At 38.1% G+C, this 288,358-nt stretch overlaps 5 protein-coding genes and 2 long non-coding RNA genes across 18 annotated transcripts; 4 read left to right on the top strand and 3 right to left on the bottom strand.

Annotated features, from left to right (window-relative positions):
- Positions 1-65,057: 65,057 nt before the first annotated feature.
- On the bottom strand, positions 65,058-67,279 carry LOC137246344 (U6 small nuclear RNA (adenine-(43)-N(6))-methyltransferase). Of its 2 annotated transcripts, XM_067777453.1 has the most exons (5): positions 67,251-67,275; positions 66,679-66,889; positions 66,401-66,620; positions 65,455-65,863; positions 65,058-65,363 (listed from the first exon to the last, which is right to left on the bottom strand). In XM_067777453.1, the coding sequence occupies exons 2-5, from the start codon at positions 66,781-66,783 to the stop codon at positions 65,180-65,182; spliced, it is 918 nt and encodes a 305-aa protein (XP_067633554.1). In that variant the 5' UTR covers positions 66,784-66,889; positions 67,251-67,275; the 3' UTR covers positions 65,058-65,179. The 2 variants fall into 2 exon arrangements, with proteins under 2 accessions (XP_067633554.1, XP_067633553.1); XM_067777452.1 differs by having other exon boundaries at positions 65,058-65,863; positions 67,251-67,279.
- Positions 67,280-67,612: 333 nt separating this feature from the next.
- LOC137243623 (uncharacterized) lies at positions 67,613-76,691 on the top strand. Of its 3 annotated transcripts, none has more exons than XR_010950570.1 (10): positions 67,613-68,566; positions 68,628-69,105; positions 69,170-69,396; positions 69,457-69,668; positions 69,744-70,060; positions 70,114-70,401; positions 70,461-70,639; positions 70,695-70,832; positions 74,640-75,024; positions 75,084-76,691. It is a non-coding gene; the product is annotated as an uncharacterized lncRNA (long non-coding RNA). The 3 variants fall into 3 exon arrangements; XR_010950569.1 differs by having other exon boundaries at positions 69,457-69,686; positions 74,640-75,017; XR_010950568.1 differs by having other exon boundaries at positions 69,457-69,686.
- A 4,899-nt stretch (positions 76,692-81,590) lies between these two features.
- Positions 81,591-83,070, top strand: Polr2K (DNA-directed RNA polymerases I, II, and III subunit Rpb12). Its single transcript, XM_067777451.1, has 3 exons — positions 81,591-81,774; positions 82,735-82,827; positions 82,895-83,070. Exons 1-3 carry the CDS (start codon positions 81,714-81,716, stop codon positions 82,915-82,917), a joined length of 177 nt encoding a protein of 58 aa, XP_067633552.1. The 5' UTR covers positions 81,591-81,713; the 3' UTR covers positions 82,918-83,070.
- Positions 83,071-84,481: 1,411 nt separating this feature from the next.
- On the bottom strand, positions 84,482-188,222 carry chn (charlatan). 4 transcript variants are annotated; one of them, XM_067771509.1, is made up of 7 exons: positions 187,265-188,222; positions 106,342-106,592; positions 105,694-106,151; positions 96,124-97,263; positions 95,699-95,872; positions 93,433-93,765; positions 84,482-91,236 (listed from the first exon to the last, which is right to left on the bottom strand). In XM_067771509.1, the coding sequence occupies exons 2-7, from the start codon at positions 106,522-106,524 to the stop codon at positions 89,049-89,051; spliced, it is 4,476 nt and encodes a 1,491-aa protein (XP_067627610.1). In that variant the 5' UTR covers positions 106,525-106,592; positions 187,265-188,222; the 3' UTR covers positions 84,482-89,048. The 4 variants fall into 4 exon arrangements, with proteins under 4 accessions (XP_067627610.1, XP_067627609.1, XP_067627611.1 ...); XM_067771508.1 differs by lacking the exon at positions 187,265-188,222 and adding an exon at positions 148,001-148,397; XM_067771510.1 differs by lacking the exons at positions 95,699-95,872; positions 187,265-188,222 and adding an exon at positions 148,001-148,397.
- On the top strand, positions 100,444-101,972 carry LOC137243621 (protein phosphatase 1 regulatory subunit 36-like). Its single transcript, XM_067771512.1, has one exon. The coding sequence runs from the start codon at positions 100,444-100,446 to the stop codon at positions 101,812-101,814; it is 1,371 nt and encodes a 456-aa protein (XP_067627613.1). The 3' UTR covers positions 101,815-101,972.
- On the top strand, positions 120,213-127,954 carry LOC137246342 (uncharacterized). The gene is made up of 3 exons (XR_010951448.1): positions 120,213-120,393; positions 127,428-127,681; positions 127,759-127,954. It is a non-coding gene; the product is annotated as an uncharacterized lncRNA (long non-coding RNA).
- Positions 188,223-196,838: 8,616 nt separating the features above from the next.
- Positions 196,839-222,296, bottom strand: LOC137243617 (uncharacterized). Of its 6 annotated transcripts, none has more exons than XM_067771503.1 (6): positions 221,997-222,296; positions 212,713-214,159; positions 198,188-198,317; positions 197,965-198,107; positions 197,534-197,881; positions 196,839-197,469 (listed from the first exon to the last, which is right to left on the bottom strand). In XM_067771503.1, exons 1-6 carry the CDS (start codon positions 222,021-222,023, stop codon positions 196,919-196,921), a joined length of 2,646 nt encoding a protein of 881 aa, XP_067627604.1. In that variant the 5' UTR covers positions 222,024-222,296; the 3' UTR covers positions 196,839-196,918. The 6 variants fall into 6 exon arrangements, with proteins under 6 accessions (XP_067627604.1, XP_067627603.1, XP_067627608.1 ...); XM_067771502.1 differs by lacking the exons at positions 196,839-197,469; positions 197,534-197,881; positions 197,965-198,107; positions 198,188-198,317 and adding exons at positions 207,062-207,930; positions 208,005-208,352; positions 208,424-208,566; positions 208,650-208,785; XM_067771507.1 differs by lacking the exons at positions 196,839-197,469; positions 197,534-197,881; positions 197,965-198,107; positions 198,188-198,317 and adding exons at positions 207,062-207,930; positions 208,005-208,352; positions 208,424-208,566; positions 208,650-208,785 and having other exon boundaries at positions 222,261-222,279.
- Positions 222,297-288,358: the final 66,062 nt, after the last annotated feature.

The following is a 288,358-nucleotide window of genomic DNA, read 5'->3' as shown; positions in this document are numbered from 1 at the left end:
GTAATCTGTGAGAAATTGCAATTATTCATTTCATATTTGCCAAAAATACGGTGCCTTGATATTGCATTTCAATTTTATTATGAAAGTGTGTGAAATTAAGTCGAATCATGTGTAAGATTTTTTTACGAAGATTTTCAACTTTAATGTTCTCCTTTAAAGCTTTAATAGAATATGAGTAAGTAGAGTACAATTTCGTCCAACTACCCCAACCCTAAATGGCAACCCTACTCAAAAATGTCCATCTTTTAATGCCGAGTGAAATACCTATCGTTTTATACCCATATCGGCATATCTCATGCATTTTTTTTAAATATCGAATAGGTGGCAACCTCGTGAAACATTCTGAGTGGCAACACCTACGTAGAAAGTCTTAGAAGGTGATACAATATCTCTGTGCCAAATTTCATTTAAATCGGTTCAGCCGTTCCCGAGATCGTTCTGCTATACAAACGTACAAATATACAAGAATTGCTCGTTTAATGTTATAAGATTGGAACGATTTTCCGTCATCCCTTGTTAAATTTGGTTTCGAGACAAACTGGTTTTGGCGTAGTGCCATCATCAGTGTCGATTTTCGTTCTGATGTGTTGTTGTCGTTTGTTCTGTATTTATAGTTCGTAGGTACATGAGCAGGTATTGTCAAAATTGATGCTTGTGTATATTTAGTGATATGTATGTACTGTGTGTTCATTCAGAACCGAGGGTGGTTTTTACTGATCGATTTGTGTAGCTGACTGTGGCAGGTGAAGGTCCGTAATTTTAGCCGTTTGACCTTCTTTGTGGGTTTGTTGTTTTGGTGCGTTAATCGTTTTGTGTTTATTTGTTGTTGTGTGTTTGTCTGTTTTGTACATGTGTGATTACTTTGTTTCTTGTAAACAAGTTTTGAAGGCTCGAATATTATTTCAGATATTGTGTTTATTTGTTCGTTTATTATTCTACAAATAACAAGGAGTAAACAATATTTATAAAATATAAATAAACAATGTTTACAACAAAAATCAATAACAAAATTATAAAAACCAACAAACATAATAATTACTAACAAAAATATGGCTAAAATTAGAAAAAAATTAGTATTTCATTACAGTTAAACACACGCAGGCCACAATATTTTTAAGCGTTAACGCAAATAAATGAAAAATACGAGGGAGATAAAACAATTAAAAACAAATAATAACTGAAACAAAACATGCAATTAACGTTATAAAGCGCTATATCTGCAAACACACATGTTTAATATAAACACCGCTCGAAGTTGTCGAACTTAAAATAGTTAAATTAGTAAAACAAAGAAAACATGCTAATCAAAACAAAAGCTGTGACACTGTTTATGTTATAAAAGGCTTTTTTCAACTGCACACGCACGCCCACTTTAACCCCCTTAACACGAGCTTATCTTAGGTGCGCGTGTTTAACATTTGGGGTATTCACAAAGTGTCGTCGCATGCGCTAGTCTTAATGTCGTAAAATTATTATTGGCGACAATTTGACGTGTTATGACACTTTTTGAATGCTACAAATTTAAGGTTCTATTATTACTTTAGTGTGCCTGTTCAATAATTTTTAACTGAGCAAAACTAAATGTTGGAAATTTTAAACAGCGCAAATAGTTAATATACTGTAACGAGTTTTGGGGAATTCCACTTATTTGAAACCTTCTGCTTGTAGGATAAATATTTTAGATATTTTTAAATATTATTTTTTATTGAAAAAATGAATTTAATTTCCAGCAGAACAATATCAAGAATCAAAATTTTTGAAAGCAAAAAATTCAAGATTGAAAATTAGAACAAATACATAAAATATTTAAAATAACAAAAGTTGATATTATTTAAAGTTATTACAAATACCCTACATTAATCCTCCTTCCAGAGATAAATTGTTATATAAATTAAACGCTACTTTTGTTTTTGTTTTAGTAAAGTGTGCAAAATCCACCATAGCAGGTTTCAAACGATCAATAAGAAAAATTTTAATTTCATTATTTATTTCTATTTTAAAATTTTTAATTCCTTTTTCAATTACTCTATAAGGTCCCTCGTAAGGATGTTGTAAAGAATGTTTGTTTACAACCCGTGCGAAAACAAATTGACAATCTTCTAAATTTTTAGGAACATAAATTCCAGAAGAATTTTTATGATGTTCAAGATTTGATTTAAAATTTCTAAAATGTTCACGTAAACTGCTCAAAACATCTGTCGAATTTGTTTTCTCAGAAGTTGAGACAACGAGTTCACCAGGTAACCTTAAATTTTGACCAAAAACCATTTCAGCTGGTGTAGCTGAAATATCTTCTTTAAAAGTTGATCGCAAACCCAAAAGTATTATTGGTAATTCTTCGTACCAATCTCTAATCCCATTCCTAGCCATTATTGAAGATTTTAACTGTCTATGAAAACGTTCCACCATTCCGTTAGCTTGAGGATGGTAGGGAGACGTTGTTATGTGGTGACTTCCAAGAAATTTTGTCAATTCCGAAAACAAATTTGATGTAAACTGAGAGCCTTGATCAGTAGTTATATTACATGGAACTCCAAAACGCGAAATATATTCACTGAAAAATTTTCTTGCAATATTTGCCGAAGAAATGTCTCTTAGTGCATATGCCTCAGGCCAACGAGAAAACCTGTCAACTATAGTAAAAATATAACGATGTCCTCTGGAAGTGGGTAAAGGTCCTACAATATCCAAATGAATATGCTCGAATCTACCTTTTGGTACTGGAATTTTGCTAATAGGTGATTTCTATGACGAATAACTTTTGATTTCTGACAATTTAGACATTCCTTGGACCATAAATTTATTTGTTTATTCATACTTGGCCAAAAATACCTTTTAACTATTAGTTTTCGGGTAGCCTTCGTACCAGGATGAGCAATTCCATGTAAAATATCAAAAATTGTTTTACGCAAGCTGTTTGGAACAAATGGTCTAGGACATTCTCCTGAAACTTCGCACCAGATGGTAAAATTTAGCAAAGGAATTTTGATTAATTTAAGATTTTGAAAAGTTTGGCCAGATATTAATTCATTAAGTTCAGTGTCTTGTTGTTGCTCCTTTTGTAAGATTTTAAAATTTAGATCGAAATTTTGAAAAGCATCTACCTCAAAAACTCGTGACAATGTGTCAGCTACCACATTATCTTTTCCTTTAACATATTGTATATCGCTAGTGAATTTCGCAATGAATTCTAGATGCCGCGTTTGTCTAGGACTACGTTCAGTTTTTGAATTTAAGGCGAAAACCAAAAGTTTATGATCAGTAAAAACTGTAAACTGTCTTCCTTCTAAAAGATATCGAAAGTGTTTTATATTTAAATATATTGCTAACAACTCTCGATCAAATGCACTATACTTTATCTCTGATGGAGAAAGCTTTTTGGAATAGAATCCTATTGGCCCAGATTTGCCATTAAAATGTTGTTCTATTACACCACCAATAGCTGTATTTGATGCATCTACATTTAAAGAAAGCTTTGCATCTTTATTAAAATGATTTAATAATACTTTATTTGCAAATTTTTCTTTAATACATTCAAAACTTTTTGTTGATGTGTCATCCCATATTAATTTTTTATCAAGTTTTTTGTTTGTTCTATTAATTAAATCATATATTATATTCGTGTACTCAGCAAGATTTTGAATATACCTATGGTAATAGTTTACCATTTCTATAAATTTTTGTGCTTGTTTAATATTTTTCGGACGCTCAAAATTACGTATAGCTGCTGTTTTCTCATCGGAAGGACTAATTCCAGAACTAGAAATATTTTGCCCTAAAAAATCAATACTGCCAACACCAAAAATACATTTGCTCGGTTTAATATTTAGACCGTATTCCGACAACTTCTCAAAAAGAATACTCAAATCTTTTGAATGTTCCTGTTCGTTTTCAATCGCTATAAGCAAATCATCTATATAGGCAAACACAAAATCCAGTCCACTTATAACCTCATTAATAAACCTTTGAAATGTTTGAGCTGAGTTCCTTCCAGTACCTTAACCCAAAAGGCATACGTAAAAATTCAAACATACCAAAGGGTGTCGTTATTGCCGTTTTATATACGTCTTCTTTAGCCATTGGTATCTGATGGTACGCTTTAACTAAATCAATTTTTGAAAATATAGTTTTGTTTCGAAGATTCATATTGAAGTCATGGATATGGGGCAAGGGATAACGATCAGGAACTGTTACTACGTTTAGTCTTCTGAAATCGCCACAAGGACGCCAGTCATTAGCATCTTTTTTGGGTACTAAATGAAGAGGAGATGCCACGGATGAATTTGAAGATCTACAAATTCCAGTTTTTAATAAAAAATCGAATTCGGCCTTGGCCACTTTAAATTTAATAGGATCTAAACGCCTGGGCTTAGAAAATGGTAGGTTACCTTCTGTAACTAGTCTGTGAACCGTAGCATGTTTAACTGGCTTCGAGTAATCAGGTTCCGTAATTAAAGATGGAAAAGTTTTTAATAATTTCGTATATTGATTGTCTACTGAGAAAATTTTGGGAAGAGGGACATTGCAAAAACATGAAATAGTATTGACTGAAAGACTTGTCAACGGGTCAACTAAACATTTATTTTTAATATCGATAAGTAGGCCATATTTGCTTAAAAAATCAGCTCCGATTATTGGCTTACCTATATCAGCTATTAAAAAAGTAAATGGAAATTCGCGCCTCAATCCTAAATTTATATTTAAAATTTTTTTACCATAAGTCGAAATCGTAGTACCATTAGCTGCTGCCAAAATAATATCGTTAGATTTATTTTTACACAAGAATTTAGTCACTGGAAGTACCGAAATCTCTGCCCCACTATCAATAAGAAAATTTAACTTGTTTTCCCTATCAAATATAAATAAGCGACGAGTTGATACCTCAAAATTTCCGTCGTTCGTCGCTGCACCAACGGAAAACTTTAGTTTGTTGAATTATTTTTAGAAAAGGCGCATGGTTGTTCACATTTAATAGCTTTGTTACCAAATTTATAATGACATCTGCAGAGCCAGTTCGGATTCTCACGCGAATTGGACCTATATCTAGACTGACTTCTGAAACGATTCCTACTTATCGAACGGGATCTAGAATAATTTTGATTAATTTCTTTTTTCATTTCTGATAATTCTATAGATAATTTTTCAAAGTTTTTACATATTAGATTAGTGGTTTGAACCAAATTGGAAATTATTGCATTCTCGCTTTTAGAATTTTGCAAATTATTGACTAAAGCTATTTCGTTTTTGCTAACAACTTCCCAAACATTATCAGCCAATTTTAAAAGTTCATTTATATCATTAGAGTTCGAACTCGTTAAAATAACTTTTAAATTTTTAGGAAGTTTTCTCATCCAAATCTTTTTAAGGACTTCAGAGCTGAAATTGGAGCCAGAAAGTAAGACCAGAGACCGATAAAACTCTGAGGGTTTGCGATCTCCAATCTCTGAATCAGTCAAAAACTTATCCAATTTCGCATTTTCACTTAAAGAATGCCTTTCTATTAAAATCTGTTTTAAGGCTGAGAATTTATTATCATCAGGAGGATTTTGAATAAAATCCAAAATTGTCATAATGACATCCTGAGGAAGGGCAGTGATGACATATTCATATTTTGTCGTCTCCTGCGTAATATTTTTCCTATTGAATTGCATTTCTGCATGAATGAACCATGCTTCAGGACAATTTGTCCAAAATTGGGGAAGTTTCACTGAAGTGGCAAATATTTCAATATTTTGATTGGCGTATGGATTTACAAGATCGTTCTGAAAAACATCACCTTGTAAATCAATAAGCGAGTCATTTGTACGATGTGTTGGTGTAGACGTGTGTGTGTCACGTGGTGGCGTACGATACATTTTTAATAAACAAAAATTAAAGATCTCTGAAAAAGAAGTTTACAATTTAAAATCTAAAAATGAATGAAGTATTATAGATAAATTACAAAGTATATATATATTATTTATATAAGTAATTTACAAATATAAATCGTAAAAATATTCGATACAGCTCACCCAAATCATATAATTGTTATTTATAAGGATCTTCTTTTAAAATATATTTTCTTGCTGTATTTATTGTTGTTGTATATATTTTTTACTGATTTTGAACTGACTCTGCTGTATTTATTGTTGTTGTATTGTTGATTGTTGTTGTTGCAATTCTTATATTTTTTACTGATTTTGAACTGACTGATAAATTCCTCACGATATCTGCTGCTCCTTTAGTTTCACATTTGTTCAATTTGTTGTTATTTTACCTTCGTTATTATGTTGTTATATGTAGTAAACCCTTTAAATGTAGTTCTAAGTTCTCTATACTATTTTATTATTTATCACATAAATATGTCCTTATTTGTTTCTATTATTTCTCTTTATTTCTGTTGTCCAGTACAAATTAAGCTCGTTAAGTAGTTGTTGTAACTATTGTAGATGTTGCATCAAAATCTCTATTGATGTTGCAATTACAGAAAATTAACGCTCCTGGCAGGATCGCCAGATGTAGGATAAATATTTTAGATATTTTTAAATATTATTTTTTATTGAAAAAATGAATTTAATTTCCAGCAGAACAATATCAAGAATCAAAATTTTTGAAAGCAAAAAATTCAAGATTGAAAATTAGAACAAATACATAAAATATTTAAAATAACAAAAGTTGATATTATTTAAAGTTATTACAAATACCCTACACTGCTAACGTTCCAATCTCTGAACTGTCGTATAAATAACTCCAAATTTCTGTATTGCAAAATGGTCTTTATTAGGGTACTTTGGGAGTGGTACAATTATATTTCACTTCGCAACTAATAGCGTATTTAAATCAAACTGCTTGCGCTGCTTTTATAATGTATATATATTTGTAGTTTATGATTTTCTACTAGCCATGTGCGTGTGTATGTCTGAGTAACTACTTCGTCTTATGACTACATGTATGTGTGTGTGAAATATCTCTTCGTTGCCTATTACATAAGTGTCGCTGCTTGATGTGTTTTGTTGTTGCGATTATTTACTAACAGCATAGTGATGTCAACATTCGCCACAATACATTGCTTTGAAAAAAAAACTATAGCACAATCTTTATGATTGCAAAGGAGGTCTCGTAACTAATTTGCTAACACAGGTTATAGCTTCATATCGATTAAGAATATTCCGGCTCTATTATTTCCGTTAACAGCATGATGCCGGAGAAGTCCAGATTTAAATTCTCGCAATTACAAAATATGATCTGAGTGGAGGTTTTGGCCTGCAAAGTTCGCCACCGAAAATCAGAAAGTTGCAAACGAGCACTGTCTGAAAGAAAGAGGCGATCGTTTTTGGAGAACATGGATACGGAGATCTCGCATAGTATATATGCTCAACGTGAGTATTTGTCATGTAAGGCTCAGCCTCACGGATCTAATTGCGTTATCAGCGGCCCAACGAAAAGCAAAAAAAAGGGTCAAACACTGCAGTGTCAATTGTTGCACTCGCATGTACAATCACAAGGTCTTGCCTTGGTAAGATACAATGTCTATCTAAACCCTTTTCAACCGTGAGTTCCACTATCATTCTAACCTAAGCACAAATAATCCGCTACATCGTGTTCTGGACGTTGTAACACCGCCAGATATATGATACAATTCCACAATTTTAATACAAGTACAGATTGAAATTTCTCTTCGAACTTTATTGCCAACCTTCCAACGAAGATACCCCTTTACTCCAAAGAGATGGCCTCATTGTCGATTTGTTCTTGATGTGTTAACAGTACTTCTTCGCCACATTAAATGGGTGCGACCACTCACAAATTGTCATAAAAGTTCTCTAACGGGAGTCCAAGGAAACTATCAGTCTCAACAGGGTTGGACCATAGGGAAGTTGTGTTTACAACAATGGCAATTGAAAATATAGTTCGTGTTATGTGAAAACTCGTGTCTCCATTGGTAATGTTCTTTCTTCTTCTACAATAGTACAACGTTGTATTAACGATAAAAACACTACCCGCAGGCTTTCGGGAGTGTTATCGATGGTCCTTTGCCGGATAAAAATCCGGTACTTTCCGGTAACAAAGCACCATTAAGGTACTAGCCCGACCATCTCGGGAACGATTTATATGGCCACATTAAACCTTCAAGGCCATCCCTTCCTCCCCACCCCCTAGTTCCATGAGGAGCTTCGGGTCGCCATAGCCTCGTCTGTTAATGAAACAGGATTCGCCGCGAGTAGGTGAGATTGACAATTGGATTGGAGAAGCTATATATTGCGCTGGCAACAACTTGAGAGGCTTGCGCTACACAACCCCTTGAATCCCAAGAGTAGGATGGTGTATATTGATAGCGGGGTCCACCGGGCGCGTGGTGGTAAAGGCTCTTATGCTTGTCGGGATCAAACGGATTCCAGTTCTCACCATAGTGATTACAGAGATGTTCCCTTAACTCTCTTGGAGACGGAACTAGATCAGGCATTTGTTTGCTAGGGTGTTCAGGTTTGCGAAAACTAAGTAAAAACTGTATGTTCAGCATTTCGTTGTGCTCTGTAATTTGATTAATAATTGCCAACTTCGAATGCTTCATTGTTAACTTCGGCGCGAAAAAGGGACATGCAGTCCCGTTGAGTATACTTTATTTTCAGCTCCCCCAAAAATAAACTCCTGCGCATGTGAAGTAAATCAACCGTCCCTGCGATTTGCCCCCGTAGGGGCCGAACCCAAAGCTTTTTTGGAGTGTAATCGATGCTTATGGTCTTTTGCCGGACATAGATCATGTACGTTCCGGTAAAAGTATTTTTTACTTGTATTCGTTTGCAACCTGCGCAGTTATCACAATTATGAATGCCGGCGAAATTCGGCTTTGCCAAAATTATGTAGTTGAAATTAGATTGCATTACAAATAAAAACAATTACTTTACTTTTTTCGCAAAATATTTCAAACGAATGATAAATAAATTAATTAAATATTGTATTTGATGGATTTGCGATGCAAGAAACAAAATATGAAAGTAGAATGTAAGAACAAGATTTGAGATGTAATTGCTTTTGGGCGAAGAATCCATGGTCATAAGCACTAACAGCTTAAGTCGATACAAGTTAGACGAGTGTGCGACGAAGTGAAAAGTTGGGAACTAAGTATGGAAATAGTGTAAATTTAAAGAAAGGATTTTAAATTTTCAAAATTTTCATATTAAAAACTCCACTAAAACTGTTGTATTACCGTTGTTATTTGCGTTCGTCCAAAAGCAATGTTATTTACATAATGTATAGTACCTGGGCGACCGAGCTTTATTCGGCAATCTTCGAGTATGCCGCATAACATACTTTGTTCTACATGTCATCTTAATCAAACTCGACTTTTTTTATATGTACATATATTATATATTTTTACTTACCAAAATTTGATTTCCTTAAAAATAGAATTATTAATTTCAAACATTTTTTTAGTTATACACTATGAAATTCTCACAATTTTATTATTGTAAGTTTCACGAATGACAACTATCAGTTAGTTTAATTAAATGTCAACTTACTTCCTAAGCGCCATCTGTTGGTAAGTAGTTAAATGGTTATTTTCAAATTGAATTGAACTACCCTTCAAAAAACGCGAGTACTCCATAAATAATGTAAGGAATACTCCTTTGGGAGTATAGGAGTATTCCAAAACTAATCTGTATTCATACAAAAAATGTGCTCCAATTAACATTGCGATGTCCTAGGAGAGGATTAGGTGATCCCACTCTCGCTTTGTTTGTGAGTATTCTATAGAGTACATACGTGAGAGTACTTTCCAAAGTAATTTCACTGTAGTACTCCATGGATCACCCACAGAGGATCATATGCCAAAGTACTAAAGAGGAATTGTGTCGGAAAGAATTATCGGAGTGAATTTAATTTAAAATGAATGTAAATGAAGAGGGGCAATACAACTTTTATCTTTTTTACTACGAATATTCTTATGTTATTTAGCATTTGCGTGAATAAAGAAACTGATAGCTATCATCCGGTGGCAAAATCCTGAGCCAGATAAATAATTTTGCATGTAAATGCAACAACAATGATTTGAACCAGATAAATCCAGATAGAAGTCTGGTTCAATTTGTGAGCCAGATAATTTGTTAATTACTTCTTTTTAGGTTGGCAACGCGGCCTTTAATATACCTACTTTTTCAAAAATAGATGTCGCTTCTTAGCCTTTCGCCGTATGAGTTAAATGAAAAACAGCGGCGACATCTGCCTATAACATTTCACGTGTGCGAAAATTTCACGACATCTGCTTCTCAAGTCTCTCAATGATTCAGAGCATTCCCGTGAGAATTGAGCGTGAGCCAGAGCTGTAAAACTGACTGAAAGATGGCAAATATTTCTCTATACTACAGTATCAGCCCAATTCTAAACGTAAACTCCGTGCGAGTTTTTCCCTTCTCCCATTCCTCGTATTCTAAACAAAAATTCCTTGTGAGTTTTTTCACTTCTCCCTTTCCTCCTATTCTGAACAATGTTCGAAAAAGCGGAAACCGGTTATGGGAGAAAAGTAGGTATTATGAATGTGAGGGAGAGGGAGATTTCTCTGCCATTTCATAGGAGTTTTTTCACTAGTTAAATTAAAGGGAATGCATCAAAATAGTTAAAGGAAATTGGTTCTTTTAAGAAAAAACACTTATTTGTACAAATTTGTGCTAAAATATGTATTTACATTCTACCACAATATTCTCACTGTTAATACAACAACAACAACAACAACCACAATATTCATTATTTTAAGTCGAAAAGTATATCATAAGCAATGGAAGAGCTCTTCATATATTTGATGCACCCATCGAGAAATTGCGCAAGGATTTTTTAAGAAGGCTTAAATAGATTTTGGCATATGGCGAAAGGCGAACTCAACTCGACTTGGCCGCCAGAAAATTTCTTTGCAGAATGAATGCATGCAACTCCGGCGGATTTGTGTTATCCCACCGTCTTCTTCTTCTTATGCTCCTCTGTTGATGTTGCTGTGACACCAATTCATTACTTATTCCAGTGAATACCACATGAAATGCAATAATGTGGATTGTTTATACCTTATTTCTTAATTTCAAACAAATTCGCAACAATAATTAAACTTTTCAATTTTTTAAACAAAATAAGAAATGCGCAACGAAATTTCAAGTGACAAAACAGCTGACTTCGAAAATTCGAAATTCCTATTCCCCAATTATTCTTCTCCCTAGGAGAAAAGAATTGGAGGAATTTTTACGCTGGAATAAAAAATTCCGCGAGAACAAAATTCCGCGAGAATATTTAGAATTGGTCTGTATGTATACATAAAACCAGTGCGAGGTTGCATTTTATCAGAGTTGCCATAGTAAAATTTTATTATCAGTTATTTGTATGCAATATTTTACTTTTGGCAACTCTGTTCGATCGTCATCGTGTCGTGATCACGGTCGTTAAAAAACAAGCAATGATCGGCTGATGGTGGTCCGCAAACGCATTGCAAAGGCGTATTGTTATAGTACTCCAACATGAAGAAAATGGAACACGTAATCCAACAATTTTTGCAGGGTAGTGTTCAACGGTAGCAAATTACCATGGTAAGATATCTTTTTGTTATGGTGAGAAATCTTTCTAACAGTAATCTGTGAGAAATTGCAATTATTCATTTCATATTTGCCAAAAATACGGTGCCTTGATATTGCATTTCAATTTTATTATGAAAGTGTGTGAAATTAAGTCGAATCATGTGTAAGATTTTTTTACGAAGATTTTCAACTTTAATGTTCTCCTTTAAAGCTTTAATAGAATATGAGTAAGTAGAGTACAATTTCGTCTAACTACCCCAACCCTAAATGGCAACCCTGCTCAAAAATGTCCATCTTGTAATGCGGAGTGAAATACCTTTTGTTTTATACCCATATCGGCATATCTCATGCATTTTTTTTTAATATCGAATAGGTGGCAACCTCGTGACATTCTGAGTGGCAACACCTACGTAGAAGTCTTAGAAGGTGATACATTATCTCTGTGCCGAATTTCATTTAAATCGGTTCAGCCGTTCCCGAGATCGTTCTGCTATACAAACGTACGAATATACAAGAATTGATCGTTTAATGTTATAAGATTGGAACGATTTTCCGTCATCCCTTGTTAAATTTGGTTTCGAGACAAACCGGTTTTGGCGTAGTGCCATCATCAGTGTCGATTTTCGTTCTGATGTGTTGTTGTCGTTTGTCATGTATTTATAGTTCGTATGTACATGAGCAGGTATTGTCAAAATTGATGCTTGTGTATATTTAGTCATATGTATGTACTGTGTGTTCATTCAGAACCGAGGGTGGTTTTTACTGATCGATTTGTGTAGCTGACTGTGGCAGGTGAAGGTCCGTAATTTTAGCCGTTTGACCTTCTTTGTGGGTTTGTTGTTTTGGTGCGTTAATCGTTTTGTATTTATTTGTTGTTGTGTGTTTGTCTGTTTTGTACATGTGTGATTACTTTGTTTCTTGTAATCAAGTTTTAAAGGCTCGATTATTATGTCAGAAATTGTGTTTATTTGTTCGTTTATTATTCTACAAATAACAAGGAGTAAATAGTATTTATAAAATATAAATAAACAATGTTTACAACAAAAATCAAACACAAAAATCAATAACAAAATTACAAAAACCAACAAACATAATAATTACTAACAAAAATATGGCTAAAATTCAACTGTGAAAAAAATTAGTATTTCATTACAGTTAAACACACGCAGGCCACAGTGTTTTTAAGCGTTAACGCAAAAAAATGAAAAATACGAGGGACATAAAACAATTAAAAACAAATAACAACTGAAACAAAACATGCAATTAAGGTTATAAAGCGCTATATCTGCAAACACACATGTTTAATATAAACACCGCTCGAAGTTGTCGAACTTAAAATAATTAAATTAGTAAAACAAAGAAAAAATGCTAATCAAAACAAAAGCTGTGACACTGTTTATGTTATAAAAGACTTTTTTCAACTGCACACGCACGCCCACTTTACCCCCCATAACACGAGCTTATCTTATGTGCGCGTGTTTAGCATTTGGGGTATTGACAAAGTGTCGTCGCATGCGCTAGTCTTAATGTCGTAAAATTATTATTGGCGACAATTTGACACGTTATGACACTATTTGAATGCTAAAATATAAGGTTCTATTATTACTTTTTGGTGCATCTTCAATATTTTTAACTGAGCAAAACTAAATGTTGGAAATTTTAAACAGCGCAAATAGTTAATATACTGTAACGACTTTTGGGGAATTCCACTTATTTGAAACCTTCTGCTAACGTTCCAATCTCTGAACTGTCGAATAAATAACTCCAAATATCTGTATTGCAAAATAGTCTTTATTAGGGTACTTTGGGAGTGGTACAATTATACTTCACTTCGAAACTAATAGCGTATTTAAATCAAACTGCTTGCGCTGCTTTTATAATCTCGCTTTCGCGAACAGTTGTATCTCATACTTGATTACCAGCTATATACGTGTATATTTGTAGTTTATGCTTTTCTACTAGCCATATGCGTGTGTATGTGTGAGTAACTACTTCGTCTGATGACTACATGTATGTGTGTGTGAAATATCTCTTCGTTACCTATTATATAAGTGTCGCTGCTTGATGTGTTTTGTTGTTGCGATTATTTACTAACAGCATAGTGATGTCAACATTCGCCAAAATACATTGCTTTGAAAAAAAACTATAGCATAATCTTTATGATTGCAAAGGAGGTTCTCGTAACTAATTTGCTAACACAGGTTATAGCTTCATATCGATTAAGAATATTCCGCCTCTATTATTTCCGTTAACAGCATCATGCCGGAGAAGTTCAGATTTAAATTCTCGCAATTACAAAATATGATCTGAATTGAGGTTATGTCCTGCAAAGTTCGCCACCGAAAATCAGAAAGTTGCAAACGAGCACTGTCTGAAAGAAAGAGGCGATCGTTTTTAGAGAACATGGATACGGAGATCTCGCATAGTATATATGCTCAACGTGAGTATTTGTCATGTAAGGCTCAGCCTCACGGATCTAATTGCGTTATCAGCGGCCCAACGAAAAGCAAAAAAAAAAAAAAAAGGGCCAAACACTGCAGTGTCAATTGTTGGTAAGAAATTAACTTGCACTCGCATGTACAATCACAAGGTCTTGCCTTGGTAAGATACAATGTCTATCTAAACCCTTTTCAACCGTGAGTTCCACTATCATTCTAACCTAAGCACAAATAATCCGCTACATCGTGTTCTGGACGTTGTAACACCGCCAGATATATGATACAATGCCACAATTTTAATACAAGTACAGATTGAAATTTCTCTTCGAACTTTATTGCCAACCTTCCAACGAAGATACCCCTTTACTCCAAAGAGATGGCCTCATTGTCGATTTGTTATTGATGTGTTAACAGTACTTCTTCGCCACATTAAATGGGTGCGACCACTCACAAATTGTCATAAAAGTTCTCTAACGGGAGTCCAAGGAAACTATCAGTCTCAACAGGGTTAGACCATAGGGAAGTTGGGTTTACAACAATGACAATTGAAAATATAGTTCGTATTATGTGGAAAATCGTGTCTCCCTTGGTAATGTTCTTTCTTCTTCTCCAATAGTAGGATGGTTGTTGTTGTTGTTGTATTAACGATAAAAACACTCCCCGCAGGCTTTCGGGAGTGTTATGGATGGTCCTTTGCCGAATAAAAATCCGGTACTTTCCGGTAACAAAGCACCATTAAGGTACTAGCCCGACCATCTCGGGAACGATTTATATGGCCACATTAAACCTTCAAGGCCATCCCTTCCTCCCCACCCCCTAGTTCCATGAGGAGCTTCGGGTCGCCATAGCCTCGTCTGTTAATGAAACAGGATTCGCCGCGAGTAGGTGAGATTGACAATTGGATTGGAGAAGCTATATATTGCGCTGGCAACAACTTGAGAGGGTTGCGCTACACAACCCCTTGAATCCCAAGAGTAGGATGGTGTATATTGATAGCGGGGTCCACCGGGCGCGTGGTGGTAAAGGCTCTTATGCTTGTCGGGATCAAAAGGATTCCAGTTCTCACCATAGTGATTACGGAGATGTTCCCTTAACTCTCTTGGAGACGGAGCTAGATCAGGCATTTGTTTGCTAGGGTGTTCAGGTTTGCGAAAACTAAGTAAAAACTGTATGTTCAGCATTTCGTTGTGCTCTTTAATTTGATTAATAATTGCCAACTTCGAATGCTTCATTGTCAACTTCGGCGCGAAAAAGGGACTGCATAGCTCCGTTGAGTATACTTTATTGTTAGCTCCCCCAAAAATAAACTCCAGCGCATGTGAAGTAAATCCACAGTCCCTGCGATTTTCCCCCGTAGGGGCCGAACCCAAGGCTTTTTTGGAGTGTAATCGATGCTTATGGTCCTTTGCCGGACATAGATCATGTACGTTCCGGTAAAAGTATTTTTTACTTGTATTCGCTTGCAACCTGCGCAGTTATCACAATTATGAATGCCGGCGAAATTCGGCTTTGCCAAAATTGTGTAGTTGAAATTAGATTGCATTACAAATAAAAACAATTACTTTACTTTTTCGCAAAATATTTCAAACGAATGATAAATAAATGAATTAAATATTGTATTTGATGGATTTGCGATGCAAGAAACAAAATATGAAAGTAGAATGTAAGAACAAGATTTGAGATGTAATTGCTTTTGGGCGAAGAATCCATGGTCATAAGCACTAACAGCTTAAGTCGATACAAGTTAGACGAGTGTGCGACGAAGTGAAAAGTTGGGAACTAAGTATGGAAATAGTGTAAATTTAAAGAAAGGATTTTCAATTTTCAAAATTTTCATATTAAAAATTCCACTAAAACTGTTTCATTACCGTTGTTATTTGCGTTCGTCCAAAAGCAATGTTATTTACATAATGTATAGTACCTGGGCGACCGAGCTTTGTTCGGCAATCTTCGAGTATGCCGCATAACATACTTTGTTCTACATGTCATCATTAATCAAACTCTACTTTTTTTATATGTACATATATTATATATTTTTACTTACCAATATTTGATTTCCTTAAAAATAGAATTATTAATTTCAAACATTTTTTTAGTTATACACTATGAAATTCTCACAATTTTATTATTGTAAGTTTCACGAATGACAACATCAGTTAGTTTAATTAAATGTCAACTTACTTCCTAAGCGCCATCTGTTGGTAAGTAGTTAAATGGTTAGATATCGTTTTCAAATTGAATTGAACTACCCTTCAAAAAACGCGAGTACTCCATAAATAATGTAAGGAATACTCCTTTGGGAGTATAGGAGTATTCCAAAACTACAACGCGGCCTTTAATATACCTACTTTTTCAAAAATAGATGTCGCTGCTTAGCCTTTCGCCGTATGAGTTAAATGAAATACAGCGGCGACATCTGCCTATAACATTTCACGTGTGCGAAAATTTCACGACATCTGCTTCTCAAGTCTCTCAATGATCCAGAGCATTCCCGTGAGAATTGAACGCGAGCCGGAGCTGTAAAACTCACTGAAAGACGGCAAATATTTCTCTATACTACAGTATCAGCCCGATTCTAAACGAAAATTCCGTGCGAGTTTTTTCCCTTCTACCATTCCTCGTATTCTAAATAAAAATTCCTTGTGAGTTTTTTCACTTCTCCCTTTCCTCCTATTCTGAACAATGTTCGAAAAAGCGGAAACCGGTTATGGCAGAAAAGTAGGTATTATGAATGTGAGGGAGAGGGAGATTTCTCTGCCATTTCATAGGAGTTTTTTCACTAGTTAAATTAAAGGGAATGCATCAAAATAGTTAAAGGGAAATTGGTTCTTTTAAGAAAAAACACTTATTTGTACAAATTTGTGTTAAAATATGTATTTACATTCTACCACAATATTCTCACTGTTAATACAACAACAACAACAACAACCACAATATTCATTATTTTAAGTCGAAAAGTATATCATAAGCAATGGAAGAGCTCTTCATATATTTGATGCACCCATCGAGAAATTGCGCAAGGATTTTTTAAGAAGGCTTAAATAGATTTTGGCATATGGCGAAAGGCGAACTCAACTCGACTTGGCCGCCAGAAAATTGCTTTGCAGAATGAATGCATGCAACTCCGGCGGATTTGTGTTATCCCACCGTCTTCTTCTTCTTATGTTCCTCTGTTGATGTTGCTGTGACACCAACTCATTACTTATTCCAGTGAATACCACATGAAATGCAATAAGGTGGATTGTTTATACCTTATTTCTTAATTTCAAACAAATTCGCAACAATAATTAAACTTTTCAATTTTTTAAACAAAATAATAAATGCGCAACGAAATTTCAAGTGACAAAACAGCTGACTTCGAAAATTCGAAATTCCTATTCCCCAATTATTCTTCTCCCTAGGAGAAAAGATGTGGAGGAATTTTTCCGCTGGAATAAAAAATTCCGCGAGAATATTTAGAATTGGTCTGTACGTATACATAAAACCAGTGCGCGGTTGCATTTTATCAGAGTTGCCATAGTAAAATTTTATTATCAGTTATTTGTATGCAATATTTAACTTTTGGCAACTCTGTTCGATCGTCATCGTGTCGTGATCACGGTCGTTAAAAAACAAGCAATGATCGGCTGATGGTGGTCCGCAAACGCATTGCAAAGGCGTATTGTTTTAGTACTCCAACATGAAGAAAATGGAACACGTAATCCAACAATTTTTGCAGGGTAGTGTTCAACGGTAGCAAATTACCATGCTAAGATATCTTTTTGTTATGGTGAGAAATCTTTCTAACAGTAATCTGTGAGAAATTGCAATTATTCATTTCATATTTGCCAAAAATACGGTGCCTTGATATTGCATTTCAATTTTATTATGAAAGTGTGTGAAATTAAGTCGAATCATGTGTAAGATTTTTTTACGAAGATTTTCAACTTTAATGTTCTCCTTTAAAGCTTTAATAGAATATGAGTAAGTAGAGAACAATTTCGTCCAACTGCCCCAACCCTAAATGGCAACCCTACTCAAAAATGTCCATCTTGTAATGCCGAGTGAAATACCTATCGTTTTATACCCATATCGGCATATCTCATGCATTTTTTTTTAAATATCGAATAGGTGGCAACCTCGTGAAACATTCTGAGTGGCAACACCTACGTAGAAAGTCTTAGAAGGTGATACAATATCTCTGTGCCAAATTTCATTTAAATCGGTTCAGCCGTTCCCGAGATCGTTCTGCTATACAAACGTACAAATATACAAGAATTGCTCGTTTAATGTTATAAGATTGGAACGATTTTCCGTCATCCCTTGTTAAATTTGGTTTCGAGACAAACCGGTTTTGGCGTAGTGTCATCATCAGTGTCGATTTTCGTTCTGATGTGTTGTTGTCGTTTGTTCTGTATTTATAGTTCGTAGGTACATGAGCAGGTATTGTCAAAATTGATGCTTGTGTATATTTAGTGATATGTATGTACTGTGTGTTCATTCAGAACCGAGGGTGGTTTTTACTGATCGATTTGTGTAGCTGACTGTGGCAGGTGAAGGTCCGTAATTTTAGCCGTTTGACCTTCTTTGTGGGTTTGTTGTTTTGGTGCGTTAATCGTTTTGTGTTTATTTGTTGTTGTGTGTTTGTCTGTTTTGTACATGTGTGATTACTTTGTTTCTTGTAAACAAGTTTTGAAGGCTCGAATATTATTTCAGATATTGTGTTTATTTGTTCGTTTATTATTCTACAAATAACAAGGAGTAAACAATATTTACAAAATATAAATAAACAATGTTTACAACAAAAATCAATAACAAAATTACAAAAACCAACAAACATAATAATTACTAACAAAAATATGGCTAAAATTAGAAAAAAATTAGTATTTCATTACAGTTAAACACACGCAGGCCACAATATTTTTAAGCGTTAACGCAAATAAATGAAAAATACGAGGGAGATAAAACAATTAAAAACAAATAATAACTGAAACAAAACATGCAATTAACGTTATAAAGCGCTATATCTGCAAACACACATGTTTAATATAAACACCGCTCGAAGTTGTCGAACTTAAAATAGTTAAATTAGTAAAACAAAGAAAAAATGCTAATCAAAACAAAAGCTGTGACACTGTTTATGTTATAAAAGACTTTTTTCAACTGCACACGCACGCCCACTTTACCCCCCATAACACGAGCTTATCTTAGGTGCGCGTGTTTAACATTTGGGGTATTCACAAAGTGTCGTCGCATGCGCTAGTCTTAATGTCGTAAAATTATTATTGGCGACAATTTGACGTGTTATGACACTTTTTGAATGCTACAAATTTAAGGTTCTATTATTACTTTAGTGTGCCTGTTCAATAATTTTTAACTGAGCAAAACTAAATGTTGGAAATTTTAAACAGCGCAAATGGTTAATATACTGTAACGAGTTTTGGGGAATTCCACTTATTTGAAACCTTCTGCTTGTAGGATAAATATTTTAGATATTTTTAAATATTATTTTTTATTGAAAAAATGAATTTTATTTCCAGCAGAACAATATCAAGAATCAAAATTTTTGAAAGCAAAAAATTCAAGATTGAAAATTAGAACAAATACATAAAATATTTAAAATAACAAAAGTTGATATTATTTAAAGTTATTACAAATACCCTACATTACTCGCCCTTCCAGAGATAAATTGTTATATAAATTAAACGTTACTTTCTTTTTTGTTTTTGATTTAGTAAAGTGTGCAAAATCCACCATAGCAGGTTTCAAACGATCAATAGGAAAAATTTTAATTTCATTATTTATTTCTATTTTAAAATTTTTAATTCCTTTTTCAATTACTCTATAAGGTCCCTCGTAAGGATGTTGTAAAGAATGTTTGTTTACAACCCGTACGAAAACAAATTGACAATCTTCTAAATTTTTAGGAACATAAATTCCAGAAGAATTTTTATGATGTTCAAGATTTGATTTAAAATTTCTAAAATGTTCACGTAAACTGCTCAAAACATCTGTCGAATTTGTTTTCTCAGAAGTTGAGACAACGAGTTCACCAGGTAACCTTAAATTTTGACCAAAAACCATTTCAGCTGGTGTAGCTGAAATATCTTCTTTAAAAGTTGATCGCAAACCCAAAAGTATTATTGGTAATTCTTCGTACCAATCTCTAATCCCATTCCTAGCCATAATTGAAGATTTTAACTGTCTATGAAAACGTTCCACCATTCCGTTAGCTTGAGGATGGTAGGGAGACGTTGTTATGTGGTGACTTCCAAGAAATTTTGTCAATTCCGAAAACAAATTTGATGTAAACTGAGAGCCTTGATCAGTAGTTATATTACATGGAACTCCAAAACGCGAAATATATTCACTGAAAAATTTTCTTGCAATATTTGCCGAAGAAATGTCTCTTAGTGCATATGCCTCAGGCCAACGAGAAAACCTGTCAACTATAGTAAAAATATAACGATGTCCTCTGGAAGTGGGTAAAGGTCCTACAATATCCAAATGAATATGCTCGAATCTACCTTTTGGTACTGGAATTTTCCTAATAGGTGATTTCGTATGACGAATAACTTTTGATTTCTGACAATTTAGACATTCCTTGGACCATAAATTTATTTGTTTATTCATACTTGGCCAAAAATACCTTTTAACTATTAGTTTTCGGGTAGCCTTCGTACCAGGATGAGCAATTCCATGTAAAATATCAAAAATTGTTTTACGCAAGCTGTTTGGAACAAATGGTCTAGGACATTCTCCTGAAACTTCGCACCAGATGGTAAAATTTAGCAAAGGAATTTTGATTAATTTAAGATTTTGAAAAGTTTGGCCAGATATTAATTCATTAAGTTCAGTGTCTTGTTGTTGCTCCTTTTGTAAGATTTTAAAATTTAGATCGAAATTTTGAAAAGCATCTACCTCAAAAACTCGTGACAATGTGTCAGCTACCACATTATCTTTTCCTTTAACATATTGTATATCGCTAGTGAATTTCGCAATGAATTCTAGATGCCGCGTTTGTCTAGGACTACGTTCAGTTTTTCAATTTAAGGCGAAAACCAAAGGTTTATGATCAGTAAAAACTGTAAACTGTCTTCCTTCTAAAAGATATCGAAAGTGTTTTATATATAAATATATTGCTAACAACTCTCGATCAAATGCACTATACTTTATCTCTGATGGAGAAAGCTTTTTGGAATAGAATCCTATTGGCCCAGATTTGCCATTAAAATGTTGTTCTATTACACCACCAATAGCTGTATTTGATGCATTTACATTTAAAGAAAGCTTTGTATCTTTATTAAAATGATTTAATAATACTTTATTTGCAAATTTTTCTTTAATACATTCAAAACTTTTTTTTGATGTGTCATCCCATATTAATTTTTTATCAAGTTTTTTGTTTGTTCTATTAATTAAATCATATATTATATTCGTGTACTCAGCAAGATTTTGAATATACCTATGGTAATAGTTTACCATTCCTATAAATTTTTGTGCTTGTTTAATATTTTTCGGACGCTCAAAATTACGTATGGCTGCTGTTTTCTCATCGGAAGGACTAATTCCAGAACTAGAAATATTGTGCCCTAAAAAATCAATACTGCCAACACCAAAAATACATTTGCTCGGTTTAATATTTAGACCGTATTCCGACAACTTCTCAAAAAGAATACTCAAATCTTTTAAATGTTCCTGTTCGTTTTCACTCGCTATAAGCAAATCATCTATATAGGCAAACACAAAATCCAGTCCACTTATAACCTTATTAATAAACCTTTGAAATGTTTGAGCTGAGTTCCTTCCAGTACCTTAACCCAAAAGGCATACGTAAAAATTCAAACATACCAAAAAAAAAATATAGTTTTGTTTCGAAGATTCATATTGAAGTCATGGATATGGGGCAAGGGATAACGATCAGGAACTGTTACTACGTTTAGTCTTCTGAAATCGCCACAAGGACGCCAGTCATTAGCATCTTTTTTGGGTACTAAATGAAGAGGAGATGCCACGGATGAATTTGAAGATCTACAAATTCCAGTTTTTAATAAAAAATCGAATTCGGCCTTGGCTACTTTAAATTTAATAGGATCTAAACGCCTGGGCTTAGAAAATGGTAGGTTACCTTCTGTAACTAGTCTGTGAACCGTAGCATGTTTAACTGGCTTCGAGTAATCAGGTTCCGTAATTAAAGATGGAAAAGTTTTTAATAATTTCGTATATTGATTGTCTACTGAGAAAATTTTGGGAAGAGGGACATTGCAAAAACATGAAATAGTATTGACTAAAAGACTTGTCAACGGGTCAACTAAACATTTATTTTTAATATCGATAAGTAGGCCATATTTGCTTAAAAAATCAGCTCCGATTATTGGCTTACCTATATCAGCTATTAAAAAAGTAAATGGAAATTCGCGCCTCAATCCTAAATTTATATTTAAAATTTTTTTACCATAAGTCGAAATCGTAGTACCATTAGCTGCTGTCAAAATAATATCTTTAGATTTATTTTTACACAAGAATTTAGTCACTGGAAGTACCGAAATCTCTGCCCCACTATCAATAAGAAAATTTAACTTGTTTTCCCTATCAAATATAAATAAGCGACGAGTTGATACCTCAAAATTTCCGTCGTTCGTCGCTGCAACAACGGAAAACTTTAGTTTGTTGAATTATTTTTAGAATAGGCGCATGGTTGTTCACATTTAATAGCTTTGTTACCAAATTTATAATGACATCTGCAGAGCCAGTTCGGATTCTCACGCGAATTGGACCTATATCTAGACTGACTTCTAAAACGATTCCTACTTATCGAACGGGATCTAGAATAATTTTGATTAATTTCTTTTTTCATTTCTGATAATTCTAAAGATAATTTTTCAAAGTTTTTACATATTAGATTAGTGGTTTGAACCAAATTGGAAATTATTGCATTCTCGCTTTTAGAATTTTGCAAATTATTGACTAAAGCTATTTCGTTTTTGCTAACAACTTCCCAAACATTATCAGCCAATTTTAAAAGTTCATTTATATCATTAGAGTTCAAACTCGTTAAAATAACGTTTAAATTTTTAGAAAGTTTTCTCATCCAAATCTTTTTAAGGACTTCAGAGCTGAAATTGGAGCCAGAAAGTAAGACCAGAGACCGATAAAGCTTTTCACTTAAAGAATGCCTTTCTATTAAAATCTGTTTTAAGGCTGAGAATTTATTATCATCAGGAGGATTTTGAATAAAATCCAAAATTGTCATAATGACATCCTGAGGAAGGGCAGTGATGACATATTCATATTTTTGTCTCCTGCGTAATATTTTTCCTATTGAATTGCATTTCTGCATGAATGAACCATGCTTCAGGACAATTTGTCCAAAATTGGGGAAGTTTCACTGAAGTGGCAAATATTTCAATATTTTGATTGGCGTATGGATTTACAAGATCGTTCTGAAAAACATCACCTTGTAAATCAATAAGCGAGTCATTTGTACGATGTGTTGGTGTAGACGTGTGTGTGTCACGTGGTGGCGTACGATACATTTTTAATAAACAAAAATTAAAGATCTCTGAAAAAGAAGTTTACAATTTAAAATCTAAAAATGAATGAAGTATTATAGATAAATTACAAAGTATATATATATTATTTATATAAGTGATTTACAAATATAAATCGTAAAAATATTCGATACAGCTCACCCAAATCATATAATTGTTATTTATAAGGATCTTCTTTTAAAATATATTTTCTTGCTGTATTTATTGTTGTTGTATTGTTGATTATTGTTGTTGTATATATTTTTTACTGATTTTGAACTGACTCTGCTGTATTTATTGTTGTTGTATTGTTGATTGTTGTTGTTGCAATTCTTATATTTTTTACTGATTTTGAACTGACTGATAAATTCCTCACGATATCTGCTGCTCCTTTAGTTTCACATTTGTTCAATTTGTTGTTATTTTACCTTCGTTATTATGTTGTTATATGTAGTAAACCCTTTAAATGTAGTTCTAAGTTCTCTATACTATTTTATTATTTATCACATAAATATGTCCTTATTTGTTTCTATTATTTCTCTTTATTTCTGTTGTCCAGTACAAATTAAGCTCGTTAAGTAGTTGTTGTAACTATTGTAGATGTTGCATCAAAATCTCTATTGATGTTGCAATCACAGAAAATTAACGCTCCTGGCAGGATCGCCAGATGTAGGATAAATATTTTAGATATTTTTAAATATTATTTTTTATTGAAAACATGAATTTAATTTCCAGCAGAACAATATCAAGAATCAAAATTTTTGAAAGCAAAAAATTCAAGATTGAAAATTAGAACAAATACATAAAATATTTAAAATAACAAAAGTTGATATTATTTAAAGTTATTACAAATACCCTACACTGCTAACGTTCCAATCTCTGAACTGTCGTATAAATAACTCCAAATTTCTGTATTGCAAAATAGTCTTTATTAGGGTACTTTGGGAGTGGTACAATTATATTTCACTTCGCAACTAATAGCGTATTTAAATCAAACTGCTTGCGCTGCTTTTATATTGTATATATATTTGTAGTTTATGATTTTCTACTAGCCATATGCGTGTGTATGTGTGAGTAACTACTTCGTCTGATAACTACATGTATGTGTGTGTGAAATATCTCTTCGTTGCCTATTACATAAGTGTCGCTGCTTGATGTGTTTTGTTGTTGCGATTATTTACTAACAGCATAGTGATGTCAACAATCGCCACAATACATTGCTTTGAAAAAAAACTATAGCACAATCTTTATGATTGCAAAGGAGATCTCGTAACTAATTTGCTAACACAGGTTATAGCTTCATATCGATTAAGAATATTCCGGCTCTATTATGATCTGAGTGGAGGTTTTGGCCTGCAAAGTTCGCCACCGAAAATCGGAAAGTTGCAAACGAGCACTGTCTGAAAGAAAGAGGCGATCGTTTTTAGAGAACACGGATACGGAGATCTCGCATAGTATATATGCTCAACGTGAGTATTTGTCATGTAAGGCTCAGCCTCACGGATCTAATTGCGTTATCAGCGGCCCAACGAAAAGCAAAAAAAAGGGCCAAACACTGCAGTGTCAATTGTTGGTAAGAAATTAACTTGCACTCGCATGCACAATCACAAGGTCTTGCCTTGGTAAGATACAATATCTATCTAAACCCTTTTCAACCGTGAGTTCCACTATCATTCTAACCTAAGCACAAATAATCCGCTACATCGTGTTCTGGACGTTGTAACACCGCCAGATATATGATACAATTCCACAATTTTAATACAAGTTTAGATTGAAATTTCTCTTCGAGCTTTATTGCCAACCTTCCAACGAAGATACCCCTTTACTCCAAAGAGATGGCCTCATTGTCGATTTGTTCTTGATGTGTTAACAGTACTTCTTCGCCACATTAAATGGGTGCGACCACTCACAAATTGTCATAAAAGTTCTCTAACGGGAGTCCAAGGAAACTATCAGTCTCAACAGGGTTGGACCATAGGGAAGTTGGGTTTACAACTATGGCAATTGAAAATATAGTTAGTGTTATGTGAAAACTCGTGTCTCCATTGGTAATGTTCTTTCTTCTTCTACAATAGTACAACGTTGTATTAACGATAAAAACACTACCCGCAGGCTTTCGGGAGTGTTATCGATGGTCCTTTGCCGGATAAAAATCCGGTACTTTCCGGTAACAAAGCACCATTAAGGTACTAGCCCGACCATCTAGGGAACGATTTATATGGCCACATTAAACCTTCAAGGCCATCCCTTCCTCCCCACCCCCTAGTTCCATGAGGAGCTTCGGGTCGCCATAGCCTCGTCTGTTAATGAAACAGGATTCGCCGCGAGTAGGTGAGATTGACAATTGGATTGGAGAAGCTATATATTGCGCTGGCAACAACTTGAGAGGCTTGCGCTACACAACCCCTTGAATCCCAAGAGTAGGATGGTGTATATTGATAGCGGGGTCCACCGGGCGCTTGGTGGTAGAGGCTCTTATGCTTGTCGGGATCAAACGGATTCCAGTTCTCACCATAGTGATTACAGAGATGTTCCCTTAACTCTCTTGGAGACGGAACTAGATCAGGCATTTGTTTGCTAGGGTGTTCAGGTTTGCGAAAACTAAGTAAAAACTGTATGTTCAGCATTTCGTTGTGCTTTTTAATTTGATTAATAATTACCAACTTCGAATGCTTCATTGTTAACTTCGGCGCGAAAAAGGGACATGTAGTCCCGTTGAGTATACTTTATTTTCAGCTCCCCCAAAAATAAACTCCTGCGCATGTGAAGTAAATCCACGGTCCCTGCGATTTTCCCCCGTAGGGCCGAACCCAAGGCTTTTTTGGAGTGTAATCGATGCTTATGGTCCTTTGCCGGACATAGATCATGTACGTTCCGGTAAAAGTATTTTTTACTTGTATTCGCTTGCAACCTGCGCAGTTATCACAATTATGAATGCCGGCGAAATTCGGCTTTGCCAAAATTGTGTAGTTGAAATTAGATTGCATTACAAATAAAAACAATTACTTTACTTTTTTCGCAAAATATTTCAAACGAATGATAAATAAATGAATTAAATATTGTAATTGATGGATTTGCGATGCAAGAAACAAAATATGAAAGTAGAATGTAAGAACAAGATTTGAGATGTAATTGCTTTTGGGCGAAGAATCCATGGTCATAAGCACTAACAGCTTAAGTCGATACAAGTTAGACGAGTGTGCGACGAAGTGAAAAGTTGGGAACTAAGTATGGAAATAGTGTAAATTTAAAGAAAGGATTTTAAATTTTCAAAATTTTCATATTAAAAACTCCACTAAAACTGTTGCATTACCGTTGTTATTTGCGTTCGTCCAAAAGCAATGTTATTTACATAATGTATAGTACCTGGGCGACCGAGCTTTATTCGATTATGCCGCATAACATACTTTGTTCTACATGTCATCATTAATCAAACTCTACTTTTTTTATATGTACATATATTATATAATTTTACTTACCAATATTTGATTTCCTTAAAAATAGAATTATTAATTTCAAATATTTTTTTAGTTATACACTATGAAATTCTCACAATTTTATTATTGTAAGTTTCACGAATGACAACTATCAATTAGTTTAATTAAATGTCAACTTACTTCCTAAGCGCCATCTGTTGGTAAGTAGTTAAATGGTTAGATATCGTTTTCAAATTGAATTGAACTACCCTTCAAAAAACGCGAGTACTCCATAAATAATGTAAGGAATACTCCTTTGGGAGTATAGGAGTATTCCAAAACTAATCTGTATTCATACAAAAAATGTGCTCCAATTAACATTGCGATGTCCTAGGAGAGGATTAGGTGATCCCACTCTCGCTTTGTTTGTGAGTATTCCATAGAGTACATACGTGAGAGTACTTTCCAAAGTAATTTCACTGTAGTACTCCATGGAGCACCCACAGAGGATCATATGCCAAAGTACTAAAGAGGAATTGTGTCGGAAAGAATTATCGGAGTGAATTTAATTTAACCTCCTGCGTACAAAACCTAAAGTTTTTGGAATTTCTTTACAAAATTTTACTTCTGCACTTCTTGAAGATTACTTATTATGGAAATAATAATAAAAAAAATTAATATAACGGTAAAAGTGGGTTTTCGCTATGTCCTATATAAAGGACATGGGAATTGAATCAATACACCACTTTTTAATTCATTAACTTTAGTTTTATTGTAGTTTTTTAAATAAACAAAAAAATAATTAATTTTCTTTACTAAAACATAACAAAAACTTTACATTAATTCAATAGTTGTAATATAATAATGAGAAAAGTATAAAAATATATCATTTTTCACTTAACAATTTTCATGAAACTTTGAAAAGCAATTTCGATCCGGAGTGAAGCAGAGTTAAATTTCAAATTTTTTGCAAAATACTGTTGTTTTTTTTCACATCCAGTTTTTCTGCAGCGGCTTTGCTTTGGGCCATATTCTGGCAGATGCGCAACCCCTTTAGTACGAGTTGCTTTAGTAGGCACTGGCTTTATTAAGACTTTGCGCTTCTTATGCTGCGGTTCAAGTTCATCGTAACTCATTTCAGCTTCAGTGTCGTCTTCTTCCTCATTTTCAGAGATGAGTTTTGTGCCCAAATTCATTTTGTATTCTCGCATCTGTATAATGTTTCTTTTTGGTACTCCCTTCTCCACTTCATTTTGCCTATACTGCAGCCAAGCATTTACCAAGCATAAATCAAACAAATGAGAGATTACACGGATGGTCCACTTCCTTGTACGGTTACGCGATGGGCAAACCGAAAGCATTCTATCAGCGAGATCCACACCTCCCATATTATCGTTATGCTTTTTGATAACATCAGGCCTTTTTACTGTTACATATTGCTTATCCTTCTTAGACCATCTCTTACATTCGTCATGGTACTGGCCGTAATAACATGTTGACATCATCAAGACTGGTTTATTATCAAGCCAGATCGTTATGGCGAGTTTTTGATCTTGCCTTATCTTTACCTCACTACTTCCTCTTTCTTTCTTCTTGAACAACTTTGCTTCAGTCAGTACATAATCTTTCGGAACTCTATTTTTCATAATAGTGCCTGTGCAATGGAATCCAAGCTTCAGTAATTCGTCACACAGCTTTGCAGTGGTAAAGAAACGGTTGAAAAACAGTGAATGTCCTGGCACCAGTGTTTTTGTAAGATCAATAATAGCTGCTTCTCCCAAATTAAATCCGTTACTTACCAAATGTGGAAATGTAGTATCCCCCTGATAAATAGTCATGTCGCAAACAATGCCTTTTGGTGTTGCTAAGACGAAAACTTTAAACCCCACAGGGTTTGGTTTGTTGGGACAGTATTGTCGAATGGGACATTTCCCTGTGAAAGGTATAATCATTTCATCAATACTCATTTCTTGTGGACGATTCTGTTCATGACATCCAGCCAAAATGCGATCAAATAATGGCTGAACTTTCCAGATTTTCTGCAATTTTTGCTCCGGTGTTACTTCAGAGTCGTAAACGCATTTCAATCTCAGACGTATGAAAAAAATCTGTTGCGTGACATTGCCGTTGCTATTATAGAAACTTTCCACTTGTTGGACCAATACATTGAAATTTGAGGATATTGTAAAGCGGACATGACCATGGTAATACCAATATAGACCTTCAGTTCACTTACAGTAAGCCCCATAGATTTTCCAGTTTCTAAAATATGTGTTCTATTAGTGCAGTTTACCATATCAGCAAGAATGTTGTCATCTATATATTGGTCATAGAACTGGCACCATACCCATTCTTCAGTATTTTTCTCAAGGTAAGCAGGTTTCATTAGGCTATTAGTTCCTGATTCCAGTGTGTTTTCAACCCAAGTGCGCTGAATGCCAGGATCATTTTGCTCGATACTTATCCGCCGGCTAGATAATGAACTCCGTCTTCGGCCATATGGTCTTTGCAATGTACGTTTTCTTTTACGTATTAAAAAAGACGATGACGGTAAATCATGCAATTCTCTCGGAGAAGCCAGTGGAGTGTGCACAGTCTCCTCATTTTCATCCGAGCTATCGGTATCAGTTTCAATGCGGTTTCTGGTTTCTTGTCCCAATTCTCCAGGCACAAAATCAGGGTCATTATCTTCGTCGTCACTAGAAAAATGAAAATCCGAGTTTTCCAACGCTGCAATTATCTCATCCTCAGTTATAGCTGCAAAGGAATAGAAAAAAAGTTTGATGTACTTCATAGAGTACATGAGCACTCATATCTATTAACTTAAATTAAATACTGTTGTACTTTGCAAAGGACATCGAAATGCATTTCAGTATTATAAGTACACTATTTGGTATTTCAATGAAATAATAGTTTAAACAAGTAATTCACAATTCTGTTAAATAAATTATCACTTATTTGCACTGATTTTCGAAATAATCCACTAGATAAATACAAATTAACTTACCTCTGCGCTGACGCTTATTATCACGTTCTTTTATGCACTCCATATTTATAATAACTGTAAATAATATTTGAAGTTTGGATTTTTTCCATAAACTAAGATGCCAATGCGTGTCATAATAATAATATTTCAGTGATGCCAGTTTTAAAAAACGCTCTAGATTTTTTTAAATTCAATGTACTATGTGTAGGACAAAAGTACGCAGGAGGTTAAAATGAATGTAAATGAAGAGGGGCAATACAACTTTTATCTTTTTTACTACGAATATTCTTATGTTATTTAGCATTTGCGTGAATAAAGAAACTGATAGCTATCATCCGGTGGCAAAATCCTGAGCCAGATAAATAATTTTGCATGTAAATGCAACAACAATGATTTGAGCCAGATAAATCCAGATAGAAGTCTGGTTCAATTTGTGAGCCAGATAATTTGTTAATTACTTCTTTTTAGGTTGGCAACGCGGCCTTTAATATACCTACTTTTTCAAAAATAGATGTCGCTTCTTAGCCTTTCGCCGTATGAGTTAAATGAAAAACAGCGGCGACATCTGCCTATAACATTTCACGTGTGCGAAAATTTCACGACATCTGCTTCTCAAGTCTCTCAATGATCCAGAGCATTCCCGTGAGAATTGAGCGTGAGCCAGAGCTGTAAAACTGACTGAAAGATGGCAAATATTTCTCTATACTACAGTATCAGCCCGATTCTAAACGAAAACTCCGTGCGAGTTTTTCCCTTCTCCCATTCCTCGTATTCTAAACAAAAATTCCTTGTGAGTTTTTTCACTTCTCCCTTTCCTCCAATTCTGAACAATGTTCGAAAAAGCGGAAACCGGTTATGGGAGAAAAGTAGGTATTATGAATGTGAGGGAGAGGGAGATTTCTCTGCCATTTCATAGGAGTTTTTTCACTAGTTAAATTAAAGGGAATGCATCAAAATAGTTAAAGGAAATTGGTTCTTAAAAAAAAAACACTTATTTGTACAAATTCGTGCTAAAATATGTATTTACATTCTACCACAATATTCTCACTGTTAATACAACAACAACAACCACAATATTCATTATTTTAAGTCGAAAAGTATATCATAAGCAATGGAAGAGCTCTTCGTATATTTGATGCAGCCATCCAGAAATTGCGCAAGGATTTTTTAAGAAGGCTTAAATAGATTTTGGCATATGGCGAAAGGCGAACTCAACTCGACTTGGCCGCCAGAAAATTGCTTTGCAGAATGAATGCATGCAACTCCGGCGGATTTGTGTTATCCCACCGTCTTCTTCTTCTTATGCTCCTCTGTTGATGTTGCTGTGACACCAATTCATTACTTATTCCAGTGAATACCACATGAAATACAATAATGTGGATTGTTTATACCTTATTTCTTAATTTCAAACAAATTCGCAACAATAGTTAAACTTTTAAATTTTTTAAACAAAATAAGAAATGCGCAACGAAATTTCAAGTGACAAAACAGCTGACTTCGAAAATTCGAAATTCCTATTCCCCAATTATTCTTCTCCCTAGGAGAAAAGAATTGGAGAATTTTTTCCGCGGGAATAAAAAATTCCGCGCGAACAAAATTCCGCGAGAATATTTAGAATTGGTCTGTATGTATACATAAAACCAGTGCGAGGTTGCATTTTATCAGAGTTGCCATAGTAAAATTTTATTATCAGTTATTTGTATGCAATATTTTACTTTTGGCAACTCTGTTCGTTCGTCATCGTGTCGTAATCACGGTCGTTAAAAAACAAGCAATGATCGGCTGATGGTGGTCCGCAAACGCATTGCAAAGGCGTATTGTTATAGTACTCCAACATGAAGATAATGGAACACGTAATCCAACAATTTTTGCAGGGTAGTGTTCAACGGTAGCAAATTACCATGGTAAGATATCTTTTTGTTATGGTGAGAAATCTTTCTAACAGTAATCTGTGAGAAATTGCAATTATTCGTTTCATATTTGCCAAAAATACGGTGCCTTGATATTGCATTTCAATTTTATTATGAAAGTGTGTGAAATTAAGTCGAATCATGTGTAAGATTTTTTTACGAAGATTTACAACTTTAATGTTCTCCTTTAAAGCTTTAATAGAATATGAGTAAGTAGAGTACAATTTCGTCTAACTAACCCAACCCTAAATGGCAACCCTGCTCAAAAATGTCCATCTTGTAATGCGGAGTGAAATACCTTTCGTTTGATACCCATATCGGCATATCCCATGCAATATTTTTTAATTTCGAATAGGTGGCAACCTCGTGAAACATTCTGAGTGGCAACACCTACGTAGAACGTCTTAGAAGGTGATACATTATCTCTGTGCCGAATTTCATTTAAATCGGTTCAGCCGTTCCCGAGATCGTTCTGCTATACAAACGTACAAATATACAAGAATTGATCGTTTAATGTTATAAGATTGGAACGATTTTCCGTCATCCCTTGTTAAATTTGGTTTCGAGACAAACCGGTTTTGGCGTAGTGCCATCATCAGTGTCGATTTTCGTTCTGATGTGTTGTTGTCGTTTGTTCTGTATTTATAATTCGTAGGTACATGAGCAGGTATTGTCAAAATTGATGCTTGTGTATATTTAGTGATATGTATGTACTGTGTGTTCATTCAGAACCGAGGGTGGTTTTTACTGATCGATTTGTGTAGCTGACTGTGGCAGTTGAAGGTCCGTAATTTTAGCCGTTTGACCTTCTTTGTGGGTTTGTTGTTTTGGTGCGTTAATCGTTTTGTGTTTATTTGTTGTTGTGTGTTTGCCTGTTTTGTACATGTATGATTACTTTGTTTCTTGTAAACAAGTTTTAAAGGCTCGAATATTATGTCAGAAATTGTGTTTATTTGTTCGTTTATTATTCTACAAATAACAAGGAGTAAACAATATTTGTTTAAATTTTTCCCAAATTATTAAATAAATTATAAAATTAAAAAATTGCTTCAAATAAATGTTTTCATACATTTAAAAAAAAAGCAATATGGGCAATCCCCGATTATTAAAATCATACAAATCAACAATGTTTACAACAAAAATCAAACACAAAAATCAATAACAAAATTACAAAAACCAACAAACATAATAATTACTAACAAAAATATGGCTAAAATTAGGAAAAAATTAGTATTTCTTTACAGTTAAACACACGCAGGCCACAATGTTTTTAAGCGTTAACGCAAATAAATGAAAAATACGAGGCAGATAAAACAATTAAAAACAAATAACAACTGAAACAAAACATGCAATTAACGTTATAAAGCGCTATATCTGCAAACACACATGTTTAATATAAACAACGCTCGAAGTTGTCGAACTTAAAATAGTTAAATTAGTAAAACAAAGAAAAAATGCTAATCAAAACAAGTAAGGAAGGTTAAGTTCGGGTGTAACCGAACATTACATACTCAGTTGAGAGCTATGGTGACAACATAAGGGAAAATAACCATGTAGGAAAATTAACCGAGGGAAACCCTGGAATGTGTTTGTATGACATGTGTATCAAATGAAAGGCATTAAAGAGTATTTTATGAGGGAGTGGGCCATAGTTCTATAGGTGGACGCCATTTGGGGATATAGCCATAAAGGTGGATCAGGGTTGACTCTAGAATGCCTTTGTAGGATATGGGTATCAAATGAAAGGTATTAATGAGTATTTTAAAAGGGCGTGGACCTAAGTTATATAGATGGACGCCTTTTCGAGATATCGCCGTAAAGATGGACCAGGGGTGACTCTAGAATGCGTTTGTACGATATGGGTATCAAATGAAAGGTGTTAATGAGCATTTTAAAAGGGAGTAATCCTTAGTTCCATATGTGGACGCCGTTTCGAGATATCGCCATAAAGGTGGACCAGGAGTGACCCTAGAATTTGTTTGCACAATATGGGCATCAAACGAAAGGTGTTAATGAGTATTTTAAAAGGGAGTGGGCCTTAGTTCTATAGGTGGACGCCGTTTCGAGATATCGCCATAAAGGTGGGCCAGGGGTGACTCTAGAATTCGTTTGTGAAATATGGGTATCAAACGAAAGGAGTTAATGAGTATTTTAAGAGGGAGTGGGCCTTAGTTCTATAGGTGGACGCATTTTCGAGGTATCGCAATAAAGGTGGACCAGGGGTGACTCTAGACTTTGTTTGTACGATATGGGTATCAAATGAAAGGTGTTAATGAGTATTTTTAAAAGGGAGTGGGCCTTCGTTTTATAGGTGTTCGCCTTTTCGAGATATCGCCATAAAGGTGGACCAGGGGTGACTTTAGAATTTGTTTGTATGATATGGGTATCAAATGAAAGGTGTTAATGATTATTTTAAAAGGGCGTGGGGCTTAGTTCTATAGGTGGACCCCTTTTCGAGATATCGCCATAAAGGTGGACCAGGGGTGACTCTAGAATTCGTTTGTGCAATATGGGTATCAAACGAAAGGAGTTAATGAGTATTTTAAGAGGGAGTGGGCCTTAGTTCTATAGGTGGACGCCTTTTCGAGATATCGCCATAAAGATGGACCAGGTGTGACTCTAGAATGCGTTTGTACGATATGGGTATCAAATGAAAGGTGTTAATGAGTATTTTAAAAGGGAGTAATCCTTAGTTCCCTAGGTGGACGCCGTTTCGAGATATCGCCATAAAGGTGGGCCAGGGGTGACTCTAGAATTCGTTTGTGCAATATGGGTATCAAACGAAAGGAGTTAATGAGTATTTTTAAAAGGGAGTGGGCCTTCGTTCTATATGTGTTCGCCTTTTCGAAATATCGCCATAAAGGTGGACCAGGGGTGACTCTAGACTTTGTTTGTACGATATGGGTATCAAATGAAAGGTGTTAATGAGTATTTTTAAAAGGGAGTGGGCCTTCGTTCTATAGGTGTTCGCCTTTTCGAAATATCGCCATAAAGGTGGACCAGGGGTGACTCTAGATTGAGTTTGTACGATATGGGTATCAAATTAAAGGTATTAGTGAGAGTTTTAAAAGGGAGTGGTGGTAGTTGTATATGTGAAGGCGTTTTCCAGATATCGACCAAAATGTGGACCAGGGTGACCCAGAACATCATCTGTTGGATACCGCTAATTTATTTATATATGTAATACCTGCCAAGATTTTAAAGGTTTTTTATTTCGCCCTGCAGAACTTTTCATTTTCTTCTACTTAATATGGTAGGTGTCACAATCAATTTATAAAGTTTTTTCTAAAGTTATATTTCGCGTCAATAAAACAATCCAATTACCTTACCATATTTCATCCCTTTTTTCGTATTTGGTATAGAATTATGGCATTTTTTTCATTTTTCGTAATTTTCGATATCGAAAAAGTGGGCGTGGTCATAGTCTGATTTCGTTCATTTTTCATACCAAGATAAAGTGAGTTCAGATAAGTACGTGAACTGAGTTTAGTAAAGATATATCGATTTTTGCTCAAGTTATCGTGTTAACGGCCATGCGGAAGGACAGACGGACGACTGTGTATAAAAACTGGGCGTGACATCAACCGATTTCGCCCATTTTCACAGAAAACAGTTAGCGCCATAAAATCTATGCTATGGTTAATTTTTGTTCGACTTATGGCGTTAAAAGTATCCTAGACAAATTAAATGAAAAAGGGCGGAGCCACGCCCATTTTTAAATTTTCTTTTATTTTTGTATTTTGTTGCACCATATCATTACTGGAGTTGAATCTTGACATAATTTACTTATATACTGTAAAGATATTAAATTTTTTGTTAAAATTTTACTTTAAAAAACATTTTTTTTTTTAAAGTGGGCGTGGTCCTTCTCCGATTTTGCTAATTTTTATTAAGCGTACATGTAGTAATAAGAGTAACATTCCTGCCAAATTTCATCATGATATCTTCAACGACTGCCAAATTACAGCTTGCACAAGTTTTAAATTACCTTCTTTTAAAAGTGGGCGGTGCCACGCCCATTGTCCAAAACTTTACTAATTTTCTATTTTGCGTCATAAGTTCAACTCATCTACCAAGTTTCGTCGCTTTATCCGTCTTTTGTTATGAATTATCGCACTTTTTCGGTTTTTCGAAATTTTCGATATCGAAAAAGTGGGCGTGGTTATAGTCCGATATCTTTCATTTTAAATAGCGATCTGAGATGAGTTCTCAGGAACCTAAATACCAAATTTCATCAAGATACCTCAAAATTTACTCAAGTTATCGTGTTAACGGACGGACATGGCTCAATCAAATTTTTTTTCGATCCTGATTATTTTGATATATGGAAGTCTATATCTATCTCGATTCCTTTATATATGTACAACCAACCGTTATCCAATCAAACTTAATATACTCTGTGAGCTCTGCTCAACTGAGTATAACAAAAGCTGTGACACTGTTTATGTTATAAAAGACTTTTTTCAACTGCACACGCACGCCCACTTTACCCCCCACAACACGAGCTTATCTTAGGTGCGCGTGTTTAACATTTGGGGTATTCATAAAGTGTCGTCGCATGCGCTAGCCTTAATGCTGTAAAATTATTATTGGCGACAATTTGACGTGTTATGACACTTTTTGAATGCTACAAATTTAAGGTTCTATTATTACTTTAGTGTGCATGTTCAATAATTTTTAACTGAGCAAAACTAAATGTTGGAAATACTAAACAGCGCAAATAGTTAATATACTGTAACGAGTTTTGGGGAATTCCACTTATTTGAAACCTTCTGCTAACGTTCCAATCTCTGAACTGTCGAATAAATAACTCCAAATTTCTGTATTGCAAAATGGTCTTTATTAGGGTACTTTGGGGGTGGTACAATTATACTTCACTTCGCAACCAATAGCGTATTTAACTCAAACTGCTTGCGCTGCTTTTATAATCTCGCTTTCGCGAACAGTTGTATCTCATGCTTGATTACCAGCTATATACGTGTATATTTGTAGTTTATGCTTTTCTACTAGCCATATGCGTGTGTATGTGTGAGTAACTACTTCGTCTGATGACTACATGTATGTGTGTGTGAAATATCTCTTCGTTGCCTATTACATAAGTGTCGCTGCTTGATGTGTTTTGTTGTTGCGATTATTTACTAACAGCATAGTGATGTCAACATTCGCCACAATACATTGCTTTGAAAAAAAACTATAGAACAATCTTTATGATTGCAAAGGAGGTTTTCGTAACTAATTTGCTAACACAGGTTATAGCTTCATATCGATAAAGAATATTCCGCCTCTATTATTTCCGTTAAAGGCATGACGCCGGAGAAGTCCAGATTTAAATTCTCGCAATTACAAAATATGATCTGAGTGGAGGTTTTGGCCTGCAAAGTTCGCCACCGAAAATCAGAAAGTTGCAAACGAGCACTGTCTGAAAGAAAGAGGCGATCGTTTTTAGAGAACATGGATACGGAGATCTCGCATAGTATATATGCTCAACGGGAGTATTTGTCATGTAAGGCTCAGCCTCACGGATCTAATTGCGTTATCAGCGGCCCAACGAAAAGCAAAAAAAAGGGCCAAACACTGCAGTGTCAATTGTTGGTAAGAAATTAACTTGCACTCGCATGTACAATCACAAGGTCTTGCCTTGGTAAGATACAATGTCTATCTAAACCCTTTTCAACCGTGAGTTCCACTATCATTCTAACCTAAGCACAAATAATCCGCTACATCGTGTTCTGGACGTTGTAACACCGCCAAATATATAATACAATTCCACAATTTTAATACAAGTACAGATTGAAATTTCTCTACGAACTTTATTGCCAACCTTCCAACGAAGATACCCCTTTACTCCAAAGAGATGGCCTCATTGTCGATTTGTTCTTGATGTGTTAACAGTACTTCTTCGCCACATTAAATGGGTGCGACCACTCACAAATTGTCATAAAAGTTCTCTAACGGGAGTTCAAGGAAACTATCAGTCTCAACAGGGTTGGACCATAGGGAAGTTGGGTTTACAACTATGGCAATTGAAAATATAGTTCGTGTTATGTGAAAACTCGTGTCTCCATTGGTAATGTTCTTTCTTCTTCTACAATAGTAGGATGTTGTTTTTGTTGTTGTTGTATTAACGACAAAAACAGTACCCGCAGGCTTTCGGGAGTGTTATCGGTGGTCCTTTGCCGGATAAAAATCCGGTACTTTTGGGTAACAAAGCACCATTAAGGTACTAGCCCGCCCATCTCGGGAACGATTTATATGGCCACATTAAACCTTCAATGCCATCCCTTCCTCCCCACCCCCTAGTTCCATGAGGAGCTTCGGGTCGCCATAGCCTCGTCTGTTAATGAAACAGGATTCGCCGCGAGTAGGTGAGATTGACAATTGGATTGGAGAAGCTATATATTGCGCTGGCAACAACTTGAGGGGGTTGCGCTACACAACCCCTTGAATCCCAAGAGTAGGATGGTGTATATTGATAGCGGGGTACACCGGGAGCGTGGTGGTAAAGGCTCTTATGCTTGTCGGGATCAAACGGATTCCAGTTCTCACCATAGTGATTACGGAGATGTTCCCTTAACTCTCTTGGAGACGGAACTAGATCAGGCATTTGTTTGCTAGTGTTTTCAGGTTTGCGAAAACTAAGTAAAAACTGTATGTTCAGCATTTCGTTGTGCTCTTTAATTTGATTAATAATTGCCAACTTCGAATGCTTCATTGTCAACTTCGGCGCGAAAAAGGGACTGCATAGCTCCGTTGAGTATACTTTATTGTCAGCTCCCCCAAAAATAAACTCCTGCGCATGTGAAGTAAATCCACAGTCCCTGCGATTTTCCCCCGTAGGGACCCAAGGCTTTTTTGGAGTGTAATCGATGCTTATGGTCCTTTGCCGGACATAGATCATGTACGTTCCGGTAAAAGTATTTTTTACTTGTATTCGCTTGCAACCTGCGCAGTTATCACAATTATGAATGCCGGCGAAATTCGGCTTTGCCAAAATTATGTAGTTGAAATTAGATTGCATTACAAATAAAAACAATTACTTTACTTTTTTCGCAAAATATTTCAAACGAATGATAAATAAATGAATTAAATATTGTAATTGATGGATTTGCGATGCAAGAAACAAAATATGAAAGTAGAATGTAAGAACAAGATTTGAGATGTAATTGCTTTTGGGCGAAGAATCCATGGTCATAAGCACTAACAGCTTAAGTCGATACAAGTTAGACGAGTGTGCGACGAAGTGAAAAGTTGGGAACTAAGTATGGAAATAGTGTAAATTTAAAGAAAGGATTTTAAATTTTCAAAATTTTCATATTAAAAACTCCACTAAAACTGTTGCATTACCGTTGTTATTTGCGTTCGTCCAAAAGCAATGTTATTTACATAATGTATAGTACCTGGGCGACCGAGCTTTATTCGGCAATCTTCGAGTATGCCGCATAACATACTTTGTTCTACATGTCATCATTAATCAAACTCTACTTTTTTTATATGTACATATATTATATATTTTTACTTACCAATATTTGATTTCCTTAAAAATAGAATTATTAATTTCAAACATTTTTTTAGTTTATTATTATTGTAGGTTTCACGAATGACAACATCAGTTAGTTTAATTAAATGTCAACTTACTTCCTAAGCGCCATCTGTTGGTAAGTAGTTAAATGGTTAGATATCGTTTTCAAATTGAATTGAACTACCCTTCAAAAAACGCGAGTACTCCATAAATAATGTAAGGAATACTCCTTTGGGAGTATAGGAGTATTCCAAAACTAATCTGTATTCATACAAAAAATGTGCTTCAATTAACATTGCGATGTCCTAGAAGAGGAGTAGGTGATCCCTCTCTCGCTTTGTTTGTGAGTATTCCATAGAGTATATACGTGAGAGTACTTTCCAAAGTACTTTCACTGTCGTACTCCATGGAGCACCCACAGAGGATCATATGCCAAAGTACTAAAGAGGAATTGTGTCGGAAAGAATTATCGGAGTGAATTTAATTTAAAATGAAGGTAAATGAAGAGGGGCAATACAACTTTTATATTTTTTACTACGAATATTCTTATGTTATTTAGCATTTGCGTGAATAAAGAAACTAATAGCTATCATCCGGTGGCAAAATACTGAGCCAGATAAATAATTTTGCATGTAAATGCAACAACAATGATTTGAGCCAGATAAATCCAGATAGAAGTCTGGTTCAATTTGTGAGCCAGATAATTTGTTAATTACTTCTTTTTAGGTTGGCAACGCGGCCTTTAATATACCTACTTTTTCAAAAATAGATGTCGCTCTTAGCCTTTCGCCGTATGAGTTAAATGAAAAACAGAGGCGACATCTGCCTATAACATTTCACGTGTGCGAAAATTTCACGACATCTGCTTCTCAAGTCTCTCAATGATTCAGAGCATTCCCGTGAGAATTGAGCGTGAGCCAGAGCTGTAAAACTGACTGAAATATGGCAAATATTTCTCTATACTACAGTATCAGCCCGATTCTAAACGAAAATTCCGTGCGAGTTTTTTTCCCTTCTCCCATTCCTCGTATTCTAAATAAAAATTCCTTGTGAGTTTTTTCACTTCTCCCTTTCCTCCAATTCTGAACAATGTTCGAAAAAGCGGAAACCGGTTATGGGAGAAAAGTAGGTATTATGAATGTGAGGGAGAGGGAGATTTCTCTGCCATTTCATAGGAGTTTTTTCACTAGTTAAATTAAAGGGAATGCATCAAAATAGTTAAAGGAAATTGGTTCTTAAAAAAAAAAACACTTATTTGTACAAATTTGTGCTGAAATATGTATTTACATTCTACCACAATATTCTCACTGTTAATACAACAACAACAACAACAACCACAATATTCATTATTTTAAGTCGAAAAGTATATCATAAGCAATGGAAGAGCTCTTCGTATATTTGATGCAGCCATCCAGAAATTGCGCAAGGATTTTTTAAGAAGGCTTAAATAGATTTTGGCATATGGCGAAAGGCGAACTCAACTCGACTTGGCCGCCAGAAAATTGCTTTGCAGAATGAATGCATGCAACTCCGGCGGATTTGTGTTATCCCACCGTCTTCTTCTTCTTATGCTCCTCTGTTGATGTTGCTGTGACACCAATTCATTACTTATTCCAGTGAATACCACATGAAATGCAATAATGTGGATTGTTTATACCTTATTTCTTAATTTCAAACAAATTCGCAACAATAATTAAACTTTTCAATTTTTTAAACAAAATAAGAAATGCGCAACGAAATTTCAAGTGACAAAACAGCTGACTTCGAAAATTCGAAATTCCTATTCCCCAATTATTCTTCTCACTAGGAGAAAAGAATTGGAGGAATTTTTCCGCTGGAATAAAAAATTCCACGAGAACAAAATTCCGCGAGAATATTTAGAATTGGTCTGTATGTATACATAAAACCAGTGCGAGGTTGCATTTTATCAGAGTTGCCATAGTAAAATTTTATTATCAGTTATTTGTATGCAATATTTTACTTTTGGCAACTCTGTTCGATCGTCATCGTGTCGTGATCATGGTCGTTAAAAAACAAGCAATGATCGGCTGATGGTGGTCCGCAAACGCATTGCAAAGGCGTATTGTTATAGTACTCCAACATGAAGAAAATGGAACACGTAATCCAACAATTTTTGCAGGGTAGTGTTCAACGGTAGCAAATTACCATGGTAAGATATCTTTTTGTTATGGTGAGAAATCTTTCTAACAGTAATCTGTGAGAAATTGCAATTATTCATTTCATATTTGCCAAAAATACGGTGCCTTGATATTGCATTTCAATTTTATTATGAAAGTGTGTGAAATTAAGTCGAATCATGTGTAAGATTTTTTACGAAGATTTTCAACTTTAATGTTCTCCTTTAAAGCTTTAATAGAATATGAGTAAGTAGAGTACAATTTCGTCTAACTACCCCAACCCTAAATGGCAACCCTGCTCAAAAATGTCCATCTTGTAATGCGGAGTGAAATACCTTTTGTTTTATACCCATATCGGCATATCTCATGCATTTTTTTTAATATCGAATAGGTGGCAACCTCGTGAAACATTCTGAGTGGCAACACCTACGTAGAAAGTCTTAGAAGGTGATACATTATCTCTGTGCCGAATTTCATTTAAATCGGTTCAGCCGTTCCCGAGATCGTTCTGCTATACAAACGTACAAATATACAAGAATTGATCGTTTAATGTTATAAGATTGGAACGATTTTCCGTCGTCCCTTGTTAAATTTGGTTTCGAGACAAACCGGTTTTGGCGTAGTGCCATCATCAGTGTCGATTTTCGTTCTGATGTGTTGTTGTCGTTTGTTCTGTATTTATAGTTCGTAAGTACATGAGCAGGTACTGTCAAAATTGATGCTTGTGTATATTTAGTGATATGTATGTACTGTGTGTTCATTCAGAACCGAGGGTGGTTTTTACTGATCGATTTGTGTAGCTGACTGTGGCAGGTGAAGGTCCGTAATTTTAGCCGTTTGACCTTCTTTGTGGGTTTGTTGTTTTGGTGCGTTAATCGTTTTGTGTTTATTTGTTGTTGTGTGTTTGCCTGTTTTGTACATGTGTGATTACTTTGTTTCTTGTAAACAAGTTTTAAGGCTCGAATATTATGTCAGAAATTGTGTTTATTTGTTCGTTTATTATTCTACAAATAACAAGGAGTAAACAATATTTGTTTAAATTTTTCCCAAATTATTAAATAAATTATAAAATTAAAAAATTGCTTCAAATAAATGTTTTCATACATTTAAAAAAAAAGCGATATGGGCAATCCCCGATTATTAAAATCATACAAATAAAGAATGTTTACAACAAAAATCAAACACAAAAATCAATAACAAAATTACAAAAACCAACAAACATAATAATTACTAACAAAAATATGGCTAAAATTCAACTGTGAAAAAAATTAGTATTTCATTCCAGTTAAACACACGCAGGCCACAATATTTTTAAGCGTTAACGCAAATAAATGAAAAATACGAGGGAGATAAAACAATTAAAAACAAATAACAACTGAAACAAAACATGCAATTAACGTTATAAAGCGCTATATCTGCAAACACACATGTTTAATATAAACACCGCTCGAAGTTGTCGAACTTAAAATAGTTAAATTAGTAAAACAAAGAAAAAATCCTAATCAAAACAAAAGCTGTGACACTGTTTATGTTATAAAAGACTTTTTTCAACTGCACACGCACGCCCACTTTACCCCCCATAACACGAGCTTATCTTATGTGCGCGTGTTTAGCATTTGGGGTATTGACAAAGTGTCGTTGTTGTTGTTGTTGTAGCAATGCTCGCCCCACCTAAATAGCCGCGACCGATCACAAATTGTCATCAATATCCTCTAACGGGAGTCCAAGGAAACTTGCCGTTTCAACAGGGGTGGACCATAAGGAAAGGGGTGTTAGAGGCGTTGGTTCCACATTACAATTAAAGAGATGGTTGGTGTCATGTGGGGACACATTGCAAGCAGGGCATACATTTTGTATGTCGGGGTTGATTCTGGATAGGTAAGAGTTTAACCTGTTACAGTATCCAGAACGAAGTTGAGCAAGAGTGACACGCGTTTCCCTGGGGAGTATGCGTTCCTCTTCTGCGAGTTCTGGATATTTTTCTTCAAGTACTGGATTCACCGGGCAATTCCCGACATAAAGGTCCGACGCCTGTCTATGGAGTTCACCAAGGACCTGCTTGTGTTTTTCCGCTTCATACGGCTGGGTTCTCAGGTGCTGTATTTCCTCAAAATGCTTACGGAGATGACTCCTTAGGCCCCTAGGCGGTGCTGGTTCGTCAATCAGATGTCTGTTGGGATGCCCAGGTTTCTGGGTATTCAACAGAAACTGTTTGGTCAGCATCTCATTTCTCTCCCTGATGGGGAGTATTCTCGCCTCATTATGCAGATGGTGTTCTGGGGACATAAGAAGACAGCCCGTGGCGATTCTGAGAGCAGTATTTTGGCAGGCCTGTAGTTTCTTCCAGTGGGTGGTTTTTAGGCTTGGCGACCATATGGGTGACGCGTAGCACGTAATCGGCTGGCTAATTGCTTTGTATGTGGTCAAAAGCGTTTCTTTATCTTTTCCCCAGGTACTGCCAGCAAGGGATTTGAGGATTTTATTACGGCCCTGAATTCTTGGAACAATTGCGGTTGCGTGCGCACCAAAATGTAGATCCTGATCAAACGTCACACCCAAGATTTTGGGGTGTAGGACAGTCGGTAGCGTAGTGCCATCGACGTGGATGTTCAATATGGTCGACATTTTGGGCGTCCATGTTGTAAATAAGGTCGCGGAAGATTTAGTCGGTGACAATGCCAGGTTTCGCGAGGCGAAAAAACTGGAGAGATCAGGGAGATAGCCGTTTATTTTATTGCATAGCTCATCGATCTTTGGGCCTGGGCCTGTGGCCATTATTGTGCAGTCATCGGCGTAGGAAACGATTGTGACTCCTTCCGGTGGTGAAGGTAGCTTAGATATGTAGAAATTAAACAAAAGCGGGGATAGGACACCACCCTGTGGCACCCCTTGTTTAATTCTCCTTTGTTTTGATGTTTCGTTTCTGAATTGCACCGATGCCTGCCGACCACCCAGATAATTTGCGGTCCACCTTTTAAGACATGGGGGAAGGGTGGACCCTTCCAGGTCTTGCAGTAACGAGCCATGGTTGACCGTATCAAAAGCTTTTGATAGGTCTAACGCTACGAGTACTGTTTTATGGTGGGGATATTGATTCAAACCGCAATTTATCTGGGTGCCAATGACATTTAGCGCGGAGGTAGTGCTATGGAGTTTTCTGAAGCCATGCTGATGAGGAGCTAGCTGCAAATGTGCTTGGAAATAAGGGAGCAAAATGGCTTCAAGCGTCTTTGCCACTGGCGATAGGAGAGATATCGGACGATATGACTCACCTACGTTAGCTGGTTTCCCAAGCTTTAGTAGCGGGACCACCTTGGCCATTTTCCATTTCTCGGGTATGACAAAGGTGGAAAGAGACAGGTTGAAGACATGCGCTAAATATTTGAAACCCTCTTTCCCTAGGTTTTTAAGCATCGGCATGGCTATGCCGTCTGGGCCCACTGCTTTGGATGGTTTAGCGCGACCAATGGCGTCCTCAACCTCTCTAGCGGTGATGGTAATTGGTGACGCGCTGAGTTTGTGTTTATGTGCGTGTCTATTGGCTCTCCGTCTATCTTTGTCGACCGTAGGATGCATTATATATTGTCGGCAGAAAGCGCTCGCGCATTTTTTCGCATCCGACAGCACCTTATCGCCAAAGGCGATGGAAACTTTGTCTTTGTGCTTAGTCGGATTCGATAGGGACTTTACGGTGGACCAAAGTTTACCCACACCGGTAGAGAGGTTACAACCTCTTAGGTGCTCTTCCCATTTCGCCCGCTTGTGTTCGTCCACAAGCAATCTGATGCGTTGGTTTATATCCCTTATTTGGGGGTCGCCTGGATCAAGCTGTCTTATAAGGTCGCGTTCCCTCGCTAAGCTCGCGGCCTCCGCCGGGAAGTGGGGCCGGATTTCGGGGATTCTCCCGGCGGGAATGAAATGTGCCGAGGCGGATTCAATGACCTTACGGAAGGCACGCTCCCCTTGGCGGGCATCAGTTGGGATAGGGAGGGCAGCAAAGCTGCTGTCTTTTTTGAAGTTTATGAAAGTGCGTTTTTCGGTGACGATGAAGTCGGCGGTACGCTCGAACGAAATAAGTATGGGCAGGTGGTCGGATGCCAATGTTACCATCGGCTGCCAGTTGACGCAGCTTACGAGTTCTGCTCTCACGATTGAGATATCTGGCGAGCTATGACAGCTTCCTACCATACGTGTGGGGGCGTCTCCGTTTATTGTGCAGAACGTCGTTTCGTCTATTTGATCCGCCAACATCTCACCCCTACTGTCCGCCCGCAAGTTTGAATGCCATAGGTCGTGATGGGCATTGAAATCGCCTAAGATAATGCGATTGTTGCCAGTGAGTAAGGCCTCGATATTAGGGCGCTATCCACTGGGGCAACAGGTGACAGGAGGGATGTAGATGTTGATGATTTCTAGATTTGCATTGCCTGACCGGACAGATAGGCCTTGACGTTCTAAGACATTATCACTGCGGTCGATGCCAGGATCAAATATATGATATTGCACAGAGTGGTGTATAATAAACGCGAGGCCGCCTCCATTTCCGCTCTCGCGGTCTTTCCTGTGGACATTATAACCAGAGAAGGTCTGCAATGCAGATCTTGCTGTGAGTTTAGTCTCTTGAATCGCAGCAATGCGGATGTTGTGCCCCTTCATGAAATCGACTATCTCCGTAATCTTCCCAGTTAGTCCATTACAGTTGAACTGCAGAATTCTGAAGTGCATGAGGGGTGACGCCGCCACTCTAGGGGTAAGTGAGGGGTGACTACGCCTAGGTTGTGGAAGGCCAGGACGCAATTGCTGTTGTGGCCTTGGGACTGGGCGCCCTTGGGCAAGCATTGGGGTACCCGGATGATTTGGGTTTGCGACCTGGCAACATGGCGCCATGAAACCCGTCGGGGGGTTGCCGTCGCGGAGACCAGAACATCTAGGAAAGTGGCACCACCCAAGGCAGGAGCTGCATTAAGCGGATGTCGCAAACCTATATATTCTGTGCTGGCAGACGGTGCAAACGGAGGCAGGGACTAAGAGTCTGTTTCCCTGACCTGCACGATTGCTGCCAGAAAAGAGGGGGGGAGAAGAAGACGGGGGCAGGGGCTGATGCTCAGCGTTGCAACCAGCTCTACTACGAAGGTAGTAGTTATGAGTGGTATCAGCTGTTTGAGTTGTTGGCGCCGTGGGGCGCGAGCAGCAGCGGGTACTTGTTGTGGCTTGCTGAGCAGCGAAGCTGCTGGAAGGTAGTGGGGATACGCTTAGGCGTAGACTACGGGACGCCCTTGGGCGTGAGCAGCAAGGAGCCACAAAAGATTTATAAAAGTTACGTGGACGTCGGGTTTTGGGATCAAGCCCAGAATAACCTGTCCGATGCAACCATCCCTTGCACGAGACACACTGAACAGAGTATGACCGTCCTAAAAAGATTCTTTTCTGGCAAATGCAGCAAAACCATTTCTCATGACCGGGGTCAGGAGACGGACCCGGATTGGGTTCGATACCTTCCCGGAGTAAGAGAATATGTAGCAGTCCTGCTGCAAGGAGCTGCTGGGAGGATGACAATTTGTGGGAGGGACGAAACAAATTAAATGGGGTCACACTGAAATGACAGTCCTTGGTCGGGAAAAATCCCGAGTCGCTCCGGTACATAGAACCGACTGCCTCGTCGCATGCGCTAGTCTTAATGTCGTAAAATTATTATTGGCGACAATTTGACGCGTTATGACACTATTTGAATGCTAAAATATAAGGTTCTATTATTACTTTTGTGTGCATCTTCAATAATTTTTAACTGAGCAAAACTAAATGTTGGAAATTTTAAACAGCGTAAATAGTTAATATACTGTAACGACTTTTGGGGAATTCCACTTATTTGAAACCTTCTGCTAACGTTCCAATCTCTGAACTGTCGAATAAATAACTCCAAATATCTGTATTGCAAAATAGTCTTTATTAGGGTACTTTGGGAGTGGTACAATTATACTTCACTTCGAAACTAATAGCGTATTTAAATCAAACTGCTTGCGCTGCTTTTATAATCTCGCTTTCGCGAACAGTTGTATCTCATGTTTGATTACCAGCTATATACGTGTATATTTGTAGTTTATGCTTTTCTACTAGCCATATGCGTGTGTATGTGTGAGTAACTACTTCGTCTGATGACTACGTGTATGTGTGTGTGAAATATCTCTTCGTTGCCTATTACATAAGTGTCGCTGCTTGATGTGTTTTGTTGTTGCGATTATTTACTAACAGCATAGTTATGTCAACATTCCCCACAATACATTGCTTTGAAAAAAAACTATAGCACAATCTTTAAGATTGCAAAGGAGGTTCTCATAACTAATTTGCTAACACGGGTTATAGCTTCATATCGATTAAGAATATTCCGCCTCTATTATTTCCGTTAACAGCATGATGCCGGAGAAGTCCAGATTTAAATTCTCGCAATTACAAAATATGATCTGAATTGAGGTTATGTCCTGCAAAGTTCGCCACCGAAAATCAGAAAGTGGCAAACAAACACTGACTGAAAGAAAAAGGTGATAGTTTTTATAGAACATGGACACGGAGGGCTCGCATAGTATATATGCTTAAAGTGAGTAATTGTGATGTAAGGCTCAACCTAACGGATCTAATTCCGTTATCAGCGGCCCAACGAAAAGCCAAACACTGCAGTGTCAATTGTTAGTAAGAAATTAGCTTGCACTCGCTTGTACAATCACAAGGTCTTGTCTTGGTAAGATACAATGTCTATCTAAACCCTTTTCAACCGTGAGTTCCAATGTGTTATTCTAACCTAAACACAAATAATTCGATACATCATGTTATGAACGTTGGAACACCGCCGCATATATGAAACAATTCCACATTTTTAATACAAGTATTAAGGGATGCGAAAAACTAAGAGAACCTGCATTACAATTAAGCGATGTGATCACAGTCCAGGGTGGACCATAGAGAAGTTGGGTTTAGAGGCGTAGGTTCCACGTTACAATTGAAAAGATAGTTGGCGTTATGTGGAGACACGTGTCTCCCTTGATAGTGTGTTTTCTTCTTCTACAAGAGTAGGATGGTGTATATTGATAGCGGGGTACACCGGGCGCGTACTGGCAAAGGCGATTACCGATTCTGCGTTGATTTCACTCATGGCCTTCTTTTGCTTGTATGGATCAAACGTATTGCGCATTTGACCATAGTGCTTATAGAGGTGTTCCCTTAACCCTCTTGGAGACGGAACAAGATCAAGCAGTTGTTTGCTAGGGTGTCCAGGTTTGTGACAACTAAGCAAAAACTGTCTCATTTTTTTATGCCCTTCAATTTGATTAATCATTTTCAACTGTTTTAGCATTTTTTTATGCCCTTCAATTTGATTAATCATTGCCAACTTCGGCTAAGAAGAGACTGCATAGCTCCGTTGAGTATACTTTATTGTCAGCTCGCCCAAAAGTGAACTCCTTCGCCTGCGAGGTAAAACCAGAGGCCCTGGGATTTTAGGGCCGAACTCAAGGCTTTTTGGAGTGTAATCGATACTTATGTCCTTTGCCGGATATAAAAAAATATAGATCAGGTACGCTCCGGTAACAAAGCACCATAAACCATCATCCCGGTAACAATTAACATGAGCACACGGCTACAACACCAACAACAACCACATTAAACCTTCTAGGCCATCCCGCCCACAGGTCGCCCGAGCCATATTTATCAGGCGATATGTGTATGATACATTCATATTTTTAGCAGAATTCCCCTCGCGTAGGTGAGGTTGACATTTAGGTTTCAGAAGCTCTTAAGCTATAAAGCTTTGTATTGCGCTTATCAAGTCCTTGAATCCCAGAATTGCTTCCGTTCTGCCCTCTGGTACAGTTCTTAATAACGACCATGATGGGTTCGCGCAAGCGTTGCACGTGTCCACAATGATTCGATGTCGATTTATACACCACTCTATGGATTGGATAGCTATGATATTTTGATCGTATTTTACGATCGATATACCTACCGCGAGGATATTCATAACTCCTTGCCCGCAGGGGGATTATCGAAAGGTCAATTATACTTGTCACGGTATAATAGCTTTACTCATATAACAATAACATGAAACGAGAGAAAGAAGGGGCACTGAAGACGGCACAACGGCGAAATCTGTTTGTCTGGAAACCAAATTTGACGAAGGATAACGAAAGCTGCTTTCAATATAAATTGTTTGATTCATTTCGGGAAGTTCTAACTTGCAAAGGTATATTTACTACTAACCGATGTTAAAAAGTAAATTGCCATTAATTTTTTACAGTATAAAGTTTGAGCTTTAGTTATGAAAGTCCCTCTTAAATTTATATTTTAAGCGCTCATCAACGTGCTGAAACTATTTCAACAATTTCTCAGTTAAAAATTATGCCAATTTCCCCTTTAATACACTGTATTACATACATACATACATGCACATTCACCCAATGCAAATATCATGATAAGTACATTAAACAATATATATTTACTTACCATACAATCATATATCATTATTTACAAACATAGTAACTATATAGTATATAATATATTTAACTCTTTTGCTCTGGTGTAACATAATTTTCCACATAAAAGCATACACACATATATGTTACACTAATAAAATATAACAAATGTCTAATAAAATTCTATAAGAAAAAAATCTGCATACATAAATTAAGTGAACTTTCCATACCACAATGTATTTAACAACAATTTAAGTAATAAATAAAAAAAAAACAGTTAATAGCAAGTTTAAACAATTTCCGCAGCAATTCACACAAGCAAATCAACTGAGACAGAAGAAATGTATACACGTCCTCATTTATGGCATATTGAAATGGCCTTTCTGCACTCGTAAAAAAATCACTTAAAAATTACGAATTGAAAAGTATAAAAAAAAATCAAAAACGTTTAAAAATAAACATATGTATGTATATATTAATTCCAGGTATTTGAAATTTCATGCTGAAAATTGCATGAAAATTAAATCTATATCTTCTCTCTATCTATAAATCTTATAAAATAAAGTCGCTAAATGCCATGTATGCACATAACTTCACACAGAATGCTCCGATTTTAAAACGGTTTTTTGCATTTGGAAGCTTAGCTACGTGAGATGGTACAGTTAATATAATTTGAAGGTATATATTATAGGGGCGTGGCAAATTGCCAAAATGTAGTAAAAAAATCATAAATTTTTGATTACACAGCTATAACTCATAAACGGAAGGATGGATTTGAAAAATTCTACCTTTCACTAAAACTTTGAAATATTTATCTTCGTTCTGCATCAAAGAAAATACTTGATTCCTTTCTTATATCAGCCAAATTGTTTAAACAAAATGTTATGGAATCGCATCTTCGGTGGAAGAAGTAAGGAAGGCGGTCGGCATGATGTGGTGGTGCACAGTGGCTAGTCATTGTCGGCTGGGGCGGGTCCTTGCCAACCTTACTGTTCCTGCGCCATAATCAGAAAAAAAAGTCATATCATGCTTTAAAAAAACTCACACAGCGCAGAACTAATTCAAAACGCTGGAAATTCAAAATAAAACAACATCCGGTCGAACCGGATGCCACGGACAGACCGTTAAACATTCAAAATTTAAATTCAAAAAAAATAACCGCAAAAAAAGTTACCGAACCGGACATGGCCGGTTACTAACGCTGAAATGCAAAAAAACGCTGAAAATTAAAATAAGAAAAACAAAAAGGGCCGAATATAACTTGGGGGCGCCGCGGGTGTTGTTGCGTCGCCCGGTGCATATACCCACCCTCAAAAACCATGGCCACCGACGCACCTATATTTCGGTGGCCCCTTACCTGCTTTACCCTATGCCTTCTTAATAAAGGGCGACGTCAGCATTCCCATTATAAATACAATTTTTATTCAATACTCATTATTAATGCCTTAAACCTTTTCTCTGAAAAGTCATTGAATTATTAGCTAAATTCTAATATAAACCATACTCTCTAACAACAAAGGTATTCAAATAATTTGCTTATATTTGGTTAACAAAAAAAATATATATAAAGTTCTGTTTTGGTTATTATCATAAGGGGTTGCCCTTAAAGTACATTGTTACGATAATCACTTATTATCTGCTTTTTTTTCCACTTACAAAAATTATTATGATGTTATAGTAGAACTTATTTTGCGGGTAACCTAATATCAAATTGGTATAATGCTAGTGCGCATAGTATAATGATAATAATATCTAATATGTACCAAGAAGAGTGTTTACAAAAGCAATAAAGATGAAATTGCGATAGCAATATGTATTACGTGCACGTAGATTACTTTCGTCTTGTTGTTCGAAAGATATTGCCCACAATACGGATTCATATGTATATATATATATATATATATATATATATTGCATTTGTAAGATATAAGAAAAAAAATTTAATTCAAAATCCTTTTGCCAATTCGTGCATAATCGACGAATGGCTGCTGTCGCAAAAAAAATTCTTTAAATTTATGGTTGAGCTCCCAAAAATGAATCGCTAAAATGTTTCACGTGATAGCGACGGCTTATTATCAATAAAATTTATAGAGCTAACTTCAAACATTTTAAAGCGACAAAATATATTCTTAAAATGATAAAAAAAATGTATGCCTTTTATTTTTTTTGTAAAGCTAATGCTTAGGTAGGTATTAGGTAAATAGAATTATACTCGTAAATTGCTGAATACAATTTTAGTTATATTTAAAGAGTTTTGCTCAATATAATGTATATAAGATGCATTCACAAATAAACGGAGTATGTTTGAATTAGTTTTGAGCGTTCTAACAGGTAATTGCTGCTTAACCTGACAGAGACAAAATGCCTGTTTATTTGTGAACAATTCTTTTAAAATGTGTAAATAATTTTGCATATTAAACTGTTGTTGCATTCTTTAATATCTTGTCAAGTTGCAAAACATAAGTGTTCATGTAGTAATTCTTTTGGTTAGATAATCAATACAAGCTAAACTTAAATAGTGGAAATTATTCATGTGTAACTTTTTTTTCTATAATAAGTTAAACTATCCTTTCATCTTTTATGTTGATAATTCTTAAAAAATGTCGTAATTTTACGAAAAAAGATCGATCCTTGTCGAATGGTTTACCCGGGCTGTATAAAACCCTCTAAGTACCACTTGGAAGTTCCTTTAACTACCCTGCAAAAATGCTCTCGTCATTCCACGCCGTTTGACTAGTTATTATACAATCATAGGTTATATTCCTAGTCACATTTGCATGGGCGTGGGTAAGTGTCGTGACCAGAAATTTTTGTAGGGTAATTATATCTAAAGTTATACCTTGCTGGTACTTACATGGCCGACAGAGTACGTACCATGGGTCTCTGCCGGCGTGTTGTCGCTGGTGAAGGTGACTTTGCCGGTGAAGCCGACGCCGTTGTTGGTTGTGGTGCGCGGTCTCGGGCGCGCCGTGTTGGTACTGTTGGTGGTTGTTGCGCTCTGGTCCGAGGTAATCGAATGAACCTGGTGGCGATAAAGCTTCGTGCTGGCCTTTACGATCGGATGACTTGGCCATTTTGACGTTAGATGTGTTACGCGGCAGCGTACTGCTGGCCCTGGAGGCGGAATTGGTGGTCGGACGCTTTTCCGAAGGTGGTAGGGTACTTCGTAACGTAGAGAAGGGGTTTATCTTTTGATTGCAATGGTTCTCATCAGCATTTAGCTCAGTGCCGTCCGAATCCGTATCGGAATCACTAACACCTTCCTCACTAAGTGTGGCTGTGAAACGCCGACCTACTTCACTAGATATTATATACGTTGCGCTTGTGTCAACACGACACCACCGTGATAAGGTTTCTTCCCACTTGTTTGTTCTTCTAGTAGTTGGGCCTGCAATTCCTCGTTGCAGTCTTTTGGTTCTTCCACAATGCTCGTTTGAATACGTGCACAGCCGGCTAGGGTGTTTGGCGATTCGTTAAATATAAGTGGGGATGTGCAGTTGACGTAGCAATAATGTTAATATATTTGTAATGTTTTTTTTTTTTATATCGCCAGGCCGCCACAATTTTAGTTGCAGCCAATCACACTTTTTTCCGGAAACTCATTGCCAATTTTTTCTCTAGTGATGGCCGGTCTGTTTTTTTCTTGTTTTTCGATACTTTTTATCGCAACATTCGCCCCATCACTAGGTGTATTCGCGCGAACACGCTCCCAAGTGGACCGTAACCGTAGACCGTAGCAGCAGACCCTAACAAAAAGTAACATTTTTACCAAACAATTCGTTTGTGTGATTGTTCGGTGTCAACTGTGCCCGCTAATTGCTTTTCAGTGAGCCATGATGCGACGCATACGTACATATGTACATAGCATTCGCTGTGTTATTTAACTTCGGGCGTAGGTTTATAGGCATGTATATATGTACATACATATGTATGTATTTTGATATCACATCAGCTTGAAATAGGTATGTACATACATATTTATGTAACATAAATGGTTAATTGTTAATGCAACATAACTGGTTAAGAATGCATACATCTATTGAAAAATACTCTTTCGTTAAAAATATTAAACATTTCCTTAAAATTCTTCAAAAAAGTTTTTTTTTTTTTGGTATTTTTGCATGTGTCACTATCACTACCTATTATAAAACAAAGTCGCTTTTGCTGTCCCATGTCCCTTTGAATGCTTAAACCTTTAAAACTACGCATTTTCATGCGCTTTTTTTTAATAGATAGAGTGATTGAAGTTTACAGATTGTATAACAACATCCATTAAATAGTGGAGAAATACTGTTATTTTTGAAGTTTATAATGTGATGTTGTTAGGGTCTGCTGCTACGGTCTACGGTTACGGTCCATTTGGGAGCGTGTTCGCGCGAACACACCTAGTGATGGGGCGAAAGTTGCGATAAAAAGTATCGGAAAACAAGAAAAAAAACAGACCGGCCATCACTAGAGAAAAAATTGGCAATGAATTTCCGGAAAAAAGTGTGATTGGCTGCACTTAAATTTTGGCGGCCTGGCGATATAACAAAAAAGAGATCGTGTAACATCGGTTGACACAACTTCAATAGCAAGGCGCCAACTGCTTTATTAACATTATTGCTACGTCAACTGCACATCCCCACTTATATTTTACGAATCGCCAAACACCCTAGCCGGCTGTGCACGTATTCAAACGAGCATTGTGGAAGAACCAAAAGACTGCAACGAGGAATTGCAGGCCCAACTACAAGAAGAACAAACAAGTGGGAATAAACCTTATCACGGTGGTGTCGTGTTGACACATGCGCAACGTATATAATATCTAGTGAAGTAGGTCGGCGTTTCACAGCCACACTTAGTGAGGAAGGTGTTAGTGATTCCGATACGGATTCGGACGGCACTGAGCTAAATGCTGATGAGAACCATTGCAATCAAAAGATAAACCCCTTTCTCTACGTTACGAAGTACCCTACCACCTTCGGAAAAGCGTCCGACCACCAATTCCGCCTCCAGGGCCAGCAGTACGCTGCCGCGTAACACATCTAACGTCAAAATGGCCAAGTCATCCGATCGTAAAGGCCAGCACGAAGCTTTATCGCCACCAGGTTCATTCGATTACCTCGGACCAGAGCGCAACAACCACCAACAGTACCAACACGGCGCGCCCGAGACCGCGCACCACAACCAACAACGGCGTCGGCTTCACCGGCAAAGTCACCTTCACCAGCGACAACACGCCGGCAGAGACCCATGGTACGTACTCTGTCGGCCATGTAAGTACCAGCAAGGTATAACTTTAGATATAATTACCCTACAAAAATTTCTGGTCACGACACTTACCCACGCCCATGCAAATGTGACTAGGAATATAACCTATGATTGTATAATAACTAGTCAAACGGCGTGGAATGACGAGAGCATTTTTGCAGGGTAGTTAAAGGAACTTCCAAGTGGTACTTAGAGGGTTTTATACAGCCCGGGTAAACCATTCGACAAGGATCGATCTTTTTTCGTCAAAATTACGACATTTTTTAAGAATTATCAACATAAAAGATGAAAGGATAGTTTAACTTATTATAGAAAAAAAAGTTACACATAAATAATTTCCACTATTTAAGTTTAGCTTGTATTGATTATCTAACCAAAAGAATTACTACATGAACACTTATGTTTTGCAACTTGACAAGATATTAAAGAATGCAACAACAGTTTAATATGCAAAATTATTTACACATTTTAAAGGTTTGTTCACAAATAAACAGGCAGTTTTGTCTCAGTCAGGTTAAGCAGCAATTACTTGTTAGAACGCTCAAAACTAATTCAAACATACTCCGTTTATTTGTGAATGCATCTTATATACATTATATTGAGCAAAACTCTTTAAATATAACTAAAATTGTATTCAGCAATTTACGAGTATAATTCAATTTACATAATACCTACCTAAAAATTAGCGTTACAAACAGGGCATACATCTTTTTTTTTATCATTTTAATAATATATTTTGTCGCTTTAAAGAAAATTTTTTTTTTGCGACAGCAGCCATTCGTCGATTATGCACGAATTGGCAAAAGGATTTTGGATTTAAATTTTTTTCTTATATCTTACAAATGCAATATATATATATATATATATGTGGTTATGTTAAAACATGACTTTACTGTTCTAAGTTCACTTCTTTATTCATCTTCACTACAATTTTATAATTTAGTTTAGTCATTGCGAAATACGGTGGAATGTAAACAATACAAATGTCAAAATTTACAGTGTTGAATAACTATTACGAAAGTTGCTATTATACGTGTGTTGGAGAACGTAATTTTGCAGATATGCTTACGTAGCAGGATTAAATGATTTAAAACGTAGGCTGATACGCCACATTACCCCCCTCTTAGGAACCAGGTAGGGTTGCGGTGAAAGCAGGTTTAAGTCTGTCGATCGATACCTTTGTTTCGTTGTTATTAAATTGTATAACGTAGTATTTTGAAGTTCGCCTTAACACGTTGTAAGGACCTTTGTACGGGGCTGTGAGCGATGGCCGTACAGAGTCATCTCTAACAAATACTTGCGCACAAGACTTCAATTCTGGATGAACGAAAACTTTAGGAGATGCATGCCAGGATGTGCCAACTGGGCGAATGTCTCGCATAGCTCGTCTAAAATCACTAATGAAATCATGTTCATCGGTCGACGGTTTGTTGTCGATAAAAAATTCCGCCGGCAGGCGAAGATTCGTGCCATAAACTAGTTCCGAAGGTGTTGCCATTAAGTCGTCTTTAAACGCGGATCGAAGACCAAGTAATATTAACGGTAAATGCTTTGTCCACTGGTCAGCACCATGACAGAGGATGGCAGATTTTAGGGTGCGGTACCATCGTTCCACCATGCCATTGGCTTGTGGGTGATAGGACGTCGTTCGCAAATGGCTAACTCCTAAGCGCTGAAGAAGTTGTCGAAAAAGTGCACACTCAAATTGCCGACCACGATCGGTGGTAATTGACGTAGGAACTCCGAAACGAGATATCCACTCTCTTACTAAGGCGGTGGCCACAGACGGTGCGGTAATATCGGGGAGTGGAATCGCGTCTGGCCACCTTGTGAAGCGATCAATTATTGTAACGCAGTACCGATTTCCATCCGAAAGCGGAAACGGCCCTACAATGTCGATATGAAGGTGAGCAAATCTTTCGTTGGGTATGGCTCGTCGTTGCAGCTGCGTTCTATTGTGGCGAAAGACTTTATTTCGTTGACAATCTATGCAACTTCGAGCGAATTCCCTGCTATCTCGTTGTATTGACGGCCAAACGAATCTTTCTGTCATAAGCCGGGCTGTAGCTCTTATTCCGGGATGTGCGAGACCGTGTATCGATTGCAGAACACTGGAGCGAAATTTTTTGGTGATGAACGGTCGTACTTTCCCAGTTGAACAGTCACAGTAGATTTTATGTTCACTAGAGGGAATAGAAAGCAAAGCAAATTTAAGTGAGTTAGCAGTGTTACCTTTCAAGAGTGATTGGAACTCTGAATCGGTTTTTTGATCTGCAGCTAGTTTCTTGTAATCTATCGGCTGGTGTGTAATCGACTCAATACGAGACATCAAATCTGCTACTGCGTTATTTTCACCATTTACGTGCCGAATGTCTGTCGTAATTTGGGCAATAAAATCAAGTTGTCTTACTTGCCGGTCAGACGCTTTGTCTAGTCGTTGTTTGAATGCGAAGATCAGGGGTTTATGATCCGTGTATATGTGACAATTTCTGCCCTCGACCATGTCTCTGAAGTGACGCAAAGCTAAATAAATGGCGGTTAGCTCCCGGTCGTAAGTACTGTAGCGCTGTTCCGATTTTGAAAACTTCCTCGAAAAAAAACCAAGCGGTTGGATCTTATCGTTTACGACTTGATTGAGTACTGCACCGGCAGCTAAGTTAGATGCGTCGACCCAAAGTGATAGCTCGGCGTTCGGAAGTGGATGTGCGAGCATAGCAGCATCAGCTAACTCTCTTTTACAGGACTCAAAGCAGCGCACGGTATCGTCAGACCACACGAGGGGCGTTAAATCGTTGCGTTTGTTTGTCGGTATCATATCGAAAAGAGGTGCCTGCGATTTGAGTGCGTGAGGCAAAAAGCGTCGATAAAAATTTAAAGTAGCTAAAAAACGCTTTAACTCTTTCGCCACTGTTGGAAGTTTAAAGTTCACTAAAGCATCCACCCGACTCTTGAGAGGTTTTATACCATCTTTCGTAAGAGAGTGGCCGAGAAACTCTAGTTCCGCTACTTCAAATTCTGATTTCGTAACGTTTATTGTAAGGTTGTTGTTTTTTAAGCGCGTAAACACTTGCCGTAGATGGTCTCGATGTTCTGCTACTGACGTTGACGCAACGCAAATATCATCCAAGTATGTAAAAACGAAATCAAGTCCACGAAGCACCTCATTTATTAGACGCTGGAACGTTTGAGCTGCGTTCCTCAGACCAAACGTCATCTGAGTAAACTCAAACAGACCAAAAGGCGTCGTAATGGCGGTTTTTGGGACGTCATCTGGGTGAATTTTTACCTGATGGAATGCCTTTTGCAAATCAATTTTGGAGAATACAGTCTTACCAGCAAGAACGTTGGAAAAATCCTGTAAGAACGGTAGTGGGTAGCGGTCAGGTACCGTCTGCGCATTAAGTGAGCGGTAATCACCGCATGTCCTCCAAGAACCATCTGGTTTGCGTACCATATGCAGTGGGCTAGCCCAATTACTGCTCGATGGTTTACAAATTCCGAGTTTGAGAAGAGATTCAAATTCAGCTCGGGCTGCGGAAAGTTTTTCGGGAGAAAGCCTTCGTGGCTTCGCAAAAACGGGTTGGCCGTTGGTGATGATTCTATGTACAATAGTGGATTGCGTGGAGGCTCCAATAACTGGCGCACGAGTAATATCGATAAATTCACGTCATAAATCTAAAAACTTTGAGGTCGTGCTAATTGTCTTAACACTACCCACACTGCTGATCTCTTTGTCACAATGCGCACTTAAATCTGTTTTGCTGTCGATTAAGCATTTCCGTTTAAGATCGACAACAATTCCAAAGTGACTCAAAAAATCGGCACCTATTATGGCTTGAGAAACATCCGCAATCAAAAAATTCCAAGTAAAGTCGCGACGCAAATTAAGGTTAAGTCGCATGATTATTTCGCCATACACTTTAATACGAGAACCGTTGGCAGCAAACAAATTTTTACCGGTGTAAGTAGCTCTGGCTGTCCCCGCAACAAATGGGATTACTGATACGTCAGCACCCGTATCAATTAAAAAACGAATTTTAGATGACGTATCGAATATGCGAAGCCGGTAAGTTGAGACAATATCAGGCTGCTTGCCAACTCCTGATATCGTCGTAGCCGAGCAGTATTATTGCGAAGTAGAGGGTTTCCCTAAAGAACATGGTTCGCGACATTTTGTAGCTTTATCGCCAAACTTTTCGTGATACCAGCAAATTCCGTTTTTCGAAGTACCGTTTTTATGCACTGTTTTTGTTCGAGACGTTGAACGGGAATGTGGGCGGTTCTCCCTAACCTTAAACTGTTTTTGCAAGTTACGTGACAGCTCTGCTATTTCATTTTTAATATCCGAAATATCATTGCGTGATGAAACCATGTCTACTTGGCAATTATACCACCCAATAGATTCAGAAATTGAATCTGCTACCTTCACTTTTTCCGTTAAGGGTACATTGGTGGCGATTATGGCTGCTTGAACGTATGGCAGAAGGCGTGCGACCCATAGATCACACAGAAGGCTATCGTTGAGTGTGGTACCAGCCACACGCTTCATGTCTGCGAACAACTCGCTTGGTTTTCGGTCGCCGAGTGGCATGTCTTTTAGGACGCGTTGCAGGCGGCGTTGTTGACTTTCAGTGTAGTGATCGATGATTTTTGCTTCATGTAAGTAAATTTATCCGTAAATGGAGCTGCATCAATTAGCGGCTTAAATTCCAGAAGTTTTTTTGGTGGTAAGCTCGCAAGTACTATGTGAAATTTTCGTAGATCACTCTGCACGAGCGAGGCTTGAAACCAAAATTCTAATGCGTAGAAGTATGCCTCGATGTTTTCTTCACTCAACACGGGTAGCGGAATTCGAGGAGCACCATTGTGGTTGTCCAAAATACTAAAATTTTGGCCCTCCGTGATCGTACTGCTATCGTTTAGAGGCATTTCTCTTAAAATTTTTCTACAAAAAACCGCGTGTTAAAAACGTTCGGGGTCACCACTGTGGTTATGTTAAAACATGACTTTACTGTTCTAAGTTCACTTCTTTATTCATCTTCACTACAATTTTATAATTTAGTTTAGTCCTTGCGAAATACGGTGGAATGTAAACAATACAAATGTTAAAATTTACAGTGTTGAATAACTATTACGAAAGTTGCTATTATACGTGTGTTGGAGAACGTAATTTTGCAGATATGCTTACGTACCAGGATTAAATGATTTAAAACGTAGGCTGATACGCCACATATACATATGAATCCCTATTGCGGGCAATATCTTTCGAACAACAAGACGAAAGTAATCTACGTGCACGTAATACATATTGCTATCGCAATTTCATCTTTATTGCTTTTGTTAACATTTTTCTTAGTACATATTAGATATTAGTATCATTATACTATGCGAATTATACCGAATTGATATTTTGTTACACTCAAAAATAAGTTCCACTACAACAATATAATAATTTTGTAAGTGCAAAAAAAGAAGAAAAAAAAACAGATAATAAGTGATTATCGTAACAATGTACTTTAAGGGCAACCCCTTATGATAATAACGAAAACAGAACTTTATATATACTTTTCTTTGCTAACAAAACATAAGCAAATTAATTTGAATACCTTGTTGTTAGAGAGTGTAATTTATATTAGAATTTAGCTAATAATTCAATGATTTTTCAGAGAAAAGGTTTAAGGCATTAATAATGAGTATTGAATAAAAATTGTATTTATAATGGGAATGCTGACGTCGCCCTTTATTTATAAGGCATAGGGTAAAGCAGGTAAGGGGCCACCGAAATATAGGTGCGTCGGTGGCCATGGTTTTTGAGGGTGGGTATATTTATTTATTTATTTATTTATTTATTTATTTAGTCTAGTAACAAATGTTTAGTACAGACACTTATGACTAAATTACAGAGACCAGCTTATATTAAGCAATGGAGAACATTAACAAGAAGAATTTATATTATTACAGATTAAGTAATTTTTTAGTTTAAGTTGAAAAGCGTATTTTGAGTCGGAGAAATCAATATCCAAAACACTAGAGAAGCAATTAATTTCTGATAGGGCTCTGTTAATAGGCGCTTTTGAGTTATAAACAGTTCTACTCAGCCCTATGAAAAAGATTTCAAAGTGGCGGAGGTTTCTACAGGGAGTATTTAAGCATAGTCTTTCAAGAAGCAGCGCGCAGTCAATTTTGCCCGTGAAAAGATCGAAAATGAACAACGAGGCCAAAAGAATTCTGCGATTGTTAAGGGATAATAAGGATATTAGTTGGCATCGAGACTCATAAGACGGGATCGGTTCAGAGAAACGTAATGAAATAAGCGCGAAGCGCATAAAGATTTTTTGAACCCGCTCCAGGCGGTTGATGTGAACTGTGTGGTAGTGCCGCCAAATGAAAGCCGCATACTCAAGTTTGGACCGCACAAAGGACGTATATAAAACTTTGAGTGTGTAGGGGTCAGAGAAGTTTGCGGAATGGCGTCTGACAAAAGCAAGCATTGAAAGCGCCTTAGAAATTGTGAAGCTGACGTGAGTGTTAAAATTAAACTTTGAGTCGAAGTATACCCCCAAGTCTTTAACTTCAAGATTCGTTCGAAGAAAGGTTTCTGCAATATGATAGGAGGTATGAAGTGGCCTCAGCATTTTACCATACGTCACCGTGTGGCACTTACTTATATTAAGGAAAAGACGGTTCTTAACACACCAGATATAAAGCTTATTAATCTCAGATTGAAGAACAACGACATCATTATAACAACTGATCTCAGAATAGATCTTGAGATCATCAGCATAAAGCAGAAATTTGGTAGATGAGAAGCAAGAGCTAATGTCATTAATGAACAAGATAAATAGTAAAGGGCCCAGAATACTGCCCTGGGGCACTCCAGAGGTGGCCCAAAATGGTTTCGAATAAACACCGTCAATATTTACAACATTACTTCTGTTGTGCAGGTAAGATTTAATCCACTGTAGGAACGTAGAGTGGAACCCATAACAAGCTAATTTCGCAATTAAAATTTTATGAGAAATTTTATCGAATGCTTTGGAGAAGTCAAGGTATATTGTATCAACCTGAAAACCCCGCCTAAATGCCGCGTAGCAATCCTCAGAAAAGACAGCGAGGTTCGTTAATGTGGATCTGGCTGGGACAAAACCATGTTGATTGGCGCAAATCAGGTGTTTAATGCTAAAGTAAAGCTTGTCATTGACAACACATTCAAATAGCTTCGAAGTTGTAGACAATTTGGAAATAGGCCTGTAATTAGAACAGTTACTTTTGTTGCCAGACTTAAAAATGGGAGTGACGGATGCTTGTTTCCAGTCATCAATAAAAATACCCGATTCCAATGATTTATTGAATATAATCATTAAGGGTCGTACTAGAGGAGGACAATTTTTCAATAGAATAACTGAAAGATTATCAACATCAGTTCTGGAGGAATTTTTAAGTTTTATAATCCCCTCAATTATGTCTGCCTCAGTGAGAGTAAGTGACACAAAATTATTAGCAGAGGGAGACTTAATTAACTTGTGTATGTTATCTGTATCTTCCACAGTTAAATCATTATCTGTGATAAAATTCGCCGAGAAGAAGTCAGCAAAGAGATTAGCAGCATCATTAACAGAGTTGGCAGTAATATTATTGTAGCTTACTGATTTCGGTATGCTAGATACGCTCTTCATGGAGTTAATGTAATTCCAAAAGTTCTTCGGATTGCTCTTGATGTTTACCTCAAAATTTCTGACGTACTTAGCATATAAAGACTTATTAAGATTGTTAAATTTTTTCTTATAAACAATAAACAAATCATAAAATCGACGCTGATTAGTAAACTTATATTTTTTAAAGAACTTGTTTCTCAAATTTTTTAGATGTTTGAGCGCACAATTGTGCCAGGGAGATTTGTAAATTTTATTTTTATATATCGGCACGATTTTTTCGCAAATCTTATGAATTTCATTTTTAAATACATTGAAAGACTTTCCAACTTCACTTTCGCCAAGCATAGCATCCCAATCAACTCCACGTAAAGCAGAATTTAAACGATTAAAATCACATCTTCGGGCGTCGCAACAACACCCGCGGCGCCCCAAGTTATATTCGGCCCTTTTTGTTTTTCTGATTTTAATTTTCAGCGTTTTTTTTCACTTCAGCGTTAGTAACCGGCCATGTCCAGTTCGGTAAATTTTTTTTGCGGTTATTTCTTTATGGATTTTAAATTTTGAATGTTAACGGTCTGTCCGTGACATCCGGTTCGGCCGGATGTTGTTTTAGTTTGAATTTATAAGCGTTTTGAGTCCGTCTCTGCGCTTCTGTCGGTTTTTTATTTTTGACAGCTGAGTCTTGAATAGGCATGATAGGAACATTTTTCTGATTATGGCGCAGGAACAGTAAGGTTGGCAAGGACCCGCCCCAGCCGACAATGACTAGCCACTGTGCGCCACCACATCATGCCGACCGCCTTCCTTACTGCTTCCACTGTAAATGCGATTCCATAACAATGTATATACATATTAAGAGAAAGTGGCGTTAGTTACACTATTTATAACTCAAGAACCGATGAACAGATTTGGCTGAAAATTGGTGGAGGGGTAGCTTACAACCAGGAGACAGACATAGGATACTTTTTATCCCGTTCTGGATAGGGTCTTGAGATCAAAACGTGGACCTGGGTAATCCTGGGATATGTTTGTACAATGTGGGTATCAAATTGAAGCTGTTTATGATTACTTTGATACGGGGTATTTTTCGTACCCCTTGGTGACTAGGGTCTCGAGATATAGGCCAAAATGTGGACCCGGGTACCCCTAGAATGTGTTTATAGAATATGGATAACAAATGAAAGCTGTTAACGAGTGCCTTAGTACAGGGTACTATTCATACCTATTGGTGACTAGGGTCTCGACATTGAGGCCAAAACCTGGACCCCGATAACCCTAGAAAGTGTTTATACAACAAGGATAACAAATGAAAGCTGTTGATGAGTGCTTTAGTACAGGGTAATTTTCATATCTATTTGTGACTAGGGTCTCGAGATATAGGCCAAAACGTGGACCAGGGTAACACTAGGATGTGTTTTTACATCATGGGTATCAAATTGAAGCTGTTTATGTGTGCTTTAGTACAGAGTAATTTATAATAAATAAAAAATAAATGTAAGGCGCGATAACCTCCGAAGAGATCTAAGGCTGAGCTTCTCTTTCAATTTGCGTCGTGCTACTCTTGATTTTCCCTACAAATTGGCCGGATGGAACCTACATGATTTTATGCCGACTCCGAACGGCATCTGCAAAGCAGATGAGTTTTCACTCAGAGCTTTTCATGGCAGAAATACACCCGGAGCGCTTGCCAAACACTACCGAGGGGCGACCCCGCTTAGAAAAATTTTCTTCTAATTGAAAAACCTTATTTCTAAAATTTTTGATGTTGCTTTGCCCGGGGTTTGAACCCAGGGCATCCGGTGTGGTAGGCGGAGCACGCTACCATCACACCACGGTGGCGAGTAATTTATACCGATGTATCCGATCATTTTTCCGGGGAAGTAGACCAGACGGGCTGGGAATGAGATTAGGACTAGGACTGGGACTGAGACTCGGAGTGGGACTGGGAATCGGAATGGGACTGGAACAAAATACATACCACCCTCTGGGACTGGCAATAAGGGATGAAGAATAATGGGAATAACTTGAGAGAAGATAAAAAAGGAAGGAGAAGAAAACTGAGAAAGAGATAGAGTGAGACGGAGGCAGGAGTGAATAAAAGGATTACGCAAAAGTGAAGAGGGGGTGAGGGTAGAGTTAGAAGGAAAAAGCTTATTAAAATGTATGCAGATAGACCATATTTAGGGCAGAACAACGTCTGACGGGTCTGCTAGTTTAAATATAAATGAATAAGACATCAATTATAGTAAGAGTTTGTGGTGTATTTTTGTAACATAAACAACGCCAATTAAATTAATAGATAAATAATTACTAATTAAGTTTAATAGAATATTTAATAATGTGTAAGAACCTTCTTTCGTCACTACTCATTAACTGTTGTTACTGAATTCGAACTAAAACTAGTGCCAAAACTCCAAGCTATGCCCCAACGTGTTGTGTTACCTTGACAAAATTCTGTCGTGGTATAATTTGTTATTTGTTTCGTATTTAATGTTGCTAAAATTCGCCCAACGCTGCTTTTGTGGCCCAGCATAGATGTGAAAATGCTGCAGGAGGAAGAAACATTTTAGCAGAGTTTCAAATATGCATAAGCGAAAGGAAATTGCTCGAAACTGTTTATACATAATACATGCATACCAAACGCGCTGCTTATGTAAATCGCTTTCTTCAATTATACGCTGCACAAACTGCACCTCGCCACCTTCACACGCCAACTCCTCTTCATTACCCGTATGGCAATTGTGTGGTGGTGCACGTTTTTCTTCATTTCTTGTGGTAGCATGGAATGGATCAGGCAGTGAAGAATCGTAAAACGGTGGATTACAGAGACAAAAATGAAATTTAACATCGGGTTTTGTAATAAAGAAGTCGCTAAATACTACTTGTTTATCAATCTGTTTAAATATTTCTACTAAATTCTCTAAACTATTCAGCTTAACATTATTTCGCGCATGTTCCAGATTTGAGGCATTCGTTTCAAGTGCATGCATATGCCATGCATTTTTACGCGACGCTAACAGGGAGTAAATGCAGGAAGAGCCACAACCTACAAAATTACCTATTAATTATTAATACTACAAATTATGTGGGTAATTCTATCCGACAGCATGACACTGCTAATACGCGTCCAAAAATATCGAGAGAGGTGTCAAACGACGCGTCTTGACATCAGTATTATTAATCCGAAAGTCGTTCAAAAGATATTAACGAAAAACCGAAATGTGGCCCACGGGTCCCTCCGAAACCGGGGGTGAGATCTGCAGTATTTTTGTGCAGAACAACTTTCTGCATTGGCGGCCTTCGCCGCGCTTATAAAGAATTACCCTGCGTGGGTCCAACACCGGTTTGGAGACCAAAACTATATCCGCGCAAAACACTTATGTTCACAATTTTTTTCGGGTACCTCAACATTACAACAACCACATGACAATCGCCAAATTCAACTGCAAATATCTCCGGACAGAGATAAAATTTTTCTTTTCCGGTTTCGGCGTCTTTTGACACCTCTCTCGATATTTGGACGGGTATTAGCAGTGTCATGCTGTCGTATAGAATTACCATTATGTGCATTTGTATAGCCAACCTATATCGATGCCATTAACCTCCTCAGTAGCTGCAAGTTTTAGTGGTACTAGCAAATCCTCTAGCCATAAAATATAATTTAAGCGTAGCGGCAATGTTGGCACAAGGCTGCCGGGCGCAATATCTACATGCAATTGGAAATATTCCTCTAATAGCATTTTATTGAGCGCACGCAATGTGGCTTCATTGCGATAGTCGATGCGCACCTTTCCAGTGAGCTCCTGTAGTGAACGGGTAAGTATGTAGAAGAGACTCAAGTTTATTCGACATAAATCTTACCAATTTACATACTCTACGGAAATCCTTGTATTTAATCGCAAGCGCTGTATAATCTGGCGGTGTCCGGAAAATATTCCTTGGATGCATAAGACGTTTGTTCCTCATTGTTTGGTTTATAACATGCAGCCACTTTTCTGGGAAATTTGTTTACACAAAATTGTTTTTTTTTTTTTCATGGAGAGCAGCTGCCAGCTTATTTGAAATTTTAGACCATTGTTTACTATATAGTTTGGCAGCTTAAGTAGAGGTTATGTTGCGAATAGAGTGGAAGGCAGTGGACTAGGCAGTCGAATGTCATATAATGAAGGAATGGTGTTCGGAGATTTTTCAAAGTTAAAAAAAAAAAATGATAAAGGCTTTAATATAAATAAAACTATTGTTTTAATAACAACAAAAACGCCATATATATTCTGTAAACATAAATTTGTAAGGATTATCTCACTTTAAAATTTGAATTAAATAATCTAAAGTTTTGTTTTGAAATTGAGTCGAGAACTGTGCGTGTGAATGTGCGAATTTTCACCGATCAGCTGTTAGTTGCGCTACTTGGTAAAATTTACAATGTTTTAGACATAGTGTACCTATACAAGTGTGTTCACTAAGCGATAAACCATTGTAAATTTTACCAAGTAGCGCAACTAACAGCTGATCGGTGAAAATTCGCACATTCACACGCACAGTTCTCGACTCAGTTTCAAAAAAAAACTTTAGATTATTTAACTCAAATTTTAAAGGGAGATAATCATGTATATACAATATATAAGGCGTTTTTGTTGTTATTAAAACAATAGTTTTACTTATATTAAAGCTTTTATCATATTTTTTTTAACCTTGAAAAAACTCCGAACACCATTCCTTCATTATATGACATTCGACTGCCTTCCACTCTATTCGCAACATAACCTCTATTTAAGCTGCCAAACTATATACCCTGCAAAAATCGTGTGACCAAAAACGCACACAAACACACGAATTTTTGACAGGGGTGACGATTTGGAATGAAAAATTCTTCAAATGAAATAGCATGTTGACAAATTTAGCTTTCCCACAATGTATCGTGCTCTCTCGCACCTATTATTTTTATAGGGATAGCAAAATACGTAATTTTTGCGTGCAAAAAAATTCGCCATTTCTAATTCAGCAGAGACAGCAAAACATTTGTTGGTCGAAAATTTTTTCAATTTTGAGAGTTTTAAATGGAATATCTCCGGAAATATTTAAAATTAACAGGGAGTTCTACAGATCACATATATATATATTTTAAAGCTCGCAAACTTATAATTTAAAAGTAATTTGGTGGTAAAGTTTGCAAATTTCTATACAAATTTTATATGTGTATACGTATATATATGTGGCAGCACAGCTTTGTAATGTCACCAATAAAATATATGTATATATATATATATATGTGCATGTTGCTACAAAAGCGCGATTGATTTAATAAAAAACATTTATAATAAGTGAAAACAATGCAAAAATGAAATGTGAAATATACTAAACTGCAATTTAAGTTTATCGTTGCCAATTTATATAGATATGTAAGTGGATTAAGGTTTTGAAAGATGTGTAAATTGTAATTTAAAGTTCTATAGAAATTTGTTAAATTTTCAAACTTTAACAACAAATAACTTTTAAATTATAAGTTTGCGCACTTTATAATATATATATTTGTGATCGGGAGCTCCCTCTTTCATTTGATACCAAGTTTTACCCCGAACTCGGGGGTGCTATTATAAAATTTTCCCAAAGTCTTTAATATGCAATGATTTTTGCTGTTTATTTCGACAAAAATTTTTGATTTGATTTTTGTGCTCATCGAAAGAATTCACAATTATATAGCACCATGCCGCGAATAATGATAAAAGGTGGTGTGTGGAGAAACACTGAGGTAAGCATTTGACGCGACTGGTTACTCTTGGCCGTTTATTAACTAAATTGATAACTTTCAGGATGAAATCCTCAAAGTAGCTGTAATGAAATATGGCAAAAACCAGTGGTCACGTATTGTATCACTGCTGCATCGCAAATCTGCCAAGCAATGTAAGGCACGCTGGTACGAATGGCTTGATCCTAACTTAAAGAAGACAGAATGGTCACGCGAGGAGGATGAAAAGTGTTTGCATTTTGCCTAATTAATGCCAACACAATGGCGTACAATTGCGCCGATTATTTCAGAGGGTTAACTGGCTCCAATTGTTCACACCAAATTGTTAGGTACAGGATTCGCCACGGGTAGGTGAGGTTGGCAATCACAACCCCTTGAATCATTTTGGTCGGCAGGTATGCCGCGGATATATTCTTGGCACTTGTTATTGATGGCTTTTATGATGCCACCAACACAACCTGGACAGACGCCAATGCTCAGTCAACCACCCAAGCCGTGTCAACCCCCAATACCCGGACACGTCCGGACGTCCTGGTTATAATGTATGCTAATACAACCAATAATTTACAAATTTGCTGATGATTATTTTTGTGTTATTTTCTTTAGCAACCACCTGCACCTGTTACTGGTAAATATCAACAGCCGCAACAGTATGATCAAGCCCAACGCCGTTTAGATCCCGATCAGATGCCAAATCCGATAAGCGTTATCATTGAAAATCAAAATAGCGCTGGTGGTGCTTTTATTACTAATGCTCAGGGTTTATTACCACCATTGGTGACCACAAAATATGTGGAAGAAGATCAGGGTAACTCCTCGCCACGTTACGTTAGGTATCGATAATCGAAATTAATGTTTTGTTTGGCAATTACATTGATCTTTCTTCTTTGCAGGTCGTCTTTGTATTGCATACATGCAACAGCTGATTTATTAAAAACAACAGCTTTGTCCATTACACATACCGCCTCACCAATGGCACGAACGGTTGAGGGTGAATATGAGCCACCCATTGTAAATTTTGGTGAATTGGGTGCAATTAGATCTAATCGTTGCAAGGCTCAATAGCAACTTGTAGATGCTGGTCGTCGTTTCCAATGTCTAATGTGTAAATTAACAAAAGATGGTAAAAAAAATCTTTCACTTTTACTTGTGTTCATTGAACCATATTTTTTCTCAACAGTGCCAACTGCATATTTCCAACATTTGGGCCATACCGGACAGCGTGTCGATAAATATGAACGTCCTGAACTTGTATTGGGTACATGAGTATTTGTGTAAAAAATGCTTGGGTACCGATAGCTCTCATGGTAAACCTCAACTCATATCCACATCAATGCCTCGCATTCAATTGGGTTCACGTAGTATGGACAAGCATATTGTTGATTCCAGTGGTAAGGCCACAATTTCAAATGATGGGGCAACCATTATGAAACTATTGGATATTGTGAATCCAGCCGTAAAACTCTAGTAGACATCGCCAAATTTCAAAATGCTGAGGTAAGTTTTTTGTTATATTAGAATGTGTAGAATAAAAATGTTTCTCTTATCAGGTCGACGATGGCACCACTTCAGTAGTACTTTAAGCAGGTAAAATCTTAAAACAAGTTAAACCATATGTTGAGGAAGGCGTGCATGCACGTATCATCATTAAAGCTATACGTAAAGCATTATAATTATGCATGACCAAAATATGACATGGCTGTACATGTGGAAGCGCCAATCAAAGGAACAACAAAGTGCTTTATTGGAAAAATGCTCTGCCACAGCAATGTCCTCCAATGTCCAAGAGTATCAGAAAATTGTTAATGCTGAATGGCGTCTCCTGTACAATAAAATAGGTAAGTAAGGCGCCAATGTTGTGTTTTCTAAACTACCAATTGGTGATGTTGGTACACAGTATTTTGCAGATCGTGAAATGTTCTGTTAGTGTACCAGAAGAAGATTTGAAACGTACAATGAAAGCTTGTGGTGGAGCTGTTATGACTACAGCTAATGATATTAATTCAAGTGTTTTGGGTCAATGTGATTACTTTGCAGAACGTCAAGTTGGTGGTGAACATTTCAACATTTTCCAAGGTTTGATAGTGGGTTTGACATTAACTTCATTTTTATAGTTTATAATTATTTAAAGGTTGCGTTAATGCTAGAACATATATGTACATTGATTTTACGTGGCGGTGCCGAACAATTTTTGAAAGAAACGGAGCTTCGTTACATGATGCTATAATGATTGTGCGGCGTACAATTAAACATGATTCTGTTGTTGCTGGTAAGTCAAAATACAAATTGAAAAAAATTTCTAATCTTAAATTGTTAAGTAAAATTATGAAAAGATTGTGTCCCACTCCGGAAGAAAAAACTATAAAATTTGTGTCAGTGAAATGATAATTATTGCTTTTGGTTGTTATTTTGAGGCATCGTCATCGAATTCCTTCTGATCGTATATGCCGGTTCTTTTGCATTCTTTTACATGCATAAAGTGCCGTTTAAGCCTATTTTACCCTCTCCTCCACGTTGAGCTTCCATGACAGCTTACTGTTTAGGATCATTCCTAGATATTTTGTGCAAGGTTTCCCCGTAGGGTCGCCCCTCCTAACTTAGGCCTGGTCCAATTAGGGACCTTGTACCTCTTTGTAAACAAGACCATATGCAACGTCATCTGCGTAAACCGTAAGTTTTTCTGGTCCCTCGTAGAATTCCCTAAGCAGTTGGTTAATGACCAGCGTCCACAGCAGAGGTGATAGCACCCGGAGTGCCCCTGTCCACTAATTTCGTGGCCGCGTACAATCCCCATTGCGATGTAATCTTACTGCAGTTTAACATGCAGTCGATCCATCTGGGTAAGGCTGGATGTACTTTAACGTAATTAAGACCATCAATAATCGCCTATTTAGAAAGCCCCGGCAATGCTTAAGAAGACTTCTAGAGCATATTCCTTATATTCCAGGGCTTTTTCTATGCTTGTTACCACCCTATGCAATGCGCTGTCTACTGACTTGCCTTTGGTGTACGCCTGTTGTGTTGTGGAGAGCAGCTTTTCATCCACGTTGGACTTTATGTACACATCTATCAGCCTCTCAAAGGTTTTGAGCAGAAATTATGGGTCTATAATATTTGGGATACACGTGACCGATCTTCCCCGCCTTTGGTAGGAAAGCTACACGAGCAGTTCTCCAAGAGTGCGGTACATGATTCAGTTTATGCACCCATCGAATATTATTTTAAGCCATCCCACGACCGCCCTACTTGAAACTTGTAGCATGGCCGGACATGTACCATCTGAGCCCGGCGATTTCACCACCACTACGAGGTCCTCAGTAGTGTAATTAGGCAGCATATATGAATGCAGCTGTTTCCTTACCATTACTACAGCTCGCACCCGTCCTTCCGTTTGCGCATAGTAAACGCCAAATCCGCGCGCGCTAAGTCCAGGACCCTTTCCTCCCGATGGAAGCCACGGCTCCTGGATCAGCGCGTTAGGAGGAGGGGTTCGCTCGACGCCACTTTACTATGTTGGAGGTTTATCTGTATGACTCGCAGTACCAATGGGCTGCTTGTCCCCCTCCAGCACCTTCATCGTGACGTCGTCGTCCTCCTCTAGCCCTTTTGGCTTAGAGTGTTCGAAGCCCCCTTCAGCCTCTTGTACCTGTTGTGCCGGGTGTTCCTCTATGCGACTCACAGCACCATCTGGCTGTTGGTCCCCTTCTAACACATTCGGGGTGACGTGGGCTACCTCCACCTGTCTTGTTTCCCTTAGGCTTTTGAGGTCCTTTTCGACGTCCACCGTGTTAGGACTTTAATACCCGCGACTTCTTTTCCTGAGTCGCATATACATTTTGCCTGTACCTAAGGACATTTTTCCAAGCTGCGCGTACAATATATCCTCCGCCTGCTTGTTTATTTGGAAGATGTATAACTAACCTTCGTCCGTAGGCCGAGATACAGTAAGGACCTTCGAATCCTGTGTCGGTATGTTCGGATTCTGATTTTGCAAAAGTCGCAGTGTATCCTCCGACTTCATCACGCATGGTATCCATACCTTAACTTTTATTACCTTGGGGATTTGCGCTTTATCCACCATCTCAAAACGAGCGTTCGTGCCCTGCCTTTGGAGGTTTGTAACCACTTCCTCCAGCCATCGCAAGCTCGCGATGTTGTCGCACGCTATCATCTTCATACCATTATACCATCCCCCGAATCAAAGGTTGGAAGGAGCTTACTTGGTTATTCCCGCATCATCTTAACTTACTTACTTAATTGGCGCTTAACCGTCTAAACGGCTATGGCCGTCCAACAAGGCGCGCCAGTCGCCCTTCGCTCCGCCAACCGGCGCCAATTGGTCACACCAAGGGAGTTTAAATCGTTTTCCACCTGGTCCTTCCAACGGAGTGGGGGCCGCCCTCTACCTCTGCTTCCATAGGCGGGTTCCGATAGAAACACTTTCTTGGCCGGAGCATCATCTTTTATTCGCATAACATGGCCTAGCCAGCGCAGCCGCTGCGTTTTAATTCGCTGGACTATGTTGATGTCTGCGTATAGCTCGTACAGCTCATCATTAAATTTTCTTCGGTACTCGCCATCGCCAATGCGTAGAGGTCCATAAATCTTTCGAAGAACTTTTCTCTCGAACACTCCCAAAGCCGCTTCATCTGCTGTTGTCATGGTCCATGCTTCTGCCCCATATAGCAGGACGGGTACGATAAGTGACTTGTAGAGTATGATTTTCGTTCGCCGAGAGAGGACTTTACTTTTCAATTGCCTACCTAGTCCAAAGTAGCATTTATTGGCAAGATTTATTCTTCGCTGGATTTCAGTGCTGATGTTGTTGCTAGTGTTGATGCTGGTTCCCAAATAAACGCAGTCTTTTACTATTTCGAAATTATGGCTGCCAACAGTAGCGTGGTTGCCAAGGCGCATATGCGCTGACTCTTTGCTCGATGACAGCAGGTACTTCGTTTTGTCCTCATTCACCATCAAACCCATCTTTACCGCTTCTTTTTCCAGCTTGGAGTAAGCAGAACTAACAGCGCGGGTGTTTAGGCCGATGATATCAATGTCATCAGCATATGCCAGTAATTGCACGCTTTTATAGTATATTGTTCCAGTGCAGTTAAGTTCTGCAGCTAATATAATTTTCTCCAGCATCAAATTAAAGAAATCGCACGATAGGGGGTCACCCTGTCTGAAACCTCGTTTAGTTTCGAACGGCTCGGAGAGGTCCTTCCCAATTCTGACTGAGCTGATGGTGTTGCTCAACGTCATTTTGCATAGCCGTATAAGTTTTGCGGGGAAACCAAATTCAGACATAGCGGCATATAGGCAGCTCCTTTTCGTGCCGTCGAAGGCGGCTTTAAAGTCGACGAAGAGGTGATGTGTGTCGATTCTCTTTTCACGGGGCTTTTCCAAGATTTGGCGCAATGTGAAAATCTGGTCGATGGTAGATTTACCAGGTCTGAAGCCGCACTGATAAGGTCCAATCAGCCGGTTTACGGTGGGCTTCAATCTTTCGCACAATACACTTGAAAGGACCTTATATGCGATATTAAGAAGGCTGATTCCACGATAGTTGGTGCATTTTGCAGTATCCCCCTTCTTGTGGACTGGGCAAAGAACACTTAGATTCCAACCGTCGGGCATGCTTTCGTCCGCCCATATTTTGCTAAGAAGCTGCTGCATGCGCCTTACCAACTCCTCGCCGCCGAACTTGAATAGCTCCGCAGGCAATCCATCAGCGCCCACGGCCTTGTTGTTTTTCAATCTGGTTATTGCTATTCTAACTTCGTCATAATCGGGCGGGGGGACATATATTCCATCATCATCGATTGCGGGATCGGGTTCTTCATCTCTGCGCGGTGAATTGCTGCCTCCATTTAGGAGAGCAGAGAAGTGTTCCCTCCATAATCTAAGCACTCTCTGGACATCAGTTACAAGGTCGCCGTTTTCATTCCCACAATTTTCACCAGGACAAAGCCGCTGAGACTTCGCTATACTTTAACATACAATACGTTACCCCATTTTAGCACAACTATCATTTTTTGATTTTATTAAATTTTATAAAATGTTTCTTCCTCTACAGTTCTATTTCGGTATGGGATGGTAAATATGGCTTTCGCATTTTCTCCATCAATAACTGTGAAAAGGTGGAAGAAATCTATGCATGTAAATCTCACATATTATCTTGGTCGAGCGTTTCTTCAATAGCTCTCTAGTGGTGATGGTGACAGCAGAGAAACCCAACTGTTTACAAATGTTACACTTCAAAAAGAATCAAAATATCTGCCATTGCGTCTACGGCTCAAATACCCACAGTATATGAATGAATCGATTGCACCTAATTGTCTGCCTAACGGATAGTATACATATTCATCAAATCGAAAATATTGCACCAAACGAACTGGGACTGAATACTGAAACAGTACACATATTCAAAATCGATGAGGAGGCTGTGATGATGGTATAGGGTGAGTTGTTGAATAACATACGAAAACCACTTTAACCCATCTATATATTTGCATTACAGCTAAAGCGTTACAAACAGCAAAAATTGCTGGCGCCAAGCAATTGGAAAAGGCAGTGAAGCTTTTATCACACCGTACGGATGGTGTAAAGTTAGAAACTGCTGTTGTAACAGCTGCCACCGACACAACGGTCATCTCTACTTCGCCGAGTAGCGGCTCGTCCGACTATCTATCGAAGACAGTATAATCATATCTTTTGCCAACACAGGTTAGCGATGTGCATGCACAGGAAATGATTTCAATTGGAAAACAAAAATCAATTAAGAGAGTTGATTTATTATTAAAGTATTTACTTTTCTTTATATCAACAGTATTAATTTAAGTTGCAATATCACGTACATATATAATAAGGGATGTGATACGATTGCTGTCGGAATTAGATTTGAAACCAATCAATACTCCTTCTATGGGTTGTAGAATTATTGTTTGAATAATTAGATTTACAACAATAATAAGTCTGACTTAATTACAAGTCGTACATTTTTAAGTTCATCAATTATGACAGCAATCGGATTCCACGACACCTTTGAATATTATTGATCTGAAAAAAGAGTAAACCTAATCTGAATTTCTACTAAGCTTTAAGTTGTAGATTATTCAAATAATTGGAGTTTTTTCTAAAGCTTAAAATTATTTTCTGCTCGCTTAGAAAAGATTTCAATTGGAAAGCAAAAACCAATTAAGAGAGTTTATGTTATTATTAAAATACTTACTTTTCTTTAAATCAATTGTATTAATTTAAGTTGCAATATCACGTACATATAAAATAAGGGATGTGATACGATTGCTGACGGAACTAGATTTGAAACCAATCAATACTCCTGCTATGGGTTGCAGAATTATTGCTTGAATGATTAGATTTAGAACAATAATAAGTCTGACTCAATTACTAGTCGTACATTTTTAAGTTCATCAATTACGACAGCAATCGGCGTCCACGACACCTTTGAATATTCTTGATCTCAAAAAAAAGAGTAAATCTAATCTGAATTTCTAATTAGCTTTTAGTTGTAGATTTAAATTGATTCAAATAATTGGAGTTTTTTCTAAAGCTCAAAATTATTTTCTGTTCGCTTGGAAAAGATTTCAATTGGAAAACAAAAACCAATAAGGCGAGTTTGTTTACTATTAAAATAATTACTTTTCTTTATATCAACTGTATTAATTTAAGTTGCAATTTCATGTGCATATATAATAAGGGATGTCGTAATACGATTGCTGTCGGAATTAGATTTGAAACCAATCAATACTCCTGCTATGGGTTGCAGAATTATTGCTTGAATGATTAGATAGAACAATAATAAGTCTGACTCAATTACTAGTCGTACATTTTTAAATTCATCAATTACGACAGCAATCGGATTCTACGACACCTTTGAATATTCATGATCTGAAAAAAGAGTAAACCTAATCTGAATTTCTACAAAGCTTTAAGTTGTAGATTATTCAAATAATTGGAGTTTTTTCTAAAGCTTAATATTATTTTTTTGCTCGCTTAGAAGAGATTGGAAAACAAAAACCAATTAAACGAGTTTATTTATTATTAAAGTTCTTCTGTTTTATATGAACTGGATTAATATAAGTTCCAATTTCATGTACATATATAATAATATTGAAAATAATAAATATTGAAAATTCAATTTTTTTGGTTCATATTTTATTCATATGGCTGCTCCAGGTAAAGTAAATCTGCAGGTAAAATTCACGTTATATGGCGGTTATATAAATGGTAAAACCGCAGTAAAATTGATTGTCAAATGGCTCAAAAATGTAGAGTGAAATGACGGAAAAATGACCGCCATTTGACGAGCATTGTGACGTGTGTGAGTAGCACAGTGTTATGCCCACATCCTATAAGTGGGAGCGGAATGCACGATCACATTAATAGGAACGAAACGGAAAATTTGGTCACAAAAGTTAATCACGCCCATGCAAACGTGACTATGAATATAACCGCTGCAGAAAGTCACAATGACCGTAAAATGACTAGTAAAATGACGTGGAGCGTTTTTGCAGGGTAAGAGTACTTCATGCTAAGTTGCATTTGATAGTTTAATAAAACTTTGTACTATTTACAGATGTAATAGTTGCATATATTTCCGCGGAAATAAGAATACTGGAAGATTTGTAGCCTGCAACAATGCGGAAACATACGGAAAGCAAAATTTATAATATATAAATTAAATTAGAGTCAAAATATAAAGCGCCACACGTATAACATGGAAAAATTCCACTTCTAAGGCTGTTTACACAAATGCATAAAGGCAAAATTATATAAACGCTTTGGTCGCTTCAAAGCAAAGATAACGTACGGCGTTTCATTGTTTTTCGTTTGGCGTTGTCAAAGCGTAGGCACGCAACCAAAGCATTTATGTAAATTTTTCGATGAATTAATGAATGCAACACAACCAAAGCGTCTGTGTAAATCCGCCTTAAACCATCAAGTCCTGAGCATACAAGGGCTAGAGCGATTTCAATGAAATTTTCAGTGGCCATATAAATTGGTCCAATTAAGAATAAAAAAGCAAAAAAAAATTGCGGTCCTAACCCATTGGAGTGGTGGAGCACGTTGCGTACACGCAACGTTAGGCCTTAATGATATACAAATTTTTAATTTTAAGTTCATTTTATTTAAAATAAATTTATTTCGTATGTGTGAAAATTCAAAAGCAGTAAATAAAATTATGTTGAAAGTAAATAAAATATGTTATAATAATTTGGGAAAAATTTAAACAACGTGACAACACGACAGCTGTTTCGATTAAACCTTGTAAATATCTTCACAGCCTTTTCTCCCGGGAGTGGGATTTGAATCCGCACTCCTACGATGGTTGAATTGTTACAAACGCATTCAGCTACGGCTTGGGATAAAGTTTACAACAACTAAAGTATGACGTGCCTGAATGCGTTTGTAACACTTCAACTCGGGAGAAAAAGCTTTGAAGAGATTTACAAGGTATAATCGAAACAGCTGTCACCTTGTCCGTCCTGATGTACCGTTGTTTAAATTTTTCCCAAATTATTATATAAAAATTATAAAGTAAAAATTGCTTCAAATAAATGTTTTCATACATTTAAAAGCAATGAGGTCAGTCCCGCTTAATTCATAAAAATATGTTTTAATTATGATATTTCTCAAAATAATTTTGATGTAGCCCGATTTCACATATATTGCATACATATTTGGTTTGATTTGCGCAAGATCGACAGCGTAAACGCTTTTCTGTAAAAACAGGTAGGTGAACCAAGCGAGGTTTTTTTGGAGCAGTGCTGTCAGCTTGTTTGCGTTTAAGCTTCCTTAGAGAAGCTTCAAACAAAGTTCCGGCAACAAAAACTCGAAACTCTAGCTGTCCCATAATAGGAGCGTTTTCCAGTTTATTCAACAGACAGTGTATTTTCCTGGCATTCACCATGGCTGAGTCTAGTGCATTTGTTATAAGTGGCCAATACCGTTTTTTTCCACGAATACGAATTCTGTAATTGCTCATTGCGTTGTCAAAAAAATCCACACCACACATGTTTCTATTACACTCATGTATGGGAAATGGGATCGATATTGCCGTGTTTTTTCACCTTCCCTGCAAAAATTGTTGGATTACGTGTTCCATTTTCTTCATGTTGGAGTACTCTAACAATACTCCTTTGCAATGCGTTTGCGGACCACCATCAGCCGATCATTGCTCGTTTTTTAACGACAGTAATCACGACACGATGACGATCGAACAGAGTTGCCAAAAGTAAAATATTGCATGCAAATAGCTAGTAATAAAATTTTACTTTGGCAACTCTGATAAAATGCAACAGAGCACTGGTTTTATGTATACATACTAAAGTATGTATAGAGAAATATTAGTTTCTTTATTCACGCAAATGCTAAATAACATAAGAATATTCGTAGTATAAAATATAAAAGTTGTATTGCTCCTCTTCATTTACTTTCATTTTAAATTAAATTCACTTCGATAATTCTTTCCGACACAATTCCTCTTTAGTACTTTGGCATATGATCCTCTGTGGGTGCTCCATGGAGTACTACAGTGAAAGTACTTTGGAAAGTACTCTCACGTATGTACTGTATGGAATACTCACAAACAAAGCGAGAGTGAGATCACCTACTCCTCTCCTAGGACATCGCAATGTTAATTGGAGCACAGTTTTTGTATGAATACAGATTAGATTTGGAGCAGTCCTATACTCCCAAAGGAGTATTCCTTACATTATTTATAGAGTACTCGCGTTTTTTAAAGGGATGTATACATAAAACCAGTGCGCGGTTGCATTTTATCAGAGTTGCCATAGTAAAATTTTATTATCAGTTATTTGTATGCAATATTTTACTTTTGGCAACTTTGTTCGATCGTCATCGTGTCGTGATCTCGGTCGTTAAAAAACGAGCAAGAATCGGCTGATGGTGGGCCGCAAACGCATTGCAAAGGAGTATTGTTAGAGTACTCCAACATGAAGAAAATGGAACACGTAATCCAACAATTTTTGCAGGGAAGGTTTTGTTTGACATATAATACATCTATATTTAGAAGAAATTTCTATAATAAAAAATTGTTTTTATGGGAAAATGATTGCTAACTTATCATAAATCGAATAATAAGTCGAAAAAATGTGTTATTGACAAAATACTTTAATTTTATTTTTTTTCAAAAAGGGCTTAACTAAACATGCACAGTAATTCTGCGTAGAACACCCTTAACCGATCCAACATCGACTGCGCCATGCGCAGTAATTCTGCATAGAACACCTTTCTGCATAGGCGGCCTTTGGCCGCGCTTACGCCATGCCAAGTCCGGGTGTGTGGTATAACCGTGGCGGTTATTTTTTAAATTCCGCCATTTTCAACCGACGAAAACCATATAAAAAATAAGTTTAAAAAATGAAAAAGAGAGCATTTCAAAGCTCCATGCTAAAAGAAAAAAAAAAATTGAAAATAATATTAAAAAATACCAAAAGCTGTCGGAATGTATGGGGCGCACTCAAAAGAGCGAACAAAGGAACATACATAAATTTGAGTATCAATGTTTACGTCATCGCAGGATCAGCATTGTCAATTACAAGTGTGAGTGTATTAGTAAAACTAGCAGCGTTTCTTGTAGGGGAATCAAGTGATTAGAGTGTATTTTCTGTATTTTTATTACCTAATTGCATATTAATTAGAGAAATTAGACAATTTTTTTTCACTAATTCGTGAATATCAAATTATATTAATCTATCGAAAAACAAAACAGGATGTGATTTGTGCGCTTAAAAGATTGGGTAGTAGTGCAGTTTACGGTACCCACCCTAAAGTTGGGCCAAGATTTTCGAGTAAGGTATCAAAAGACGCGTATTAATCTCGAAAACAATAATCCGAAGGCCGAAAAGAAAAATTTTATCTCTGTCCGCAGATATTTTTGCAGTTGAAGTTGGTGATTTTAATGTGGTTGTTGTTGTGGTGTACCCACAAAAAAAATTGTGCATCAATCATTATACCACCCCCGGACTTGGTATGGCGTAGCCCAGGGTTATTTTTTATAAGCACGGCTGAAGGCCGCCAACGCAGAAAGGTGTTCGGGTAAAAAAAGTTAACTTCCGCTTTCGGATTCTTGATCTAGATGTGAATACGCGTCTTTTGATACCTCATTCGAAAATTTTGGCTCAAATTTCGAGGGTACCGTAAAATGCACTATTACCAATGATTGTAAATGTGCGGGAACAATGTGTACAAGGCGAACCAGTTTTTCGCGCATAACTTTTAAGCGGGTAAAAAAAAGTTAACTTCCGCTTTCGGATTCTTGATCTAGACGTGAATACGCATCTTTTGATACCTCACTCAAAAAAGGCCCTATTTTCGGGGGGGGGGGGGGGGGGGGGCCCTAAACTACACAATTACCGCTTTGTTCGCAGTTGCGTTCAGACCTTATACGGAATGGGTGGGTTTACGTTTGTTTCGAGCCAAACTAAAACTGGGAGTTTGTGAGCATGGTCCAGCAATTGAAAAATGAAATAAGAAGGATGGCTATTGTGTGGACATAGCAGCTATCATCCGGTGGCCAAATCCTGAGCCAGATAAATAATTAAAAAAAAATTTTGCATGTAAATGCAACATCAACGATTTGAGCCAGATAAATCCAGATATAAGTCTGGTTCAATTTGTGAGCCAGATAATTTGTTAATTAATTCTTTTTAGGTTGGCAACGCGGCCTTTAATATACCTACTTTTTCAAAAATATGTCGCTGCTTAGCCTTTCGCCGTATGGGTTAAATGAAAAACAGCGGCGACATCTGCCTATCACATTTCACGTGTGCGAAAATTTCACGACCTCTGCTTCTCAAGTCTGTCAATGATCCAGAGCATTCCCGTGAGAATTGAGCGTGAGCCGGAGCTGTAAAACTCACTGAAAGAAGACAAGCATAGAATAAGATTACTCTATGATCTGGCAGCGCCATTCCATCAATGACAAATAGAACAAAGCTTTGATGTCAAAACAAAAGCAGCTGTCAAAACTTCTTTCATTGTGAATGAATGTCATTCACAACGACTTCTTTCACAAGATTTTCCTTTCTAATCACGCGTTTGCTTTGAATTACTGATTATTTTACAGATATTTAAAGGGTTCATCTAGACTAAAAACAAAAAAGTCATGTCGGAAACCAGCACTAAGGACACTGTTTTAAAAACAGCCATGACATACATCTGTGGGGGTAAGCAAACATATGAATCCATAAGATCTAAAACAAACCTTTACCACCATAACATTCGCTGACATGTTGATATTGGAAAAATGAAGGTACCCTTTAATTTAAAGGGTTGTAAAAAATTAAAGGGCTTATTTTAACATATTCTGTCTTTTGAGCATTCGGTAAAAGTCTAAAACAGCGTTCGACTGGTGATATGCGTCTAAAAATATTGGAAGATATGCGAACGACGTATATTGACTTCCCTCGGTATCGAGTCTTACCACGGGCTCTTCACGAAGTGGTTAGCATCTGTAAAATGTTTCTAACAGCGTTCGTTGCATTTGGCGATTTAATGATGAACTGTACGAGCTTTACGCCGACATCAACATAGTCTAGGGAATTACGCAGCGGCTATGCTGGCTAGGCCATGTAATGTGAATGAAAGATGTTCCGCGCAAGAAAATATTTCAATCGGAACCCTCCTATCGAAGAGATGCACACAGCAGGCCCACTCCGCTGGAGGGACCAGGGGGATAGTGTTTTAAATTCCCTTGGTGTAACCAATTGTCTCCAGTTAACCCAGCGAAAAAGTGACTGGCGCGCCTTGTTAGACGGCCATAATCGTTAAAAACGGTTAGGCGCCCATTGAGCAATTAAGGCACACTTGTATATGGCAAATTATCCTTTTAACTCAGATTTGACCTGGCTTGCGGGGTTAAACTCATACATTTTTGACAAATTTTTTAAACGTAACTACGTTAAAAAATTACTTGCCAGTTTGCAAGTGGGCGTATGTATGAGTAGTATTGCTATCTCTATGCTATATATACTAACTAGTATGTCAACTGGTATAGTATTGGTGTATATAATAACTAGTATGCAATCCGAAATCCTAATAACTTCAACCTGTTAACCTTAAGATATACTTGCACATTTTCAAGGTGCTCTTTCCTAAATCATACCTATATATTGTAATTTCTGTAGAGTGCCATCATGAAAACGAAATGCGTCCACGTGATCCCATACGTTGCCGTGAATGTGGTTACCGTATCATGTACAAGAAGCGTACAAAGCGATGTAAGTAAATTGTGTTACCTTCACACTTTAGTATGATGTAATTTTTCCTTTTATTTTGCCTTTTCAGTGGTTGTGTTCGATGCCCGCTAATATTCCATTATCCAGACGTTCGAAATGTATTTTGTGACATCAGAATTTTAAGTTTATTCCCAGCATATACATAAATATATTTTAATAATCAAGAATAATGAGTATTTTGTTTCCATAATAAAGGCAATTTATCGATGTTCAAAACTCGAAAAACCGATTAACCCACTTAGCGCATTTACCGTTAACGGTAGAACCTTGAATAAAGTTGTGTATCAATCTACAAGTTGGTAGCTATATAATGCAACAAAAAAATTTGAAATTTCGCTTGGTTCAAGAGATATACACATATTAGTTGTTGTTGTTATTAGTCGTCAGTAGTCGTCGATAACCCGAATATCTCACTTTAAATGATCAGGTTCTTTCTTCAATTAAATATATTCAACCTTCAGTCAATTCAGAGTTAGTGTTTTGGGTACAACATACATATCTATACTCCGCCGCTTTGCTTATTAGGAGGACGAATATATGCGGAGTACGACCGAGCAAGATACATATTTTCCGGTAGATGCAGGTCTTGTATATTTTATTCTTGGTCGTGAGTTACGTACAAACCTGGCTGGAACAGCTTGTTGAACCTCAAAAAATTTAAAGAAAGAGACGAAGTGTATATTTTTTAAGGATATGGTAGCGCTGTTTCAAAAAGGGGTGTGCCAAAACACAATTTATCTCAAATGGCTGACAGGAAGAGCAATTGGTACCACCTTTCTGTATTTGCATCATGCGTATACCTATATTCTAGTATGAACCAAACTACCTGGTCGGAAAATAACAAACATTTTGTATGAAAATATGCCATGTATTATCTTTTATCGTTTCTTGATCCCTCAAACCTTCCAGCCTGTTCTGTGTAGACGCCTCTTTTCTCATGCTGCGAACTTGATTCTATTTATTTTATTTTAAAGTTCGTTGGGGAAAATTTGGCAGCACGAATTTATATCCGATGTCATAATGCCAGTAAATATCAAATGGTTAATATGGCGACCAAAATCACTGCTTGAAACTACTGTATGTTCTAAGTACTGCCTCCACGGGTACGGAGTATATCGTCAATGCCTCGGTGAGAGATTCGTGCTCGTAGTACTTGTGGAAGCTGTATTGAAGTTTAAAATGTTAATCGTGTTAAAAAAATAGGAGTTATGTGTCTGAAGATACTAAAACGGAAGATGTTAATGGAAGCAATACCACAGTCATTTTGTCACGTAGAGTCATACAATAGCAAATTGATTCGGATTATTTTTCGGCTCTTGACTACATTCCAAATGTCTTATGCTGTTAGGACAAAAACACAGAAAATGCGCAGAGCTTCTAAATCAATGTTAACATCTTAAGCAAAGTATTTTCATTACGGCAGTACAACTTAGCAGAAGCAGTCATAACCTAACATCGTAAAACCCATTCGAAAAAAAACAATAATTTTTATTTTAAACTAGTTTTAAGATGTTTATTTTCAATATTCAGAAATATATAATTTAAACTAAAACACATTTTTTGACATTTAATTACCATACCAAAGCAATGCATTGATAGTGCAGTACTTTTATTTTTAATGATTTTCTTTTTCAAATTTTATACGTTTTTATTTTCACTCTTTGTTTTTGTTTGTGTGTAATTAACATTTAACAGCCAGCTTCAAATTTAAGATCTACTGATAGCTAAGAAAATGCCTTCACTTAAATTAAATCCATGAACTTGGTTGTTAAACGTTTTTACATACTTTTTTTTTATTTCTTTAGTATGTTGCTAATAGCATTGACTTTGCTAATTAAGTTTTTTTTCTTTTGTAAGTTGCCTTTTTGTTATTAAATTACTTTCAATTTGCTTTGACTTAACTAAAAAATTTGTAAATTTGCCGAAAAACGCGCATTATTTAGCTTTTTTTATTCAGATCAACTATGTAAATTTTGTGTACTTTTTTGTTTTTGTTTTAATTAAAATTTTTTGTTAAAAACAACATTTTATACTATACACTAAAGTGCTCTCGATTTTGCGCTAAACTAAAACAATTTTTTTGTGTTTTGTTCAAAATATTTTTTTTTAAATCGAAAATTTTTTTAATTTTACAAATTTTATTTTTTTTTTAATTAAAAATTCATTTATTTTGTAGTACTAGCAAAGAGGATAAATATAATAAGAGACGTCACTCGTTACTTTGCGTAATGTTATTCGTTAGGCTACTCGCAGGTTTTTTTTTTTTTGGAGAGATGTGCATAAATGTCTTCTATACATTTCGTGGGGTATTTGTGTTTATTTTTCCAACTTTATTTAATTAATTAATCAATTCTCTTTCCAAAAATAACATTTGCATAAGGCGCCTGGATAAATGCGAGACAATTTAAAATGTCCCTCACAGAAAACATTAGACATCAATTTTTCTGATTTCCAGTGAGTTACTCGCCACTCGTTGCAGACTGATGGCTCTTATTTATTTATCCTCTTTGGTACTAGCTTTAGTAAGCGCGACACTAACATTTTTTTTTTTTTTTTGTTTTTTATTTATATTCAGCTTTTTCTCGCTTAGTTCTATACTTGTTGCTTTCGTTTTTTTTTTTTTAATAATTTTCAGTCCACTACTTGCGCTTTCGTATGGTAATCGCTCGTTTACATGGTGTGTGTGTGTTACATACATATATCTGGTATTTTTATATATTATTTTTTTATATAAATTTTATATTTTTATTAAATAATTTTTTTTTCTTAAATAAAATTTTTCTGGAAATGAGTATAATGCGTTGCAAGTACTATTACTAAGTTTTAAGTAGGTTTTTATTTTAAGTTACTTTTTAAATAAAAACTAAAATTATATTTCATGCAGTGGAAGGCGACTTAAAGGTGACTTAAAGCATATAGTAAAGTATATATAGTTTATTAAGCTAATCAAAAAATATATATGTAAAATCAAATAAAATAAGGCATTCAAATGAGTATGTATAATAAATTAAATACATTGTAGGTATACATTAAAAAAAATATTGAAACAAATTTTCTCAAACATAAATAAATAAAAATATTTTTACAAAATACATACGTATGTATGAAAAAGCAAATGGCAAGCGGAATGAAATTTAAAAGCGCTTTAGCATTTAATGTTACAAATTAAAAATACATACATATAAAGTTATGAGTGCGCTAGCCAAGTTATAAAGATAGAGTTGCATTTTTTTCTTTTAGCTTTATGTTGTCTTTGCATTTTTTATTCTATGGCAAACTTAAATTCGTTACATACTTTTTTTTTTGCTCTTCTCTTGAACTTATTACAACTTAATTCTTAAATTTAATAAATCCATAAATTCTGTTAAAAACTAATCATCTAATGAGGCGTGCTAAAGCTTTTACTAAGAATATATAAATATATTTTCTATATATAATAATTTTTCATACGAATTGGCAAATTAAAGCTGCGTGTAAACAATTAAAGTATTTATCTAAATGTGTACTTGTGTGCATACAAATATCGAAAGCATTTACGCTGTTCGTGCTATATACTGTATAAGTGAACGTGGATTTTGAAATTTGTATGTATGCATGCTAAGGCTGAGCCTTTAGTCGTGCAATTATTCAACAAATATTCCAATAAGCAATTAATTCATCAATTAATATTTTGTTTAATCAAACAAATTGAAATGAGGTTAACCAATTTACGCAATTATTTGCATATGTGATTAATCTACATTATTATTAATCGATTAATCAAGCAAAATGAATAATCGGTTGTTTAATTACACAATTAAATAATTAATCAATATTTTCCTTTAACAAAAATGTATTAGTAGTGGAATCTGCCTTTTTGAATAATCAAACATTATACACAATTAAGAATTTAATTGAAAATTTACGAATGTGATCAAAATCAATTTTGAGTAATCAATCAATCGGGCAAATTAGTTAATAAGTCGTACAATTAGTACTAAGCCGCTCTTTACTTTAGTGAATAGTAAACCAAAAATTCAAAAAGGCCATTATAAATGAAATTAATCACATTACTCAAATATTTGATTTATCAAGCGGTTCTTTATTTAATACAATTTTTGATTTAACAAAAAATATTTTTGCTAATACACACATACGTTATAATCAATCAAATATTATAATAAATTAATTGAATTAAATATGTGATTAAAATAAATTTTCAGTAATTGATTAACCGAGAAAGTTAAGTAATTAGCTGTACAAATAATTGATAAATCCAAGCAAATACAAATAAATAATTAATCCAGTACATTAGTAATTTTTTTAAGTTTAGTCGAAAATTTAAAAGCAGAAAAGTTTAAATTTAACTAACCACTGAATTAAAATAATCACTTAATTAAAATACGTGATTAATCACGCAACGATCTATTTAGTTAACTTGTTGTTAATTAAAAAAAATTGATTACTAGCACACGCATGCCTTGCTGATCTACTAAAACTTGAAATATTCATTAAATTAAATAATTGTTGCTGTGATTAGACTAAATGTTGATTAATCAACTTAAAGCACAGCCCTAATGGATATATGCATTTAATTACAAGCTGCCTTTTATGTCTTTTTTTCTTTAGGATGGCGTCAATACAATAGTTTTTGCTTACAATTTAACAAATACATTTTAATATAATATAATTTAATTAAGTATGAAATGTTTTTTTCTCAACTTTTTTCTCTCTAAGTCGCTTTTTTTTTCAAGTTTTAAGAGCAAACATATTTCAGGTACATTACAACTTAAAAATAAGTAAATTAAATGCATTAGATATTAAATCAATTTGATAAAAAAATTAAGTTTAAATCAAAACACTACATATTTCAATTTGTATGTAAGTGTATATGATATTTGAAATTTTTTTTCGAGTTATAGCATTTTCTCTCTTAAGGGTTTTATATTGATTCATTGAATCTTAGTTCGAATCAATGGTCTATCGTGACTGTTTTTTTAAAGGAGCACAAATAGCATAGATTTTTGGCTCAACTGCCTATTGTTGCTGTTATAAAAGTTAGCATAAAATTTTTAAAATACTAACACACTGTTGGAACTATATGCCAGTATCTACAATTGTTGTGCCGACTTGAATGGCATCTGTTAAGGCAAATTATAGTAAACTGAATATCATTTTAGGGCAGAAATACAGCTGAAAGGTGTGCCCACTAATGGGGCGGGGCATAGCACCTTTCTAAAAATATTTTTCTTAAAGGCGGTTTTTTCAACGACTGAATAAGGAATAGCTTAAAGTTGGGTTGTGAAATTCGTTTAGCGGTGCACAAAGCCAAAATACCCCATAACTTAATTTAAAAAAATTTTAATCACAATTTCAAGGATTCTATAATAATAAAAGAAAACCAAAAAGTCACATGAGAATTTACCGACCTAATTTCGAAATTTTTTTTGGATGACTTCAGTTTGCACGACTTTCATTTGGGGTAGAAAACTGTTTCTGAACCGCTTTCACTTTATAAAAATATCTAAGTTTTCGGACATACCAATGATTTTTTTACTTTCTTATTTCATGAGAATTTAGTAAATAGTCCTTTGGGTTCTTTTCGAATAAATAGACACATCTATTTTTTCTTTTTTTTCGTTTTTCTTTTCTTTTTCGTTTTAAATATTCTATTTATCTTTGCGGCCATTTTTTCATATACATTTTTTTAATTTAATTTGTTTTTAGTTTTTTTTTTAATTTTAATTTAAATTTAAATTGAATTTATGACAGAATTTTTTTTTCTTAAAAAAGGCAGATGAAAAATATTTTTTTTTTCGAATTTCAGGACATACATTTTTCTAAATTGGAAATATAATTTTTTTCAAATCTAGAAATATAAATACATATATATTTTTTTCGAACTTCGAAATATATATATTTTTATTGAACTTCGAAATATATATTAAAAAAAAGCACTGAGTGTCCGAAAACTTAGCCAAGTTTTGTAGTACAAATTTAATTTACAAACTTTAGACTAAGATTTTGAATTTCATAAGCTTAAAAATCTTTAGACGCAGATTAAGCACTCATGCGTCAAGATAAGATCACGCCCACCTGAGTTATTAAGCTCTACATAGCTGACTGATACATAAATGTACCTACATAGATCCCCTACAACTAGACACACATACGAATTGTTGTTGTGGTGTTAGTAGCAGCAACTTTATATGAACCCCATCACCTTAAGCGCTTACTGCCATTTGTTTAGCTCGTTTCATTTGTTTAAACTGCTTCTTACTGCTGTTACTTCGCTTTTTGTGTTTCTTGTTTGACTTTTCAGCCAACTTCTTCACACTACGTTGCTTCTTGTTGCGCACTAACCAACGATGCTCACGCATACAATGTACAATTAAGCTACTGCGCTGCCCAAATATTTGCTGGCAATGTCGACAGCGTTGTTTCTCTACGCGATGCCTCCAAAGTTTATGCAGCGCCAATGACCCCTTTGTATGATAATTGAATACAAGCATAGCGGCAGCGCGCTGCTTATCTTGTGCGCATGTGCGACAGCTCAACTTGCCATCAACCATGCGATTTAAATATTTATCGCGCAGCATAGCGACTATAACTTCAGGCGGCGCCCGTATTTTCTTCGGTTGTGCTTGTTTGCGTGATGAACGTTTATCGTGGGCGCTCTGACCGCTAAAAACGTTGGGAGTGGGCGCGTTGGTAGGTTGCTGTAGTGGTTGTTGTTGTTGTTGTTGATGTATAGGTGTACTTTGTATGACAGAAACTTTTGCTGCTTTTGGCATAGCTACAGACATGAAATGTGAGGTTGTTGGCGTAGGTGAAGTGTTGAATGTTGTATGCGCTAATGTGGTTGTGTGCGCGCTGACGACTGATTCGCGCGCTTGCGTGGGTTTCTTGCTAAAATCTAGTGGCGCTGTTAGATATTGCTGTTGACAGGCAGCATCCGCAAGCAATGGCAACATTGTAGCTATTTGTGAGAGTGATTTACGACGCTTGTTGTTGGCAGGTTGTTGAGGCTGTGGCAGCGGCATTGGATGTGGTAGCGGTTGCTGCATATGCATAGGTAACAACTGAGGCGCTGGTAGCTGCTGCATTGGCGCCTGACGCATTGGTAGTGGTTGTTGCGCTGGTAAATGTTGTATTTGTTGTGCCGCTGGCATAGTGGGCGCAATGGGCGCTAGCGTCACTGCGGGTGTAGCTAGTAGCGGCGTGGGACTTTGTTGTCTTGTGGCATGCTCATGACGTTGTTTTTGCGCAGTGGATACTTTTGGAGTTATAGTCAGCGTAATGTCCTCTTTATTGCGCAAATACTCAATATACTCTTCTGTCTCGCTTAACATGCGCTTGCGACGTTCTGTCACGCTACGTTCTGGTGAAGGCTGCTGCTGCTGTTGCTGTTGTTGTTGTTGTAGCTGCTCCTGTTGTTCTATCATGGAATGACCCTCTGCCGCGCTTGCTGCTGGCATTGCTGGATAAATCAGCGGCGTATCGGCATAGTATTTATTTATAATATCCTTAACATAATTTTGTATTTGTGTGCTAACTTTATTTAAATTTTCATATTCCATTGTTGTAAGGAATGTGGCATTGTTGTTGTTCTCCTTATTATCACGATCAATGTGTTGTAGCAGATCAAGGTGATGTTCGCGATTGTTATGCGTGGCGGCATTCGTGGCACGTTGATTGTGCGTTGTTCTTGTTTTATTTTGACTGTTGTTGTTGTGATATTTGTGGCTGTTGTTATTTGTATTATTGTTATACGCGGGAGGCGATCTAATAAGCTGCTCTTGATTCTCTTGGTTTTCATCATTTTCCAAATGCTGTTGATATTTGCGCTTGTGATTGTTGCTAGCTGCTGCTGCTGCAGCCATCATTTCAATTACACTTGATTCTGGTGCTGCTTGCAAATTGAAATTTTCGCTCAAGAATGCCGACATCGCCTTTTTCTGCTGCTCATTATTACCAAAGCTAGTGCTGCTACTGTTGTTGCTGTTATGGCCTATCGCATATTGTCTACCATTACCTTTAAGGTTTGGTGTTCCGCCATCATCACTTGATGAGGTTGTGGATGAAGCAGATGACGGTGTATTTTCATCATCTTCACCTGTTGAATGCTGTCGCTGACGCATATGACTGTTAGTCGTCGTATTGTTGTAATATTTCATGCGCTGTTGCTGTTGTTGTTGTTGCAAATGTAGCTGATAGCTATTGGCAAAATTGCCATTGCTGCTTAGGGAATGGAGTAGCGCCGCAGCCTCTTTGGTTGTCCATTGTGAAGGCAGTTTATTATTGAACAGGAGTTGATTAGCTGGAATTTTCAACTCTTGCACGCCTCCCGCCTTATGAAAATCCTGAGCGACCGAAGCGGTATTACGACTGATGGCGTCCATTTTTAGTAGACTGTAAGAGAGAGAGGGAGGTAAAATGTTAGTGAGTAATTTCATATCGAAAAAGGTAAAAACTAAAAGCTATATAAACCAAGTAATGCATTAAAAAGGTTATATTCATAAATCAAAATTAAAACTTTGAGTTTTTGAAATTTTAACATTAAAAAAAAATATATGTAAGAAAAATTTAAGCGAAATTAAAACAAAGGTAAAGAAAAAAGTTTAAAAGGAAGCAACTAAAAATTCTAAAATAGATAAATAAAAAAAATAAAATTAAAACCATTTACAAACAAAGAAAAACAACTTAACTCAAAAGCAAAATAAATGAGTTAAATAACTATATATAACTTTGCAAAAACAGCTCAAATATAACAAAAATAACTTTAATAAATAAAAAAAATTTAAAAATTAAAATAATAAAAATGTCAAGAATATATTTAAAAAAAATTAAATTTAATTACAAGCAAATAAACAAATCCAAAAACAAATTACCTAACAAAATGTTTTTAATTTAATTTAAATGAAATAGATAAACAAAATTTTTTTAAATGAACTTTGAATTTTTTTGAAATGAAATAAATGAGAAAAGAATAAAAACAAAATAAAAAAAAAAACAAAACGAAAAGGAAAAGGAAAATTTTAAATATGAATTCCACTTTGCTAAAACTAAGTTAATCAAAATATATTTAATAAAATAAACAAATAATTTAAATTTTAAATTAAATTTTAAATTAAAATTAATTAAAAAGAATAAAAATAAATGAAAATAAACGAAAAAATTAATTACTAAAAACGCCATTAAGAAAACTCATAAAAAAATCCAAATTTCTTTAAGCTGGACTGTAAACCTAGTAAATTAAAATTAAATTATATGCAAATTAACCAAATAAAATTCAATTAGTAAAAAAAAAGTTAAAAAAAATAAGCCAATTTTTTCAAATGAAGTTAAACTTAAGAATAATTAAAACTAATAAGAAAAGAAAAATAAATAAATGGAAAAAATAAATAAATGAAAAAAATATATATAAAAATAAGCAACATTTTGCTTTATTAAAACTTAGTCAACTTAAATTTCATTTCAGGCAAATAAACAAAACAAAATTTAAGATACCTAACCAAATATTTTTTTTTATGAAATATATAAATAGTATAAATAATAATTAAAAAAAAAAGCAGAAATTTTACTTATGTAAATTTAAATAAACAAAAATTTAAATAAAGAAAATGTTTTTTTTTTCATTTTAATTTAAAAGACAAACAAAATTTGTTTAATGAATTAAAAATTAAGAAAGAAAATAAATGAGAAACTAATAAAAATTAAATAAAATAAATAATATAACCAAATTATTTTTAAATTGTAATTGATTTTTGTTCATTTCAATTTATAAAAAAAAATAAAACAATTTAAAAAAGTAACATTTTTAAATAATCTAAACTTTAGATTATAAAAACTTTGTAAATTAAAATTAAATCATAGGCAAATACATTAGCGAAAACAATTAAACATCAAAAAACGCTCTTTAATTCAAAATAAAAAAATAGTAAAAAAAAAAATATAGCAAAAGAAATAAAAATTTCAAAAATTTAGTAAATTGAAAAAAAATGTACCCTTATTTACATTCACAAAAGCAAAAAAAAAAGAAATAATTACAGACAAAAAAAAAACAGATTAAAAAATTACAAAAAACAAAAAAATCTTGTAATAAAACTTAAAAATAGATGTATTAAGAAAAAAATATTATTTAAAATAATAGCTAGTGTTCACAATAAAATACTTCAGATAAAGAGGGGCCAAGGAGGAGGATCACGAAGGAATATACGAAAAAGAACTGAACATCACAAAAAACGAGGTGAACGAGGTTATATGCTTCTGTTTAGCATATTTCCTGCGAACATAAAATATGCACAACAACAACAACACAATTTAAAAAAAAAACCATTTTGCAGTAATTCGAGGTATGGAAAAAAAAAAAACAACGAAATAGGGACACACTTAAAAACATTACCAAAATTAACAAAATATATATACATATGTATATAAGTGAATATACGCAATATTCACAACCAATCGAACGAAAGACTTAGAACACAAACTCGTTGGCGACTACATAAAATTGGTGAAAAAAGCATCACTTAACCAAATAAAAATGTAATATTGCAACATTTTGTTTTTGTATATTCTTGAACATTTCTTTATTTTGTTCTTTACCGTGCATAGTCTTCTGGATCACTTCCGTCTGCTTCAAGATATTGAAATAAACGTTCAGAGCCGCGTTTTTGTGCGGCCGCATTGGGCAAACCGCCCGTTAATAGATCATGTGGCGGTATAAGCGAACCATTGGCGCTTAAACGCCAACCCACCATCGATGTGGGATTTACTATGATTTCTTGTAAAGGACCGCCGGTTATATTACCGCTGCCATTATCATTCGTTGTTGTTGTGGTATAAATGGTAACCGAGCCACCGCCACCAATATTACCACCTTGATTACTTGAAGTGGATGAACCGCCACCGCCGCCACCACCACTATGTATTGTATGACTTGGCGAGCAAAAGAGGAGAGGAATGCAATTTTATTAAATGGTTAATTACATTTTTCTTTTCAACTATATTTAAAAAAAAAAATGTCTTACTTTCGACAAAGTTTTAAGTTTTGACTTGAGCTTCGAAAAATATTTTAATGTGAACTCTTATAAATGTATAACACATTTTTTTCAGTAAAGTTTAAGATTTCAATTTGTTTTTTAATTTAAGTACATTTCTGCGAAATTAAATTTTGAATGGACTAAAATTTATAAGTATTTTTATATTATATTTTTAAAATTTTTGAAAAAAAAAGTTGTTTAAAATTTTTGCAAAAAATATCATTAAACTTTTTAGTATTTTAGTTTTATTTTCGGCCTTCACTAATATAAAATTTTTTATTTTTAAATAAATCTTTTTGAAACTAACAAAAAATTAAAAAATTTTATTTAATGTTTCATTGTTTCAATTTACTTTTAAAAAGGTTTTTTCTTTACCAATTTTTTTTTTTTGCAGTTTCCTTTTTCTGTACAGCCTAATCCTAAACTTTGAACATTTTTCTTCGTGGAAGGTATTATCTAAAAACCATACAAATTTAAAATCTGACGAAATTTCGTTTTTTTTTTCTATTGTACTTAAAGGTTGCTTTTAAGATTATCAAAATAAAAAACCTCTTTCAAAATTTAAATACTTTAATTTAGTTAAAGAAAATAGTTCTCTTTTAATAATAAGCAGCTTTTCCAACAGATGAGTTTTCACTGAGAGCTTTTCATGGTAGAAATACACCCGGAGCGCTTGCCAAACACTGCCGGGGGCGACCCCGCTTAGACAAATTTTATTCTAATTGAAAAACCTTATTTCTAAAATTTAGATGTTGCATTGCCCGGGGTGTGAACCCAGGGCATACGGTGTGGTAGGCGGAGCACACACCACGGTGGCCGCCAATACTTCCAAAATATGTCGAAAAAGTTCTTAAAAATTTTTGTTTTCAAGAAATTGTAACTAAATTTGAAATTTTTTAATTTGATGACATTTGTTCTTTTAATCTGTTGACATTTTTGATATTTTTCATAAATTTCTGAAATTTTTTTTAATATGTACTTTATGTTTGTTTGTTTTAATGGTGTGTTCAATTTATCCTTATTATTAAGAATTCATGAGCTTAACACCGGCTTATAATAATTGAATATTCAATTATGTTTTTCAGGAAAAACTGAAGAGAAAGAAAGAAACATTTACTGGCATATTGCGATGGTATCATTTCGAAAACCGCCACGAATTCATCATCAGGCAATGTTATCAAAGGTTTCAGAGATTCGAACCGCGAATCACACGATGAAACTGCAGTTGCTTAATCACTAGGCTATCCTGCTTGTATTTGTTTCCTTGCTTAATACATTTTATCTCATTTAAAACGAAATTGCCTGTTGATGAATTCGTGGCGGTTTTCGAAACGGTACCATCGCAATATGCCAGTAAATGTTTTTTTCTTTCTTTTCAGTTTCTCTTAGAAAAACATATTAATTGAGTATTCAATTATTATAAGCCGGTGTGAAGCTTATGAATTCTTAATAATAAGTTTTAATATGTACTTTTTTTGCCTTTGTCGAAAAAGTGCTTTAAAATTGTTTTTCAAGAAAATGTTAACTAATTAAAAATTTTTATAATTTTTTTTAAAAGCTTTTGTTTGAATTTTTTTTTTTATTTTAGAAATTTGTTTCTAAACTATTTTTTATATTTTTTTCTTCAAAAAAAAAAAAAAAATTATAAAATATGTATGAATCTTTTTTTTTAATTTCTTTGATGTGAAAATTAGGCTCCAGGTTGACTTTTGTTTTTTGTTCAATAAAAATCACTAAGTTCAGAAAAATTGGACTCACTCGAAAGCCGAATTTTTGGAACGGTAATATTTTTGTAATAAAAAAATATCTACATCTAACGGTTTATTTACCAGTATGTCACAGTCGAATTTGCAAATGTATCTACATTTAAATCATTCGTTATTAAATTATTGCCAATTATGCGTACAATGTTCGAATTCGAAGACGTATTCGAAACACTGCCGTTCGTTAAATGATTTGTACTATTTAATTGATTGCCACGCGCCGGACGGTTATCGTTGGGACTGCGCGGGCGCACGCAGTACGAAATCGCAAAGGAAAGCACAGGGAAGAAAAAGATTTTTGAAAAATTAGATTTTTGAAAATTAGTACTATAAACTACTGCCTACATTTTGGTTAGTGCTATAACGCGTAGCTTAAAGCGAATTAGTATTAGTAGAGCGAGTTAGTGTGCTTAAGAATTTGCGGGCTTATGACTAATGTTAAGTGCAAAAAAAAAAAAAAACGATTTTTTTTAATCTTGTAAAATACTTACTGCACTTCATTGATATGCGCCTGAAACTCTTCCTGCGTATCGCCGAGGTATGAACATTTATTGCAAGCGCGCTTATTATGCACCTTCAGCACATGCGTTGCCAGACGTTCTGAGCGCGCTGCCTTATAATCACACAGCAAACATACAAACGGTTTTGTATGCGTATTCAAATGACGCTTCAAACCCCACTTATCCGCACCCGACCATGGACAGTAACAGCAGGTGAAACGTTTTTCACGTTTCGGTTTGAGATTACCACTAACGGCAACAGTGCTGGCGGCACTATTATCCACCACAACGCCAGCATTAACACCACCAATAGCAACGCCAACATTGACACTGCTACCGGTTACAATATCATCTTGCTTCTCTTGTTTAAGCTGCGGCAGTGGCGCATCTGTAGCTGTGGCAACTGCTTCAATAGTTTCGGCAATACTCAAACTCGATGATGTCGGCTGACGTTGTGCCTCTAGGAATGCATTGTCCAATTGTACGTTGGTACCTTGGAATATAAAGTTTGGCTTTTGATCGGGTAAATCACAAGCGTTAATGTTCGCATTGTTTGTTAGTTGCGTATTTATTGTTGCTATTGTGATATTACCACGCCCACCAGGATGAATATTACCACCACCACTATTGGAAGCGCTTGAGGAGGATACATGACGTCGCGTTTTATTTATATCATATTGTAGTTCACGATGCATACGCAAAAAGTGCTTTTTCACATGATCGGCGCGATTGAATTGTTTCAAGCAAGCAAAACATTGGAAGGGTTTCTCTTCTTTATGGATATTCTCGTGACGAGTGTAGAGATCTCGTCGATCGGTGGAGTATGGACAATGACTGCAGGCGTAACGTTTTTGTACTTGTACGCCACCATTGTTATTGTTATTGTTGTTGGCATTATTATTGCTATTTTGGTGGTTGTTGTTGTTGTGTGATTTTTTGCTCCGACTATTGCCGCCACCGCCGCTGTTGTTAGTGCTCGTTGTAGCGATTGCACCAGTGACCACAATGTTCGTTGTCGTAGGTGTGATCTGTTGCTGTTGTTGGACCTGAGCGGCATTATTCATGGCATTGCCCGAGGTCGAGGGACTAGTGTAAATTACTTCGGTGGTGGTGTCGTTGCGATTTTTGGATCTGAAATTGAAAGTGGAAAGAGTTTTTTTTAGAAGAATAGCTTGGCTGAAGAATATTATCGAAATGAGATAATGATTTCACATTTTTTGTTATAACCTCACTTTTTTATGAATGGAACCTAACCTAGGTTTTACTCGAAGTTCATCGCAAACAATGCCTTCAAGATTCGATCTTTTCGGAATTCAACGCATATCAATATATATAAAAGAAAGTCGTGTTAGTTACACTACGCATAACTCAAGAACAGATGAACCGATTTGGCTGAAAATTGGTGGAGAGGTAGCTTAGAACCAGGGAACGGACATAGGATACTTTTTATTCCATTCTGGCGAGGGTCTTGAGATCAAAACGTGGACTTGGGTAATCCTGGGATGTGTTTGTACAATATGGGTATCAAATGGAATCTGTTTATGAGTACTTCGATCCTGGTTATTTTTTGTACCCCTGGGTGGCTAGGGTCTCGAGATATAGACCAAAACGTGGACCCGGGCACCCCTAGCATGTGTTTATACAATATGGATACCAAATGAAAGCTGTTGATGAGTGCTTTAGCAGAGGGTAGTTTCCGTACCTATTGGTGACTAGGGTCTTGAGATATAGGCCAAAAAGTTGACCCGGATATGTGTGTGTAATATGGATATCAAATGAAAGCTGTTGCTGAGAGCTTTAAAGTAATTTCCATTGGCATATTCGATTTAGTCGCATCAGCCTGGCAAAACTGATAAATAAGCAGGCGAAGCCGAAATAAAGACATGAATTAATAATACCCACATAACTATATATGTACATATGTACGTCCTATTCAATTTGCCTGTATTAGTATTTACGATCCTTTTTTCCGGGAACTAGACCAGAGACGGACTGGGACTGGGACTAGGGCTGAGACTCGCAGTTGGAGGACTGGCACTCGGAATAGGACTGGAGCAAAATACATACCACCCTCCGGGACTGGCAATAAGGGATGAAGAAGAATGAGAAGAACTTGAGAGAAGAGAAAAGGGGGAAGGAGAAGGAGACTGAGAAAGAGATAGAGTGAGCCGAAATAGATATAGATGAAGAAAAAAAGACGGAGGGAGGAGTGAATAAAAGGATTAAGAAAAAAATATAAGAGGGGGGAGGCAGATTTAGACGGAAAACGCTTATTAAGATGTATGCAGATAGACCAAATTTAGGGCAGAACAACGTCTGCCGGGTCTGCTATTTGTATTGTAATGTTCACAATTTATGAAATGATCGAATACACTGTATCCTATTTTTTTAAAAGTATAACCTAACCTAATTTTATTGCTCATCATCGTATTTGTGGAAAATCATGCTTTTTTTACTAAATTTCAATTAGTGATTGAAATCGGTTCCTATAACCATAACCTCACAATTTGCTCTGAATGATCGGTTTTCCGAATTCACTACCATCAACAAAATTATAACCTCACATTTTATGAATTGATATAACCTAACTATAAAATTTTAAAGTGAAATTAGATCCTGAAATAGTTCTGTAAGGCAATTCGTTTAATTCCAAACTTACAAACTTTTGCCGGTCTCTATAGAAAATAGCGTAATAGAGCACGAACGCGGGTCTAAGAGTGGATGACGGGATAAAGAGCCCATTGGTTTGACGGCTGAGTGGAATATCACCCTATCTCGGCTACCAGTTCGAAAACACCCTATTTAAGAATGATAATATTTTTCAAAGACGCCATATTTCAGTATTTTTTTTCAAAAAAGCCATATATCTCTAAATTATATTGAAGAACGCCCTATCTCAGACAATTTTTTTCATAAACGACCCAGCTAATATAAAAATGTATTGGAATTAAGAGGTCTTATTTCCGTATTGTTTCGGGATATTGTTGTTATCATTTGTAGATTGTTTCAGGATCAATTCGGCACTATTCCGATATCATTTGGCAAATGTTTTCATAACAATTTTAGGACTATTTCGGGTTAATTTCTCGATTGTATTCGTGTTCATTTCAGAATCTTTTTGGGATAATTTCAAGACTGTTTGGCATCAATTCGAGACTAGAGTTATTTTCTGGGTTTTGAAATTTTTTTCAGAATCGGAACTGTTTTCGGTACAAAATTATTGGTAACTTCGGGATCTTTAAGATATAGATTTCGAGATCATTTATGGACTATTTTGACAAACTTACTGGTACTCGAACCTTAATTTTTTAATTAAAATTTTTTAGGTAAACTTAACTCTCAATCATTGTCGAGGGGCGGCCACGCTTTGAGAAACCAAAATGAATTGAAACCAAAAGGAATTGAACCCAGGATCTTTGGTCTGGTGGGCGAAACACTCTACCACCACCCCACGGCGCGAAACGAGACGACTTCTACCCCATGGAAGCGGATATTTAGAAGGAATCGATAGCAAAAACAACAGCATTTGAGGGTCTAACAAGGCAACAATTACCGTGTTTGGCGTTAACGGGCTGTTCTTGTTGTTGTAGCGATAAGGTTTTTCCCCGAAGGCTTTGGGGAGTGTTATCGATGTGATGGTAACACAGCACCATTAAGGTGCTAGCCCGACCATCTCGGGAACGATTTATATGGCCAAAGTCGCCAAAGCCTCGTCTGTTAGTGAAACAGGATTCGCCACGGATAGGCGAGGTTGACAATTGGGTTTGGAGAATATATATATTGCGCTGGCAACCTGAAAGGGTTGCGCTACACAGCCCCTTGAATCTGGTATTTTAGTCGCCTCTTACGACAGGCATACCTACCGCGGGTTTATTCTGACCTTCTAACCCGCTGGCTCCTTTCTAAAAGTGATTTTACGAAAGTTAACATCAGGGAACAGTACCTACAGACTGTTTTTTAGGCGTTATAATTGGTTCAACAAGGTTGGAATAAATCGACTTCGTGGTTCTATATATCTCTTAGATTGCTGACAGCCACTACCGTAGACCTACAATCTACTAGGATAGATCCACGATTACAAGAATTTATTATTATACTAATTGAGCAGTAATCAGATTCTTACTTCAGACAAGTTTAACCACCTTGCAGTATCTTGTTTTCAAATTCAATTTTGGAACAATTCTCAAATAATCGATCTTTTTTAATACACACAATTGAGTTATATTTTTCAAATCGTTTTCTCCTGCACAAATATTTTTTCTTACAAAACTTTAGCAATATTTGTTCAACGGACTGTTTAAAACTCCAACAATGCTACGCATTCACAGAGGCGTATTTGTGCCCAAGTTCTGTAATGGTAAATGGGTGTTGAACGAGGATACGCAAACAATTGAGTTCGAGCCTATCAAAGATGCCGAATTGGAGAAAGAAGATTATGTAAATACGTGTGGCTTCAATTTCCGTAAAACACTCAACCAACTCGAAGAATTGATATTTCGCCAAGAATTTCAACGCTCCGATCTCACACATGATGCTGATGTAATAGTCGTGCAGGACATAAAAAATCTCGTGCTATTCCTAGCGCCTTCCGATATAATCACAAAAGATTTCATAAATTTTCTGCACACCTTTACCGTTGACCGTTTCCTACGCGCGCTCATCATCTACTTTGAGTATTATTTGAAAATGGTGGAGTTTGTGTTAATACGACGTGATGAGATCTCGGGTGAGAAAGCGCAAATACAAAGCGAGGATACGAATGAAATAAAACGTATCTACTCAGCACAACTTACACAACATCGCTTGCTATTGGCGCGTGAATATAGCGTTATAATAATGGGTGAAAATGAGATGAAACCTTACTATCATATCACACCCATCGTGAATATATCAAACTCGATCAAGGATAAACGTTTTCATGAGGCCTTTTTGGCATTCTCTACACAAGTTGTATGGATTGCTATGCATCGACGCGCTTTCGATTATATCGATTCAGAAATGAATCGCCTCTTTCGATCGGAACATTTCAAACTCAAGCGCTATGCTCATATTAATTTCACCGCAGCTGAGGCGAATATGTTGTATGGCAAAAATTATAGGCGCGTAAATTATCGTGCACAAAACTCACCGCTCATACAAGAGCTAGATCATGTAGCCTCTGAGAATTTACCGATGTTATGGATAGGTGAGCGCAAATATCGTGGGACGGATTTACGTATACATCAAATGGAATTGGAATATATTGTGCCGGATAGTCAATTGGCTTTGATCGATGTATGTCATGGTATATTGGGACATCCGAAAAAAATCTATAATACCGCATTGAATATTAATTGGGCAGCTGTGCGTTCCCAGAATTATTCAGAAATTTACGATCCATATCAGCTGATACGTCAACCAGCTCTAAAGATACCCAATTTTGATGAGGAAAAACTACGAAAATATGCACAGAAATACAATACATATTATCATGTGCGTATGCTGTACGAGCGTGCAAGTAAAGCTGTGCTGGATAAATGGTATCGACGGGATCGAATTATCGAGTATTTCACTACGGAGGGTATTATTAATAGCGTTGTAGTGCAATGTGAAAGGGAACTTGAAAATGATACATATGGGCCGAGCGTACAAGAGATAACGGATAAATTTTTGGAACGAAAGAAATTATTGAGAAGATTATAAAGTGGGAGATAGGAAACAGTATAGCAATGGTCGGAGGATGGAAAATGAAGAGCAAGAGAGGGATTGTCAGTTATGGTGTATGAGTGAGCCGAGATAAAATGAGAGGGAGAAAAAGAAGCAAACAAGTGAGAGAGTCATATATGGAGTGGAAGAGAGGAGATGAATCATGGGAGAGAGAGAGAAATATGGAGTAAAAATGAGAGAGATAGCGGGACTAAGAAAATGGTACTGCGAAAGGGAGGAGATATGTATATTATTAAGTTATATAAAAAGGAATGTGAGTGAGAGGCACATAGAGAGAGATTGTGGAAGGGACAGGGGAATGGAAGAGAAAGTGGGAGAGGGAAACTAAGAACGGATAGAGATTGTAAAAGAAAAAGGCCTTGACACAGTGTGGGAAAAAATAAATAATGAATAAATTAAAAAGAACGAGAGAGAAAATGGGAGGAAAAACGGAGAGGGACACAGAGAAATGGAAAGAGAGTTAGTCGCACAGAGTGACAAAGAGAGGGAGAGAGAAAAATACGATGAAAAAGAAACAACGACTGGAAAAGAAGTCAAGGGATTCCTTTATTATAGCAATTTGAATTTAATAGATGAAAACGCTTAGCTAGGTTTCGGGAAATTGCGAAATTCCAACTTATAAGAAAAATATTGAAAATCGTTGGCAGCATTTTTTAAAAGCTTATATTTTTATATACGATTTCTTAACTTTTATGTAATAAATTGTTTTTTATCAATTCAAAAAACTCAAATTGCGCTGAGGTTTATTCAAAAACACCCCAACTCCTAATTCGGTTGAAGAAAGCACTATTTTAGGGGCCTTATAATGTAATTATGTAATTCGATATGAAAAAAATTTCTTTCGCATTTAAAAAAAATGTATGTATTTGACAGCTTTTGAGTTGCGAGACAGGGCGCTCTTCAAATAAGTTTTGTGTTTACCAACGGCAGATAGCATGTTATGCGCGTTATGTTATTAATTATAATAATTCGAGGGTATGAAAAATTAAAAAAAATTTTCTTTGAAAATTGTAATTTATAATTTGAACCAAAATTAAACAAAGTGTGACAGCATCACAAATATGTTTAAATATCATCCCTGTTGTTCTAACAGTGGCAATTCGCCACTTGCAAAACTGCATTACACATTTTATAATTTTTAATTTTTTTTACAATAAATTTAGGTTATGTAAAACTTCAACCAAACAAGACGAACTTAAAAACTATGTAGAAGTTTGGAATAGACTGTCTAATTAGCAAATTTTGCTAAAACTTCGAGATCAAAAACAAAAGATTTGAACATATTTAGTCTATGCTTGGTTTTCACTAGTTAAAGTTGACTTGGCCTTATCATGAAAACGGCTTGTCATACAACGTCAAATGCGTTTGCCGTTCGTTTTGACTACAAAGGACAACTAAATCGACCAATAAGTAAAAATACAAATGTCCAACTTTATGGCAAATTTGGTATTAAAATTTCATTTTGACCCAATGAAAACCACGCATTATGCAAAAATATTTGTTTTTTCATAATTTTAAGAATTTCTAACATATCAATGATCTTAGTTCAAGTAAGATCAAAAACCTTTACGAAAATTTGAGGTTATGTGTATCAAAATGTGTTTACCAGCGGCGTGTTTTTATATTATATACATACATACATGGGATCTGGCTTTAGTCCGGGCAGATAAATTATAAAAAAACGAAAATATTTTACTAAAATTTGAGGTTATGTGCATTAAAAGTTGAATGAAAGGGAAATATGTATGTTAAATGCATGGAAGCAGAGCGCTGCTCTTATCAGTAATAGGCGGATTTTTCTAAACAAATAAATGCCTTTTTGTAAACTCCTGAACGATAAAATGTTACTAGAAATTAAGGTTAACTATATAAAACAAAAACAGGAAAATATTGGTTCTTATACATACACTCATGGACAAAAAAATAGGTGTAAACAGCTTTAGTTGCCATCATTACAAGATTTTGCAAATTAAAACAAATTTTTTGTGGTAATATTAATAACTTTAGTAACTTATACTAAATACGTGAAAATGATTACAATTCATCCATTTACTCCACGGTACGCTAGCGTTGCCAAATGTCCAGTATTAGCCGGGACATCCCGTAGTTTTCACAAATTTTGAAGTGTCCCGTCGGAAAATGTTATGTCCCGGCATTTTCACTATACCAAAATTAATAAATTATAATCTGATATGAAACATGGCCATATTTGCGGCTTCGATTGTATTCACGTCATTAGCATATTGCATGCAACTTTGTAGAGAAGAAAAATTCAGCCCTACTGTGGTTCTGAATATTGTCAATGTTTGACATTTCGCACACCTAAATATTCATTTTGCATGGGGAATTGTTGTTTTAAAATAACGTTTGCAAAATGAATCCATAGATCCGCATTAAACACAGTAAACATATTAATTGTTAGCCTGTTTCAAAAAATATGTGTAATAAATAGATGAGTTTAAAAAGTTTAAGGGCTTCATTTTGTATTCCGAACGATAGCTCAGACGAACGATTCGCCTCTAAACGATTTCGTCTGGCAATGGTATTCTCGATCATTTTAATTCGGCCTTACGTTACTAGCTTTATGTCAAACAGGAAGGCCAAAACAAATGCAGACATTTTATGCACATCTCGCACAAAAAAAAAACCAGCGACTACCTCGAAAAAAAAACATTTATCAATTGGCTACAAGTACGAGTGACGTCTCTTATTATATGTATCCTCTTTGCCCATACAAATATATAGGTGTTTCTTATTTTTCAAATGTCGTCTCAAATTTGAGGTTTATCCGAACCCGAAATAAAATCTGGCAACCCTACGGTGCACATACAGAAGAGATAAGCTTTTGCCACAGTACATCAGCATTGGTGCGGTCCCATTGAAGAAAAAAACTGGCGAAATATTTTATTCAGTGTCGAAGTCGAGAGTAATTTATGTGGAAATGACTCCAAAAGTACAGTACATGGCGCAAAGGGCAAAGATTTTTCTTCTTCATACACCAAAAGGACAACTAGGCATGGAGGAGGAAACATAATGGTAGAGAGATCTTTTTCTTGGTAAGGTGCGGGTCCTTCATTTTGGATAAAGGCCGCAATGACCACTGAGGAGTACAGGGATATTTTGCGGAATGTAAGGCTGCCATATGCGGAGGAAAACACCCCACTCACATTGAGTTATCACCAAGATAACGATACAAACCATTCTTTTCGGTTGGTATCTGAGTGGTTCAGGAATGGAATCGTCACATGTATGCAATGACGAGGTCAATACCCTAACCTCAACCCGATTGAGAACTTGTGAAGTGACTTTAGGAGAAGATTGACGTCCGAGATTGACGGCGAGTAATTTTGGCAGAAGATGAAGGATTGGAATAGGATAGCATTCCATTGGAAACATGCCAAAAAGTATTTTAAGCCATGCCGAATAGAATAGGCAAAGTTATACTAAACGTGGAGTAGATACCGGTTATTAAGAAAACAGTGGAGTAAGGAATTATATCTCAATGGTGTTCTTTAATTTCTAAGAAAAGTTTCATACACCTATTATTTTGACCAACGAAATTTTTTTATTATGATACAGTTTCCTTGTAAATAGATTAATTGTAATCATTTTCATATATTTAATATAAGTTATTACCACACAAAATTTGTTTTCATTTGCAAAATCTAGTAATGATAGAGAACCAAAGCTATGTACATCTATTATTTTGTCCATGAGTGTATGGCGTCGGGATTATAATCTTTCGCTTTGGGGTTTTTATATTTACTCGACAAACTGAGACCCACTCTAATGTAAAAAAAAATCTCATACAAAATATATTTTCAAATAAGCACAGGTTTATGTTCATTCACTTACTTCGACTTGGATGTGCCAACTTGCTGCTGTAGATGTTGTTGCTGTTGCTGCTGCTGCTGTTGTTGCGTGGCAGTCGTATAGCTCTGCAATTTACCACCTGTTGTCGTTTGTGTTGTCCACTGCACAATTTGTGGTTGTTGTTGCGACTGTTGCTGTTGTTGCTGCTGCTGCTGTTGTTGTTGTTGGTCCGTACCACCATTGCCAGTAGCGGTGGTGGTAGCAAAACCATTCTGTTGCATTAACGCCGCCAAACCAAATGCTGTATTTAACTGATCTTCCGTTTTGAAATTACCACTAGTTGTTGCAACCACTACTGAACCTTCGGGTTGTTGTTGAATTACAACATTTGCCGCTGCAGCCGAAGCGGCAGCTGTTGCCGCTGCATTGACTGCATTAGCGGCAATAACGGCGGCTTGGTTGTCATATTCAATGGTGGGTGCAGCGCTGCGATCGATTTGCTATAGAGAAGAAGGTGCGGTAGTGCAGCACAAAGACGAAAAGAAGAGATAAACATGCAATGAGTAAGAGACGCTTTTGAGTATGGTAAATTTTAAAGCGAAGTGGTGTTGTGTTTGTATTATTGTGTGTGTTCTTGTGTTGCATCGCATTGCAATGAGTCAACCGCAAGCGATTTTTTTATAAACTTACCAAATTTGTAAATGAACGTTCGCCTTCGGGCGCTGTGGGCCCTGTGGTCGCCACCTGCGCAACCGGTGTGCCCAATGTATGCAAACCATTTCCGGTCTCTTCCCCATATAATTTTCTTGTGATTTCTTTAAACATATCTTCATATGCGGCCTCAACATTTGAGGACGGTATTAATGTTGCCATGGCTTATAGTATATTGCGTACTCCGCTACAATACGGTTGCTACAACTACAAATACGGGCCCGTACAAACTGCAAACGAAGATAAAAGTGAAAGAAAAATAAATTATATGTCCGAAAAAATAAACCGCCGCAATAAGGAGGAGGCTAAAGAAGTTGTGGTTTAGTACCAGAAAGACTATCGGAATATGCGTTGATATACATACAGTGGTGTGCAATAAATGAGTAACGCAAAATGTTGACGTGTTCGAAAATTATTTTTTTGAGGAATTTAAATTAGTTTTTTTGACAAATTTAAATAGTTTCTTACGTAGAGATCAGGGGCCTTATTTTGTAACTCGATAGGGAAGGAAATGCTTTGCGAAATCTGTCAAATTATAAAATTTTTTTGTTTGTTTCAAATGCGAGTGAAATTTCTTTCGAATCGAGTTACATGCATTAAAATAAGGCCGCCTCTGATTAAATTTTAAAAAAAGTTGGGAAACTTTGACAAATTTCATCAAAAATTTTAAATTTTTCGAAACTTTTGAAAAACTTGCAAATCGCACGGATTTTTAAAAACAGCTCTAATATTGATTAAAAAAGTTTCAGCACTCTGCAAAAAACTAAATTTTGTTTATCAATTAATTTAAAACTCAACACTCAAAAAAAAAGATTTTTTTTTAATGATGAAATTCTCATAGTCCTCGCTGCAACTTTGAAACACGAGTTTTCTTCAGAAAATTTACATTTAGTCCTCCAATTTGCAAAAATATACCAAAGTTGCACAGATTTCAACAAAAATTGAAGTGTAATCGAAATTTACATTACAAGAGTAACATTTCAAAATCCCCCCGATATTGGGAAAAAAATCAGTAAATCAAATTTTCTTCTAAAAATGCAAAATACAAAATATATTGAAATTCGAAAAATTATATAAATTTTTTTTTTAAATTTCATGTTTTCCAAAATAGATTTTTGTTTTAAAACTTTAGTTATTTTCTCTCTTTGCAAAAAAAAAATCACTAAATCAAATGTTCCTCTTAAAAATATATTAAAAAATATGAAGATTCGAAAAGTTGTATAATTTTTATTTATTTAGTTTTTTATGTTGATTTCAAAATCTGTACCTGAACTTCAAAATCGATTTATCTTTCAAAACTTTAGTTATTTCTTCTTTTTGCAAAAAAAAATCTGTAAATCCAATTTTCCTCTAAAAATACAAAATACAAAAAATATTGAAATTCGAAAAAATGTATAATTTTTTTTTTTAATTTCATGTTTTATGTTAATTTCAAAATCCCTACTGAAACTCCAAAATCGATTTTTCTTTTAAACTTTACAGCTACATATATGTTCTCTTTCAAATAAATTTAAAGAAACTTTGACCAATTTTGTGAAGAAGTCAACTTTAATCGAAATTTTTTTAAATCAAAACATGTTTTAAATCGCGATATTGCAGAGTTTGGAAATAATCTTAAATACATAGATCTTCTTTCAATCAGTTTCAATTGTAATAAAAATTGTAAATCCGAAAGTACGCAAACAATTATTGAAAAAATTCTAAAATAAGTTTTTGAAAAAAAACTCTAAAAAAACAATTTTTAATTAGAACTTCTAAGACGAGGAGGTCGAGGCCTACGTTGCCGTGAAAGGGCTGGATCAGTACCCAAGCACTACACAAGTAAAAACTACCAATAAACCTTCAAGAGACGAAGCAGCTGCTGAGGCCATTGTCGACTTGCAAATTAGTAATACATAGTGTCTTTATCAAGGAAAGTTGGCTTAACAACTTTTAAGTTGTTTGATTAAGGATCATTAGCTTCTAGCCAATGTTGCAGTTGTAATATCGGTCAGTGACCATGCGTACCGCGGCTGAAGTTGGCCACCTTTACCGAATATGAATGCTGATCAGTTCGGTGGTGCTGGGAAACCGAAACTTTCCAGATAGTCAGTAAAAGAATGAGACGGCTTAGCTTCGAATGGACCACCGAGTAAGAAACTAGATCACATAATCAGCTACTTAGCTTTCAAAGCGGACATTGAGTTCTAGGGAACGCCCCCCATTGATGGTCATATGAGCTAGGACCTCCACTAGTGCGTTAAGCTTACAGGAAATTAAACAAAAAAGGCCAACAGCCTAGATAAATTCTACACTGGTATATAAAATGCAAACGAAGAGGCCAACAAAAATTCTTCACAAATGTAGTTTCTATGGGTATTAAACACCTTGCGTGGCCTCAATCCAATGTGCCTCAAAAATTTAGTTTTCAAAATATATTTCAAGTTGCGGTTATTTTGTACAACACTGTGTTATGTATGCAAATAAGCACACAGAAGGGTAAGATTATGAAAAAATTTCATATTGAGAGTAGAACGTAAGAAAGAAAAAATTAATAACGATCGTACGAAAAATAGCCATACATCCGTTCTGTGTATACATTTTTTCACTCGCCCTTTATGTGACGGACGACTCTTTCACTATTTTTTCCCAACCGCCTTCGGTGAGTAGGTAAACAACAAATGGCTTTTTTTCAAGTCATGCCAACGCCAAGCTAAATTGAACCCCATCTGCCCATGCCCAGTTTTGCTTGCGGCTTGTCAGTTAGCCTTGGCTTCACTTCAACTTTCCTATTAAGTTATAAATACAAGTATGTATGGTTGTGTATGCCAGGGCATATATAATTTCGTGTGCCACTTTGTAGTATGCTGAGGGTGTGTAAACGGGCGGGCGGTCGGGTGGTTGTGCAAAAAAAAAGTTAAATTACCAACGACAGCTGACTGACATTTCCAGGAATAACTACGTTGATACATGATGCGCTACGTCAAGGCAATAATATAAAAACAATAACAACAATAACAAAAAACTGTACAAAATGAGAAAACGAAACAGAAGAATGCAGTTGGCGTTAAATAAATGGGTGAGGTATTTATTGGTAGGTTGTGAGTAGTGAGTGCTATTGCTGCTGTTGGTCGTCGTGGTGGTGCTAGTGATGTTTGGTGTTGGGATGGCATTTATTACGATAAGGCAAACAGACAAAGCACTCACATTCGCGCACGCAAAAAAAAACTACAATAAAACTAGCGGGAAGCTGGACACCTACAAACACAATTATGTTGAGTCATCATTCATTAAGTTGCTTGACTGTAGCGTATCGCCTTGAATGTCTGCTTACTTGCCTGCCTAACGAGTTGATCTGATACAAAGTGTATGTTTTAATTGTTGTTGTTGTTCGCGTTGTATTGACACCCACCCAAAAGGTGCACTGATGATGGTACGAAGTACTAAAAGCAGCGCAAAGCGCATTGTGTAAATATTTTCATATGAAATGGATCGCAATTTATGCCAATTCAATTCGGTTTGAAAAGTTCGAGACAAAAATCTTTTAAATTTCGGGATTATTGATTGATTTTGAAAGTAAATAGACACTAAATGCTCCTCGCATAATATAGGAATGTGAAATGATTTCAGAATACTAAGGAAATGGATAAAGTAACGATCTTCATCTTTGTTACTATATTTATCTTCATTTTTATCTTTTCTTTAACTTTAACTTACTTTTTATAGGTGGTAGCTGCCCTGGTAGGGGAAGCTCACTTGGACAGCATGGAGGTCCGTTGTAAATCGTAATACCACATAAAATAACGGTGACGTAAGTTATAGCTACTTAAAGAGTCGTTGCATAGCAGTGATATCTCCGGAGATCTAAGTGAGTCGAGAGCGAAATATTTGTGCCTGGTTCTGGCAACAGCTGGGCAGTCAAGCATAAAAAGGCTCGATGATTCCACCCCATCATCCTACACACATCCTTGACAGCTGCAGGGAATATGTCTATGGCCTGGGGCCCATATAATCTTAAACAGCAAATAGTTTGATGCAATCGCAAGCAAAGTCAAGCATTCCCAAACCACCATCGATCGCACTATAGTTGGGGTCAAGGCCTTGATAGCCGCTTGGCTATTAGAGTAGATGTTAAATTCCCTAACCGTAGTACCACTGCGTAGCGTTTCATCCACCGCATGCTTAACCGCGGCAACGTCAGCTTGGAAGATGAGGCAGTGATCAGCCAATTTAAACGTGCGGCTTACATTTAGCTCGTGACAAAAACCCCTCCACCAGCCTTTCCGTCGAACTTCGCCATGTGTGAATAAGTAAACTGGTCCCTTGCCAATCCTCTCTCGGAGGAATGGCTGGGGTTAAGGTTGCACAGGGATCAGTTATCGGCACACAATAGTCCGTCCTGTCAGGGATAAAGTCGAGCTCGGTAAGAAGGCTACAGTGCCTAAAGTCAGGAAGCCTATAGCCCGTTAATCTATAATTTTTTTTCATCATCTTTATCCAGATCTTCATCTTCATCCGCATCTTCTTTTCTTTACCTGTACATGTATATGCATCTATATCTTTATCTTTACCATTATCTTCAACTTTCTTTATCTTTATCTTCATCTGTATCTTTATCTTCGGCTTCATATGTTTCTGCACCGGAATTTGTCTATCTTTATCTTAATAATTATCCTTTACTTTTTCATTATCTTTATGTCTATTCATTTGTATCTTTTCTTTAATTTTTGTTTTACTTAGTTTTTACCTCCCTCTTTACCCTTCTCTCATCTATATTTATTTGTTGTCACCATCTTTATCTTCTCTTTATCTGTATATTTATCTTACCTTTATCTTTATTATATATTTCACGTTCATCTTTATATTTATCTTAATCTATGTCTTTAACTTTATTTTTATATTTATCTAATTATTTTTCTCCTATCTTTACATTTTTTCATCTCTTTCTTAATCTTTGATTTTATCATTACTTTCATCTTAAGGCCTATGTTTGTATTTGTCTTTATTCTTATTCTGTTATTTATCTTTACTTTTCTTTGGGTATTTATCTTCATCTCCGTCTTTATCTTCACTTTTACTTTGATCTTATATTCACATCTAATCTTCATCTTTATTTCCATCCTATCTTAACTTTGGATTAAGTTTTGTTTTCATCTTTATTTTTGTTTTCATATCATATTTATCTTTATTTTTCTTTTACTACATTTTTAACTTTATCTGCATCTTTGTCTTTAACTTCATCTTCATCTTATTTCATCTTCAAGCTTGTTTTAATCATAATCTCTGTTTTAATTGTAATCGCTGTTATTCATCTTTGCTTTAATCTTCGCCTCTGTTTAATCTTTCTTTTATTGTTTTCCTTTGTTTTAATCTTCATCTTTGTTTCCGTTGGCCTTGTCGCTATCTTTGTCTTCATTTTTCTCTTGGCCTCTAAATTTGTTTTTGATTCCGTCTCCATCTATCTCCTTCTATTCATCTCACCATTGCCATCGTTTTCTTGGTCTCCTTGTTTTATAGATTTAGCGCGTCTTCATATTATCTTTATTTGCGAACAATTCCTTATTCCATTTGTATTTTCTGATTCATCTTTACCACACCTCTATCTTAGAATTGGTAATCACATTCGTCCTCCTCTCATTCCAAACTCAAAATTCATCTTTATCTTATATCTATATGGGATTATGCCTTCATCTTCTTGTTCTTCTACCGTCTTTGTTCATTTTTATGCTTTTTCCAACTTTTTATGTATTTTTGTGTAACATGAAGATCAAAGTTCCATATCTTTCCTTCGAGGACTCTATCATAACTTCCCTTCTTCCCACATTGCTTTCGCCTTCATGGAATCGAAAACCCAAAGACTCATAACTAAAAACTTCTTTTGCAGAATTCAATAAAAAAAAATACAACAAACAGACACCACATCCTCGTCCCAAACCTTTATTGCGGGCAATCAGCCAATCAATGGATGGACAGCGATGACGACCACATGAAAGTAGTCACCATTACTTTGCGTACCATAAACCCACAAGACAAATTGTCAATGGTCAACAGTCATTGCGTAAATTTCGAAATCCACCTTTGTTGGGCAACCTTTCAAGTTGTTCTTGCGACTTTAGGCGCATAGTTTTTAGCTCTTTTGTGTGTGTTTTTTATTTATAACGATTGCCCGCAATATTTTCCCAATTTATGCTTAACTATACTGTGCAATGTTTATTTTGTTGTTTTTGTGACTTTTACGCGAGTAGAGCTTTGTAATGCACCGCCAAGAAATGAGTCACAGAGGAGGAGAACGGCCATTGAAAGAAACCGCAATGGTTGGGAGTACAAAAAGCGGAGATTGTGATATATTTTTTATTAATTTTAATATTTAACCCTTTGAGTGCGTTGTCCCTTATGTGAGACAATTTTAATTGCTTTAGTCCGTTGTAAGTTTTAAGCCAAGTTAATAATTCTTACACTTTCAAATAAATAGCAACCCTCAAAAACAATCGGTTTTTAAGATTTTGGTGAAATCACTTCATTTCAAATAATTCGAGCAAAATTGGTTTCGTGCTGAAATATGATACAAAAAGAACAAAACCGGCCAGCAATGAATTTATGTTGATCGACCTTCGTTCCGTTTGTTTGATTAAGTGACATTTCAAAGCTTGCAGTATCACTTAGCGTGTTATTCCACTTAAATCAATTTGGTTGTAGTTGGGAGCCAGCCGGAGCCAAAGTGAATGAATGTCGAGCGATTGTCTTGTCGCAATTCAAATTTGAATGTCAAAACATGCTGTGATTATTTTCTACTTTATCCCACCGAAATCGATTTAGTTGTTTTTAGGAGCTAGCCGGAGCCAAAGTGATGTTGTTGAGAGCCATACGGAGTCAAGCGAGCCATTGCCTGGGCTCATTGATATAGCGTGTTTCTCAAATGTTTGCTGAGTTGGGGTGTAATAGGGAGTTATCGAACTGACAGCGAATAAAGGAGAATCTTCCAAACAACCGATGAAATTAAAACTAAGGAATTACTTCTAATATCATCTCTTACGTAGACTGAAATCCAGCGAAAAATCACTCTTGCCAGTAAATGTTACTTTGTATTAGGTAGGCATTTGAAAATTAAAGTCCTCTTTAGGAAAACAAAAACCATGCTCTACAAGTCACTATTCGTACCCGTACTGCTATATGATGCAGAAGCATGGACAATGACAACAGCAGATGAAGCGGCTCTGGGAGTGTTTCAGAGAAAAGTTCTTCGAAAGATTTATGGACCTCTACGCGTTTTCGGGGGCTAGTACGGAAAAAGATTTAATGATGAGCTGTACGGGTTTTACGAAGACATCAACATATTCCAACGAATTAAAACGCAGCGGCTGCGCTGGCTAGGCCATGTTATGCGAATGAAAGATGACGCTCCGGCTAAGAAAGTATTTTTATCAGAAAAAGCCTATGAAAGCAGAGGAAGATGGCGGCTCCCACTCCGCTGAAAGGACCAGGTGGAAAACGATTTAAGCTCCCTTGGTGTGACCAATTGGCGCTAGTTGGCAGAGCCAAGAAGCTACTGGCGCGTCTTGTTGTATAAGCGTTTAAACGGCTAAGCGCAAATTAAGTAAGTAAGCTATGTAGACTGGTTTTGACAAACTAGAGCCTATTTCAAGAAACAATCGAAACTCTAAACATCATTAGATTTCTAAGTGAACAGACTGAACGTTTGATAGGCTCTGGCGACCCCAAGTTCATAATGGTTGAGGGATGGGATGGTCTAGAAGGTACAATGTGGTTATATTAAATTGTTCCCGAGATGATTGGGCTAGTACCTTAATAGTGCATTTTACCGGAACGTACCGCATCTTTATCCGACAAAGAACCATCAAAATCGATAACACTCCCAAAAACCTTCGGGGAGTGCCTTGATCGTTACAACAACAATGAGTTCGATAGATCACATAGATACATAAACGTCGGCTGCTGTATAAGTGGGTGGATATGCGTTTACAAAAAAAGTTGAGGCATATAAAAAACCACAACTATAAAACACAAAAATGAGAGAACAAGAAACGCGCCAATTTTATTTTCAGGTGACACGAATGTCCAACAAAAAAAGAGTAGACGTAAAGTGTGCACAGCACCTAAAAAAAAAATTAAAAAAAAAACTTTATAAAATTAGGTACCTCACTGCGCTTACCACATTTTCGCAGCTAACTCATTGCACCCACCATCACCTATAGGAGGAAATGAGCACACGAATTAGCAAACAAGCAAAGGCTATGTTTGTTGTAAACTTATACCACAATACAACAGGCGTATATAAGTCACCGATATTGCATATGGTCTTATGTGGTGTGGCGCAGTTGTCGCCCACTTTGGCGACATTGTCTTCATTTTGGTATCAGTTTATTGGTCATGCAAATAAAACTTTTTTAATACCTTGTTGTAACATACATATGTATGTATGTTTATACGTGCAACAGCAAAAAAAACGCGTTCTCCCTCACATATAAAACCAACAAATTTGCTGCTTGTTGCTGTAATTCGTTTTACATTACCCAAAGTGCTATTTATTTGTTTCCTTCTTAGTGTGGGCTACGTCTCCCTCCCCCGGGCACGCGTTTGTGCTTTTTGAAATGTCCCCTATTTCACGTTTTCTTTCAGACTTATTTTACAAAAAAAAATTTTTCAAATACTTATTTGCTCATATTCCGGTCTTTAGACTGCCTATTCAGCAATTCTGTATGACGACAACGATATGGACGCAGCGTCATTTACTCACTCAGCATGTGGGGGCGTTTGGTGTTTTGGTGGCTCGAAAGCAGGGCGTCGCATGTTTTATGCCCAACTAACTGACTAACTGTCACGACAACTATTCCGTCTGACTGTTTGTTATTTTATTGGTGTAGTTTTTCTATTTTTATGTTTTTTTTTATTTATTTACAATGGTTGGGTGTTTTGTGGCATTTCGAGTGGCGGTGCAAACAAAAGTCAAGATCATTCATCTGTTGCCGTTGCTGCCGCTGCTGCTGCGCTTCGTGCGGTGCGTCTGAGTAGGTTGAGGTGGGTGGATTTTTATTTGAATTTTTTATTATTTTTATTTTAATCACAAACACTTATGTATGTAAAAAACTGGACCCAAGCAATTTGCTGACTGTGGGATAATTTGTATTTTGTAATGAAGAAATAAGTAATTGATTAGACAGTTATTAATGACTTGACCAACAATTGCTTTGATTGAAATACGCAATCATTTTAAGAGCGATTTTATTTTGTAGGTGGTTAAATGATGTCGATAGTGGTTTTTAAAAAGCCGAAAAGCTGGCAGCCCTAAAATAATAAAAAAAATTTTTTTGAACACTGAAAGAAAAAGACTACTAAAATCAACCGAAATACGGGTCAATTCAACTGAAATGTCTGTCAATTTTTATCCATCGCAACAAGATGTTGAATCAACTGCGCACAAATCGTTGATTCGTAATTGACCGTTTTAGTAGTCAAATGAACAAAAAAAGTTGTTGAGACAAAAAAAAAAAAAAAATGTAAAGCGCGACAACCTCCGAAGACATCTAAGGCCGAGCTTCTCTTCCAATTTGCGTAGTGCTCCTTCTTAATTTTTCCTACCAATTGGCGGGGCGGGACCTACTTGTTTTATGCCGACTCCAAACGGCATCTGCGAGGTTTCACTAAGAGCTTTTCATGGCAGAAATACACTCGGAGTGCTTGCCAAACACTGCCGAGGGGCGACTCCGCTTAGAAAAATTTTCTTCTAATTGAAAAACCTTATTTCTAAAATTTTGATGTTGCTTTGCCCGGGGTGTGAACGCCGGGCATTCGGTGTGGTAGGCCGAGCATGCTACCATTACACCACGGTGGCACTTGCTAACCGAACTTCATTTGGGCGCACATCAAATATGCTGGCACACATTAAACATTATACACTTTATTATTTTGTTTTATTAAACACACTTTCACCAAATTTGATATTTTATAATTTATTTAATTTATAGTTTTGCACTTCGCTTTGCAAATAGAAATGAAAACAGTAGTCACAAAACTGTTTCTCAATTCTTTCAGTTGCAGCTCAGCTTATTCTCAATTTCTTCTCTCGCATGTAGTTGCCACACTTGACTGTTTCGAACAAAACTTGTAGTATAAATGTTTGACATAACATTTTAAATAGAGAACTTGTAAGTTATAGAAAAGTAAAGAATCAAATCGCAGAAGGTAATTCACCACTGGAGTAACTTTACATGTAATTCGGCAAGTTTAATTTTCGTAACATTTAAGTTGAAACGATTACAAAACAACTCAAACTTTTATATTGTCGGAAACATCAGCATTAAAAAAGGATGTTTTTTTTATTATCTTATTAGATAATAGTGATTGAAAATTCGTAAAAACTTGAACAAAATGTTACTGACTTTGGAAAAATCCTGTTCGTTCAAACAAAACTTTTGCAACAAGCGGGCGCAATTTTGCATTTCGCTTGGAGGAGAAGTTGCAAAATTGTACCCGATAAATAGGTGTCCCGGTATATCATAATTTTTTGCACAGTAAATTCAAAAAAGGGTTTTTCGTTTTGAATTGATAACTGAAAAACTAGTTTTTTATTGTTTTCCCATTTTGTGTGTTTCTTCGATTTGGTGGTTTTCTTATTTTGGTGTTTTTTTTTAACAAGTGGCACCATCGTCATAAGTACAAAGTAGAGAGCGCAGTGAGCGTAATATTCTCTTTGAAATTTGCTCATGTATTGACTGTTACTCGCTGTTGAAATGACCAGTGATATCAGTGTGTTAACAGAAAAATCAGTTAGATTGATTAGGAATCTGTCAATTTTACAGAATTTTGTTAACTTAAGAGCGACAATTTGTCTTCTGTTGAAATTACTAAACTAATTTGTTCGCTTGACAAAGAACTCGGTCGAATTAACCGTAATTCGATCAATTTCACCGAATCTCCGTTAAGTCAACAATAACAGAACAGATTTGTTGATTTTACTAGCCCCATTTCTTTCAGTGAACAAATTTTTATATGGCTCTCAAAGGGTTAAAAACAAAGCGCGCGTTAAAAAAAATTAACCCAAAATTTTGTGAACATAAGATAAGGTGAAGCTTCATCTGTTTTTTTGCTAAATAATCCTTTAAAAATGGCTATAAATGTGTAGCCTCAAAAGATCTTCCAAAAAACCAATTCTTAGTCTAAAGAGTTGATGCGGGTTTAAGCAAGGAAACGGATGAATTCAAGAAATGTATATTCTCTCCTGCTTTTGTGGTTGGTTTTAGTTAGATTATCACTCCCAATGATTTCACAAAATGTGTGTACAGCTACTATGAGCCTTGGATATGATACGGCTCTGATTCAGAGGCTGTTAAGAGCCTGATGATTGGTCACATCCTTACACTGAAAGAAAAATACTGGTAAAATCAACCGAAATACGGGTAAATTCAACCGAAATTTCTGTCAATTTTTATCCATCGCAACAAGATGTTGAATCAACTGCGCACAAATCGTTGATTCGTAATTGACCGTTTTAGTAGTCAAATGAACAAAAAAGAGTTGTTGCGACAGCTTTGTACGAAAGTACCTATGTTGCGACATTTGCAAGGCCGATGAGTTTTCACTGAGATCTTTTCATGGCAGAAATACACTCGGAGTGCTTGCCGAACAGTGCCGAGGGGCGACCCCGCTTAGGAAAATTTTCCTCTAATTGAAAAACCTTATTTCTCAAATTTTTATGTTCCTTTGTCCGGGGTGTGAACCCACGGTCTTCGGTGTGGTAGGCGGAGCACGCTACCATCACACCACGGCGGCCGCCATATACATACGTAAATACGTGCATACATATAGTACACAGCATACATAAGTACAAAGTAGAGAGCGCAGTGCGCGTAAAATTCTCTTTGAAATTTGCTCATGTATTGACTGTTGATCGCTGTTGAAATGACCAGTGAGATCAGGTGTGTTAACAAAAAGATCAGTTAGATTGATTAGGAATCTGTCAATTTTACAGAATTTTGTTAACTTAAGAGCGACAATTTCTCTTCTGTTGAAATGACTAAACTAATTTGTTCGCTTGTCAAAGAACTCGGTCGAATTAACCATAATTCGATCAATTTCACCAAATCTCCGTTAAGTCAAGAACAACAGAACCGATTTCTTGATTTTACTAGCACCATTTCTTTCAGTGCAAAATACTGCCTGTTTTTACGATAGCTGAGGATCTAGTCGCAAAATTCGATAAAACCAACAGCCCTGAGTGATGTTGCCGCGAACATTTACATGACTTCTTCCATTACCAGGATTAGGTATTGATTGTTTTGGGCTGGTAGTTGCGGTATTCTGTCATTTGAGTAGTTTGGTGAGTAGGGTTGAACAATGTCGCAACTGCCGACGTTCCATTAAAACCTTGGCATGGCAGACCTCATGGTACGTAGCAAGTCCAACGCCATTGGATTGATGTTGTAGGAATTCTGCCATCTGAGTAGAATCGGACACTGTCCCAACTGCCGACATTCCATTAAAACCAGACTTGAGGGTACATGCCGTATCCGCCGTCATTCGATTGATGGTGTAGGTGTGATTGAGCATGCTCCCGTTTTCGTGCCCAGTCTAATTCTGAACGCATTTCTTCGTGTGTCAACCGTCGAGTAGTCTCCCTGCTTAGTAAGGAAAGCCACTGGACCACCAAAAAGCGCCAACACATCTGGGTTCAAATAGCTGCTCTTAGTAGGAAAGTTGTTTAATATGAACAAGGAAAATAATAGCATGGATTATAAAGGAAGGAGGCGACTAGGAAACCCGAGGGGATGGACGGCAGTTCAAGGACCGCCCGTACAACGGAGGGACAAGGACCTCCTCGTCAACAGAAGAGCTGCGAACGGTGTCAAAATATATACCCATTGGCGAACAAATAAAATTTAAAATCAGTCTCCAGACAAAACCTGAACCCATGGCAAAGAAAGGTGGGCCTAATATATGAGCACCAGGATCTCAAACCTATCCGCTCGAACAACCGGGAGGCAGTGGTCTCTCTCCTAGCTTTCCTGCACATGCGAGGAATTTAATGTGGGCTGGGAGTAAAAAGCGCCGACTCCAAATGGGAATGCTATTTGTGTTGGGAGTGCTATGGCAATCGAGATGTATCTCAAGGCTAGGAGAAGCACGTTCGAGTGCTACTGGATCTACGCCGAATGGCTAGGACAGTCTGATTCACGGGAGACCGATGGTGAGGGCATGGAAAAGGCAGAGCTCTCTTGAGAGGGTTGCGTCCACCATCCGGGCGGAGGTAGAAGGAGAAAAACATTTAACAATTTCCCAAAAGGGATATTTGATAGCAGAGATCCGCTAAACAATACAGAATCTTTCTCTTGTGTAGTCAGAACAAAAACATATAAGCACTCATTTCACCGAGATTTAAACATCAATGCCAGAACAATGACCAATTTCATTATTAAACAACATCCGTTTTAAGAACTCAACTATCAGGCAAAAACAAAAGAATACGCACACAAGAACAAAAAAAAAAAATGCCGCTCAATAATCCGCCGCAGCTCTTTCGCAAATGGGGCGAGTGGGCTGAAAATGGGCGCGCAAAAAATAAAAGCCGAAAAAAGCAACAAAGTACAGAAGAGCTGTGAAAGCGAACACAAATAGTAATGACAAAGGCAGTGTAAAATATAAACAGCTGCGCCGGCTGAATTTTTGCTTTCAGCTGCCAAGCTTTTAACTGATCTACAAATCAACATACATACACATATAGAGTACATATATGATCTTGAGGGCAACGTTCCGCGAAAGCAGCAAGGTGGTAATGGGAGTACGAAGGCGACAAGGAAGGCACTGACAAAATAAAAATCAAAAATCAAACCGGTTGTGCGTTCGACCGACCCCGCGAACAACGCTTCGCACCATTTCTTTTGTCGTTTTTGCGGCCGCCTTCGCTTTTACCTTTAACGCCGCGCAGCTGCTTGTGCTTATACATACGCCCCGCGCGCGTGAAACCCAACGTTTCTAGTCTCTTCTGGGGTGTTTCTACTATTGAAGGGCGCGGCAGCTGCCCTTTGGTGTATCGCGTCGGTAAGTAATCATCGCATCAAAGTTAAACACAGTAGTATTAACTTTGTTGTTGGCGCTTTTGTATGCTATGATCGGCAGCTAAATACTGTTGTTGCTGATTGCAATCAGCACACTGACGCTTAATGATAGTTGTTGTTTGTCGGTTATTGATTGCTAGTGGCTGATGGTCGGATGGTGTTTGCGTTGGTGGGTGTTATTTGCGCCCAGTCGCAACTCAAAATGAGTGACATTAAAAATATGTCTATGACGAACGCAAACACATGCGTATCTGATGCGGTACGGTGCGGCGCGACCCGAAATAGCTCTATTCAACGGCATGCAACCCAGACCCAACCGGGCGCATTTTGTTTTTATATACACATGTAATTGCTTGGCCGCGAAATTACAACAGATTGTGTTTGTTTTTGTTGTTATTTTGCTATGGTGATGGTGAAATGAAAATATCAACACAAAATTATGGTATTTGTCGTGCTAAACATAAATGATAGCAGGCAATCGGTGGCGTCGTGCAGGGCAATCGTCGACCACGATAAAGTAGGCGCAGGCGAGCGTGCTAAATTGCTAAACCAAACGACATAGTAAAGTTGATGCCAACACAATGGGGCGAATGTGAGTGCTACTGGAGTAAAAGCAAATTTTGCTGAAGAAGGCGCGAAAGACTTCGAAACCCGTAGAAGTGAAGTGATATCAAATTTTTTTAGAGTAAAAAAGCATTTCTACCGAGCCGCAGCAAGGTCCAATGCAGCAAACATTTTAATTTGGCACAATCCCAAGGGAAACAAAATTGGAGTTTAAAAAGGCTGCTCCCTACGTGTACAAAAATTCCGGATTTTTTTTGCTGTTTCCTTTTGAGAATGAATTTTATTTAATTTCATTTTCAAAATTGTTTCTACTATTTTTGTTTTTTATTTCATTTTTGTTAACTTATTTTTATATTTTTTATTTATATATGAGCCTTCAGCTCAAAATTTAACAATATATTATTTTATTTTTATTTAAAAAATGTTGACTTTTTTAAAATTTTTTTTGATATCTCTTTCCCTCTTTTTTGTTTTTTTATTTTGATGTTTTATAAACCTTTTATTATATTTTTATAATTATTTAAAACTCCTTTTATACTTTTTTTTAATTTGAAAATTTTAGACGCGTATTAAAATTCAATATCATTTTTTTTTATTTTTTTAAATCTTTTTAATTATTATTTTTTGTTTGTTTCTAATTTTTATTTTTTTTAACTTTTTATTTAATTTTTATAATTTTTTAAAATTTCTTTTATCTTTTTTTACCTAAAAATGTCAGTTAAAATTTTTTTTTTAATTTTAATTTTAGGTTTAAAAATTGTTGAAGAATAACTCTTTTCTAAGTTATTCTTCATTCTGTACGAAAAAAAACCTTCAAGAATAGCCACGTCGGAAAAAAATATACTAGAAAACGACATGGAAGCTTTTTTAATTCCGTTTTTTTGTTTCTTTTTTGTTTAGTTTCTATTCTTTAAGTTCTTTTTGTTTTCAGTTTCTTATTTTTTTAAATATTTTATTAACCATTTAATTAATTTTTTAAAAAATAAAAAAAAATGAAAGTTTAAAAGTTTATAGTTTTTTTAATATTTTTTATTTATTTATTTAGTTCTTTTATAATTGTTTATTCTATTTTTATTTATTTGTTTATTTTTAAGTTTAATTTTAATAATTTTTTTGTTTATCTATTAAAAATGTTTTTGATTTTTTAATTTTTTTATTTATATTTTTTTCTAATTATTCCTTATTCTGAAGGAAAAAGTCCCTACCAAATAAAAACATCGTAAAAAAAACATCCTGGAAAAGGAGAGATCGCTAGCGCAATTTATAGCATATCCAAGGGATTCAAGGGGTTGTGTAGCGCAATATATAGCTTCTCCAACCCAATTGTCAACCTCACCTTCGAGCGGCGAATCCCGTTTCACTAACAGACGAGGCTCTGGCGACCCCAAGCTCCTCATGGAACTTGGTGGTGGGGAGGGTGGGATGGCCTGAAGGTTCAATGTGGCCATATAAATCGTTCCCGAGATGGTCGGGCCAGCCCCTTAATGGTGCTGTGTTACCGGAGCGTATCGGATCTGTATCTGACAAAGGACCATTACGTCGATAACACTCCCCAAAGCCTTCGGGGAGTAACCTAATCGCTACAACAACAACAACAACATAGCATATCCAATCCAATTGTCGAACTAATCTACAAGAGGCGAATCTTGTCACAAGTATGAAGGTGTTAGCCGTGTTTTTTTTTACAAGAGTATACTTTTGCGCTTGCGCGTAAAAAAAACGCTTATACTCGCTTAGATAATGCTTAGGATACCCATCTAGCGGCAGTGGTTAAATAACTAGCTACAGAACAGGTTGTACCTAAAATCTAAGACACAAACCTTTGGTGGCCATAATGTATAACATATAGCTGAATCGGTTGCGATGCATAGTGGATACATACCATTTTTATAGGTGAAACATAGAATTATTGTTGAGGTGAAACATAGACACATATTTCAGTTACATCTGAGTATAATGCGTATTGAAATTTAGTAGTACTAATTTTATGCGCAGTAATTTAGAGTTTGACGCTTAGCAGTCCATATAAAGTTTAAGCGTAAACGTCTAGAGATGTAAAAAACACAGCTATTACACACATCTTTAGTAGGCAAGATCGAGATGGGATGACCTAGAAGGTTGAACATGGTAATATTAAATCATTGGTCGGGCTAGTATCTTAATGGCGCTAGTATTCGGAGCGTGCCGGTTCAATATCTGCAAGCACCAAAACATTCGGGGAGTGCCTCGATCCCTTGATCTTTCATCTAGAAACTACCTCATAATTATCTCAAATCACAACAACACCGCCACTATGTCACCCGCCCCACTGTACATATCGTCACATCTTTTGCGTTGCTTTCAATTTTATTTTCAGCGCGCATACATGCTTTTTGTTTTTGTTTTTTGCCGGGTGTTGGTGTTATTATTAAAATATGAAAAGAAAAAAACAATCAAGACAAGCAACGACGACAACAACGGCGGGTGGTGCGTTAAAAACGGGTGGGCACTTAACAACACCCAACTAAGGCGGCGATGTGGACAAACAGGCGCGCATGCAGTCAAGCAAACAAGCATACAGTCAAACGGCGAGTCAGACAATCAACGAGTCACTCAACCAGCTAGACCCAACCAAACAATACAGTGACATGACAAGAAATAGAAAAAGAAGCGCACCGCACATGGCGAAATAGCGCGCACACCCACATTCACAGCACTCACAAGAATACTTAACGACAAGCATTTTTTTTGCGCGAAGCAAGAATTTCATAAAATTTTGCAAAATCAGCAAAGCAGCCATTTAACTGAAAAAATAAAAAATAAATAACAAAAATTACTATAATGTACCAAACACCAGCCAACCAACCCATTTCAAGTATTCATGTGAAACGTCGCGACTCGTTGTCTGTTTGTCATTGTTGGGGTCATAAATGTGCAATCGTCAGGGGCAATGGCGCGCTGCAGCAACATCTTAACATTACACCCAACCCAATATGAAAATTTAACCCAAAAGCCAAATTAACTGCAAGTGCCCCTCCGCCTTGTATGCGAAGCAAATAACGACGCGACGATCATTGAATAAGCAACAGTGAAGTATTTCGCATGGGTGGTATACGATAAAGTGAAGTTTTTACAAAAGGGTGAGCCGCATAATAGAGCGTCGTGTTTACAACACTACATTACGATATTCATACTAAGTATATATACTTAAAATATATATATAAGTACTTGGTTCTGCGTCTTGACTAGCATTGCTTTGACTCACCGCCCAACCATATGCGTGCGTGACTGCGTGCCCGCGTTGCTGACTTTTGTTGACTGTGACGTTGGTGAAAGACGACCAAAGTGCCGCGTTGTTATCACTTTGCGTACGCTTCATATACAACACTCTAAATGTGCGCTTACTAAATATATACACGCCCACAATTGTATACGCTACAAGCTAATATATAAACCCACAAATTTTTTCTCAGCCTTGCATTAAAATCGAAAAAAAAGACCGTCACATAAATTGCGCGCTGGGAAGTTGAAATGAAATTAACTCACATTGTTCGTTAGTGGGTAGTTGATCATGAAAATTGGGTTCACATGCTATCTGCCTTTAGTTGCTGCATTCCGCGCTTGTGTGCGCGCTTTATTTTAATAAATTTTCTGCGCATTTATTTAGTGGATGCGGTGCGCCGTTGCTTTTGTGGGAGTTTCATGCAGTATGGGTGGTTGTGACTTGAGCGGTTAGAGCGCGCGCATACAGAGAGGTGTTTTGTTATCTGCGATGCCGCAACAACTGACCATTCATAATTGCCGGATGTATGAGAAAGTTTTTTGTTGTCGATACGGTTGTTTTTTTTTTATTTATAGTAGTGTATTTGTTATTTTTGAAAACTATTTCAGTTGGTGCTGATGTGGGATCGCGTTTCAAGCCCTTTTTGCTTACAAGTTATAAACATAGAATGGTAGAGGAGTAAAGCGCTGGGTTTTCAAAGTGAAGAGAAGAAGGAAGCGCTCTATAAAGTCTGTTTATCTAGTAATGTTAAGCTCAAAAGCTGCCTCAAAAAGTTATAGTAAGGAGATAGTACCGAACACAATACCGAAATTATCTTGAATTCATTTCAAAAGAGTTCTTTCTATAAGTAACTCGAAACAATCACTGACAAATTTTACCGAAATTGTTAGACTCGATATATGACTTAGATATAAAAATTTATTCGTGTTAGTCAAATAGTCTGCGACTTAGCCGATTTAAAAAAAAACTGTTCCCAGGAGGGGGAGCGGAAAAAGCGGCGACACAGCTCGTTTTTCCAAATTTCTTAAATCTCCAACTAAGTATATGGCCTATGTATCAAAAATCATTGGTCTATGTCAAATAGGCTTAGAGTTATAACGGCTTAAATGAACTGTTCCCGGAGGATCGCCGTCGTGGTTACTATTCCACAATTAATTAAGTGACCTATATGCCTAATATTTTTGGTCTAAATCAGATAGTCTCACTCTATGATTGAAAAAAAATCTCAGAGGAAAGGAGGTTGCAGTGCCCCATATATATAACATTACTGTAAGCCAAATTACTTATTATTATAAAGAGTAACTGTTCCCAGTGGCATGCCCCTTTAAAAACAGCATGTGTACCCAAAATTATTGCTCTTTGTCAAACAGGCTCAGAGCTATAACGATTTAAAACAACTGTTCATAGGGAGGAGAAGCGCCAACATGCTCAGTCACTCATATGCTCGCCGCCATGGTTATTATTCCACAATAGATTGGACTTTGATCAAATAGTCTCATAGGTACAGCGATTGAGCAAAATTGTCCCCAGAGAGAGGATGCGCTCACCGCCATCGTTTCCAAAATTGTTTTGTCCCCAACCCATATAACCCGCCTATTCTCAATATCATTATACAAAGATTAACAAACTTTTAGTGCCAGTTGCCAGGGACGTGGACCCGTCAACCTTAAAAAAACAGCAGATTCTTCCAGACTAATAACTATCGTGCACCAAATCTCCATTCTAGCTTGTTTGAGAAACAAACCTTATTGAAATACAACTGTTCGCCAGGGGCAGGGGACCCCATTTTAGCAATTCTTGGTACATTCTTCCATACTATTGACCGAATGCGACCAGCCATCCTAGTGTATTTAGAGTTTCAAACCTGATTGAAATGTAACCATTCCAAAGGGTCCCCCTTTTATAACGTTAATAAGAAAGGTTTTCGTATGAGTTTCATTTCGTATTTTCAACCTTTTCTAGAGATATCAATCAAAATGTGTGCTTGGGTAGCTATAATAATATGCATCCTAAGGCACCTTTAATATGATCTACAAATTCCGGAAGAAGGGAAGGATGTGGTTAGGGATTCGAATAGAAACAAGGATAGAAAAAAGAATGTAGATAGTTGATGTACATATATATTGGAATGAATTTCAGGCATACCTGCTGAAATTTTGGTCTGGTGACATACCCGTTCCTATGCAGGGTCGTCTTCAGTGTCATTTTTAGTTTCAGTCATTCTGTTGGAAAATCAACAACTGAAGCGTGGAGGGATACCAATTGGGTTAGTAGGGATGAGGAATAGAAATGTCAATAAATATACGACGTAAAGAGAGAGGAGAGACGGAGTGAGTGAGAACGAAAAGGAAAGAGGAGTGATTGAGTAAGAAATGAAGAGGGAGTGAGCAAGGAGAGCAAAGAAGCGTTGTCCGGTCCAATATTTCGAGGTAAAAACTATACAACTTTAAAACAATAGAAAGTTAAACAATTTTCAACCATGTCAAACCGTCTAAATCTTCGATGATGAAATGTCCACTTAGTCACAGCTTGTCTTTGTATTGAGCGAGAGAAATTAAGAAAAGAGGGAAGAGAGAGTGGGCAAGGAAGGCAGAGCAAACAAGCGTAAAAACTAGAAAAATTTTTTAAAAATCGAAAGCCAAACTAGTTTGCAACTATATAAACCCGTCTATAATTTGGATGGCCAAATGCGTACTTAGCCACAGCTTGGCTTTGTTAATTTTACTCTATTTCTTCTCTTCCACCAACTTTGTTTTGTATTCATAATTTATCAGATGCCTTCATTTGCCATACAAATGCTTCGAATTAAAACGAAATCATTAAGTATTTGAACGAGTGAGACCATGTCTGTATGCAGGTGGGTGGTACAAACTTAGCTTTTTGTGGTCAACAACAATGCAGAGATTGCGACGATAGCAACAACAAACATAGAAAGATACACGCACACACACAAAAGTTGATACAAACTCTTTGGAACTGATTCATAACAAATAAAAAAACAAAAACTCATCAGGCGTAATTTCAATAACCAGATAGTAGGTCGAAGTTGCGCGTTTGGCTTAAGGTTGAGCCTACATGCAGATTATTGCCATCATCAGTATATAACTAGTGAAAAAGCATACAAAAATGTGCGAGTTAAATTATAAAACTAACTGAAAGTGTTTTTTTTTTTTCTATATAAAATCTAAAAGTCACATGAAAGCTGAAAACTAAGGTGGCGACAACGCCTGTAGATGTGGGCAGACGACGCGTTCACTGGGGATCTACATATAGACATTAAATGGGAGTGGTGCGCGCGTCGCGCTAATAACAATGCCAATGCGTTGCGTGCGTGTGGGCTGGTGGGTGACTTTTGCCAAGAGACGATCACACAAATGGACAAGCTCTTATGTGGGACAAATTGAAAAACACTTAAATAAATATGAAGGTGATGCGAGAAGAGGCGGTGGGTAAAGAGGTGGGAGTAAAAAAACTAAAATGTATACAAAAAACTCGAAATTTTTTCGGTTTACTTTTTTAAAGTAAATATTCAGGTTTTTGCTCTTGGTAATTTTCTTAACGATCATGATGAGGTTGCTAAAGATTTTGGCTGATGGTCAAGCTAACAATATGTACGGACACACACACTGTGGATTGTTTATTGGTGGCATATGACGAGATTTCGCGCATTAAGAAAAAGTATAAAAAAGTTAAACAATGACGCAAGAAGACTCTGATGACAAGAAATAGAAAAAATAAATTTAAATTTAATTTCTGATTTAAGATGATCAAACATTTTTTATTGTTATTTTCTAAGGTCAAAAGATATCTTCTGCTTTAAAAATTTATCCACGGCTGAATGTGAGATCGCTCTATGTCGTCTGAGAAAACGTAAATGTCCTCTCTCAATATTTGTCTAAAGAATATCCTCTCTTAAAATTGACTTCTAAAACTTGTATTTGGTAAGTTTGGTTATTAATGTCTCCGAATTTATTTAAGGAATGCTATGTCTTAACAAAAATCTAACTGTGAAATAGGACGCTCTTCAATCAAAACCAAGATAGGGCGTTCTTCAGCCTTACTGACACCGAAATTCAGCATTTGGAAATTTCATTTTTTAATTTCAGAAAATTTAAGAAATTCTTCATCTTGAAATAAAAAGGTTTGTAAATTTTTAATATCTGACGTAACACACAAACTGAGGAACTTGACTGAAACGTTTTCTTTCGAAAACAAAAAATCAGCCTTACTGGCACCGAAATTCAGCATTTGGAAATAAAATTTCAAAATTTTTTTCATTTTCTAATTTCAGAAAATTTAAGAAATTCATCTTGAAATAAAAAGGTTCGTAAATTTTTAATATCTAACGTACCACACAAACTGAGGAACTTGACTGAAACGTTTTGTTTCGAAAACAAAAAATCAGACATAAATTATTGATTATTATTTATAAAATTAGATAAAAGGCACGTCAATTTTTAATTTTCTTCTAACACAAAAATTGAGAAATTTTATTGAAACTCTTTTTCGAAAAACTTCGAATGAAGAACTTTTATGAACGGTTTGAAAACTTTTTTTTTTTTTTGATTCCAGAAAATTAAAAAAAAAATTTCATCTTGAAAAAAATTGTCCAGTAAAAGCTGAAAGACTTCCTCTGACGTAAATTTTTGAAAAAGAGAATCGTAAATTTTTGATTTTCTATCGTGACACACAAAATGAGAAACTTTAACGACATTTTTTTCGAAAATTTTCGAAACCAAACATCTTGCGTAAATTTTTGATTAAAAATTTTTCAAATTTCTGGCATCAAATACAAGTTATGAAATAGAGCTCGAACTAACCGGTTGATTAAACGGTTTATTCGATTCTGATAGAAGTCGACTAGTTACTGTTATTAGGTTAGCAATATTCGAGTATTCGAAAGATGTCGACTAATCGATTAACCGTTCGCTTTTGATTATTCGGCTAACCGTTCGTTTGCGGTAATCGGTATTCGAATATATTTAGTAAGATTTTTAGAAATGTATTTGAACATTAAAAATCAAGTGATTTCCTAATAAGCTCCTGTCATAATATCTTTTACATATTGTGACAACACTTTGAGGGACAGTATCATTGCACCTGATCCAAATATTTGAAGAAGCTAAAAAATCGTTAATTTGGATTAAATTTTCTTACAAAGAGCTTATAAATATCGAATTTCAGGAAGTTTTTACCAAACTCTATTTAATTTAAGGTTAAGAGCCAGCGCAAACGGTGAGTTTTTTAACACCGCAACGTCTGTAGAAAAACAATATGCGCCATCTGGCGAAAGCTTTAAACAAAAATTTCCTAACGACTGCTGAATGGAATATTACTCTATGTCGGCTGCAGCTTAGTAAGCATTCCAGCTCAGAAGACTTTGGAATTTTTTTGAATAACGCAATAATGTTTGATCTGAGGTAGGTCGTTTGTGATATACATTCTGAAATAGGGCGTTTTTTCGAACTGGCAGCTGAAGCAAAGTGATATTCCACTTAGGCGTCGACGTGAAAATAAAATTGAATTAAAGATATTATAACTGTTAGACTCAAAAATTAAACGCATAAGTTTATTGGCTGCGGGTGAGGATGGTAGTGAAGACGACTAACTAGCTTGGGATGTCAGTGTACTTGCTTTCCGCCATTCTTCACCTCACAAAAAGTCAGCCACGGAACACTGGCGCCTAAGGTAGGGCTCCAACTTATTATGAGTTACAAAATCCCGATTTCTATACTTGGTTTAAGAAACATCGTACAATATATATGTATCACGTGCAGGTATTGTCAAATGATCTCAAAAAGTTATTCAACTATTTCTTATGCTAAGCGCGCTGCCTGGCTGCTGTTTCGTTTTGCTTTCTTTCTCATTTGTTTTATTGACTATATATTGCTGATTGTTGTCATTTGTAAGTATTTTGGGTTGGCAGCAAAACGACATATGTTTGTGCCCAACAACAAATAATCGTACAAAGATGAACGCGCTATCACCAATCTCTACCCACACACACTCGTTCATAGGCGCGCTGTTATGGGCGGCAGGTGGTATTTTGGTCAGCTGAAAAATATATACTAAACCTGCGTTCAACCGCCTGCTAGTTGGTCAACCAACAATCCAATCGAGTAAACATTCAACCAACCAGCCAGTTGAACGTCGCGCACTAACGCATTAATGAAGCAACAACAAAACAGATGCGCAATCATACCTTTAGAAGAGTTAGGGGGATGCGCGTCTTTAGTTAAACGCGCGGCATTGTGGTGTAGCGTTGATCTTTTACTGCAGGCAAGGCGCGTCAAAGCAAGGTGATATTGGTGCTGATGATGGCGCAGCAGAAGCAGCTGTTTTAATAGTGCTGCTATAAAAAATTTAATACACACTTTGCCCCACCGCAAGAGTTTAAGCTCGCATCATAATCAGAAACTTCGTTAGCATGAGGTTTAAGCAAATAAAAAACTATAAGTTGATGCTGAGCGCGCTTGTTTTTTTATGTTTTAACAATACTTCTTTGAGGTTACTGTTGTTTTTGCTGATTATATTTCTGTATTGGGTGGGTTGGTGATTTTTTTGTAAATTAATTTTAGTTTATTGTATATGGCAATGGTGATTCGCCGCTGATGGTGTTGCTGTATGCAGAAGAAGAATTTGATTGAGTCTGTAAGCTGCGCGACAAAAAGTTCACTTAACTAACATACCGCGCACGCCGCTCCCATTTTCCACAACATTGACTGATGATGTGAACATGATTTTGGAATAAAAACCAAAAAATTTTAAAAAAGAAGAGACACAAATTTAAAAGTAGTTTAACCGATTTGATTAGAGGTGAAAAAGAGGAGGTTTTTTTTAACGTTGGAATTTGTTTATTGGCGGCTTTTTGGAAGGCGATTGTGATGAAGATCGCATGCTGACCAAAAACTGGCACACAATTTGATTGACAGACTGACGGACAGCCTGGTAGTTACTGAGGAGATTGCTTGCTGGTGGGCGGTTATTAAAGCATTGCTTCAAGGGCGCATGCGCGCAGCGAGTCATAATAAGGGCCGCGCGCAGCAATGGAAGATTTAGTTCAAATAACTGTGCGTAGTTTATGTTTTTCGTTTATAGTAATTTATAGCTTTTTTTTATGTACATATGTAAATTATAAAGCGCTTTAGTATGTGTGTTTAAATTTTGGGTTGTGCATCGACTTAAAACATAAACTTAATTAAGAACAAAACATTTTGGTAGCAAAAATGTGGGCGCTGGTACGAAAGTAGAGCGCGCGCATTGAAAACAAAACGATTTCACCACAAACGCTGCAAAGCGACAACGTGGCGCACTTGTATGAGAAGAGAAAACTTCGAACAATTTAAAAGCAAAATAAGCAAAATCCGCAGACAGCAGGTGCAGGCAACCGATGATCTTGAAATGTCTTTCCTCCCCAAAAACGAAAAAAGGCAAACAAGTATTCAAAAAAAAAAAAAAAACGCTGTAGCAAACAAAGCATCAAACCACCACACTGCTCTGGCTACACTGTACGTGCACATACTTACACTTGTCTACACCGCACCTAACCCCGCCGCTCGCAAATAACGTTGGAACACACGCACCCACCTTGCTGTTTGCACGCACAATATGCATGATCTTTATATGAATGTATATATACTTGCTTCATCCCTTCAACGAAATTCATTATATCTACTACTTAGAGAGATCCTTAAGACACACAACTGACACATACACATTTAAAGTAACTTAAGGGACGGCAGTACTTGTAAGATCTAGTAGTACAGGACATCACTTCCTTTCGTATTTCACTGTCTTTGGCTGTATGTATGTATATACAGGACTCTGCGTTGTATTTGTTATTTGTGGGTTGCTGTTCGTAGCATTTCCTTGCTTTTACTGTTGCTTAAGGCGCAACATATGTGCTAAATATTTAATGATCTTCGTGTTCACAACAAATTTTTAAGGGTGAGTTTATTCCTGCTGTTGTTTTTTTTTTCCTTGTTTTTCTCAATTGTTCCTTTCTACATTTTTCTCGCACTTAATTTTTGAATTTACTTTGCACTGCTGTGGCCGTTAAGGGAGGTGGATCGTTCAAACAGCACGATCACTTTTTCTTTTAATATTTGGTTGGTGGTTTTTTTCGGGTGGATACATATTTTTTCGGCTTTGCAGATTTCTTGCTTATTTACAAGTGAACTGGGATCTGAATTGGAGTGTTTGGGGTTTGTGTTCGGTATTTCTTTCTGGTAAATCCGATTGATATCAAAGTGAGCAGAGCAGTACCACGATAATCAATTCCTTCTTAATATTACCTTTTGAATTTGAAAATTACTCTTAGTATGAATACAAGTAAAATTTTTAATTTTTTATATATATGTATGTGGCGCTCTTTGTTCACGCTTTCAAAGTAGGTGGCTCAAAATTCACTTTTTTGTGATATCTTGGCTGTAATATTCAAATAGCTCATAGGTGGCTTCCGATATCAATACTTTGGAGTCACTTTTATCGGTTAAGATTTCTGTAAAGCTCAATTTACTATGTAATATTGCAGTAGCTCAGGGGTGGCGCCCGAGCTGGCCCGTTTTTGAGAAGTATAGTTTATAAATCCAAATGATTCATATAAAGCATAATTTTTGTATCGAGAAAATATGATTTTTTTTGTTTGCAATTGCGATAAATTGGTCCATTAAAAGAAATATTTAAGTAGCTCGCAAATGGCGCCCGAGCTGGATAGGTGAAACGCGGAAATCACTTAGATATTGAATAATCTGAGCGCTTTGAACAGTTGGATTCTGTATGTGACGGTGAGTCATGTTTTGTTGAGTGGAATGTGTTAATTCTTCAAAACTATCTTAGAGTTCAGTTCAAGAAGGCCACAGAATTCAGTTGTTGTATGTGAATAGTTGTTCGTATGCCCAGTGGGCGAACACGGAGCTTATGCGCGAAGTGCACAGAAAGGAGTAGACGCAAGTGTGCAGTAGGGGGCGCTATAAAGGACCTAACCGGATGATATATTTCAGAGTTGAAATTCAGATAGCTCAGCTTGATTTCCATTACTTATTAAGAGTAGTAAGTAGGTTAGGCTAGTCATAGGTCTCAATATTTTTCCAATGTTTAAAGGGAAACGTGACACAGACAACGAACAGGTTCGTACATTTCAAATTTCATTCGTGTTACGTATAATCAAATGTTGAGAAAGAGCGCCGAGGTGGGGAGCTTTCGAGCCTAAAGGCGACATAAGATTATCGACGACTCAGCCAACTATTTGTACTTCTCGGGAATATATCAAACACTGATTTCAAAAGCTGCGGCAATCAATATTTTGAGGAAGGATAAGTTAATAATTTGAAGATCGCTCTGAATGGGTTTAAGTTACATACATAAAAATAATATAGCAATTTGTTTAATTTTTTGGGCACTGACCGCGCAATTGCCTGCCTTTTTCCAAATCTGCGTTAATTTTCGAATACTTAAATCAGTTCTTTCTAAAAGTTAAATATTCTCTTTTGTAGCGAACAAAGCGTGTCTATACCAACCACCATTACTTATTATTATCTCTTCTCGGGATGACGTCCAAATTTGCCACGGATCATACAAAACCTAAATCAATAACTACAAACAAACATATATATGTGTAGTACACCAAATAAACAATTAAATGCACGCTAACTCAATTTTGTTCTACATGTATGTACATACATAAGTAGATAGAAGACAAAACCCATCTAGACACCTTTATGCGGCAGGCAGCAATTATCACCCAACGCGATTGGTTTTCGCTGAAATTCTATACACACAAAACGCATTTTTAGTAAGTAAACACCCTTTTTAGTAGTTGGGATATTGAATCTTTTCTTTTGCGCTTTAAAACTCCTAAAGGTGGAGTAGAGGAAAAATGTGCAGGTAGGCAGCAGTCAGTAAGGTAACCTTGCATATGCCACAGATAAGGTGACTGTCGACTATGCGCCGACGCATTGAACATATCACACTCATACACTTACATATGCACATTCATTTATGTATTTTCTTAATTTTTTGGGTGAGGTTAAGTGCCAATCTTGTATGCCTTTTATATTACAAACGAACGAACGAAATGCGCGCAGAACGCATTGTGCGCGTAGCCGAAATGGGGGAGAGTAGACAGCGGTAGAAGACCAGAGGTCAGACGGTGCGACATACGCCACCATCACCAGTAACGCTGAAAGGAACTACTATGTACATTAGGGTGGTATGGAGTTGAGTCGAACGATTGAAACGGTCAAAATACTATATTAAAGTCGCTATATTCGTATTTAATGTAACAAATCTCTCCAGAATTTGAAGCTTAGTTAAGTGGGATGATTATTTTCAATATAACGTGAAGGAAACTATAAAAGGGACTTGGCAATTTGCCAAAATAAGGTAAGAAATCATAAAAATGTTCTTTACAAAGCTATAAATCAAAAATTAATCACTTGGCTGAAGAGAGAAATGGGAAACGAAGAATGGAGAAAGAGAGAGACATATACATGGAAACATATGGAAGGAGTGGGGTAGGGAGAAGTAGAGTGTGCTAGATCGTTAGGATGATTATTTTTAATAAAATGTGAAGAAATCTTGAAAAGGGCGTGACAATTTATTAAAATGTGAAAATTCTAGTTTACAAATCTAAAAATCAATCACTCGTTAGGGAAGAAAAACGACGGAAGAAGAGAGAAACTTATAAAATATGGAGCTAGAAATAAACAGACATATACACGGAGCGGGGAGGGAGAAGGAAGGTGCGCTAAACAGAGATGAATACAGAGAAAGAGAGAAAGCAAAGAAAAAGACGGAAATAGAAAAAGATACTTACTTACTTAATTGGCGCTTAACCGTCTAAACGGTTATGGCCGTCCAACAAGGCGCGACAGTCTCCTTCGCTCCGCCAACCGGCGCCAATTGGTCACACCAAGGGAGTTTAAATCGTTTTCCACCTGGTCCTTCCAACGGAGTGGGGACCGCCCTCTACCTCTGCTTCCATAGGCGGGTTCCGATAGAAACACTTTCTTGGCCGGAGCATCATCTTTCATTCGCATAACATGGCCTAGCCAGCGCAGCCGCTGCGTTTTAATTCGCTGGACTATGTGGATGTCTGCGTATAGCTCGTACAGCTCATCATTAAATCTTCTTCGGTACTCGCCATCGCCAACGCGTAGAGGTCCATAAATCTTTCGAAGAACTTTTCTCTCGAGCACTCCCAAAGCCGCTTCATCTGCTGTTGTCATGGTCCATGCTTCTGCCCCATACAGAGAAAGATACGCAGAGAGAAAAAGAGTTATTGGGAACAGCGGGGAAAAAGGGAGACGATACAGGATGCGGGGAGAGGAAGAGTGAGTGAGAGTATTGGATGAAAACCTCTTAAAAGTCATGCGGATGAAACAAAGGGTAAATCAACGTCTGCCGGGACTGCTAATAAAATACAAATTTGTTTCTTCTCAATTGAAGGTGGTTAAATCTTTCAGGCAAAGCCCTATGAAGATACACCTCAATGTTCTCCAATCGGGACCAAATTTACATATATAGCTTCGAATATATGTATGTAGTATAAACAATTTTGCGTAAAGGATGAAAAAAAAACTTAAATTTTTTGAGTCCCCCTAACGAAATCTAAGCTTTGGTCTCTGTGCGACCAGCATTAAGCGTCTCCCAGCGGGGGATATGTTATATCTTTCACCATTGCATTGCCGACTGACGAGAATGCTTCATTTGATTAGTTTAATGACCACCCTAATGATTATTATTTTTTTTTTAACAAAGCAGGCAAGCTGTTGGGTAGGAGCTGATGGGTCGCCTGTTTGCTTATTTCTGTGTGTCTGTTTGACGAAGGCGAAAATTGAACCCTTAAACGCTGCGGGCCACAAAAACGTCATTCATCGATGCGGCCATCATTACCAGACATCCAATGCGCAGAGCAATATTTTTTTAGCACATTACGCTTCACTTTTTATTTTGCTTTTAGCACTTTTTTTTTTGGGTGTCTATCAATACGAAGAAACCACCTACCTAAAGTATCTACCAACTGTAGATACCGACGCGCATACACCTAGGTAAGTATATGCGCAGGCGCATCATCACACCACCGCCAACGCGCATGCGCCTCACACACACACCCAAACACGCTCAAGCACCCGCGCTTCAAAATGAAGACGGATATGGATAAAGAATGAATATGGGCAAACAACAAAAATTTGTAGATGCGTTGGGTTGTTTGAAAATTGAGACCCACAATGAAATAACAACAAGAACATCAAAAATAAAAAAAATAAAAGACAAGCGAACAGAGTAACAAATAAAGATTTGGGGAGTTATGAACGTACAAAAAAGCGAGGTCGTTCTTTTGTTATTGTTATTGTATTGCTGGCAATCACTGATGATGGTAATGGTGGTGCTCTGATCATCAACACCATTACCAAGAGTTTGTGATTGCGAGCTCTAAACGACCTGAAAGCAAAAAAAAATAATAAACAACAAAAAAAAGCAACAAAGCGGCATTCCAAAAATATGACATGAAGACGACAGCGACAAACACAACAACTACAACAACAAAGCAAGTGGTGTTGTGGGTTAAAATGACGCTACTGATGAGGTATCGAGAGCTGGTTGACTGGCTTAACAGCAATTTATAGACGAAACAAATACACAGGCATGCATGCAATAGCATACAACAACCCAACCCAAGCCCACGGCTGCTGTGTTGAGAGCCAAACCAAAGCATGTTAAAATAAGTCACCAAACCCTCACTCAACAAACCCAACCCAACTCAAGACAGGCTGACGGATGGACTGATATACAGTCAGTCAAAAACGATTACTTATCTAATTGTATGGACGTGCTACGTTGGCAGCAGTTGTGGGCGCAAGGAGACTAACAAATAAGTATTTCACCATTTTGTTTGCTGATCGTGAATGAAGCGGAAAAATATTAGCATGGTGAGAGGTTAGAGTTGGCTGATGCTAATGTAGGGTTTTGTTGACTCATGGTTTCGACGGTACTATACTGCTTATATTAGATTAGGATGGGAAGTGTCACAAGAATGGTATTTTTTGCTCAAAAATGGCATGACATTTCTAAATTTTCTGGATTGACATACGAAGCGGAACCAAAGTCAAATTGGCAGCTCTATTTCCAGGGGGTGGGCAGAGATTCGAAAGGGCAAATCGTGCCAGCTCACATGATATCTTGTTTAAATTGATTAGCTGCAACGATGCTCAAGTAACCATGAACGCTGCTGCTGATTCAAGGTCTCGGAACGCAAGTGTTGTGACCCAGAATGCTGATGAGTGGAATCAAAAGATAGCTCGATGCCTTTCTCAGAGGCTGCTCGACAAAGGCTCGCCGCGTTAAGTTGTTCGCAAGGTGAATTCTTCCTTAAGAACAAAAAGTTTACACTGTCTCCATTATTGGACATAGAGGGAGACTTAAATAATCTTCGGCAGAAAGCAATAGTGGATGGTGTTAAATATAAGTGGGAGCTAGTGAGGTCGCAGCACATTCGTGAAGAGGTAGGCAGCAAGCCGGTATCTTGCCGGCACTCTGTCCTTGCCGTTAGGATCCCCACAAGGAGTTTTTGGAAAGGTGTGATGCTCACCCAGAAATTCGACGCGCACAGATCTAAAAGAGCTTGTAGAGTGGGAGCAAAATTATTTTCCGACGACGCTCATATATAAGCGTCTTCTGGACTCAGCGAGTGGGTATAAATAATTCATAATGCATTGCTGAATACAAATGGTAGGGCGAACACTATAACCATTTTCTTCAATATCCAGGGGGCTCTTCGGGCTCTCAGACCGATAACATCAAGTCTGCTTGGCCTTACATTTGGTTATTCGACATAGCGTCTTCCTGATTAGGGCGACGAGATGGCCGATGAGTTAGTTCGATGCGGATAGGCTTTGATGTTTCAAGAAGCGAAAGGCGGTATGGTACTCATTAAGGGCCCCATATCCTAGCTTAGGCTCAGCGGGATAGCAGTAGTCGGAAGCGCTTACAGTCCTGTGAGTTCCTTTAGCCGTTTTTAAGATTAATAGAAGGGATATATTCAGATTAGTTGCGGTACTCAGGAGGCTATGGACAATTGCGAGTTCATACTGAATGGACGGCAAAGGAACACAAAAGCTCGTGTCCCAGTTGAAATCTTCCAGGGGTGGATGTACAGTAGAGCACATATTGTGCGAAGGGATTTCCAGCAATGCTTTTGAACACACGTCAGTTTTCCTCTAATACCTCTTATTTGTTAATGCTCGATCAGTGGAGCAAGAACTCTTTCTTAAAGTCTTTTTTAAATTTCATTTGGGAATAACGTCTGCGAAATACTCAAAATTGTTTATCCAAGCTTTTTTGTAGGATTACTTTCGTGGGAATTAAGACAAACCGGTGAGGGGATTGCAACGCCGAATCGCGCTTGTCTCCAAACCGTTTTGACAAGAGACGACGGAAAATCGTCCCAAGATACATATATGAATTTTTCAGCCTGAAAATCAAAGCGACTTGTTAAATTTTTGAATATCGATTGGGCTTCTCGTCTGGAAAAAAATCTCTGTAATTACTATACTAAGATGCAGATGTAAACTGTAAAGATGTCAGATCCTCATCAATATCTACTTATATATCCGGTTCTATGTAAGTATATTGCAAGTGAAAGCCCTCCAGTGACATTCCACTGTGTTCAGGTCTCACCTCTAATTCTAACACGGTTTCAGGTAGTGCGATCAAATTATTGGAGTATCAGCCAGAGTCGACCTGCTACCATAAGATTTTATGCATGCTCATAGTTGATTAGGTCCAAAGTAATGCAACCTTTTTGTATCTACATCTACAATAGGCAACGGCTTACTACTTTTTGTCGCACAATAAAAAATATTGAACAAAAAACCTGAACAAAGGAAATAAAAGTAAGCACTAAAATTAGGGTGGAAGATCCGCAAGGTAGGCGATGCTTTTGTTATTGTATTAAGTATTTGTATGTAGCTCAGTAGCAATCCAAAAAAAGGGGTCCCAAAAACGCACACGAAACGATCACCACAAAGCAAAACCAATGCAAAATGAAAAACTTCTGCCCGATAATGACGACAACAACAACAAGAAAATCAAAAGCAGCAGGTAAAAAGGTGCAACAACGCGACAGCTGCAGCGTTGACAGGTAAATAGCAGGTAAAGTGTAGAGCAAAGTACGGTAGGGTCGGGTCGAGACCGTTGGAATGTTTATTGATCGTGAGGAAAGCAAAGCGTTTGTTGGTGGTGGCGGTGGTGGCAAGCAAACATTACTTGCCCTTTTTCCTCATGGCGCGCCATACAAACAGGAAATTCCATACACACACACACACGGGCACTGCGTATATTCACAATGATTTAGATTTATTTTTTGACTGTTAAAACTTCGATGAGATAGCAGTTTATTTTTGGTTGCTTTAGGCTTTCCATACAAAGGCAAAAAAATGTATGCTGAAATCCTTTGAGCTCGATCACTCAATAGCAGCAGTCAGAAATGAAAGTAACCCTTGAAACAAATTTGCGTGTGCGCAGTGCAGTTCAATAGGCTCCGGTCCCGTTACGTTCAGAGCAAGCCTTAACCACAAAACGCAGGCAGGTAGCGCAGTTTCGTTGTATTAGGTATATTTGTATACGGATCGACATCCCACCCCAAAACGTATGTGCAACATGTGCTGCTATAATTCTGCAAACGTGCACGGGAAGTGCGTAATTGAATTTTCAATCGTCAAACGACTTCATAAGACTCAGTCAGAGTACAATCCAACTTGCCAGTCATCCAAGAGGTTGTGGCAATGTCATGGCAAATACATACATACAATGTCTCCCTACTATGCTAATGTATTCATTTGACATCCTGCGGGTTCACACTTTCCCCCTACCGTGTGAGAAATCCAGTATTGTTGGCGTGGCTCAAATATGAGGGGACGCCGTTCATGTATTTGTGGGGTTTCTGCGCAATTATTACACTAAAACATGCAACAATTTTTGTAATACTAAACCGATTTAAACCTAAATTTAATATTCTTAAATTTCGATGAGAACTCCAACAGGTTATTGCTGATTGGAGAAGGGCTGTAGCCTTTGTAGTGCGATTTAGACAACTCTTCATCTTTTGCCATGTAATTGTTGTTGTGATATAAAGCAAAACACTATAAGAAGGGGTTTGCAGAGTGTACAGGCGGTGTCAGGGAGATCAAGTCCACCTCTTACCATGACTTCATCTTTTTCTGCAGTAAACTGCAGCTGCCTATCGAAAACCATTCTGGTCCGTAAATGTGCTACTCATTCAATCAACGAAGTATGTTCTTTCCACTACGTCGATATCTGTGGCAGTTGCTTACCGGATATGAATCCAGCACGCTTCTGTGCAGTACTAGCATGTTTAGGTACTGGCCCTATTGTCGTGCGAACAATTTTACTTGACCCAGTTCGAAACTTGCGGAGTGTTATTGTGTTTTTGAGAAAATAACGCTTCACTGAGGGTTCGGGAAGCATTGCCGAACTACCTGAGCTTTGCCGGTTATGAGCCCGGTATGCTTGGATACAAGCACTTTCTTTCCCGACGTTCGGCCACATCAAACCTTCTTATTTGTATCATCTAACATGAAGGGCAAGTAAGGGAATGATAGTGAAAGAAGCCAGTCCAGTGAAAGAAATTGACATCCTCTATTTTGCACGATATAAAACCAGACAAGCTTTCATATTCTCACACGAACTGGCGCGGTAGAATTATCAAAGCTGGTTGCCCTTATATATCTTGCTGTTATTCCGAAAATTTCGTTTTTGTTCCAAGTGAGTTACTGAGAGCCACAGTTATGTTATTGTGAGCCAAAAAGAGCCAGCAGAGCTATTGCGAGAGCACGTCTGGTCTATACTAAGCACATTCGTTATAAATTAAATGACAAGACATTCCATGCAATTTTGACGAAGAAACAAGAGAAACAGAAATCGGATCCACCGAAAACCCCCTAGATGTTTCGGTCATGCAATTTGTGTGTAGAAAAAGTTAGTGACTCATGAGCAAGGGAGCCATTAATCGCGATAATTCTACAGGGGTGGCTTTCCGTAATTCGATAGTCGACACTCGTTGATTCGATACTTCAAGTCGATATCGAACGCTCGATGATGCCATTTTAGTTCCCGTATCTTCGTATTATCTCTCTCGTTTGCAGATTTCGAAGGCTGTTTAGAAAGTTTTTGGAGCTACCAAAACATTTTCTTTTATAAATAGCGTTTATTTTTTAATCCCTGAAGAAAAAATCATTCCCTAAAAAATCACCAAAACATAAAAATATAACTTTCAAAAAGGCAATTCGACACCTAATTTGGTATCGAACAGTTTGTATCGAACGTTCGATACGACGCGCCGACAATTTGTGTTACGGAAAGCGAAAACGATTATTTTATACTCGTTCTTGATCGATATCGAATTACGGAAAGCCACCCCAGGATATTTACGGTGATTTTTCTCCAAATCATACTACTTTTCGAGATGTATTATATGCTCTGAGAAGGGTAGATTAAATATCTGTCCAGGGACGACTTAAGTACTTCTCAAAGGCACAATTAAATTCTCCTCTGAAAAAACATAAATTCTTACGAAAACTGTAGGCGCTTCGACAGCTCTCTAAGGTTTGGCCCAAATCAATTTAGTATTGTGAGTATGTTTCGAAAGGCAGACAGTAGAAACAACTCACCTACTACCTCAATTTGGGAATTACTTTGGAGAAAAAGAACTATGTACTTGAAAGCGATCATCTCAATTTCGGCTTAAATAAGTAAAGAACAACCCAAGGGGGTACATAAACAAAACACAACATAACCACGCAAAAAAAATGGGACGAAATTGAGAAAGGTACAAAAAAAAAAAAAAAAGAAGAAACAATACAAAAATGAAAGCGCAGCACCAAAATACCAATCCAAACGCAAAACAAGGAAGAGCGTACAAAATACAAAACAAAACAAAAAATATTTGGATATTTTTCAAAACACACGCCGAAGGCAAGCAAAACAACCATAGGAATGCCTTGGTGCCTGGGTTGCTGTTTTGTTTTTAGTTTTTGTCTGACTTTTTTGTGACAAGCGTGAAACCAACAGGCAAGGCACGCAAAAGTAGAAGACAAGCCAACAGCATTTCTGGGGTGGAAAATGTTGAAAGCAACAAAGACCACGACTTGGATTGTTGACGCTGACGAGGCGTAAGCAGCAGTAACGACGAAAGTCGATGCTAATAGTATTGGTATGTGGCTAGAGATGGCGGGATTGTTGGGTAGTCAGCGACGGTGGTGGCAACACCACATACATACCTACAGAGGTTGAGCACGAACATGAGAAGGGCCTAGAAAGTGTAATAGACAGACGGCGGCAAAGCATATGAAAAGAAAAAACCGGCGTCGTTACTAGAAGTGTATATACAAAAGGCAGGCGGATGGATCTTTGATGGTGTGCTGTTAAACTGAATAGAAGGTTAGCTAGTGGGACGGACAGGCGGACACATTTTTCAAAAGGTCGACCGAATATTGTAAAAGGGGGAAACGATAAAACGGAGGGCACTAGAGGAGTAGAGGGTAGGATCGCATGAGGAGGGTATTTAGGTGGAGGAATGTAGCAGAGACAACGAAAGAACAAACTGACAAATGGACGAAGAAGCAGACGAGTGGGAAGGAAATGGGTAAGACAACATACAGAACGAATAGATGAGGGTAGATAGGATATGCAGACCAACATGTTAGCGATTAGATAGGGACAATGGCAAAGCAGACAACACAGAAAACACACGCACAGAGGAAGACATGCGAAGTTAGTTGGCCAAAGAAGACAAGAGACAAAGAAATTGTGCTGTTTGACTGAGCTCAAGTATGGACTTAAGGAGAAATTACATGCATGTGTGAGGCATAAACTTTGCTAATATTGAATGAGTGAATGTGTGCATGCAGGTAGTCGAAGTTAGATTGTGCACCAGCGGGTGGTAGATATGGTTCTTTGAAGGCGGTGAAGAGACATGACGAAATTTAGAAATGGACACATGCAAACATAAATTCCTACGAGTTTCGCCGACAATAAAGGGAGCATGATGAAATTACCGAACAGAGTAACCATTGCTTATGCAGAACTTCAGTTTTCTTGCAATTTCCGCTTAGATACCGTAGGGTAAATTGAACGATTACGCGCCCTAGCAAATGCTGCCCCGCATAACCCTCTGACAGAAGCACTCCCCTTTTATGCCAAAAATGAAAAGGGTGTGGGTAAGTTGTGCATGTGTGCAGTGGCGCGTCTGTTGCTCACGATGCCAGAAACAAAACTTTATGACCAAACCAACCAACTACGCATTGGCAGCGGCTTGGTTATTGGGGAGGTTTGCATAATAGTTTTATTGCTTTTTTTATTCCACTGTCTCCTCTGTGGGTTTGCAGCTGCTACAGGAAAGTTGTGAGTCGAAAGCATATAAGCGATAAAATGTGGTAGTGACGCCGAAGCAACAAGCAATTTCCGTCAAAGCGTTGGTGCGTCGGTGCGTTGTCGTTGGCGGAGTAACACAAAACCACCTATCAGAGGGAGAATATGAAACGAAGAGAAAATGAAAAAATATGCGCATTTGCTTTGGCGCACAGGCAACCTCATATCTGGTGTCTGCTGGGTTGTTTTGAATTATGATAGCGCGTTTGGGCTTAGAGTTCTCAAACAGGTAGACGAGCCGAAACGGTGCAGCATGCTATTTGCTTAGCAAGTAAATAACCCACACGGAGAGGTGTTAAAACTAAAATTTGTTATTTCTTAGAATGAAATGCTGTGGAAATTGTGTGGCAAAATATTCAATATTAAAAAGTGTGACGATTAGTTGCGGTGTGTTTGCTGTTTGCTTTGTGGCCTTGAAAAGTAAGAAACTGGGACAGGATTTTTATGGCCAAAGATGAATGGAATTTTTGTATGTGTGATTGCGTTGCAATAAATTTTACAAACTTCAAACTGCAGTAAAACTCGTATGGGTAGTTATTAAGGATGTTAATGTTTTCTTTTTTACTTAATTCTTTTTGTTGGTATATTGAAGTGGACTGGAAGATCACAAACTATACCAACAACTTTTGGGACTTTTTGTTAAACTCTCTGCATATAAAAAAAAAACAATTATAGCTATTTTATATATAAAAGGTTCCAAGTGTTTTCCGAAAGCTGTATGTAGTGACGATTGCTTCAACCATGAACTACTCCTTGAGAAGCTCAAAGAACAGTGAAGTCTACGTATGACCGGTTCTATACTTGACCAAGAACGGATGCGATTTCGGCAGATGCTTTTAATGGAGTTCAGTACAGTTTCTCCCCTCGCATATGTAGCGATTCTAAAAAATACTGCCACACTAATTTTTGGCTAAAGAGCAACTAGGAAAGGGGGACGGGGTACAAAGTCGTAAAACCTATGAGGTATATGAGTTTACGACGCGTGGTTTATGATTAATGACGCGTATTTCGACCAGCACCTAAGCGCGAAACGAATGCCTCCCCATCGGTATAAGAAGCTTAGAATAAACCCGTGGATGGTATTTCTCTTGGCAGAGCCAACTGAGGTTGGCTCGAGGATTCAAAAAATTGGAGCCCGCGTAAGGTGGGCTAGAACCTAATTTATATACAGGAAAGGACATTATATTGATACCTTCTTACCGTCTTTTCAGCTTCCCTCGAAATTCCCATTAAAATGAACGCAAATGAAACACAACATATTATGCCATGTTTACTAAGTTAGTGGGATGGCGGGGTAGGGGTTTCGGATTCGCTATCTAGCGATGTGTAAGTAATAGTATCTCCATATCTTTAGGACACTATGTACAACGTTGTCAGGTTTCCATTATCATCCCTGAAGAAATTACCCACGATATTAAAGCCTGGGAGGCCGGATTCGTTTGATTCATTTCTGTACATTTAGCATCTGAATCTCATCGCTTTCGTGTTGTTCAGCCCGGTGTTTCTTTCTTTAAGGGTGTAAGGCAGTTCAAAAGAAATGGGTCCCGTAGAAAGCGGGCTAGAAAACGACTTGTATCCGGCAAAGTACTACCCCAAAGGACAATTCTGTTTTTCTGTGAACAACTTAGTGCTGTCCATTTCCAAAGCAGATGTTAATGATTTCTTCTAAACATCTAACAATTCTGAGTGGGTGGGGAATATAAACTGTACATAGTTGGAAGGTCGCCATTATCATTCCTAAAGCAATTTTTCCTGGTAATGAAGTCTCTCATCATCCGCCCAATTTTCTGATAGAAATTCCGGTCAATATTCTTCTTGCAGCATTTAGATCTCATCGAACATATTCCCTCTTGCTGTTGTAGCGCCAAATCATTCAACGAAAGTTGGGAGTGTCGCGAATGTTGTGCAGTTCTTTTTCGGACATGTATTCGACTGCCCCGGCACGATTTTTTTTACCCCTCCAACCTTTGGGTCTGTGCAATCAAGCCGTCTCTGATGACAGATATACATACCTACGCTAGGGATATTATAAGGCCCTTAACCCGATGCTTTTCGTATTTCTTCTTAAAGTTCGATAAGCCCCAATAAATCCCGCGTTGCTGCCTCAGGTCGCAATGTAGCTGTCATTTTGCGGACTCGCTAGAACTTGAGTGAGCGATATTTGGCTTCCGCTGTTTAGTAACATTGTTAGGTCAAAGAATGCTTTCAGTAAACAGATAAGGGAGCCGATTGGAGTAATCTGCTGAAACTTCGTTGCATATACGTGCCCCTGATTGATTTGGGTTCGTGTTCCTTAGTCAGGATCTTCTTATACAGTAACCATGTACTACATACATATGACTATTTTTCATGAGCGGCAAAGTCAATCAATTCCAGTTCTTTGGTTGAAGTTATATTTTGGAGGCGGAATTTTTCCACTGTAGGACTTAAGAACTCTTCCTTGTCCACCATAGGGCTAAAGTCGGCTGCAATGATTTTGATGACGCGCTTGAAATGAGAGATCAAGTATCATACCCACACATATGTTAATGTTATCTGGAATCCTAACTGGTAGCGTTACTTAAGGAAAGGTCTGAAAAGGGTAATAATTTACTTCAGCTCAAACCCATCCAAAATTATCGGTATACAAATCAAAATACGCTTGATGCTTGTTCCGAGCAAAAAAGCTATGGATCCCACCCGGCTTGAAGATGTTCAGAGCAATTTGTTGGTTTGTTTTTGAAAAATACCTTCTGAGAGAAGTAAAATGTTTAATTTCGCTTCCAGATTCGCGATTTTGGATCCAAAAAGCGCCTTTTGACACCTCATCCGGGACCAAGTAGAAGCGGACATTTTATGAAAAAGCGGGTCACTTTGTATTTTACAAGTGGAAACCAAGCAAATCTTATGAAATATTCAAATATTTTTTCTTTTCTGTAACGTTTTACAAGACGGCAGCCCAGCAGGTTAGGCGGTTTAGAACAAACCTACCAGCGGCAGGTATGCCTATCGTAAGAGGCTAATAAAATACTAAATTGATTCAAGGGGTTGTGTAGCGTAACCATTTCAAGGTGTTGCCAGCGCAATTTTCAGCTTCTTCAACACAATTGTAAACCTCACCTACTCGAGGCGAATCCTGTTAATCCTTTAGCAACCGAGGCTATGGCGACTCCAAGTTCCTCACGGATCTAGAGGGTGGGAGGGTGGTACGACCTAGAAGGTTTCATGTGGTCATACTAAATAGTTGCCGAGATGGTCCGACTGGTACCTTAATGGCGCTTGTTGCCGGAACGTACCGGATATGCATCCTGCAAACTACCATCAACATCGATAACACTCCCAAAATCTGCGGGGAATGTCCTTATCACTACAACAACGGTGCACCACCAAATTTTTATAAAAAATAATTTAACGGTTTTCAAAAGACGCTTTCGACCACCGTGAGCGGATGTTAAATTAAACATTTTTATTTCTGTCGGAAGGTATTTACAAAAAAAAAACAGAAAATGACCACAAGAGTGTCCAATATCAGAAGCCTGATCCAAAGCGTTAGCGCACAGAACACCTTTCTGCGTTGGCGGCCTTCGGGCGCAACTTATGAAAATAACCCTGGGTGGGTCCAACACCGGTTTGAGGATCAAAATTATATACGCCCAGAGTACCTTCCTGCATTAGTGTGCGTGTGTGTACAACAAATTCCCTGCGAAAATCGCGAGTACTGCGTGCATGCATGTATGGAGTACTCGATATGGACCAAGCGAGTGCTCCAAAAATATCCACAATTCATACAAAAAATATGGTCCAATTAACATTGCGATGTCCTAGGACTGGACCATATGCTCCAGCTCCGCATTATATCAGAGTAATCCATGGAGTACCCACAGTCCAATAAACATCGTGTAGTGATTACAATCGTTAAAAACGAGCAATGATCGGTTTACAACATGTTCGTGTAGAAACATGAGTTGGTCCATTGCTGCATTACAGTGGAGTAGAATGGTAAGTACTCCAGTGGACCACATGGTCCAACGATTTTTGCAGGGTTTGGCAAAATACAACCACATGAAAATTTGAACCGATTATACGCTTGCATAGGTACATATACATATGTATGTACATATCTTTTGGCAGAAATCGAATTATTAGTTTTCGCTTTAGGATTCTAATGAAGCGTGTCTTTTGATACCCATTTAATATAAAATAATGCACGGTCTTTTAAAATATGAGACCCGGTCTGTTTTTGAGTCATAAGCCAACTTTCATTTACCGGGTCACATATCACCTTCTTTTTTTTTTATAAATTTTAGTTAAAATAATAAGAAAATTTAAAACCTACCTTTTCTTCAAGTAAAATTGTTTAATTTGTTTAATAATTCCAATTTTGCATAATTTTTCCGCGTACTGAAAACATTTTAGGGGGTGGTGGGGTTGATAATGAATCAAAGCACCGTTAAGTATTTCTTTTATTGTTGTTATTTTTTACCGGGCGCAATTTGCCACTATACCTTGGCGATTTTCACTTCACACACAAAAATAAACTTTTCAGCAAAAAAATAATTTGTTCTTAAAAGTCCTTTGGCTTTTGTCCCTTTAACTTTGTTATATCAAAAAGCTGATCGTATTTCTGTTAAGTTTTATTTAAAAAACGCTGCTATTGAATCCCGCTGTAGAACACATGCGATTTGTTTTTGCCGCTTCACTATAAACATTAACAACCACTCACTTCAATAAATTCCGACGAACTGTGCAGGCGGTTGGCGTGAGGCTGAGCAGTTGGCGTTGAAAAGAGAAACCCAGCAGAAACGCAAGAAGAAAACAGCGACGGTGGAGGCGGCGTCGGCGACGGCGTTGAGTGTCATTTCCAAGCAACAGCCCAGCACAGAACCGCACATGCATACACAAAACCTCGTGTAACAACAAAAACGCACATCGAGACCGTCATCAACAAGCATGCACACAATATATAGATATGTATATATATACATACATATCTACATGCTTATGTACGTTAAGAACCAACGTACATCTAAGTCACCATCGAAAAACACAGCAGGCTAAAGGCCGCGGCACAATCAAAGCTTTTGCATTCCAATAACATCGACACAATCCACCAAGATGTTGCGTTTGTAAATATGAAGGCTTTTCAGACTTGGCAATTGCAGTTTATTTCGCCTTGGCCATTCACATTCAAAATTTCGCGGATCACTGTTATAAACATTCTCCCTATACAACAAAAATACTTGATAACATTTTTTGAGCCGAATTCGATTGTTATATTGTAGTTTTTAATTGTGAAAAATGTTAGAAAATTTACCAACCAGTGGGAAAAATAATTTCACTTGTAAAGTGTGCCAACACCCCTAGCTAAAGCAAATGTCAAATTCTTCTTCTTATGATTTACTTGTAGCAAAATTTGGGAGTTGGCTACTTTTCCATATCAGATGGCGCCAGTGTCTCTCAATCTGCCGTTCTCCATAAAAATGCATGCAATCTACTCATAATGCATAAGCTTGTGTTAAACACATCTATATGAAAAATCAGAAAATCAGTTTGGCTTTAGACAAAACCGATCCTGTGTTGATCTAATAAATACCGTCCGAATCATTGTTGAACAATGCTGTGAATACAGAACATCAGCTTATTTACTTTTTATCGACTTTAAAAAGGCTTTTGATAGTCTCGACAGGAAATATATTTGAGAAATACTACGAAAACGAGGGATGCCCAATAAAATAATCAACATTATAAAGGCAATGTATGCCGAATTTAAGTGCCGGGTCAGTCACGATGGGTGCCTCTCAGAACCCTTCGAAATTAAAAGCGGGGTGCGACAGGGATGCATACTCTCGCCGCTCTTGTTTATCTTGGCAGTAGACGAGATTATGAGGAACGCAGAACATGGTGGACACGGTGTACAGTGGACACCTTTCACTCAGCTAGGGGATTTAGAATATGCAGACGATGTCTGTCTGCTAAGCCACAGAAGTACTGACCTTCAACACAATTTAGAAGCTGTCAACACACATGCAAAGGAGGCCGGACTAAGCATCAATACAGCGAAAACCAAAGTCATAAGATGCGGCTATAGTATTTCATCAAGGCCATTGATGCTTACGGTTGACGAAAATGAAATCGAAGGTGTAGAGTCCGTTGTTTATATTGGTAGTATTGTCTCAAATAAGAGCGGTGCAGATGAGGACGTTCAGTCTCGCATAAACAAAGCAAGAATGGTTTTTGGGCAACTGGCAAACGTGTGGAGGTCCAGCCAAATATCTTTAAAAACGAAGCTTCGACTGTTTAATTCGAATGTTAAATCAGTACTGTTTTATGCTTGCGAGACGTGGAAAAGCTCAACTTCAATTCAGAAACGTCTACAAGTTTTTATTAATAAATGTCTGCGCCGAATCCTGAAAATTCGATGGCCGGAAAGAATTTCAAATGACGACTTATGGTCTAGAACAAATCAACCTAAGGCTGCCACAGAAATAACCAAGCGTAAATGGTCGTGGATTGGTCACACTCTCAGATGACCTCCAGTAAATATAGCCAGACAAGCATTGCGATGGAATCCACAAGGAAGCCGACGACCTGGTGCACCTGCGAAAACTTGGCGCAGAACTGTGGATAAAGAACTCGAAGATGCAGGATATACGTGGAATGACATCACAAGAACTGCACCTAACAGAATAAGATTTAAGTCGGTGGTCGAGGCCCTATGCTCCAATAGGAGTTGAGGAGGATGGTGATGATGATGATATGAAAAACTGCTTATGTGACGGGGCTTTAAGCTGACACTGCCATTCAGCCACCTTACGCCGAATAATCAAACAAAACAAAATCGAAAGAAATTCGCATAAAAAACAACAACAATACACCATAGTGTGCTTTGGTTACGCTGCGCGTATGAGAGCGACGCTACATGCGACGCCAGCAGTGTTAACAGCTACCTAACTAATTTTTGTATGTTAACCGTGAAACAACAACAAAAGAACAAGAATTTGTATACACGAGCAACGCAACGTCAACCCACCCACCAAAAGCGCAAATAAAAAAAAAAAAACAAATTCAAAAATATTCAACGGACAAAGGTGCACTGTGGAACGAAAGTGAGATTTTAACAGAATACCGGTATGTTAGAGGGTGACTTTGATAAGTGAAGAGTATTGTGGACAAAACAAGTGTGATATCTCATCTGTCAATTGCCTAATTTTTTGCAGCGTTTGGACAGGAAAGAGATACCGGATGAGACCACGATAGTCGCTTTAAATATCAGGTTTATGCCGAACCCCCGAAGAGATTTTAGGCTGAGCTTCTCTTCCGATTTTCGTAGTGCTCCTTTTTTTAATTTTTTCAACAATCTGGTAGAACGGGGCGTATATGCTTTATACTATTTTCACACAGACGGCTTATTGAATAATAAAGGCAGTTTTCTACATTAATACTATTTTCACACACACGGCTTATTGAATAATAAAGGCAGTTTTCTACATTAAGACGCTTATTGAGCTCAATCTTCCCTACAAAATTCGAATCTATAATTATTTCATTAGTAGCTAATCGAATGCCTAATGAAGTCAAAAGCACAATGCAACTCTGTTGGCCGCGTTCCGCTTCTTAGATTTTGGTGTGTTCAGTGCTTAAAAATGTTATTTGTCAAAGTAAATGTCATTGTCTGCATGGCGGAACGATACAAGGTGGCCGCATCGAACAGCTGATTATAAACTTTTTTATTTGATTTGATACATCAACTACCGGCGCAGTACGATTTTGACATTTGTCCATCGAATTTACAAGTACATGGAATTTTTTTTGTTTGTAGGTATGTCACCATGCTGCCACCTTGTATCGTTCCGCCATGATTGTCTGTCATATAGCATTGCCATTTTATTCGCTTGACATTTCATCCTTCATACTAATCGAGCAGTTACTTCTGTGTGAAAGCAAAAAATTTACGATTTCATTAGTAGGTGAAATGAGATCATTAAGCATCTGTGTGAAAACAGTATTATGCATATATGTAATACTTCTATATCACTACTACTGGATTGTGCAGCCTGTCAAACATTACAATACAGATATACAACGAGAGAAGGAGACAAAATCTCAAGGCTGTCGTTAAATTTTTGTAAAAAAGGGGATTAAATATATGTATATTTCAATAAGCCGCCTTGCTTCTATCAATATTGTACATTAGGCTATTTGGTCTCCAAATGAAAAAGTAAGCTTTTGTTTTCCATTAGTATTATAAAATTTTCAAATCATATTGCAATTTAAAGACGCACGCGCATGGATTCGAGGAATATATCTCTTCATTGCGAGATGCTAATGGCACCCTTCTGGTTCAATCTGGCCGGAAAACAGGATTTGTTGGTATGATCGTTGCTTTAAGAAATATTTTTCCACTATTTGAGAACCTTAAAAATGTTGGCATGACATACCTTTTAACTTATAAGCTTTCACAAGACTTCCTGGAAACCCTTTTTGGTGCAGTTGTGGCAAGAGGGGGTTTTAACAACAATCCCAACGCAGTTCAATTTAAAAGTGCATATAGACGACTCTTAGTAAGGCACGAGTTAAGTGCGACTCAAAGTGGGAATTGTACCTTCGACGGCGAATCCATTCTAGAGGTATCATCAGCGTCTACTACCCTGCAAAAATTGCGAGTACTCCATGTATGCATGTATGTGTCAGATAAAGCTTTAAGACAAGTTCTCAAGGCATGCCCAATTGGAAATTCAAAATTAAGTTTAATAAATAAAAATTTTCAAAATACAAGTGATGCATTCACCAATAGTATCATGGACGATCACATAGCCATCGACAATTTATTCAGCAATGACATCTTTAATAATCACCGGACATAGCTGTGCAAGGAAGTAATAAGTTTTTTTTTTTTTGAAACGGAAAAAAGCACGGACGAAAAAGAGTATGTTAGAAAAAAATTTACAAAATTGATATTATTTCAAGCCAGCCCAGTACTCATATTTTGTTTACTTCATAAAAAATTTACTTCATTAAAAAACTCAAAATAAGTAAAATTTTGAAAACGTTTATATATCGTCTTTTTCAAGCTAATTAATTTAAATTATTTTTAAAAACGCTTAAAGAAATGTTTTTGGGATGCATGTATAAGTACATTTTTATACATGTAAATATTAAAATAAAATTTTTTTATTTCAAAAATATGAATTGTTCGCCTTGTTTTTTTTTACTATTTATGTAAATAATAAATACATCAAGCCTTGTATTGTATTTGTTGGCCTTTTCGTTGTTTAATCGACCAAACTGAGATTGTTAATCCTTTAATACTTTTTTTACACACGCTACTACAATTCACCATTGCTAACAAAGCCCGCGCATGCGCAGAACATACATTTGCACAGTTTTAGCAAATAATGATTGACAGAAAATTTACACATTAGGAAGATAGGAAGGTATTGATATAGAGATATTATATATATGGCTTTATGCCGACTCCGAATGGCATTTGCAAGGCATGTGAGTTTTCACTGAGGAGCTTTTCATGGTAGAAATACACTCGAAGTGCTTGACAACAACAAGTGCTTATCAAGTCACTGCCGAGGGGCGACCTCGCTTAGAAAAACTTTCTTCTAAAATTTGGTGTTGCTTTACCCGGAGCGTGAACCCAGCATCTTTGGTGTAGTAGGCGGAGAACGCTATGCATAGAGGTGTTCTGCGCAAAAATACTATGGATCCCACCACCCGTCTTTGGAGGCGTCCAGACTGATGTTTCTGTTTTTTGTGAATATCTTTTGAACGAAGCAATTAATTTTCCCGCCATCGGAATGATGCTGAAATCAAAACGCGTTGGCCGAGTATTAGCATTCGAGAGTCGACCGCTGTTCTAGACTTTTACACAATTTGTCAAATGCTACCTCAACAAGGGAAGTAGTAATTTTATACTCTGACTTCTTTAGTGAGAAATCACGCTGCAAAAGAGTTTGTGCAACATTTTGGACATTGCGACAACTCGCCTTTTTTCTCTGTTAGCAACATATACTACGCCTTTTTCTTTATTTGAAGGATGGTTAGATACGAAGCACCTTCAATTCTCGTGTTGGTATATTATACCTCTAACGCTATAACAGGTTCTGCACGTCGTCCTACGTCACCACACATGGGATACATACTTTGCGTTTGTAAATTTGAGAAAACACAACTATACTGTTCAGCTTGTTTGAGGTAACTCCCTTGTATATGCTGAACATAGGAGTGTAAGCGATTTATTTGTTTCATTCCATATCATTCTGACCATGGCATTAAGGAGCTTCCTTTCCTCAGATTTCCAAGTTTGATACGAGATCTGCACATAAGAATTGCTACAATCTATTAGTGCCACTGCTTCATCGCTTCCTTCTTCTTCTTTCCTTAACAACTACTTCGCGGCAGAAGCGCCTCTTACTGTGGGTTATATCCCACTTAGCAGTCAATTTCGAAATCTTTCCTAAGGCAAATATAATAAAGAACTCCTGTGTGCTTCCTTGATCATTTCTTATTCGGGATATTAGTCCATATGAGTTTTAACTGTGAAGCTTTACGTAGCAGAAATACACTCGGAGTGTTTACCAAATTACTTATCAGGGGCGACCCCGCTTGGAAATTGAAAAAATATATTTCTGATGTTGCTCGGAGCCTGGACCCAGGATCTTCGGTGTGTACCATGAAAAATAATCTCACCTTGACTTAAGTTCTATTTCAAAATTAGGTCCTGTTCTTCGAATTGTAAATTAATTATTTTCGATGACCGAATACTTTATTTAAAATCGTCGAGGAACACAAGCTGAAACTAAATTTGTTTCAGTAAAATAAATATATACAAATCGCGCACCTCGATCAATAGGAAACCAACACAAAAATCGGAATTTTCGATGTTATGCGTACGATATCAATACCTACCGAAATGTGTACCGTACTTCAATAATCAGCGAGAATATATTTTGGAAAAATTAAAAATTTAATTTGCGTATATGGGAGAGGCAGTCTGTTATTCGCGTTTTCTGAACATTGCAATTTTATGAGTTAATCACTGTTTTGAACTGGGTAAGCGATATATCTAATTTTCAGCCACATGGTTTCACTGTGCGCTGCTACTATAAACACAACAACCGGCACCGATCACAGCAGCTGAGTGGGTGAGCAGAAAAGAAGAGTTGGTACAATCCGTACTGCGCGCGGGTCAGAGTGGGAGGGGCTATCAACAAAATCAAAAATAATATACATATTTACCCCAATACACATTTTTAGGATTTTATTGGTGTGCTGAAGCCATCTGCGAGTCGGTTGGGAGCTCAAGAGCGGGATATGAGGCTGCAAAAGTTCCAAATTTAACAAATCACTATATGTATGTAGCTAGATTTTGGGCAAAACTAAATTATACGTGTGCTTATTTTCTGAATACTTATCGCCTTGAAGGAGGAAACCAGCATCAATCCTGACGATTTTGTTAAATCAGTTCTTTTTGGGCTATGCAAATGCGTAAAGTTGTTTTTTTTTAGGTCAAAGTGCGATATATTAAATCCGTTTTGCAATATCTCATGTAAGTTCTTTACAGCGCTTGAATATGATGTTTGCACTTTGTAATAATCTTTGGTCAGATACCGACAGGTAAAGAGATCGGGTACCGACTCTGTATGAAACGTCGTTTCCGCTTGCTGTCGTAGCGCATTTCAAACTCGTAATATATACATAGTATTTCAATGATGGCAGCTGTGTTTTTTTACATCTATCTACGTTTACGCTTAAACTTTATATGGACTGCTAAGCGTTAAACTTTATCTACTCTACTGAAATTGCTGCGCATAAAATTAGTACTCCTAAATTTCAATACGCATTATACTAACATGCATCTGAAATATGTGTCTATGTTTCACCTCTACACTAATTCTAATTCTACGTATCATCTTACAAATGGTGTGTGTCCACTATTCATCGAAACCGATTCAGCTATATGTTATACCAGATGGCCACCAGAGGTTTGTGTCTGCGCTTTTCGGTACAACGTGTTCTGTAACTAGTTGCCGCTAGATGGGTCTCCTAATCATTATCTAAGCTAGGATAAGCGTTTTTATAAGCTTTTATTTACTTTCACTTGGCTATTGGCTGTAACCAAATCTTGCAAGTTAAATTTTATACACTTCCCGGTGTCCGATTGAGCTGAAATTTTACACACATGTATAACTCCCATGACAATGTAATATTACTTTGCGAGAATTCGATAAATTAAACGATAACAGAGTTATCGGTAAAGATTTGTATTCACAAGGGAATAAGAGCCTAAGTCCTCAAGAACGCAGGTAACTTCGCTTTGTTTGTGTATGCAACAAACGTAGAAGTTAGGATGTTATTGCTAAATGTTGCATACTTTTCTGTGCACTTGATTTTGTGTTACAGATTTTTGGCGATGGAACAGAGCAGAGATCTGCAATGAGTTGTTGTAAACTGAACGCGATATAGGCAAAGTCACAATAAAATATGATTTTAAGTTATTTAACACTCGAATCGAAGAACTCGACTGTTCAAAGTTGACTCCGAAGAAACCTTGTAATGTTGATGCATTAAAAGAAATGGATAGGATGAGAAGCGTTAGAAATAACTAAGTAAAGATTACATAACTAAACAATATTTTACCCTACTAAAAATTAAAAAAGAAATCATATTTAAATTAAATTTAAGAAAAAAACTTTTCTAAGAACAAGTTTCTGGTCTAGGACTGTGATATAAACTGTAATATTTAATAATTCAGGTGTAAAGTTTTAAGGCTAAAAATATATAATTATGTAAAATATGCAATTTTGTTGTCGCAGACGATAAAGCCTAATTATCGTTAAAGGTTATAATGAACTTATAAAGTGTTATATTTCTTTACAGTCAATTTATTTTTTACTTTTTAGTTAATTTTATTAACCAATAATAAAAGATTATTTAAAAAAAATTTTTTTTCTTTAATTTTGTTTTACGCGCAACCGTAAACGTATACGCGTGTAAAAAAAAACGCGGCTGTTGTTACTATAAATAAAATAAATACAAGTCGTGCTCCGTTAAATTTTTCTAACATATTGACAGGACGGGACCGAGCTGTTTTACGCCGACTCCGCAAGCAGATGACTTCATGGCAAAAGTACACTCGAAGTGTTTGCCAAATCACTGCGGAGGGGCGACCGCGTTTGATGTTGCTTTGCCAGGATCTTCGGTGTGGTAGTCGGAGTACGTTACCACCATTCTACGACGGCGGCCAAATATACATACATACATACATATATCCGGGATAATTGTAAACACGCTAACGTACGCAATGCACTTTGCTGGGCGTATGGGTACGCGCTCAACGAAGATATTTTGTTCTGTCCCAAAGTGCTTGCTGGGTAAAATACTTGTACATAGAAGTAAAACACATATTCGTACATAAATAGGCACATCTACATATACATATGTAGACTTGTAGGGTGGGTCCTGCATGGTCAACTGGCTAGCTAACTGAATCTTTGCCTGCATCAAAATAATAATGCGGACTCTAGGTTGGTATGCCGGTGTATTTTTTGCCCCTTCAACAATTTGTTGCTATTTTAGTTATATTTATTTCTGTTGTTGTTGTACCATCAACCGCGTTTCCACGTTGATCAGTGATCGGGCATAAAGTCGCCGTGCAATGTGATGGGGTGAAGTGTGAATCTATTTGGTACATATCTGTAAGTCAGTAGTGTAAGTCAGTGCGGTGTTTATACATACATAGATGTCTTGGGACATTTGCCTAAGCCTCCTATCAAGTGAGGTAATAGAAATGTAGCATGTACCTTATGAATTAAGATGAACTTCAGGGGGCTTTGCAAGGCGCTTGAACGGTACACCTTCAAGAGTCGCAACTGTGAGTCATCGGCATGATTCCTCATGAACTGACGTCTGCAGTATATCAAAATATACCAGTCCTCCTTTCAATTTAGAACACCAAGCGAGGCGTATTTTTTATACTCAGCGTGCTTTGCACACAGAGTATATTAACTTTGATTGGATAACGGTTGGTTGTACAGGTATAAAGGAATCGAGATAGATATAGACTTTCATATATCAAAATCATCAGTATCGAAAACAAATTTGATTGAGCCATGTCCGTCCGTTCGTGCGTACGTGCGTTAGCACGATAACTTGAGTAAATATTGAGATATCTTCACCAAATTTGGTACACTAGCTTATCTGGACCCAGAATAAATTGGTATTGAAAATGAGCGAAATCGGATGATAACAACGCCCACTTTTTATATATATAACATTTTGGAAAACACAAAAAACCTGATAATTTAGTAAATAATACACTTAGAATGTTGAAATTTGACATGTGGACTGATATTGAGACTCTTGATAAAAATTTGGAAAAATTTTTCAAAATGGGTGTGGCGATAGTTTGCTGATTTTTTTTCTTAATTGTCTATTCAGTTCAAAGTAGCACTATATGGAAACTGGGACAGCATCTTAGAGACATAAGAAAAAATCATACGCTCAAGAATTCAGCCGCTGAACTAGATGAACATAAACAGGCCCTTGGTCTCGCCCACTATGAGTCGGTAAGGCTTATACCGATAGAAAAGCGCTACAAAAGCCGTTCCCAGATTCCAATACCCGAACTCACAGTTAATGAATGCTCAACTCCCAAGAAGATGCGCGTCCCTCTGGCACAACTTCGATCTGAATAATGTAATAGGTTACCTAACCAGAATCAACTCCACAAAAGGCAAGGTAAGTCCTGCATGTAATGTGTATCCATATAACATCACCCACTTTCAATAGCAATATGGAAGCAACGGCTGTAACATACATGTCTCATTGGTATAACCATTTTAAAACTGTAGCTTTCTACCTTCTACTACTTCCGTTAGAGGATATAGATGCCAGTTTGTGATTAATTGCTTCTATTGGATGCGTGGAAGCACTGATACAAGAAGAAGATGCTTGATAAATGAGAAATTGGCATAGGAGCGCATCTCTTCATATGCATCCAGACGTTCCGAACAGTCTGGGATAAATAAAAAGAAAGAATGACATATGACGAATGGAACAGGAAAACGTGGAGTCAAGCGCGTGGCTGCAAAATCACTAAGAACATGTGCAAGTCCTAAATACGGGTGTATTCCCTTCCAGCTTGGCATGCTTATAAACCAGGTCTCTTCAGTTAAATCAGATATAGAAATTGAGGGCGGTAGAATGAAAGGATTGGGCACGTCCTCTTTTAGTGTTCTGCGAAGGAGGACGGAGTTACTTTATACAAGTTCTGGTATTTAATTGGGGTTTCTCGGTTTTCGCCAAAGTAAGTATGGTATTAATATGAATATACATATTTAGTCTATACGAAGTCTTTATTGGCCGACCAGTTCCACTTTACCTAAGGCGCTTGGTTTATGTTGTCGTAGCCTATGCATTAAGCGAGTGAAGTGTTTTGGGAAATGGGAAAGTGGAAAAGTTTAACCTCTTTTTACAAAAGTTTGGGCTTTTCTAACAAAATTTGTTTTCGATTTCAATTACTTTGTATGAGCCCTGTAGTGGAATTGACTAACTTTTTTAACGATATTTGCCATCGCTTTATTTGCGAATCGATAACTATAACGATTTCGTTATTCAGTAACTATTTTTTATCGATATTCGTTAATCGACGATCAGCTGTGTTGTTAAATAAACGGCAAGTGAATTGGCTGCGTTAAATATCACGAAATTTACATTTCGGCCAATTTTAGTTTCAAACACGAAAAGTTGTTTTATTTATAAATCAAATGGCATTTGAGTACTTAGCATACGTTTTATCACAAGATGAAGGGTTACTAAGTCCATCGCCAGCGGACAGACGCCTTCTTAGAGAAGTAGATAACCCATTCCACCTGAATGCAACGGAGTTTCGAAAGCTGTACCGAATAATGCCAGACTTGGCTCATGATATTATTTCTCAACTTGATGGTCAATTAAGGGACACAAGAATAACTGCGATATCAACAGATAAAAAAATTAATTCTGCATTTACTTTCCTTTTGTTAAAATAGGTAAAAGCTTGCACAATAATGACTTTTAAAAGCAGTTAGTATATGGAATTTGTTTATTTTTGGCATTCCTTTTGTGCTTTTCGCATTTTTTACGTTTCGTTAAGCTGTGCTGCCACCTATCTACTATTTTAAATGCCATTTATTGCGAGTCGTTAAAACTAAGTTAGTGAATAGTACAATCGATAAGGCAAGCGACAAAATCGTTAATTAAAATCTCGACAAATCGCATCGTTATAAGTTAGTGAATTCCACTACTGGTCTGAAAACACTCGATTAAGTTACGACGCCTCTGTTCGCTGTAAATGGATATGTATGTATGTATGTATATAATGTACGCCTCCACAAATTCGATATGGGCTGCTTGCTTCAGTTTCTTGCACTGTTCGCTACTAGCTGAACTGAAGATCATTGATTTTATTTCGTATTTCATTTTCGCTTCGAACCTGGGTAGGTTTTTGAAGAGCCGTGTTGTATACCTACAAACATACAACCTCGAACTTGCGACAGTGGTGGTGGTTCACTATAATGAAACAACGAATATTCATAAAAGGAAGAGATGGTGATAAGTCGGATCGAGATTGGGTTCAGAACTTTTTTTACTATTGTAGAATCCGCAGTCGGCATCAAAAGGTGTAGCGAACCGCAACGCCGAACTGAGATTCAGAAGGGGGTAACTTTGCCGGCTCAGAACAAAGTGACTCATAGAAACTGAGAGCAAATTTTTGTGATTGAATTCACCGGCCTTAGATGATAGATAAGGGCTCAAGTACGGTCGATGGCAGTCTACATGTACATATGTATTTATGCTACATACACTAACTTGGGTACTTGTTGTTTTGCATTTATGTACATATTTAGTTATTCACTATTGTTTTCGGAAATAATTCAAGCTGTGGGAAATGGAAACTCCCTATTAGAGAGATATGCGCCGCCGATAAACGCCGCCGCCGTCGCCGATTTGGGTCGTTTTTCGCACGCCGCCGCCGAGTGTCAAAAATATCGGCGCGGCGGCGGTATCCGGCGCGTTACTATATTTCTACTCGTTTAATACTGTTTAGGCCATTTATTGTTCATGTCGAAAATTTGTCGGATATGGCCGAAAATGGTATCAAGGGATGCGCATCACTGCCAGTTATAAGAAACTAATTGCGAAATTTAACTATTTCTAACTGTTCAAAAGTTATTTAAAACAAGTAAGGAAGGCTAAGTTCGGGTGTAACCGAACATAACATACTCAGTTGAGAGCTATGGAGACAAAATAAGGAAAATCAATCTGGGGTAACCCTGGAATGTGGTTGTATAACATGTGTATCAAATGAAAGGTATTAAAGAGTATTTTAAGAGAGAATAGGCCATAGTTCTATGGATGAACGCCATTTAGGGATATCGCCATAAAGGTAGACCAGGGCTGACTCTAGAATTTGTTTGTACGATATGGGTATCAAATGAAAGGTGTTACTGAGCATTTTAAGAGGCAGTGGGCCTTAGGTCTATCGGTGGACGCCTTTTCGAGATGTCCCCATTAAGGTGGACCAGGGGTGATTCTATAATGTGTTTGTACGATATGGGTATCAAATGAAAGCTGTTAATGAGTATTTTGAAAAGGAGTGATCCTTGGTTCCATAGGTGGACGCCGTTTCGAGATATCGCCATAAAGGTGGACCAGGGGTGTCTCTAGAATGTGTTTGTACGATATGGGAATCAAATGAAAGGTGTTACTGAGCATTTTAAGAGGGAGTGGGCATTAGGTCTATAGGTGGACGCCTTTTCGCGATATCGCCATTAGGGTGGGCCAGGGGTGACTCTAGAATGTTTGTACGGTATGGGTATCAAACGAAAGGTGTTACTGAGCATTTTAAGAGGGAGTGGGCATTAGGTCTATAGGTGGGCGCCTTTTCGAGATATCGCCATTAGGGTGGGCCAGGGGTGACTCTAGAATGTGTTTGTACGATATGTGCATCAAACGAAAGGTGTTACTGAGCATTTTAAGAGGGAGTGGGCATTAGGTCTATAGGTGGACGCCCTTTCGAGATATCGCCATTAGGGTGGGCCAGGGGTGACTCTAGAATGTTTGTACGATATGGGTATCAAACGAAAGGTGTTACTGAGCATTTTAAGAGGGAGTGGGCATTAGGTCTATAGGTGGACGCCTTTTCGAGATATCGCCATTAGGGTGGGCCAGGGGTGACTCTAGAATGTGTTTGTACGATATGGGTATCAAATGAAAGGTGGTAAGGAGTATTTTAAAAGGGAGTAATCCTTAGTTCTATAGGTGGACGCCTTTTCGAGATATCGCCATAAAGGTGGACCAAGGGTGACTCTAGAATGTTTGTACGATATGGGTATCAAACGAAAGGTGTTACTGAGCATTTTAAGAGGGAGTGGGCATTAGGTCTATAGGTGGACGCCTTTTCGAGATATCGCCATTAGGGTGGGCCAGGGTGACTCTAGAATGTGTTTGTACGATATGGGTATCAAATGAAAGGTGGTAATGAGTATTTTAAAAGGGAGTAATCCTTAGTTCTATAGGTGGACGCCTTTTCGAGATATCGCCATAAAGCTGGACCAAGGGTGACTCTAGAATGTTTGTACGGTATGGGTATCAAACGAAAGGTGTTACTGAGCATTTTAAGAGGGAGTGGGCATTAGGTCTATAGGTGGACGCCTTTTCGAGATATCGCCATTAGGGTGGGCCAGGGTGACTCTAGAATGTGTTTGTAAGATATGGGTATCAAATGAAAGGTGGTAATGAGTATTTTAAAAGGGAGTAATCCTTAGTTCTATAGGTGGACGCCTTTTCGAGATATCGCCATTAGGGTGGGCCAGGTGTGACTCTAGAATGTTTGTACGATATGGGTATCAAACGAAAGGTGTTACTGAGCATTTTAAGAGGGAGTGGGCATTAGGTCTATAGGTGGACGCCTTTTCGAGATATCGCCATTAGGGTGGGACAGGGGTGACTCTAGAATGTTTGTATGATATGGGTATCAAACGAAAGGTGTTACTGAGCATTTTAAGAGGGAGTGTACATTAGGTCTATAGGTGGACGCCTTTTCGAGATATCGCCATTAGGGTGGGCCAGGGGTGACTCTAGAATGTTTGTACGATATGGGTATCAAACGAAAGGTGTTACTGAGCATTTTAAGAGGGAGTGGACATTAGGTCTATAGGTGGACGCCTTTTCGAGATATCGCCATTAGGGTGGGCCAGGGTGACTCTAAAATGTGTTTGTACGATATGGGTATCAAATGAAAGGTGGTAATGAGTATTTTAAAAGGGAGTAATCCTTAGTTCTATAGGTGGACGCCTTTTCGAAATATCGCCATTAGGGTGGGCCAGGTGTGACTCTAGAATGTTTGTACGATATGGGTATCAAACGAAAGCTGTTACTGAGCATTTTAAGAGGGAGTGGGCATTAGGTCTATAGGTGGACGCCTTTTCGAGATATTGCCATTAGGGTGGGCCAGGGGTGACTCTAGAATGTTTGTACGATATGGGTATCAAACGAAAGGTGTTACTGAGCATTTTAAGAGGGAGTGGACACTAGGTCTATAGGTGGACGCCTTTTCGAGATATCGCCATTAGGGTGGGCCAGGGGTTACTCTAGAATGTTTGTACGATATGGGTATCAAACGAAAGGTGTTACTGAGCATTTTAAGAGAGAGGGGGCATTAGTTCTATAGGTGGACGCCTTTTCGAGATATCGCCATTAGGGTGGGACAGGGGTGACTCTGGTATGTTTTTGTACGATATGGATATCAAATTAAAGGTATTAATGAGGGTTTTAAAAGCGAGTGGCCCTTAGATGTATATGTGAAGGCGTTCTCGTGATATCCACCAAAATGTGGACCAGGTGATCCAGAAAATCATCTGTCGGGTACTGCTAATTTATTTATATATGCAATACCACTAACAGTATTCCTGCTAAGATTCCAAGGGCTGTTGATTTCGCCTTGTAGAACTTTTTCATTTTCTTCTACTTAATATGGTAGGTGTCACACCCATTTTACAAAGATTTTTCCAAAGTTATATTTTGCGTCAACAAACCAATCCAGTTACCATGTTTCATCCCTTTTTTCGTATTTGGTATAGAATTATGGCATTTTTTTCATTTTTCGTAATTTTCGATATCGATAAAGTGGGCGTGGTTATGGTCAGATTTCGCCCATTTTTTATACCAAGAAAAAGTGAGCTCAGGTAAGTACGTGGGCTAAGTTTAGTAAAGATATATTGGATTTTGCTCAAGTTATTGTGTTAATGGCCGAGCGGAAGGACAGACGGTGGACTGTGTATAAAAACTGGGCGTGGCTTCCACCGATTTCGCCCATTTTCACAGAGAACAGTTACCGTCATAGAATCTATGCTCCTACGAAATTTGAGAAGGATTGGTAAATTTTTGTTCGACTTATGGCAATAAAAGTATTCTAGACAAACTAAATGAAAATGGGCGGAGCCACGCCCATTTTGAAATTTTCTTTTATTTTTGTATTTTGTTGCATCATATCATTACTGGAGTTGAATTTTGACTTAATTTACTTATATACAGTAAAGATATTAAATTTTTTGTTAAAATTTGAATTAAAAAAAATTTTTTTTTAAAAAGTGGGCGTGTTCTTAATCCAATTTTGCTAATTTTTATTTAGCACATATAGAGTAATAGTAGTAACGTTCCTGCCAAATTTCATCATGATATCTTCAACGACTGCCAAATTACAGCTTGCAAAACTTTTAAATTACCTTCTTGTAAAAGTGGGCGGGGCCACGCCCATTGTCCAAAATCTTACTAATTTTCTATTCTGCGTCATAACATCAACCCATCTACCAAGTTTCGTCGCTTTATCTGTCTTTTGTAATGAGTTATCGCACTTTTTCGGTTTTTCGAAATTTTCGATATCGAAAAAGTGGGCGTGGTTATAGTCCGATATCGTTCATTTTAAATAGCGATCTGAGATGAGTGCTCAGGAACCTACATACCAAATTTCATCAAGATACCTCAAAATTTACTCAAGTTATCGTGTTAACGGACGGACGGACATGGCTCAATCAAATTTTTTTTCGATCCTGATTATTTTGATATATGGAAGTCTATATCTATCTCGATTCCTTTATATATGTACAACCAACCGTTATCCAATCAAACTTAATATACTCTGTGAGCTCTGCTCAACTGAGTATAAAAACAGGCATTTTCGATGTCAGCTTAACACCGCGTTTGCATCACCCAATTCACCAGGTTATTAAAACAAAACACCAAAAGAACAGTTATATAATAAATTTATGTATATGCTCACTTTGCATATTTTTTTTTTTCAAAAAATGAATAATGAGCAATGAATTCAAATAAAATGACGTAAGGCGAATATGTTTTCAAATTGTACTCAAGTTGTTAAAAAAAGCAAATTACCCAAAAAGGTGCCGATTTTTTAAAGAATTTTATATTCCGATTGGCTGAAAGAATAAGCTAAATCAGTGAGGCAAAATCCCTATCCAAAACTAGTCCCTTGGAGTGAATCACATTGATTATAGCCTATCAACCAATTTTAAATATGACCTACACGTTACGGCTTCTTTTTCAAATGTCAATACGTAGGCACATACATATATTTACCAGGTGAGGCTTTGTCCTTCGCAAGAACACTCAAAGGGGTGAAGCAAAAGCTTTCCTAAGACAGTCGAACCAATGACCGTGCTACTACCCTAACGTAGTGGACAGTCGAACTAGTCTGAAAACTGAAGCTACGCGGTCATCCATAATGAGCTCTTATATCATAAGGCCCGGAAAACAGCAGTTAACATCTTTCAACTTAAAATCGGTCGACTTTCATTCTTAAATATCGTTTTGATTTAACGAAGACTATCGAAATTAATGTTGTAAACACAAACGTCTGCAAACTTTGGTCTACATTTTAAAAATTGTATCCAGGGTCCTTGTAAAATTTTAATTATGTAGATGCGCCGAGGATTATATGATTTTCACCCATGAGCGGGACAAAAACATCCGTTAGAAAGTCTTCGCAGCTACACCTAGGGCTTCTAGGAAAGTGACGTGGACGAAGGTATGAGTTCGAAGTCGCAGTCCTATAGCTTCTGTGCTGGCATATGGCGTGAGGGCAGGAGGGGTGGAAGCCTCTCTGGAGTAAATGAACGAGGGACAATCCCTCCGCAAAGAGCTACTCCTGAAAATTTTTGAACGATCTGCGAGATTTTGGGGCAAAAACCCAGGATCTTTCCGAAATGGCCAACACGTTGATTTCCTTAAATACATACAAACAAAACCTTTCCTAAATATTATTTTTTTAAATAGAAAAATCAAGAAAAGTAAGAACACAGGCTCACGCCGCCGCCGCCGGTATATAATAAAGCGTACGCTGCCGCCGCCGATAAAGTGATCGGCGTAAACCTCTACTCCCTATTCAGTGGGAGGTAGGTAGCATGTGCGATTGTTTCATGACTTGAAATGTTTTCCATACGTCTACGTCATTGTTATGATCGACTGAATTATTAAGAATTTGTTGTTTGTTTAGAAAATACCGGAAATCAATGAGTTGCCTTTGGGACTTCCATTTACTTATTTAATGAACTAGTCAGCTTATCGTGTTTCAGAGAATCCGCGGTTATTTACTGACACATTCGGAATTTAGCTGGATCCGTATACGTCACGAAAAGCGACGGTCGAGGAAAGATGTGTGTTCAGTGTAAGGCGCTCGTGTTGCGGGTGTGCACTAGGAAAAAAACTAAGCTCCAGTACGGTTAACATTTTGGTGAATGGACAGTCATAACAGATCAACGTATGTGTATGGTGCTATTTAAGGATAAGAATGGCTATTACGAAAGATGGGTACGAAATAAGGACAATATAATTATTTCACTATCCCATCTACAAACTTAAGCTACGGCCAGGAAACCAGCCAAGAGACAAGTTGGACCACAGACTTCAAAGGTGTTTGATGCTCGTTCTCAATCTGCAATATAATCACACTTGCGTCCAATGCAGATTAGATTTCGTCAAATATAAGAATATTGGTTTGTACCAAGATTAAGCATTAATGTTTCGGAATATGACCGCCTGATCTACAGAGTTCCAGTAAGTTGTGCAATTTTTCAGACGCGTATTGCAGGTCAATTATACACAGAGGGGGAAATCTTCCTTCACTCCTTTTACCTCTACACCCGTTCACAGCTAGTCGACCTACCGGATTCCGTGATGGATACTTTGTACAAGCACTCGATTTAAAATAAAAAAGTAACATCGACTTTGCAAGGTTAACGACCCAATCTCTACAATGCCTAGTCAGAGATCTCGCAGAGCTGCAGGGCTACTCGCCAATACTTTAACCCGTTACCAGCGCACTCTATAGACAGCAATATCTTGCAAGCTTGCTGAACAGATCAGACCTTGAACTGAAATACGTTCGCTTAATCCGACGCTGCATTGTTACAGATATGACCGAAGGTTTTGCTAAATATTCCCGAAACTACTTCCCAGGGCATTAGGGCTCTGTACGAGAAAAAAGAATTACTAAATCTCTTCATAGGCTCGCGTATTCCACTTCATCTTTGGTCTAAAGAACTCATATGTATTAAGCATTATTAAAAGACTGAATTCTTGATCGGGAAAAGACGCCTAGAATTTTAATCTTTTACCTTGCCATTGAGGAACTTTTCCGTTCCGAGCTCTCAGTCCATCCACTCAGCTGCTTCCAGTCGCTAATCTATTCCGGATACTTTTGTTTAATCTGTAACATAGATCTGGGTCCAAATAAATAAATTTTTCGAATTTTCTTAAGTAGTTTGATAGATTTATATTTTGAGTGCAATTTGTTTCCGATCCTTAATCGTATAACACGATTGAGCACCGGGTATCAAAACTACTACGTAATGTGGATGTAAGTATGCTGTCTATAACATAAGGTCAGAGCAAAGTTAATAAGACAGCGCTCTGTGGAAACCCTTTATATGGATGTGATGTAACCTCACTACGTTCCAGCTAAGAACTTATCATTCTAGACTGCGAGACGCTCTCAGGTGTATTAAATGTCAAAGGCAGGAAGCAAGTCTTCCATCTTCCAGTCTCGGGTTTGCGGCACTTGAGAAAAGCCCTACTGAAAACTATAATAGTTTAGAGCTAACGTAGAGCTACCTCAATTGACACCCCGCACCGTATGGACTTTCATTGGACTGTGATTCAGGATCCCCAAATAATCGGATTGGCAAAAATCTCGCTACCCCGCAAGAGGCAATGTCTGACCTGCATTTGATCAGCTAACGCTCGGCAGATAACAGATAGTCAGCATAACTCGACCCCGCTTAGAAAAATTTTCTTCTAATTGAAAAATCTTATTTCTAAAATTTTGATGTTGCTTTGCCCGGGGTGTGAACCCAGGGCCTACGGTGTGGTAGGCGGAGCACGCTACCATCAAACCACGGTGTCCGCTCTTTCAATAGGCTTCTGAGGATTCCTCTTTAAGGTATGTAGCGATCAATGAGATACTCTAATTTTTTAGAAGACACAACAAGAGCCTGATTGGTCTGAAATCCTTGGGAGAACCTCTGGGTATAAGGTAACGGATTATTTACTTTGGAAATCATTCTTATCCGCACAAATCTCTACCTTCCGGTAGCAATTTTCCCAAAGCGTCTTGTTTCCACTATCTCATGTGCCCAGGACAAGCGTTCGTTCTCACGGTAGATTGGGCAGACCGTACTATGAGAGGTATTTCTTCCTCTCTCTGTCTTCTTTTTTTTCTTAGTGCAGCGATAAAGATGCTGTCAGAAGGTTTTGGAGAGTATTATGGATGATGATGGTCCTTAGCCAGATATTGAAATTCACACCATTAAGGTACCAGCCCGAACATCTCGGGAATGATTTGATATGACTACAGCGAAACTTCTCGATCTTCGGATTTCAGTCGCCTTTTAAGACATGCGCTTCTACCGTTGGACAGGTCTAAATCCATTAGCCGCTTGGGTTTTCCCTCTCAGTCTTATTACCTTTTAACTATATTTCTTCGTTTGGGCCCAATACCATTCCGTTGACTGACCACGCGGTTCCTACGCTTTCTGGTCTGAATCGCTGCTTATAGCCGATTCTTCAGCCGACAAGCCACGGCAGCGCCTCTTCTTGTAGAAATACCATCCTTTATTTCCTAAGACCGGTATCGCGAAGGCTTTGGATGGTCAACATCAGCCCTGGACCTGTTGGAAGGGGGGAGGGGGGATTGGCAGATACTGGCGCTCTATATGTCGACGCCCTGCTAGGAAACACAGGCTGCTGGCTCCTAAACTGCTCAGCCTCTTAGTCAGGTGCTATGCAATTCAGCTTAGCCCTCACAGGATGCTAACCTCTATAAGGGAAGAAGGGTCCACAGTACAACACATTTTCAAACAGATATACGAGACAACAAATACTAATTTCCGCACAAGGAAACATCCATTTACGGACCGTACAATCAACAAATAAAAAAATGTATTCAAGTTTTTCACAACTACGCACTGACTCACTAGCCCATTGAGATGATTTTACATAGTTATGGAATTTCCATAAAACATACAAACAAAGTCGTAGAAAAACTTGTGGTGCAAAATCACCTTACTCAGTGAAATTGAAAGTCATTCAACAACACAGAGACCATGCAAAAACGCCAAGCGGGTGGACGAGCGACAAGAGGTTTGAGCCGGCTGTTAAATACAGCCAACTCAGGTATATCTACTCCTCGCTTCCCATTGTTGTAGTAACTCAATTGAGGACGCCAGTACTTTCGTCATCAACAATGTGGATGGATGTATGTAGTACGTAGTACAAGTGGTCCAATGATCAAAGTCAACATTGTGTGAGTTTATAAAACAAGTTAGTGAATGATCAACACAAAATTTTACCAACAAAAACAACCAGTAAAACTTTGGTAACATTGAAAGAGCCACAACATTGCAGCATCTTAAATGTACAAACGTACAAAAGACTTCCCCGTTCCATCCTCAATCAAATGCAGTTGGCAAGCTAGCAGATAAGCTTGTAGTAAGTAAAAACCACACAGAACCGGTTCAGCGCAAACTCTAGAGATTCACTCTGAAAGGGGATTACACCATTCACTCCACATCCACCGCAGCTTCGCTTCTTGTACCCACTGCAACTTCGTCGTCGTCTGGTCGAGAAAATCGTGTGGAATAATTAAGACTTTTGTTGTTTTTGCTGTGATATTCTTGCATACCCAATTGGTCGCTTGGAGATACGTGCGTGGACAGTGGTACGATGTGGCGCTCGACCAACTCCGCTTAGGTAGTTCAAGCGTATGTATGTATCTATGTATAACTGCATACATAATACGGTTTCACACTGGCGCTGTTGCTCGATTGCCTGCCTGCTTGCCTCCGGTGCGCACCGTTTCCAAGTTGTGTGTGCCAAATTGCTTGACAGGAGTGTAACAGTGATATAATACCGTGTTGCGCCGTCGCCGTACAACAAGAAAGTCAATACGGAATTTACTACCAAACATTTTAAATCTTGTAGCAAATTTTAATAGTCGTTGTTGTTGTTGTTGTGGGAAACCTGTTGAATGAGTAAAAAATTGAAATTGGGTTTGTAAGTTGCAAGTTGCAAATAGTGAGGAGTGCAGCACAAAAATATAGGGGGTAAAACGTGTTGCATGTCCAGTGAGTCAGTAGGGCTTCCTCGTAAGCGGATGTGCAGTTATGAGCTTTAGACGGCGACCGGTTGTGTGCATATGTGTGACGAGCTCATGTGAACCAAAATTGGGTTACTTTGAGCCTGCGTATGTTCATTCATGAATCTTGTACTGTACTGTAGGGTGATGCTAATAGGCGAAGTAAAAGTGGAAAAAGGTCCCTTCGAGACTGAATGGCAATGCCTTTGATTTTGTTGTTGCTGTTGTTGTTGTTGTAGCGATAAGGACATTCCCGAAGGCATTGGGGAGTGTTATCGATCCGGTACGTACCGGTAACAAGCACCATAAAGCTACTAGCCCGACCATCTCGGGAACGATTTGGTATGACCACATGCAAACTTCTAGCCCATACCACCCTCCCACCCCTAGATCCATGAGGAGTTCGGGGTCGCCAGAGCCTTGGCTGTTAATGAAACAGGATTCGCCACGGGTAGGTGAGGTTGACAATTGGTTTGAAAAGCTATATACTGCGCTGGCAACCCCTTGAGAGGGTTGCGCTACACAACCTCTTGAATCAATTTGGTATTTTAGTCGCCTCTTACGACAGGCAAACCTACCGCGGGTATATTCTAACCCGCTGGGGCTGCAATGCCCTTGATCGAACTGATTGGTTACCAGGCAAGAGTAGAACTCAGGAATGATACAGTTAAATCAAGAACTGAAAAAGAGGAAAGGAGAGGTAAGTATATTCATAAGTACTTGGTGCTAGTGCGATTACTTGAACGGACTCTTGAGAGCAAAGTATTTAGCAGTATAGCGCTACATATTCTTCAATTCAATTGTAAACCTCACTAGGGTTGGCACCTTGTCGTTGTACGCCGTTTCGCGTCATAGGAGGGCGGCGGGATGTCGGTGACCAAGAACTGCCAACCCCCCAATCCAGGGTGTTATGCGGACCGTGCCTATTGGACGATTTGCAGCCAGGGAATAAATTCGGCTGTATTTGAACGGAGGCTTCCCGATACCGGGCTACCTCGGGAAGTATTGATGGCCTTACCACAGTAAGGGGCGCTGCTGTGGCGGACGGTTCTTTCCCCGTATAAATTACTAGACCGCTGAGCCCGCCTTGTGGGGCAGGTGGTCGTACGACCAAGATGAACGACTCATTACCTGATTGTAATAAGGACGATGATAAGAGGAGGACTGAGTCGCAAGACAAGGACGACAAATACGACAAATGCGTCGGACTCGGGGAGCGATAGTAGTGCTGATTCAATGAACTCCGTGTTGGAGAAGCACAGAAATGAAAACGGAGTAGAAGAGTGGAGAAGGGTACGGAGCAGAGGAAGTAAAAGAGCTCTCTCGCAGTACCGTGCAGCACTAAGAATTGTACAACGCTTGGGGGCAGTGGTCGACCCAACAGAAGTGGAGATCGAGCGCTTGGAATGGGCCCATGAGGCGGTAGAAGAAGGTCGAAGGCAATTCAAAAGGTTTGCTGCGAAAAAACCCTCGGTTCTGCAACCGGTACGAGGAAGAAGAAGCGTCGAATGGCAGAATGAAGAGGCAACGTTTGGCGGAAGGCGACAAGCCTGCTTTCAAGAGGCAGAGAGGACCCAGTGCTAGAGCCGCAAGGCAGGGCAGTCGGACAAGACAAGTAGGCCCAAAGCTGTAAGACAGATGGGCCACAATAGCAAGATAGCGACTATCTCGAAAGCTGCAAATCAGAGGGAAGTTCCAACTACGGAAGTAGGAGATAAGCCAAAAGGAGATAACGCTAAGACTTCGGCTTTCTCGAAGGTGGTAAAGGGAGTTAACGCTAAGACTCCGGCTTTCTCGGAGGTGCCAAAAGGAGATAACACTAAGACTCCGGCTTTTCCCGAGAAGATGAGTGATGTGGCAAAGCAGTCATTGACTGTGGCGCTGGTTGATCGTAGGAGTCCTTTCGGACAAATGACTACTGAAAGGTGGAGATCTGTGGAAAGGGAGCTTATTAGCTTAATGCTTAAGATGATGCGGGAATAACCAAGTAAGCCCCTTCCAACCTTTGATTCGGGGGATGGTATAATGGTGTGAAGATGATAGCGTGCGACAACATCGCGAGCTTGCGGTGGCTGGAGGAAGTGGTTCCAAACCTCCAAAGGCAAGGCACGAATGCGCGGTTTGAGATGGTGGATAAAGCGCAAAACCCCACGGTACCAAAAGTTAAGGTATGGATACCATGCGTGATGAAGTCGGAGGATACACGGCGACTTCTGCAGAATCAGAATCCGAAGATACCGACACAGGATTGGAAGGTACTTACTGTATCTCGGCCTACCGAGGAAGGTCAGTTCAACATCTTCCAAATAAACAAGCAGGCAGAGGATATTTGGCAAAATGTCCTTTGGCACTGGCAAAATTTACATGCGACTCAGGAAAAGAAGTCCCGAGGATAAAAATCCTAACACGCTAGAGGTGGGCGAAGTCGAAAAGGACCACAAAAGCCTAAGGGAAAAAAGACAGGTGGAGGCCCCCGACGTCACCACGAAGGTGTTAGAAGAGGACCAACCGCCAAATGATGCTGCGACTCGCACAGAGGAACACCCGGCACAATAGTTACGAGAGGCTGAAGGGGGCCTCGAATACTCTAAACCAAAAGAGCAAGGGGAGGACGACGACATCACGACGAAGGTGCTGCAGGGGGACAAACAGCCCAATGGTGCTGCGAGTCCTACAGATAAACCTCCGACACAGTAAAGTGGCGTCGAACGAATTCCTACTAACCCTTGAGGAGGGTTCGTTTGACGTGGCGCTGATCCAGGAGCCGTGGCTCTCATCGGGAGGAAAGGTTTCTGGACTTAGCGCTCGCGGGGTTTGGCGTTTACTATGCGCAAACGGAGGGACGTGTGCGAGCTGTTATAATGGTAAGGAAACAGCTGCATTCAGCCGCTTCCCAAGGCAGTCGGTTCTATGTACCGGAGCGACTCGGGATTTTTCCAGACCAAGGACTGTCATTTCAGTGTGACCCCATTTAATTTGTTTCGTCCCTCCCACAAATTGTCATCCTCCCAGCAGCTCCTTGCAGCAGGAATGCTACATATTCTCTTACTCCGGGAAGGTATCGAACCCAATCCGGGTCCGTCTCCTGACCCCGGTCCTGAGAAATGGTTTTGCTGCATTTGCCAGAAAAGAATCTTTTTAGGACGGTCATACTCTGTTCAGTGTGTCTCGTTCAAGGGATGGTTGCATCGGACAGGTTGTTCTGAGCTTGATCCCAAAACCCGACGTCCACGTAACTTTTATAAATCTTTTGTGGCGCCTTGCTGCTCACGCCCAAGGGCGTCCCGTAGTCTACGCCTAAGCGAACCCAAATTATCTGGGTGGTCGGCAGACATCGGTGCAATTCAGAAACGAAACATCAAAAACAAGGAGAATTAAACAGGGGGTGCCACAGGGTGGTGTCCTATCCCCACTTTTGTTTAATTTCTACATTTCTAAGCTACCTTCACCACCGGAAGGAGTCACAATCGTTTCCTACGCCGATGACTGCACAATAATGGTCACAGGCCCAGGCCCAGAGATCGATGAGCTATGCAATAAAATAAACGGCTATCTCCCTGATCTCTCCAGTTTTTTTGCCTCGCGAAACCTGGCATTGTCACCGACTAAATCTTCCGCGACCTTATTTACAACATGGACGCCCCAAATGTCGACCATATTGAACATCCACGTCGATGGCACTACACTACCGACTGTCCTACACCCCAAAATCTTGGGTGTGACGTTTGATCAGGATCTACATTTTGGTGCGCACGCAACCGCAACTGTTCCGAGAATTCAGAGCCGTAATAAAATCCTCAAATCCCTTGCTGGCAGTACCTGGGGAAAAGATAAAGAAACGCTCATGACCACATACAAAGCAATTAGCCAGCCGATTACGTGCTACGCGTCACCCATATGGTCGCCAAGCCTAAAAACTACCCACTGGAAGAAACTACAGGCCTGCCAAAATACTGCTCTCAGAATCGCCACGGGCTGTCTTCTTATGTCCCCAGAACACCATCTGCATAATGAGGCGAGAATACTCCCCATCAGGGAGAGAAATGAGATGCTGACCAAACAGTTTCTGTTGAATACCCAGAAACCTGGGCATCCCAACAGACATCTGATTGACGAACCAGCACCGCCTAGGGGCCTAAGGAGTCATCTCCATAAGCATTTTGAGGAAATACGGCACCTGAGAACCCAGCCGTATGAAGCGAAAAAACACAAGCAGGTCCTTGGTGAACTCCATAGACAGGCGTCGGAACTTTATGTCGGGAATTGCCCGGTGAATCCAGTACTTGAAGAAAAATATCCAGAACTCGCGGAAGAGGAACGCATACTCCCCAGGGAAACACGTGTCACTCTTGCTCAACTTCGTTCTGGATACTGTAACAGGTTAAACTCTTACATATCCAGAATCAACCCCGACATACAAAATGTATGCCCCGCTTGCAATGTGTCCCCACATGACACCAACCATCTCTTTAATTGTAATGTGGAACCAACGCCTCTAACACCCCTTTCCTTATGGTCCACCCCTGTTGAAACGGCAAGTTTCCTTGGACTCCCGTTAGAGGATATTGATGACAATTTGTGATCGGTCGCGGCTATTAGGTTGAGCAAAAGAGTAAGCAGGCATTTATCCTGGCGTCCTGCTACATGGCCCATGCTGCGGAGGTTCCACCGATGGAGTGCAAAAGGCTAGTACAGGAGGAAGGGCGCAAAGGGCGGTTGGTCATAAGGCAGATGCAAATGCGCACCACAATGCGTGGGGAGGAGCAGATACGAACGAGAGAGGCGAATCTCTATTTTGTTACATCCTGCAAACCAATTTGCAGATAGCTAACAGGGGATATGTCCCTACATACATTGGTCCAACATCCAGCAATGGTCTGGATATTACATTGAGCTCCGAGCGTGATATATCAAGGTATGATTGGATAGTACTTGATAGACCATCCTTCTCCGACCATGCGTATATCAGCTTCAGCATCCCCCTAAAGAGGTGGAGCAATGAGCTGAGTCTTTCGAGAAGACAGGTAAAAGATATGTTTAAGCTCGGAAAGACCGCGGAAAGCGAAGCGTGTCGGGACGAGTACATGGATCTACTGAGGACCTACAAGCGTAAAATTACCAGGGCGAAGAGAATCTCATGGAAAAGTTTCTGTACGGACATAGAGTGCTCCAACGAAACAGCACGGATGAAAAAGTCCTAGCAAGGGGAAACATAGTCCAGGGACTAATAAAGAAAGAGAACGGGGAATGATCACGTAATAGTTAGGAATCCCTTGAGGTGCTTCTAGACACACATTTCCCATCGGGAGACTGTTAGAAGAGCCAGCAGACATCACTCACACTTCGATCACGGAGCGGGTAGTGCCGGGCTTGATGACTGATACCAAGATCGAATGGGCAGTGAAAACGTTTTCTAAGTTTAAATCGCCAGGCCCAGACGGTATATTCCCCGCCATGCTACAAGTTTCAAGTATGGCGGTCGTGGAATGGCTTAAAATAATATTCGATGGGTGCATAAGGCTGAATCATGTACCGCACTCTTGGAGAACTGTTCGCGTAGCTGTGCTACCAAAGGAGGGGAAGATCGGTCAAGTGTTACCCAAAGACTATAGACCCATTAGCTTAACATCATTTCTGCTCAAAACTTTTGAGAGGCTGATAGATGTGTACATAAAGTCTAACGTGGATGAAAAGCTGCTCTCCACAATACAGCATGCGTACACCAAAGGCAAGTCGGTAGACACCGCATTGCATAGGGTGGTAATGAGCATAGAGAAATCCCTGGAATATAAGGAGTATGCCCTAGGAGCCTTCTTGGACATTGCCGGGGCTCTCAATAATGTTTTTAAATGGGCGATTTTGGATGGTCTTAATTACATTAAAGTACATCCCGCCTTAATCAGATGGACCGCCTGCATGTTAAATTGCAGGAAGATTACATCACAATGGGGATTGTACGAGGCCACGAAATCAGTGGACAGGGGCACGCCGCAGGGAGGGGTGCTATCACCTCTGCTGTGGACGCTGGTCATCAACCAACTGCTCAGGCGATTCGACGAGGGACCCGTAAAACTTACGGCTTACGCAGATGACGTTGCAATTGTCATAAGTGGAAAGTGCCTTCCAACGATTAGTTCTTTGATGGATCGGGCGCTTCGGGATATTCATACCTGGGCATCTAATGTCGGACTGAAAGTCAATGCGGAGAAGACGGATATGGTCTTGTTTACAAAGAGGTACAAGGTCCCAAATTGGACCAGTCCTAAGTTAGGAGGGATGATCTTACAGGAGAAACCTTGCACAAAATATCTAGGAATCATCCTAAACAGTAAGCTGTCGTGGAAGCTCAACGTGGAGGAGAGGATGAAGAAAGCCTCAACGGCACTCTATGCATGTAAAAGAATGCTGGGGTGTACGTGGGGCTTTCGGCCTCTCTTTCTCATTGGGTTTTTACAGCGATTATAAGCCCTATTATATACTATGGAGTTCTTGTTTGGTGGAAAGCCACACAAAAAACAACATACCTCAAAAAATTAGAGGGGCTATTCAGACTATCGATGCTTAGCATTACGGAAGCCCTGAAAACAACCCCGACGGCTGCACTGTATGCCATTCTGCACATTCAAGGTCTACAGGACCTGGTAGCAAAGAACATAGCATTAACAACTGCAACCAGGCTCGGTGCATCGGGGCAGCTTGAGCGCCGACCATATGGGCATAGTAGCGTCATAAATCACAAGACGAACAGAATACCCGATTCCCTATCTGCGCTTCGAGGGAGATCTTAAGGCCACAATAGAGGTGGACGGTTGGCGCAAGGGTGCGCAAATGGCGGACGAGGCGATACATGTGTACACAGATTGTTCCAAAGTACTGGAAGGAGTAGGGTCTGCGGTATACTGTGCTGGTCCGGAAATAAGCAGATTCTACAGGCTTCCGGATTATTGTAGCGTTTTCCAAGCGGAAATATTAGCCGTAACCAAAGCAGGAGAAACCCTGGAAGAGAATAGCTTAAGCTGCAACCGTGTTAACTTTTATATTGACAGTCAAGCAGCAATTAAGGCAATAATCTCGCATAGCACAGCATCTAAATGCGTGTTAGAGTGTAAGCAGTCTCTGGAGAGAATCGGGACAGGGAGAAGCATACATCTATATTGGGTCCCAGGGTATATGGGAGTAGATGGGAATGAAAAAGCGGACGAACTAGCTAAAAAGGGCGCATCCCTTGAAGTTTGCTCCGTAGACGTCCCAATTAGACTGGGCGAGATTAAGCGAAGGCGAGCGGTGCACGTGATCGACCAAGCGGGAAAGGCGTGGGCCGGCCCGACGAGAGGGGGGGGGGGGGGGGAATGGGGCGGGATTCCCCCCGGGCCGGGAGTTTCTCAGGGGGTCCGCGATTTAGAGGTACTAAGACATTTTTTTTAATTCAGGAGAGTCTTTAGTTGTTCCATGTGCAAATTTTAAGCCGCATTTCAAAAGCAACGAATATTGATAATGATATTTTGCCTGGGCCTGAGGAGACAATAAAAACATCAAACAAAAATGTATGTTTACATGAATCCGAAATCGTAAAGTTTCCGTGGTGACACTGATAAAGGTTCATCTTCAAAAAGTCTTCCAACAATACCCCCAACTCTGTATCAAAGTCCAGATTATTTAAACGACTTCGATATCGGTACCGTGAATAATTAGTTTTTGCGATCCGAAAAAGTCAACGAAATAATTCGTCGAGGTCATCAAAAGTGTGCTGTTATTTTTCCACGTGATTGTCATGAAGAGGTATTTCCTACCTCGTTGTTAAACAGAATCTTGCCAAATGTAGAGAATGTGGAGCGTGACTGGTTAGTGTGGAGTGCCAGTAGCAATGCTTTTTATTGCCTACCATGCCGCCTGTTAAGCACCAATACTTTAAATCGACCTAACATTTTTTGTGCGGATATTCGAAATTCCAGATATGGAAGAAGCTATACGATAAGCTGCCACCACACGAAAATACTCAAGATCACATTAAATGTTATATTCAAGGTCGATCTTTACAAAATCTAATTCAAAAGGAGGCTACAATTGACACAATGAACAGCTAACCACTGAAACTCAAAAGTGGAAAGAAATGTTATATAGAATTGTGGACACTATTTTATTTTTGGGTGAAAGAGTCCTAGCTTTCAAAAGCGAAAGTATATATCTTGGGAACGAAATCGCTGATCTGATTTGCCATACTTTAGGTAAACATGAAATCCTATTAAAAGATTGTCGTGCACAAGGGTACGATAACGGCGCCAATATGAAAGGAGCTTACAACGGAGCACTACGTCAAAAACTCGAATGCTGATGCTGCAGAATGTTGTACGGGTGCAATTACTTTCTTCGGAGTTGTACAAAAATGTTTTACTATTTTCAGCTGCAGTCCACAACGATGGGACATCCTCAAAAAAAATGTACCGAGCTCTCTTCATAGTCTTTCAGCCAAAGGCCAAATTTGACTGCGCAAACATACGGCGATGTTACCGGTATTCTCAAGTGCATAAACAAGTTTGAATTTATCTTGCTGTCCTCAATTTGGTTCAAAATACTGACTACCATTAATGAAAGAAACGTGGTCCTCCAAGCTAGGGACGCCACCATAGATATTGAGGTCCGACATCTGAAAGATGAGAGAGAGAGAGAGAGACACATCCGACATCTCCCCAGCGGGTTAGAGGGTCAGAATATACCCGTGGTAGATATACCTATCGTAAGAGGCGACTAAAATACCAGATTCAAGGGGCTGTGTAGCGCAACCCTTTCAGGTTGCCAGCGCAATATATAGCTTCTCCAAACACAATTGTCAACCTCACCTATCCGTGGCGAATCCTGTTTCACTAACAGACGAGGCTCTGGCGACCCCAAGCTCCTCATGGAACTTGAGGGTGGGGAGGAATGCATCGCCTGAAGGTTTAATGTGACCATATAAATCGTTCCCGAGATGGTCGGGCTAGCTCCTTAATGGTGCTGTATCCGGCAAAGGACCATCACATCGATAGCACTCCTCAAAGCCTTCGGGGAGTAACCTTATCGCTACGACAACAACAACAACAAGGTCCGACATCTTGATGTCTTATTAGCTGCTTTGAAGTTGATCACGAACCAATGGGAAACAATTTTAAACGAATGCAAAACAGTTGCTATTCAATTGAACATCTCGCCAAAGTTTCCGGACATTCGAAAGAGAAAACCCAATAGACGTTCTGAAGATAATTTAAATGAGATGATTACAGATCATTCAGAGTCTGATTTTAAAAACAATACATTCCTGGTGATCGTTGATTCGGTAATCACTGGCATGTCTGAACGATTTGCAGCTATGAGAAATTTGAGCGAAACGTTTTTCTTTTTGTGGCAATTTAAAGACATGGATGAAACTACGGTTCGGGCGAGCGCAGCAAAATTTGTCGAAAAATACAAGACGGACATTTGTCAAAACTTAGAATGCGAAATAATTCACTTGAAACACATTTACAAAGCAAATTTTGATAAATGTTTGTCGCCATTGGAATTGCTATATACCACCTATGTTCAAAATCTGTATACAATTTCCCCAACATTTGTGTTGCTTTACGTATCTTTTGCACTATACCTGTCACTGTAGCTAATGCAGAACGTTCCTGCAGCGTCCTTTCAAGAATCAAAAACTTTCATAGATCGCGTTCATCTCCAGAGCGAATTACAAGACATGCCACGCTTTGTGTTGAATCCGTTTTGGCAAGTCAGTTAAATTTTGATATTATTATAAAAAATTTTGGAGCGAAAAAAGCAAGAAAAGCCACTCTTTGATATCCGACCCTTCTATATTGAATAATTAAAATTTATAATCATCATTTAATTTATTCAAAATGTATTAAAATGTTACCAAATAACTAGAAAAGATTATTTGAAACAATATGTGGCTGTTAAAAGAGAATTTTATCATCACTAAGCGATACTATCATCACTAAGCCGATACTAAGCAGCCACTCATGTATACGTAATCAAATCAATCATCATGTACACACATACATACAAGGCAGCCGAGTGATACTCACAAACGCATGTCATCATCAGCCGATGTTGTACTCACATATACACCCGCATATGGCTACAAACTACAAATATACATGTAGATAGCTGGTAACCAAGCATGAAGTTCACGAAATTACTAGACGTTAGAAGAAATGGGTGAACGAGGGAACCGAGAGTATAAAAGCAGCGCAAGCTGAGGCATGACTATTCAGTTTTGATTTAAGCACGCTATTGGTTGTGAAGTATAAGTGTTATTGTGAAGTACTTTTAAAGTAGTCTAATAAAGATCATTTTGCATTATTGAATATTGGAGTTATTTATTCAACAGTTTAGTGATTCAAACGTTAGCAGAAGGTATGGAATAAGCGGAATTTCCCTAAATAAATTCGTTACAATAGTAAATATTCCGTGTTAATTTTATTTTCAGCTCTTAGTACACAAATCATTTAGTTGATGTGGTAAAATGTTTTTTTGATGTAATCGATTAATAATGATTCATGAATGGGTTTTGGGTTTGCATATGTCGCTCGCTTCGTTTCTACGTCCCGTATGCCGTTTATAAAACTCTGGATCTTTACCCTTTCAGTGTATTCCACGGGTGCGTCCGCATTCGCTAAATGTGCTAGCCTTTCAACATCTGACGCAAACTCTTGCAATGTTTCACCAGGCCTCTGGAAGCGGTTCAGCAACTCCATTTGGTATATCTGTCTCCTATGCGCAGTTCCGTATCGTCTCTCTAGAGCGCCCATCAATCCTTCATAACAGTTCCGTTCGCCCTCTGGAATGGTTTGTAAAATCTCAGCTGCAGGCTCCTTCAACGCCATGAACAGTGCAGCAACTTTATCTTCAGCATTCCAGTTGTTCACTGATGCGGTCTTCTCAAACTGTAGCTTAAAGACCTGGAAAGGAACAGACCCGTCAAAGGATGGTGTTTTTACCTTTGGATTACTCGCTGAAACAGCTGGGCGATTTAGTTGTAACTGCTCCATACGACCCTTCAAATCATCGACTTCTGCCTGAAATTGAGCGATTTTTGCATCCTGCCATTCCAGCTTTGATGTTACCCGTACTTCCTGTGCTTGTAACTTAGAAGGCATTTGTGCCACCTGTAATGATAAGCGCTCCTCTTGTTCTTCTATCTTGGGTGTTATACGTGTCTCTTGCGATTCCAGTTGGGATTCTATACTTGTCTTCTGTTCTGCCAGTTGAGATGACATTTGTGACGACATTTCTGAAATACCCGTTTCTTGTGCTTCAATCTTCGATGTTATTTCTGACGACATTTCTGCAATAGGTGTCTTCTGTTCTTCCATCTTGGATGTTATACGGTTCTCCTGCGATTCCCTATATGTCTTCTGTTCTGCCAGTTGAAATGCACTGTCGATGTTTGAGCAGATATTGCAGCTAAAATCATGTTCAAGTCTGTGCTCGTAGCTGTCTGCGATGTTTCGTTTTGCTCTTCAATTTTTGTTGTTGTCTCGTCGACATCAAGATGAAAGACATACTCTTCCACGTTAATTCCTTCTGCTTCAATTGCCTCTCGTAGTCTTGCCTGAAGTTCGAGTTTATTGCCGGTTGTATTCAATCTACGGGCTTCCAACTCCTTTTTCAGTTGCTGGATCCTTAATTCACCTAACTTCGCCATGTCCTTGTTGTGCTCTGCAACTCTGGAATTTATTCAACAATTCCTCTTCTGACACCAATTGTAACGAATTTACTCGCAAATTCTACTAAGGTTCAAATCACAAAACTGTTGAATAAATAACACCACTATTCAGTAATGCAAAATGGCCTTTATTAAAGTACTTCACAATAAATAACTCAACTATTGCCCGAAAGATAGCGTGCTTAATCGAAACTGCTTGCAGCGCCTCTACCCTGGTTGCCTTTTATACTCTTTGATTTCCTCGTTGCATCTTCTAGGCGCTTCCATTTCTAGGAATTTCCTAGTTGGCTATCTGCATGGCGGAACGATACAAGGTGGCAGCATGGTGACATACCTACAAACATAAATACAAATTCCATGTACTTTGTTTTTGCAAATTCGATGGACAAATGTCAAAATCGTACTGCGCCGGTAGTTGATGTATCAAATCAAATAAAAAAAGTGTATAATCAGCTGTCCCATGCTGCCACCTTGTATCGTTCCGCCATGGGTATCTGTTATCACATTTCTCAGCTGTAACTACAATTGCACGATTTTATAGCTTCTCTCATTGCATACTTTCGGGAGTATCTCAGATATATGCATGTGGTTGTTTGTTGCTTCTCAGCTGCGTATACGTACATATGTGTAGACATAATGATTGATTCGTTTATGTAGATACAAGCGACTGTCTGCTTTATTGTTGTGACTTTATTTCAGGCATGCTTAACGAACGAAACGATATCATTTCGTTACGATAATCAACGCTAATAAACGAAACGAAGTCACTTCGTTTCGTTTATTAACGTTAAGAACGTTAAATTAACGTTAATTTGACGATCTTAACGTTAATAAACGAAACGAAGTGACTTCGTTCCGTTTATTAGCGTTGATTATCGTAACGAAATGATATCGTTTCGTTCGTTAAGCATGCCTGCTTTATTTACTTTTCATCAGACTAGGGATGTGAGTATCACTTAGTGTCACTCATATTCGTCACAGTATATTTGAAAGTAATGTTCTGGTGGACCTCAATAATGGTCGAAATGAGTCCAAAATCAACGATATGAATAAGCCTCGCTTTGGATCAAAATTCAAGGATAAAGTCCCGAAGCCCGTGCTCAATTCGAACCACAAACGGTTATTGAACAATACCTCTTTCCTACTCTCTCTTGCAGAACAAAATTATCTAGAAACGTCCAGTCTCGTTACTATTTCAGTGTGTAGAAGTCCACTTGATCGGAGAAATTTTCTGATTGCTACTATTTTGGATTTGTCTTCTCCGTAATCCGTTAGTTTTGCTTATGTCCTTAACAAAATACATAAATATTCCATGCTCATTATAATCTTAGCAGGACTCTCTGAGGAAACTTTCAAGCTTCTAACGGTCAAACCTTCGTGGGTAGAGCTTAAAAGGAAAAACAAGGACATGCTCAACCCAGCAAACCGTAAGATTTAAAATTGGTCCAAACAAACTCTTTAAAAGAAGGACTTTTGACCAAGCAGGCTAAGAATATAGCCGCCGTATACTGTAAGAGGCAACTAAAATCCACAGAATTGGCAGTTCGGGGAGCAAAAATTATCTTTCCAACACAGTCGGGCATTTAGTTAAATGGTCTTACCAAGATTATACTATAGCGTTTAGCGCGAGGCGAATTCGGGCTGTGACGAATATTTTCAGCATCCTAATATTTAATAATGAACGTTCTGTTGAACATCGACAGCATAGAGAGTGGAGAGGGAGGCTTAAAAATGATCTACTTAAACTCGGAATGAGTATTCTGATGAGTTCATAAGTCATTTGGTAGTCTGACCACCATTGAAATAATGGATCTAGCTGCCTACCTATATTGGCAAAATTTAATTGAAAACAAAAAATGTATAAATCAAAAGTTCAACGATCATCTGGTGGCCGAGAATGGGTTAATGTGGTAATATGCAAATTTTTAGTTATTTGCAGGTACACACACAAAAACTTTTCAACCACAAATACACTACAAACATGCTCTTCATCCTTCATCAAATCATTATTTGTTTTTGTAATTTTTCATTAATTCTGCGCATACGTACAAAATCGTCAATTAATAAATATGAGAGCGCAATTAAAAGTACACTCTACCAGCCATTTATATCATAAACACACAAAACTTCTAAATCAAGCTGTAAAAACAACTTTAGCGCCATCTATTGACCAACTTATTGAGCGAGCATTTAATTGAGCAAAAACGAACAAAGCAACAGAGTAAAACGGGAAATAAATAAACGGCAAACAAAACAAACAATCAACTAGCCGATGCACTCAGACGCACTTAAGTGGAGAGCAGGGAGTGCAAGGACAAGAGTGAGATGACAAGTGTAGGCGCAAATATGTTGAGCAAAACAAAACTGGCAGAAATGTGGAAAGGTGCGCATGGGTAGGTCTGTATGAGTATTTCAATTTATTGCAATGGGAAGAGGAAGTGGCCAAACAACTTATGCACAGCGTTGCCGCTTGTCGTTTTTGCTTAATAAAATTGGACCAAATTATAAAAATATAAGTGCAATTCCGAAATGACTAAAGACAAAGAGGATAAATTATAATAAGAGCCACCAGTTTGCTACGAGTGGCGAGTAACTCGTTGGAACTCAATAAATTGATCCCTAACGTTTTCTATGAGATAGTTTTTTGAATTGTCTCCCATTTATTCAGGCGGATAAACACAAATACGCCACGAAAATGTATAGAAGACAATTTATGCACATCTCGCAAAAAAAACCGCGACTACCTCTTAGAAAACATCGAGCAAATGGCTACGAGTAGCAAACTGACGTCTTTTGTCTTAATTTACCCTCTTTGCTAAAGGTACAAACACGATTCTCAATCCACAGGCAACGCAACGGGAACGCCAAAGCAACAGCAAAAGCGTTCAAAAATTACGTTTTTCCATGCGTTGTCAATCCTTTATTCCACTCTCCTAAATTGTATGCGAAATCCATTAATTTTCGTTTTCGTTTTTGTTTTGTTTATTTTGAAAAATATTTCCATATTCATGGGAAAAAATTGTTATTTTTAAAGTTTAGGGCTTCATTTCGTATTGATAACGATAGCTCAGACGAACGATTAGCCTCCAATGGTATTTCGCCTAGCAATGGTATTCTCTATCTTCTCTATAATTTTCGTTGGGCCTTTACGTTTCTTACTTTATGTCGAACAGGAAGGCGAAAACAATTGTCAAATCATATATTGACATCATTTGCTACTTATTTGGCGCTTAAGCATCGTTTAACATAGTGCAAATACACCAGCGATTCGTTTCTGATGCAAAACGAATGTTCGTTTCGCAATACAAAAGTCAAACTTTGAGTTTTCTTACATTCATAATGGCAGGTAAACTTTCAGCATGCTTCTTGCCAATAAAAGCTACTTTGGACTCGGTTGGAAATTGAAAAGTAAAGTACTCGCTCGTTCTATAAAATAGTGAAATTGGGCTTATATATGACCCGGTTTTAGGAAAACGTCGACAAAAGTTAAGCGTGCCTAGATAGGTAAATTAACTTTGCGGATGAATTGTGCACCGTAGAGCTGGATTCGATTAGATTTTTTTGATAATCGATTTTTTCGATTCGGTTCTCAAAAAAAATCGATTGAAACGAGCTGAAAATGTTTTACCAAGGTTGTACCGCCAGTAGTTTGTTTAACGTACAAGCTGAAAAGCCCTATCAAAAGCCATTACCTATGTTAAAAATAACTCCGTCCTCTTCGCAAATGCTAAAAGCTTTCTAGGACCTATGCCACTTGCTGCTTCTAGAACTGGTAGCTGTATCACTCTTAATAGTTAGCTGGAGTCTAAGCCTGTCAAGAGCAGGAAACGAGCAAATTGATTGTTTCTTCCTCCAACCCGCACTTCCAACACTGACTAAGCCTAAATAAAAATCACGTGATGCCAGGGAACTGCCGGTCAGAATGTATAGTCCTCTCTATTTGATGATAAGAGTAAACCTACAAATGATCTTCGACACTTTAGAGCTTCGCGCTTAGGTCCACGCCTTTCGCGATTGGTCGATCATGTACAACTCTCGCACAATATAATTGAAACGTGTACGGAGCAAGCTTGGAGGGATGCGCCCGTTTTAGTTAGCTCATCCCATTTTTCATTCCCAACTACAAGATAAGAAAGGTTATAAAGAAAAAGCTTATTTCGCTGTTTTTACAGGGTGCTATAAAAATTGTTCCAATTTTCGTATTTTATATCACTCCCTCCGACAACGCCGAAGCATACGTTTTGCATAGTGCAAAGGAATTGCATTGAAAAATTGTTATAGACACAATTTATGACTGACTGAAGGATTGGAGAATTAAAAAGGTAAGGGGTAATCGTGGAACGAAATTGCGTAAAAGTTCAAATCTTTGGAATGAAGAAAGGACAAACACACAGCTTTAGTGGAAGTAGCGGCTACTGTGCTTGTAACAATAATGGCTGCCATTTCCGGCAAACGTTTGCGTGAGTATGTGTGTACGTGTGTGAGCTTCAAACCTGTATGTACATATGTATGTTATAGTAGAGAAGCTGGTGGAGTAAACAAAATAAAAATACAAAAAATGTTTAGAGAATGAGCATATGGAGTTGAAACAGTAATAAAATGAAAAAAAGTGAAATTGTTAGACAGTTCACAGACAGTGGAGTGTGTGAGTAAAACTTAAGCTTTGGGATGAAGTCTGCCAGCCTAACCAACCTAACTGCAAGGAACAACCAACTGAAAAGGAGGACATACATAAATAAGGTGATTTCGGAAGTGTAATAAGCATGTTTGTATGTATCAATGTAAGTTTGTTGTAACTGTAAGGAAAGCCGTAGAAATGTTTATGAGTGTAGTAGCTGGTATTGTTGCTTAGCATTTAGAATGGCTAATTTTGATTTTTGACGACTGACGACGAGACAAATACAAAGCTCAGCCAAACAAGCTGGCAAGTGAATGACGTTTTTCATTGGCGAAAAATCAATAAAATTGTTTGTATCATTTGCTTTTAGAAATTTTTTTGTTGTATTTTGTGGCATATGCGAATATAAACGGACATATGTATGCGCATATGTTTGTATGTATAGGTATTTGCATACATACAGCGAAATTTTAATTGTGCTGCGGGTTTTTGATTTGAAAAAAAAATTTTTTTTTGTGAAAAATTAATTTTTATTCTAAATTTTAAAATTGAAATTTTCTAGTTTTTCACTACTCACCTTTATTAACAAATCCATTTTCGCTGCTTTTCCTCTTCGTCTTACCGCACGTCTGTGAATTCTAGCCAACTCAATAAATAGCGCCGCTATTGATTAGCATGCACCTTGTCGTCGCAATTGTTGTTACTGCAGCCCAAAACGTAAGCCCTATAAATCTTGATTTCTGTGCCACTTTGCAAGCCGATAAAATATATGTCATACAAATTCTTTATTTACAAGTATTTAAGCTCATTTTCGTAAGGTTAAGCCACCTTCTACATAGCTCCAAACGTTTGCTCGACCCACCCAATACCGTTAACAAATATTTTTTCTTCGTATCTACCTACTTTCGGTTTTATTTTCGTTCCGCTTTTTTATTTTTTATATTTCCACAACAAAATCTCACACTTTTTCCAAGTTTAAGCGTTTTCTATATGGCACTACCGTCGTCGCCGTCAGCGCTACAACGACTCACTCACTCACTCAGACTCCAAATGTATTTTGAACTACTTTGAGCTCTGACCACGTTACCGTTACCGTTAGCCGTCACTTTTGCCATTACACTGCCAAAAACCCAAGCAGTTAGAAAATGTTCCGTTTTTGTGCCGTATGTTCCTCCTTGCGTGCGACGTTTGTGTGTTATCTTCTCCACTGCCGTGAATAAAATACATTTTTCTTTATATTCAAACACGCACCGACACAAGCGCATATGTAGATACACTCGACGTTGAAATACAGCTGCAGAGACTGAAACACAGCCCCACAGCTGTAACTGAAGGCTTACACACCGTGCGACACAAGCCCAAAGCTCCAGGCAAAAGAACTGAACCTATGCTTGTGGTATGGCACGGCCGTATGTTGCAAGCGTTTGCGGAAAAAATGGTGTCGTCTGCACTTCTACCCGCGAAAAATTCGTTTGTGGCAGCACTTAATGTTTAGCTTTTCTATTGCTGCAGCCTGCATTTGCTGGCTGTTGGCGGCCATCTTCATACCAACTGTCTCATATGGCTAACAATACACTTTTACCATATACACTTTTGCGGTCGTTAAAGTCGGCGCTCATAAGTGTGAGCTTGGAAGATGAGAGAAGAACAAGTGAATAAGTTCGGCATTTGGCGGCAACAAAGCGTTGTTGTTGCCTCCCATGAGCAGCTTGTGTATTGTGTGACCTGCTATACACCCACTCACATTTACGCGCACACACAACCTATACACATATGCAGGCGCTCACTTTTCAAATACATTTTCCAATGTATATGTCTGCTTTTGCTTGTTGTTGTTTTTACTTGTATGCTGTCGTCAGCCGTCCCGTTATCCCGAGTGTTTGCATCAAATGCCAATTGAATAATAATTGCAATAGTTGCAGGGTAACAGTACGTCTCATAATGGTTTCATAGCCTGCTATACAAATACTCTTACTCTCTCAAAAAACCACTCTTAGTCACCGAACGTCACACTCTCTACAGCAGTTCATAGCAGGCGAGGCAGACATCGTCAGCAACAATAGCATAAATTCGGCAACCCACTCGTGTAAAGCTCTACCCGCAAACTCCCACCTCACCCTTGATTAACCATCCTTCAGCGTGTCCTCTCTTTATTGTCGCTTCCGTTAGCGTTGTTGGCTTCCATACATGCATCGAACTGCCCCTAAATCGCACACCATTTTCAGTGAGAGAGCTTCGCACAGTTATTGCCCATTCTCTCAACTCCCAAATGTCTGCCTAAAGAGATTATGTCTGTGCATGTGAAAGCCCCATTGTCCATGTAGCCCACCCAACAAGGCATTCAAGCAGGCAGTCAATGCACCACTCACACCAGCTCTCCTACTCAGGTAACACAGCAACAAGGCTAGCAATAACAAAAACATTGAGAGAATTTATTTTTGTAATTTTAGCAAATCGATAAATAATCTTTTAATTGTTTCTAGGCTTTTGTAGTTGTGTGTGCAGAGAGCAACAGTGCTACGAGTGTATTTAGGGGTGTGTGAGGCTTTCTGTGGCGGAAGGAATTAAATGGCTTAATAAATACTTTTGTTATTCTATTTATATCGATATTTTTTACAAAATACTATTATTTTTAGAATTTTCTTATATCTCTTTTTGTGTGGATTGTTGAAACGTACTTTTTTTAGAAAAATTCTTACCCGGTGGAGGTCTTTTCCGAACATTGGGTGGTCTTTCGGAAAAATATGGAAGCAAAGAAACTGGAAACTTGTTACTTTTTCGACATCAGTTATTTTGAAAACCGGCCAGTTTTTAAAACGAGTTAACCTTCCAAAATCGTTAAATTTTTCAAGACCAGATACTTTTTCAAAACCCGTAATTTTTTAGGGTCAATTACTTTTTTATAACTTGTTCAAGCCGTTTACCTTTTCAAAACTGGATACTTTTCTGGATCAATTGTTTTTCGGAGTTGGTTACTTTTTGGAAACCGGTCACTCTTCAAAAACTGTTTCTTCTTCAAACCTGATTACTGGCTCAAATTGGGTGACTATTTGTGAATCGGTAACTTTTTCAAAAACCAGCTAGTTTTAAAAAACCGGTTATTTTTTGGATTCGGTTACTTTTTCAAAACCAACTACTTTTTCAATACGGGCGTCTTTTTCAAAACGGGTTACTTTTTCTGAATTGGTTACTTTTTCGGTGTTGGTTACTTTTCAAAGCCCGCTACTACATATTATAAAAGCAGCTATTTTTCAAAACGGGTTACTTTTTCAAAACCTTCCAATTATTCAAAACCGATTATTTTTTCTGAATTGGTTATTTTTTCGGTGTCGGCAACTTTTCAGAAATCCATTACTTTTATAAAACCGGATACTTTTTCAAGACCGGCTACTTCTTCAAACAGGCTCCTTTTTCAAAACCGTTCGTAGTCGCCTATGTTCTCAAAACCCGTAAATTTTTCCAAACCGGTTAGTTTTTCTGAATTGGTTACATTTTTGGTGTTGGTTGCTCTTCAAAACCCGTTACTTTTATAAAGCCGGCTACTTATTAAAACCGTCTACTTTTTTGAAACGGGTCACCTTTTTACTGAATCGGTTACATTTTCGTAGTCGCTTACTTTTTAAAAATCCATAAATTTTTTGAAACCGGTTACTTTTTATGAAGAGGTTACTTTTTTGAATCGGTTTCTTTTTCAATGTCGGTTAGCTTTATAAAACCGATTACTTGGACAAAACCGGTTCGTTTTTCAAAACTTTGCTCCTTTTTCAAAACCGGTTTCTTTTTCGAAGTATCGGGCTTTGAAAAGTAACCAACACCGAAAAAGTAACCAATTCAGAAAGAGTAACCCATTTTGAAAAAGACGCCGATATTGAAAAAGTAGTTGCTTTTGAAAAAGTAACCGACTCCTAAAAATAACCGGGGTTTTAAAACTAGCTGGCTTTTGAAAATGTAACCGATTCACAAAAATTTGACCCAGTAATCCGGTTTGAAGAAGTAACAGTTTTTAAAGAGTAACCGGTTTCGAAAAAGAAACAGGTTTTGAAAAAGGAACAAAGTTTTGAAAAACGAACCGGTTTTGTCCAAGTAAGCGGTTTTATAAAAGTAACCGACATCGAAAAAGTTACCGATTCAAAAAAGTAACCTCTTCAGAAATTGTAACTTCTTCAAACCCGATTACTGGTCCAAATTGGGTGACTTTTTGTGAATTGGTTTCTTATTCAAAAGCTAGCTAGTTTTAAAAACCGGTTATTTTTGGATTCAGTTACTTTTTCAAAACCAACTACTTTTTCAATACGGGCGTCTATTTCAAAATGGGTTACTCTTTCTGAATTGGTTACTTTTTCGGTGTTGGTTACTTTTCAAAGCCCGCTACTACATATTATAAAAGCAGCTATTTTTCAAAACGGGTTACTTTTTCAAATTTATCAATTATTCAAAATCGGTAATTTTTTCTGAATTGGGCACTTTTTCGGTGTAGGTAACTTTTCAGAAATTCATTACTTTTATAAAACCGGATACTTTTTCAAGACCGGCTACTTCTTCAAAGCCGGCTTCTATTTCCAAACCGTCCGTAGTCGCATACGTTCTCAAAACCCGTTAATTTTTCCAAACCGATTACTTTTTCTGAATTGGTTACATTTTTGGTGTTGGTTGCTTTTCAAAACCCGTTACTTTTATAAAGCCGACTACTTATTCAAAACCGTCTACTTTTTTGAAACGGGTCACCTTTTTACTGAATCGGTTACTTTCGTAGTCGCTTACTTTTTAAAAAGCCATACATTTTTTGAAACAGGTTACTTTTTCGATGTCGGTTACTTTTATAAAACCGATTACTTGGACAAAGCCGGTTCGTTTTTCAAAACTTTTGTGCCTTTTTCAAAACCTGTTTATTTTTCGAAACCGGTCACTCTTCAATAACTGTTACTTCTTCAAACCTGATTACTGGTCCAAATTGGGTGACTATTTGTGAATCGGTAACTTTTCCAAAAACCAGCTAGTTCTAAAAAACCGGTTATTTTTTGGAGTCGGTTACTTTTTCAAAAGCAACTACTTTTTCAATACCGGCGTCTTTTTCAAAATGGGTTCCTTTTTCTGAATTGGTTACTTTTTCGGTGTTAGTTACTTTTCAAAACCCCTACTACATATTATAAAAGCAGCTACCTTTTCAAAATGGGTTACTTTTTCAAAACCTATCAATTATTCAAAACCGGTAATTTTTTCTGAATTGGTCACTTTTTCGGTGTCGGTAACTTTTCAGAAATCCATTACTTTTATAAAACCGGATACTTTTTCAAGACCGGCTACTTCTTCAAACCGGCTCCTTTTTCCAAACCGTTCGTAGTCGCCTATGTTCTCAAAACCCGTAAATTTTTCCAAACCGGTTAGTTTTTCTGAATTGGTTACATTTTTGGTGTTGGTTGTTTTCAAAACCCGTTACTTTTATAAAGCCGGCTACTTATTCAAAACCGTCAACTTTTTTGAAACGGGTCACCTTTTACTGAATCGGTTATTTTTTCGTAGTCGCTTACTTTTTAAAAAGCCATAAATTTTTTGAAACCGGTTACTTTTTCTGAAGAGGTTACTTTTTTGAATCGGTTACTTTTTCGATGTCGGTTACTTTTATAAAACCGATTACTTGGACAAATTCGGTTCGTTTTTCAAAACTTTGTTCCATTTTCAAAACCTGTTTCTTTTTCGAAACCCGTTACTTCTCGAAATTGGGTACTCTTTTTGAGCCTATAAATTTCTAAGATTCGCATCAAAACCAATAAATTTTTCAAAATCGGCAAACTTTTCAAAACCGGTGTCTGAAATGCGTTAATTTTTTTAACCCGTTTCAACTGTTAAATCTTCAAAACCTGTTATTCGTACAGAACTCGTTACTTTTAAAAAAACGTTTGAATTTTAAAACGGTTGATTTGGCAAAACAGAATATATTTTCAAAACCGATTATGTTTTCAAAACCTGTAGGTTTTTCGGCACTGGTTAAATTTTTAAAACCGACTATTTTTTGAAAGATAGTTCGTTCTAAATACTCATTAATGTTTCTAAAACAAATTACTTTTTAAACCGTTTTGTTTTTTAAAACCAATTACCTATTCAAAACAGTACAATTTTTCAAAACCGGCTAGTTTTTAAAAGCCGGATAATTTTTCGTAATCGGTTATGTATTTAGAACCGGTTAGTTTTTCAAAACCGCTTACTTATTTGGAACCGGTTTCTTTTCGGAATCGATGATTTATTTGGAGCCGGACACTTTGTTTTGAAGCTGCTATCTTTTCGAAATCAGACACACTCTCGCTACGGGTTATTTTTTTGGAAGCGAATATTTTTCCAACCTGATTACTTTTCGGAACTACTCTCTTTGTAATCGGGTACTTTTATGGAATCGATTACTTTTTTAGAACGCATTACCTGCTATTTTGGTAAGGCGGTTTAGTGTTTTTTAAGCTGCTACTATGTATTTCGAAACCTTTCTGTACCGGTTACTTTTTCAGGTCCGGTTCGTTTTTTAGAACCCATTATCGAAATTATCCCCAAAGGAGCATCAATGTGCTACCGAAAAGTTCTAGAAATAGTAAGGAATTGCTCCCGAAAAGGCCAAAACAACAGGTTCGACATATTCTATCGGCAACTGGAATTAAACAAGAAATAGTCCGTAGTCTAGAAATCCGCTTTTTTACTCCGCAATGATTCCGAACTGCCTACGCTAACGCTAAAACTCCATCGCCAAAAATATCTAAAACAGTATCAAGTGCGCGGAAAAGTATGCAGGCACGAAAATTATTTTTTTTGGGTATGCGTAGTGGAACTTTTTTTCCTGAGCCCAAATCCTATCGAAAAATCGATGGCGCGATATCGGTTAATAAATCGACCCAGTCTAATGTACATACTTTGAATACGCATTGCGCATTGTAAGGAGCCGTGCTGTAAAACTTCAGTCTTGTTTCAAATGTGAACATTTTCCGAACTTAACACTTGCTAATGAAATGCATGAGGTCGCGAATAGCCACAGTGTGGAAGGTACTTTCTTAGTGTTTGTTACTTTTCTAAGCGCCATCTACACTTTGCACTCACTATCCGGGGTGCCATCTGCGTAACATGTATACAATTCTTAAAGTATTGTGCTCTCCCGCGCCATCTGAGGTGGAATAGTAATAATAGGTGAGCATACTGCATCGCGCCCTCTAAAGAGGACTAGTTCAGACCAATTTATTAGCCAATCAGCAGTCAGCAGTGCTGGAAAACGTGAAAAATTAATAACAAAGAACTCAACCAAATTAAAATTCTCTATTGTCTACATATGTTGGGTTTTCAGATTCACCTTTTCGTAAATGTACTAAGTGGTGAATGCGTCGTAAGATTTGGTAAATGCACTAAAGCGGCATACCCAGTAGTGAAACATTCTAGGTGCACACTTATGAAATCTAGGTTGAGGCTAAACCGACGTACTCATTTTAGTGCGTTATTTTAGCACATCTCCTCAATAAAAAGAGGATGGTTTTAAACAGATAACACATACATATGTACACAAATGCTATAATGAAAAGCTGAACTGTGTCCTAAAAAGAATGGGTTGAGTAGCAGCTGCCTCTAAAATGGAATGCTTTGTTTGGCAGTATCGTTCTCACTGCAATGCAGATTTCTGCTGGTTGAACCGATTCCTTGTTGCTGTAGCCATACTGACACTCTACGAAGGTTTTGGGGAGTGCTATGGATGTTCATGGTTCTTTGTCGGATACACACAGATTGGAAATGTTCCGGTAACAAGCACGATGGAGATAGCCCGACGATCTCGGGAACGATTTAATATGACCACATTGAACCTTCTAGGCCATCCCTCACCCACCAATTCCATGAGGGACATGGGGTCGTCAGAGCTTCGCATGTTAAATATGTATATGCTACATTCTTATTTGTGACAGGATTCGCCTCGCGTAGGTGAGGTTGGCAATGGGGTTGCGAAAGCTGTGATATGCGCTTATCAACCCCTTGATTCCTTGCCGTGGAGCATGGTTAGGTTACGTTCAACGGACGACAGATGAGTTTTCACCGAGAAGCTTTAGTAGAAATACACTTGGAGTGCTTGCCAAGTCACCGAGCCCTCTGTACCCCATAACTTGTCTGGTGTTGAACTACTTAAGCAATTGGTTGATGACCAGCATCCTTGGCATTGGTGATAATGCCTCCCTTAGTGATTCAAACTTGCCAAACTGCTCATTCAATTTGCTAATATTGGTAATTGGAGGGTAGTTGTTGTTACACAACTCTTTCACAACATCTTCCGATGGGAAGTAAGTGCTAGTGGCGCCTCAATAGATTCTCCACTACTACGTGACCGTGTCACCTAACGGTCTCCCAGGATAACTCCCTGCTTGCACAGAAATTATTCCATAAAACTATCTTTAACCCTTTAATTCCACGTTTATAGATCTTCAACAAATATCTATACTCGAACCAGCACTACGTTTTCCGCAACTTTTTCCAGCTTAAAGATCTCCTCTAACCGCTTTTTAGCAGCTAATTACTACACCATGTTAGCTTTGCTTTCCCTTGAGTCTCTTTTGGGAACAAGCTCTGTAATGCGCAGTTTTCAGCGCCTTTGCTAAAAGGTTGGTATATCCTTCCCGGTACTCTACGGTGACACACTTTTTGGTTTATCCAAGCCCTTCATCTACACATTTCTGAAATTTAAACCAGTCCATTGTATTGAGGTTTCCCCGCTGATGGGGATGCTGAAGCTGACATATGCGTTGTCTGAGAAGAATGACCTGTCAAGGAAATGGCCTTCATACCCTTAGATATCATGCTCCAAACTCAATGTGATATCAAGCACATTACTTGGCGTTGGCTAAACATATGTAGGAACGCTACCCCTGTCAGCCACTTGTAGACTACTCTATAGTAAATAACAATATAGGGACTAATCTTTATCGTTAATACCGTCCATCGTAAAGGGCGACCCAAGTCCGCTGACTGGAAGTCACAAAGTGGACCGCTAATTATATGTGGGTTCGGCAAGGATCAGTTCAGCTCAGGAACGTAACATCCCAACCAAGAAGAATTAAACAAGGGGTGCCGCAGGATGGCGTCCTATCCCCAGTATTGTTCAACTTTTACACATTGAAACTCCCTTCCTCACCCGAAGGAGCTACCATTGTTTCCTACGCTGATGATTGCACGATAGCGGCAACAGCTCCCGGTTCTTCCTTTAATGAGCTTCTCTGTAAAATTTACAACTATCTCCGTAATCTTTCCATATGTTTCGCATCGTGTAACTTGGCACTATCACCGACCAAATCATCACGACGTGGGCGGGGCAAATGTGGGAAGTTTTGGATATCCACGTCGATGATATTACGCTACAGACTGTCCGACACACACACATATTGGGTGTGATCTTCTATAATGTTTTACATTTTGGAGAGCATGCAGTTGCAGAAGCCTGGGCATCCTATCAGATGCATGCTTGAAGAGGCCACGCCTATCAGTGAAATGAGGAACCAACTTTGCAAGTACTATGAAGAAAGCAGATTTGTAAACGCGCAGCCGTTCGATCCTGATGAGCATAACAGGCCCTCAATCTAATTTGCGATGGATGGCCAAAGTCCTATGCCGATAAATGCCCGGCAAACCCCGTTCTCATAAACCAATACAGCAGAAGGACTACGAGCGTTTCTCTTGCACAACTACGATCTGGATAGATACTGCAATAGGTCAAACTCTTACTTATCCATATTTTGTTTGCAATGTGGAAGCAACGCCTCTAACACCCTTGTGTCTTTGTTCAACCATATTGAAGCTGTTAGTTTCCTTGGACTGCCGAAAAAGGATATCAATGACAATTTCGCAGTGATCGGATCTATTATACCGAAGCACTTTTGCAAAAAGAAGGAATGGGAGGAGTGATCTTAGCATCGCCATTGTATATGGTATATCTTTCAAAGAGGGGGTACGTGATTCAGTGTTCATCAGAATCAATACTTGTCGCCGATATCCAACTAGCTTCCCCACCCTAGGTGTCAGCGATGCCCCCTATCCAGTGTCTCAAGCCATGCTTCTTAAGATTTTAGTGGTTCTAACAATAACTTCCGACTTCTAGTTCGAACAAAGTCAACTCAAAATAATAAAGTACTCGGAACCACTTCGCAATTGCTGAATAGTTGGTGATCTCGACTAAGATTACTTGTTTTATTTTACGTATTATAAACATTCAATAATTAGTTCTCGTCTAAAATAAATTTATACTTATAGCCAAATTTATAATGATGGCACCTATGAGCGACACATCAGAGACTCTCTTTGCTCTCCAACTGCAATTGCATACCAAATTACTGACATAGATCAGAAATTGTGCATCATCAGGCCTCTGACATGCTGGCTCACTGCACTTCAGCTGATTACCAGCCGACAATGTTTGAGCTTGTACAGATACATATAATGGCGGACATTGCTGGATTTGCTCATAACCCATGCAGATATCACTCAAGTCCACAGAATAACTATTTGTAGCAGCTGTTTGGCCACAACTCTGCTCCGGTTGATCTTTACCATCTTTACGATATGGCAGAGCAACTGCACGCGAGCTACAAACTGTAAAAGATGACGTAGTCACTGGTCTTATGCGCAGATAACGCAAGCTGGTCGAACCAAAAAAGTAATTCGGCATAATACGATAGAAGTTAATAGCACCCGAACGCACGAATTGCAGCATTTCGCTGGGTCCCCTGGAGCTGGCTGACATAACGGCGCCACAACGCGGATTCGCTAAACGACGTGGAACTGTGTAAGTGCATAGAGTTAAAATATTAGTTGTTGTAGTAAAAAAGGCTATAAGCTGACTTACTTTCACGTATACGTTTAACCACAGGCACTCCTGCAGTCCACACACCAAACTCTTCACCGAGTGGAAAAAGATCTTCATGTGGATTGCGCACGAGATCTTTAAAGCGTATAAGCGCACCACCACCAAAATAAAGTACATGTAAATCCGGCACTGTGTAGTTGAAATGTTGCAGAAAGTATAGGGCATAACGCATATCCCATTCGGACACGTAGGCAATGGGGCTGGGCACAAGCAGCGCGATCATTGATTTGCCGCCCAATGAGGAATGTAAGCGATCGGCATGCATGATCTTCTGTGCCAGATCAAGTGCAGTGTTGAGGATTTGTGGTAAACTGAAACCTGGAGTATCTATTAAATAGAGTTGGTTGGTGTAGGCGGACTTCGTTAGTACTTAGACAATTTTGTTGTGATATTATGATGGCGATACTTACACCACAAGTGAGTTGTCGCATTCCATTGCTCATAGACATCGGTTATATAATTTGTTGTGTTGACTATAGTTGTGCCGTCCAAAGCGGAGAGCAATGTAACAGCGCTGGCGTATGGGTTTATGTTGAGACGTTGAAGCACAAAGCTGTAGTAAATGAGAAGTTGGTAGACAGACAATCAAAAGTATTTGAGATAGCAAAGACCTGGATAATGGAAACTTCATACTTAACATAATCCACCACAAAGTAATATGGCCACGTAGTATCCAGAAAAACGAAAATATTAGTCATCACTGCAGTCATATTGTGTATACCTTGGGGTTCGTCATCGTCATAACAATTCGTGGAAATCCATGCTATAAAACAAAGTAAACAGTCATATAGATAAGCCAATAAATGGCAGACACATACTTAGTAGTTAATGCAAAGGTCAAGACTCTTTGAGTTTCAATCTTTGCTCATTGCAAAACCTTTCAGCTCCTAACCTCAGCTAGAATTAAAACGTCCTTGGTCAACTCCTTTCGATTTGATTTTCCGCTTTACTCTGAAATCCTACGTCCGATTATTACTATTATTAGGCCTAGATGCACTGCGTTCTTTATGTGTGTGTGTCTTAGCTTTCAATGTATCAAAGTACTTCTTCAGGCTTTGTACTACATATCGCAATTGGATTAAGAGTCACTCCACTTAGTTGGAAGAGGCTCTGATATCGTACTATGCCCTCTCTGCTAAGATGAATGAGTTTGGCTGATACTGTCGTTGTTGGGAGTATAAACAATTTGGCCTGTCTTTCACCAAGGAAGTCAATCCAGTGATATCTGAACTGCTTTGCTTCCCAGTTACTTATGGCTTCCCCTTTGTCCTTTGTCAGTCCACAGAAGGCCTCTGGAACATAGAATTCAGCTTTGGCATCCTGCTGGGTAGGTATTTTCGTGTAGGGGCTGATTAGCGCCATTCATAGCTTCCGCAACCCAAACCACATCCGTGAGGCAAATCCTGTTAAAAATATGTATTTATCGTACACATATTTAGCAAGCGAGGCTCTGGCGACCGCAAGTTCCTCATGGGAGTGGGGGCGGGATGGCCTAAAGGGTCATCATATTATATCGTTCCGGAGATGTCGGGCTAGTACCTTCGAGGAGTGTTCTTATCGCTACAACAACATTTAGTACTTTCGTGTACCTATTGCCGTTGTACCCATCCTAATAAAATGTTTTTGGCCCTTTTGGGACTTCAATGCATTCATCCGCCAGCTAAGAAATAGTTGTGTAAGATTGCAAGGCACACACGTCAGCCTGGTTGTCTGACATAATGAGGATACTCCTCAAGGATAAGCTGCTCGATAGACATTCTGTACCGCAAACTTGCATGGATTTCTGCCTGATAGTGGGGTAGCAACCATTTGGCATTGATTTTCTGGAGCTCGACCCATAGATACCAGCTTCGTCCTTACGTCATCAAATTTTGATCGATCAGTGAACCACTCTGAGTTAGGGTCAGCATATTGATTCTCTGTTTACCATAGAGTTCGGTTCACAACGGACAGCTCTAAGTTCCTTGAGGTTCTGAGGGTAGCGGATATTGCATCACGTAGTTTCAATATGGGATTTTCTAGCTCAGAAATATTTTGAACTTGTAGCGCAACAAGTGTTGAATATGTCTCTATTAAAATAGAGAAGGGAGGTATTCCTACTAAGAAAAAGAGTGCACCAGCACGAGACGTTCTTATCGCATCCGTTGTGCCTGCCAATACAAACTCGTCGATGGTTTTACAACAGTATTAAATGTGCAGTATACCATTTTAGGAGATAGCCCCATGTTTTGCCATAAAGTCGAGTGTAGGCGAAGAAAGCTCTCTCTCATCTAGACGAGCATTTCGTTTTGATTAGATTTAAAATTGGATTTAGGTGGCATTCAGGGATGGCTCTGACACTGATAGTTTTATTCTCGGGGGGTTACATATGGGGTTACATTAAATAACAATGCCAAAATACCGCTCTCAGAGTCGCTTCTTATGTCCCCAGAACATCACCAATACAATAAGGCGAGAGTACTCCCCATTGGGAAGATAAATGAAATGCTTAGAAAACAGATTCTGTTGAATATCCAGAAACCTGGGCATCCCAACAGACATCTGAATGAAGAGCCCACGTCTCCCAGGGCTAAAGAAGTCATCTCCTTAAGCATTATAAGGAAATATGGCACCTGAGAATACAGCCGTATGAAGTAAAAAAACACAAAGAGGTCCTCCGTGAATCTACAAACAGACGTCGACCTCTATGCCAGGAATGGCTTGGCGAAACCAGTTCTTAAAGAAAAATACCCAGAACTCGCAGAAGAGGAACGCACTCTCCCCAGGAAGACACGTGTCTCTCTAGCTCAACGTCGATCTGAAAACTGTAACAGCTTAAACTCTTACCTATCCAGAATCAACACCGACATACATAATGATGTCATGCTTGCAATGTGTCGCCACATGACACCAACCATCTCTTTAATTGCAATGTGGAACCGACGCTTCTAACACCCCTCTCACTCCGGTCCACCCCTGTTGAAACTGTAAGTTTCTTTGGACTTTCATTAAAGGATATTGATGACAATTTGTAATCGGTCGCTCCTATTGGATGGGGCGAATCACTGCTACAACAAAGATTTTGTTAGGATTGTTAGACAGTTATTTGGTATCACACCAGCTTTCTATGATGCGCAGGGCTTGTTGCATGTCTTTTTGTTTCCTCGTACATTTATGGATATAATACTGTGACGAATATTAGCAACACTAGATTTTCGAGCGTATAATTAGTGAGCGCCTACAGCTGACTCTAGAAAGACTAGGTGGCTTATCGAATAGTCAATATGGATTTCGCAAATCATTCATTCGTAGATGCAATACAAACAGTCGTCAATATAGCTAGAGAAGCTATCTCTGGAAGCCAAAATAAAAGGAAGTTCTGTGCACTGATTATGTTGGACATCAAGAATGCTTTTAACACTGCGAACTGGATGAGATAATGGCAGCGCTGCAAAGTTTCGGCACTCCAGCTTACCAGAAACGATATAATAGAGAGACATTGCATAGACGAAAAATAGTGTGAGGCAAGCTTCACAAAATTCTAGTAGGTCACATTCACCACTTACCACAGCAGAATTTGTTAAACTACCACTGTCTGTATTTGTTATTTAATAATTATTTGTACACTTTTTATTCAGCTAATGTGTTCAGAATTTTAACTTTTACTCACTAAAACTCCAATCAGTGTATTTCTGTGCTTAAATTATGTTAAAAATTGTGTTAAAGTTTTTGGTGTGGTGAAAGTGACCTACTAGAATTTTGTTACGCTCCGCTGCTTTCCACCGAAGTTCGCGCATGCAATATCTTTATATTCCAAAATTTTTGAGCTTACTTACGCAGAATAATCTTAAAGACAGAGTACTTCTTTTTGACACGGATCAAGGAGCAAAAGAGTACAAAATCACAGGAGGCGTCCCACAGGGATCTGTTCTCGGTCCAACGCTTTGGAATGTAATGTATGACGGGGTGCTAAAGATTGATCTACCAGAAAACACGCAAATTGTGGGATATGCTGACGATATTGCAGTGGTAGTAATGGCCAAGAAAGTAGACCTGCTTTGAGCATTATGTAATGACGCCGTAGCAAGAATAAAGGAATGGCTGACCAATATGGGACTGGAGTTGGCTAGCCAAAAGACGGAAGTGGTATTAGTAAGCTCCAAACGGTCGGCGAACGAGTTAGTCTTAACTGCCGGGGATCATCAAATCACTTCAAAGGATTCCTTAAAATACTTAGGAGTGCACATTGACTCTAAGTTAACTTTCAAAGAGCATTTCAGAGCGGTGGAGGAGAAAATTACCAAAGTTAATGGATCACTTATGTGAATAATGCCTAACATTGGTGGTCCGAGCGAAGCTACACGTCAGCTATTGTCCACAGTAACCAGCTCAATAATACTATACGCAGCACCAGTGTGGTATGGATCTAAACAGACCCATCAAAAATATATATTAGCAGCGTACCGACTTGCTTCTTTTAGAATATCAAGTGCTTATCGGACGGTGTCCGACGACGCGATCATGGTTCTAACCCGGAAAATCCCAGTGGACTTACTGGCAAGCGAAATGGCCGATCTGTATAACGCTAATATCGAGAGACCATCTAAAGAAGGCAAGAAAAGAGCAAGGACACAAATAATAGCTAAGTGGCAAGAACTGTGGGAGGCCTCGGGTAAAGAGCGTTGTACTTTCACGCTAGTTTGGAACGTAGCTCAATGGAATGAGCGGAAGCACGGCGAACTGAACTACCATCTCACGCAGATAATGAGTGGACATGGCGGTTTCAAAGAGTATTTATGGAAGCGTAGGATAGAGAAAGATCCGCATTGCCCAATGTGTGTCACGGAGATAGAAAACGCAGAACACGTCATGTTCCACTGCCCCCGTTTCCACGAAGAAAGGTTCGCCTTGCATGGAATCTTTGGGGAGGAACCTACCACGAGAAATTTAGTATCACATATGTACAACAGGAAAGAGTGCTGGACTGCAGTGAGCCAAATGGCATTTATAGTAATGACACGCCTGATGGATGTTGAGCGGGAGCGCGGAGAAATGCGCATGCGAAGCAGTGGCGATTAAATGGACACTCAGAGCAAATAGCGGGAACCTGGACGCAGGGACAACAGTAGGCTCTTAAAAAATGAGAAATATGGAACGCCACCCTGAAGTAATGCGAAAGTGGTGCCAGGGTGGGCGACAGTTGCAAAACTGGGCTGTTTTTTAGTCTACGGACACACGGTTGCTGCGACGGCAGCAATTATGGTGCATTAGGCATTTTCAGCCTCCCCACAAAAAAAAAAAAAAGGGATAGTATCATCTCTAAGCCGATGCTAAGCAGTGACTTGTATGCACATCAATAAAGCAATCATTATGTACGTACACGCAGCGGAGAAGAGACGCACAAACACATGCAGATATCTTATCTGAGATGCTCACAAAAGTAGGCAATTATAATTGTAGAAGTGTCGCTCACAAACACACGCGCATATGAGAAGCTATACACGTGCATCTGCAGTTATAATGTTATAGCAGTAACTAAGTAAATTCTGGAAGCGCCCAGAAGTATGCGAACGAGAAATCACAGAGTATAAAAGGCAGCAACAGTAGAGGCGCGAAACCAGTTTGATTTAAGACGCTATTTGGCGAGCAATAGTAGTGTTATTCGGAAGTACTTTAATAAAGGCCATTTTGCATTATTGAATAGTGGAGTTATTTATTCAACAGTTTAGTGATTCGAACGTAAGCAGAAGGTTGGAAATAAAGGGAACTGCAGTAAAATCGTTACAATACGATACTATGAGCCTACAAATTGCTGAAACTTTGCTCGCAGTTTCAAAATTCAACTTTTATCAACAAAATTTAGACTTTAGTTGAGATTACAGTTTGAGGTTGCAATATATAATGCCTAGACTAGAAGTTTAGAGAAGTCACACTGCACTCGGTCTTAGAAGGCGCTAGTACTGCAGTCAAAAGGATTGATACCCGCAAAGATCTTCCCATATACTAAACATGTTGTGACAATAGAAAGGAGGATTTGTTATTTCTATCGACTCTTCGGCAAAAGTTGGAGAGCAAGTTGCAATTGCTCGAAGGTCTCCTCAATGATGGAAAAATGCTTTTTAAAGATTTGAAAGTATTATTTGAAACATGATTTATTGGGTGATGTCAGTTATTCCTTCTTATTGACATCTGGACGCAAATTTAAAATACCAATGCTTCGCATATATGAGGTTGACAATCGGGTTGAAGGAGCTACAAAATCCGATGTCCAACCGCTCCAATGCCAGAGTTCTAACCCTGTAGTGTCTTCATACGCTGTGCGCAGTAAGTGATGCTCAGATCCTCGCTCACAAAGAGCCGTTGCAACAATCCATACTGGACTCTGTCCCAAGCTACGAGACTAAAAATGTATCAGGAATTAGCTGAAACAGAAAACCCGAGTTTAATTCATAAAATATCTCAATAAAGATGTTCAAAGTCGTTGCTCCCTGCGTGTCATTACTTTGAAAAGCTATCTGCATACTAGGTTTATATTAGGTTAGAGTGACCACCGGTGCGAGCACCAGCGCACTTAGGGCTATGAAGATCCCGTGGTATCACAACGTGGATCTCTCCCCTAGTCAAACCAACAGGTCGATTCAGCAAACGTCAGGAATTTATTAGGATCCAACTTAGCCAGATCGCAAAGATCGTCAAAGAAGAAAGATCCCAGAGACTTCTTCCTCTTGTGCCTAAGCGCAGGACAATCACACTGCATACTAAGCTGGTTCACATTAGAACTCCTTAAGTTTAATTTAATTTATTTGGATTAAAGTCGACACAGACACAACGCGGTCGACTACTAAGATATATAAAATATAAAATTAATGTTACAATTAAAAATAATTAAATTCAACCATACATATGAAAGAAAGTACAAAATATCAGGCCAGACGTGACAGTATTGAATTATGTAACTCGGAAAACGAACATTCAAAACTGATGCAGTTATACAAGCTATTGTAGTGCGAACACTAGCTTCGCAGTGGATTATTTTTGGCAAAGTTTTGCCGGCAAAGTGGTAAATAAAAAGGCACAAAGTGCCTGGACGTTCTACCAGGAACAGCAAAATTTAGTCGACTAACAAGATCAGATGAGTCGATCGCGCCAATAATGAGCTTGTGAATGAACATTACCCCGAGTAAAGTTCGCTTCCATCGCTTCACAAAACCGAGTATACCCGTTGCTTTGCTTACCATTGATGAAATATGCGTATTAAAAGTCAGTTTAGGATCAAAAAGAACGCCCAGATCACTTACGACAGATATACGCTCCAAAGGCGTGCTGTTTAACGTATACGATGTCAAACTTGGCTTCACTCGATGAAATGTCATTAGTTTGCACTTCGAGCAATTCAAAACTAGTAAATTTGCAGTACACCAGCATTGAAATGAGTCCAAGTCTGCCTGAAGAAACTCCACACGGGAAGACTCCGAAGGCAAGTATGAGTAACAAAGTTTAACATCATCCACATACATAAGAGTTCGGGAATGTATGAGAGTTTGTGGTAAGTCATTTATAAACAAGGTAAAAAGTAATGGACCCAAATGACTACCCTAAGTCTAAGATTCTGATAGTCCAAACGTACGGCAGGTTCAGGTATCAGTTTTTCTCTTTCTTCTTTTCGCTTCTGGCTTTGTGGCCTGGAATTACAAAGTATAAGAATCTGAAACCTTTGCAAAAAGTTAAAAAACATTTCGTAGCTTTTCATTAGCGGCGAAGGCTTCTTTTTAACCCTGTGCGAAGACAAATACTATAAACAGGATAATGCGCTCTAGTCAGCACCTTCTACATGCGAGACATTCATGGTAGTTTGGAATCCAAAACACGTTTCTGATCCTAAATAAGCTGTGACTATCATCCCTGCTAAAGGTTTTAACTGGACCTTCATAAACATTAATACCGCTAGGATGTACATTAGATCCCAGCACTACTTTCTCAGTGGATTCAAGGGGTTAATAAGCGCAATACAAAGCTTTATAGCTTCAGAGCTTCTGCTATCCAATTGTCAACCTGACTTACGCGAGGGGCATCCTGTTACATATATGAATGTATCCTAAACATATTTAGCCGGCGAGGCTCTGGCGACTTCAAGTTTTTCAACAAACTAGGGGATGGGGAGCGGGATGGCTTAAAATGCTTAATATGATTATGTTAATCGTTCCCGAGATGGTCGGGCTAGTACCTTAATGTTGCTTTGTTACCGGAACGTATCGGATCTATATCTGGAAAAAGACCATCAGCATCGACTTTACAAAACTTTCGCGGAGTATCTTATCGTTAATGCAACAACAACAACATTACTTTCGCAGCGGCAGACGTATTGTGGAGGAAGAAAGCGAGCACTATCTGCTGTGCCACTAAGCGGCACTGAGTATAAAGTTGTTAACTAATATAGGTCAATCGTGCTTTAATGATATTATTCAAATGTCAAAACTCGAATTAAGAGCGATTCAGCTATCATGGCCTCCCCAAACTTTAAGCTGGCACAGCAAGGGTTAGATTTAGGGTTAATTTAGAACATTGCATTGGCTGCTCGAGGGCATACTTAGGCCCGTTGTACAACCACGAAAATACACAGTTATCTTTCATCTTCGAACCATTTTGAGGACCTGATAAAAGCTACCCGGTCCTTGACGTCATGCTCCACAACCTGGCTCAAATTATCTAGAAATGGAGCACAAGGAAAGCGCTGCCGTGCTCCGCTTAGTGCCGGGAAAATGCAGATGAGGTGCACCACCGTTTCCTCCTCCTCATCGTCTTTACAACTCTTTACAAGGCAATGACCAGTTAGTGCCCCCACAAGTGTGGAAATTGTATCCCTACATACGTTGTACATGTGATGGGATCTTTTAGGATCCCATTTAGGCCAGGTTTCCTTCGATGTTCGATACCCCGATGTTTGTAGCCATCTTTCGTCGGCTTGACGGTGGATGTGTTCTTTTAGCATTCACAGGGCATACCTAAGCGTACCTAAGACTTGTTGCACCCTGCTAGAGAATTCATTTGCAATGCAGTTTCTCTCGATGTCCCTATGTCCAGGGACCCATGTGAGGTGTTCTCGGTTCTGTTGGGCCATCTCTAGAAGAGATCGATGTCAATTTAGCGCTAGTTCAGAATTGAACGAGTAGGAGCTAAGAGTTTTTATGGCAGCTTAGCTGTCGCTGAAAATAAAGATTTCTTTGCCGACAGGGTGTGTCCCTAAGGATGGAGTAAGAATTGAGGTACTTGGAGCTATTATTTCCGCGCTAAGATATCCCAAAGTAAATTGGACTACATTTTTTACATGCATGGAGTATAAGTTGTGGATTGTTCCTTTCATGATTGAACGGACTACTCCCGAATTTTACAGGGTAAATGCGAGCACAAGCGGGTTCAGAGTCATTCAACTGTCTGTCTTAGTATTCATGGTTCAAGGGAATAATTTTTTTCTCTTTGGCGGATGCGGCTCGTTATATAAACACCGCAGTCCCTACATGGACGAATAATTCCAAATTTTTTTGTTGTTTCACATTTATGGCATTCGTAAAAGTACTTCATTCGTAAATTAAGTTATAATGAAATGCAACATAACAACAATTTTTGGTACAGTTTTATGATAGAAAATTAAATTTATGAACTTAAAGATCTAAGAAAAAACAGTTTTTAAATAAGCATATGGTCTGTATACTATGGAGGAACATGTTAAACATATTTCTGTACTTAGTACATTGGCAACACTGGTGAACAAAAAAAAGTAGTACCAAAGTTCTAAGTCTAAAAAAGAACTTTCAAAAAAGCGCAGAAAAGCGTTTGTCCTTCTCTCTCTTTTCACTATTGCAAAGCTTCGCGCAGTAAGAAAACCAACAAAATTGTAATGAAACTGGCAGCGAGCTCAGCGACACCGCTGTAACAACCCATATTCGTGACGGAGACGACATAACGTGCTTGATTTGGTGTTTGACAAGCATTATCTGTACACGATACCGAAGACTGCATTTGCTGTGGAGCTTGCACCGACAAATAGAATGGTGGGCATTGAAATATATAACTGTAACCATTACAAGCATTCGATAGGTCATACGAAAACCCACTGCTGCTTGTCTGGCACGTAATATCCGATGAGCCGACGCCATTATAGTTGGTCGCATTGAATTGTGTTGGTAGAACTACGGTACGTGAAGTGCAAATAATAAACTGGACACCACTGGTTGATTGGATGCCCACATTGCGATTTGTGCCAGCGCCGTAGAAATAATTGGGCATCATGCGATAGAAATTAGTGCTATTCGGGCTGAGATATTGTACCAATTGATCGGTGCCCCATGTAGAAGTGTACCAGTTGGAGCCACAACGTGGATTGATAAGACGGCGTGGAACTGCGATGGATGAGAAAGGAAAGTAAGGAAAAGGTCAGTGAAGTGGGAGGAGAATGCGAACTGTTTGAACTTACTTTGCACTATGCGTGAGACTACAGGTCCGGAGGATGTGGCTGGCATATTACCCGTATTCAAGGTAAACAAATCCTGACTGGGATTACGCACAAAACTAGCAAAACGATTAATCATACCACTGGTATAGTAAATGAAATGTAGATCAGGTATTTGTTCGTAAATATTTTGTAGCTGAGTTAGAGAGTAAGTTGAGTCGCTGGCGCTAATGGACACCGAGCCGTAAGGTATCAATAAAGCGACTAGCGAACGTCCACCTGCAGATGAGTTCCTTTGCTGAGCATTCATAAAGGCTTGTGTAAGGTTTTGTACGGTTTTCAAAACGGTGGGTAAATTAAAGCCGGGAATGTCTGAAACGTCGAAGAAGGACAAATAAAGAAAGATTAAATATTGACAGCAGTAAATTAGCATTTCAACTCACATTGCGCTTGTGTGGTCACATTCCAGCCTTGATAAATATCGGGCATATAATTTGTTGTATTCACAATAACTGAACCATCGAATGCTGCCAATAATGTTACCGAGCTGGCATAAGGATTCACATTGATGCGCTCGAGTATGTAACTGAAAAATGTGTTAAGACAAATTAGAGCTTAGAGAAGATCTCGTTAGAGATATTTTTTCTTTCAAAATTAGGAAATACTCACTTGACATAATCAACGACATTGTTGTACTGCCATGTGGTATCCAAGAAAACATAAATATTGGTCATGGCTGTTACTTGATTGCCACCGCCATTAGCGCTGTTGCTTACCGAGCAGCTAACGTCATTAAGACTATTCGCTGAAATGAGAGAAAGACTATAATGAATCTTAAGAACACAGCGCAGTTATTTTATATGAGAGAAGATGTGGATGAAAAGCGGAATTCAAGGAGTTGATAAGCGTAAAGCTTTATAGCTTCACAGCTTCCGCAAACCAGTTGTTAAGCTCATCTAACCGAGGACAATACTGTTCAAATATGTATGTATCATACACAAAAGTAGTTAGTAGGCGAGGCTCTAGTGACCCCAAGTTCTTCATGGAACCAGGAGTAGAGGGCGGCCTAGAAGTTTCAATGCGATCATATTAAATCATTACCGAGATGGTCGAGCTAGCACCTTAATGGAACGTATCGGATATATATCTGGAAAAGGATCATCAACATCGATATCACTCCCCAAAACCTTCGGGGAGTGTCTTTATCGCTACGAAAACAACAACAACAAAGGCGAGATCAACACTAACGAAGCCAAGACTAGCATGATGGTGATTTAGGAAAAAATTTTGAACTTCTTGTTAATGAGTCGCCAGAACAACTTGTGGAGCAAGGTTTGTTTTTGAATATCTTAAAGATTTTTCCGCATCCTTTGTAAAGTTTATTTTCGAGACAAATTGGTTTCAGCAATGTGCCATCTTCAGTGTAATTACCAACATCAGAGAGTTCCCATTACTGAATTGAGGTTTGTGTCGGTTAAGTAGTGGAAGGCCGATGAGTATGTGCTCAAAATATTTTCCGTACAGTTTCAGATGAGTTAATATCTTTTCTATGGCTGAGCCAGCGTGGTGTGATGGTAGCGTGCTCCGCCTACCACACCGAATGCCCTGGGTTCGCACCCCAAGCAAAACAACATCAAAATTTTAGAAATAAGGATTTTCAATTAGAAGAAAATTTGTCTTAGCGGGGTCGCCCCTCGGCAGTGTTTGGCAAGCACTCCGAGTGTATTTCTGCCATGAAAAGCTCTCAGTGAAAACTCATCTGCCTCGCAGATTCCGTTCGGAGTCGCCATAAAATAAGTAGGTCCCGTCCCGCCAATTTGTAGGAAAAATTAAAAAAGGAGCACGACGCAAATTGCCAAAATACTGCTCTCAGAATCGTCACGGGCTGTCTTCTTATGTCCCCAGAACACCATCTGCATAATGAGGCGAGAATACTCCCCATCAGGGAGAGAAATGAGATGCTTACCAAACAGTTCCTGTTGCATACCCAGAAACCTGGGCATCCCAACAGACATCTGATTGATGAACCAGCACCGCCTAGGGGCTTAAGGAGTCATCTCCGTAAGCATTTTGAGGAAATACGGCACCTGAGAACCCAGCCGTATGAAGCGAAAAAACACAAGAAGGTCCTTGGTGAACTCCATAAACAGGCGTCAGACCTTTATGCCGGGAATTGCCCGGTGAATCCAGTACTTAAAAAAGTATCCAAAACTCGCGGAAGAGGAACGCATACTCCCCAGGGAAACGCGTGTCACTCTTGCTCAACTTCGTTCTGGATACTGTAACAGGTTAAACTCTTACCTATCCAGAATCAACCCCGACATACAAAATGTATGCCCCGCTTGCAATGTGTCCACACATGACACCAACCATCTCTTTAATTGTAATGTGGAACCAACGCCTCTAACACCCCTTTCATTATGGTCCACCCCTGCCGAAACAGCAAGTTTCCTTGGACTCCCGTTAGAGGATATTGATGGCAATTTGTGATCGGTCGCGGCTATTAGGTGGGGCGAGCATTGCTACAACAACAACAACAACGCAAATTGCAAGAGAAGCTCGGCCTAAAATCTCTTCGAAGGTTATCGCGCCTTACATTTATTTATTGTTTATGGCTGAGCCAGCTAGCCTTGAGGAAGAAAGGAAAGCTGAAATACGAGAATACTGTTTGAGCTAGAATATTTAAGTAGAGCATACAAAGTTCACAACTTCCGAAACTCCTTAGATAGGTACTAAACTCCTCCTGAACATATTGCATATCTATGCTATAGTGGTCCACCTGTCCAAGGAGCATATTTTATTCTTCTTTAAGTATCTGAAAATATTTGTCACTTATTCTCTTATAATGAGAATACGATCTTTGAGCGGGGCGTCTCATTCATTCGCCCAATTATAAGACAATCTCATAGAAAAAAAAGTGTGACGGTCAACGGAAACAAGATCTAACTTTTGAATTCTAAGCACGGATACGTATTCAGCGATCCAAAATCCATAAGAATGGACCTGTCTAGTCCGGTGAACATCACTTTTTTTCTACGGGGCTATGTTATCCATAGGCCAATGAATGAGACACCGCGCTCAACGACCGGTTTCTCATTATCGTAAAGAAATAAGATGTGCCTACGCAGATCGTGAACATTTGCTGACTCTCGAAAGATCCTAAACAAATTAAATTCAGTCAGGGGTTTATGCGAGGAAATCGTTGGATATTATAAAGAAGCCTGCTACTACATCTGAGTTATACTCGTAGGAGTAATCCGCTTCATCTAACACAATTTAAGTGCGGCCCTATTTTTCCAATAATGGGCCCTATTTTTCCAATAATGGAATCTACCTAGTTCAATTTCTTTAACCCCTGTTGGTGTTGTTGTTGTTGTAGCAATAAGGACACTCCCCCAAGGCCTTAGGGAGTGTTATCGATGTTTATGGTCCTTTGCCGGATGCAGATCCGGTACTTTCCGGTACCAACTCCGACCATCTCGGGAACGATTTATTATGACCACATGCGTTCTTCTAGGCTATCCCGCCCTCCCACCGCCTAGATGAGTTCGGGGTCGCCAGAGCCTCAGCTGTTAATGAAACAAGATTCGCCATGTATAGGTGAGGTTGAAAATTGGGTTTGGAGAAGCTATATATTGCGCTGGCAACCTAAAAGAGTTGCGCTACACAACCACTTGAATCTATTCGTTATTTTAGTCGCCTCTTACGACAGTCATACCTACAGCGGGTATATGCTAACCCTCTAACCCGCTGGGGTGTCTTTAACGCTTGCTTAGGGATGGTTGTTGATTAAATAGCTTATTTGAAGATGCTTCGCTGGGGTCCATTCTCACTCCTAGCAACTCCATAGAGAGGTTTGAATGACTTTACCTGAGTAGATTGGATAAAAGTGAAACAATTTCTTACTGGGATGGGTAAGGAGATTCCTTGATCAGTTGGGGACCTAAAGAGAGGATGAGATAAGACTGGAAAAAGTTCGCTGTTATTACTATTAGAGTTGGAGATTCCGCTTTTACTGAGAAACAACGTCGTTCGCCGATATGACTTCTCAGTAGCAGCGATTTTTGTTTGTGACTGTACAGAGATAGAAGAGCAATATGATCTCAGTCGCAGTTCACAGTCGTTGTTTTAAGGCTATATACCCTTGCATGATCTGCAGAACTTTCGCTTTCATCTATTATTATTTGGGCCAGCTCCAAAATATACAACCCTTGATAAAAACTATTCTACTCAGGCGGCATCAAGAGCTGAACCATACATTGATACTTGTCACGATAGTAAAGAAACGCTAGGCTCATAACTTACTCTACAAAATGACCTATAAACCTAGATATGATCATTGAAGCCGATAACCGTATGGCTACCTGAGATTATACTACTATTCGTTACATGACCAAGAGTCCGAAAGTCGCATAAATATGAACGCGGCAGTGACAGTGTTGCCAGTATACCCGCCCCTACTACCAGAGGTCATGGCGAGCAGGTAATGAAAAGTGATAAGTCAAACCTTAGAGAGTTCACCTTCCCTTCAACCCTTTCTAGACGGAAACATAATCCTACAGTTTGTATCGAAGACTGTCTTGAGACATGTGTAGTTCATTTCTGCTTTAATATGCACCTCACGAGACAAACGGACTACCTATCTATGTAGATACTTCTACTAGCAAGATAGAGAGAACAAAACAAAGGTCTTCCAATGATTTAACATCAAACAAATACAAAAAGTACTTACGGACATAGTTTCCCAGTGCAGAGGCTGCGGATAGCGAAAATGTCGCTATATTTGCTGGCGACAATGTGACACCCAATTGCATTTCACGATCTAACACCTGCGAGAAGGCGCTAGTTTGCGCAACAAGTTGATCACTCGATATATAATTATTGAAATTTTGTTGACGATTACACGCATTTATGCCACTGTTCAATACACCGTTCGTAGAGTAATACATGCGCAGTAATTGTGACAACTTCAAATCGGAAGCTTGGGAACGCCATGAGGCAACATTCAAAGCGATTAAAAGACCATCTAGACCACCACGGATTTCAGCATCAGTCATTTGCAAATTTTGACGTTGCGTTAGGAAATACCAATGAGGCATAACCGTACTATTCCAAGCGCCATTGGCGCCAACCGATGCAGTTTCCGTAGAGGTGAAAGGCACTTGCAGTAGAGCAACCTCAGAAAGATCACCAGCCAATGTGGCAGCCCAACGATTATCCACTGTGACGGTAGCTGTTTGAGGCAGACTGCTATAGCCATTTTTGCGACTCGCCAGCGCTAACAGCGTACGTAGCTGTACACTTTGTTGTTGTAGACCTGTAGCGACACCAGCTATGAGCGCACCAGCAGACACAGAACCCCAAGGTGTCCAAATAACACCATTCTCTACAGGACACTGACTTATTTGATTGTTATTGCCAGAGTTGCCACCCGAATTTGACCAACCCCAATCGTAGTCGTTGTATGCGCCTCTCTGATATAAGCCGCGTTTATTTGCTGGTTTCATTTTCAGACTTTGTAACACTTCCACGTCACCCATTAAATTGTCATCATCAGTGGCGGCACGTCGTAAACGTTGTGAGCGATACTGCGATAAACGCTGGCATACTTGATTCTCATCTCCGCGCACACGTAGATCAATTGAACTGGAGAGCATAAAATGTATCGAGCAGCGTTCTTCGGGCGTGAGCGTAGAATTAGGAAAATTATTGGCATTGCCAGGTATGAGACGTGAAAGTAAAAGGCGAAATTTCGGAAATTGAAAACCTGTCGGACTGTAAGGTATTACGCCAGGTGATTCGGCTACACCATAAGCGCGCTGTATGCCATCTTGTCGAAAGCGATGTAAGAGCGCCACCGAAAGTGTGCGTATGTCATAGTTGTAGGCGTTGCTGTTTTCTATCTTCTCGATCAGTGAGATGAGCGTATCAATTGTGGATGGCAGTCGATTTTGACGATTCATAAAATAGCTCGTGTTGTAGCATTCCACCAGTGATGGTGGTATTTGTGGCATTATATTCTCCTGTGCATTTGTGTTTGCTATGCTGTAGCATAGGATGATGACACTGAGCGGGAGTAAAGTTACGACAGAGCGCCGCACATTCGTTGGTGTCATTATGTGAGTTGGATTGCAAGGGAATCCAGTTGTTTTTTGAGGAACTTTCGAATCGTTTCGTGGCTAAAAGAAACAGAAAAGGAGTAGTTAGTTATACCTTTAAGTTACACCTTAGATCTTTAAGACTGTGTCAACAACAAACTAAACTGTGTCAACTAATAAACCATTTTTAACAAAATCGGTAAATTTTTTTTCGATTTGGTTCCCTGGTTAGGAGTGATACTGCTGTCAGATCTAGAAGCAGCAAGTGGCTTGAGTCCTAGGAAGCTTCTAGTATTTGCCAAGAGGACGGAGTTCTTTTATAACATAGGTCTTTGTTTTTTATAGGGTTTTCAGTTTGGTCATTAAAACAAACTTCTGGTAACACTGCGTACTCATTCAATCTATGTGAGGTCCTCAGGGACCGGTCAGTTCAACCTAACCTAACCTTGGTTCTCTGGTCCATTTTTTTCAAGAATCGCTCCTTTGAAGCATGTTAACACCGATATTTATCGAAGAACGCTAGTCACCAATGACACTTACTTATGACTTTAAAACAACAAATCAGGTAGCAGCTGGAATTGACTCTTGTCTGTAAAGACCGAGCCTCGCTGATAATGGTCTGAAATGTACAATCGGTATATACAGTTCCCTCTTGAAAAGCCACATCCAAATCTCTATTAGGGATTTAGATGGATCTACAGATTGTTAGTTGGAGGAAGTTGTGAAAGGAGTATTTGCGGTGGGAGCAAGGTTATATTCAGTACAGCTAAAAAAAAAATAAACTACCCTCGGAATGGGAGCTCGATGAAGTGGTGTTGGGGTATTGGTAAATCTGAGATTAGGAAATCCCAGCGGAACTCCTGAGATGTCTTCTGCGAAAATGTGTGAAAGGGTGTAATGTGTTTGCTAGTCTCAGAAAGATCTTATCGAGGGATCCTGCTCCTGAGAGATATAAATGGGAGCTGGGTGATGATCCGGTTGGGTTTCAAAGGAACACTGAATTTTCTGCAGCTGTCAGGCACCTATTTAAGTCAACTGTCCAAGATTTGGCTAAGTGCCCAAGTAATATGGTCGAAGTCACTTTAATTCCAAAGGATGAGGGAAGCTCTCGTATTTTTCATGAGGAATGCATTCGCTACATAAAGTGCAGGATGCCAAAAATTTCGAACCAACGTGCATTGAAAGGGCCCTAATATCACTGGAAGTCGGACCGATTCTGGTAGAATCCATGAGGAGAGTGACTGAACGGTTACTGCGAGAGCAGCGGCGCAGAGAAATTTGAGAAGGGGTGCTACCCAGGGACGTGCTCTTTTTCACCTGTTTTAGACAGTAATTGTAAATGACCTGCTTCCTGAGATTAAGAGCCGTAAAGCTCAAATTATACTAATGACCTTTCAGTCCTTGATAAGGACCTTTCACATGGGCATCTGGGTATCGTACGAGGCGCGATATATCTCTTATATGAGTTATGATGAGCTTCTATTTCATTTTGCGTCATGCTACTTTTTATTTTTTCCTACAAGTTGGCATGATAAGACCTACCTACATATTTAATGTCCACACCGAACGAATGAATTTTCTCTGAGCAACTTTTCATGGCAGAAATACAGTCGGAGTATTTGCAAAACCAGTGCAGAAGCGATATTGGAAAAAACCGTTCTCTAAAGGGTTTGATGTTGCTTTTACAGGGACTTTATCCTAGGACACTTTGGGTGGTAGACGAGCATGCTACCACCACACCATGGTAGCCATACAGGCACAAGATTCCTGAGTTTAGGCCACTCTTAATTGGGGCATACTCACTAGAAGGGCACTACTTTTTAACAAAATTTACCTGGATGCTTAGACTACAGACAATTGTCACGCTGATCTCTTGGTTCTGAAAAGGACCTTGCGAACTGAACATGCGTGTAGAGACCTGGGGATTCCGCTGCCTTTCTGTCCAGTTGTTGACAAATGCTCGGCGGAGCTATTACGGCTTACTAAAGTTCACCTATCTAATAGTCAGTGGAGTCCTAATAGAGCACTGCCCAATTGGAGCTTATGAGGTACGTCTTGTCGCTGTACCTCTGACAACAAGTATTTTAAGCTCGCCATCACCTACCTATATTTTTACTTGCCGTGTTAGCCTTAGTCATTCCATAAAAATGAAGAATGGCAAGGATATTTCCACTACTAGACGTATCTACAGATATCATTTCTTTAGACAGTAGAGAGCCGTTGGAAACAGCCATCAGCGTGGTTTCCGTTAAATGCATATCACTACCACCGCGATAAACCCACATTAATTGCGGACTGAACCACCCAAAACTCCATCATCGGACGGTGCTCGTGGCACGTGATCTGTCAAAAGCTTTTGACACGGTCTACCACCGCGCACTACCCCAAACATGGAAGGTTCACCCCTTCCTTTGTGTATGAAGATGGACCGCAAATAGTCTCAGTGGTCGGCAAGCGTCGGTTTAATTCAGCAACAGCATAAAAACCTACTAGAATTAAATAGGAATTGGCGCAGGGTAGTATGGCATCCCCGATTGTGTTTAATTTATACATATCAAATCCCTCTTGCACCACCAGAACGAGCTACCAACATTTCATATGCCCACGACTGCACGAAAGCGGCAACGGGCCCTGGCCCTTCAATAGATGGAATAAGTTTTAAAAGTAAATAGTTATCTACTTAGTATTTCTGTATTTTCACCTCGGGTGATCCGACCAAGCTCACAGTTACTCTGCTTAAAACGTGGAAGAAAGAGATGACGCAAATAGTGGACATTAACGTCGATGGCGTTATGCTATCAACTGTAATTCACCCAAAATGCTTAGGTGTAACGCTCGACAGCACTTTTACGTTTAGGGCACATGCCTCCGAAATTGTATCTAAAGTACAAAGCCGTAAGAAAATCCACATGTCGCTTGCGACAGCCCAGCTTGCAAAGTAGTTAGTCGACCGTTAATGTATTGAGCGTGGCTGGTTTGCTTGCCCGACTTAAAAACAACACACTGGAAAACGGTGCAGGCGTGCCAAAATACTGCAATCAGAACTACCACATTATGTCTTCTTAAGACCCATGAACTCCAGCTATATAGGCAGACATAAGAGCTTAACTTAAAGGAGCATAGTGAAATTCCGAGCAGACAGTTTTTGCTGAATTGTCACAAAGCGGGGCATCCCAGCTAACAACTGTTTGAATAAGTTCCGCCTCCCAGAGGGATAAGGAAATATATCGGTCAGCACTACGATGAGACACGGCATCTATCAACTCAGCCGGTTGATAAAGATAAACATAAGGCGGCCAGCCTAATCCACACTGAATCTGTAAATACCTTCGCTAGGTCTCGCCTGATGAACGCTTTTAAGTATCAATATACTGTTGGACAAATTAACCAGTAGTCAATTGGTATGATACGGTGTACATACTGCGTAGTATGGGATCAGGTACGATTCTGTGATGACTAGTTTGTCAACAGTTCTGATGCTGATGTAGAGACTGGCAATTGATATTTCGTAGGCCATCGTCGTGTTAAATATTCCAGTTGTTAATATGGAAAAAGGACACAACTCAAACAAGTTGGGATTTTTGGAAAACTAGTATTCTTCTAGTGTTCAACTATTTGGTTTGACTGCAGGGCCTCCTCCACTTAGTTATATACCCCAGGGAACATTCATAACTGATTAACAAAAGTGACTCACAATTTCATATAAAGACTATAGATAATAATTTGTTTATGTTCGTATGAAAATGTGTGACTAGTTTAGCGTTTTTTTTATCAAGTTCCTTATCTAGTTATAATAAATAAGCGAAGATATATTTGATATGACGAACTACGAAAAAAGTATATTATTTTTAGGGGGTGACGTCACCTCAAAATTAATAAAAAAGGCGGAATTACCAAGTATTTGTGAAGTTCGATGTGTAAACAAACAAGTGCATGTCTGGAAGCTAGTTTTTTTAACTTAACTAGAGCTCGCCCAGGGGTTTGAGTTAAACGAAAACAGAGATAGCTTTACCAGAAGCAAACAGTGTCGGGCTTTTTGTTAAGAGCTTCGTCGGCACCCTATCGGGAACAAACTATACCGATATGTTTCGAGATTTATTATTAGCTTGCTATCGATTTGTTATCAAGTTGCCATTGTATTCTAATTGGTTTCTTAACGGCTTGCTATCGAAATTTTATAGGTATGTCCTCGATTTTATATTAAAGTTTTGAGGGTATGTTTTTTATAACAAACTGAAGAAATCCATAACATGCTAATAACAAATAGGTAACACTCCGATAAGAAATCGATCACTTTAAGATAACAAAGCGATACATTTCCAAATCGTTTCTATAAGTTTCTGAATTCATTTTGATTCCAATTTTCGTTGTTTTATCGGCCCATTGTTTTGTAAGATCGCGGGTTCGAATTAAGCTTAAGGCCTAACAATTATTATTTTATTTTTATTAGAATAGAATTGAAAACAATTTTCAATTAAGGAAACATTTATCATAACAATAATAATGTTAAATTAATTATTGTTAGCCCTTGAACCCGCGATCATATTTATATCCTTTCGATAACAAACTGTTAACTCGTCCATTAAAAATCGAATTCAGCTTAATTTCATTTACCTTAAAAAAATTTTATATAAGTTTCCTTGATTTTATTTTATTTTATTTTGTATTATTTTATTTTATATTATTTGACACAGTTTATAATAATTGAGTGTTCAATTATTATTTCTGTTTTAAGATAAACTGAAAGAAGGAAACATTTACTGGAATATTGCCAAAATAACTTTAACTTAACATACTATTTCAGAATTTGTTTCAAAAACGCCCTGTGTGAGCTTAAATTTAGTACATTTTGACATTAGCCGGGTTGGTTATGAAAAAAATTCTGAGATAGGGCGTTCTTCTGAGATACGGAGCTTTGAAAAGTTTTCTTTGCCGGCATCATTTTAAAAACTGGTATTGAATTGAGGCGTCAATATACCAAAGAGTGAAAATTGAAGAAATTTTGAAAAATTATGTTCACATTTGGTTTAGACTTTCGCAGAGATTATCTATGGTTTACATTTGGTCTTGTTTTTTTGCTCAGTGACGACTCCAAAAAATGTGTCTGCAAAACTAGTTTTAATCAGAGACGTAAATCTATAGACAATAATCAACCACGGACAACAGGAGAAATTGTCAAACTGGCGGTGGGTACACTGAAATAATTGGTGCTAGTAAAATCAACAAATCTGTTCTCTTGTTCTTGACTTAACGGATATTCGGTGAAATTGATCGAATTACGGTTAATTCGACCGAGTTCTTTGTCAAGCGAACAAATTAGTTTAGTCTTTTCAACAGAACAGAAATTGTCGCTCTTAAGTTAACAAAATTCTGCAAAATTGCAAGATGCCTAATAAATCTAACTGATTTTTTTGTTAACACAACTGATCTCACTGGTCATTTCAACAGCGATCAATAGTCAATGCATGAGCAACTCTCAAAGAAAATTTTACGCTCACTGCGCTCTCTACTTTGTACTTATGACGATGGTGCCACTTGTTGAAAAAAAGAAACACCAAAATAAGAAAACTACCAAATCGAAAAAACACACAAAATGGGGAAAACAATAAAAAAAACTAGTTTTTCAGTTTTCAATACAAAACGAAAAACCCTTTTTTGAATTTACTGGTCATAACACTGCATACCGGGATACCTATTTATCGGGTACAATTTTGCAACTTCTCCGCCAAGCGAAATTAAAAATTGCGCCCTCTTGTTGCAAAAGTTTTATTTGAACGAACAGAATTTTTCCAAAGTTAGTAACATTTTGTTCAAGTTTTTACGAATTTTCACTCACGCGAACGAATCTAATAAGATAATAAAAACATCCTTTTTTAATGTTGATGTTTCCAACAACATAAAAGTTTGAGTTGTTTTGGAATCGTTTCAACTTAAAGTGTTACGAAAATTAAACTTGCCGAATTACATGTAAAGTTACTCCAGTGGTGAATTACCTTCCTGCGATTTGATTCTTTACTTTTCTATAACTTACAAGTTCTCTATTTAAAATGTTATGTCAAACATTTATACTAAAAGTTTTGTTCGAAACAATAAAGTGTGGCAACTCTACATGCGAGAGAAGAAATTGAGAATGAGCTGAGCTGCAACTGAAAGAACTGAGAAACAGTTTTGTGACTACTATTTTCATTTCTATTTGCAAAGCGAAGTTCAAAACTATAAATTAAATAAATTATAAAATTTGGTGAAAGTGCGTTTAATAAAACAAAATAATAAAGTGTATAATGTTTAATGTGTGCCAGCATATTTGATGTGCGCCCAATTGAAGTTCGGTTAGTAAGTGCCACCGCGGTGTGATGGTAGCATGCTCCGGCTACCACACCGAATGCCCTGGGTTCACACCCCGGGCAAAGCAACATCAAAATTTTAGAAATAAGGTTTTTCAATTAGAAGACAATTTTTCTAAGCGGAGTCGCCCCCCGGCAGTGTTTGGCAAGCACTCCGAGTGTATTTCTTCCATGAAAAGCTCTCAGTGAAAACTCATCTGCCTCGCAGATGCCGTTCGGAGTCGGCATAAAACAAGTAGGTCCCGTCCCGCCAATTTGTAGGAAAAATTAAAAAGGAGCACGATGCAAATTGGAAGAGAAGCTCGGCCTTAGATCTCTTCGGAGGCTATCGCGCCTTACATTTTTTTTGTTTTTTTGTCGCAACAACTTTTTTTGTTCATTTGACTGCTAAAACGGTCAATTACGAATCAACGATTGGTGCGCAATTGATTCAACACCTTGTTGCGATGGATAAAAATTGACAGAAATTTCGGTTGAATTGACCCGTATTTCGGTTGATTTTACTAGTCTTTTTCTTTCACTGTAATTCACCACATTACCTACTTGAAGATTATCAAAAAACGCGATGTTTTCGTTAAAAGGTCACAAAAAATCTTATTGAAAACATAAAAACTAGTTAAATTGTGGTTATTATATCAAAATAAAATTTTTCTACCGTTGTAATTGACGAATTTCATGCCACATTTCCCCAATGGTGAATTACCTACCCGCGATTTGATGGTTTACTGTTCCCCACTCTTCGTTCTTTTGGCGGTTCCCTATTTTTAAACGCTCCCTGGTTTTAATGGCTCGTTATCGAGTCTTTATCTACTTCACTTGTTCCTATCGGGCGGTTAATTTAGATTCACTGTACAGGTGAATTTTGATATGGTATGGTCTGTGATGACACATACGAGTTTAACGTTGACTGGTTTAATAGATAACATATAGATAGCATGGCATATGTATTTAGAGCAGATAAATACAAGCACAAACAAAACACACACATTACACTATAGTTTTTTCTTGTACTTGCTAACATTTATTTTTTTATGCACACATTTTTTGAATTTTCTTTCTACTAACACCACATTCGAGTTAGGAGATTTAAGTGTTTCGATAAGATAATTTCTTTGTACAGTTACACTTTTTTATGTTTCATGGTGTTGCAATTTATGGTTGGCACACTGATAAGTTAAACAAATAGTTATTGGCCTTTTACATTCTTTTAGCATTGCGCAAGTGATTTTTCGATTCCATTTATTAATACCTCTACAAGGTCTAAGGTCTGTTCCAGTTTTCACAAAAAAATTCGAATCGATTTTATAATCACTTCATTCAATTTTGCATTAGGCTAAATTTTTTTGTTTAAGGCTACTCAAATTTATATCGAACAATGTTATCGATTTGAGAAAATCAAAAACATGGTTGATAATTTCACACGGATTTGTTTTAGCGTTTATATAAGAAAATTTTATTTAATTTTAAAATAATATTTTAATTAATGCATTCCTTTTAAATACAGTTCTACTTAACAGTTTGTATGTATGTACTGTTTTATAGCAAATAATAAAAAAAATGTTACGCATACGCACCTGTACCCGCCTTTTCTGGTGGTACATATAAGTTTGCGTGTAATTGGTTGGTTTTTAATAAAACATCTGGCCTTATTCTATTATCTTTTCTGCTTTCCTTAAAATTTAAGATAATTTCTACATTTCGCACTTTTCATAAAATTTTATATCGAATTTTATTCAAAATTGTTTATTCACACACAATTTCCACACTTTTATCTCTCTTTTCTTTTTATTATAAAAATAAATATTTCAATTTATTTTTCTTCACAGTGTCAGACACACCTTACCCACTTCTTTCGCTTAGTCGTACTAAATTGATTTAAGTTTTTTGTGTTTGCAATGGCCAATTACTTTTGAAAAAATCATAATGTGGGTTATGAAGTTTTGCTTATCTTTGTAAAGATAAGAACTTATCATATGCGCCAGAGTTTCGAAATTCAAATGCTAACATTGAAATAACTTGCTCTTATATTTACAGTGAATGATAAAAGTCGACATACAGAATAAAAAATACACATAATTTTTTTTGCTAAATTTACAAACTAAAATTGCAGCTTTATAGTTCAGTATACAGTGTTTGGCCTTTGCCGTGATTTTCTCACAGCGTCTGAAATATCACAGCAAAAGTATTGAAAAAATCACCGTGGGAGACACACTGTGATCAATAATAAACATTACAAACCCAGTCACAGCTCTCGTCATAGAAACAACGACAATATGAATCAATAAATATGCGATTTTTCCTGCGACTAAGTAGCAGTAGATTGCGAAGTCGCAGTTTAAAAACGGCGATTCAGGTAATAAAATGGCACATGTCCGAAAGCTGTTTAACTCCAGAACAAAATTGACAAAAAAAAAAAAAAACACAAACCATTCCGAAATAATTCCAACTCTGACCTTGGCGAAAAAGAGAAATATATTTTGTTAAGTTAGGTTAAAAAAAGACTGAACCGAAACGTTGCATCCCTGCCAGACACTTCGGCCACCAGTGGGTCCATTGTGATGCCCCAAACAGTAAGTCATCCTTATTGTATCACCTTCTTAAGTGGATCTTACCACTTCGGAGATTAGCTAAAGCTCGCAGCAAGATTATTGAAAAATGTTTGACCGAGAACAGCCAACCTCCTTTTATTTAGTGCAGCGCAATAGAACAGAAGATATTGCGCACACTTTCTTTCCTTCACATCAATACACCCGCAGCTGCGCAGCAATCGTAAAATTCGATACTCGCCCTAACAGCATGAGTACCTGTCAAGCAGTCATCAGTTAGAGCCCCTACCAGGGACACAAGTTTTGAATTATTCAGGGTGAAAAGATTGAACTATTAGTTCTGGTCGAATTTTCTGCAGGAAAGTAAATTCGTTTAACCTGGGCTAAGTATATAAAATAAATTAAAAGTAAAAACTAAACTTCATTTATTTGTAGATATTTAGGGACAATATTTCCCCCTCCATGGGGATTGACAGTTAAATTGCCTTATATCATTGTTAAATCAGATTGGTGCGACTGACCGACTAACTTTGACAAACTTACATAAATTAGCAGCAAAACAAAAAGCGCCCAATCTCAAAATTTGATTGAACATGCCCTGCCTTGAAAACTGTTTAAATAATGCCTTATTTCAGAACTGAATTGAAGAACATTCTATACAAGATTTTATGTTATAAACGACCTATAGCAGGTCAAGAAAAATTATGGTTTTGCTGATAAAACTTTATCCAAATAAATTATCGGATAGGACTTTCTCCACCCGAATTTAATATGAGAGTCTTAATAAAACGATATGCTAAACTATAACTTTTCCAACTGTTTTTCAGAAAAGAACATATGTATTTAAGAAAAATCAATTGTATTTCAGAAAAGCTCAAATGAATATCAGAAAAGTGTAAATAGGTTTCAGAAAACCACAACTTTTTCCACCTTCTCAAATACATTTTGCAATCCTCTCAAATATATTTAATGTTTTCTGAAAAAAAAAAAAAAATGTAAGGCGCGATAACCTCCGAAGAGATCTAAGGCCGAGCTTCTCTTCCAATTTGCGTCGTGCTCCTCTTGATTTTCCCTATAGATTGGCCGAACGGGACCTACATGTTTTATGCCGACTCTGAACGGCATCTGCGAGGCAGATGAGTTTTCACTGAGAGCTTTTCATGGCAGAAATACACGCGGAGCGCTTGCCAAACACTGCCGAGGGGCGACCCCGCTTAGAAAAATTTTCTTCTAATTGAAAAACCTTATTTCTAAAACTTTGATGTTGCTTCGCCCGGGGTGTGAAGCCAGGACATACGGTGTGGTAGGCGGAGCACGCTACCATCACACCACGGTGGCCGCCGTTGTTTTTTGAAATACGTTTGTGAAATCTAAAATACATTTGATCTTTTCTGAAATCAAAATTGAGATTTCATGAAATAAAATTGAGATTTTATGAAAAACAATTCGAATATCTGAAATACAGTTTGTATTTTCTGAAAATTATTTGCTCTTTTCTGATAATCATTTGAACTTTTCTGAAATATGTACAATTGATTTTTTTCTGAAAAACAGTTTAAAAACGTATAGTTGGTCAATAACGGCTTCGCTCAGACTAAATTTGTTAATATTATTTCAATGAAAAGAGAACAAATTTCTCAAAAAATAAAATAAAAATAAACAAGTAAGGAAGGTTAAGTTCGGGTGTAACCGAACATTACATACTCAGTTGAGAGCTATGGTGACAACATAAGGGAAAATAACCATGTAGGAAAATGAACCGAGGTAAACACTGGAATGTGTTTATATGACATGTGTATCAAATGAAAGGCATTAAAAAGTATTTTATGAGGGAGTGGGCCATAGTTCTATATGTGGACGCCATTTAGGGACATAGCCATAAAGGTGGATCAGGGTTGACTCTAGAATGCGTTTGTACGATATGGGTATCAAAAGAAAGGTGTTAATGAGTATTTTAAAAGGGAGTAATCCTTAGTTCCATAGGTGGACGCCGTTTCGAGATATTGCCACAAAGGTGGACGAGGGGTGACCCTAGAATTTGTTTGTACAATATGGGCATCAAACGAATGGTGTTAATGAGTATTTTAAAAGGGAGTGGGCCTTAGTTCTATAGGTGGATGCCGTTTCGAAATATCGCCATAAAGGTGGGCCAGGGGTGACTCTAGAATGTGTTTGTACGATATGGGTATCAAATTAAAGGTATTAATGAGGGTTTTAAAAGGGAGTGGTGGTTGTTGTATAGGTGGTCGCCTTTTCGAGATATCGCCATAAAGGTGAACCAGGGGTGACTCTAGAATGCGTTTGTACGATATGGGTATCAAATGAAAGGTGTTAATGAGTATTCTAAAAGGGAGTAATCATTAGTTCCATAGGAGGACGCCGTTTCAAGATATCGCCATAAAGGTGGACCAGGGGTGACCCTAGAATTTGTTTGTACAATATGGGTATCAAAAGAAAGGTTTTAATGAGTATTTTAAAAGGGAGTAATCCTTAGTTCCATAGGTGGACGCCGTTTCGAGATATCGCCATAAAGGTGGGCCAGGGGTGACTCTAGAATTCGTTTGTGCAATATGGGTATCAAACGAAAGGAGTTAATGAGTATTTTAAAAGGGAGTGGGCCTTAGTTCTATAGGTGGACGCCTTTTCGAGGTATCGCAATAAAGGTGGACCAGGGGTGACTCTAGACTTTGTTCGTACGATATGGGTATCAAATGAAAGGTGTTAATGAGTATTTTAAAAGGGCGTGGGGCTTAGTTCTATAGGTGGACGCCTTTTCGAGATATCGCCATAAAGGTGGAGCAGGGGTGACTCTAGAATGAGTTTGTACGATATGGGTATAAAATTAAAGGTATTAATGAGAGTTTTAAAAGGGAGTGGTGGTAGTTGTATATGTGAAGGCGTTTTCCAGATATCGACCAAAATGTGGACCAGGGTGACCCAGAACATCATCTGTTGGATGCCGCTAATTTATTTATATATGTAACATCTGCCAAGATTTTAAGGGTTTTTTATTTCGCCCTGCAGAACATTTTCATTTTCTTCTACTTAATATGGTAGGTGTTACAACCATTTTATAAAGTTTTTTCTAAAGTTATATTTCGCGTCAATAAAACAATCCAATTACCTTACCATGTTTCATCCTTTTTTTCGTATTTGGTATAGAATTATGGCATTTTTTCATTTTTCGTAATTTTCGATATCGAAAAAGTGTGCGTGGTCATAGTCGGATTTCGTTCATTTTTCATACCAAGATAAAGTGAGTTCAAGTAAGCACGTGAACTAAGTTCATTAAAGATATGTCGATTTTTGCTCAAGTTATCGTGTTAACGGCCATGCGGTAGGACAGACGGACGACTGTGTATAAAAACTGGGCGTGACATCGACCGATTTCGCCCATTTTCACAGCAAACAGTTAACGTCATAAAATCTATGTACCCAACAAATTTCAAAAGGATTGGTTAATTTTTGTTCGACTTATGGCGTTAAAAGTATCCTAGACAAATTAAATGAAAAAGGGCGGAGCCACGCCCATTTTGAAATTTTCTTTTATTTTTGTATTTTGTTGCACCATGTCATTACTGGAGTTGAATGTTGACATAATTAACTTATATGCTGTAAAGATATTAAATTTTTTCTTAAAATTTTACTTTAAAAAATTTTTTTTTTTTAAAGTGGGCGTGGTCCTTCTCCGATTTTGCTAATTTTTATTACACGTACATATAGTAACAGGAGTAACGTTCCTGTCAAATTTCATCATGATATCTTCAACGGTTGCCAAATTACAGCTTGCAAAATTTTAAATTACCTTCTTTTAAAAGTGGGCGGTGCCACGCCCATTGTCCAAAATTTTACTAATTTTCTATTCTGCGTCATAAGTTCAACCCACCTACCAAGTTTCGTCGCTTTATCTGTCTTTTGTAATGAATTATCGCACTTTTTCGGTTTTTCGAAATTTTCGATATCGAAAAAGTGGGCGTGGTTATAGTCCGATATCGTTCATTTTAAATAGCGATCTGAGATGAGTGCTCAGGAACGTACATACCAAATTTCATCAAGATACCTCAAAATTTACTCAAGTTATCGTGTTAACGGACGGATGGACGGACGGACATGGCTCAATCAAATTTTTTTTCGATCCTGATTATTTTGATATATGGAAGTCTATATCTATTTCGATTCCTTTATATATGTACAACCAACCGTTATCCAATCAAACTTAATATACTCTGTGAGCTCAGCTCAACTGAGTATAAAAATAAAACAACAAATTATTTAGGAAACGGGCAGATAAAAAATTTATATATTATATATATAAATTAAAAATGTGTATAGAATAATTGTTGTACACAGACTTTTGTACTCTACTGTATTAATGAGAAGGCATGTATGCGCTATCGAAATAATTGGCTTCATTGTTTGTTGGGAATTAGAAATGTCTAATATGATATATCTAAACGCAAATTCTTATAAATGGCAGTTATGAATTTGTTACTAAAATTTCTACAGAAAAAACAAATTGGATTGTAGTACTCGACCCCTTCTTCTATATCTTTAGCGTAACTGATAGAATAAATTAACTATTTCTTTCAGTATATCTCTTAGGTGTATATACCAGATTTCTCATAAAAATTTTTTTCTATCCTGTGCGCTAAAAAACTTAGAAAATCCTCTTAATTTCGTGTAAATAAATTTTGTGATACGTGCTTCAATTTTAATAATTTTTTGTAGTCGTCATTAGAAATATTAAATTTTGTTTTAATCATGCACTGAAAGAAATGGTGCTAGTAAAATCAACAATTCGGTTCTGTTGTTCTTGACTTAACGGAGATTCGGTGAAATTGGTCGAATTATGGTTAATTCGACCGAGTTCCTTGTCAAGCGAACAAATTAGTTTAGTAATTTCAACAGAAGAGAAATTGTCGCTCTTAAGTTAACACAATTCTGTAAAATTGACAGATTCCTAATCAATCTAACTGATTTTTCTGTTAACAAAATTGATATCACTGGTCATTTCAACAGCGATCACCGGTCAATACATGAGCAAATTTCAGAGAGAACTTTACGCTCACTGCGCTCTCTACTTTGTACTTATGTATGCTGTGTTCTATATGTATGCACATATATACGTATGTATATGGCGGCCACCGTGGTGTGATGGTAGCGTGCTCCGCCTACCACACCGAAGACCCTGGGTTCACACCCCGGGCAAAGCAACATAAAAATTTTAGAAATAAGATTTTTAAATTAGAAGAAAATTTTGTAAGCGGGGTCGCCCCTCGGCACTGTTCGGCAAGCACTCCGAGTGGTTTTCTGCCATGACAAGATCTCAGTAAAAATCCATCTACCTTGCAAATGCCGCAACAAAGGTACTTTCGTACAAAGCTGCCCCAACAACTTTTTTGTTCATTTGACTACTAAAACGGTCAATTACGAATCAACAATTTGTGCGCAGTTGATTCAACAATTTGTTGCGATAGATAAAAATTTACAGAAATTTCGGTTGAATTGACCCCTATTTCGATTTATTTTATTAGTCTTTTTCTTTCAGTGTATACTTTATACTTTTATACTTACTGCTGAGTTCTTTTAAAATAGATTTCAAAAATCTCGATCACTAATCGCAAAAAAAAACTTTAGAAAAAATACTTTAAACGGGGAATTACAACTTAGAGGCGCTTTTAACTTTAACGCACTTGTTAACACGGCGGCCACCGTGGTGTGATGGTAGCGTGCTCCGCCTACCACACCGGATGCCCTGGGTTCAAACCCCGGGCAAAGCAAAATCAAAAATTTTAGAAATAAGGTTTTTCAATTAGAAGAAAATTTTTCTAAGCGGGGTCGCCCCTCGGCAGTGTTTGGCAAGCGCTCCGGGTGTATTCCTGCCATGAAAAGCTCTCAGTGAAAACTCATCTGCCTTGCAGATGCCGTTCGGAGTCGGCATAAAATCATGTAGGTCCCGTCCGGCCAGTTTGTAGGGAAAATCAAGAGGAGCACGACGCAAATTGGAAGAGAAGCTCGGCCTTATATCTCTTCGGAGGTTATCGCGCCTTACATTTATTTATTTTTTATTTTACTTGTTAAAAGTTTCTATAGAATATGTGTATGTAGAACGTAATATTATTTCGCCTATCCATTGTCTTAATACCCTAGTCGCATTATCGCATTATTCATATTTGAATAGCTCAAACTCTATACAAACCTGTGCCAATTACTTTTCGTATCTGAATTTCAAACCTATCTAGGAAATTTTACTCAAATGCGTCAAGTCGCAATCCTCACTGACAACATCTAGGTAGAAAGTCTTAAAATCTAACACATTATAGATGTATCAAATTTCATCTAAATCGGTTGATCCATTTCCGAGATAGTAGTGGACATACAGAGCAATATACATATATATTTAGGCTAGGAGGCAACCCTAAGTGGCAACGATACTTAAAAATATCTCTATTGGAATACGGAGCTAAATACCGTTTATTTTATACCCATATTGGCATTTGTCGTGGATTTTTTTAATTTCAAACATGTGGCAACCTTGTGAATATATCCTTAGTGGCAACATCTAATTAGAAAGTCTTAGAATGTGATGTACCAAATTTCATTCCAAATTTCAGTCGCTTCCGCGATAGTAGTGGATATACAAAGATATATAAATAATAAGGTGAGGTGGTAACCCTAAATGTCAACCCTACTTAAAAAATTTTCTATTGAAATTCGGAGTGAAACACCTTTCGTTTGATACCCATATTGGCATATCTCATGTAATTTTTTTGTAACTCCACATAGGTGGTAATCTTGTGAAAACATCCTCAGTGGCAACACCTAGATAGAAAGTCTTAGAATATGATACACTATTTATGTACAAGATTGTTTTCAAATGGATTAAGCCGTTCCTTGATAGTAGTGGATATACAAAGAGATATAAATAATAAGGTGAGGTGGCAACCCTACTTAAAAATTTCTTTATTGAAATGCGGAGAGAAATACCTTTTGTTTGATACCGATATTGGTATACTCGTGCAATTTTTTTTTTTAATTTATACTCGTTCAAAGTAATGAGATATTTTACTGAATCATCCCTTCCTTTAGTTAATCGATTTTCAACCGTCTTGTTTTATATCAGCATTACTAGGCTGTGTACATAGTATACTGATAAGATTATAAAAGTTGTTAAATAAATTGTATGTAAGTATTAATAGATAATAATAACACAGAATTTTGTTTGTACATAGTCATTAACAACGTGAATACAGTAGAAACTAGAGCTGAGAAACTATCGATAGAACTACCGATAATTTTGCCTTCATTGGCGACGCTACGCTTCAAATCAGTCTTAAGTTTTACCATCTGTAGATGCATAGTGTAATGAAGGCATGGATTCTTTAATGTTTTGTTTCATTTCATTTCACTTAACGAAAATATATGGATGATATCGACAGGGACCTTAACACCGCGCTCAGAACTGCCATGCAATGTCATCTTATGGCAGCGGAACATCATCTACATACTGAGGCGAAAATACTCTCCACAAAGGTGAGAAACGAAATGCTGGAAAACCAGTTTCTGTGGAACACTAAGAAACTTGGGCATCTTAACAGACATTTGATTGAAGAGTCCCCGGCTTTCAGGAACATAATACGTCATTTCTGCAAGCACTACGAAGAAATACAGCATAAAAGAATTCAGTCCCGACATTTACATTGTATGACCCGCCTGTAATGTTTCACCACGTCACACCAACCATCTTTACACATCTTTACAATTGTATTGTGGAACTAGCGTCTCTAGCTTCCATGCGTTTTGGTCCAACCCTCTTAAAACTGCAAGTTTCTTTTAGACTTCCTTTAGAGCATATTGATGACAATTTATGAGTGATCGCACCTATTGGATGGGGCGTAGCACTGATAATACAACAAGAACAGGGACCTTAACAATCATTGCAATTGGTTGGGAGAACCTTCGATAGTATTCCATTTCTTTCACAATTGTGGCGTATATTAACATCACTACCCTGCTACTAAATAAATGTAAAGCAACAATAAATCCAGCAGAACCACTTATTTACATGTACGCATTAAAGCAAGCAATCACACTTACTTCGATTACAAGGCAACGAAGAATATTCCATACACATAACCATCAGTTTGAAGCATACATATAAGTAGCCGGCAGCTAAGAGTAGAAGTTGTTACTCACACACACGCATGCATATGGCTAGAAGAAAAACATAAACTACAGATATGTATATGTGTATATAGTTAAATAACCAAGAATGAGATACAGTTATTCTTGAAGGCATGTTTGTGAAACGTCTAGACCTTAGGAGAAATAGATGAACGCGGCTAACTGAGAGTATAAAAGCAGCGCGGTCTCAAAGTCGTCTAAATAAAGACCATTTTGCAATACTGAATATTGGAGTTATTTATTCGATAGTTCAGTGATTCGAACTTTACCAGAAGGGGCATAGTTATCAGGAACTCTCCAAAATTCGTTACAATGTTTTTACGAAATGCAAGTTTTCTGGGAGGGGTGAATTGTATTCGATAAATAGGGCAATCCCTTGGATCAGTGTAATAGAATGTAGCTCGCTTACTTATATACCATAGATAAGGTCGCAGGTGTAAGTGATATTTTGGGCTTAAGAATGTCTATGAATGAAAGGGAAAAAAGTCGTTTAGTAGAAAAATATCTGAGAAAACGACCCCAGAGCTTAAAAGGGCCTTTGAGAGGGTCATAGACATTCACAAGTAATTTAACATGCTAATTTTAAAAGGTGCGTATCAAACAACCAATTTGTATTCCGGATCTGGGATCCTGCCACGCATATTTCTTTTTTATTACTGCATAACATTTTTCGTTAATGAAATTCTCCTGCTTTTAAAATGAGAACTTACGCTTATTTTAATGGATGTCGTGGAAGCTTTAAAAATAATATACTCTTAGCTAAACCACTACTGAATGGGATGCTGTGCAATGACCATTCACTGCTGTGATCCTTTGACTAAGCGGTGAACCTAATAATGCTGCACTGCCCACTCAATAAGCCATAAAGCGCATAAAGCTTAAAAAAAACTACAAGAAAAAACAACAACAAATACTAAAAGTGGTTTTCAGCGTTGTGGCTTACCACTCGAAAACTGCCCACTCTCGAAACAAGGGCATCACAAATTTGTTGTTGGAACACAATTAAAAAAAAAAATAAGAAAAGAAATATTAATAAAACAAAAATACCTAAAACTAAACAAATAAAAGCTTTAAAATCTGTATAGGAATAACAAAGAGAAGGCGCAGTAGAATTAAAAATAAAATAAATAAAAAAAAGGACTTACTTAAGCATTGGTTTTGCAAGTCATAGAAACTGCTTTTGTATAGCTACCCTATGGTCTAACCAACTGATTCACAACTCATCCATCGAGCTATTTAACATTATTTTATTCCTCACTGTGAGACTCTTAGGATATATGACTCCCTTCCCTCTTTGGAGGACTAAACCCTTTGAAAAACTAAAAAATAAAATTCATATGGAAGTTTTTGATTTTCATATGCAAGTGCAAAGCAAAAGCACTTTCATATGAGGAACGAGCACTTCAGTATGAAAAACAAATTTACACTAACAAATTGACAACTCAAAATTATACAAAAATATTATGGCACTGAAAAAAAATTTATTTCAAAATTGATTCATAAAAAAATTAAAATTGCTCCAGCCATTTAAGGGTTCGACCTCGGAGTTTGAAATACTTGACTTGGAAACTTGCATACGCCTTTATTTTGACGTTATATTAATGGTGTTAGAAGTCATGAGAAGTCGCATGTGCGCGTTGTCTTGCTCGGGTTTCGCGCTCAGTTGGACATCATGAAAATCTTCACAGGTCCAGGAGGGATGAAGGGAACTCGTTAAAATATTGTATTTGGACTAAGATTTGGATTTCCAGCAACATCGATTCAAAATCTTAAAAAATGGGCGTGGCTTTGCCCTTTTTAGATTTAGAAGCTGTAACTCCGGTAATAATTCACGTATCGCAAAAGAAAATTGGTGGGGATGATCTGAATGCGATATTAATGACTGAATGAAGTTGTTGTGCTGAATGTTTTAAGTTTAACTGCTGTTGAATAGGGCTATTCAAAAATTTTTATTTTGAGGTGCAAATCACAATACATATACAAAATTATATGTACACTGGAAATTGTTTAATTGAAAAAAAAAGTAAAATTTTTAAACAGTTTTGATGGTCTTCTTAATGAATAAATTTTGAATTAAAATTTTTCTCAGTGCTAAAATATTTTGGAAAAAATGTTTGTTGTCAATTTGTTAGTGTAAATTTAATTATCATACCGAAGTGCATTGGCTTCATATGGAAGAGCTTTTTCTTTGCACTTTCATATGAAATTCAGGCACTTTCATATGAATCGAATTTAAATGGAGTATCAGTTGGCGCTAGTGGGACGACTTGTTGGTCCGCCATAAGAGGTTAAAGGGCTTAGCGCATTAAATGAAGAAAGTTGAGGCCAGATAACTGATAATTGAGGCCAGATACATAATTGTACTCCTTAGTACCAAATAATTTTCATATTGATCCCTTTCACTCTGAAGGACGCTGCTGGAAACGTGCGGTTTTGTCAATTTTAAGTCAGTTTTCGTAAATTAATCAGCTAAATGGAAGTTTATTCTGACTTTCCGCATAGCTTTGGCTATGACTATTAAATTAACTGCGGTGGGCCGCATCGATTTTTTAAGCAGTAAAAGTACGCCACCGCCACATATTCTAACATCTACATAGGATTATGTATTTCCAGGAAATTTGAGCTGTCTGGTGAACCCTTTTTTCCCAGCTGCCTCAATGTACCCCTGTACCCCTGCCGAAGGTTCTGGGCTCAAGGGATGGAAAAAGCATCATCAAAATCTTTATAAAATGTTATGTGAATTAGAAAAAAAATGTCTAAGCGGGGCTTCGGAAGTGGGTTCGAAAACTCTTCGAGTGTATATCTGCAACGAAAAGCTTCTCAGCGAAAATTCATCCAGTTGCAGACGCCGTTAAGAGTCGGCATAAAACATGTTAGAAAATTCAAAGTGGCACGGCGAAAATTGACAGAGGTGCTCGGGCTAAATTTCGTTGAACTTATTCTTTAACGGGTACATCCGCTTCCTATCACTAAGATCTCAAGCCGCTCTTCCGCCGATTTAATTTTTTCGCCGTAATTTTCTTCATCTCAACTTTTGCTGCTCACCGGTCCCTGTAAAATGAACCCTATGATAATATTCGTTTTAAACTACTTTCGCAGCCACTGACAACTAAGTCTTCTACATCTATCCTTCTTTCCGTCTATTTATTTATTGGTGCAGAAAACTACTGACCTTTTGGTACAACTAGACTAAGTTGATTCGATATCGGTACAAAGGGGTAAGTGGGTTTTGTAAAAGGTCACCCCCTATAAAGAGAAAAAGGCTGCAATTTTTCAAATTAATTTGTATCTTCTGATTGGCTGAGATGATTGTTAAAGTATGTGTCATCTTACTCTTGCTTTGTGTCAGATTGTGACGAACTTATTTTGTGGAGAATAGCAAAATCAAACTGAGCTTAGATTATCAGAAACGAGCTAGTACTTTGGGTCCGCCTGAATCAGAAACTGAGAATGAGCAAAGCTGGAGGAGATATACATGGGTAGTAGGTTAGGTTAGGTTAGAGTGGCTGCCTCCGCTGTCCGAGCGGAGACTCACGTAGGCCGTTGTGGCCCGTTGTGCTACCACGCGGGGGCCCCTATTTCCTGTTACCCTACTTTCGAAGAAGAAGAAAGTTTAGACCCAGCGCGTTTGCCTAATGAAACGCAAGATGTCGTTTGGGTTTATAGATTCAAGCTCCGCAAGGCACCCAAAAGAGTGTCTGTGGAGGCATTGGTACCTGGTTTTTGACAGTGCGGAACAGTGGCACAGATAGTGTTCAACGCTTTCTATCTCCTCCTCGTCCCTACAGCTGCGGCAGAAGTCATTTGTCTGCAGGCCCATATAGGCACCGTGAGTGCCCATGAGACAGTGACCTGCAAGAAGGCCCACTAGTGGGTTTATAGAGATACGGTTTAACAATATCACCGATCGCGATCTCTTTTCATCCAGTTTAGGCCAGATTTGCTTGGATATACTACATGTAGTTTCCCTCGCCCACCTGGCATTTGCCTGATCCATGAAAAGAGATCGCAGGTGGTATTTGCAAGTGTTTAGAGGAGGGCTGGCCCAACCAGCGGAGGTTCTTGTTTGCAAGTTGTTGCCTTCCCTAGCTAGCTCATCCGCGGCGCAGTTTCCTGTGATGCCACAGTGGCCAGGAACCCATATTATGCTTATGTTGCAATCTTCAGCTAGTTTGTTGAGGGTTTCTCTGCACTTCAATGCCACTAGTAACGAGGTGTTACTGCATTGCAGGGATTTTATGGCAGCTTGGCTGTCAGAGAAAATTGAAATAGAATTGGTTACCTGCAGGTTAGCAAGATAGCGGGCTGCTTCCCAGATAGCTATGAGTTCAGCCTGAAAAACACTGCAGTGAGCGGGTAGGCGAAAGCTCTCGCTTAGATTGAGCTTCTCCGAGAATATTCCGCTGCCAACTTGTTGTTTAGTTTAGAGCCATCTGTAAAAACGGAGATTTCGTGTGATCCCGGCTCCACGCCGTTTGCCCACTCGTTCCTCTCTGGGATTCTTGTGGAAAATTTGTTGTCCCAGCAAGGGGTCGATGTTGTATGGTCCAATTTCAAGAAGGTTTCGGGGACTTGCTTCAGGATCCGGGTGTGACCAAACCTCTAGTCCCTCCATTGTTCGATAGCGTTGAGCCTTGCCGCGTTGCAGGAGGCACAGTATCTACCATAAAGATCAGTTGGGAGAAGGTATAATATGGTTTCAAGAGCTTTGGTGAGAGTGGAGGGAAGGGCACCGCTGGTGAGCATTGCCGTCATCCTCTGCACTCTCTTTACTTTACTCCTGTTAGATTCGATATCGAGTGCAGTAGTATAGATAACAGAGCGTTCACCGTCAGGTTCCATAGTAGAGGAGAAAGAACGCCCCCCTGGGGGGTTCCTCTGTTGGTATACCTTATTAACGTGAGCTGCCCAGCTCAGAGGTAATAATTCTCTTGTTTAGAAGGAGCTCGACGAATTTCACAAGAGGCTCTTCCACCCCTAGTGAACGTAGAGATTTTGTGACCGCTGCTGGGAGAACGTTGTTGAAGGCTCCTTCTATGTCGAGAAAGATGCCCAGCGTAAATTTTTTAAAGGCAAGACCCTTCTCTATCTTAGTAGTGATAGCATGTAGAGCTGTCTTTACGGATTTGCCCTTAGAGTAGGCGTGTTGGTTGTTGGAGATTAGTGCCTTATTTGCCGATCGTTTAATGTAGGCGTCCAGCAATCGTTCTAGAACTTTCAGGAGGAAGGAGGTCAGACTTATTGGCCTGAAATCCTTTGGACTGTTGCCCGATATCCTGCCTCCTTTGGGTATGAAGACTACCTTTGTCTTGGTCCTATCCGTGGGGATATAGACCAGGTTGAGGCAAGCCTTGTAGATTTTAGCTAGCAGCGGGCTTATAAGATCGCTTGCAGCTTGCAATTCAGCGGGAAATATTCCATCCGTTCCTGGAGATTTGAAGGGTTTAAAGAACTTGATTGCCCATATAACTCCTTTTTCGCTTACAATGTGGTCCAGTAGTTGAAATGGCCCTGGGTTAGATTGCGTGTTTAAGATGTATGGTTGAGATCTGCAGCCTGGAAAGTGAGTGCTGATCAGGGTTTCTAAAATTTCCGTACTAGAAGTGGCCCATTCTCCGCTCGTTGTGTGAATGCAGCTTGGAGGTGTGGGGTTTTTCAAGAGGACCTTTCGTAGGCGATTGGCCTCTGAGACTTCTTCGATGTCATTGGTTACATGGGTAGTAGCGCTATCTGCTTAGCCATACTTTGGCTTTGTCAGTCAATGGTAAGACATATTCTTTTTCTTTACGGTCATGGTCCTATAGTCTTCTTAAGATGAAGGAAACTTTGAAAACAACCTAGAGAATATGCGAAGGCAGACATTATATCGCATAAGGGGGTACAGTGGACTACATGGATCTTGAACTTTTTGAATTGAAAACAGTTTACACGTCAAAACCTTCTGCCTTAATATATTCGGGTACTTACTATCAATCGCACTGAAATGTATCCTACACACTCAAGAGCTTTGTGCGGCCTCGTACAGCTTCTCGATTTTCACTTACAGGTCGTGTTTTTTCTCACACAAGACACTTAAAAGCAACTTTGTGTTTTTATTGGAAATTTTTTCAAATAAGTCCGATCAATTAACTCCAGCAGTATGAAGCAGATTTGCTTAAAACATGTTGCATACATTTAGGAGTATTTGATACTACTTTAAAAATGATTCTTCTTTCAAGTCGATTTAATGACTAATAGCGTCTGGCAAAAGTGCTACGCTTTTTATATGCCGCGCAGGGGTTGTAAATATTTTTTGTTCTGTTCTAAAAAGAAGGTAACGTCTTTACGGGGTATTTCGTTCTTTTGTGAAAATTGTTGTCTGCTCGCAACGCAAAAGCGTTACATTTTTACCCTGCATAAAATGGCGGTGTGGCAGTGCAACTCTGCTAAACTAGCTGATCGTGACAATTTATTTTCGTAACTTCACATATTTTTAGGGGAAGAAAATTGAAATGAAGGAAATAATTGCTAATGAATTTTTATTATCATTGACAGCGCGTTGGTGAAAATCAGCTAATACACGGTGTAGCCATTTATGTTCTTTCCCTGCAAAAATCGCTAGTACTCCATGCATGCATGTATGGAGTACTCGCTATGGACCAACCGAGTGCTCCAAAATTAACCACAATTCATACAAAAAATATGGTCCAATTAACATTGCCCTGTTCGTGTAGAAATAAGAGTTGGTCCATTGCTGCATTACAGTGGAGTACAATGGTAAGTACTCCAGTGGACCACATGATCCAACGATTTTTGCAGGGTTGCATGCACTATAAATGTTCAACATTTTTTGGGGTAGGAGTAACTCTATTAAGGCTTTACCATTTACTAAGACAACAATTTATTTCAGAAAGGAAAACGTTATAAACTCTCTTAAAGATTTTGCTTATAATCATTATTCTGCAAATTTAATTGCTATCTTTCATAGTTTTCTCCAAACCTTTCACTTATGCCTAAAGGTATGCTTTATTATTATTAATCCATTAACCTCTTTATCTCACATAATATCTTGTCAAACTCAAAGCACTCAACTGAGTCCCCAAAAGAACTTACCAAATGTATCGCTTGCACTCGCAACTGCTTTTACAACAACAACGTCTTTAAAAAGTTTTCACGAAAATTATGCATCATCTCTACGTATTGTTGTTACAATTGCCTTTGGCAAAACTCGCATTCATGAAAAATGTAAACTTTTCATTTGCAGCAAAAAGTTTTATGGATGCAAAGTGCTCACGATCCATTTGCAACGACAACAAATAATCATAGCAACATTTAACAAAACAATAATATTTACTTTAGTTAGTTGTCTTCATCTCTTTCTCTTGAAACAAAAAAAAAAAAAAAAAAAAAAAAACAAGTAAGGAAGGCTAAGTTCGGGTGTAACCGAACATTACATACTCAGCTGAGAGCTTTGGAGACAAAATTAGAGAAAATCACAATGTAGGAAAATGAACCTAGGGTAACCCTGGAATGTGTTTGTATGACATGTGCATCAAATGAAAGGTGTTAATGATTATTTAAAACGTAGTGGGCCTTAGTTCTATAGGTGGCCGCCTTTTCGAGATATCGCAATAAGGGTGGACCAGGGGTGACTCTAGAATGTGTTTGTACGATATGGGTATCAAATTAAAAGTATTAATGCGGGTTTTAAAAGGGAGTAGCCCTTGGTTGTATATGTGAAGGCGTTTTCGAGATATCGACCAAAATGTGGACCAGGGTGACCCAGAACATCTTCTGTCGGGTACCGCTAATTTATTTATATATGTCAAATCACGAACAGTATTCCTGCCAAGATTCCAAGGGCTTTTGATTTCGCCCTGCAGAACTTTTTCATTTTCTTCTACTTAATATGGTAGGTGTCACACCCATTTTACAAACTTGTTTCTTAAGTTATATTTTGCGTCAAAAAACCAATCCAATTACAATGTTTCATCTCTTTTTTCATATTTGGTACAGAATTATGGAATTTTTTTAATTTTTCGTAATTTTCGATATCGGAAAAGTGGGCGTGGTCATAGTCGGATTTCGGCCATATTTTACACCAAGATAAAGTGAATTCAGATAAGTACGTGAACTAAGTTTAGTTAAGATATATCGATTTTTGCGCAAGTTATCGTGTTAACGGCCGAGCGGAAGGACAGACGGTCGACTGTGTATAAAACCTGGGCGTGGCTTCAACCGATTTCGCCCATTTTCACAGAAAAAGTTATGTCCCTACCAAATTTCACAAGAATTGGTAAATTTTTGTTCGACTTATGGCATTAAAAGTATTCTAGACGAATTAAATGAAAAAGGGCGGAGTTACGCCCATTTTAAAATTTTCTTTTATCTTTGTATTTTGTTGCACCATATCATTATTGGAGTCCAATGTTGACATAATTTACTTTTATACTGTAAAGATATTAAATTTTTTGTTAAAATTTGTCTTTAAAATTTTTTTTTAAAAGTGGGCGTGTTCGTCATCCGATTTCGCTAATTTTTATTTAGCACATATATAGTAACAGGAGTAACGTGCCTACCAAATTTTATCATGATATCTTCAACGACTGCCAAATTACAGCTTGCAAAACTTTTAAATTACCCTCTTTTAAAAGTGGGCGGTGCCATGTCCGTTGTCCAAAATTTTTCTAATTTTCTATTTTGCGTCATAAGGTCAACGCACCTACCAAGTTTCATCGCTTTATCCGTCGTTGGTAATAAATTATCGCACTTTTTCGGTTTTTCGAAATTTTCGATATCGAAAAAGTGGGCGTGGTTGTAGTCCGATTTGGTTCATTTTAAATATCGATCTGAGATGAGCGCCCAGGAACCTAAATACCAAATTTCATCAAGATACCTCAAAATTTACTCAAGTTATCGTGTTTACAGACGGACGGACAGACGGACGGACGGACGGACATGGCTAAATGAATTTCTTTTTTCACCCAGATCATTTTGATATATAGAAGTATATATCTATCTCGATTAGTTTATGCCTTTACGGATTACCGTTATGCGAACAAAGTTAATATACTCTGTGAGCTCTGCTCAGCTGAGTATAAAAAAAGAAAGAAACACGAAAGTAACGTAGCACATTTGTTGCTGACAACATAAAATTAAGTGTTGCATATGTGTAGGCGCACAAGCGGTTGCAAAAAGTTTTGGAAGAATAGCACGTAGCACAGAATGCGATTATTACAACGATTAACTTGTAAAACACTGCAACACATGTGCGTACATACATATGTATGCGAATTACTTACACCAATGCAATAAAAAATCACGAAAACTTTTAACTTACGTAATTAATTGTAGTTTAAGGCATACTTTGGGGCGTATATTGCGTACTACTTACATACATACATATGCTTACATATTATATATTCTATTTTTTGTTATTTTCGCATTATTTATTATTTTGCAAATTTGTGTACATTCAACTCTTCTTCGCAACAGTTTCTCCCGCTCCTCATGCCCTCATGCTGGTTGGCTATTTAAGTATGTAGCATGTTTTGCGCCCCCTATCGGCGACTTTGTCTCTCTGTGCAAGTAAACCCCTTCATCGGCGCTGTTAATGTGGTCGGCAAAGTTTTTTAATTCCCCAAAGGATTTCCTTAACACTGCACCGCTTAATCAAGCTAAGTGGTTGGAGAGTTGATTGCGTTCAGCTGCATGCTTGACTCTTTCAAGGATCCTCCTTTTGGGCTGCAACTGAAGAGTGCTTACGATTTCATTAAATGAAACCACATTGAGGTTTTTTTGAACTTTTTTTGCACAAGTGGTTGGAAATTTTTATATTTTTAAACTATTTTGGATATGCAAGTTTATTTAAAGTATGCATGTGTAAGTGTGTGTTTGTGTGGGTGTTCTTTTTATAAATTTATTAAATGTTGATTTTATAAATAAAAGGGCATTAAGTACTTTTATTTTAAAATATAAATTAGTATTTACAAAATATTAAGGCTAAGAACGGGGAGTGTGAGCGATCAGTTTAAAAATGTCACTAATAGAAATGCACAGCCAAAAACTTCTTCTGTGTGAATTCTTCCAGTGCCAGCTCTTTGCAATCAGATTTTGTCTCCCTCTGTCATTTGGATTCATGAATTCAGTGTTGCTGACAAGCGATTTCAAAAGACTGTGATATGCCAGCCTAAAAGTATGCATTGTTAAGTGAGTAAGGCACGGTAACCTCCGAAGAGATTTTATGCCGAGTTTCTCTTCCAATTTGCGTCTTGTTCCTTTTAAATTTTCTTACAAATTGGCGGGACGGCGCCTATATGTTTTACCCCGGTTCCGAACGGCATCTGCAAGACAGATGAGTTTTCACTGAGAATCCTTTCATGACAGAAATACACTCAGAGTGCTTTCCAAATCACTGCCGAGGGGCGACTGCACTTAGAAAAACTTTGCTTTGCGCGGGAATTGAATCTGGGATCTTCCGCGTGGTAGGCCGAACACGCTATCACCACGCCACGACGGCCACTGTACTTTCATTTTAAAGAGTGATCATAAATATAAATGAATATGAGTGTTAACGAGCACTTACGAAATGTCACTAGTGGAAATGCACATCCAAAAGATTCCTGCGTCAGATCTTTGCAATTAATTTTTTTCTCCCTCTGTCATAGGGATTCAGGAACACAATATTGCTGAAAAGCGTTTCAAAAATCTGTGAACATTAGCCTGCCTAAAAGTATGCATGGTTTAGTAAGTAAGTATATCTCTCTCTTTGCCGGAACTACTCAGCCAAGAAAAAGGCTTGGAACTTGGACTACATAGCATCCATTACCTCGATTTCGTGTTTCTCTAAAACTATTTGAAATATAAGCGATTTACAAATTATGCACATAAGGATGATAGCATGTGGACCGTCTTCAGGCAGGAAAATCTGAAGGTGTTGAGGAAGACACTTTTTCCGCAATGCGCCGTTGCAGTGAATGTAAGTATGACAGAGGGTCGCGCATCTTCACCGCACTACGATGTCAAAAACATCGTAGACCAGGATAGAATACTAAGGGAAATCAATTCGTTCGAGCCCTATAGATCAGCGGGACTAGATGTGGTAGGAAGGATACTGGCGATGTTGCAAGCAGCTGTCATCTATTTGGTTTCAAGATGGTTATGTATCGGAAAACTGGAGAAGTGTACAGATGATTTTTGTTCCTAAAGTAGGCAAACTAAAACGCTCAGAAGCCGGCACTTAACAGCATTCCACGATGGGAAGAGAAATGGACCGGAAGTACGTCCCACAAAAATTGGGCTCGCTTTGTTCTTGAGAAAAGCAAACATTTCCTTATAAAAATTTACGGAGTCTGCATAACGATAAATCTCTCTTTTGAAGCCAAATATCTGGATATAATTCTCGACTCCAAATAAAGCCGGGAAAGAAGTGTTGAGGAAGGATAAAAGAAAACCGTGGCAGCGTTCCAGAAAACTGGGTACTGCCACTGTGTACCCTCCATGGTAGTATGTATAAGACAGTCAGCGGACCTAGACTAAAAAGAGAAATCAACGGAAAGTTGTCTAACATTCCTGGGAATACCTGGGCTAACATACCTGGGAATATCAGTTGCAGTGAGCAGCGTGCATCAGAGAGGGTTAATAATGATCCTTCAATTGATGTCGCTGCATGTGCTCATTCAGAGATTGGCCGCAAGTGGTGCTCGCAGACTGAGAGAATTCAAGATAGGCGATGAGGTCGCTGAGCGATTCTAGGTGACATAGCAGCAGGAAGATTAAACCATGTTCAAACTTATCTAACATGTGATACGAACTATATTAGGGCAATTGTTGACTTCCAGGTGCAGAGCATAAGACGTCGATCGAGGGAAGAATCATCCTAGACAATGGTAGGTACATTGCAATCTACACAGACGGCTCAAAAATTAAGAAAGACACTGGGGCTAAGCTATACTCGAAGCATCTTTGGTTCAGTCACTTGAAGTGGGTTGAAGTTAAACCGCAATAGAGGTAACGGTATCAACCGAAACCAGTATTTTACTGTTTCATTATCGGCTTATTATCGACAGTGAATTATTTTCGACGAGTTATCGGTTTGTTATTGGATTGTTATCGCCGAGTCAATGGCTTCGTGTTGTTTTCTTATCGGCTGGTGATAGCCTTGTTACAGATTATCGATGGTGAAGTATCATATTGTTGTTGTAGCGATAAAGGCACACTCCAAAGGTTTTGGGGAGTGTTAAAGATGTTGCTGATTCTTTGCCGGATATAGATCCGGTAGGTTCAGGTAACAAGCACCGTTAAGATATTAACCCGACCATCTTTGGAACGATTTAATATGACCACATTGAACCTTCTAGGCCATTCCGACTCCACACCTTAGTTCTATGAGGAGCTTCGGGTCGCGAGAGCCGCAGATGCTCAAGAAACAGGATTCGCCACAGTTAGGTGAGGTTGAAATTGCGCCAACAATCCCTTAAAGGTTGCGCTAAACACACCCCGTGAATCATTTGGGTATTTTAGTTGCCTATTACGATAGGCACAACTGCCCGGGTGAATTCTAAGCCCACTAACCCGCTGGGGCACAAGTCTGAAATTTGCATTTGCTTGGAGTGGCCATTAACGATTTGAGCTTTGTAGGATCGTAATTGGGTTGGAGAAGCTATAAATTGCACTGGTAATAGCTTGAGGGTTGCGCTACTCAACCTGTTGAGTCATTTGGATATTTTATTCGCCTCTTACGACAGGCATACCTGCCGCGGGTATATTATAAGCCCAGTAGCCCGCTGGGGGAGGTTAAGTATCATCGATATCTGTTTCGTTATCGACCAGTATAACAAATCAACAATATGCCGACAAGAAAATAGTAATGCTGTGATAAGAAATCGATAAATTTTCGTTATCAAATCGATAATTAATCGATAACCAATACAAATTGGTAATACTCCGCTGGCAAAGCGATTACTTTTAGATAAAAATCGATAACTTTTAGTTAATATATCGATAAAGTTCTCAAAGCAGATCGATAAATTATCGATAACATTTTGGTAATATATCGATAGCTTTTCGATAATTAATCGAAATTCTTAAGCTTGAATTAAAAAAACTTAAACAATCTGGACTATAGGTATGCTTAGCGAAAATAATCTGTATGAAGTCTCCTTTCCGTAAATACTATTATTACTTTGTTGCAAGAAAGTTTCTAATTTTGTTTTTGTTGTTGTTGTAGCGATAAGGTTACTCCCCGAAAGCTTTGGGGAGTGTTATCGATGTAATGGTCCTTTGCTGGCTACAGAGCCGGTACGCTCCGGTAACACAGCACCATTAAGGTGCTATCCCGACCATCTCGGGAACGCTTTATATGACCACATTAAACCTTCAGACCATCCCTCCCTCGCCACCCTCAAGTTCCATGAGGAGCCGGATAACATTACATAACGGATGTATAAGTAAATAATATTAGAAATTATAAAACGTATCACATTACATTTAAAGGAAATTTCCTTAGCATCTTTGCTGTGTTCTATAAGACACCAAATTTAAATTTCCTGTATCAGGGCTATACACATAGCTGTCCACACAAACGTAGGTACATACTTACTGGAGCTAAAAAAATCGATAACCTACTTTTTAAACAAACAAAAAGATATGCAAATAAAAGCAAGTGATTAGTACAAGAAAAAAATCTTCCAAACAACCCTTAGAAAAATTTTAATTTCCTTTGGCTGCTTAAAAAGGTATGTTAATTATACAAATAAAGGATACAAATATGTTTGCTTTAGAATATCCTTTACAATGTGCAGACGAATACAAGAACAAGTACAACAACAACTCACCCGTGTTTCTCAAAAAGAAAACAAAACTTTTCTTTTATATGGATTTTCGAATTCTTGGATTTTCATGCAATGTCACGTGCTCATGTGTGCTCATATGTGAAACACCGTTATTTATATATGTATATTAAATCAAAGTTAGGGGGACTAATATGCCCATATGTATGTATGGGGATTTGGTTTTCATTGCAACTTGCGTGCCTCAAAAAAATATCTTCAAAGGATTTGTATAACTTCAGCTTATTTTGTTTCTGTCCACTTGAGGCAATACAACTTTTTCTTTTGACATTGTCAACCGTTTTTCAGGGGCAAAGTGTCGTCTCTCTTACGGTTATCCTTTTTAACTTTAGTTGTTTATGAGTTAGTTTTACTGTCATGTCCATATGCTAATTAAGCAATTAGTCATTGTGGGCGAGACAAGTTAATTTTCTGCAAATTTTGCATAATTCTCTCTTTCTCTGTCAAGATATGGCGCAGTGCATGGTGCTATGCGCCTTAAAGTATGCTTAAAAAACGTAAACAAAACAAAAACTATATGAAATGTGATATTTTTTTATTGTTCCTTACAAGTTGTGGTGTGCTATGAAGCCTTGAGACAGACGTGTTATTGGTCTTATCACCTGCTTGAATGACCGGCCTTACGTCCTTCGCTTCTTATCCTTGAGACGTCTTTTCGCTCATTTGTCCTTGAGGTGTATTTGTTATCTCACTACCTGTGAATATTTTTGTTTAGTTTTTGCTTATCCTGATACAAGCAGCTCTGATTTGTGGTTTGATCCTTTTTCTCATGTGGGTGTTATATCTCATATCACCAGCTTCAAATAACACACATATGTACACCTGAAAGTGAAATAATAGCAGCAAAAATGGTTGCAAATTGTATTAGTTATTTTCATCTTTAATGAAAGCGGTTTTGAAAAATACGGAAAGTTTGAGATCTTATAAAAAATCCTCAAAAAATTTACATTTCCGCAGATAAAGTATCCATTATATTTGGTCATAACTCTAATACTCTCTCCCATTTTCTCTCCCCTACGTTCTCTCTCTCCTAATTTTCTCCCATTTCTCCTTTTCCTTTCTTTTCATCACACTGTTCATATACCTCTCAATTTCCCTCCACCTCTCCGTCTGACTCTCTCCTCCCTCTTACCTTCTTCTGCCACTGAACTTCTTTGTACATATCCTTCTTTGGCACCTTTATCCATACCACTCTATCCTTCTCTTACCTCCCCTCAAAATTACCCAATCAAACTGTGAATACGATTTTTCAAAAAGGCCCAGCTTCGCCTACTTCCCGAAAAAGAGTATGACAAATATCTACCTAGGTAAAAGCTAATTAATCAATAATAAAATTTTTTGGAGCAGGAACCTACCTTGGCTTCAATTAAATCGCGTCATACATTTTTTGGATAATAATATTGGCCCTTATCCTTTTTCTGGAAGAAAAGTATCCCAAATATCAATTTATGCAAATGGCCGCCTTAATAATAAATTTCACACAAATCGCCTCCCATAAAAAGATAAGAGCAACCAGTTTATTACCGACGGGATGTGGGCGTGTTAATGAGGAGTTATCGGTTTGTTATTGGTATGTTATAGACGAGGTATAGAGAAGTTTTCGATTTGTGTCGTAGTGTTATGAACTGTCTATCGATAACAAAGGCTATACATTTTTTATATTTTTAATCTAAAATTTATCGATTTGCTATCGAAAGTTACCGATAAATAATCGATAAAAATAAAAAATGAAAAAGCAATCGACGTTAATTATCAGCGGCCGACGTGGTGTGGTGCTCCGCCTACCACACCGAGTGTCCTGGGTTCAACTCCCGGGCAGAGTAATATCAAAATTTAAGAACGAATTTTCTAACCGGAAGTGATTTGGCAAACACTCCGAGTGTATTTCTGCCGTGAAAAGCTTTTCAAATGTCGTTCGGAGTCGGCATAAAAAATGTAGGTCCCGTCGCGTCAGTTTGCTGGGAAAAGTAAAGTAAAAGAGCACGACGCAAATTGGAAGAAAATATCGGTCTAAATCTCCTCGCGCGAACTATTTTTTTTATTCATCGGAATGTTATGGATTTATGTCTTCGTATTATGGATTAATTATCGAATAGTAATCGATCTTTTTTCAAAGAGTTATCGATTTTTTATGGAAAACGTGTCGGTTTGTTACCGATGTGTTCCAAATCTGATTTTGTCGATGGCTCATCAGTTTGTTATGAAACTGATACTAAAAGGAAACTGATACCGATAAAACTTCAATAAAATTGATGACTTCTGTAATCCGTCGGTTGCAAGCCGACAAGAAATCAATAAGAAGACGTTGACTCGCAGATAGCCAGCCGATAACCTGACCACAATTTGGCTTTCGATAATAAGCCTATAATTGAATAATGAATCACCTGTATCGGTTGTTAACGATGATGAGAAGCCGACGAAACTCTTCTCGAATAACACGACATTATTTGTTTCTGGTAAAATTACAGCTGTTGGGGGTTAACTTCAATCCATGGGCACTAGGGCACGTAAAAAGCAGTTTTTTTTAGGCGTAAACCTGTTTTCTAATACATCGACCTGCAGGATTACTTGGTACTCGCGCCTTTTTTAAATAAGCGTAATTGAAAAAAAGCAAAAATAACTATTATTTGTAAACCAATTTTGCTGCTATTATCCTACTCACAGCTGTACATACTGGCAAAACATATAACACCGCTTGTTAGTCACTTCTTCATGACAGCTTGTCAGTCGACTGATATGCGGTTCATATGCGTTTAATATATTTATTTAACACTCACACCACACAATTGTCCATCATTTCATTCTTTCCCTTCATACTCCTCCACTTCTTACACATATTCCTCATCATATGTTGTCCTTCAAAAATAATCTCACAAGAGTCAGCATTATTTTCTTAGACATTTCTGTTAAACTTTCTTCGACCACTTTTGTTTTGCTGCCACCGTTGGTGCTGATTACCCGCCTGCCTGTTCGCCGCCCTCTTCGCTGTACCTCCTCACCATTATATATCCTTTACCAAATTGTTATGTTAAGGAATTTTCTTTTCACAATAGTGAAATTCTGCTTTTGCATTTCCTCTCAAAACGCTTGCGGTCAAAATCTACATCCATTCAAAGTTGCTTGCCAAAAAGTTATTGCCTTCGAGTGTTTCTTTGGAGATATAATACAGAAGCTCAAGTAGCTTTAAGACATGCAAATATGAGAAGGATACTTACTACGTATTGATCAAGTTCGTATGCTTTTCATAAGGATTTATGCTTATTTTGTTGTTCTATTATTTCATTTGTTTTTATTGTTGTTATATTTATGCCGATATGGGACAGTTGGCCAACTTTATGTCATGCATACCTTGCCAAGCAAATGTGTGTTGATATCCTGCGTCCTGGGATGGTCGTATGTGTCGTGTGTGGGATGTGTTATGTTAGTCATTTATTGTTTCAAAATGTGATTATTATTGTGGTTTCTTATGAAATTCTTAAATTAAATTATTTGGTTTGTATGAATAGTTTTAATTTGATTTATAGTTTGGTTCTTTAATAAACTCAAGGGGATTGATTAGGAAACTGCTTTAAAAGCAATAATTTCGTTCTCCTATTTAATTGGATTAATGTAAGACGAACTAAGAGGAGAACCTAATTTTTCGTACTGCCTCTGGAGGCATGTTCATGGATATAGCCAATTTGTCATTGCAGGAAATATGCGCGGACGCTCTTAAGTTACAAACCATTTAGATGTCAGATATTGCCAGAAAGCATCGAGCGCATATTTGAATACCTAATGTGAGGCGAGATATGAAGAAACTGATACCGTTCCAACAGAAGCCAGGTATTCTGATGAACGACTAGGTAGTTCTCAACGTAGAGGAACCACAGCTGAGGCACTCGACCAGAAATAAAATAGTTTAACGTTCCGCATCAGAGATGCCAAGTTCCTAGCAGAGTTCGACCTTATGGAACGGCTACGCAGGCGACCTTGTCTGACCACATTTTTGTGGGGATGATACAGATTCTTTTGAAGCATATTAAAATAATTATGGACATCGGTGTTATCCTTCTAAGAGAGAAGGATATTGATATGTGCCATCTGTAGAAAACGTATCTATAGCGCTCAAGAAGCTTCCTCGTCGGTTTTGCAGACAAAGGGCAGCTGTGATAACAGCATCAAGCTGCGAGCTGGTACAGTTCATGCGTAATGTAAATAGGTGGATGGCTGATCACGCTCTCGAGCTAGCAACAGCAAAACCGGAGATCTTCATCTCACAAAGAGGCGGATTCCCACTACCAGGAACGGTTTCACGGTTGGAGACCAGAAAATAGAAACACTCACCTCAGCGAACAACTGAACAAATCAAGGGCTAACACACGCAAACTGATAGCAGTCTGCACCGGTCATTGGGCAGTAGGTACGCATGCGGAAAAGATGGGCATTCCGTATAACGAATACTGCAGAAGCTGCAAAGATCCAAATGCCATGTAGACAGTAGAACACTTTATGTGTAAATGCCCGGCTCTAGCTAGAGTCCGACTCAGGTTCCTTGGAACCCCGTTTCTAGAAGACCTCAGAGGGTTATCTGTGATAGCAATCCCGAATATTCTTAATTTTATCAACAACTCTGGCTGGTTGTAATACATTGACCATAACATTCCGTAGGTTTTTAGACGAGTTACATGGCATCAAAACGGCTTTAAATAGCTATTTGGGCGACCAGGGTCGCAGCCATTTCACTTACCTACCTACCACTTTAGCGAAATATCTCGGAGTGAGATTAGAGAGTAAGCTCATCTTCTTGGATCACATACGAGGAGCCTGCGTAAGAGCTGCACGCACAATAGCGAATTTGAGTTTGGCAAACACAGGCGGTCCAAAGCCATGTAAAAAGAAGCTGCTTGCACCTCAGATTCTATACTCTTCGACGGTGCAGAAATCTGGGCGGATGCAATTAAAACCCGGAAAACCCGAATCGCCCTCAGCTCGGTCCAACGCAGAGGGGCGCTACGAATAGCTTTGGCTTAGCGCACGGTTTCGACTGAAGCTATCCTGGTCGCTGCAGGAAGGAAAAGCAATATACGACAGAAAATCGGAAGTAAGTACAGCTGCTGTTGCCATACAAGCGCGAGATGAATCGAACAGACGCTGGCAAGAACAGTCGAGCAACAACACCATAGGAATGTGCACTAATGCCGGAACTGAATCCACACAGAGGTAGATTTTTACCTGACTCAGAATCACACACCGAGAGTCTCGCAGTGAGGCTTAAAAATCTCGGTCAGTGCATAAAGTATTTCCCCCTTCCAAGAAACTAAAGAAGAAAAATCTGTAGCGATAAAAGGTTATAAACAGGAAGGCTACAGTTCCTACTTTACTCTCATGAGATTTTGTAGAAATATCTTTAACGAGTTCTTCTTATAAATTTCAGTACTTACGATGTTGCGATGGTCAATGTGAGTCAAGATGCTTAAGTCAAAGCTTAACGACTGCCTTGATGCATATACCTCACGACCGGACGTACTTTTCGACTAGGTAGAGCAACTAATAAACGCGATAACCAGCAAAATAGAACTTATCATCGACTGCGACGCGCACTTTAAGGTTGCGTTGTGGGGAAGTTGCGATATAAGTTAGTCTATTCAAGTTTATAATATCAAAGGATCCTCTCGAGTTTAAGAAACTTTGGCAATTACCAGCAAAAGAAAATATCTTGGGTAATAAATAAAATTCACCTTCATTATGCTCCAGAAACAAGGGCAGCTTCTGGGTAAGTTAAAACATGGGAAACCATCTGAACTCTCAACGACCTGTACCAAACTACTATAAGCATTGTGGATCTTAGACTAAAAGAGTCTATGCTCAAAACCTACAAGTAGATACAAAATACCTCTCTTCAAACCAACCAACCTGGATGGAGTTACGCTTAACTTCTATAGTAAAGTGAGATACTCTGGACAATTTTGGGACGTAAGCTAAGGTGGGTAGGCACTACGACGACATATGTAGGAAAGCAGTTACTGCTCTGTATACTTGAAAGGGTGCTATAGGTGCTAAAAGATGGCAGACTAAGGCAAACAAATTTACAAAGCTCACGGCGGTAGTCCATCTTTCAACGTTGTCTCTGTCTGACAAAGAGTCAATAAAAAGAGCCCTTCTATCCATTCTTAAACAAGTATTTTGAACTCATTCGAAACCTTCTTCTTATCGACTTCTTCCAAATGTTCAAGTTACTTGCACCACCGTTAGGCGTAATGGAGCTGTGCGATCGGTCACTGGAAATTATACAAATACTGGCATACCCGGCAGACTTTGTTTCCTTCCTTTTATTTTCTACCTTATCTTTCTAGTTACTTTGCACATCGACTCTCACTCCCACCCCCAATCATACTGCCACTCCCACTCCCAATTCCACTCAATCTACCGCTCTCACCTAAATTTCCTCATATATGAAATCTCTATATCAAATACGGGTACTAGATGCCTAAAAGGGGGCGTGGCACTGTCCAATTTCCTAATGTCCTTTACATGTAAACATACATATATAACTCATTAACTAAAATATCAGTAGATTGAGACAACCAGTGTCGGATTCTAAGAAGTATTGATTAAACGATGACCCTCAACTGCTGCTATCTGAGCCTCTGTTTGCATTAAGCACCGGTCACACTATGAATGGAATATTTGAAGAACAATTGGAAATCCGACATATGATATTTGCATCAGCTGCACGACTAAGCATGATCCTTATTCAAATACTAATTTGATTGCTCCCAAAGAAAGTTAGATGGCAAGATACTTACCAAAGGTATCACATGGCCCAATAAGTGAAATTATTATCATGAATGGAAAAGCTGGCTATGGACGGCAAAAACCGCGAATCAAAATTGACTTGGGATTGACTGCAGACATCGCAATCTTCCCATATGACAACATTGAGTCAAACCACCATTTTGTGAAGGTGAACGAAGGCACCGACAATTACTCTCACATTCCAATCTTACTCAGGGCCGTGGAGAGGGGGGGGCAGCCAGGGCAATTGTCCTGTGGCCCGGAAGGTTTTTGGGGGCCCGGCAAGGCAAAGCAGTATTGACAGTATTCTAACTAGGATTTCATGTGGGGTATTCCATCCCATTTCGACCAATTTTGAACCCGACCCCTTTAGAATTGGCTGAAAGTTTTTCTTCTTTTTCTAGCTTACGAAAGACGTTTTTCAGAAGTTTTTAAAATTTTTTCATCCAACTCAAAAAATGTTATGAATTTTTTAAAAAACACCGTTTTTGTTTTCAAAATGCTATAACTTTTTCAAAAATTGACCGTTTGGGATCTTTTTTTTTTTTTTTTAAATGTACTTTTCGGAAAAAATTCAAAAAAAATTTTAAAGTTTTTTTTTTGTAATTTTTCAGTTTTTCGAGATTTTTCGAATTTCGCCCTTTTTTCTCATAAAAAACTTCTCATTAAAAACTGAAAAATTACAAAAAAAAAAAAACTTTAAACATTTTTTTGAATTTTTTCCGAAAAGTACATTTAAAAAAAATTAAAAAAAAAAGATCCCAAACGGTCAATTTTTGAAAAAGTTATAGCATTTTGAAAACAAAAACGGTGTTTTTTTAAAAATTCATAACTTTTTTTGAGTTGGATGAAAAAATTTGAAAAACTTCTGAAAAACGTCTTTCGTAAGCTAGAAAAATAAGAAAAACTTTCAGCCAATTCTAAAGAGGTCGGGTTCAAAGTTGGTCGAAATGGGATGGAATACCCCATATACATATTTTGGTGCTACAAAAAATTGTTTTAAAATTGAAAATCACTAAACTAAAATGATAAGCATCCAATCAAATACTATGGGGCATAGTCAGGTCTTTTATTGTCTGGCGTGAAAAATTTTTTACGTTCTACTATGACCCAAAATCGTTTGACAAGCCTTGGAACATTGGCGTTGGAGTCCAGCCTTGCTTGGGGGAGTAGGTCTATCTCCGTCTCCTGTTTGATAAGATACATAATATTCTGGATTTCTGAGTTGACGGACTAATTTGTAAACATTACAAAATATTTAAATATGCTTTCTTAGCAATACAACTCAACTGCTCACCCCGACTTGTATTCGACGCCGGATCTCAATAACCATCTCTATATATATTTACCTAGGCCAAATGTAAAAACCACATAAACTAAATTGCGCTGCGTGTTTTATGTAAATTAATATTATCTAACGCTTCTTAGAATAAATAGACACACAAGCATTTAAGGACAAACGCAACTAAGGCGAACAAGGTGGACAAGCAATTCCAAACTATTCACATATAGGCAGACGTTGTTGGAGGTGCACACAATCAATTAACAGACATGCAAAGGACATATAAAAGGACATTTGGGCCTGTGAAAGTCGCATCGACTGCTTTTAACACTTTCACTTAATACATTTAAATGTTTATGTAGTAGAGGTTTACGCCGATCACTTTATCGGCGGCGGCGGCGTAAGCGGCGCGCCGGCGTACGCCGGTGTTCTTACTTTAAAAGCTTGATTTTTCTATTTAAAAAAATAATATTTAGGAAAGGTTTTGTTTATATGTATTTAAGGAAATCAACGTGTTTGCCATTTCGGAAAGATCCGTGGTTTTTGCATCAAAATCTCGCAGACCGCTCAAAAGTTTTCAGGAGTAGCTCCTTGCGAAGAGATTGTCCCTCGTTCGCATGCTCCAGAGAGGCTTCGAACCTAACCCCGGTTTTTGGAATTGGTACTGCTGCGTCTGCTGAAAAGAAATAGAGATACATAAAATAGTCACACTTTTGCCTGTATATCTCGTGCAAAGCGTAGTTTCACCTAGGGTTAACTCCTAATAATCGTCGCGAACACAATTTCTTTAAATCATTTGTCGCTCCTTGGCGGTCACGCATAAAGGCGACTTAGGGTTGATATGAATGGTCTATTGATACTCATGACTATCGTGGCACAGGGCGCCTCTAGTTTTATCGGCTGTTTTTAAGAGCTAAAATTTCCGATGTGCGAACAGTAGGAATCCCTACCACCAGTCGCTACCACGCCTCCTGAGCCTCACACCATATGCCAGTACAGAAGCTATAGGACTGCGACTTCGAACTCATACCTTCGTCGACGTCACTTTCCTAGAAGCTCTAGGTGTAGCTCCAAAGACTTTCCAGCGGATGCTTTTGTCGCGCTATGCTGCCGAGCTACACTTTGAAACGTTAGGGAGTGACTATTCGGCCAAAGATGCCGCCCTCGAAATCATAAGCAGTCTAAGTGGATGTCATTGCGTCATGGGTGAAAATCCGTATAATCCTCGGCGCATCTACATAATTAAAATTTTACAAGGACCCTGGATAAAATTTTTAAAATGTAGACCAAAGATTGCAGACGTTTGTGTTCACAACATTGATTTCAATAGTCTTCGTTAAATCAAATTTAGAATGAAAGTCGACGGATTTTAAGTTGAAAATTGTTAACTACTGTCTTCCGGCCTTACGAAATAGGAGCTCATTTTGGATAACCACGTAGCTTCAGTTTTCAGACAAGTTCGACTGTCCGCTACATTAGGGTAATATCACACATGGTCATTAGTTCCACTGTCTTGGGATTTTGCTGCACCACTTTGAGTGTTCTTGCGAAGGACAAAGCTTCACCTGGTAAATATATGTGCCTACGTATTCACATTTGTAAAAGGAGCCGTAACGTGTAGGTGATATTTAAACTTGTTTGATAGGCTATAATCAATGCCGCCAACTTTAGGAAATGTCAAACCGGGAGATTTGGTGTTGAAGGATGAAGTGTGAAAATTAAAATTAACATTTCAGACGCTATTGTATAGTTTCGCAAATAAACAACAGATGTTTGAATGTAAGCCCAAGTGATTTTTCAAACCCTTCTCATAAGTATATATATCATCAACTTAAGTATGAGGTAAAAATAATTTCAAAGGAGTGTTTATGCACCTAGAATCTACTAAAGGATTTTCCATCACTGATTTCGCTTATTCTTGAGGACAGTTTAAAAACATGTTCACCTTGGTTCATTTTATTTGAATTAATTGTTCATTACTAATTTTTTCAAAAATGCCAAGTGAGCATATAAATTTATTATATAACTTTTCTTTTAGTATTTTGTTTTAATAACTTGGTGAATTGGGTGATGGAAAGTCCGTGTTAAGCTGACATCGAAAGCGCCTGTTATTTTAAATAACTTTTGAATAGTTATAAAGAGTTAAATTTCGCAATTAGTTTCTTATAACTGGCAGTGATGTGCATCTGTTGATACCACTTTCGACCATATCCGAACAATTTTCGACACGAACAATAAATGGCCTAAACAGTCTTAAACGAGTAGAAAATATAGTAACGCGCCGGACGCCGCGCCGCCACGCCGATATTTTTGACATTCGGCGGCGGCGTGCGAAAAACGACCAAAGTCGGCGGCGGCGGCGGCGTTTATCGGCGGCGTATATCTCTAGTATGTAGATGCGTTCATATGTATGCATGTGTACGTCGTTGTGTTTTTTTCATGTTAACACTGAGAACTCCGCCTTATATCGCTTAAGTGCTAATGAACTGCATTTAAATATCATGTATTATTAATTTATGGATTATCAGAATGTTATACACTTTACAAACTTACAAACATATGGTCACAGCGCGTTGTAACAAACAGTTGTCTCACTCAGTATCAACTTGACTTTTTTGTTGTAGGCAGGGCCATTGAACGCTCAACGGTAGTCATCACCAAAGCTGTCATATCCTGGGGTTGTGTTGAAATATACAACACATGTAAATATACATACATACATACATGTTTAGGTCCCTATGAGCGTTTTCATGTACGCAAGTTGACACAGTTGCAATAGTTGCGTGTTTTTGACCGCATGTCCTTTACTGTTATTTACGATTACACTTTTTTGTTAATTTTTATTGTTTTTTGTTGTAATTATAAATTGGCCCTCATGTTAAGTAGTCAACCCTTTTCGTATGTCCAAATAATTTGCTATGTTATTTATTTATATAATGTTACGTATATATTACACTGTGAAACAAAATAACGACGACCACGCTTGCAATAAGAAAACGAAAAAAAATAAAATAAAGTTTTCATGCAGACAAAAGTAAAAAAAAAAATAAACAAGTAAGGAAGGTTAAGTTCGGGTGTAACCGAACATTACATACTCAGTTGAGAGCTATGGTGACAACATAAGGGAAAATAACCATGTAGGAAAATGAACCGAGGGAAACCCTGGAATGTGTTTGTATGACATGTGTATCAAATGAAAGGCATTAAAGAGTATTTTATGAGGGAGTGCGCCATAGGGTTGACTCTATAAAGCGTTTTTACGATATGGATATCAAATTAAAGGTATTAATGAGTATTTTAAAAGGGAGTAATCCTTAGTTCCATAGGTGGACGCCGTTTCGAGATATCGCCATAAAGGTGGACCAGGGGTGACCCTAGAATTTGTTTGTACAATACGGATATCAAAAGAAAGGTGTTAATGAGTATTTTAAAAGGGAGTAATCCTTAGTTCCATAGGTGGACGCCGTTTCGAGATATCGCCATAAAGGTGGACCAGGGGTGACCCTAGAATTTGTTTGTACAATATGGGTATCAAAAGAAAGGTGTTAATGAGTATTTTAAAAGGGAGTGGGCCTTAGTTCTATAGGTGAATGCCGTTTCGAGATATCGTCATAAAGGTGGACCAGGGGTGACTCTAGAATGCGTTTGTACGATATGGGTATTAAATGAAAGGTGTTAATGAGTATTTTAAAAGAGAGTAATCCTTAGTTCCATAGGTGGACGCCGTTTCGAGATATCGCCATAAAGGTGGACCAGGGGTGACCCTAGAATTTGTTTGTACAATATGGGCATCAAACGAATGGTGTTAATGAGTATTTTAAAAGGGAGTGGGCCTTAGTTCTATAGGTGGATGCCGTTTCGAAATATCGCCATAAAAGTGGACCAGGGGTGACTCTAGAATGTGTTTGTACGATATGGATATCAAATTAAAGGTATTAATGAGGATTTTAAAAGGGAGTGGTGGTTGTTGTATAGGAATTCCAAATATCGTCATAAAGGTGGACCAGGGGTGACTCTAGAATGCGTTTGTACGATATGGGTATTAAATGAAAGGTGTTAATGAGTATTTTAAAAGAGAGTAATCCTTAGTTCCATAGGTGGACGCCGTTTCGAGATATCGCCATAAAGGTGGACCAGGGGTGACCCTAGAATTTGTTTGTACAATATGGGTATCAAAAGAAAGGTGTTAATGAGTATTTTAAAAGGGTGTGGGGCTTAGTTCTATAGGTGGACACCTTTTCGGAATATCGCCACAAAGGTGGACCAGGGGTGACTCTAGAATGTGTTTGTACAATATGGGCATCAAAATAAAGGTGATAATGAGTATTTTAAAAGGGAGTATTCCTTAGTTCCATAGGTGGACGCCGTTTCGAGATATCGCCATAAAGGTGGACCAGGGGTGACCCTAGAATTTGTTTGTACAATACGGATATCAAAAGAAAGGTGTTAGTGAGTATTTTAAAAGGGAGTAATCCTTAGTTCTATAGGTGGACGCCGTTTCGAGATATCGCCATAAAGGTGGACCAGGGGTGACCCTAGAATTTGTTTGTACAATATGGGTATCAAAAGAAAGGTGTTAATGAGTATTTTAAAAGGGTGTGGGGCTTAGTTCTATAGGTGGACGCCTTTTCGAGATATCGCCATAAAGGTGGACTAGGGGTGATTCTAGAATGAGTTTGTACGATATGGGTATCAAATTAAAGGTATTAATGAGAGTTTTAAAAGGGAATGGTGGTAGTTGTATATGTGAAGGCGTTTTCCAGATATCGACCAAAATGTGGACCAGGGTGACCCAGAACATTATCTGTTGGATACCGTTAACTTATTTATATATGTAATACCTGCCAAGATTTTAAGGGTTTTTTATTTCACCCTGCAGAACTTTTTCATTTTCTTCTACTTAATATGGTAGGTGTCACAACCACTTTATAAAGTTTTTTCTAAAGTTATATTTCGCGTCAATAAAACAATCCAATTACCTTACCATGTTTCATCCCTTTTTTCGTATTTGGTATAGAATTATGGCATTTTTTTCATTTTTCGCAATTTTCGATATCGAAAAAGTGGGCGTGGTCATAGTCGGATTTCGTTCATTTTTCATACCAAGGTAAAGTGGGTTCAGATAAGTACGTGAACTGAGTTTAGTAAAGATATATCGATTTTTGCTCAAGTTATCGTGTTAACGGCCATGCGGAAGGACAGACGGACGACTATGTATAAAAACTGGGCGTGGCATCAACCGATTTCGCCCATTTTCACAGAAAACAGTTAACGCCATAAAATCTATGTCCCTACCAAATTTCAAAAGGATTGGTTAATTTTTGTTCGATTTATGGCATTAAAAGTATCCTAGACAAATTAAATGAAAAAGGGCGGAGCCACGCCCATTTTTAAATTTTCTTTTATTTTTGTATTTTGTTGCACCATATCAGTACTGGAGTTGAATCTTGACATAATTTACTTATATACTGTAAAGATATTAAATTTTTTGTTAAAATTTTACTTTAAAAAAAAATTTTTTTTAAAAGTGGGCGTGGTCCTTCTCCGATTTTGCTAATTTTTATTAAGCGTACATACAGTTATAAGAGTAACGTTCCTGCCAAATTTCATCATGATATCTTCAACGACTGCCAAATTACAGCTTGCAAAAGTTTTAAAATACCTTCTTTAAAAAGTGGGCGGTGCCACGCCGATTGTCCAAAATTTTACTAGTTTTATATTTTGCGTCATAAGTTCAACCCATCTACCAAGTTTCGTCGCTTTATCTGTCTTTTGTAATGAATTATCGCACTTTTTCGATTTTTCGAAATTTTCGATATCGAAAAAGTGGACGTGGTTATAGTCCGATATCGTTCATTTTAAATAGCGATCTGAGATGAGTGCTCAGGAACCTACATACCAAATTTTATCAAGATACCTCAAAATTTACTCAAGTTATCGTGTTAACGGACGGACGGACGGACGGACGGACGGACGGACGGACGGACATGGCTCAATCAAATTTTTTTTCGATCCTGATTATTTTGATATATGGAAGTCTATATCTATCTCGATTCCTTTATATATGTACAACCAACCGTTATCCAATCAAACTTAATATACTCTGTGAGCTCTGCTCAACTGAGTATAAAAATAAATGTAAGGCGCGATAACCTCCGAAGAGATTTTAGGCCGAGCTTCTCTTCCAATTCGCGTCGTGCTCCTCTTGATTTCCCTTACAAATTGGCCGGACGGGACCTACATGTTTTATGCCTACTCCGAACGGCATCTGCAAGGCAGATCAGTTTTCACTGAGAGCTTTTCATGGCAGAAATACACTCGGAGCGCTTGCTTAACACTGCCGAGGGGCGACCCGCTTAGAAAAATTTTCTTCTAATTGAAAAACCTTATTTCTAAAATTTTGATGTGGCTTTGCCCGGGGTGTGAACCCAGGGCATACGGTGTGGTAGGCGAAACACGCTACCATCACACCACGGTGGCAAAAGTACTATGCAAGAAAAACTTATTTTGGGGTATAGAAATTCTTATGAAAGATAGGTTATGTATTCGATATTACCCATCAAGACGCCTTGGCCATAATGAAATCAGGAGAAATTAAGACATTTCTATTGAAACAAAAGAAGAAGTTCATCCATATTCTAAGCTAGTAGTAGTGCTGGAGTTAGCATGAGCTGAAAAAAAAAACTACAAAAGACCTTGTGACAAAAGAACGAACAAATTTGCGCTGAATGCTTCAACATGGGTTAGATTTTCTTTCTAATTGAACGGTTGTTGTTGTTGTTGTAGTAATGTTTCGCCCCACCTAATAGCTGCGACCGATCACAAATTGTCATCAATATCCTCTAACGGGAGTCCAAGGAAACTTGCTGTTTCGACAGGGGTGGACCATAATGAAAGGGGTGTTAGAGGCGTTGGTTCCACATTACAATTAAAGAGATGGTTGGTGTCATGTGGGGACACATTGCAAGCGGGCATACATTTTGTATGTCGCGGTTGATTCCGGATATGTAAGAGTTTAACCTGTTACAGTATCCAGAACGAAGTTGAGCCAGAGTGACTCTCGTTTCCCTGGGGAGTATGCGTTCCTCTTCCGCAAGTTTTGGGTACAGTTCCCCGAGTACTGGATTCACCGGGCAATTCCCGGCATAAAGGTCCGATGCCTATTTGTGGAGTTCACCAAGGAACAGCTTGTGTTTTTTTGCTTCATACGGCTGAGTTCTCAGGTGCCGTATTTCCTCAAAATGCTTAAGGAGATGACTCCCTAAGTCCCTAGGCGGTGCTGGCTCATCAATCAGATGTCTGTTGGAATGCCCAGGTTTCTGGGTATTCAACAGGAACTGTTTGGTTAGCATCTCATCTCTCTCCCTGATGGGGAGTATTCTCGCCTCATTATGTAGATGGTGTCCTGGGGACATAAGAAGACAGCCCGTGGCGGTTCTGAGCGCAGTATTTTGGCAGGCCTGTAGCTTCTTCCAGTGGGTAGTTTTTAGGTTTGGCGACCATATAGGGGACGCGTAACACGCAAACGGCTGGCCAATTGCTTTGTATGTGGTAATGAGCGTTTCTTTGTCTTTTCTCTAAGTACTGCCAGCAAGGGATTTGAGGATTTTATTACGGCTCTGGATTTTCGGAACAATTACGGCTGCGTGCTCACCAGAATGTAGATCCTGATCAAAAGTCAGACACAAGATTTTGGGGTGTAGGACAGTCGGTAGCGTAGTGCCATCGACGTGGATGTTCAAAATGGTCGATATTTGGGACTTTCAAGTTGTAAATAAGGTCGCGGATGATTTAGTTGGTGATAATGACAGGTTTCGCGAGGCGAAAAAACTGGAGAGATCAGGGATGTAGCCGTTTATTCTGTTGCAAAGCTCATCGATCTTTGGGCCCGGGCCTGTGGCCATTATTGTGCAGTCATCGGCGTAAGAAACGATAGTAACTCCTTCTGATGGCGAGGGTAGTTTTGATATGTAAAAATTAAACAAAAGTGGGGATAGGACACCACCCTGAGGCACCCCTTGTTTAATTCTTCTTGGCTTTGATATTTCGTTTCTGAATTGCACCGATGCCTGCCGACCACCCAGATAATTTGCGGTCCACCTTTTAAGACATGGGGGAAGGGTAGACCCTTCCAAGTCTTGCAATAACGTGCCATGGTTGACCGTATCAAAAGCTTTTGATAGGTCTAGCGTTACGAGTACTGTTCTATGGTAGGGCTTCTGATTTAAACCACAATTTATCTGGGTGCTAATGGCATTTAGCGGGGTGGTGGTGCTATGGAGTTTTCTAAAGCCATGCTGATGACAGGCTAGCTGCAAATTTGCTTTGAAGTAGAAGAGCAAAATGGCTTCAAGCGTCTTGGCTACTGGCGATAGGAGAGATATCGGGTGATATGACTCTCCTATGTTAGCTGGTTTCCCAGGCTTTAGTGGCGTGACCACCTTGGCCATTTTGCATTTTTCGGGTATGACAAAGGTGGAAAGAGACAGGTTGAAGACATGTGCTAAATATTTGAAACCCTTTTTCCCTAGGTTTTTAAGCATCGGTATGGCTATGCCGTCTGGGTCTACTGCTTTGGATGGTTTAGCATGGCCTATGGCGCCCCCAACCTTTTTGGCGGTGATGGTAATTGGTGACGCGCTGAACTTATGTTTACGTGCGCGTCTGTTGGCCCTCCATCTATTTTAGTCGACCGTAGAATGCATTATGTACTGTCGTTTTCGCATCCGACAGCACTTTGTCGCCAAAGGTGATGGAAACTTTGTCATTGTGCCTAGACGCATTCGATAGGGACTTTACAGTGGACAAAAGTTTACCTACACCGGCAGAGAGGTTACAACCGCTTAGGTGCTCCTCCCATTTCGCCCGCTTGTGTTTATCCACAAGCAATCTGATGCGTTGGTTTATGTCCCTTATTTGGGGGTCGCCGGGATCGAGCTGTCTTATAAGGTCACGGTCTCTTGCTAAACTTGCGGCCTCTGCCGGGAAGTGGGGCCAAATTTCGGGAATTCTACCGGCGGGAATGAAACGAGCCGAGGCGGATTCAATGACCTTGCGGAAAGCACGCTCCATTTGGCGGGCATCAATTGGGATAGGGAGGGCAGTAAAGCGGTTGTCTGTATAGGATTTGTATTCGTCCCACTTTCCTTTTTTAAAGTTAATGCAAGTGCGTTTTTCTGCGACGATGAAGTCGGCGGGACGCTCGAACGAAATAAGTATAGGCAGGTGGTCGGATGCCAATGTTACCATCGGCTGCCAGTTGACGCAGTTTACGAGTTCTGCGCTCACGATTGAAATACCCGGCGAACTGTGACTGCTTCCTACCATACGTGTGGGGCATCTCCGTTTATAGTGCAGAACGTCGTTTCTACTATTTGATCCGCTAACATCTCACCCCTACTGCCCACACGCAAGTCTGAATGCCATAGATCGTGATGGGCATTGAAATCACCTAAGATATATGCGATTGTTTCCAGTGAGTACGCCGCTGATATCAGGGCGATATCCACTGGGGCAACAGGTGACAGGAGGGATGTAGATGTTGATGATTTCTAGATTTGCATCGCCCGACCGGACAGATAATCCTTGACGTTCTAAGACACTGTCCCTGCGGCCGATGTCGGGATCAAATATATGATATTGCACAGTGTGGTGTATGATAAACGCGAGTCCGCTTCCATTTCTGCTCTCGCGATCTTTTCTGTGGACATTATACCCAGAATAGGCCTGCAATGCAGATCTTGCTGTGAGTTTAGTCTCTTGAATCGCAGCAATGCGGATGTTGTGCCGCTTCATGTAGTCGACTATCTCCGTGATCTTCCCAGTTAATCCATTACAGTTTAACTGCAGAATTCTGAAGTGCATAGGGGGAGACGTCGTCACTCTGGGAGTAAATGACGGGTGACTACGTCTGGGTTGTGGAGGGCCAGAACGCGATTGCTGTTGAGGCCCTGGGGCTAGACGTCCTTGCGTCGGCATTGGGGTACCTGGTGTATTTGGATATGCGGCCTGGCAGCATGACGCAATGAAACCCTTCGGGGAGTTGCCGTCGCGGAGACCAGAACATCTAGGAAAGTGGCACCGTCCATGGCAGGAGCTGCATTGGGCGGATGTCGCAAACGTATATATTCTGTGCTGGCAAACGGTGCAAAGGGAGATAGGGACTAAGAGTCTTTTCCCTGACCTAAACAATTGCTGCCGGAAAAGAGGGGGAAGAAGACGGGGGCAGGGACTGATGCTCGGCCATGCTCCCGACTCTACTACGGAGATTGTAGGTATGAGTGGGAGCAGCCGTATGAGTTGGTGGCGCCGTTGGGCGCGAGCAACAGCGGGTACTTTTTGTGGCTTGCTGAGCAGCGTGGCTGCTGGAAGGTAGCGGGGGGGGGGGGGGCGCTAAGGCGCAGACTACGGGACGTCCTGGGACGTGAACAGCAAGGAGCCACAAAAGATTTATAGAAGTTACGTGGACGTCTGGTTTTGGGGTCTAGCCCAGAACAACCTGTCCGATGTAACCATCCCTTACACGAGACACACTGACAAGAGTATGACCGTCCTAAAAAGATTCTTTTCCGGCAGATGCAGCAAAACCATTTCTCAGGACCGGAGTCAGGAGACGGACCCGGATTAGGTTCGACACCTTCCCGGAGCAAGAGAATATGGAGCAGTCCCGCTGCAAGGAGCTGCTGGGAGGATGACAATTTGTGGGTGGGACGTAACAAATTAAATGGGGTTACACTAAAATAGCAGTCCTTGGTCGGGAAAAATCTCGAGTCGCTCCAGTACATAGAACCGACGGCCTTGGGAAGCGTCTAATTGAACGGTCGCCATCAAGAATGAATAAAAGAGAACCTTTTAAATATATTCGTGATAAGGAAATTTAAGAACAGTTCAGTAGAAAAGAGAAAACTCATATGAAAGTTATAAAGTGTGTCCCAATTTTACTGAATTTTTATATCCCCTTTATACGGATACACTAGAGTACCCGGCAGACTGTGCTGACCTAAAATTGAATTCCCTACATTTCAAAATTGATCCTTACTTCCCCTCCTCACACTCTTTGCCATTTTCTTCCCTTTATCTTCCACTTTTCTTCTAATTCTTGTCCATCTCCTATTGCATTTATTTTCCTCCCACTTCCGAACCCACAACAAATATCGCTACCACTCCCACTCCCACCCTTTCTCTCCCAGTCCCTCTCACCTTAGTTTCTTCATGTATGGAATCTCTATACCAAATATGGAATACCTGCTTCACCTGGCCTTTCCTCCGTATCCTTCCCCCCTCAATTTTCGATTTTTCTATCTTCTACTCCCATTTCATTCCTCTTCCCTAAATTACCTCTATTTTACCCCATCTCATTCCCTTCTCTAAGTCCCTCTCATTTTAATGTCCTACCTCCAATTGTTTTCTTCTCCTCACCGTATTTATTTTTCTTCATCCTCTTTCTCTCCGTCTCCCATTCCCACTCCTATCTCTTGATTTCCTTTTTCTGCCTTGTAAGATAAACCTATTTGAAAGGCTGCCTAAATAATACATTTCAAACAAATCGCACCTTTTTGGTTCACTTTATAGTAATAAGGGGTCCCAAATATAAAGCTTGTCTAAGAGGAACTCCTACATTGAAAGAAAAAACTGGTGAAATCAACCGAAATACGGGTCAATTCAACCGAAATTTCAGTAAATTTTTATCCATCGCAACAAGATGTTGAATCAACTGCGCACAAATCGTTGGTTCGTAATTGACCGTTTTAGTAGTCAAATAAACAAACAATTTTTTAATTGTTCTTACAAATTGGCGGGAAGGGACCTACTTGTTTTATGCCGACTCCGAACGGCATCTGCAAGGCATATGAGTTTTCACTGAGAGCATTTCATGGCAGAAATACACTCGGAGTGCTTTCCGAACACTGCTGAGGGGCGACCCCGCTTAAAAATTAGAAAACTTGTTTGACGTAACATTTTAAAAAGAGAACTTGTAAGTTATAGAATCAAATCGCTTGAAGGTAATTCACCACTGGAGTGACTTTGCATGTAATTCGGCAAGTTTAATTTTCGTAACACTTTAAGTTGAAACGATTCCAAAACAACTCAAACTTTTATTTTTTCGGAAACATCAACATTAAAAAAGGATGTGCTTTTTATTATCTTATTAGATTCGTTCGCGTGAATGAAAAGTCATAAAAACTTGAACAAAATGTTACTAACTTTGAAAAAATCCTGTTCGTTCAAGCAAAACTTTGCAACAAGAGGGCGCAATTTTGCATTTCGCTTGAACAAGAAGTTGCAAAATTGTACCCGATAAATAGGTGTCCCGGTATCTCATAATTTTTTGCACAGTAAATTGAAAAAAGGGTTTTTTCGTTTTGTATTAATAACTGAAAAACTAGTTTTTTGTTGTTTTCCCATTCTTTGTGTTTTTGGATTTGATGGTTTTCTTATTTTGGTGTTTTTTTTTAACAAGTGGTACCATCGTCATAAGTACAAAGTAGAGAGCGCAGTGAGCGTAAAATTCTCTTTGAAATTTGCTGATGTATTGACAGTTGATCGCCGTTGAAATGACCTGTAAGATCAGTTGTGTTAACAGAAAAATCAGTTAGATTGATTAGGAATATGTCAATTTTACAAAATTTTGTTAACTTCAGAGCGACCATTTCTCTTCTCTCTAATTTGTTCGCTTGACAAAGAACTCAGTCGAATTAACCATAATTCGATCAATTTCACCGAATCTCCGTTAAGTCTAGAACAGCACCATTTCTTTCAGTGTATACTATATAAATAAATTAGACTTTTTCGTAAAGCGCCAAAGCAGTATGAAAATTCATTTTTGGTAGCACAGTGTTATTGGTTAACACCAGTTTAACAACGTTATATAATCAAAATTATATGGAAAAATTGGAACATACTCAAGCTCTTATATTTGTATTAGATTAGTAACAGTAATAAATAATATTTTAAGGGTCATTTAATATACTTTACATTTGGACGTTATCCATTCTGAATAGCATATACTACAATGATCATATAGAAAGGGTCAATTGTTTTTTTATGATGGGCTTTTGTAATTTATTTTCAACTAGCTATGTATGCATTCTTAACCCCTCGTATCTCTAATTTTTTTGTGTTTTTTATAGTTTTTTTTATACCTTGCGTGTGTCCACTATTTGAATGCAAACTCGAGTGTCATACTGCCTTTTTGATTGATTAATGTTTGTATTCCATTTCGTGTGAAAATTATACTTTTTCAATAAAGAAATTATTTCATTAGTCTCCAATTATTGCGTGCACATAATTTATTGTATACAAATTATTATTGTCTATCAATTAAATAATAAAGTAATATTTACAGAAAGTTTTTCTTAGGTTTTATACTTACTTAATTTCAATGGACCTATAAAGGCAAATCACTCCATATGTGCTGTAGGGTTGAGAATGCCATCCCAGAGGATTTAAATATAGTCGTTATTGTTTCAGATAAGTTTTTGACTAACAAAAATTCAAAACTTTATTAGCTGAGAGCAGAATTTTTCGAAACAGGTTATAGGGTAGGTTGGTTTCGGACTTGCACCTAAGATACAGATATCTACAACTAAACTGTTGATTTCTGATCTTCTTCTTAACTGCTGCTCTCTACAATTGACTATTCTCATTTCCATATGACGCTCTAGCATTTTTAAGTGATTCTTTCTTATTTATAATCGACTACGTATTCTCAATTACAAATGACGGTTTCGCATTTCCATTTGATGCTTTCCCATTTACAAATGACTATTCTCATTTACGTATTACGCTTTCGCATTTACGATTGACTATTCTCATTCACAATTGACTATTCTCAATTGAAATTGACGCTTTCTAATTTTCAAATGACGCTTTCTCATTTACAAGTGACTTGTCTTATTTCTATGTACCGCCCTCCCATTTACAATTGACTGTTCTCATTTCCAAATTACGCTTTCGCATTTACAATTCACTATTCTCAATTACAACTCACTATTGTCAATTACAAATGACGCTTTCGCATTTACAATTGACTATTCTTATTTACAAGTGACTATTCTCATATCGAAGTGACCCTTTCGCAATTACAATTGACTATTCTCAATTCCATATAACGCTTTCACATTTGCATTTGACGCTTTCTTGTTTACAATTGACTAATCTCATTTACAATTTACAAATTTTTTTTTCAAATTACGCTTTCTCATTTTCAAGTAACTATTCGCATTTTCAAATGACGCTTTCTCCTTTTAAAGTCACTATTCTCATTTCCAAATGACGCTTTCTCATTTACAACTGCAAATGGTGTAGTCCTGTCTCTCTCTCCTTGAGAGCAGTCCTTTCGATACAAATTGTTGCTGTGGACCAACATAAACTCTGCACTAATTTGTGCGTAAATTAAGACTGAGCATAGTTCAACTCTTTTTTTTTTATTTTTTTTTTTTTATAGTTCAACTCACAGTTATTTGGCTCATTGTTTCCTTTTCCAAACTCCAAACAAATACAACTTATTCACAAAATCATTGACACTTTTTGCTTGCATGAATTTTTCAAATTGAAATTGCTTTTCGATAACATATCGAATTCATTTGGGAACACATATCTATTTGACATTTAAAATTAGTCTACAAGTTTGCTTTTTTGTAGAAGCTCAAATAAAGTACAATAAAATTCATTTAAATAACACTACAACAATAATAGCGAAATTATTTTGATATGTCATTCTAATTCGATTGAAAAGTAAAGGATACAAACAAACTTTTAGGTGTCTAATTCACACTAAAATAACTAAATACATATGCATTTCAAGGCGCACATGGTACATATAGGAACCCACCAAAAAAACTTGCCCTTATATGAGGTTGATCTCGTTTGATCAGATTTCCTAGGACACAAACCCTGGGGTAATATATACAAATATGTGCCTAAGCTCAGGGTTGGAGCACGTGAGCTCAGCTTAAGTACCGGAGTTCAAGCATAAGCTTTCACTTTATCTCTATCTTGTATGGGTTCAATTCCCGGGCAAAATAAGATAAAAAATTTAGAAAAATTCTTTCTAATCGTGGTGATTTCTACAAAGAAAAGCTTAAGTATGTAGGTCCCGTTCCGCCAATTTGTATGGAAAATTAAAATGAGCACGACGCAAATTGTTAGAGAAGCTCGGCCTAAATCTCCTTGGAGGTAAATTGCGGCTATTTTTCTTTTTTTTAAGTTGAGACGAATAAATTACAACGAGCACGAAATTGAGTTGATGCAGCTTTAGGTTCAGCTAAGAATTAAGTCATTATTTCAAAGATACTTTTCATATACATATGACCGGCTTGAAAAGATAACATTTGCATGAGAAATGAATGTAATGCTTAAATGCTTTTTGACAACAGTCCATCGATCAATAAATCAAGGAACTTTTTTGATTTATATTACTTATCTCGTTGTTTTTTAATACTACCCGACAATTATTCACTAAAGCGACTAAGCCATTAAAAATATAATTTGTGATTTGTTAACATTTCTCTTAGGCCCACTTGCGAGCGGCGAGGTTACTTTTAAACTCAGAGTTAACCTGACAGGAGAGGTTAAACTTATACATTTTTGAAAATTTTTTTAAATTAACTCTGAGCTAAAACAAGTAAGAAAGGCTAAGTTCGGGTGTAACCGAACATTACATACTCAGCTGAGAGCTTTGGAGACAAAATAAGGGAAAATCAACATGGAGGAAAATGAACCTAGGGTAACCCTGGAATGTGTTTGTTGACATGGGTATCAAATGGAAGGTATTAAAGAGTATTTTAAAAGCGACGGGGCCATAGTTCTGTAGGTGGACGTTATTTCGGGATATCGCCATAAAGGTGGACCAGGGGTGACTCTAGAATGTGCTTGTACGATATGGGTATCAAACGAAAAGTGTTATTGAGTATTTTAAACGGGAGTAGGCCTTAGTTCTGTAGGTGGACGCCTTTTCGAGATATCGCCATAAAGGTGGACCAGGGGTGACTCTAGAATGTGTTTTTACGATATGGGTATCAAATTAAAGGTACTAATGAGGGTTTTAAAAGGGAGTGGCCCTTAGTTGTATATGTGAAGGCGTTTTCGAGATATCGAACAAAATGTGGACCAGGGTGACCCAGAACATCATCTGTCGGGTTCCGCTAATTTATTTATAAATGTAATACCACGAACAGTATTCCTGCCAAGATTCCAAAAGCTTTTGATTTCGCCCTGCAGAACTTTTTCATTTTATTCTACTTAGTATGGACGGTGTCACACCCATTTTACAAAGTTTTTTCTAAAGTTATATTTTGCGTCAATAAGCCAATCCAATTACAATGTTTCATCCATTTTTTCATATTTGGTATAGAATTATGGAATTTTTTGTAATTTTTAGTAATTTTCGATATCGAAAAAGTGGGCTTGGTCATAGTCGAATTTCGGCTATTTGTATACCAAGATAAAGTGAGTTCAGATAAGTACGTGAACTAAGTTTAGTAAAGATATATCGATTTTTGCTCAAGTTATCATGCTAAGGGCCGAGCGGAAGGACAGACGGCCGACTGTGTGGCGTGGCTTCAACAGATTTCGCCCACTTTCACAGAAAACAGTTATCGTCATAGAGTCTATGCCCCTATCACATTTCACAAGGATTGGTTAACTTTTGTTCGACTTATGGCATTAAAAGTATTCTAGACAAATTAAATGAAAAAGGGCGGAGCCACGCCCATTTTGAAAATTTCATATATTTTTGTATTTTGTTGCACCATATCATTACTGGAGTTGAATGTTGGCACAATTTACTTAGATACTGTAAAGATATTAAATTTTTTGTTATAATTTGACTAAAAATTTTTTTTTTTAAAAGTGGGCGTTTTCGTCATCCGATTTTGCTAATTATTGTTAAGCACACATATAGGAATAGGAGTAACACTCTTGCCAAATTTCATCATGATATCTTCAACGACTGCCAAATTACCGCAAGCAAAACTTTCAAATTACCTTATTTTAAAAGTGGCCGGTGCCACGCCCATTGTCCAAAACTTTACTAATTTTCTATTCTACGTTACAAGGTCAAGCAACCTACCAAGATTCATCACTTTATCCGTCTTTGGTAATGAATTATCGCACTTTTTATGTTTTTCGAAATTTTCGATATCGAAAAAGTGGGCGTGGTTATAGTCCGCTTTCGTTCATTTTAAATAATGATCTGATATTAGTGCCCAGGAACCTACATAGCAAATTTCATCAAAATACCCCAAAATTTACTCAAGTTATCGTGTTTAGGGACGGTCGGACCGACGGACGGACAAGGCTAAATAAATTTCTTTTTTCGCCCAGATCATTTTGATATATAGAAGTCTATATCTATCTCGATTAGTTTATACCATTATGCGAACAAAGTTAATATATTCTGTGAGCTCTGCTCAGCTGAGTATAAAAATAATGGGCCTTCGAATTATAAATGTATAACTATGTTGAATATTCTACCGAAATGTTCGAAATAAAAAATGCTTGTTACCTTACTAAGGGCTGTTTTCACTATCTCCAGTTAAGGTAAATCTCACCTGGAGGATAGCAATCTCTCAATAGCTTCATTTGACATTTGTTTTCGTTTTCATCAACATAGGGTGACCAACCCCAAGCTATATCGATAATTGTAAATATTATGTAGAAAAAATCAGAAAAATTTATTGTGAATACATGAAAACTAGCCAAACATATTGTTACGAATATTAGCAACACTAAGGGGTACTGTCATATCTAGGCCGACACTGGGAGTGACTTGTATGCACATCCATAAATCAATCATTATGTATCTATATAAACGAATCAATCATTATGTCTACACATATGTACGTACACGCAGCGGAGAAGAGTTGCATAAACACATGCAGATATCTTATCTGAGATGCTCCCAAAAGTATGTAATTGTAATTGTGGAAGTGTCGCTCACAAATACACGCGCATATGAGCAGCTATACACGTGCATCTGTAGTTATAATTATATGGCAGTAACTAAGTAAATTCTGGAAGCGCCTAGAAGATGCAAAGAGGAAATCACAGAGTATAAAAGCACCAACGGTAGAGGCGTGAGAGTAAGTTTTGATTAAGACGCTATCTGGCGAGCAATAGTAGTTCTATTTATTGTGAAGATTTTAATAAAGGCCATTTTTCCATTATTCAATATTGGAGTTATTTATTCAACAGTTTAGTGATTCGAACGTTAGCAGAAGATTGCAGATAAGGGAAAATTTGTTACAATATTATACATTAATTATTAAGAGAGGTGACAACAGTCTTTTTTATAGAAAAAAGGGAGCCCGAGCTATCAAATGTGTTATAATCTTGGCATAAACATCGAAAAGGTTCATTTAGTTCGAAATTCATTCATCATTGTTTCAGTAGAAGAGGTTTGAAGTGTCTGGAAGTCCGAGAGTTCACTTCGATCAGAAAGAATGGGTTTGAAATTGATCCATTTAAAAGTTTTGTCATAAATATTACACCAAGCCTGTCTCTTCGACTAGCAAGAACTGGAAGATTGATAAATACGCCGTTAAGCTTTTGCGCCTGTCAGTAGAATCTAAGCCATAGCGCTATTGTTGTGTTCCTTAGTATTTATGATCGCTTACACAATTTGTTGATGATAACTTCAGCACTCGTATGCTTAGGAATTTATTTAGAAGATCATGTTAGTTGGTGCTTGGTTTTCGTTTTTGGTTAAAAGTTTTAATCAAATCAATAAATGACTTTTCAACTTGTTTAACTTAAATCAAAACTCAGCATCCAACACAACAAAATCAAGTGCAATGAAACAGAACTAAACAACCTACATCCTTCCGGTTTCATGAAACCTTTATATCCCAGCACCTCTCACACCCATTTTAGTACATGGGGAGGTCTTTGTGTTGGTTTATTTTGTGAAAAACTATTTTGTCACCAACAGCTAAACTATGCCAAAGAAATATTGGAAAATTGTGTAAGCGCTTTACGCTGCTTCTTCGTTGGTTTTTACATTGGTTTTGTGCAAAATTTTGTATTGTCATTAAATAACATAGAGAACATTTAGAATTCGCTTAAATAACTTAGTGTCGCCTAGTGCAAGCAAGAGTTTAGTGGAAAAGTCTTGTTAGGTGAATGAACTGGGTGCCGTCTGGTAAATATTGAAAATGAATGGTCAATATTTTAATTGAAGGGCGAATTAAGTAAGAACAAAATTTTCGATTAAACAGAATATAAAGTCCTCTATAACATTAATTGGTTTTATATTAAAATAGGCAGGCCTATGCAAAGTTTAGATAAGAGGGGACCACCATACCGGTGGGTAAAAAATGTGTGTCATGTTAGCTAAAAAGTGCTATGAGTTCTTTATTCAATGTTTTGGAATAGGTAGCACTCATCAATTCATTGGTTCAACTACCTTAATTTCGTGGAAAGCTTTTGCATGTTCATTTAACAACCAATCGTTAATATTAGTTAGATTTTTCTTGGCTTAAGGGGCTACCGGCGGAAGTTATGCCTATCGTAAGAGGCATCTAAAATAACAAATTGATTGAAGAGGTTGTCTAGCGCTGGCAGCCCAGCGGAATATATAGCTTCTCCAGCCCATTTGTCAACCTTACCTACCCGTGGCGAATCCTGGCCTAGAAGTCTTCATGTGGTCATACCAAATCGTTACCGAGATGGTCGGACTAGTACCTGAATAGTGCTTGTTACCGGAACGTACCGGATGTGAATCCGGTAAAGGACCATCAACATTGATAACACTACCGAAGATCTTCGTTGATTGTCCTTTTCGCTAAAAAAACAACAAAAACAAGTCATCATCATGTTGTTGTTATTGTTGTTGTTGTAGCGATAAGGTTGCTCCCCGAAGACTTTGGGGAGTGTTATCGATGTGATGGTCCTTTGCCGGATAAAGATCCGGTACGCTCCGGTACCACAGCACCATTAAGGTGCTAGCCCGACCATCTCGGGAACGATTTATGTGGCCACATTAAACCTTCAGGCCATTCCCCCCTCCCCACCCCCAAGTTCCATGAAGAGGTTGTGGTTGCCAGAACCTCGTCTCTTAGTGAAACAGGATTCGCCGCGGATAGGTGAGGTTGACAATTAGGTGCGGAGAAGCTATATATTGCGCTGGCAACCTGAAGGGTTGCGTTACACAACCCCTTGAATCTGGTATTTTAGTCGCCTCTTACGACAGGCATATCTACCGCGGGTATATTCTGATCCCCTAACCCGCTGGGGCAAGTCATCATCATCGTTAGTATTTAAGCGCTTATACAGAGCCCATTAGCAAGTTGCCTTGAGGTACCCCATCGGCATTATAGGAAGGCAAATAAATATTTCGGGTAATTTTTTCTCCCACTCGAATAACCGTCTTTTCTATTTTTATGGTGGTATGTATTGGTTTTCTTGTAGCCGCCGTGGTGTGCTGGTAGCGCGCTCCGCCTACCACACCGAAGATCCCGGGTTCACACCTCGGGCAAAGCAACATCGAAATTTTAGAATAATGCTTTTCCAATTAGAAGCACTCCGAGTCTGCCATGAAAAGCTCTCTCGGCATAAAAGAAGTAGGTCCCGTTCCGCCAATTTGTAAGAAAAACTAAAAGGAGAACGGCGCAAATTGGAAGATAAGCTCGGCCTAAAAACTCTTCGGAGGCTATCGCGCCTTACATTTTTTAACTCAGCTGAGCAGAGCTCACAGAGTATATTAATTTTGTTCGCATAACAGTAATCCCTAACGGCATAAACTAATTGAGATAGATATAGACTTCTATATATCAAAATGATCTGGGCGAAAAAAGAAATTAATTTAGCCATGTCCGTCCGTCCGTAAACACGATAACTTGAGTAAAATTTGACGTATCTTGAAGAAATTTGGTATGTAGGTTCCTGGGAACTTATCCCAGAACGAAATCGGACCATAACCACGCCCACTTTTTCGATATCGAAAATTTCGAAAAACCGAAAAAGTGCAATAATTCATTACCAAAGACGGCTAAAGCGATGAAACTTGGTCGGTGGGTTGACCTTATGACGCAGAATAGAAAATTAGTAAAATTTTGGACAACGGGCGTGGCTCCGCCCACTTTTAAAAGAAGGTAATTTTAAAGTTTTGCAAGCTGTAATTTGGCAGTCGTTGAAGATATCATGATGAAATTTGGCAGGAACGTTACTCCTATTACTGTATGTGTGATAAATGAAAATTAGCAAAATCGGATTCCGAATACGCCCATTTTTTAAAAAAAATTTTTTAAAAGTCAATTTTTAACAATAAATTGAAGATCTTTACAGTATATAAGTAAATTGTGTCCACATTTAACTCCAGTAATGATATAGTGCAACAAAATACAAAAATATAAGAAATTTTCAAAATGGGCGTGGCTCCGCCCTTTTTCATTTAATTTGTCTAGAATACTTTTAATGCCATAATTCGAACAAAAATTAACCAATCCTTGTGAAATTTGGTAGGGGCATAGATTCTATGACGAAAACTATTTTCTGTGAAAATGGGCGAAATCGGTTGAAGCCACGCCCAGTTTTTATACACAGTCGACCGTCTGTCCTTCCGCTCGGCCGTTAACACGATAACTTGAGCAAAAACCGATATATCTTTAATAAACTCAGTTCACGTACTTATCTGAACTCACCTTATCTTGGTATAAAAAATGGCCGAAATCCGTCTATGACCACGCCCAATTTTTCGATATCCAAAATTAGGAAAAATTAAAAAATGCCATAATTCTATACCAACTACGAAAAAAGGGATGAAATATGATAATTTGATTGGTTTATTGACGCAAAACATAACTTTGGAAAAAACTTTGTAAAATGGGTGTCAGACCTACCATATTAAGTAGAAGAAAATGAAAAAGTTCTGCAGGGCGAAATCAAAAGCCCTTGGAGTCTTGGCAGGAACAGTATCGTGGTATTACATATATAAACAAATTAGCGGTACCCGACAGATGATGTTCTGGGTCACCCTGGTCCACATTTTGGTCGATATCTCGAAAACGACTTCACATATACAACTAAGGGCCACTCCCTTTTAAAGCCCTCATTAGTACCTTTAATTTGATGCCCATATCGTACAAACACGTTATAGAGTCACCTCTGGTCCACATTTATGGCGATATTTCGAAAAGGCGTCCACCTATAGAACTAAGGCCCACTCAATTTTAAAATACTCATTAACACCTTTCTTTTGGTACTCATATCGTACAAACACATTCTAGAGTAACCCCTGGTCCACCTTTATGGCGATATCTCGAAATGGCCCACTCCCTTTTAAAATACTCTTTAATACCTTCCATTTGATACCCTTGTCATACAAACACATTCCAGGGTTACCCTAGGTTCATTTTCCTACATGGTGAGTTGTCTCCAAAGCTCTCAGCTGATTATGTAATGTTCGGTTACTCCCGAACTTAGCCTTTCTTACTTGTTTTATTTGTTTTTATGGTTCCCAGATAGACGAGATCTATCACAGCGTCATATTTATAATTGCCAATAGTGTCGAGTATACTTATTTTTGATAGTCAATATCTCTCACTACCTTCCATTTCAGCGGCTCTTGAATACAGCCTTCCCGATATCGGACCGCATCGGGAAATATCGGTGGTTGTTGTGGTCTACGCTTATTTACGTTGATTAACTCTAAAAGGAGCAAGAACGGGGAAGAATAGTGTGGTTTAAGCCGATTTGAACCTGGAAAGCGAAGCAATTCAGTCAGTGAGCTCGGAATGGTAGCCACAGAAATTCATGATATCGAAGAGAAATGTACCTCGAAATCTACAAAACGGAAATGCAGGGAAATAATGCTAGTATGCAGAGAAGAGCCAAATTGGTATATAAGATAAGGTGGGTTGTAACAAGAAGACTCCGTCTTATTGAGATATTCTAAAGAGACCTGTTACGAGCCCTCGTCTTGTACGCGAGAAGTTGAAAGAAATGGCGAAGCAGTCCTAAAATGTAACTCTAATAGATCAAAACTAACCCTATGACTTACGTCTACGTAAAGATCTCCACCTGTCGGAAAGGAGCTGTTTTTGACAGAACTAAAACGATGCGGTATTGTTATCACTAAGCAAAATGGTACAATGAGGCTTAGTTGATAAGATGCACTGAAAACGCGTCTACGTTATAACTAAAGGCAAAGCACAAACGCATGGTTTGCGTGGTGGATAGAGTGTTGATCCCTACAATACCAAGGTCAAAGCATTTTTGTCATGTGTGGTGAAGTCAGAGGATGCGGTGAATATGTGGCAATGTTAGAACCCGAATTAACAGATATGGTATTGAAAGTAAAAATAAAAAAGTCGGCGGGAATACGTTGTATCCAACAACAATTATAACATGCTAAAAGTAGAAAGATGGAATAGGATTCCGAGAACCCAGAATGAGTGAAGGAAAATGAAGACGTTGACACAATAGATATTGGAGGGGAACAACCGCTCAATGATGCCGGTTGTCTTAGAGAAAATCTCAAACACCGAAAACGGAGTAGAGATAACTTTTGCTCACTCTTGAGATTGGTTCATTCGTTGCGGTGTTGATGCAGAAAAGGAACGTTTCTGGATTCAGGGCGCGTATCGTTGACTCATAATGGGCGTTTTTACAGGGCATTGACTTATGACCATATGCTTACAAATTAAACCTCGTGCCAGCTCTTTAAGTCTAAGCAGACGGAGTTCTCTGCAGTTGATGCATGTCAACCAGTATACCTAAACTGCGTCATTAAGATTTGTTTCCTATATCCGCCTAATATGTGCTCTGATCTCTTCATGTCATAATCTGGCCTGGGATGATTGCTTACCGCACTGGGATCTGTAAATTATAGGTGGAAACTGCTGTTTTCTTTAAACTTGGGTTGACGTCAGTTATTCATACCTCTGTCAAAAATCCGCCAGGGAGTGTGGTAGTCTTAGTACACCACTATGATTAACCGATTCTTGTTACATCAAACTTATAATACCTATCACAGGCAACTGGTTAGCGATTACATTTAGTGCTTCAGTTAAACTCAATCTCAGTGAAAAAGGTTCTCCTCCTTAGGCTTTCAGCTATAACTTTGTAAGCTGTTTGATTTTGTATTATTTTTGCAAACTTATACAAAATATTAGTGGTCCATAAGTAAGCATGGGCCTATTCGTTCAAAGTATCTCAAGCTTTGGTTTTCAAACCACGGATTTTCCTGAGTTTTTTACAAAGCTATGTGGGTCTTTGCTAATCTTCTTTAAAAGTTGATCTTTCCGCTATATGTTTCGATGCTGTTGTGCTCAATCCTTGGGGATATCATTTTGTTAATGGGATCTTCTAATATTAAAATATTTATTAATATTAAAAAATTGTGGAAGACATCTTGTCCATCTTAGGGAGAAGAATTGCATTAGGTTGAAGAAGAAAAGAATTCAATAGAGCTAATTTTTCTGCTTGTTTTATCTCTCGTTTTAATTTACATTGTGACGAATATTAGCAACACTAAGGGATATTATCATATTCAAGCCGATACTAAGCAGTGACTTGTATGCACATCAACAAATCAATCATTATGTCTACCCATATGTCCATACAAGCAGCGGAGAGTAACGCACAATCACATGCATATATCTGAGATACTCCCAAAAGTAGGCAATCATTTGTGCAAGCATCACTCACATATACACGCGCATGGGTTATGCGAGAAGCTATAAAATCGCACATCTGTAGTTATAGCTGAGAAATTTATAGCTTGTAAATGAGAAGTAAATTCTAGAAATAGAAAGGCCTAGAAGTATGCGAACGAGAAATCACAGAGTATAAAAGGAGGTAAAGGTGAGAATCAGTAATTCAGTATGATTTAAGCACGCTATCTGTCGAGAAGTAGTAGCATTGTGAAGTACTTGAATAAAGGCCATTTTGCATTATTGAATAGTGGCGTTATTTATTCAACAGTTTAGTGATTCGAAAGTTAGCAGAAGATTTGGAATAAGCGGAATTTCAGTAAATTCGTTACAATATATACGTTTTTGAAATATATTTAATTTAAAGTTTAAATTTTAAACTTAACCAAGCAATACGTCTAAATTCTCAAAATAATTTTAAAACAAAACCCAAAAGTTTGAAAAATTTAAAAATAGAAACTCGTAGACACTGCTGGTTTTGAAACCAAAATATTTGCACTTATGGTTTTGCATAGGACGAGTCTCTTCAATTACTTTACTCCGAATTCCGAGGCCTTTGGAATACTTCAAAGTAAATTAAGGGGAAACCGGAAAATTTTTTACTTGATATTGAGTACAAAAGTGAAAGTCCATATTGGTTAAGTATGATACCTTGATCGAAAAAGGGACTTCATGTGTAAAACCGGGTTGTCTTTCTTAAAATATATTTCAAAGCGTATGCATCCAGGCAAGCTCCATAATTTAGTCTAAATACAACTTAACTGTGAGCCTTAAAGCCATAGTCACTTCCTCCATCTAAAGCGCCTTGTTTCATACTCAAAAGTGTAAACATAATTGTAGCCACATCAATGCAACGTCGTTATTTCAAGCTAAACAGCAATCACACATCGTTTAAGATTAAGACAGCAAAGACACAGCCAGTTGTGAGCCAAAGGACACTGCATGTATCCTTATTTCAGTAAATAATATTTTTTATATTATTTTTTTCGGTTGATGAGTAAACAATTTTGGCATAATAAGCAGAAGTTTACATAAGTTGCAGTTTATTTGTGGCAAGTGTGTGTAGTTGTTGTTGCAGCGCTTCTATCGCGTGATGCTCTACAAAGGATCTGCGTTGACAGGAATGTAGTTGACTCAACCAAAACAACATGAATTTTTCATGACACTAAAGGCAAACTATTTGTGTTTGTTGTTGTTGTTACGCTGTCAGTGATTTTATTGTAAGATTTGAGCAAAGGATATACTTACTACTTGCCACATGCCACACGCCACATGCAACCTGCCACTTGTGAGTGTGTGAATGCAATGAGCTACGAATGCAAACACTGCCGCATACATTTTTGACATTTGAAGTGTCAGTGCTTCAAAGAAAAATGTGTAGATGTGTGTGTGTGCTGGAGAGTAGCAGCAGCAGCAGCATCAAACATCTTGGATAACAGCAGCGATTTGTAATAGCCTTGTAGAGCTGTATCGGTGCGGTGCTCGTATGGCATTGCAGTTGATTTCATGCCACTTCTAAATTTAAGAAATATCTTTGCTTTGTATCGTTTTGACAAGTGTTTGCACTATCTAACGTTGTGCTTTAGTGTGCTCTGGCTAACCTCCTCCTACTCACCAAGTGCCTGAATCTCCTTTTGGTTAAGCATGCCATAAGACAAGTGCTGGCTGATCTGAAGTCCTGGTGATGGTTTATGAAAAGCGAAATGTGTGAGCATGAATAATAAATGCAACGCGGTCAAGCACTAAAAAGCTCAATAAATGAAAGCGATAAAGTGTCAGTAATTGGATATATGGTTATGTGTGGGTTCATACATCTGGAACTGCAGAGTACGTGTTAAAAGGACCCTCTTCAAAAATTTTTTAAACATGTACCTAATAGCCTTCTAACATTAAGCCCCTAGCCATGTCGCACAGTGTCGCGTTTTCTAAAATTAAATGACTTCATATAGATTTTGAGTTCGTAGTGCAGCTAGAAGATTTTGCCGACTTCTGGAAAATAAACGGCCACTGATGACTGATAAGCGGTATGATGTCATAGGCGCTGGAGCTATTTTCTCAACCCATCGAAGCTTTGTGTCTGTTTAGTAGCCTTTTACGCCAGACATACCTAACCGCTGAAACGCAACTAAGCTCCTTAACGCGTTGGGAGTCCTTTTTATATTCTCAAATCCAGAGTCTCTTCCCTTTCCAAATCCCCAGGACTTAGTGTAGATCCTATCTCAACGTATTCTAGTGGTCCTTTGCACTTCTCTGCTAGGCTATTCCTTATATTTTTTTTTACCTTCGTAGCTAGGGGATCAGTGCCAATACCACTTATCATAGTTTTGATTGCACCGTACTTCGTAATTCATAAATATAAGAATAAATGTAGAGCGCGATAACCTTCGAAGAGATTTAAGGCAGAGCTACTCTCTTCCAATTCGCGTTGTACTCCTTCTAATTTTTCCTACAAATTGGCGGTACGGAGCCTACTTGTTTTAAGCCGACTCCGAACGGCATCTGCAAGGCATATGAGTTTTCAAGAAGAAGCTTTTCATGACAGAAATACACTCGGAGTACTTGTCAAACACTGATGAGGTTCGACCCCGTTAAGAAAAATGTTCTTCTAATTGAAAAAATTTGATTATAAATTTTGATGTTGCTTTGCTCGGGCGTGAACCCAGGATCTTCGGTGTGGTAGGTGGAGCAACCTACCATCACACCATGGTGGCCGGTACTTTATTATTCCTAGGCTCACAAGGTTATGGTAGAATGAAGCCTATAGGGTGGTTAGGGTGTCCCATTTTCGGCACCAATAGAGGACTATAGATTAATACACTAAATTTAAATTCGTGACCCCAATTTTTATCTTCGTTTAAAGACATGTTTTCCAAGCTAAATATATATAGCATTTGCAGTATTTTTATGGCGGGCACACCGCGCTCTCAGGGTGGTTTGTAACACTGTTATCCAATCTGCACCCCTTCAATGGAAGAGAACTTTTGATGGGCCAGCTAAGCTTTGGTAGGAATTTCCTGCTTAAATTTAGTGTAAAAGACCAAATGTATCATTAAAACAAGTTTTGTCGAACCAGCGCCGTTTTCTGTATGGTGGGACAGCCCTGGTTTACCTATTCATCTCTGCTGTTAATTTGTTCGAGCACTACCATTCTCTAAATTAATATTGTAACGAACTTTGGACGATTCCGCTTATTTGAAACCTTCTGCTAATGTTCGAATCGCTAATCTGTTGAATAAATCAGTCCAATATTCAGTATTGCAAACTGGTCTTTATTTAGATTAATTTGGGAGTAGTACTTCACAATTATACTTCACAAACAATAGAGTGTTTAAATCACAACTGACTAGTTATTATTCAGCTTGCGCTACTTTTATGCTCTCTGCTGCCTCTTCCACATATTTCTCCGAAGGTCTAAACGTTTCACCTTCTAGAACTCTTGTAGCTCATGCTTGGTTACCAGCTATATACGTGTATATTTGTAGTTTATAGCTTTATGCGTGTGTATGTGTGAGTACTATTGCGGATGTGTGTGTGTGTGAGATATCTCTTCGTCGCCTTCTACATAAGTGTTGCTAGATTTAACGTATATATATATATATATATATATATATATATATATATATATATATATATATAAGAGTGGCTGCTTCATGTTTTTGTTGCTGCGTGATTATTTACTAACAGCATAGAGATGTCAATATTCGCCACAATATGATAATTTTCGCGGAACAAGACTGAGTCGAGCACCGCGATCTGCGCTCTCCTCTAGCTTATCTCTGTCACTCGTGTCGTTTTAAGTCTTGGAAAAGGCTAACAGCAGACGACGTCTCTACGTTCTAGCTGCTTGCAGCCCGTCTGCATTTGGTAATGCTGCAATCGTGGAAGAAAATGCTCACGTTCTCAGCATTCTCCTACAAGTGTTGTTAGCAAGGCTCAAAGTGTCCAACATCTTCTTGGTTGAATCAAGGTTGCAATTAGTAACGGTGCCAAAGTAATGCCATCAGGGCAAAGTTACTTCTGAGTCCTCAGAAGTGCCCGCAGGTACCACCTCGGCTTCAATTCTGGCCTCTTTTACATTAACAGCGTGAAACTAGGGAAACTCAAGTGCTTGGCAAGCGAACTGGCATCATCTTCTTAGGTCTGCTGGCGAGAGCTGATGCCTACAGGCCAGGCCACACTAGCTTTGTAGTTGAGTGAATGGAGTGTTGTCACGGCATGGGTTACTTTACGGTTCGTAAACACGAAGGACAGTATCCTTTAAGGGCAATATCTCCCGTCCTTGAAATACTAATATGAAAGGGTGATAGGGGGAGGGCTCCTTACATTAGCACTATAAGAGCTCATTCCCTCAGCTCTGCACCGTCTGTAGACCGATGTGTGAATTCAAGAGGCTACAGCCAACATATCGGACATGCCGCAGCTGCGCTATTTCCATTAAAATGTTACCCATTGCTACCACAACACTTTTAGAGCCTTTACTTTCTCGATCCTTCCACTACTTTTCCCGTGATAATTTTCCCAACTGTAGGCGACCACCTGTTATCCAACCGTAAGATGATGGTGCGATACAGTCCACCTTAAACCATGCTCTTCATCGCATCCTGATAAGCCTGCCCATCTCTTCGCAGCTCCCCGCTCTCTTGTTATGGAAAGCTGCTGAAATCCCAACACCGCAGGCCGATATTAACACTTAAAAACTGCGTTTCTATTCAGTGAACCTTTGTGGGATCTCTAACAAACCCTACATTATTTGTAACTCAGGTAGTCTTCTTCAAGTAGATCTTAACGATTTGCTCTCTGCGTTAAACTTAATTTCTTAATGACCTTTGAATGAATACATTTTATCATTTGAGATCTTCGTCCCAATAGCAAAAAGAAATAGCTGGGAGTTTACATGGTTTCTTCCTTATGTTCGGTTTATTGTTTTTAGCGACCGTAGCTTTGTTGTTCACAATGGTGCAGTTAAGATACATGTATCATGAAGAGTTCGCATAAGTCACCACTTCAACTTTACTTCTTGCTGAGCTAAGAGCTTTGAAGCCAGGACGGGGATTCAAAAGTTTGATAAGCGCAACACAAAGCTTCATAGTCTTACAGGTTTCGCAAACCAATTGTTAACCTTACCTATCCGCAGCGAATCATCCTGATACAGATATGAATGTATCACATATGTATTTGGTAGACGAGGCTTCGGTAACTAGAGTGTGGGGGCGGAAACACTTAGAAGGTTCGATGTGGTCATAACAAATCTTTCCTGAGATGGTCTGTCTAGTACTTTAATGGTGTTAGAGGGGAAGGCGGGGGGGGGGGGGGGTGGTGGTGCCAGAAACACTTTAAAATTGTAGGCCAGCCAAGTTAAACCAACGAAAAAGTATTCCAGGATGAGAACACGGCGATTTTCTCTGCTATTTTTGTTCACCTCTAAGACACTGTGCTTTTCTTGTAAGCTAGCCAAACATTCTTCCAATTCAAACAAAACAACAACAACATTTTACCACGCCAATTAAAATTATAAATCGCATGTGTGGCAGTGATTAATTATTCCGAAAATGGAAAATTGACCTAACTTACAGTTATGTGTGTATGTATGTATGTATGTTTTGGTTGAAATTTCTACTTAAAACTTAACCACAATAAAAAGGGCTGCTCAAAGACTTCCAATATGTTAATGTGCTGCTATAAATTACAAATTCAATTTTACTGTCCCAGTTACAGGTTTTTACTCAAGTAATGTGTCTTATGTAAATTGACATCAGATATGCAAATATACACACATACGCACATGCACAAAAAGGAATCTACACTGCAAGAAAAATACTGCTAAAATCAACCGAAATACGGGTCAATTTTTATCCATCGCAACAAGATGTTGAATCAACTGCGCACAAATCGTTGATTCGTAATTGACCGTTTTAATAGTCAAATGAACAAAAAAGTTGTTGCGACAGCTTTGTACGAAAGTACCTATGTTGCGGCATTTGCACGGGGTGTGAACCCAGGGTCTTCGGTGTGGTAGGCGGAGCACGCTACCATCACACCACGGCGGCCGCCATATACATACGGAAATATGTGCATACATATAGTACACAGCAACATAAGTACAAAGTAGAGAGCGCAGTGAGCGTAAAATTCTCTTTGAAATTTGCTCATGTATTGACTGTTGATCGCTGTTGAAATGACCAGTGAGATCAGTTGTGTTAACAAAAAAATCAGTTAGATTGATTAGGAGTCTGTCGATTTTAAATAATTTTGTTAACTTAAGAGCGACAATTTCTCTTCTGTTGAAATGACTAAACTAATTTGTTCGCTTGATAAAGAATTCGGTCGAATTAACCATAATGCGATCAATTTCACCGAATCTCCGTTAAGTCAAGAACAACAGAACCGATTTGTTGTTTTACTAGCACCATTTCTTTCAGTGTATTCATACGTATACAAAAATTAGTAATTTGATATTTGTAGGAGGACGTGTGTCACATGTCCATGTTTTTTTGTTGTTTTCGCTTAAAGGAAATAACTTTTACTTTTACCTTCTTGTTAACATTTTACTTGACATGGGGTACGTGCGTGTTTGACCAACAACCACTAAGGCCAACGGGTTTAGAAGCAAGCGTTATCAGATTTCCGACTTGTCCATTCACTCTCATTGCACTCCTACGCTCTAACCTTCTCCTACTCCTTGTTTAACCGCACACACATTAGTGCGAACATGTTGGTCAAATGGGCATTTTCCTCGTCCCATATCAGAATAACTTTATTTTTGGACGTGTGTGAGAACGTCAGGACATTGACGTCAGAGCGTGTATGATTTGAGTGATAATCACACACATACACATTAGACACATGTCCTTTTGTGGTTACTTGTGTTTTTCTTGTGGGTTGGCTTTGTGAAAAGGGTTTTCTCAGTGTTGGTTTAAATTTATCAAAATTTTCAGACATTAATTTTGACTTGGTCAACACTTAATTAATCACGCCTCTACAAACTGTCTTAGTGACTGGATGGAAAACTGAAGTAGTTTTACTAGTCGTATGGTAGGGCGAGAGGTAGGTCAACATACATACATACAACATAGTAAACCACATATACTTAGGCATGAGTAAAATATTGAAAATTGTGGAGCTGATGTATGTGGTCAGCTAAGGCTCAGAGCTTTCTTCGAATATCATTAGATACTTATGTATATGGCTACGTATCTAGGTTCGTTGGTTGCTGTGCTGTTCGGATACTTAAGACTCGAGGCCAAGTAGCTCACGAAGCGCTATTTGATGTACTTTCTCCTGAAACCAATTCCTGCTGAATTTTTAGTAGGTCTAGTCCCCTTTCAAACTCTTCGGTTCGGTCAATGAAGTTGCTGATATCTTTTACGGAGCACATAGACCCTTCCTGAGCATAAAGGCCACGCGCCCAGTGCGCAGTGATTGTGGCAGTGATCCTCAAGATTTCTTTCCTTCTACCATTTAGTAGGTCCTCTGTTCTACTGTCGTAATGCGGCCTATACTACTATCCCGAAATCTACTATTATGTTTCGCCTCAGCAGTATCCAGCAGTGCCACTGTCTTTGCAAGTTCGCCTACCTTCTTGTTTTCTTCAATGTTTTTTTGACCTAGAATAAATATCAACGTGATGCTTGCGAGGTTAGCTGCGGCATGAAGATACCTACTGCAGCTGCTGACAGTCTTTGACCGAAGTATTGTGGTAGTTAGGCGCAATGAGTGCTGCTTGACTATCTGAGAAAATGCATACTTGGGTCTCTCCCACCGAGTTCTCCAGCAGGAATGTAAAGGAAGACGAACTGACGGCGGTAGCTTAAGTTGCTCAGGGAAGACACCAGGAATTATAAACAAGCTTTGAGCTAAAAAATGAGGCAGCCATTGGCTAAAGGCGACTTGCTTATAATTAAGAGGTAGAAAGGACCTAGGAGCAAGGTCTGGAAGAAGGCCAATGGCATTGATAAAACATGAAGGTATAAAGCAGGAGGACGGGGCTCCAGTGAAAGAGAAACCAACGAAAATTTGCTGCATATCAGACAGTAAGAGAGGGAAATCGTAGTTATTATATGCCAGCAGAGATAAATTGGCGGATGAGTCAAAGAAAAGTCACCACAAGATACCGGGTTCTTCCGAAAAGCCAAATAGTGCATTGGGCAGATGTTTATTTATAAAGTCAGCCGATTTCGTCCTTCGTTTCCTCCGGTAAGTGTTCTAGGTACCGGAGTGACTCGGGAGCAAGGTCTGTCATTCTCAGTGTTTCCTCTTTAAACCCAAGCACTGCATGGCTGACTGTGTGGAAATCCTTTAATAAATCCATCCAGTCAGGTGTTTGTAAAGCGACGTAGCGTTTGGCATGGGTGCGGTGCTAGGTTTGGTTGAACTGGCTGGTCAATAAAGACCTAACATAGACTGAATTGCGTCCATAGTGGTACCAGAACTTGTTTGTCGACCAAACGGATGAAACCCAATCAGGTGCCAGTACTTATTGTATAAAATAGCTCCGCCATCTTGGCAAATATTAGAAGTTTTCTAGGACCTAGCTTAATTGCGGCCTCGTGAGCTAGCTGTAACCTTGATCTGGGGAGCGCAGTGCACGAACACAGAACGCGCTCAACCGTTTCTTCCTGCAGCTCGCACTTCCTACATCTGCTGTTACTGACGAGGCCAAACTTATAAGCATGTGACGCCAGAAGGTAGTGTCCAATTATTATGCCAATAGTGAGTTTTATACCTTCTCTCCCCTAATATCGTTGTCTTTGCACATGATGTTAGAAATTCTGCAGCCCCGTGCTACTGTTTTCGCCTTCTGTGCTTCCGGATCTACACAGTAAACTCCTTCCATTAATATGGAACCATCCGTATATACGTGAACTTAGAATACACATGCGACAGGTATGCCTGTCGTAAAAGGCAACTAAAATACTCAAGTGTTTCAGGGGGTTGTGTGCCCCAAATTCTCATTCGAAGCTCAGGGAATGGCATCGTATATTGCGTTTGCCCCATATTAGATGGCGCTATACTGCTATGGCGATAAGGCCTGCACACAAGCTACCCCGAGGCCTGAAGTCTTGTTGCAGTTGCTAATGCGCTGTTTTTGGCCATTAGTTCTGCAGGCGGTATGTGTAGAATGGCATGGAATGCTGCTGTTGGGGTAGCTTCTAGGGCTCCCGTTATGCTAATCATTGCGTTGCTTAGTATTTTTTGAAATTCTTGCTGATGTCTGAAGCAGTACAGTCTCAAGTGTTCTAACTACCGGATAAAGGTGAAACTTCGGTCAATAAAAAATATTCTACATAAATGTTTTAGTAGGCGACCCAGTTTTTTCCAATTTCTTGATTCAGAAGTTTCAAGGGGCCCATGTTTTTGTTGTTGTAGTGATAAGGACACTCCCCGAAGGCCTTGGGGGTGTTATCGATGTTGATGGTCCTTTGCCGGATGCAGATCCGGTACGTTCCGGTAACAAGCGCCATAAAGGAACTAGCCCGACCATCTCAGGGACGATTTCGTATGACCACATGAAACTTTCTAGGCCATCTTGCCCTCCCACCCCCTAGATGCATCAGGAGTTCGTGGTCGCCAGAGCCTCGGCTGTTAATGCAACAGGTTTCGCCACGGGTAGGTGAGGTTGACAATTGGGTTGGATAAGCTATATATTGCGCTGGCAACCCTTTGAGATGGCTGCGCTACACAACCTATTGAATCAATTTGGTATTTAAGTCGCCTTTTACGACAGGTATACCTACCGCGGGTATATTCTAAGCCACCTAACCCGCGGGGGGGCTCATCGTCTGCCGCTATAAAAGAAATCACTATTAAATGATTACCTTACCCATCCATGAAGTCTCACGATATGTTATGTAAATGCATCCACATAAAAAAATCCGAATATGGAAATACCGAGTAGGAGAGCACTCTAACCTTCTTGCAACCAAATTGGGTATGATGCATGATTGCATGCTGTTCATGCATCCGAAGTCAAGTGATGTTACCAACACTTTGTGACATGACATTTTCACACTTTGCTGCCACTGTCACTTTACGACTTTGAAGTTACGGCAAACTTCTCACACAACATACATACGAGTATGTACATACAAATCGCCAAGCTGCTGCCTTCCGCAACAACATCCAAAGTGCAAAGGATAACAAGGATGTGCTGTCGCCGAATGTATTTTTGTCTTCTTGATGTCTTTGCAAAGCCTTGAAAGGAAGTCGCGCGGCAAGATGTGGCAACCCACATATATGAACTTGTATGAAACATATACATACAAATAATGCTGCTATAAATGCTATGGGCTCAATGTGGATTGAAGTGAGAAATTGGTTTAAGTGTTCACAAAATTGGCAGCTAAATGGCTTTTTCAATTTTATATTTAACGTTTATATTTGAGTGGCAAATGCACTTCAAAGCAGTCCCTCGATATATTGACAGTAACAACAGCAACAACTACAAAAACTGCAATAATAACACCAGTGCGCTTTAGCAGCTCGTTTAGATAGTTCTTTTAAGTTCATCAAGCTTGTGAGTCAGAGGTCACATAGCGCTGGACTGCCGCCGCTCCACTGCACTGTGTTTAGTTTAGTTGCTGCATTTCACCCGAGGCTCCACGGAAGTCACTACAATTTGGGCTATAGTCAATAGTCAACAAGTGGCAACAACTATCGGCCGCTTAC

This window comes from Eurosta solidaginis, chromosome 3, assembly GCF_040869045.1.
Source record: "Eurosta solidaginis isolate ZX-2024a chromosome 3, ASM4086904v1, whole genome shotgun sequence".
NCBI classification, from domain to species: Eukaryota; Metazoa; Arthropoda; class Insecta; order Diptera; family Tephritidae; genus Eurosta; species Eurosta solidaginis.
Note: the sequence above shows the minus strand (reverse complement) of the source record. Positions and strands in the feature narration are given on the sequence as shown.

Excerpts from the sequence above, each read along its gene's own strand:
- chn (XM_067771509.1), bottom strand. The coding sequence starts at position 106,524 with ATGGCAACATTAATACCGTCCTCAAATGTTGAGGCCGCATATGAAGAT. Across the intron at positions 106,152-106,341 it reads AACGTTCATTTACAAATTTG|CAAATCGATCGCAGCGCTGC; the intron begins GTAAGTTTATAA and ends TCTTCTCTATAG. Across the intron at positions 91,237-93,432 it reads GATCCAGAAGACTATGCACG|TCTACTAAAAATGGACGCCA; the intron begins GTAAAGAACAAA and ends TCTCTCTTACAG.
- LOC137243621 (XM_067771512.1), top strand. The coding sequence starts at position 100,444 with ATGCTACGCATTCACAGAGGCGTATTTGTGCCCAAGTTCTGTAATGGT.
- LOC137243617 (XM_067771503.1), bottom strand. The coding sequence starts at position 222,023 with ATGTACCACCAGAAAAGGCGGGTACAG. Across the intron at positions 197,882-197,964 it reads TGCGACAACTCACTTGTGGT|ATACTCCAGGTTTCAGTTTA; the intron begins GTAAGTATCGCC and ends TCTATTTAATAG. Across the intron at positions 197,470-197,533 it reads GGTTAAACGTATACGTGAAA|TTCCACGTCGTTTAGCGAAT; the intron begins GTAAGTCAGCTT and ends GCACTTACACAG.
- Polr2K (XM_067777451.1), top strand. The coding sequence starts at position 81,714 with ATGTCGGAAACCAGCACTAAGGACACTGTTTTAAAAACAGCCATGACA. Across the intron at positions 81,775-82,734 it reads CATGACATACATCTGTGGGG|AGTGCCATCATGAAAACGAA; the intron begins GTAAGCAAACAT and ends TAATTTCTGTAG. Across the intron at positions 82,828-82,894 it reads CAAGAAGCGTACAAAGCGAT|TGGTTGTGTTCGATGCCCGC; the intron begins GTAAGTAAATTG and ends TTGCCTTTTCAG.
- LOC137246344 (XM_067777452.1), bottom strand. The coding sequence starts at position 66,783 with ATGAGGAACAAACGTCTTATGCATCCAAGGAATATTTTCCGGACACCG. Across the intron at positions 66,621-66,678 it reads TCCGTAGAGTATGTAAATTG|GAGCTCACTGGAAAGGTGCG; the intron begins GTAAGATTTATG and ends CGTTCACTACAG. Across the intron at positions 65,864-66,400 it reads GGTTAATGGCATCGATATAG|GTTGTGGCTCTTCCTGCATT; the intron begins GTTGGCTATACA and ends GTAATTTTGTAG.